Raw genomic sequence first — 224,215 nt, 5'->3', positions numbered from 1 at the left:
ACACCTCATATAGAGCTGTGGCATATACACCTCATATAGAGCTGTGGTAAACGAGTAAATGAATTGAAACAGATAAACCTAAGAGAACAATGCCCACCATGGTTTGACTTATTAAATATAGGATGCTTTGCCAGGCAGTGGGCATGGCACTTCATGTACATTATCTCTACTTTGTCTGACAAATCCAGCAGAGCAGGCAGCATCACCCACTTTTTTAGGTATGGAAGCTGACACTCTGAAAGTTTAGATCACTTGTCAAAGGTTACACAACTGGAAAAAGACGGGAGGAACATTTTGACCTGTTCTGAGCTGGAGAAACACAATTCCAAAGAACCAAGCCAAGATGTGAGCTCTAGCTCTGATGACCAGCAGAACAAGACAGAATGTCCGTGTTCGCACACCTGAGTGAGAGTCCTGACGCGGCTCAGACTGAAACCTCCACCACAGGTCTTGGCTGCTATCTACTTCCTACATTTTTGCTCTTCAGACATATCATGTTCTCAAGGCTTCTTCTGCAGACCTGAGTAAAAGGAAGGACCATTCTTCCAGCCCCCACAGAAAAGGGACTCGGGAAGAATTTCCCAAGAGCCTCTGCTTCTCTTGATTGTTTTCTTGAAAGCCTCAGGGAGTTTGAATAACTCGGTTTCAAAATGCTTCCAATGTTCATCCCCACACTGACACTCTTTCCAGTCATCTGTCATTTATTCTTTTTTTCTTTTCTTTTGCGGTACGCGGGCCTCTCACTGCTGTGGCCTCTCCCGTTGCGGAGCACAGGCTCCGGACGCGCAGGCTCAGCGGCCATGGCTCACGGGCCCAGCCGCTCTGCGACATGTGGGATCTTCCCGGACCGGTGCACGAACCCGTGTCCCCTGCATCGGCAGGCGGACTCGCAACCACTGCGCCACCAGGGAAGCCCTACGTATTCTTCATTAGTAATGAAAGAGTCAGCAAACCCCATCCGGCATGCTTACCTGAACGTCTGGAACTAAAAGCATGTCAAATGCATTCATGTTAATGTGCACATTTCCAATTATGGATTTATGGCTGTCTATCTTGTAATGCTTCAGGAGTTTCAACAAAAATGTTCCTCTCTGCCCTTCTGCAGCAATCCCCTTCCCCAAGCTCCCTGGTCCTGTCACTAATCTTATTTTTATCTCTACAGTTCTGCCATTTCTAGAACATCAGATAAACAGAATCACACCATTTGCGGTCTCTTGTGTCAGCTTCTTTCACTTAGCGTTACTCCTGAAGTTCATCTTTGTTAGGCCCACTGGCTCTTAACCCTCACTGGGCTTCTGACTCTCCTGGAGAATTTAAAAATTATTCAGATGTGTACTCTTACCATGAGAATCAAATTCACTTGGTCCCAGGTAAGGGCGATTTCATTTTAAAAGTTCCCATGGGAATCCAGGTTTGGGAACCCCACTACCATATCCCCAGCTGTTATACATAAATCAGCACCAGTTTTCACCATAAACTTGAAAGGTGTCATTGTCCCATTTTATAGGTGAGGAAAACAAGGTTGGGAACAAGATTAAATATCTTGCCTGAGATCATCCAACAGTGATTGAAAAAGTGTGATTCAAACTCGAGTCTGTCTTTTTCCTGGAGCCCATGCTCCTTTTTTTTTTTCTTTTCTGCAGTACGCGGGCCTCTCACTGCTGCGGCCTCTCCCGCCGTGGAGCACAGGCTCCGGACGCGCAGGCTCAGCGGCCATGGCTCACGGGCCCAGCCGCTCCGCGGCACGTGGGATCTTCCCGGACCGGGGCACGAACCCGTGTCCCCTGCATCGGCAGGCAAACTCTCAACCACCGCGCCACCAGGGAAGCCCCACGCTCCTTTTTCTGTACCCTTTCGGGCTAAGGAGAAAATTCCATACTGTGACAAAGAACCAGTTCCTGCTCTCAAAAGAGGCCATGGAAAATTTTTACTTTAAAAAAAAAACAAAACAGCTCTTGTTATTTGGCTGGAGGTGGGTGGAAAGCATCTAAACAATTTTTAGAGCATGATAACTATGCTTCATGCTTCAGTAGAAGAAAAATGGCTGAGGAGAAATTTACCAAAGTTTCAGGAGAAAAAAAAAAAATCACCTGTGGGCTCAGAACAACCTTGATAAATTCTAGCCCAAAGGGTGAGCTGAAGGATGCTACAGGTTCCTGAGACACAGACTTGTCATAAAAAACGTCTCTGCTTGATCACTACAGTGAAGCCGGGGCTGTAGGACAGGCAAGCTGGTCTTGGAGGTCAGATTGGCCAGACAAAATTAAAAGTGCCCTCCTGTCTTTGGTCTCTATATATACACTGCTAACTGGGCTTGTCTGGGAAGAAGTTTCTCCCTGTTGTCTGTCTGAAAGAACACTGAGTCCCACAGACATTTTAGCATGAAGAACAGTCTCTTTCTATTTAGCTAACAGCCCAGCAACCAGAGTTTTCAAATGATGTTACTTGACTTCTTTGAAATTAGCAAGACTGTCAACTCTAACAACGTTTGCTTTACCGTGTAGTCAGAGCCAGGTGAGGTGCAGAGAATGCATTTGGAAGTTTGGCTTTTTGTACGTGATGTTAAGTACTAGGATGGTACACCAGCAAATTTTTTTTTAAGCAGAGAAATGTCAGCAACTGTTTTAATAAGTGAACAGTCCCATCTTGACTAATTCTTTCATGGTTGCAACGTGTACAAATAACCCACGAGAGCCCTAAAAACCACCAAGCAAGTCAACTAGAGTAGCAGGGGGCCAAATGCGAGAGTAGTAACTGTGGCCACCCAGGGAAGGGACAGGCAGGGAGACAGAACTGTGTGTCCCAGCCCCAGCCTGTCCTCAGGAGCCAGTGAGGGGCTTTTGAAACGTTCAGATCCCCAGGCTTTCCCCCAGAGAGCATGCTCAGTAGGAGCCAGACCAGGCAGTGTATTTGTTTCCTAGGGATGCTGTGACAAAGGATCACAAACTGGGGGGCTGAAAATACACAGATTCACTGTCTCATAGTTCTGGAGGCTGGAAGTCTGAGGCCAAGGTGTCGGCTGGGTTGGTTCCTTCTGGGGCCTCCTTTCGAGCTTCTGGTAGTTTGCTGGCAGTCTTTGGAGTTCCTAGACTTCTGCTGCGTCACCCCAACCCCTGCATTCAAGTGGCGTTCTCCCTGCATGTGTGTGCCTCTGTGTCCAAAGTTCCCCTTTTTATAAGGACACCAGTCATATTAGATTAGAGGCCCACCTTATCCCATATGACCTCATTCTTATTTAACAAATTACATCTGCCACAACCCTATTTCCAAATAAGGTCACATCTGAAGTCCTAGGGATAATGATTTCAACACAGAAATTTGGGGGGTGGGGACACAATTCAACCTATAACAGGCTGGGACTGTCCTTTTAAGCTGATTGCCCAAGTGAGTTTCTCAGCCTCGTTTGAGAACCACTAACTCACAGTAGAGGCATCACCCTGCGATAAACCTATACCCTTCACAGGAAAAAATAAAACACACACACACACACACACACACACACACACCTCTTTTTCCCTCTTACTTTCTAAATACCTCATCTTTGCTTCCCTAAAGCCACTTTATCAGACTAAAGGAGAAAAAAGGTTTAGAGAGTGGCAGGGTGGGTCTACAGAAGGTCATTATTACACAGAGGGAACATACTCAACTGTGCATAGGGGCCACCTTCTCTACACCCCCACGCTGGTGACTACAGTAAGGACCAGAGATTGTTTTTACCAAAAAAGTGTCATATATGAGATGATATTCAAGGACTGTGAAAGTTTGGTCTTGTCCCTAAAGATGTTCGCTACTCCAAACACCAGGTAAAATTGGACAAGGGTAAAGAACATGTTCCTCTGTGACAAATTCAAAGAAATGGCGTCTGCTCCTTCAGCCGCTGACTTATATTCAGTTTTCTTGGAAAAGGACACAGGCCAAGGTCAAGCATATATTGTTCACATGTAGAACAGCATGAGGGTGCCATGGATTTGATAACAAAGAAGGAGGGAAAGGGTAAAAAAAACCTTACAACTATTATTAAGAGTACTGTAAATATTAACTCCACACAAAAAGCAAGGCTTTGGGTTTTGCTTGTTTTTCTTAAAGATAAGTTTCCAGCCAGGAAGAAACATACAACGACTATCTACAAATTAAAGAGTCTTCCATGCATTCTGTATGTTACAGACCTTTGCGTTTTATCTAAAAGTGTGGTTACTGGGGTGGGTTGTTGTGCAGAATTCTGGGCCTTTAGCAATCCAGCCTGCACATAAGCCAGAGGGATCGCTAAAAACATAAACCAAACCACGTCAGGGGCTTCCCTGGTGGTGCAGTGGTTGAGAGTCCGCCTGCCGATGCAGGGGACACGGGTTCGTGTCCCGGTCCGGGAGGATCCCACATGCCGCGGAGCAGCTGGGCCCGTGGGCCATGATGGCTGAGCCTGCGTGTCCGGAGCCTGTGCTCCGCAACGGGAGAGGCCACAGCAGTGAGAGGCCCGCGTACCGCAAAAAAAAAAAAAAAAAAAAAAAAATAACCACGTCAGTCTCCTGGTCAACACGCATCAAGTGTTTCCAATTCCAGCAGGAGTAAAGTCCAAAGCCCTTGCTGAACATGACCTCCATGTACTTCACCAAGTCCCTTTGGTGCCAATCTTGCCCTCATTCACTCTCCTCCAGCTGCATGACATCCTCCTGCCCCTCAGACCCACGAAGATAATCCCAGCCTCCAGCCGCCGCTCTGGCTCTGGGCTGTCAACGCCCTTGGCAGCTTGTCCAATCCTCAGGTCTCGGCATGGATGCCATTGCCTCTGAAGGGCTCCCCGTTGCCGTAGACCCATCCTCAGCCCTTCCCAATGCTACCCGGCTTGTTTTCTTCCTCTTACTTATGCAACTTACCATGATCTTGTTCAAGGACTGCGTCCTGGTTCACTCTGCCTCTTCTCTGTAGAAGGTAAGGAGCATGAAGACACCCCCAGGTCGGCCTTATTTCCTGGTGCATCTAGTCCAGACTCTTGCACTGCGGAATGAATAAACAAATGAACGAGTGGATTCACACTTACCCTAAAGACAGAACCCCATCAAATATCCTAACCTGTCATCATGGTGTAAGCATTCTGCTCTTTAAAGAATCTAGTTTATAATTCTAGTTAAACACTTTGGTTTGCCATCACAGCTTAAGTAGGAAATCTTTGTAAAACCCATGAACGTCCCACCCATCTCATCTTTTGCAGTCTCTGGGGACTCGGTCTCCACCTGCCGTGGCGTGAGAAGAGAATGAGGATGACTGGAAAGAAGGGACCCAGAGCGGCTTTCTGACTCACTGTGACATGGAACGTGGACTGGGCCAAGGGTGGGGGGACTCTAAAGGCAGGGAATCTCAAGGAGTCTCTGCAGTATCCCACGTGAGGGACGGATGAAGGGCCAGACAGGGGCACCAAGGATGAGTTAGCCTGGGGACATGCCCATGAAACCACACGTACAGCAATAGAGGCCTGGAGCCCTACTGGATTGGGCGAGGAGGAAAACCACAGAATTAGCGCCCTTAAGAGGACCACGGCAGAGCCGAGGAGGCTCTCTTCTACTGATTCTAAAAATCCTTATCAGAGAAGACGAAATTGCCCTCACAAAAGGAATCCAGCAAATGCCTCTTCGGGAGAGACCTCCATTCTTTTCCCAGTCCACCCACCAATGCCAGGACTGGGGAAAGGCATGAGAGGTATCTAGGGCAAACACTTTCAAGAGAGATTCCCACTTGGGGTCCTGCAAGTGTCTCTTCACATTCTGTGTGCCAGGGGCCTCTCCTGCCTCACCCTAGCCCAGCCCCATCACATGTGATGGAGATCCGATGGTCCATCCCTGTTCATTTGGACCGACTGCCACATCATGCACCCAGATGGCTTCTGATGTACCCTGGGTCAGATCAGAGATGAATAACAACCATAATCTGAATCCACAAGCTTATGATCTAATAAGGGATGAGATGCAATCAGCTGAATACTCAGGAGGCCAGGACAAGTTCCCTAACAGTATATGGGAATCACATAGGGAAGGAAGAGCTCATGGGGTTTGGCATGACTTCTCGCAGGCTATCACAGTCAGGAGAGACACTGGGGAATGAGTAAGACTTGGACAGGTGAAAGTTGGCACTTGAAAGATTCCTAACAGAAAGGGGAATATAAGCAAGCATGGTGGAAAGACAGGGTGTCAGGCAGAATTATGGACGAAGTCAGAATGAAAAGGTTTACAGGGTATTCTGTCGGTAGCCTGTGAAAGTCTGGGTGCCATCGAAGCCAACTCAGGTCTTCAAGCCTGACATTTTTCTGTCATTTTCTTTCTAATTAGTACAGAAGCGAAGCTCTCAAGCTTTCATTTTACTCTGATGCCCGTGCTAATGACACGATGGGCGATTAGCTGATAGAAAAGGCTATCCTCTTCCACATAGACCACTGAAACTGTGCCCAGGGTTAATTCCTACATCATACACTAAAGAAGAGTCTCCTCATCCAGGCGTAATGAGTCTCGGTGAAGAAAAGGAACAGCCATCAGCACATAGGCCAGGGAGTGAATGCACGAATTAAAATGCAGTGTCACCCAAGCTGCCCCGTTTCCAAAGGTCAGGAATGCCAAGAAGTCAATAAGGCTAGAAGTTCAAGTTGGCAAGTGGAGCGAGCAGAAGGGCTCCGGGGAGGGAGGGGGGCCTGGGGGGAACAGCACCAACCAGCCAGGCAGCTCCCACTTGGAGAGAGAAAACACTTGCCGATGGCTGCATGTAACTCATAAAACATAATTTTATTCTTAGAAGCAATTTCCATTGCCGGCCCTGTTTATTATCACATTATTTTCTCAATAGCAGCAATAAACACACTAAACTCTCCCTGTTTGCTCACGTTTTCATTACTGTTCAGAGGCATCAGGAAAGGGTAAGCTGTGAAGGATGTGCTCACTGCCCGGTGCGGGGCTGACACTTTCCTCCAGCCTCGAGAACCCCCTCTCTGCAGCCTGGGAGGCGGCCAGGAGCTGGAGGCCCACCCAAGGGGCCAGGGAAACCAGTTAGGAACTGGGCAGAGGGGCCCAAGGCTAACCAGCAAGGAATTTGCTCCAGTTTCTCCACTTGTGGTTTTGACCTAGTAGAAAAAGTGTAAATAAATACCCCAAGCAACGTTTGAACGCTCCGAAGAGTGTTTTTTGAACTCCAGGTCGTGGCCCTTCAGTGGATTAGGAAACAGATTTAATGGGTCAGGGCCAGCATTTCATTTTATTTTTTTAACATCTTCGTTGGAGTATAATTGCTTTATAATGTTGTGTTAGTTTCTGCTGTATCACGAAGTGAATCAGCTATGTGTATACATATATCCCCATATCTCCTCCCTCTTGCGTCTCCCTCCCACCCTCCCTATCCCACCCCTCTAGGTGGTCACAAAGCACTGAGCTGATCTCCCTGTGCTATGTGGCTGCTTCCCACTAGCTATCTATTTTACATTTGGTAGTGTATATATGTCCATGCCACTCTCTCACTTCGTCCCAGCTTACCCTTCCCACTCCCCTTGTCCTCAAGTCCATTCTCTACGTCTGCGTCTTTATTCTTGCCCTGCCCCTAGGTTCATCAGAAACATTCTTTTTAGATTCCATATATATGTGGTAGCATGCAGTATTTGTTTTTCTCTTTCTGACTTACTTCACTCTGTATGACAGACTCTGGGTCCCTCCACCTCACTACAAATAACTCAGTTTCGTTTCTTTTTATGGCTGAGTAATATTCCATTTGTATACATGTGCCACATCTTCTTTATTCATTCATCTGTCGATGGACACTTAGGTCGCTTCCATGTCCTGGCTATTGTAAATACAGCTGCAGTGAACATCGTGGTACGTGACTCTTTTTGAATTATGGTTTTCTCAGGGTAAATGTCCAGTAGTGGGATTGCTGGGTCATATGGTAGTTCTATTTGTAGTTTTTTAAGGAACCTCCATACTGTTCTCCATAGTGGCTGTATCAATTTACATTCCCACCAACAGTGCAAGAGGGTTCCCTTTTCTGCACACCCTCTCCAGCGTTTGTTGTTTGTAGATTTTTTCATGATGGCCATTCTGACTGGTGTGAGGTAACCCCTCACTGTAGTTTTGACTTGCATTTCTCTAATGATAAATGATGTTGAGCATCCTTTCATTTGTTTGTTGGCAATCTGTATATCTTCTTTGGAGAAATTTTTTTAATCTAATCTTCATTTTATATTGGGGTATTGTTGATTTACACTGTTGTGTTAGTTTCAGGTGTACAGCAAAGTGGTTCAGTTATACATACACATATATCCATCCTTTTCCCATATAGGTTATTACAGAATACTGAGTAGAGTTCCCTGTGCTACACAGTAGGTCCTTGTTGATTATCTATTTTATATATAGTAGTGTGTATATGTTAATCCCAAATTTCTGATTTATCTCTCCCCCCCCACCTTTCCCCTGTGGTAACCGTAAGTTTGTTTTCAAAGTCTGTGAGTCTGTTTCTATTTTGTAAATAAGTTCAGTTGTATCATTTTTAGATTCCACATATAAGTGATATCACATGATGTTTGTCTTTGTCTGACATACTTCACTTAGCAGAACCAGCATTTTAGAATAAAATGGAAAGTAGAGTGTATGGCAGTAGAGTATTAGTTAAAAACATCTTTTGTTTTGGTTTTGTGTATATCCAAGTATGTGTGTAAGGGTCCACTGAAGTATGATGATCTCTTAGTAGGGGCAAATGTCAACAATGTGTGATAAACACGACTGAGGATTTGTGCCTTCCAGGAAAATGGCAGAGCCATGAAACAAGAAGAGCAGCTGGCTTGAGAGAACTGGGTTTGAACCCGGTCTTCACACTCAGGAGCTGTGTGACTTGGGGCTTATCACTTCTAACTTCAGCTCTGCCATCTGATAATGAGGGTGAAACACCTGCTCCACCAAGGCTGATGTGAGAAGGTGGGGTGCGATGTGCACCTGGAATCAGAACCCCCAGGTGGTCCGCTCAGCCCTGTAATTCATCAGCCCCGACCGAGCAGGGTGCTTTCTCTCTCAGCTTCAGTCTCACCCGTAACATGTGGGTAATGACATCTAGCTCACAGGTTTGCTACGAGGGAGGATGAATGAGATAAAAAGATGTGGATGTGCTTTGTGAATGGAAAAGTGCTATAAAACATGAGGGCTCATTTTTTCTATTTTTATCTGACTCTGTGAAGTAGAGGAAATGCTGTTCTTAGTGGACACCAGTAGGTTCAAGTCCAGAAGCTACTGGCTGAGGCCCTAGAGCCTGCGTGTAGCCTAGTGTCCTTTAATGTGGAAGCATGACAAGTGATGGCCTCAGACGGAAAGGCAGAATCTGGAAGACTCTCCCTCAGCCTTACTGTCTCCTACAAAGACTTCAAGGAATTTAGGTGTGTTTCAAGGGACCTCTATTGAGTAGGGGAAAGAGGTCTTTCTGGAGGAGATGAAGAAGACGGTAGGCAGACAGCCCTATAGGAGACCCCATTTTAAATGCATCAGAGTACCCAGCTACAAACTATTCTCTCTGTGGACTGCAGCCTTTTAAATATATCCCAGTCTGGTTTCAACTTAGCCATAGGACAACAGCTCCCAAGCCTTGCTGAGTATCAAGGTCATCTATACAACTATTTAAAGATAAGATTCCCAGGCCACTCCATGCAGAATTTGTGTCACTTGGTCTAGTATGGTACTTACTGAGGTGACCTTTCTTAAAAGCTGCTCAGTTGACTGTGATAAACACACCCAATTTCCAAGCTTTTGCCTGGGGAAGGGAGTCAATGCAGCCATCCCGAGACGTAGATTAGTTCTCTATATGGATAGAGGACATTTACTTGCAAGGTGGTTTTCCTACTTGGATATGCTGAAGAATTTCCCCAAGGGGATTATCAAGTTGACAGGATCCTGAGGCTGAGCCCTAGAAATTCCATCCAAGTTGGGGCCAACGATTCCACAGGGCTGATAAGTGCCCCGCCCCGGGGGGCTTCTGGGACAGAGGAAACAGAAACCAGACCTTTGAAAAACACAGAAAATAACTGACAAATCGCTTCACCTCTCTGAGCCTGCCTCATCAACTCCAAATGGGGGCAATCCTGGCCCCTGTGTATCTCCATCACAGGGTTGTTGCAGGGCTGAATGAGAATGTAGGGTGTAAGTTGCAAATGGCTGTGAAGGGGGCTTACTGTGATTAACCAGATAGCTGTGTAACTCAGAGCAAAAACATCTACAGGGCAAAAACCACACATTGCCAACTGATTCCAAACCAAATCCTCGAGAGACAAAAGATCACAATTCCCTTGAAAACCAAACAAGATAATGGAAGGACCAAACCACATTGATTTGGTTTCTCACTCATTCAGCTGCCTGATTCTCACTGAAATCACCCTGGTTTCTTCCACTTTCAGACCTATGGGGCAGCACGTATTTTCAAGGACAGGGTAAGATAGTACATTTAAACCTCACATGAAGGATTGTATAAATTAAAAACCCTTTCCATGTGCAAACCGCCGCTGGTAAAATACAAGAGAACTGAGGGCTCAATCTTCAGGGACCACGATTGGATAAAACTGGGTCCCAACAAAGACCTAGACTTAGAACGCCAGAACTGGAAGGTAACTGAAGGCCTTTGTATACAAGAAAACTAAGAAAACTGAGACCCAGAGAAGGTCACATCATCGGGGGTTACAAAATCCACCTCCCTTGACTCCCGAGTCCCTGGTGTCCTCATTCCAGCACGGCTTGATAGAAACACTTACCAGATGTCCACCATATTTTTTTGAGTGTGCACTTGGGATTCAAGGATGACTAAGATATAGTCCTTGTCTTAAAGGACCTTACAGTCTAAATAGGGAGGTAAGAAAACAAAATCCAATGGTAACAATTCAAGGTACCTCAGGCAACTTGCAAATCAGAGCAGAAAGGGTAAGCGCTAGCGATGCATGGTGGGCCGAGGCAAGCCACAGTTGGCTGGACTTTGAAGTATACAGCTGGGGAAGGACTGGGGAGCCATGCCAACCAGGCAGAAAAAAAAACAAGGGCTGCCTGGGGAATAAGGAAAGAACAGAGGTCTCTAAAGATAAGAACACATAATGGGAGGAATGGTTGGAGAGCAGGCTGGGTTAGATAATGATAAGCCTTAAACACCAGTTTGCAGAATTGAGATTGCATGGGGAGCAATCGAAGGTTTTTGAGCAAGAAAGAAACCCAATATTATAGAAACCTGAAATAAGAGCACTGAGAGGAATCTCAGCAGTGCTTCTCAAACTTTACAGTAGATTGCATCACCTGAGGTCCTTGCAGATTCTGATTCAGCAGGTCTGGAGTGGGACCCTGAATTCTGCGTTTCTCACCATATCCCAGGTTATACGATACTGCTGGTCAGTGGGTCACATTTTGAGTAGCAAGGTCAGTGCTCATTATAGCCCAGTGGATTTCAACTCTGGCTACATGTTAGCATTGCCTAGGGAGCTTTACAGAAACTGCTGGTACCTATGTCCTACCCTGGAAACCAATACAATCAAATATAGTTGGGGGAATATCAACACTGACAATTTTAAATGCCCTTCAGTGATTCATTCCAGTGTGCAACTAGAGCTGAGATCCTACTTCCAGAGCAACCTCTCCTCACTGCAGAAGAGAGTCAGAACGAGAAAGTGACCTGCACAAGACCATTCATTTCATAGAAGAGACTGAAAGAGGACCAGGTCCCGTGTTCCTCACACCGAGCCTTCCCAGTCTATCACGTAGCCTTCTGCGTAGCAATCTCTGAAAGTTGTTCAGAAAATGGCAGGAAGCTGCAAATATTCTTTGGGTTATTTTTCTAGCAACAGTTTTGGGGAGCGTTCTGTGAGGTTATTCTCATATATTGGCCTTGAATCTTTTTGATTAATGAGTGAAGAAAAACCCCTGTGAACCCCCCATCCCATTTTGGCAGCTGCAAGATCCTATAACAAAGTATGTAGGAAACTTAATAAGAAAAACTGGCAATGTGTTACAATTATGCTTGGCTGGCTAGAAATTGAATTCCACAAGTGCAAATAATTTAAAATGTAAAGAAGCTGGTAACTGGAGTTTTCATTAGGAAAAATAAAAGTGAAATTTGTCTATGTGACTTTTTTTTCCCATTACCCAAAGGCAGCATGGCCCTGAGGGATGAGCACCAAACTGGGGCTCTACTTGTGGTTTCTAATTCACTGTGTGTCCTTGGGCAAGTAACTGAAGTTTTGAGCCTCAGTTTTCTCATCAGTGGAATAAAGGGGGTGGAATTCGATGATCTCTAGCCCTTAGAACTGCTACAATTCTAAATAAAATATAATTCAATGGGGAGACAAGGGGGCAACAACTTTAAAAAAGAAAAAAGCCAGCATAGTAATGACTTAAAAAGTGAGAAGAAAAGACTATGAAAAAGAGAAACTTCAATTCTGGCAGATCGACACTGCTAGTTGTTTTTCCAATATCGAAGCGCTCTTTCTTCCTTCTGATCAGAACTCCAGTTACGTTTGAGGATGGAATGAGCCAAGATTAAAAGTACATTTCCCAGACTCTCTTGCAGCTAAGATCGACCATGTGACACAATTCTGGCCAATGAGACATAAGCAGAAGCAGGCTGCAGATTTCTGGGAAAGTTATGCTTTCCTTCTTTAGATGCTATCTCTTTCTCCTCTTTGTTTCTTACTTTGTCTTCCTGAATGAGGCATATTTTTTACTTTCCAATCCATGGTATCTACAAATGCTTTCAAGTAGTTACTTCCAATTTATATAAACACTAGTAAACATACAACTAAATCATTACTCGAAGACCACTATAGCTTTGCTATAGTCATGATCCCTCAAAATCTCCAAGCCAACCAATTCACCAAGAATCACTAGCTCAGTGATTCGCCAACTGACCAGTTTGTTGACTTACTGATTCACTAAAAAAGGCGGGGGGGGGGGAAGTTTTCTATTAAGCAATTATAAAATTCATAGCAGTTCTGGTTCCTTTGAGTATGGTTAATATTCAGTATACTCTTGGTTTGTAATTTTTCATATTTTGAATTTCACCTGTCAGGCAGGTCACAAATGTTAAATATTTTATATTTATAAATGATAGGATAGGTTTCTTTCACTCAGTGTCTTTTCAATCCAGGTTACTCCCTTTTCTATTTAGTTGATTTACTGACTTGCTTTCATAACTGAGAGAAAAGGGGTGGTACCACTTGAACTGTGCACCAAGATTGGGAATATTTCATTCATTTATCTGTATATATCACTCATCCACCAAATCAATACACATGCATACATCTTACACAAATATCCATGCTCTAGCCCACACCCACAGACCTGACTTGCTTAGTCAGACTGACAAATACATATTATGACACTGTAGACTGTGTAAGGACTAGCCCATACGCTTGCCTATAAAGCATTAAGCATTTCAGAAGAGACTAGGTATCTGAAATGAGAACTACATATTTATTTTTACCTGTATTGTGAAATATATAGATTCTGTCTGAAAATTTACATCAGGGGAAGGGAAATCAATTACTCTTTATTGTTTAATGATACAGAAATTATACAGTACCCATGGAGACAGTGATGGAGACACAACTCTTTAGTATCCTATCTTGATAAGTGAGCATCATTTGAGATGAGAAACAGTGTTGTTTTACTCTGTGTAGTTAATGATTTGCAAAGACTGTCCAAGGCTAGAGAAGAGTCTTTGTGGCTGCATGGGCGTATATGTATCTGAGTGATGCATGCGTAACAGAGTAAGCATGTAAAAATGTTGGTGCAAAATCCTCCCCAAGCACAAAATTCTCTGTACAAGTCCCTCATTTCTCTCCTACTCAAGAAAGTAAATTAGTGGACTGAGTGAAGTAGGGAAGTTAGAAGACTAGATTTAACATGCCCTTGGAGCAGGAGTCTGTACACTCACTGAAATCCCTGACACCCATGCTATATACATTACAGTGAAATTCAAAATTCACAAACTGTAATGCACAGAACATTAGGCCAGTCTCGGTGAAACACAAATAATTGCTATACACTTTCTAAGTGGTTAATAAAAAAGCTGTTACTTTTTTTGGTTAATTAAGTATTAGATAAAAGGGTCCTTTAACAAATTACTCTACTGGTCATTTGCTATTAAATTCTGTAGAAATGGAGTTGGGCCAGTTGGTCATTCCAAGGTAAACTAGTAAACTATTCAGTAAAGTGGCCTGTGGTTGATTGTCAGTGAATTCACGTAGGGCCTCCCATCTCTTGCATCTACCATTATTAACAGGCTATTTTAAAGCATCATAGACGTTTTCGTTTATAACAATGGCATTATTTTTTAATGATTGTTCATTAATAAATACAATTCCATTGTTTGATACATCTGGTGTTTGGGCTTCCAATATTATAGTGCTATCTTAATGTTAGCTTGATAGTTCTCCTAAGTTATGTTGAAAACCCTAAACTAGAAAAAAAATTCTCCCTTTTCAGGGTTCAGATCCTGAGGTGTTCTGTGTGTTACACACCATTCTTGTCTCACATAAGCTGCTCTGGAATTGTAATTTCTCTCTATATCAGTAGAAGGAATGTTGTTTCTATCTGTAATTAGCTTGAGTTCTCACTTTAATGTAGAGTCATCATCAAGTACATTTATTTAAATATGATCTTTGAAATGCTAGGCACATTTACTGATTTCAGACAGACATCAGAGAGGCTTCTGTCTCTTTCTGAGTAAGCTGACATTGTGTTCTGCCTCTGGGGGTGTGTGGGTGTGTGTGTCTGTGCACACCCGCGTGCATGGGAGAATACAATGTAAATCACATGATTTCTGATTGGAAAAGTGGTATCATAGTTGCTTCCAAACTGAAAACAAACCTCTCAGTGGTCAAAAACTAAGTCCCTCTCACGTCTCACGTCACCCTGTCAGCCCCCTCCCTGCTGGAGCAGCTCAGAGGCTTCCGTTTAAACATTTTATACCCGCTTCCTTCTGGCTACCTCCTAACGTAAACGTGAGGAAGGAGGAGATTCCGAGCCATCAGTCATCTATTTATCCTCCAGTGCTTCAACTCCTCCATGGGACTCTAAGCTTTACTCCTTTATAGTTCTTAGGGTTCATCTTTCTAAATTTAAAACCCCAATTCATTACCAGCCTACTTAAAAACCTCTGGTGAATCCCATCTCCTACAGAGAGAGGGCAGACTCCATATGATGGTAAACCAAGTCCTGCCTAGGCTGTCCTTGATACCCTGGGAAGCCTCCCCTCTGGGCATCATGTGAACGCGTTTGTGCTTCCCCACTTGCTTCCTGTCCCTTCTGTGCCTTTGTCCGAGGGGGTCCCTATCCCTAATATGGGCATTCTCATTCCTGCAAGATGCCTCATCGTTCTTCGGAGTTTGTTTAAGCAAGTCACCTCCCCAGGGGAACTTCCCAAAGCAGAGTTTGGGACTCTTGACTTCCTGTTCCAATTTAAGTGCTTATCTTATGGTCAACAGCAGTGTCTGTTACTGGAACCCAAGCTGCACAAACTGTACAACCTTACTGAACCTCGCTAAGCCTCTAGGTGGTGGTCTTTAAAATGACACTAATAATAGTAGCCAACAGAGTTTGTTGTAAAAATTGAATGATTATACCCATCCCTGAACACGTTTTTCCTGGGATACCAGACTGAATCAGTCACCAACTCAACAGCATTTAACCCAGATCTTAACATATTGTGGCTTCTAAATTTAAGACACCTAGTTTCTAAAGACTCTTAGATGAGAAATTATTTTTAAGAAGCCATTATAATCTCTCTCTTGATAGGTACAAGACTTACCAGTCCCCATGATGACCATCCTTGCCCTGGGTTTTACAGGCTGCAAAACACTCAGCAGACCATACAGACGCTTCCTTGGAGGTTAGGAAGCTTCTTCTGTGATAAGGTTTGCCTGTGTCCAGGCAGACCAAGGTGTAGCCACTGTAGGGCTCTGAAACGTACACGGACAGCCGGCAGTATAGTTTTTAAGTGGTGCAGTCCTTAGATCCTTGTTAGGGTCTCCTTAGTGAAAGGAGGAGTACGATCCTTAGATGTGCTATGTCTTCAGGGCTTCCTGAAGCTTCCTCCAAAGTTAGCCAGGACGCTGACAGGTCCAGAGGCAAACTCAGCTCTTACAATTAGCCTCTTCAAAGGCTCTGTTGTATATGGTATCTTTTTATTCCTGTTTATTTTTTAAATTATTATTTGCCCAGTGTTGAGCATACAGTGCCCTGTAAATGCTAACCGTTAAAATTATTATAAACTGCAAGCTCCTTGAAAGCAGAAACCATGTCTTCTTTTTACCTTTTTATTCTGATACAGCACTTAACATAATACCCAGAAAGATCTCAATTAATACTGTTTGACTTAATAAATTTCAGTTATAATTAGCAATGGCATAGTGATTTATAATACATAGAAGACTTGCATATTCACTCCCTTAATTATCCTCAAAATGTTTGCTTTGCTTTTTCTTTGCTGCCGTCACTTTGAATTTAAACTTGAGAGTCTTTTCACTAGACAATGATTTATTTAATTAATTAACTAATTTTGACCTGGCAATGTTATTCAGACGTATGTACCGCCCAAAGAAAAGCTTCTGATTTTTTTTTTTTTTTCCCTCACGGGCAACAAAATTGGAGTTTCCATCAACCTTGGAAAATCCCACATAACCATGATTCAGGGTTATAACTAATCTGTAAGCTGCGCTAGAAAGAAAGTGAAAGGAAACACAGAAGTCATTATCCGCAAAAAGGAATAGTCTGAAATCATTTCTATCAAGTGCAACGCCGGTAATCTCAGCTGAATTTCCGGAGGAACACATGGAATTGAGTAGATAGTTTCCAAGAACATTCAAAGTTATAACACCCCCAGCATTTAATATATAGGAGTATGTTATTCTTTCAGTAAATCCCGACTGTATTAAAGTTTCCAGTGGTGAACAGAGCCCATGAAAACATCTCTGAATGCCCCTGGTCATTTTTACTACTTTACCCAGTCAAAGGAGTTCCAGTCAAGTTATTATTTTGCAGTTAAAATATCCTCAGATACTAAAGGTTCCAAAAACCCATGCCTCTTTCTCAAGAACATTCTCATAATTTAGACACAAGCTTTTCATTAGGTATATAAAGGTGCAAAATTTATAAACCTCATAAAAAAAACCTTCCCATTTCTGCTCTCCTTGTGTCTGACTTGCTACAGTCCTCTTCATCCTGCACAATCATTAATCCTGTTCTACTTCATGGAGCCACGTGGAAGGCAACCTGGGTGATTTAAATATCTTTAAAGCCTCTTTTTAAAGGGAGAAATGCATCCTTTTATGTATCTAACCAGTGACCTTCTAGAAAGTGAAATAAGGGCGGCCAGCTCCCTTCACTTTGCCCTCTGGCTTGGAAGGAGAGCAAGAAAGACCACTGCACAGAATGAAGAGGGGGGATTCAGGAGTCAGCTTTCTTCAGGTAATGACTTTTTTTTTTCCCCCTCCATTAGCATCTTAACAGCCTACGGCTTAGAGATCATTGAGAGGCACCATGGTGAGGTGAAGTCAAACTGCCAATGAGGGGACAACTTGATGAGAAATTATGTGGCTGTCCTCAGAAGTGGAGGGGGAAGGAGGTGACCCCTCCAAATCTCTACACCAAGACACACTCCAACAGCCTTAGACGAAGCTTCTTAAGCTCTTCTGGAGACAGAGTTGCTAGCGCTATATGGGTCCCAGATAATTCATTAAATGAGGCAATATATGTAAAACCACTTTGTTATTTTAATAGTTTTTAGTTTTTACATTTTAACCTCGGGTGCAAAGGGTCATCCATGTTCTTTGTAAATTATAGACTATTCTATGAATTTAGGTGAAACTATTATTCGAGTGGGAAGAGTGTTTCTGCTCCCCACTGCTCCCTGAGGGGTTGCTACAGATGGGCCAATACATCGTGATACATCTCCCCGTCCCTCACAGGGACTAGTGTGGGGAAGGGCGGATGCCCATGCTGAGAATTTGGTCTGGCCCAAGAAAAAGATAAAACTATAAATTGAAAGCACGCTCCTGATCTTTGCATGGCCAATGGGGAGTGATTGGAGATCAAGGAGATCGCTTTGGAATGACACCGCTATGAGCCCCATTTCATGTGTGTCAGGGGGTCCCTTGCCGTGGACTAGTGCATGATAGGCAACAGGAGGAAGTGAGAAAGGAATGAAAATTGCCCTGGAATGTCAAACACCATCCCCATTGGGACCAGGAAAAATCCTTGTAGACTGTATGCATATACTTTAGGAGAATGTTTCTCTGATATATATGTGGGTTGTATTGCCTCTGAGAATTATTATCTGTCCCGGGAGCAATGTGTTCACACGCATGGGTGGGGGTGATAAGCCCAAGATTTACCCACCTAGGACAGAAGACCCCAAGAGGAGTGAGGGTGTATATATTTATTGCACGCTGGAGGGGAGATGTGAAAAGCGACCAGCCCTGGGATGCAGTCACCTACCTTGAACTGTTCTACTTAAGTCCCACAAGCAGTTGTTCTTGAGACAGCTCAGGCCTTGGGAAATGTACAGCCTTAACGCATGACTGTAGATGCTATGTGCTAAGGAGGGAGGATGAGGATGGATCTAGAGTAAGATCTGTCCCTAGAGATGGATGTGGGGTTTTCCCAGGGTGAGCCCCAAACCCACACCTTAAAGGATTAAGGGAATGGATCTCATTCTGAGATCTCTACCCACGGTAGGACTCCTGGCGAGTGATATAGCTTAGTCCGTTGGTTGCTGAAAATAATCTATTTAGCATCTAATATTAAAAGTATTACTCCCAATGCTGTAATTCCTTTTAGTTATCTCCAAACCATAGTTTAAAGGTCTTAGATAACAAAACAGAATTTTTTGGTAGAGTTGTATAAAATCAAAGGCCCAAGCAGTAAGGGAAATGTAGTCTTTTACACAATAAGACCTGTGTGGTAGTATGAACGTCTAATGGAAAATAAACAGTGGCCCAGAGTTCCAGGCAGTGAGCAGTAGAAAGTGAGCCCAGGTCCAAAGTGACAGGAGCAGAGATGGATTTATAGTTCTACAGAGAAGCAGCTGCCTCTTGGATCATTCCTGAGCAGGTACTGGGGCAAACCCCTCTTTCCACAAATATCCTAGTGCAAGTTTTCTCTTGCTTACATTTTTACCACTTCTTATGATTCTAATTATCATCAAACTACCCCATAAATATTTAAGGAATTGAACAAATGGGATAATTTATTGACTCTCCAAATATTTACTGAGTGCTGCCTCCCAGCACACACAAAACTTTCCCCCAAACATGTACACGTGTCCTCACATCTGCACACCCAGGCAAACGTATTCCCACCCATGTAGCAGTATGTCTGTACATACTCATGCATACACACGTGTACCACAGTCACCTAATGTACACATATATACACACTGGATATAAAGAAGGATACGTGCTCTACATACTTGGAAGTTCATACATCAGCTATACAGTGTGATGATCTAAGACCCAAGGCGTTAGCCCAGGCAGTACTGGCAGAAGGAGAACCTCTTCATTTCCTTGATGCTGGTTCCCCCAGTTCTCTGCTCTGGCTGCAGGAATCCTGGCATCACAACAGCTCTGGTTGCTCCCCCTGACTGACAGACCTGGGCCCTCAGGGGAGGCTCTGAGCTAGAACCTTTGACTCTGAATACCAGAAACCATTTTGCAGACACCTGGGTCTTAGGTTGGTCCCAGCCCCCATGAGATCTCCGTCACGCCCTCTGCCTTCTGCTCTGTAACTCTATCCCATGCTGCCAACTGCTTACTTGGCTGGCTGCTGGGGGCACACAGGTACATTTCTCAGGGGGCTGTTAAGACACAGCAAGAACCAAAAGGAGATGAAATTGCAAGAGGAAAGATGAAGATAAAGGTGGACAAAGACTCGTACAGAAGAGGGAAATAGATGAACAAGAAGGTCAGCTGTCAAGGGACATGATGGAAGGCAGACAGGATGAAGATCTTAACCGAGTCAAATCTGAAGATTCAGAATCTAGGTTGGGAGATGTTGAGAAAGCAATGGGGGGAGGGGTGGTGCCTGCATTCAAAGCTTTTTGTCATGCCAAGGTGGGAGCAGCTCCTTGAAAACGCAAACGAGCAGACCCAGCTAAATAGAGTAAAAGACATTTTAAAATGTATATTAAAAGACAAATTAAAAAAGAAGTATTAAAAAGAAATCAAAATATGCGCGTGGAGTTAACAGTTCTCAAGTTCTCATACGTGCAGGTATTGCATATCAGGCAGACCAGACTGAGATTCGTCTGAAATATTCTGTTTTTCTTTGGGTTTGGGGTTCGCACAGGCCCGGCATCTGTACGCACTTATGCACTGGCAGAACTTGGTAAATGGTAAACCAGAACAATCAACCAGGAATAATAGGGATGCAATTTCTAAAGGGGAAGAACAAATGGCAAAAATGGAGGCTTTCTCTTGCCGCATGCAAAAATGAGTATATTACATCTCTGTGTCCATTTTTTGGGCATTTGTTCTACTGGAGGAAACAGCAACATTATACCTAAGACATACCTGTAGGTGCAGGCTAATTGTTTCTAGCTCAGCTTCTCTATATTTGGGGAGTTTTCGGAATAAAAAAAAATCATTCTGTATTTCTCTGACTCATCCTTGTTTTGGACAATGAAAATACTGGTGATTCTACTGATGTTAGAGATATGAACAATGATGTTATAAATATGATAGTAATAAAAGAAATTGTGTTATTACATTTTAAATGGTCTATATTCATTATTATATAATTAACAAATAAAATACTTATCTGCATTTAATATTTTTAAGGAATAAAAGTGAGCAATTTTATGTTAGTTATCAGTGGCTTAAAATTTTTAATTTAATCTCTTTAGAACATTTCTAAAGTACTTACTATCCATTACCAAAGACAGTAACAATTTGACTGTCAACATAACTACATAACAACTATCTACTGATTTCAGAAAATGTTAGAAGCTGTGTAATAATTTATAAATATTTTTCATATTAAAAGGAACACATACCATGATTTACTCCCTACTCTTTTTTTTTTTTTTTTTTTTTTGCGGTACGCGGGCCTCTCACTGTTGTGGCCTCTCCCATTGCGGAGCACAGGCTCCGGATGCACGGGCTCAGCGGCCATGGCTCACGGGCCCAGCGCTCCACAGCATGTGGGATCATCCCGGACTGGGGCACGAACCCATGTCCCCTGCATCGGCAGGCAGACTCTCAATCACTGCGCCACCAGGGAAGCCCTACTCCCTACTCTTTAATTCAAAATACTTTATGAAGTGTGGTGTCACAGAGGCCAAGGGAAAAATAATATTCCATAGTTTGCAGAATTGAATATCGTAGGGAGTTCAAGTAGGATAAGTCCTGACAAACTCTCCAGGATCTGGAAAATAGATCACTCGTATCCTTTCTGTGAGAATGAATGAAAGGACATGAAAAGAGCAGGATCTAAGTTACAGAAGGTTGAGGAATGGGAGGGAGTGACGTAGGAGAATCTGCTTGCTGTACACAGCACCCTGGCCCTCTGAGCCTCCATGTCAAGCCATGCGTCCACATTCTCCAGGCAGGGGCAGAGAAGAGGGAGTCAAAAAAAAAAGGCAATAAAAACGTCAACCTGGGAGAAACACCACTGCTCCTCCCATATCAAAATAAATACGTCTTAGCCCATGGGTTTTGTGCTTTCACTGGAGTAGTTACCCCACTCGGCCTTCCGTGCATGCGTGTGTACTCATGTGAATATCCATCTCTAGATGATATCTCCTTGAGGGTAAGTCTGCTAATTGTCGACTTTTTATCATTCCAGTGTCTAGGAAGATGCCTGTCCAACAGTATACGTTTAGATTTATTTCAATTCAAAGTTCTCTTCTTTTTTTTCCTCTTTAAGTAATCTCTCATAGATTAGGGGCCCAGCTACAGAGCTGACGGATGGCATTGCATATTAACACTAGACGCTACAGAATTTGGAATTGCGGAGAGAAATGCCTTCACATGGTCAAGGGACTGAGTCAAGGCCTTCGGGAGTAAAATGTGACAGCTGCTTACCTGGCATGTCCCATTCCCATCTTAAAATCCACCCCTTACTCCCAGCCCTACTCCAGACTCCCAAGAGTGTTTGTTAATTGCACAAGAAGGAAAGAATCTTTGAGTCAGAGAATGTCAATTCTAGTCGGGATCTTAAGATACCTCTAATCCTTTGGTTCTCAAACCTTGTTTCTGAAGCATTTAGAGCTAAACAGAGATTATCTGCCACTAAAATCAAATGAGACAACCCTAAGGGAGCTTCTATTACATACCAAGCCATAAATTAGATACTCTATACATATTATCACATTATATTCTACAAACAAATCCATGAGGTCTTTGCCCAGTCCTCACAGAAAAAAAAAAGAGAAGCTACTGAATAAATTTCTCAGTGATAATGTTTTCTTGAACAAGCTTTCATGAAGTTTTAGTTCCTTCTCTTGCTGGTCTGCTGGCAGGCAATACAATCTTAAAAACACTTAATTGATAAATATCACGCCTGATATGAAGTGTCTTTACTCAGCCTGGCAGACTCATCTTTTACTGAGTATGTGGTAGGTACACCTAGACCATTTTTATCCTGCTCCTATGTGATTTTGTAAAAATAGTTTATGTAGCATTCCCATTTGAGATTCAGAAAGATTAACAGATATAGACTATTTTCTGCTAGAGAAATCTTTCCTGTTGGTATACAGGAATTATAATCATTTCATTTGGGGGGCTTCCCTGGTGGCACAGGGGTTAAGAATCCATTTGCCAATGCAGGGGACATGGGTTCGATCCCTGGCCCGGGAAGGTCCCACGTGCCACAGAGCAACCAAGCCCATGCGCCACAACTAGTGAGCCCGCATGCCACAACTACTGAAGTCCGCGTGCCTAGAGCCCGTGCTCCGCAACAAGAGAAGCCACAGCAATGAGAAGCCCATGCACCGCAACGAAGAGCAGCCCCTGCTCACCACAACTAGAGAAAGCCCGCGCACAGCAGCAAAGACCCAACACAGCCAAAAACAAAAACAAATAAATAAATAAATTTATTTTTAAAAAAAACAACTTTCATTTGGGAAAAGAGCACCCAAACTTCCTGTTACTCTAAACAAAGTTGAGAGAGTAAATCACTGTGTGCAATGCTCTTCGTTTATAAAGGAAGAAAATGATGCTTAGAGAGAAGAGGGAACTTATTCTAAGTCACACAGTAATTTAATGTCAGAGACAAGATTAGAACACAGAGAATTCACTCTCTTGAATCCAACTCCAATCCTCTTCACTCCCACAACACAGAAACAGTATACCCATGCTAAGAACCTAGAACAGAGTTTTCTTAGTTGTTTTTGAGACTGACTATCTATCTGAATTTGAATTCTGAAAAAGCCACCAGGAGAGAATGGTACTTTGAATATAGCAATTTCTTTCAAGTTACACACTTAGGTTCAAAAGGGAAAAAAGTATTCAAGTGGCAGAAAATTCTTATTAGTGTCTAGAAGGAACGTACCCAGGATAAATCCATGGATTTTCTTGTTGTTATTGTTGCTGTTACATACATATGTGGATTATGAGACAGAAGCACAAACCAGCAGGGTGGAACCCTCACTCCAGCGAGACACCTGCCATCTGTAGTGGGAAATAAAGTATAAATAGGATCAGGAATAAGGTGGTAGAGTTATAAGTCACATCGGGACAAAGGCCCATATCCAAGGCTTTTCTGATTCATCTAAGGCCCTCAAATTGGGGCACCTGGCAATTCAGCACCCATCACTGACAGCACCTGTTTGCTGTCAGTGAACTAAACACCTCGAGACAAATAGAAATGATTTCAAACAATCCTGTGATCAAATTCCAGCTGCCTTTTCCAGTTGTGTAAACTTGGGCAAGTTATTTCAACTCCGTGGATTTCAATTCTCTGTAATCTGAGATTACATATGAGATTGATATGAGATGACGTAATGTAAGACTTCGGCACATGGCAGGGGCTTAGTGATTATTACCCTCCTCCTTCCCACCTCCACACTGAAGTCCTCATGTCCATCTTGAGTAACCATTCGCTCTCTCCTGCTCTTATATGGTGACTCTGGGAAAATTCCGTTCTCTAAGCGACACCTCCAAGGTTGCCTGCCTTGAGCCCACACGGACCCCCCCCTTTACGTTAATTCCCTTCCAAGCCATCAAGGCAAAGGTGAAATGACAACGACACAACAGAAACTGAAGGCTGACTCAGCAAATCTCAAACACTCTTTGCTGGATGCAAAAGCTAGAACAAAAATGGCTGCTAGAAAACACTTTCTTTTTTAAAACCCCAGAAACCTCACCTTCTGAAGCCAGCCGCAGAAGCTGATAAAAACTCGATAGCATTTGATTGTAAACCTGTCAAAACGATAGTGACAGTAGTATTAATGGTGACTCCTGGGTATTGATTCCGCCCCCTTCCTTTCTCCATCATCGCACATCACTTTCATACTAGTAACAGATTCCTTTTTCTAAATTAATCTCTTGACAAGGGGAATCAATAGTATTTACCGTATGTAAATTTTCCTATCCTCTGGAGCCAGCATTTCCCATTGCTTCAAACCATCTGTGGCAGCACCAGCTATAGCCCATGCTACAAGCAGGGATCTCTATTTATTTATTTATTTATAAATTTATTTATTTATGGCTCTGTTGGGTCTTCATTGCTGAGCGTGGGCTTTCCCTAGTTGTGGCAAGTGGAGGCTTCTCACTGTCGTGGCTTCTCTTGTTGCGGAGCACGGGCTCTAGGCGCGCAGGCTTCAGTAATTGTGGCATGTGGGATCTTCCCAGGCCAGGGTTCGAACCCGTGTCCCTTGCATTGGCAGGCAGATTCTTAACCACTGCGCCACCAGGGAAGCCCTGGGATCTCTATTTAAATGTGTGCTGATTTTCCCTGGAGCGAGGGCTGTACCAATCCAGCAAATAACGACAAGGAAAGGAATTCCATGGGCCCCCATGATGGAAACATAATTTCCATGTACAAAGAGGTTTTGGAGAAGCAAAAGATGCCAGGTCACCAAAATCTAGTATCATTTCCTGAGAGAAAAATCAGACATAGGTAAGCTTTTCTTCTCCCCAAGTCACAGAATTTGGCCAAATATTAGATCTGGAAGAAACATGAGAGAATACCTAGCTCCCTGAGTTCCATCTTTGGGATGTGCTTTGAAAATAGAGAATCATTTTGCCCCAAGGATTGTATCTCTTTTTAAACACAATATTAAATTTTTTTTTTTTTGCTCTAAATGACACTAAAGAAAAATGTGACTTTTAATAAAAGACATAGTTTTAAGGCATTTGGAAAACACTGATCTAGTTCAACTCCCTCAACCTAACAGTGGGGAAAGCTTAGCCCAGTGAAAATTAAGTTCTGAAGTTCACTGATGGTGAATGATAACTATTTTATGATAATACCAGTAATGGTTATATATGGTTATGATAATACCAGTAATAATTGTAATAATAGCTATAACTTATTGAGTGTTTACTTCTATGGCCAGTCTGGCTAGGCACTTTACATAAAGTATTTCTAATCCTTAGAGCAATTCTACATGGTAGCTACTATTATAACCATGTTAAAGTTGAAAAAATGAGACTCAGAAATGTTAAATAGTTTATCCAAGATCACACAGCAAATGATCAGAGGATCTGGGATTTGAAGCCTCACCTGCTTAGCTCTGGGTTTCCTTTTGTCTTTTAAAAGGTATGCTGACTTGGCAGTTACTTATAGCAACGCATGAGTCTTGTACATCTTTGTACAGACCAAAGATGATCTTATTAGGAAATAAGATATGGATACATATGGAGATATCATATGGCATAAATATTTAGATATTCAGTGAATGAAGCATTGGTGTAGGTAGCAGTAGCAGAAAAGGTTCTAGGAAAGATGGGAGAGTTTTGAATAGGAGGAGAAAAGGGAAGAATATTTCAAATAGAAGTGGTTAACCCAAACCACAGAAATAGGTACAATGAGACATGGTGGGGGACTGTAAGGAAATTCTGGAACCATGAGGTTCGTATAACAGAACTAGAGGAAATGAGATGGGAGAAGAAAGTGAGATTGGTTTGGGAATGACACCAACAGTTCAGCTAGGAACTTACACTGCAGGGAAGTTCCCCAAAAGGTTATTTCAATGGCCTCAGTATCACCCTATAAGGACCTGAACTTCAGCAGCTAGAAAAAGGACGAATGGGAAAGACACTGTGGAAGGAAACTTGGATAAAATCAGGAAATAGAGATTGGAGGCAAAGGAAAGGCAAGAGTTGTAGACATTTCACATTGATGCTCATGAAATAAGTTTATAGTAGAAATATTAGCAAAATAATAGTAATATTATGAAGCATATGAGACCCCCTACTTTGTACAGTGGTTTTCTATTAACAAGTTTCTTTCATATGCGTCTCTTAGAATGTTTCTGAAAGGTTAGCTAATGAGGCGTTACACTCTTCATTCTAAAATGAGCACTCTGGAGCCCAAGGAGTTTAAGTGACTTGCCCAAGGCTGTTTGATCTTTTGATTTGAAATCTCTGAGAAAGGTTAAGTAATCAATGTGGTGAGATGTTGCATATAAGGTCACAGCTGAACCCCAACCTCCAGGGACTAAAGATGAAACAAGAGGACCTGGGCATCTTCCTCTCAGAGGACCTGATGGCCACTCAGGATCACACATCTTCTCCTGAGAATGAACATTTTGGTCCATTGCATTGTCTCTCTCTCCTCTAGACTTGTACAGTGGCCTCCTAACAGGTCTTCCTGCTTCAGCACCTGGCCCCTTCAGCCTATTCTCAATGCAGTAGTCAAAACAAGCCTGTGGGGCTTCCCTGGTGGCGCACTGGTTGGGAGTCCGCCTGCCGATGCAGGGGACATGGGTTCGTGCCCCGGTCCGGGAAGATCCCACATGCCGCGGAGCGGCTGTTCCCGTGAGCCGTGGCCGCTGAGCCTGCACGTCCGGAGCCTGTGCTCCGCAACGGGAGAGGCCACAACAGTGAGAGGCCCGCGTACCATAAAAAAAAAAAAAAAAAAAAAAAAAGCTTGTGGAAATGAGTTAGTCCACATCTGTCCTCTGCTCCAAACCTCCACCACTTTCCCTCTGAGTCAAGTCCAAAGTCCAAGGTCAGCACGTAATCTGCCCTGTGACCCCTCCAACCTCACCTTCTTAGCTTCTACTGGGCTCACTCCTCCCCACACACTGGCCTCCTTGCCGTGACTCAAACCCACCAGGCTGGCTCCACCTGGGGGCCGCGGTTCCCTCTGCCAGAGCTGTTTCCCCTGGACCATCCCACGATTCACTCCTTCACCCTCTTGGTACTTACCTTATTTGCCCTTCCCTGGATGCTCTCTTTAAACTAACACCCCTGCTGCCCTTATCAGCTTTATTTTCTCCACAGAATTTATCTCCATCGTACATGCTTATACATTATATTTGTTGCCTGACATGCAATTCTAGAATATTCCCTGAAGGAAAGCAGATTTTTGTCTTTTCTGTTCACCACTATATCCCTACTGCCTAGAAGAGGTTTTTTTGCATAGGGTAGGAACTTAAGAAACATTTGTTGAATGACTGAATGGATGGATTCTACAGCATTGTGAAGTTTTAATATCTGATCTCTATGAGGCTCAGGTGGCCAGAAGCACCCATTTCTTTGTCTCTGTGTCACCAGCTAGCACTTAATGAGCTGCCAGGAGCTATTCACTGTGACCCCTAAGCTTACCCACTTGAGTCCCCTCTTTTGTCTACTCCACATGGCATCTCGGGTGAAGCAGGACTGTACTGAAAGAAGGGGCACTTGCAATGTCTTCATCCTCAAACTCAGTCACCTACTAGCTGTTTAACCTGAACATCTGACCTCCTGAAATCTCAGAGACCATATCAATAAAATGAGGATAAGAGTAGCTTCCCCATGGGCTTGGGAACTGAATGGTCTGTTGCTTCGATGTGATAAGACAAATGATATGTTAAATTAGTGTAACCCATAGGGCCTGCACGTTAAATTTGTGTGTGTGTGTTAAACAAACATACAAAATGTCTTGTAAGCCAAAACTCTTAATTATCTCATTGCTATACAGGCAGCAGAACTCAGCCTGGGTTTTGAATTCAGTCCGGAAGTTGATACACTGCATTCCTGTAGGAAATGAAATTCTGTGAGAGGGGACCTTGCCCAAACTCTTCTAAATTTGATTTGAAGAGCTAAGAATTTCTAGGCGGACAATGCCACATGCACACATAAGCATAAAAGGTCTATTAAAAAGGCAGATATGAAGATTTGGTAATCATTTTCTCTTCTGAATTATCAAATTAGCCATGCTTTTTGGAAGAATGGCTCTTAGAACCTTCTTCAGAAAGCTTGCTTTCATCAAACATTTACCAGAGGATAAACGGCTCTGTTTTAGGCTCCCGGATATCTCTGAAGGACAAGTGAAGGCTTTTATTTTTCCCTTCAGATAACTTAGGGAAACCCCTTTGGGCTGAAGATAATTGGAATCAAATCATTTCTCATGTTGCATTGGGATGAATTGCTTATGTGTTTTAGGCATCTGTTTCTTCCAATAGATTACCAGTTCCTTAAGAATAGGACCTGGATTTTCCATCTTTGTAAATGTTGTCCCCGACTGTGATAAACATATTATAGGTGCTCAGTGAATCTTTGAGGGAGAAAGGAGCAAAAGCAGGAAAGGGGAAAGGGAGGACAGGCAGGGAGGATTATACTTTAAAATTTAAATTTAGCCATCTTGGGGCTTCCCTGGTGGCGCAGTGGTTGAGAGTCCGCCTGCCGATGCAGGGGACGCGGGTTTGTGCCCCGGCCCGGTAAGATCCCACATGCCGCGGAGCGGCTGGGCCCGTCAGCCATGGCCGCTGAGCCCGTGCGTCCGGAGCCTGTGCTCCGCAACGGGAGAGGCCACGACAGTGAGAGGCCCGTGCACCGCAAAAAAATAAATAAATAAATTTAGCCATCTTGGAAAGAAAAATTTTCTAAGATACTTTTCATAGTTAGTGACTTACACATGCATTTTGGAAAATCCGCAACAGACGAAGTGAAAAATACCCTCTGCTGTGTCCCCCTCTGCTGAGACTGAAATGATGTTGCTATCAGCAGACAGGTTTTAAATTAGGATGCTTCCTTGGTATTCTATGAGATTTCCTTCCCTCATCTGAGCAAACATCAATAACATGGAAGCGTCTGTCCCTGCAGTGTCTTTACAATTTAGCACTTGTAAAAATGAAACTTTCCAGCTCATTAATTTGCTTATCCAAATAGAGCCCAGAACCAGTGAATCCCCCAAAGTGACTAGTCTGTTTTCATCTTGTAATGACTGTTTCATGCCTGGACTTCAGCCTAAGCTAGACAGAGACTCTTCATGGCCCACCTGGACTGCTGGAGAGCATCTTCAAGAAAAATAAGGCAGTGTGGCAGCTCCTGGTCATTTCTTGAAAATGGCAGAGGACATCGTTATTCTATCAGAAGGCAAGGCTGCAGCAGCCAGGTCGACGTGGTGATCAGTCCACACGGGATCATGACAAAATGCTTGAGCTGACGTTCCCAAGAGCCATGATCACATTGGGGTCCCTCATTATATGTCCATAAGACCTTTCTGAAGGCATTTTATAAAGTACTCTCTGTGTCTAATGGCTATTGTGGGAAAAAAAAATCTGCCATTGTTTAAATATGGTTAACACCCCTGTCCTTTAAAATGCAGAGATGCAAAAGGAAAAGAGAATTTATTGACACTATAATTATAGCAAGCTTGTTCTTGCCACTCCCACACTTAACACCCATTACCTCTCTACTTCCTGCAGCTCGGAGTCCACAGCCCACCCTCCTGAGGAAGATATTCATTACGCTAGTGGTTACACCCCCAGGCCAGTGTGTGCCCGCCACCTGCACCTCCTCAGGCTCCTGGGACAACAAAAGGCTGAGTGATATCAGTGCCCACCTTCCACTTGCAAAATTCCAGCCTTTGATTGCGGGTGTCTTTGTCCCTCACAATGGCCAACCCGCACTTTGATCTTGCAAACTTAGGTCAAAAGTCTTCTGTGGGGCTTCCCTGGTGGCGCAGTCATTGAGAGTCCTCCTGCCGATGCAGGGGACGCGGGTTCGTGCCCCGGTCCGGGAAGATCCCACATGCCGCGGAGCGGCTGCGCCCGTGAGCCATGGCCACTGAGCCTGCGCGTCTGGAGCCTGTGCTCCACAACGGGAGAGGCCACAACAGTGAGAGGCCCGCGTACCGCAAAAAAAAAAAAAAAGTCTTCTATGGTCTTGGGGTAATAAATAAGTCTATACCTCCTGTTCCCCCATAGCTCTCTGTATTTCTCCTCAATACCTGCTCTGCTTCCTGAGCTAATCATTCATTAATTAGAACTTGTTCTTAAAACTGGGCTCCTAGTCACCTGGTTGTGAGCAAACTTATTGTAAAAGGTGACTCCACCTGACTTCAACCTAGTCAGGTTACTGATGACTTGGAACTAGTTCCTTCAACTTCTAAATATCTGATTCCCTAGGGGTGTCCAAGGCAAATATTGATAGAAATGTTTTTAACATTAGCAATCTTAATTTCTGAAAACTACTGGGCCAATTACCACGAAGCTGTTTGTTACTTGTAGCCAATACAGGTAGACTCAGCCATCTTTTAGTAAACACGTGAAAATAAAGTAACCCCAGAAGTAATTTCCCAAGATCGGAGAGACCTCCTCCACTCGCCCAGCCTCTGTGCCTTGTGAATGCCTCTATCCTTTTGTTTGCAGGGCCATCTTCCCTTTAGAGAGAAAGCACCAGGAGGGCAAAGGGGGAGGGTGCTTTTTATTCATGTACCCATGTACACAGCAGGTGCTCAACAAATGCTTATGAAAAAAAAATGGGTGAAACTAGAAACTGGACAAAACAGGGGAAATATAATTGGTTTGCCACAATGGAGCAGGAAACTCTCTGGGCTAAAGGTGGATGGATCCTGGAATGGCTGAAGTTATATTTATTGAGCTCTTACTATTTTCCAGGAACTGAACAGGGATTAGCTTGCAAAGCCCTCACAACGTCACTGAGGAGATAAAATTAGACAAGGTAATGGACTCGTCTAAGACCATACAGCCAGGAAATGGCTGAACCAGGATCCAAACCCAGGGCTCTGTGAATCAAGGGCACACTCCACCACTACTTCACATACCACCCACTCACTGCTAACTTCTTTGTGGTCTTAGACAAACTGTTACTTTAAATAAGCCTCATTTTCCACCCTGGTAACATAAGAGGTTGGGGACCAGCTGTTCTCTAATGTCTCATTCAGTTCTGATATTCTATAATCCTATCAATCAAAATTAAGGAACGCTTGCTTTTGAGCCAGGCTTTGTGCCAGGGAATAAAATAATTACCCATTTATGGATTCCTCTCATACCAACCAAATAGCCTGTTTTGCAATGTAAAATCTTGAGACTTCTTTCTGAAATCCTTTAAATTTCTTTTATGAAAGCCAAGAAGGGGAGGCAATGATTTTTCTTTTTTGCCTCTAAAAAGAACTCTGTGTGATAGAAACAAAAGTATCTCAACAGAATAGAATGCTTTATCCAAGCCACTCTCCTGCTCCCATGAAGGTAGACACTTCCCACAGAAAAAGATCCAGGCCTTGCATCTAATAATCTTTGACAGGCTTATACGGGACGGAGAGCTGTCTAGACAAACCCATGAGAGTGAAATAAAAACAAAACCATCTCCAACACCCTTGATGAGCAAATTAAATGAGTAATTCCAGTGAAGCAACAATTGAGCATCTACCATATGCAAAACATTGGCTGTGTTGTAAGATGTGGGCACGGAAAGGAGAAAATAAAATGGTTATGAATGGAGCAGGTGGAAAGAACTGGAAAACAGGTGCCAGTCTTAGGAAGCAGCCTGGTCCCGGAAACCTTTTTGTCCCCTTGGGCTGGATACTCTCTTCTGCTATGCAGAGACCCTGGGGAAGCCTGAGGGAAGGAGGGTTGGAGCAGGGTATCAGCAAGGGGATCCGACCACATCCCATCCGCCTCCCCCACAGTGGAGAGACACCTTTTGGCCTGGCTTGGGGAAATCACTTCCGCCCCCTCAGGCAGAACCAGCAGGGACCAAGGCATCCCCAGGGTTACCTCCTGACCTAAGCAGATCACAGATTCTGAAAATGAAACTGCCACTGAGGCCATAGCATAAAAGTAGAATGAAAGTTAAATGCCAAACCTAGTGAGAGTGACTACTATGAAAATAAAACACTTAAATAAGACCCAGAGTCTCCAAACATAATAAATAGTATGTCCAGATCACAATAAAATGTCATCCATCATACCAAGAACACAGAAAAATCACAATTTGAATGAAAAAAAAAGGTAATCAATTAACACCAAGATGTAGCAGATGTAGGAACCATCTGACAGAGATTTTAAAAAAGTGTTATGGACGGAATTGTGTCTACCCCAAAATCATATGTTGAAGCCATAACACTCAGTCTGACTATATTTGGAGATGTGGACTTTACAGAAGTAATTAAGATTAAATGAGATTATAAGGATAGCACCCTGATTCAATAATATTAGTGTCCTTATTTAAAAAGACGCCAGAAAGCCCGCACTCTCTGTGCCATGTGAGGACAGAGCAAGAAGGCAGCCATCTACAAGATGGAAATAGGATTCCCTCCAGAAACTGAATCATCCAGCACCTTGATCCTGGACTCCCCAGCCTCCAGAAGTATAAGCAAATTAATTTCTGTAGTTTTAGCTACCCAGTCTATAGTATTTTGTCTTGGCAGCCAGAGCAGACTAAGACAAGCAGCCATCATTAAAACAGCCTATTACAGGGCTTCCCTGGTGGCGCAGTGGTTGAGAGTCCGCCTGCCGACGCAGGGGACACGGGTTCGTGCCCCGGTCCGGGAAGATCCCACATGCTGCGGAGCGGCTGGGCCCGTGAGCCGTGGCCGCTGAGCCTGCGCGTCCGGAGCCTGTGCTCCGCAACGGGAGAGGCCACAGCAGTGAGAGGCCCGCGTACCAAAAAAAAAAAAAACCCAACCTATTACAAATTACTTTGAAACAAATTAAAAAGTGAGAGATCTCAGCGAAGACAAATACATTATAAAACTTGGAGATCTCAGCAAAAACAAATAATTATAAAATTATTTTCATGACCACATGAAAATTATAAAATGGAAATTTTGTTTAAATTGGACGGGTTCAACAGTAAACTTGAGGACGCAAAAATAAAATTCACTCAATCTGAACAACAGAGAGGAAGTAAACTGAAATAAACAAGCAAACAGAGTCTTCAGGACCAGTGGGGTAGCAGAGAAAGATCAAGATTTGTATCATCTGAGCACCCAAAGGATTGCAGAAAAAGAGAGTAGACCAGAAAGAGTATTAGGAGGAAGAGTGGTTGAAAATTCCCCAGATTTGGTAAAGACACACTTCTACACTTTGGTGTTTGCTGCACAAATACCAAAGAGGATAAAGTCAAAGAAATCTATGCCAAGACACACCATAATTAAACTTCTGAAAACTACAGACAAAAGAAAAGTCTTGAAAGCAGATAAATGACATATTACTGATACGGGAACACCAATTCAAATGGCAGGGGATTTCTCATCTGAAACCGTGGAGGGCCAGAAGGAAGTGACACAATATTTTTCCAGTGCTGAGAGCAAAGACTTATCTTCTTTTATTTCTTTCCTCTGATTACGATTTTGTATTTCTTTTTTTCTTGCCTTCCTTTGGGATCCTTGAAAATTTCTGAGGATTCCATTTCTATTTATTTATCATGTTTTTGAGTATATATTTTTGTAGAGTCTTCACAGTGGTTGCTCTGGGTATTACAATACACGGATGTGACCATGAGAGTCTACCCATGTTGACGTTTTACCAGTTTGAGTGAAGTGTAGAAAACTCACTCCCATTTAGATCTCTTTATTTTCTACGCTTTTAAGTATCATTGTCTTGGGTGTCAGATGATATCATTATTTTTTGTTCTAATCATCACATAACGTTTATAAAGCTTAAGAGCTAGCATACTGATAATTATCTCAAATGTCCAAATATACAAGTCGAAGGCAGTGATTGGCAGAGTGGATAAACCCAACTATAAGTTGCTTACAAAAAACTCACTTCAAATTCAATGGCATAGGTAGACTGACAGTTAAAGGACAGAAAACAATATGCCATGCAAACATTATTTTTTTTAAAAGCAGGAGTGGCTATACTAATATCTGATAAAGTAGACATTAGAGCAAAGAACATTACTAAAAGAAAAGAGCAACGTTATATGATAAAATAATAAATATACCCGGAAAACATAATGATCTTCAATGTGCACACACCAAACCATAGAGGCTCAGAATAAATGAAAGGAAAACTGATAGATTTGAAAGGAGAAATAGACAAATCCACAATTATACTGGGACTACAACACCTCCCTCTCAGCAAATGTGAGAGCAGCTAGCAGAAAATCAGCAAGACTGAGAAGATCTAAATGACACCATCAACTAACAGGACATCTAATTGACATATATATATAGAACGTCCCACCCAATAACAGCAGGTTACACTTTTCTTTTCAAGCACCTATGAAACATTCACCAAGACAGATCATATCCCGGGCTATAAAACAAACCTCAATAAATTTAAAAGAATTGAAATCATACAGAATGTATTCTCTGACCATATAGAAATCAATACCAGAAAGACAACAGAAACATTTCTGAACATGTGGGAATTAAACAATACACTTCTGAATAATGCATGAGTTAAAGAGAAAGTTTGAAAAGAGATTTTTAAAATACATAAAATCAAATGAAAACAAAAATGCAACTCATCAGATTATGTAGATGCAGTGAAATCAGGGCTGAGAGGGAAATTTATAGCCTTCAGTGCTTACATTAGAAATGAAAAAAGTATCTCAAGTCAATAACCTAAGTTTCTCCTCAAGAAACTAGATAAAGAACAAAATTAACTCAAATCAAGCAGGAGGGAAAATAATAAAAATAAGAGTAGGTATCAGTGGAATTGAAAAAAGAAAAAGTGATAGAAATTTGATAATACAAAAAGCTTAATCTTTGAAAAAATTTGTTTGCCTCTAGCAAGGCTGTACACATTTCTCAACTTATCAAATCGTATACGTTAAATATGTGCAGTTTTTTATACATTAGCTATACTTCAATAAAGCTGTTAAATAATAAATTACATATGTGGCTCCTGCTATTTAAAAAAAAGAGAAAACACAAATCAACAATATTAGAAATGAAACAGGGAATATAACTACACATTTTGCAGCCATTAAACAGGGAATACTATGAACAACTTGACACTCACAAATGTGCCAACTTAGAAGAAATGGACCGATTTCTCCAAAACCACAAACTACAAAAACTAAGATGAAATATACAATCAGAATAGCACCGTAACCATCAGAGGAACTGAATTTGTAATTTAAGATATACATAAACAAACCTCCGTGCCCAGATGGTTTCACTGGAGAATTCTACTGAACATCTAAAGAACAATTAACACCAATTTTTTACAATCTATTTCCAAAACTAAAAGAGGAAGCAATGTTTCCTAACTCATTTTTTGAAAGCAGTACTATCTAAATACCAAAGCCATACAAAGATAAAACATACTACAGTAAAACAAAACTACAGACCACTATCTCTCGTGAAAAATCCTCAACAAAATATTAGCAAGTCAAATCTAACGATGTATAAAAAGTTATACACCACAACTAAATGGTCTTTAATCCACCATATCAACAAGCTAAAGAAAAATCACATGAATTGACGCACAGAAATATGCTCAACTGATTCTTGACAAAGTTTCAAAGCCAATGAAATTAAGGAATTCTCTCATGTATACAAAAAGTAACTCAAAATCGATTGTAGACTAAAATGCAAAATGTAAAACTATGTAACTTTTAAAAAAGAACATTGAAGAAAATTTTTGGCCTCTGGGATGGGGCAAAGAGTTCTTAGTCTTGACATCAAAAGCATGATAAAGGAAAAGAAAATTGAGAAGTTGAACTTCATCAAACTTTTACTCTATGAATGGTCACTTGAAGACTATGAAAAGACAAACTACAGACCAAGAGGAAATATTAGTAAACCACAAATCCAACAAAAGACTAAAACCGAAATATATAAAGAACTCGCAAAACTCAACAGTATAAAAAAAACAACAAAACAAGCAATCCATTAGAAAATAGGCAATAGACATGAACAGACACTTCACCGAAAAAAGGATATATAAATGGCAAATAAATACATGAAGAGATGCTCAATGTCACTGGCCATCAGGGAAATACACATTAAAAACAATGAAATATAACCACACACCTATCAGAGCAGCTAAAATTAAAAAGAGTGTCAACACCAATATTGGTTAAAATGTGGATAAAGTGGATTACTCAGACATGATTAATTCAATGGAAAATGCCACAGCAACATTGGAAAATTACTTGGCAGTCTCTTAAAAAAATAAACATGAGGGCTTCCCTGGTGGCGCAGTGGTTGAGAGTCCGCCTGCCGATGCAGGGGACGCGGGTTCGTGCCCCGGTCCGGGAAGATCCCACATGCCGCGGAGCGGCTGGGCCCGTGAGCCATGGCCGCTGAGCCTGCGCGTCCGGAGCCTGTGCTCCGCAACGGGAGAGGCTGCGGCGGGAGAGGCCCGCGTACTGCAAAAAAATAAATAAATAAATAAACATGAAATAACAACTGGGTCAGCAATTGCACCCTTGGGCATTTATCTCAGAGAAATGAAAACTTATGTCCACACAAAAACCTGTACACAAATATTCACATCAAATTTATTTGTATTAGTCCGAAACTGGAATCAGCCCAAATGTCCTTCAACATGTGTTAAACAAAATTGACAAACCTCTAACTAGATTGGTGAGAAAAAAAAGATACAAATTACAAAATCAGGAATGAAAGAGATGAAATCACTATAGATTTCTACAGATCTGAAAATGATAATAAAGGACTATTATGAATAACTTTATGTCAATAAATTTGGCCACCTAGATTAGTGGGCAGTAGCTTGAAACAGACAAACTACCAAATCTCACTCAAGAACAAGTAGATAAAGCAAGTAGCCCTATGTCTATTATTTTTCTAAACACCTTCCCACAGAGAAAACTTCAGGCCCCAGATGGATTCACCGGGGAATTCCACAAAATATTAAGGGAAGAAATAATATCAATTTTACACAAACTGTTCCAGAAAATTGAAGAGGAAGGAGTACTCCAGAACTCTTTCGCTGGGGCTAGCGTTATTCTGGTAGCAAAAAATAGACAGTTATTACAAAAAAGGGAAAACTATAGACCAATAGCATTCATGTACACAGATGCAAACATTCTAATCAAATTTTTAACAAATTAAATCTGACAACACATTTATTTATATGTATTTAAAAAATACTTCATGAACAGGTGGGATTTATGCTATGAATGCAAGGCTGATTTAATAGTTAAACATCAATAAACATAATTCACTGTATTAACAGACTTAAAAATAAAACTATACTATCATCTCAAGAGATTTAGAAAAAGTATTTGAAAAAATTCAACATCTATTCCTGATAACTCTCAAAAAAAAGTAATAGTTAAAGGGAACTTCCTCAACCTAATATAAATGGCACCTACAAAAAGCCTATAGCTAACGTCATACTTAATGGTGAAAGACTGAAGGCTTTCCTCCTAATATGAGAAGCAAGGCAAGGGTGTCCATTCTCATCATTTCTATTCAACATTGTACCAGAGGTTCGAACCAGTAAACTAGGGCAAGAAAAAAATAATGGACATTTAAACTGGAAATGAAGAAGTAAACCTTTAATCACAGATACAGCATCATCTATGCAGAAACTGGATGGACTTAACAAAAAATGTTACTAGAAATAGTAAGTGTAACAAGATTGCAGGATACAAGGTCAGTATACAAAAATCAATTGTATGTCTATAAATTAGCAACAAAATTGGAAATAAAAATTATAAAAACATCATTTACAATAGTATAAAAATATAAAATATTACAAGATAAATCTGACAAAAGACATGCCAGACCTGTACACTAAAAATTATTAACACTGCTAAGAGATATTAAAGAAGACTTAAATAAACGCAGAGGTAAGCAATGTTCATGAATGGGAAAACTCAATATTGTTAATATGATTTTCAGATTTTCATAAACTGATCTATAAATTCAAGGCAAACTCAATCATAACCCCAGTAGGCAATAATTATAAAATTCATTTGGAAGTGCAAAGGAATAGCTAAAATAACTTTGAAAAAAGAATAAAGTTGTAGCACTTATACTACCTGACTTCAAGAATTACTATAATGCTTCAGTAATCACGGCAGTAGGCAGTAGTGTCAAGATAGACAAATACTTTGATGAAACAGAAAAGAGAGTCCAGAAACAAACCCACATATATATGATCAGTTGCTCTTCAACAAATTTTGAATTTGTAGTAGCAAATTGCAATAGCAATACAGTGAAGAAAGAATAACCTTTCAACAAACATCACTGAAACAAATTGGATATCCATGTGCATAAAAACAAATTTCAAAAGTTATACTAGCTTTTGATTTTCTTGTTTTTCTCTGTTGTTTGCTATTCGATTGATTTCTTATATTTATTACTTCATTTCTTTTGTTTATTCTGAGTTTCACTTATTCTCTTTTTTTCAAGTTACTTATGGTAGAAACTAAATTCATTTATTTGAGGCTCTTCTTTCCTAAGGTAGGCATTTATTGCCATAAACTTACCTCTAAATTCACTTACTACTTAACCCTGATCTCTATATATGACACATTTTGATATGTTGTGTGTTCAGTTCAAAATACTTTCCATTTTCCTTTCGGATTTATTTTTTGACCAATGGATTATTTAGAATTGTTACTTAGCTTCAAATATTTAGGAATATTTCAGTTATCTTTCTATTATTGATTTCAAACAATTATATTGTGGTCAAAGAACAAAATTTGTCTCACTTCAATCTTTTGTAGTTTATTGCACGTATGGCCTAACAGATGGTCTATCTTAGTAAAAGTTTCCTTTTAACTTGAAAAGAATGTATATTCTGCTGTTATCGGTACTCTGTTCTAAAATGTCAGTTAAGTCAAGTTGGTTGATAATGCTGTTTAATTATTTGATATCCTTACCAATTCTCTGTCTACTGGTTCTATCAATTATTTGAGAAGGATGTTGAAATCTCTCATTACTGTTGTGCATTTCTCTGTTTCCCTTACAGTTGGATTAGGTTTTGCTTTATGTGCTTTAATCGATAAACCTTTTGTTAAGAAATCACACTTTACTCTTGGTAACGTTGTTCACTCTGATGTGTAGTTTGTCTGATAATAATATAGCCACTCCAGTCCTCTTTTGTTTAATGTTAGTATGGAATATCTTGTGCCATCCTTTTACATTGAACCTACTTTTGTCTTTATACTTAACGTGTGTGTCTTGTAGTCAACACGTGGTTCAGTATTGGTTTTTATCCAATCTGAAATATCTGTCTTTTAATAGAATGTTTAGACCATTTATATTTATGCGCTTATTAATATGGCTGGATATAAACATCTAACACCTTAGTATTTGCTTTTGATTAATTTCATTTGTTCCTTGTTTCCTGTTTTCCTTTTTTTCCTGCCTCCTTTTGGATTTCTTTTATGATTCCATAATACATCCTTTTAGTTTATTAGATAAAACTCTTTGTTGTGTTATTTAGTGCTTGATTTAAGGTATATAATATACATCTTCAACTTGTTACAGTCTACCTTCAAGTTAAGAGAATTCATTATATTAAGAAACCTACAACCTTATACCTCCATTTCTCTTCTCCTGTTGTCATATACTTCCACATAGTTTATAAACTCTATACTACAATGTTGTTATTTTTTCAGTTGATTCTAATAGATAGATTTAAATTATAAGATGCATGTATTTATATTTACCCAAGTACCATTGCTAGTGTTCTTCATTCTTTTTCGCAGATCAAGATTTTCATTTGCTATCATTTTCATTATGATTAAAGTACTTCCCTTAAAATTTCTTGTAGTGCAGTTCTGTAGGGGTAAATTATTTTAGCTTTTATATGGTTGGAAAAAAGAATTTTCCTTTCTTTTTTGAAAGATACTTTCACTGGGTATAGAATTCTATGATGATAATTTTTTTTCTTCCAGTTACTTCTAGCATGCATTGTTTCTCATGATAAATCTACTGCCATCCTTATCTTTATTCCTCTGTATACAAATGCACCCCTCCCCCTGCTCCCAGACTTGCTGTCTTTAAATTTTTTCTCTTTAGAGCTGGTTTTAACTGGTTTAAACTGTAATTTCCCTTCCTGGATTTTTTCTGAGGGGGAGGAAGGTTTTTTTTTTTTCCCCCGATTATTTTTTTCTTTCACCTTCTTTCCTGTCCTTCAGTAACTCGAATTACACATATTGAATATATTGCTCGAAGCTGTTCCACAGCTCTGTTCTTTTTTTTCTTTGCCCATTTTAAATTGTTTTTATTGTTCCTGATTTTAATTTTCTTCTGCAATATTTAATCATAATTTTCCAGCTGAGATCAAGCAAGGTAACACTCTGCCTTCTAGCTTCAGTTCTCATACTGTAAATAAAGGTCCTTTTCATGGTCTAATTAGTGCTGCATTTTCATAATTTTGTGCTTTTTATTGATGATTTTGCTGTTTAAAATGGCCCCCAAACACACCACTGAAATGCAGTCTAGAGCTCCTAAGCACAGGAAGGCTATGATGTGCCTTACAGAGAAAACACATTATACAATTTTTTCAGGATGTGCTATTAATGTTGAACTTGTGGCCAACAGCGCTATGAATTAACTATATATTAAATATCTTTGCACGGCAACACACATAAAATGAGACTATATATCAATTGGTTGACAAAAATATTATGATCAGAGTTTCAAAGGAAACTAACCCTGTGTTAACCCTAGGAGCAATGGTTCAGTATATGCTACTGGTGATTTTATAGAATGTAACTACCATGAATAATGAGAATCGCCTATATTTTAGCTCTGATGTAAAGTAGATCAATACCCATGCTCTAATAAATGTTTCCCATGCTGTGTTCGGTCTGGTAAAGGGAAGGAATAATTAAAGCTAGGTAGATGTAGTTGTGTAAACGGCAAAAGAGTTGCACCAAGGTTAAGTATCTAGAAAGAAGGATAGGCTTGAAGGGCGTTCAGAGTTATGAATTTACTGCCAACACCATTGTTTCCCCAAACAGAATGATGTCCTTGACTAGAGGGAGAAAAGTAATTCTCTTAAGCTTTCCTCACAGGCTCTTTTACAAATTCCTTCATGGTTCACCCATTCCATAAACATTCACTCCACACTTAAGATGTGCCAGGCCTGTGCTTAGATTTAGGTTAGGAACTAAGAAGACTGAATCTTTGTCCTCCACAGGATGAGAAGAAGATGGGAGAAAACAGGCAAGCAATATCAGTACTGTGTGATAAGTGTTAGCATAGAAGAATCCCAGGATATCACAGAAGCACAGGGAAGACCCCCACCCCCTCATCAGCGCGGAGTGTGGGGTCCTTGGAACATCTTGGAAGATATCAAAGATCCTAAGGAGATCTAGAGAGAGATGAAAGAGGTGAGGGTAAAGAGGAAAGCAAATGAGATCGTTTAAGATCTTATATGTCAGGCTAAGGAGTTTGAGCTTTATTCTGTAGGCAAACCAGAGCCACAAAAGAGTTTTAAGCAGGAGTGTGACATGGCCAGATCTGCCCTTTTGAATGGCCCTTCCAGTTGCTGGGTAGAAGATGGATTTAATGGGGAGCAATCCTGGAGGCAAAAAAATGAGTATGGAGGTCACCGCAATAATCAAAAGGGGTAGATAAGAGTAGCCTGGACTAGGGCGGTGATGCTCCCCAAGTTCCCATTCATTCACCAGTGCTTAAGCCACATTAACCACTTACTACAACCCATACAGATCATTTCTTTCATGCCTTTGTGCTTTGACATGCCATTTTTCCCTTGCCTACAATTTTATTCTCTGCCTTTGTCTGGTTGGAAAGATCCCCCTCATCCTTTTTTTTTTTTTTTAATTTATTTATTTTATTTTTGGCTGCACTGGGTTTGCAGGCTTTCTCTAGTTGCAGCAAGCGGGGGCTACTCTTCGTTGCGGTGCGTGGGCTTCTCATTGCGGTGGCTTTTCTCATTGCGGAGCATGGGCTCTAGGCGCGCAGGCTTCATAGTTGCAGCACACGGGCTCGGTAGTTGTGGCTCATGGGCTTAGTTACTGCACGGCATGGGGGATCTTCCCGGACCAGGGCTCGAACCCGTGGCCCCTGCATTGGCAGGCGGACTCTTAACCACTGTGCCACCAGGGAAGCCCCTCCCCCTCATCCTTGAGTGCATCTCAACTTTCAACCCTTTGCCCATACCCTCAGGTAGAGTCAGTATCTCCTTAATCTCTACTTTCATAGCTCACCTCCACTACAACACCCTTCAAGACTGCTAAATACTTGTTCATCTATTTAAGATCTCAACTAGATTGAGATTTGCTTGAGGGCAAGGATTATCTCCTGTCCATCCCCCACCTGGATGACACAGGTCTTACTACATGCCATAGATCCATGGCTCTCAAACTTTATAGAGTTCATCAGAATCTCCTGGAGAGCTTATACAAACACAGATGGATGTTCTCCAGAATTTCTGATTCAGTAGGTCTGAGATGAGGCCTGAGAATTACATTTCTAATAAATCCCCAGGTGATGTTGATGCTGGCTCAGGACTACACTTTGAGAACCACTGCTGTAAAGTTCCAGATTGGACTTTCTAGGTCATAAAGTTTATTATCTCCACCATTCCATGTGTCATGACCTTACCCTATGTGCATGCCTCTGTATGTGTGTGTGTGTGTGTGTGTGTGTGTGTGTGTGTGTGTACATGAGTGGAAATGTTGAGCAAGAATGTTTTTGCCTTCCCTCATTTCCAACATATCTATCCTTGGGAACAAAGATTGTTAGGCATAAATTGTCATTTTGATCACTTTAAGTCATTCTACTTTAAAAGAGCTTTTCCATATACCTTCTACCACACGCCCACCTATGCTTTAGCTACACAGGCCACTCTGAATTGCCCACCCATTAGGATGTGCCCTAGTATTATTTTTTCTCCATTTTCTTCATTACAAATGAAGCTAATTATACAGAAAAAAAATTCATTTAGCCAAAATAATCAATGAAACGTTATTACTCATTTTTAAAATCTGAACTATTTGTACTACTTGTCCCTGTTCTTATTACTAAAGCACACAAAGGCTGACAACCTAAGGGGGGAATAAGAGAAGGTCGGGAGGAAGAAATGGACTTCTCTAGGCAACGCCTCCCAAATGACCAAGAATCATCTCGATTTGTTTTGTCCAGCACTGATCAGCCAGTGTTGATCATTCCATCACATCATCAAAGCACTTTTTCTCTATAAAATCTATTCCATTTTATTTTCAGTTAGCTGTCAGACTTCCCTTGGGATACATGTTCTACTGAGTTCATTTATTTTGTGAAATTCTGCATCACATTTTCTTTTGTTTTCCTTGTAGTCTACCAATATCTTCATAGTTTCTCTATAAAAGGCAATAACAAAACCCCCCACACTAATAGAAGTGATTTACATGATCCTTTTCTTTACTTGGATCCAATCTGGAGAGTGTTCCCAAGGCCTGTGCACGTAAACAGTTGTGGGGTTTTGGACATGCTTACTACTCTCATGGGTTCAAATATAATTATTTAAATATCTCCATCATGACACGTTCTCTTGTATTTCTGAGTTTTTCATTGACCTTAAAACGGTTACAAAGTTAGCAATTATCTTAAGGTAATTTCTATTTATTATGGAGCCTAATTTCCCTGGGGGTTTTCTTGTACAGTTGTTTCGATAAATGTCCGAACTCTCTTCTCCAAGCTTCTTCTAACACAGAGTCATTTTCCACAGCCCTTTACATTATCTCAAAGACTTTTCAGATTGTACATAAGCACACATGCCCATGTGTGCATGCCTGCGTGTGTGTGAAAGAGAGAGACAGAGAGAGAGGAGAAGAGAAACATGAATATTCTAAGCTCCTGTATCTGCTTCTCTTTTTGATACAGTAGCCCTCAGGGGCAGCTCTGCCACGTGTTTGCTAAGCTGTTATGTTTATCATCCCTGTGGGACTTCATTTCAGAAAGAACATGAACACCTATAGATTTCTTTTACATGATTAGGGTTTGACACTTACCTATTTGGAAACATACAATACAGCTAAGAAACTTAAATCTTAAAAATGTCACATGAAGGCAAAGTAATGCATCTGAGTCTGGACTTCAGAACCAAATGGACCCAAACTTGAATGACAGCTCTGTTATTCACAAGCTATATCACTTTGGGTAAGCTACAACTTCTGAGCCTCAGTGTTCTTAGAAATGTAATTAAGGTGATAACTACTCTTTAGATAATTAAGTGAGATAATTCTTAGAAGCCCTGGATACAAACTAGATGTTCCAAAGGGCTAGTATTCTCGTTCACTGCTCCCTCTCTCTCACACACACACCCATAGACAACACACACACATCCCTACATTTCTCAAATGTTACATATTTATATACTGTTTTACATTTTTAACACCTATTACTATGCACATGTTCTATCCTTAACTCATAGATGACATGGTTAGTTCAAGTATCATAGTTATTATACAAATATATTAATGTATATATTATAACCATATGATCCAGCAATCCCACTCCTGGGCATATAGCCAGACAAAACTATAATTCAAAAAGATACATGCAGACTTCCCTGTTGGCGCATTGGTTGAGAGTCCACCTGCCGATGCAGGGGACACGGGTTCGTGCCCCGGTCCAGGAAGATCCTACATGCCGGGGAGCGGCTGGGCCCGTGAGCCATGGCCACTGAGCCTGCCTGTCAGGAGCCTGTGCTTCACAATGGGAGAGGCCCCAACAGTGAGAGGCCCGCGTACCGCAAAAAAAAAAAAAAAAAAAAAAAAGATACATGCACCCCTATGTTCACAGCAGCACTATTCACAATAGCCAAGACATGGAAACAACCTAAATGTTCATCGACAGATGAATGGATAAAGAAGATGTGGTACATATATATAATGGAATACTACTCGGCCATAAAAAAGAATGAAATAATGCCATTTGCACTAACATGGATGCAACCAGAGACTATTATACTAAGTGAAGTTAGAAGAGAAAGACAAATACCATATGCTATCACTTATGTGTGGAATCTAAAATATGACACAAATGAACCTATGAAACAGAAACACGGACATAGAGAATAGACTGGTGGTTGCCAAGGAGGAGGGGTGTGGGAGAGGGGTGGATTGGGAGTTTGGGATTAGCAGATGCAAACTATTTTATGTAGGATGCATAAACAACAAGGTCCTGCTGTGTAGCCCAGGGAATTACATTCAATATCCTATGATAAACCATAACGGAAAAGGATATGAAAAAGAACGTATATACATGTATAACTGAGTCACTTTGCTGTACAGCACTAATTAACACAACATTGTAATTCAACTATACTTCAATAAAAAAAGAATGAATTCATACAGTGCATCTACTTTGTACTAGACATTAGACTCTATTTAATTCTATAACAACCATATAAGGACAGGATAGGTAATAACCTCCCCAACCTTTTGTTGAAAAAGAAACTAAATTCAGAAAAGTAAATTAACTCAGACAAAAAACACAGAACTAGTAAGTATAGAGCTAAGATGTTTCCGGTCTTCACTGCTATATCCACAACATGGAGATGGTGAAGATTACGGCTCCAGAGGCAGCTGGTCTGGGTTCAAATTTGAACTCTGGCCTGTTTAGTTGTGCTCTTAGGGGAAGTAATGTAATTTAAATTTCCTCACTGGTAAAATAGAATTAAAGATAGCATCAGTTTCCCAGGGCTTTTGCAAGGATTAAATATGATAATTCTTCTAAAGCTCTGAGCACAGTGGTATCTGGCACATAGCAAGGACCTGTTAAGTATAATCTATTCATGATTTTACAAAGTGGAAAGATAGGTTATATCTTCTGCAGGTCAGAGTGAATATGATTCATATTGATTAATTTAAAAAAAAAAGGAAAACTCTTGTATTTTTCCATGAAGCACTGCTCTGTAGATTTCTGACATCCTCTGCCCAGAAGGAGAGAGATTAACCAAATGGAGCTCCTGATTTCAGATCAGAACTAGGGTGAGGTCATCCAAAGCATCCTTCCAACTCCCTTATCTTTCACTGCCCATCATGATGTGGGACTTATCTGGGAAACACAGCAAAGATAATGGGTAATCATCAAAGGATTTTTGAACAGAGAAATAAAAGAATTGGGTTTTAGAGCATGGATCTAAACTGAAGGGGATTTTGACCACAGGGGATATTTGGCAATGGCTGGAGATAATTTTGGTTGTCATGACTGTGATGGTGCTACCGGCTAGGCCTCTAGCGGGTAGAGGCCAGGGATGCGGCCAAACGTCCTACGCTGAACAAAAGCTCCTCCCACTACAGGGCTTAGAGAATATTCGTTCACTTCTATGATCCAAAACTATTTCATTCAAAATATTAGTGTAAAAATATTGGCCCAAATGTGATCCAAACTGCTAACTACCAAGAGTTGTTGGAGGCTGAGCACACACAGTCCCAGGGTGGGAGCCAAAAATGTCTTGCTTCGGGAAGAATTTCTTTATAGAATACATCTAGCTCCTGGCACTTACGCTTTGTTGCCAGCCAAAGTCTGCCCATTGGGAAAACCCCCGAAGGCTGTGTCAACAATGAATAAGATCTGGAGTTTCTGATTTATAATTTCAAAATGAAAAGTCACTTAATCCAACCCTCAGTCTCCTCTCTCTCTGATCATTTGTTCTTGGAAAGTGAAATCACCTTCCCTCTCTACTTCCAACTACTTCTTACATGCTGGTAACTCTTAGATCTTTATCTCAAGCCCAGATATCTCTTCTCAGCTCCAGACCCACCCTCTCTGTAATCCAACTTTCCACAGGGCATATTAATCTGGAAGACCCACAGGAACCTCAAATCCAGCAAATCTAGAACTCAGTTCATCACACACACACACACACACACACACACACGCACACACACACACACCAGCACCCCAAACTAGGTCCTCCTTCTCTATGACCAATCTTATTCAACAGCATGACTATCTACCCAGACAACTAAACTAGAAATCTGTGAGTCAGACCAAACTCCTCCCATATCCTCCTACCCCACATGTAATTGGTCATTAAACCCCATAATTTTTACATCTTAATTCAGTCCATCCTTATCTCTTGCCAAGGTGGTTGCAAAAGCCAGACAACTGGTCTCCCTGTCTTTAATCTTGCCCCTCTCCATTTCTTCCCCTGTATGCAGCCAGAATGATTCTTCCAAAAGTAAAACCTATTTTGGTCACTCTCAACTTAAAGTTTCTCAATGGATCTCCCAACCTTGCAAGATACAACTTAAACTCCTTTAAGCCTAGAAGGTTTCTTGGGATTAGCCTCTTCTTGCTTCGGTTGCCCATTCTACTTTACTCTCCCATCCATATTCTCTGAAAATCTCACAGTCAAGAGTTCCAAGAGTTTGTTGTTTTGTTTTTAATTTCTCCTGTGTGGAAGAGTTTCCTCCCCTCATCGGACTGACTTTTACTCATTCTTCAAGATTCAACCTTAGGAACACAAGACACACTCAACCCTCTGCTGTCTGCTGAGCCCTCCGGCACACAGACCACTAAGTCGTGTGTGTTTTAACACAGTTCTGCCTTCCCCACCTGGCTGTACATTCCCTGGGGGGCACAGATCATGTCATATTCATCTCTGCATCCCCACGGCTCCGTTCAACTTTACAGAAACGATGTCATTGTTATGACACCAAATTCTGCAGGTGTGGAGCCAGTCATAGCTGCCAAAGTTTAACAAATGGAATACAGCTCATCCTATGAAATTCCTCTTCCACTGCCCGGAGCAGAGAAAGTCACAAGTAGCATCCCATCTGGCAGGGTTTCGTAAAGTGGAGGTGATGCCACACCATCATTAGCCTCTTCCTGAGGCTGGAAGAGAGGTGACTTTTTCTGGATTTAAACATGTTTGTCATTTATTTTTTCCATTAAGTCACCCTTTACTTGGTTGAGACTTCAGAATGTTTTCCCAAAACTCACCTCAGTGTTATCAAACGTTGATAGATATCAAACATTGTCAGAATTCTCTGCCTTGTATCCATGAAGACTTTTGCACATCACTTACCTAGAATATTCATTATCTTCATCTATCTCCAAGCCCCCCCCCCCCCCACCCCCCTGCCTCTAACTGGTGAACTCCTGGTTTTCCTCCAAGACCCAGTTCATGGATCATTAACTCTGAGACACCCTCCCTCAACTTTCAAAAGTGATTGTTCCTTTCGTTTTACATGCTTACTGCACAGCATTGCAGTGTCTGTCCGTCTGTCTTTTACATGAGACAATGAGCTCTTTGAGGCGAAGCACAGGGGCCTGTTCATCTTTGGGTCCCCACTGCTTTATTTGGTACCTAGAATACAGGAAGCCTTAGCAAAAGTATGTTTGAATGAACGAATACATGAATTTGTGAATAAATAATGTGATGAAGGAGGGGGAGAGAAAGAGTCCTGATGTGTGGGAATATTGGAGGGTTGACGCAAACAGGAATTAATGTAAGCGATCATGTATTTTTAAATATACTCTTATGTTAAATTTATTCTCTGAAGTTATTACAATTAGGATTGAATAGTCTCTCTTTTTTTTTTTTTTTTTTTTCAGGAGAATGTTAAAGACAACAAAACTAAATGTTAGGATTTCCATGTTGGAATTTCAGTTCTGCAGCTGGCCAGAGCTGTGACCAGGGGCAAATCACTCAATCTCTCCGGAATCTAATTTCCTCACCAGTGGGATGAGTATGTGAGGTTTAGTATTCATCAGGATTATTTCCTGCTCTACACATGTATAAGCTCATGATCCTACAGTTCTCTCCAGACACTGCATTTCCCACCTACATAGCCCACTTGTCCTGGCCCTGGGCACTCTGTCACCAGCTCCCTGCACAAACCGCCTCTCACTCTCCCCACTTGTCTCGGCTCCATCTGTTTAATGGGGTGAATCTCAAAACCTACTCGCCCTGTCCAGCAGCACCATGGGTCCGTGGTGCTCTTTCAAAATCACCTCCTACTTCACGCTAATGAGCTGTCTTCTCACCTCCTTCAAAAAAGTTCCTCGGGCTTCCCTGGTGGCGCAGTGGTTGAGAGTCCGCCTGCCGATGCAGGGGACACGGGTTCGTGTCCCGGTCCGGGAGGATCCCACATGCTGCGGAGAGGCTGGGCCCGTGAGCCATGGCCGCTGAGCCTGCGCGTCCGGAGCCTGTGCTCCGCAACAGGAGAGGCCACAGCAGTGAGAGGCCCACGTACCGCCAAAAAAAAAAAAAAAAAAGTTCCTCAAGATATTTTTCTCCCCAAAACTCAGATTTATCCTGAACTATTTTCTATACCTTGAAGATGTATGTGTGCATGTGAGACAGATAATAATGTCACTCATCATTAGTACATCCTCATCTTTCAAAACTCTATCTGCCCCCATCACCTCATTTACTTTTCTCAACAATCCTATAATGTATTTAATATTATTAAATATAATTTGGCAGGAAACGGAGACTCAAAGTGTTTAAGTGGTTTTCCCAGACTCACAGACTTAGGTTATGGAAGAGTAAGGATCTGTTCCCAGGTCGTCTGACCCCAGTTTTCATGTTCTTTCCACTATTCTCAGCATGTCTCTCACAACAGAAATCATCTATACAGAACGAAAACCAAAATCTTTACATGCTATGAGCAGTAAATGCCGTTTCATCATTTGATTTATCTGTGACAGTCTTTATAGTGTCAGTGTGAGCCCTACAGGAAACGCATAAGATGGTTCAACTGCCAAACCTCTACAAAGCAGCCAGTGGAGAAAAAGTAAGTCGTGTAGCAGCAAGACCAGCTGGTGCGGATGTATGGGGGTGACACCCAGGAAGGAGCCACAGAATAAAAAACTCCCTGCCCCTAAAGTACTGAAGCACAGACTCACATTTCTATGAACTTTAAATGTTTCTCTATTGTTAGGTATTTGAACACCTACATCTTCTGCCTGGAATGCCCTTTCCTATTCTACTCATTTTTATCTAAACAATTCCTACTCACTCTTCAAGGCTAAGGTCAAGTTCAACTCCTCTACAGAGTTCTTCCCCAACAGCCTAGGCTGGGCCCCGTACCATTCCTCTGTGCTCCTTCAATGTGGGTTTTTTTCTATACCCACAAAGAATTAACTCAGTTCTGACACTCTCTACCTGGAGACAGCATCAGATCCTAAAAGACTCCCTCCTCCCGCCTCCCCTGCCGTTTCAGGTGCCAAGCGTCAATCCAGGTTGGCTCGTGCTTCTGAACGGCGATGAATCGGAGATTCCCATGACCCCTCCAAGGGTTTGATTCATTTGCTAAAATGCCTCACAAAACTCAGGAAAACATTTATTTATGCCTGCCAGTTTATTATAAAAGGATATAACTTAAGAAGGGTCAGGTGGAAGAGATGCATTGGGCAAGGCATGTAGGAAGGGGCGCAGAGTTTCCGTGCTCTCTGTATGTGCCATTCTCCCAGAATCTCCATGTGTCCACCAACCCAGGAGCTCTCTGAACCCTGTCCTTTGGGGGTTTTAGGAAGGCTTCATCCCATAGGCATGATTGATTAAATCATTGGCCATTGGTGATGGAATCCAATATCCAGCCCCCCCGCACCCCCAGAGGTCTGGGCTGGGACTGAAAGCTCCAACCCTCTAATCACATGGTTTGTTCCCCTGGCAACCAGGCCCCATCTTTAGGTTACCTAAGGGCTTTCCAAAAGTCACCTCATTAACATAAACTCTAAGACACCTTTATCACTTTCATCGGCAATTCCAAGGATTTCAGGGGTTCTGTACCAGAAACAGAGATGAAGACCAAATATATATATATATTTTTTTCTTATTCTTAATTACAATATCACAGCTCCCATAGCTTCTTGTGTCTCTGTCATAACACTCCTCACCCTGCACTGCAATTATCAACGGCCTTTCTTCCCACTGGACCCTGTGCTCCTTGAGAGCAGGCGTAATTTCATATTCAATTCTGTCTCCCCAGCTTCTATCTGAATGCCTGGGACATATTAGTTGCTCAGAGCATGTCTGTGAGTGAATGAAAGAAGGAATGAATAGAAGATTTTTCTAGGTAAATCCCACACCAGAGTCGTTTTCTCTCTTTGCAAATCCTATTCTGCTTATAGAACACGTCCAACCCCAGCAGACCAGAAGGATGAGCTTTATGGCTGAAATATTTGCACAGACACCAACATGTCCTCCAAGACTTCTAGGATTTCTAGTTGGCTCTTTGGTAAAACAGAAAATAGCAATGTCAACAGCAAAAGTTAAAAAAAATATGCTGGCCAGTGAAGTATGTATCTATACCAGGCGGAGAAAGAGATTGAGACAAATAGATGGAGACGAATCTGAAATTACTGGCTAATCCAAAATAGTTTGTTATGGATTGTGAAAAAACACAAGACACAGAAGTAATTGAGAGGATTTCGAAGATTTAAACCAGAAAAAGAAGTGGAAGATCCTGATTAGAACCAGGTCATAGACAAATGTCTTTCTAGCCAGTTCACCAGTCAGGAGGGTTTAATAGTTAACAGTTTCACCATACTCCAATGACAACCATATATTATTAGTAATATTCTTTAAATATGTATGCATAAGATTATTTAATAATTATAGATGACATACATGTTGCATGAGTTCGCTACTTATTTCTTATTGCTTTTGCAAAATCTCAGTTCAAAGAACTCTTCAGAAACTTTTAAGAAGAACGGCAGGGAAGGGTTGGATACAACAGTGCCAGTAGTTTTCTTGTTACTCAGAGGAACTAGCAAGGAGAAGCAGCAACTCTTAAAGGATGGAGCCTGGACAGAGTCAGCCCCCAGCGGCATGGGCATCCTACCTCTTCCAGCAATGCCCTGTGGGCACAGGTGGCCAGGCCAGGTCAGTTACAGGAGCAGCTTCTCTGGGATTTGGAAATTTGGACCCTCTTTCAGGCCACTGGAGCTGCCACGGAGAGGTGGTAGCTTGGTGGCCAGAAAGAACATACGCAACGTGAAAGGGGACCGATTATTTTCACAGCATGAAAGGCAGCTGTCATTACCATTTTGCAGAGCGTATCATTTGACCTTGATGGATACTGTCATCTAACTTCACTCTTTTGACATCTTGAGCCTAACATCAACCCCACCTCCTCTGGATCTGGTGTTATCACTCCTTCTCATCTCAGAAGCACTTCTCCCTTCTTCCTTTGAAGAGTCTTATCTACTTTTCCAGCCCCAAATTTGTTGAGTCTCAAATTCCCTGCTATATTCCCCGGTCCAGAACCTAGCCCCAATTCTGCCAGATCCCTCTTTCCAGATCCTTCCACAGGGAAGGGATTCGGTCACAGTACAGCCAATCAAGAGGAGAACTTTACCTGATTAATGTAGAGTGAGTGGTGGGACTCAAACAAAAAATATGTACTCTTCTGTCTTATTAGCAAAGTCAAGAATGACACCCCAAAATATTAATGCAACCATTTTATATATATATACACATTATATATATATTATATATATAAAAAACGGCTAAATCTTGAATAACAACCCCCACAATAATACAAATTTTCCTAAAAGAACTGAATAGGTAGTATTTGTCCCATTGAAATAGAGGGACAAACTGGGTCATCTGTCAGTTGAAATTTTGTACTCTATTTTTTTCTTGTTCTTACTATTGCCGGAAGGAACTGTCAAAAATACCAGTTTTCTATTTCACCAAGAAATGGCTTCGGTTCTCAATTTCCCCAGAAACCCTGTTCCCAAGTGATTTCACCTAAATTCTAATTCCCGTAGCTGTGGGACTTTAGAGTCAAAAGGGAAGCTGAAGATCCTTGAAACAGGAGGCACTGAACCATTCATGGACCCATGAGAGAACATGACGAGTGGTACAGATTTTATCCCGGAAAACGGCACCTGCACATGTTATTTTGCATACACATCAGCCCTCCAAAGACTGACAAATCCCTAGTTAAGCAAACCAAACCTAATAATCTAATCCAACCCACCATCTTATTCAGATGAAGATGGCAAATTCATGAGGTGACATGGCCCAGCGACACCTTCTTGTCCCTATCCATTTTCTTCCCATCACATGGTGTGACTCCCCTATGAAAACTCCAACAATGTGAGCAACGTGAATAGGCAGTGGACATTTGAAGGATAAAACCTCAGTTATAAATATAAAATTGTAGATTGATAAGATTATAGATCACACCTAAAGCAAATCACTAAAATGAAGCGATCATAATAACATACCAATTATCAAACTTTGACTATACCAGGCAACCTTCTAAATATAATACTGCATTAATGCTCAGCATTACCTTATGAAGTGGGTACAGTCGTGAGGCTTCTTCTGCAGGGGGTGAGTGACTTGGCCAAGGTCACACAGGCTGTACGTGACAGAGCCAGGGTTCGACCCCAGAATCTGGGACCAGAGCCTGTGCTTGGAAACATGGTGTGACATTGCTCTGACACAAGCTGAATTAGAAAAACAAACATAAATTGTAGATAGGATTTTTTTTTTTTTTTTAACAAAGTATACTTTCATTCCTGTCAAGACCCTACGGGGACTCAATTTAAGCAAAGTGTGTTCTGGGGCATGCGTTAATGAGTAGCTACGAATGGTTTGCAATTAGCCAATCCATTTTTTTGTATCTAAATCCATATTCTTCAAGGGCTTCAAATTACTTGAAAGTGTTCTCTCAAGCATTTAAAACATTTCTTCCTATAATCTCATTTACACTATTCATTTGCAAAACTTATAAAGAAGTTGTTTTACTTGACTGAAGTTTTCATTTCCCCAATACTTGTAACTAAATGAATAAGAATCAGAGTTGCCTGTTTTTTTAAGAGCAAAAAAGGATCTTACAGATCATTTAGTCTGACCCATTCATTTTATAGTGAGGAAACAGAGCTTAGATTAAAAGTAATTTTTATAAAGATCTCACAGTAAGTTGTTAAAGAAAACAGGACTAAAACACAGTTCTGCTTTTCTATAGCAGGCCAGGGTCCAATCCCATGTCCTACTATAGCTCTCTGAGGTTTGAAATTTTTCCCAGTGATTATTTCATTCTTTTCAAATGAAAAGCAAAATCAAGTAACAGTAGAATTTTTTAAAAGAAGCTGAAATCACAGCACATTTGAGTGGCAAATTAACTAGCAACAAAAATATACTAGCTTTTACTTTTTTTATGATACATGAAGTGCATGGTTTTTCTTAAGCCTTAGTTACAGGATCAACCATCTTTCCTCAGAGCTTCAAATGAGAATTTCAAAGCACTGATTCAAATAAAATTTAAAAACAACAACATTGTAAATATTTGCCAGTGAACCAAATCTTTCAACTAAAGATTCAAAGTGAGAACCAGAGCAGAAGGAATACTAAGCCTCCAGGAGACACTGCTTCTCTGACACTCTGCCCAACTTACCCAGATCTTGAGCCCCTGGATGTCCGGAGCCGATCGGTCCCAAGCACGTGGGGAGAAATGAACACGTCTCAGGACCGGAGAGGCCAAACCCTGTGCCAGGCACCTCGCAAGCAAGCAGCGGCGTCTTATTCCACGCCCACAGCGACTACTAGCCCTGCCTCTCAGGTGATCACAGTGAGGCTCAGAGGCTGAGGAACCGGCTCAAATCTCAGGTGTAGTAAATGAGAGATAGAATTGGGTTTCGAGCCTAGATTTGTTGGTTTCAGCATGCCTGCTCTTTTCGCTAAAAATACCGCCTTGCTACTGTAGGCAATCGTCTGCTTTCAAGGACATTACAGTTGGTTGAAGCTTAAAGAAAAAAACTCTAAATCTAAATATGAGTAAAAGCAGAAATATATAAGTAAATGAAATGAGAAATGCAAACGAAAATATAAATAAAGCTATTAAGAGCTGTTACCTCTAAAATGACATCTCATGCACTAAGTATAAAATCTAGAAGATGCCCAGGAAATATTCACAGAAAATGAAATGAAGAGGTGGGAGGTAAGAAGGGCAAGAGAGAGGAAAATACTCAAATCCAAGTAGTCTCAACCCTTATTATTCAAAGTGTGGTTCATGAACCAGCAGCAAGGAATTCATCTGGAAGCTCGTTAGAAATGCAGGTTCTCAGGCTCCAGACTGCTGGATCAGAACCCACCTTCTACCAAATCGCCCAGGTGAAGTGCACGCACATGAAAGTCTGAGAAGTGTGGTTTAGACTGAGCACCAAACAGTAAACACCACTGGATTCCCAAAAGGGAGAAAGCAGCGGTGATCAGAGAGGGCAACATGGAAGTGCTAGAATTTGAGTTAATCTTCTATGAGATTATGCGTAGAATTCCTACGAGGAAAAGTTTCAAATTCCCCCAGGCAGTCAGGAGCGAGAGAAATGTATGAGAAAAGGTCGGTGTGCCGGAAGTGAAGTGGGTTCAGGAGAAGCAAGCGAATCGTTCTACCCAAGGTGAAGGGGACCTGAGCAAAAATGCTTGGAATTTTCCTTTTACGTCTTACTACACCCAGGTTCACATGGTCCCACATACAGTATTTCAATTTACAGAAAGAAAGAAAATTATTAAAATAAAGTGTATACATTTGGCATCCGGAAAGATGGGTGCTCTTGGGGGATAACAGACAGCTGGGCTCTGCTAATACACGTGTGCTATTTCTGCCACCTGAGACCCATCTGCCCGATGAGCAACTCCAGTGAGTTCCATGATGCTGTGGGCAGCCACGTGTCGGAGCTCTGGTGGTCGGCAGGTGCAACACACTTGATAAAGCTTTTGTATTTTATGGGTTTCATTGGCATAAAGAGGTTCTGTGGACGGGAGTCATCTGCCGAATGTGGTTGCTATGGATATAAATAGGGAGCACGTGGTCCCTGGTTTACTGAGGTTTAAGCTGTCCGAGTGCCTTTCTCTAGATGAGGTAAATTTCACCAGCGTCCCTGTGGTCCCAGTGATTTGCTCTGATTATTAACTAAATACTAATCACACAGAAATGCAATGGGTGTATGGCCTTAGAAATGAGTCCTGCCTCTCCCAGTCCACGAAAACCTTTTGTTCACACAGCAGACATTTACTGGGGTCGACCTCATGTCAGGGCTTTGCCAGCTCCTGTGAATTTGGGGATAGAAAAAAATGGTCCCTGGAGTCAAACAATTGAAAGTCTGTGAGAACTTTGCTAAATGGGAAAAAGGCAGAGTTTAGTAGGAGTTTAGAGGAAGGAAAAGTCCAGTCATTTCAGAGAACTGAATAAGGTTCCACGAAGGAGGCAGGAATTAGGCTGAGCGTTGGTAGGTTTACCAGGTAGACACATGAGAAAGGACAGGGATGTTCTAGGCAGAGAAAGCAGTTTGCACAAAGCCAGGAGGTATGAGTAAGCTGGAAGCGTTGTGAGCTGTAGAGGTTATAGGGATAAGAATATGGATTTGGGAATCTAATGATCCAGGGTTCAAACAGGCTTTACAACTTGGTACTAACAGACCCTCAAAAACTGTGAGATAACAAGTATTTGTTGTTTTAGGCAGCTAAATGTGGTGGTGGAGAGGTAATTTGTTACACAGCAATAGATAACCAATACACTGTGAAGCTAATGAGGAATAAGCTTCAGGGCCCCTCACTCCCACTGAGCTCTTCCAAAGCCCAAGGGGAGTGGGGGGGGCCCTAGCAATGTGTTTATACAGTCACACGTTTTATAAGTATGCAAATATAAGATATTGGATTTTGTAATGTTGGAGATATTTGTTAGACTTTTTAAATTTTTAATTAGTTGTGCTTTTAAAATTTATTCTAAACATCAACTTCTGGATATAAATTTATAATATTATAAATATAAAAATTCATAAATACATAAATTTTAAATATGGTAAATATATAAATATGTAAATACCAAACATACCCATACACACAAGACATTGTGTTTAATGGTGTGTGGTATATACGACGCTATGCTTAAAGAGACGTGTGTTTGATACTGTATAAAAACAGGATATCATCTGGAGAATTAAATACATTTCATTTCCTAGATGCAGAAGAATCCAGAGCCATGCCAGGCAATCCATACTCTCACATCAGTCTTTCCATTCCCTTCTCGTAACATCTCCACGCAGAGCTGTGCTCCTCACCACCTTCTTTAAGGAGAGTCCAATCTTCCCAAACAGTGCGTGATTTTCTAGTGTTTCAGGAGAGGCTGGCTGAGTCATGAGGAAGAGATCATCTCCTGCCCCTCTTAGGCGTTTCCATCCCCATGTGGCCAGCCTTCTCTCGGAGCCCATCTACTCACCATCTGACCCCACCCCAAAGCCCCCAGTCCCAAAGTGGGGCTTTTGCTGTCACTTGCAGACCCTTGGGAAGTTTGGTCCCATCCCTGCTTCTGACTACCTTTCTCCAGGAGATGCCTCCCTGGAATTCTAGGGAACAGGACAACCCAACACATTGCAAATTTAGGCTGGAATATCTGGATAAGCATCTCCTTAAAAACAAGCCTGAAACATGATTCCACTAGCCTCATTAACTTTAGGTTAAAGATCACATCACATCCAGAAGCAGGACTGGACTTAACTGAAAAAGGTTAATGAGAAAAGACCAGAAGTAAGTGTGTTTCCAGTGTATCACACTCATTCCAAATAAATATAAGTCACAGCACGATGTAGAAATTCATTTTGCAGTAGTCAAAGGGAGAAACTTGTGAAAAAAATGGGACTGCCACAGAGCAAATGACAGGACAGCCCTGTGGACTCAAAGGAACCTGTGTCATAGGAATCGGTATCTTATTCATCTGTGATTGGTGATTTAGTTCCATCAAAATAAGAGCTATTGCATAAAGTCAATATTGTCAGTTTGAATTGTATTCGTTTTGTAGCTTTGTTAGTATACAGTTTGTAAATGTGTTTTGGCTCTAGAGTCCTGTAAGTATTATAAGCTTAAGGAACATAAATACACTTCACATTTGTTCATGTATAAGTCAACCCTTGGTGGGGGGTGTCCTGTGGGTATTTTTTCAGGTTTAAGAAATACCAGCTTAACATTTTAGAAAGTGAAAAAACAAAAACACAAAAAGGAATACTCACGATGATCTCAGTTATTCATTCATTTGTTCATTGACTCATTCAATACCTATTTACTGGATACTGATTAGATGTTGTCAAGAATCATTTGAAACACTGGGTACAGCAATACATGTTAGGCAAGGTCATGATTCTCCTCCATCTTACTTTCTAGGAAAAAGAAAACATTTTTAGTGTTTCTAAAAGGTAATTTTAGAATGTGATGTGTGCATAGAAGGAAACAAACCAGGGTGATTTGGTAGCAAGTGGCTGGGGAGGCTCCTTTGGTTCAGTGAGTAGGACAGGCCATTCTGTGGAAGCAACATTAGCCTTGAGACCTGGGAAGGAGCAGCCTTTTGCAGAAGCCAGAGGATTAATGTTCCAGGCAGAGAAAAAAGGAAATGCAAAGGCCCTGGGGTGAAATGGCTGGAAAAGAGTCCATGAGGGGGGGAGGAGAGGAGAAGTAGGCAGATCAGACCATACCAGGTCTTTTAACGTATTTGAAAGGAATCTGGATTTTATTCTAGGTGCAGCAGGAAACCTCTGGAGAGTTCTTTAGAGGGGACTGACAAGATTCAATTCAAACTGTGAAAAGTAAAATGAATTCTATGAAACAAGAGTGAAAACAAGGAGACGAGTTGGGAGACTATTGGAGTAGACCCAGTAAGAAATGACAGTGGCTGGGGGAGGGGGGCGGCAGTGGAAACAGAAAGAAGTGGATGAATTTGAGATATAGTGAGAGGTACAGTCCACAGGACTTGCTGATGGATTGGATGTTAAAAGGTGAAGGAGGGAAAGACAAGATCAGAGATGCTTTGTAGATTTTTGGATTGAGGGGTTGGTGGGTTTTTTTTTTTTTAATATAACAGCATGGATATAAAAATCATTCTGAATGGAAATATAACAAAACATTAAGACTCAATATCTTTGGATGGTGGAAACAAGGTTTCTTTTCTGTGTGTATATTATTTCTCAATGAAAATATAAGACTAATACCTTTTGTGTAATCGCCTGGTGGTAAATATCTTTTTTTTTTTTTTTTTGGTGCAGAGTTGAGGCTCCAAGTCACCTGGGGAAGGCAGCAGTCTTTGCTGGAAGTCTCAGTAGCAGAGGCCCAGAACAGAAGACGCCAAGGATCAAGGATCGGGACCTGGGTCAACGGATGATGTTATAGGAAGTAAGGGCACAGGGAGCCAGGAAGGGAGACTGGACTTACGAACTCAGCTGCCCAAGTCTACTTGTGCTGCATGACGGCTTTTAAAGGGCTGGCAATACCTAGCTGTTCATACCGAACAACAGTAACTCTTGTCAGTATTATTATCATTATCTCTGTGAACTGTTGAATGAATGGGGAGGTGCCTCCCCTGAAATGCACAGCTGGTACCAATCTACTCCCCTATCTACGACTCAGAGCATGAGGAAGAAAACACAGAACAGGGTGGCCAGGAGGTCACATCCAAATTGTGCATTTTATCCTCATTATTAGCATTCATGATCATTAAAATAGCCAACTTGATATGACAGTAAAAATTGCACAACTAAGAAACAAATAGATAAAGTGCATTTCTAAGATTACACAGCTATCTGGTGATTGAGTCCTATTTTCTCTCCATAACACTGTATTAAACACAACAGTTCAGTACCTCCCAACCTTGTTCACACCATGCCACATGTAGAAACTGATATTTTTACAGGATAGTGGGGGCAATGGGCAGGGATGCTCCTGGCCTCCTACTATTCTCTCGGGGCGCCATCTGCCTCGGGGCGCCATCTGCCTCGGGGCACCATCTGCCTCAGGGCTTACATGGTCACACAAAAACTAAGTGGGTAAACATCTGGACATACCTTTAAGAAAACTGTTTACTGGAGATTTAAATGGGTGGTTCCCGAGCTTTCCAAAAATTTGGGAAATGTTTAAGATACAGATTCCCAGGCTTCATCCTAGACATATTGGTTAAATTGCTTTCGAATGCAAGTGACAGAAGATACCCACTCAAATTTTTTTAAACAATTAATAGGAAGTTTAGGGGTTGCTCATTTTTAACGCTGGTTAATTCAGTGGCTTTGAGTTTATTCCTCCACAATGCCATGCTGAGCGTATCAGCTTTGCCTTCCAATTGATTCTCCTTGTTAATCAAACATGGTTGCACCCCTTCCAGGCATTCAAATGGTTTCTGTTATACCATGTTCAGCAATGTGCAGAGGCAGAAGGAGTTACATGTCTTTCTTAAATTTAGAACCTTCCTTGGAAACCTGGAAGCAGACATGGTCTCATGTAATTAGCCTCATGTACTTAACCTAATTAGCTTTGTGTAATTAATCACAGCTGGGTCACATGCCTACCCTTAAACAAATCAGAAGCAAGGGGGATGGGTTCATCCTGACTGGTTTATGTCACTCATGATTAACACCTGGAGACAGAAATTCAGTTACCCATCCCTGCCTCAGTAAACACCCAAATGAAACTGGAGTTTGCCTGTTAGGAAGAAGAGTGGGTAAGCAACAATTACTGAACGCCACATAAACAAAGCCAAAATCTTTGAAAAGCCCTAAAATTTATATTAAAAAAAAATTTAAGATGGATTATGACGATGAGCCAGGTTTGGGAACCACTGTTCTAAACCCAGGGTGGCTGCTAGCCCACTTGTGGCCTTTGTGTGAACTAACAGGAAACATGCCTCCTTCAGGATACGTAACCTTGTGAGCGTACAGCTCTGAGCAGAAGGCAGTTTTGTTTGAGTGAGAAAAAGTAGCCCCTTCCTACTCATCTCCACATCAGAGAGCAGAACAAGGGCTAAATTTTAATCCCCCAATTCCTCTCCCCTCACTGCACCCAATGTTTAACAACCAGCTCTCTGATTTGTAGAGGTTGCCAGTTTCTATAGTGTACATATGCCCACCACGGCCAAGTTTAAGCTACTGCTGTAATGTCACTGAACATGGGTTTGGGAAGTGATGTTCATAATCAGTGCTCAGAAGAGGTTGTGTCGGCATCAGTACACCTTGGCCGTGGACACACCCACGTAAAGAACACAACCTGCACAGCCAAATGCAACACCTGCCTGTAAGCACGCTTTGCTCCACACAGGGAGAAGCTACCAAAGTAAAGCTATATAAAACTGGCAAGAGTTTATAAAAATACTGAGTTCCTAGTTCTAAATACAAACCCTGGTAACTGCACTGTAAAAATCATTGTTTCAGAACCTCCACCCTACCTGAAATGGTACTCCACTTGGAAATTAATAATGAACAGAAACTTCATATATTTTAAGAAACACAATGATCAAAAGTATAATTTATTACTCATTAGTGAGAAAGACAATCTGATATAAAAAAGCAGAATTCATAAAAGGCTAAATAAAAAATGAATCACTTTTATAAATAAGGTCAAAGAAAATGATTATATCTTTGAATTTTGTGGAAAGCACAAAATTTATTGTAGAAAAATCCTATCCCTGATGCTACCTGATAATATAGAGGAACCTTAAACAATCTATTACATAGTCATGCAATTTTTCCTTTGCCTCAAATGCTTTACTTTAAATCTTGCTTTATATGAATGTAGATATGTGCCTTCTTTTTATGTTGGCATGGGGACCATAATTAAAGAAGCTGGTATAGCCTATTGTGAAAAGTATCATCTCTTATGTCAAGCTGCCTTGGATGAAGCCTCAGTTCTGCCAGTGGTATAATTCTGGTCCAGTCACTTAACCTCTCGTAACTCCAGTATCCTCATGGGTAACATAAAGGTAGTGACAGCACCTGTATCATAGGGCTTAAAAGAGGTGTAGATGAAATAAGTCATGCCCGTGCTCAGCACCACGCCCAGCACACAGTACATACTCCAGAGACATTAGCCACGGGGCACTCAGTCACACGGGCAGATCTGGTGACTTCTACCCTGTGGGCTTCCATCCAACCAACCAACCATCATGGTCGCCTCACTAAGCACCTCTCAGAGTTTATCTTCTTCTCAGAGGGAAGGAAACCAGGAAGTGACAGTGACTGAGCAAGTAGTCCGTGTCAGACCCACAACAAAATATTCTAACTCATGTGTTCTTTCTGTATCTCACAGTCATGACTGTGTGACTGTGTATATTTCTTCCTCCTCCCTGCTCACTCTTTCTAGTTCTCAGAGGGTTTTTTATCTCCTCTACCCCCACCTCTTACTGTGTATTAGTCGCCCATTAGGACTTAAAGAGAGAAGAAGCCACTGGCCCAAATGGCGAAAAGATAGATTGCTATGTATGTTTATAAAATGCAGTGCCCTTTGTTAGTAGGAGTGTTTTTTGTTTATTTGACCTTTTTCTTGCAGAGATCAGGTAGACCAGCTAGGCAAGGAGTGGGAAGAAGTGGAAAATAAACTTGGACAGGAGAGTATGAGAACCTTTGGTTCAACAGTGGGAAGAAGAAGAATCTTCCATTATGAGGACCAGGGAGCTGAGAGCAAGCAGACTCAGGGCTGTGCTTTACCAACTAAGGACCACTTCTGCCCACTCCCACCACCTCTCCATCATCTATGGACAATGCCCTTTTAATGATCTGGCCCCTAGGGTAAGCTTCCAGAGGGAAGGCTGATGGGCAGCTTCTGCGGGGATAACCCCGTCCATAGAGGCACTGGCTGGGATCAGCTGGAAGTCCCCTATGAGTCATGGCTGTGGTAAACACATCACCCCTATTACATATGCATTAGGGCATGGATTCTACATCAGGGTTTCTCGACCTCAGCACAATTGACATTTTGACAGGCAATTCATTGTTATTTGGAGCGATCCTACGCACTGTGGTAGCACCTGGCCCCTACTCGTAACAACCAAAAATGTCTCCAGACATTGCCAGATGTCCCCTGGGGAGCAAAATCACCCCTGGGTGGGGGGCAGGGAACTAGTATTCTACACAATAACCTCATGACAGTGCTACAATCCCCACGGCACAGAAGACGACACTGAAATACAGGTATTCAGTAGGTTGTCCAAGGTCCCAGGACCAGGGAATAGTTCGCCTTGTCTGAGGCATGTGTTTTCTTTACCATTCTGCCTCCCATCAAGGGACTTCAAAATCTAGCTCAGAATCTTGAAGATGGTAGGCATTTCATAAACATTTATTACATTAATTGATAAATGAAAAAACTACATGATTCTCACATTGTAATACTCTTGATTCTAGTCCTCCATCAAAGTATAAAGAAGCAGAAATTTCATACTAAGTAACAAGAACCACTGAGACTGAAGAGGTGATAATCAGCCCTGTTCATATCAATGTACAATGGAATCTCATTTGGAGGGGCCCAAGTGGCCTGAGGTTATTTTGAAACTACTGACAGAGAGGAGAGAGATCACACCAGCTGTGTGGCAGGCCTGGGACATAGGTGGTCGATAAGTAGAAACTCTTGCTGTCATTGTTATCACTACCCACTTGGGTAAACAGTCTGCGTATCTGTACCAGATAAATCAAAGAACAGTAGGACGCTGTCCCTTCCTTCCCTATATGAATAGCTGGCGTGTCTATTACATTCTTAAAAGGAGAAGAGCTTTGGTCTGGGAGTCAGGAGACCTGGATTCCAGTCCTGACCCTAATTAGCTATGGGACTGTGAATGTATCATTTGACCCCTGAGACTGTTTCATTGTCTGATATTTAGAAGATTGAGATACATGATGGCTCAGAAATCTTCTGATCTTTTGTTCTTTGAACTTGCGTATATGAGATTACCATCTGCTCCCGTATTAAAACAATCCCCTCTAAGCCATTTCAGTGAATTGCTATAGAATTTAGATTAGAGCTGTAAAAATCAATAACCAAGTCACCAAACATATAAGTTAGCTCTCATCACTTGATTATTTTTATGCATGGCAAATAACTTGGATTTAAATATTTATGATTTTGCAGCCAGTTCAGGAATGTAGTCTTTCTGTTGTGTATAGAATAAAAATAATCAATGGAAAATAATGCCTCTCATCAAGCTCCAAACTGGATACCTTAACTGCAGAACACAGCAGATTTTCTTTAAATCAATCTCCAACACAAGGCCTAAACTTATAAATACTCAACAACCACTCATTCCTGTGGAACCACTCGTATTTCCGTCTCTGCTCCTGTGTTTTGGCATTCTCTCCATTTTGAATATTCTATCAACTTTCAAAGCCTACTGCAGACAGACAATGAGGTCTCTCGAATCTTCTCACAAGAGGTGACACTTACTGCCTCTGAATTCTTTCAGTCAAAAATGTTCAGTCAAAACACATGGATCGAGTACTTCCTCTGTCATATTCCCTGGAGCTCAGAGCAGAGGACATTATTACCGAACCACACAGACGTATATACAAGGTGCTATAAGAGCATCTATGCACTGCAAGACTAAGGTGAGGTTACTTGAGTAAATGACTGAAACGGTACAAGAGAAGGGAGATACGTAGGAGAGAGGGACAGCTGATGCCACTGCTTTGTTCTTTAATCACCACAGCTTTAGTAAATAAGACACTGCTTCAGAAGCACGGACTGTAAGAGCATAATTCATAAGCCTGTAGAGAAAGGTGAAGGATGATTTGTGTAAGGTGGCAAAAACCAGTGCAAGTTTCATGAGGGGGTGGACATGATCAGATTAGTATTTTATAAGAGAACTCTCTGACAACAGCATGCAAGACAGAACAGAGACAGCTAGGAGAAAAGAGGGAGGGTCAGGAGGCTGTTAAAGTGACACAGATCAGATAACATGGTGGTGAGCACAACGGCAGTAGTTAAGTGAACAGGAAGGGTAAGTTTAAAAGATATTAGAGGTAAAATCAACAGAATTTTATTGAATGTGGTGATTCAAGGGAAGGCAGAAACCCATGATGATATCTTGATTCCTGGCTTGGAATATGGAGTGAATTATGGAGGTTTTCACCTACTTGGGGAATTCAACAGGCAGAGCAGATTTGGAGGTAGGATGAATTTAATTTGAGGTGTTTTGAGTTTGAAGTGCCAATGGAACATGTCAGTGGAGATGCCCATTAGGCATTTAAATCCATAAAATCAGAAGCTCAGAAAAGTGATATGAGCTAAAGACATAGATTCTTTAACTGTTTCACTGTGAAATATAACACACATCCAGAAAAGAAGATAAAAATAAACGTACGGCTTAATAAATTATAAATTAAACATCCATGCAACTCCCACCCAGGTCAAGAAATACACCACTTCCATTTCTGAAGCCACGTGAATACCTTCTCCTAATCACAACCATGGCCCTCCCTCTTAACAGAACCACTATCTTGATTTTATGGTAATCACTTCCCTGTTTTATTTTCTATTTTTAATACCTAATTATACATTCTTTTTTTTTTTTTTTTTGTGCGGTATGCGGGCCTCTCACTGTTGTGGCCTCTCCCGTTGCGGAGCACAGGCTCCGGACGCGCAGGCTCAGCGGCCATGGCTCACGGGCCCAGCTGCTCCACGGCATGTGGGATCTTCCTGGACCAGGGCACGAACCCGTGTCCCCTGCATCGGCAGGCGGACTCTCAAGCACTGCGCCACCAGGGAAGCCCTAATTATACATTCTTAACCACTCCAGCTTAATTGTACCTATTTTGACCTTTATAATGACATGGAATGCTTTTTTTTTTTTTTTTTTTTTACGTCTAGTGTCTTACTTGCTGTGTGTTGCTGTGGTTCACTTGTTTTCACTAGAATACAGTCTTCACTTTTATTTTTTGCTGGTGTAGCTTTGAGTTGTTTTTGCTATTATGAATAAAGCTATTATGATCACAGTTATCCTTTATCACCTGGTAGACATTTCTGTTGCGTGAATAACTTGGAATGGAACTGATAAGTCAAAAGATTACATAGTATCCTCAACTTTAGCAGAAGACATCAAACTATGTTCTTAGTAACTGTACCAATTTACACAACCATCAGCAGTAAATACATAAAATCACACAACCTCACCAACACTTGATAATGGTTGCCTTTTTAATTTCAGCCATTCTGGCGAGTATGTAGGGGTATCACATGTGACATTTTGCCGATAACTAATAAAATTGAGTGCCTGTGTATTCATTTCCATCATCTATTTATTAATCATTTAAATATCCTCTTTTGTGGAATGTCTGTTCCAATATCTTGCCTGGTTTTTTTTCTACTGGTTGTATGTATTTCTGTTATTGATTCATAGGAAATGTTTATATTTTCTAGATAAAAGACCTTTGTTAGTTACATGTATTGCAAACATGTGTTCTGACTCTGGATTTTTTATTCTATAAATGGAGATTATTGTTGAACAGAAGTTTTAAATTTTCCTCAAGCAATTTGATTGTTTTGGTTTTCACATTTAGAACTTCAATTTATCTGGAACTGATTTTGCATATGGATTGAGGTTGGTATCAAGTTTCTTTTTTTCCAAATAGCTATCCAATTATTGCAGCACCAGAAATCAAGTGCTCGTGTGTGTGTGTGTGTGTGTGTGTGTGTGTGTGTGTGTGTTGGTTTACGGGATCTCTAGTCTGTTCAAATGACTATTTGTTTATCCTTTAATTACAACCTTGCTATCTTAATTACTGTAGCTTTAAAACAAATCTTTACATTAAGTAGAGTAAGTTCTCAAAACAAATCTTTACATTAAGTAGAGTAAGTTCTCTTTTTCAATAATGTATTGGCTATTTTGGGCCCTTTCTATCCCATATAAATCAAAAAATTCTTCACACAGTCACATAAACCATTGGATTTCAATGCGGAGCACACTGAGTCTATAGAGACATTTAGGAAGAACTGATAGCTTTATTATATTGAGTCTTCCAATCTGTGGACATGGAATACTTATCCATTTACTTAGGTTTTCATTAATGTCTCCCAAATTTTCTGTATAGAGGACTCGTACATCTTTGAGATCTATTCCTAGAAGTTTATTTTCTAATTGTAAGCAGCAACTATTTAAACTTTATTTTCCATGTGTTACAATATGTAAAAAATGAACTGCCTTTCCTTTTATTTATCTTAAACCTAACAACCTCACTAAACCCTTTTTAATTTTACTAATTTCATTGTATATCCTCTTAGATCTACTAAAATAAAATCATATCATTAGCAAATAATGACAGTTTTATTTCCTTATTTCCATTCTTATAACTTTTATTTGTTCTTCTTGCCTTACTGCAGTGGCTAAACCTCTCAGTGTTAAGTTCAAGTGATGAGAGTACATATTCTTCTTGTTCCCAGTCTCAAACGGAAAATCTTTGTCATGAATACATATATAAAATCCTTAACAAAATATGAATAAACAGAACTCTGTAATATATCAAAAGGGTAATACATCATGCCCAAATTGGATATTTCAGAAATGCAAGTTCTTGAGTCAGATTGACCTTTCATGTTTCTTTTTAGTCATGTTCTTTTCAGATTTTGCTATTCAAGTTATGCTAGACTCATGGAACTGATAGGAAATATTGTTGCTCTTTCTTTTCCCTGGAGGATTTTATGGAAGATTTCTTTCTTAAATGTTTTGTAGAATTTGCTGGAGAAACCATATGATCCTGGAGTTTTCTTGGTGGGAAAGTTTGTACTTATGGACCTATATCATTAATAGCTACAGGCCTTATACAATTTTGTACCTCATTACAGCTAAATTTTGCTTCTGTGAAGGATTACTTCCCCTGCTAGTATATAATCTTCTTGAAGGCCAGAACTGTGTCTCCAATGCACATCTTGGAACATTGCACATTGCAGGTGCACAATGAATCTAATTGAAATAACTACATTATCCATTTAGGAGTCATTCTGAATACTTAATCCCAACATATTATGTATGTATTCTGTTTTATGGCCTTTATTCATCTCACTGACATTGGTATGGGAAAGGTTAGTATATTCTCCAAGGACTAATAAGAGCAACAAGAATTTGTGAGCACTTAGTACAGGCACATCAGCCACCTGGGTGTGAGATGAAACCGAGGAAGAGGAAGCCTTGGTGATCTGTCTGAGGAGCTTCCACTCTGGCAGAGGAGGCAAAAATGCACACGCCCGTCTAGAAAAACAAAACATTTTCCTTTCTAGTTCTTGAGAAACACGGACTTGAGACTGCATCCTTGCTTCCAATGCCTGCACTAATCAGGCATAGCTCTTCAACAAGTACTCCTTCGAGAAATCTCAGGATTATGCTGTCCCCTCAATAATTTAAGTGTCTATTATGTAGTAACTTTTACTTGACTACTGGGCTTAAAATTTTATATTGCATTCTTTAAGAGCCTGGCAAAGTACTGCAAAATAGGCAACGTGAAACACCTTGGAAACACTTTCATAATAGCAGCATCACTCTCATTCCCTGGTGGGAAGGGAGGTGAAGCAGGGTTGTCTTGACAAGTATAGGTCCTAGAAAACCAGAGTAGAATATGGGGCTTCTCACACCCATTGCTCTCCGTGCCTATAACCAGAAGGCTAGGACCACAGAGCAGAGTTAGAAGAACACATCTAACCCATCAGGAAAGCAACAATGTCCCCGGTGGGGATTAGGGCCAGAATCTGGAATGAAGGGTCAATAAACAAAGAATGGTGGAACTCATAAAACAAGGAGACACAGATCAAGACACAATTCAGGAAGGAAATCCAGCGAATACTGGAGATCACTGGCTTTGGTCCTCCGCTGCTCCTGGCATTGTGAGCCAGATTTATTTAAAGAATCTATCATAAAAGAATTAACTTTTGACGGAGGGACGGCATGATTTCTAAAGCCGGAGAGGCTAGGTTTCAGTCCCACCTTGGTCTCTTACTAGTTGTGTGATCTTGTAAAAAAAAAAAAAAATGTAATTTATCTAATTTTCAGGTTCTTCACCTGTAAAAATTAAAAATAACTAAATCTCAAGGTTGTAGCCATAGTTAAATGAGATAGTGCATGTGAAATTTCCCATCACAACACTGGGCATATAAAAGGCAATTAATAAATGCTATTTCCACACTACAACTTGCATTAATTAAGGTAATATTAATAAACAAGGTCCTACTGCAGAGCACAGGGAACTCTATTCAATATCCTGTGGTAAACCATAATAGAAAAGAATATGAACAAGAATGTGTATATATGTGTAACTGAATCACTTTGCTGTACAGCAGAAATTAACACAACACTGTAAATCAACTATTCTTCAGTTTCTTTTAAAAAAAGTAATATTAGATGCTAGAGTGTGGAAACTTGAATTTTAAGTGGTATAACGCAATAAAAATTCTTTGCTCAGTTACATCACCGTCCCATGTGGGCATTTGTGGGTGAGCAGCCTTCTACCATGTATTCAGGGACTCAGGTTTCTTCATCTTGCGGAGCCCCCTGTCCTAAGTTACCAGCACCCCCCCTTCAGTCTGTGAGGGCGAAGGGAGACTCTGAAGAAGGCACACCCACTCCTTACACATTTTGACACAGAAGTGATGCATCAGTGGCATGTTTCAGGAACCCTGAGATAGGAGACTCCGTTCTTATACAGGGATTCTGGCAAAGCTGCCCATCTTCCCCTCTGGAGACCCATTATCCTCATTACTCTGAAATGTGAGCAAATCTGCTCTGGCGAGGAAAGGGAATCATTTCTATCTTTATCACCCAAATGTGATGAAATTTGCTGTGGAAGGAGTCACCATACCTTTCCAGTGCCATTTGCTTATATAAACATTCTAGAAAGGACAGTCTGAAATAATCTGGCCATTAGTACCTGGATGTGTAGAAAGCTGAAAGATTCAAGAATTGTTTCCCAACACTTCTAATGCCTATTTTTGTAGACAAAGAAAACTGACATTTACAAAGCTGACTACCTTCCTGGAGGCCACCTGATGACAAGCAGTGAGTGGAGAATCTGAGGTACATCCTTGGTCTCCTTAGTCGCAAGGCTCTGCTCCTTCCCGTAAGGAGTGGCATTTGAGGATAAAGGCCAATATTTTACAAATTAGGAGGCTGGCACTCCAACAGTGTGCCTTAGCTGAGATCATTTAGCGACCAAAAGATAAAGCCAAGACTTAAACCCAGGTCTCCCTTACTCTCAGACTGTTGATACTGTCCCATAGGGTTCAAGAGGTAAACTCAGAGAGTAGCACAGGTACACAGGTACACAGCCTACCTGCTGTGTAGGTACACAGCCTACCTGCAAATCCCATTCTCCCATTTCTAACAGAGTTTGAGTCTTGGTCAGCTCCTTAACCTTTCTGCAAGTCAGATCCCTTTTCTACTCACTGGGGAAAGAGACCTTCACTGTGAGGTTATGGTGAGAAGTCAAATGAAATTCCACACTGTAAAGCAGACAACAGCCCCCAGCAGTGTATAGACTCCAAGCACGTGGGGAAGAACGAGAGCTGGGGAGCTGTACTGTTCTGGCTGCTCGAGCTGTTGTTTTCTATCTGTGTGGCCCTCAGCAATATAGTCAACATTTCCTTGACTCAGTCAAAGCATTTCAACAATGGGGATAAAAAGAGCATCTATAGGCTAGGATTGTTGGGAGGACTAAATAAGTTAATACCGATAAAACACCTAGAACAGTGCCTAGCATGTCGTAAGGACTCAAAAAGTGTTAGCTCTTATTAGATATTATTAGATATAGTGTACAACTGGAAATGGGATAGTCACCTATGCTACCGCTCTAAGGAGCCCCCTCTACTCGGAAGACCTCCTCAAGGACCTGCCCTGGGAGGGAGACACATAACATGTGGCTCTTGGTCACCCATCCCTCTTCAATCAGAGCAGTTCTGCTTTTATCTTTATTACTCCTTGTCCTCTGTAGATGGACTTCGTCCAACAAAGATTTCTGTGTTCAAAGTAAACAGAAACCACCTCCCTCTGTTTTGCTGCTTCTTAACTAGACTAGAGCTTAGATAATTCACTCCGTCCTCTCTGGGCTTCAGCTTCCCCATCTGTAAAGTGGTGGGAGGGGAGGGGAGGGGAGGGGAGGGTGGAGAACAATAATAATTCTAGCTGCCTCCCCCCTCACTTTCTGTGACACTAACATTATACATCTTTGGATGGAGAGCGCTTTCACCTGTTCCTAGCGACTTACGTGTTAATGTAAGCGATCGTGCAGGTGGGTCTGGAAGGAAAGAAGCGGGAGGGCAGGAGGAATCTGTGGGGCAGCTCAACAGCACAGGCCCTGCCCCTGCAGTGAGTGGCAAGCTGTGTAGGATGCTTTAGTCAACGGGCAATAATAGGAACACCGGCTCTGGCGATAGATCACCCCATGTCCTCAACCTTGTGATACTAGTAACAATTTTATCTCCAGGTGTCAGTCTCCTTTGCCTGTTTCCTCAACGGATTCCTACTGCAGTGGGGCAGAACATGTTTGCTTACTGGTTTGTTGTACATTACTAACGCAAATAAGCCTACAATAGGAATAGCAATAATATTATACCTATGTATATTCATCTAGAAATTTCCCTATTTATTTTTTTAAATTTACTTACTTATTTGTTTTTATATTTGGCTGCGTTGGGTCTTGGTTGCTGTGCGCAGGCTTTCTCTAGCTGTAGCAAGTAGGGGCTACTCCTTGTTGCCATCCGCGGGCTTCTCATCACAGTGGCTTCTCTTGTTGCGGAGCATGGGCTCTAGGCACGTGGGCTTCAGTAGTTGTGGCTCGCAGGCTCAGTAGTTGTGGTGTACGGGCTTAGTTGCTCCGCGGCATGTAGGATCCTCCTGGACCAGGGCTTGAACCCATGTCCCCCGCATTGGCAAGCGGATTCCCAACCACTGTGCCACCAGCGAAGCCCCCTATTCATTTTTAAATGCAGGAACAAATTCCAGAGGTATTAAATGACTTACCAAAGAGCTCTTATCTCTGAAGTGGCAAGAGTGTAAGTGGGATCCGTGTTTCCAAGTACCTAGTCAAATATTCTTCTCACTCATTCCACTTAGTCATGTACTGATTAAAACGTAATGGTCAAATGAGGTTATGTGGCTGAAAATTGACCACTGAGGGTGTCAGGACTTCCTCCTGAGATAACAGGATCTTTCTGAAAAGTCCTGCTAAGCAGATTTAACGACGATCAACAACCAACCGGAGTCAATATTCATTTGAACCACAAAAAATAGATTATCTGAGATGGGTCTTGGTTTAGCATTTCAATGACGTCCACAAGATTCAGAAATGGCCCTGGAGAACTCCGACGCTAAGAGGCTAAAAACAAGTCACAGATATAACTGTGACACTATGAACAATAATAATGATATATACTTGACCGTTTTAGTCCTAGAAACACTATAGAATTTTATGCCCAAAAGATCCCTGAATGGTTTCTAAGCTATGAAGAGAAAGGAAAAGCAAACAGAATAAACTGTAAGAGCTTAAGAGTGGCAAATAAAACCTATCAGGTAAATGAAACAAGTTGATATATCATTAAGTGGAGTTTACAGACTTGTCTGTGTCTGGGTCAGGAAGCCAGCCTTCCTGGCCACGCTCCAGGAATCAATAAGGATCTGCGCTGAGCCACAGCAGCTTTCTGAACGGAGGGCAGTCCCAAACATTTCTTGACAGCTTTGTCTCTACACAATGGCTCGAGAGAGTTGAGGGGGTGCAGGTTAATGGACTAATTATATGACGTTTGCACCCAGCGTGAAAAGTCCAAGGAAGCATGGAGTCAGGTGTCTCTTGGGGAACACCGGAGCAACTAGCCTAGAAGAATAAATACATAAATGTTCTACCTCGAGACCTAGCCAAGGGCAAACATCTTCATTTGGCAGGGTCTGTATTTTGACTGTGATGTTTTCAGATGCCTGCCGGGCACTTCCATTTAAGGGTTCAGCGAGCATCTATGAGCACGGGCATGCATGTGAAAGCGCTTTGTAAACTGCAAAGTGGGTGAAAGGAAGGAAGAGTCATTATCATTCATTAGCACACTTTCAAGATCACGCATATGATTGAGCTTTAAAAATAACAGATTACTGTCCCTCTCTATCTTCTGAGAGTTTTGTTTTGCTATTATAAAGAAAGGACCATGTTTCTACCTTTTTGGTTTACACATTTTCCTTAAATGTGTTTGCACAGATTTTTCAAACATAGAGAGGAAATTTCCAATTTGACTGCTTACTATGTTCCTGGGATTATGGTACTTTTTTCTAATCATCATGACAGCCATGCAGAGGCACAGAAAGAGAAAAGAGCATGTCTGTGATCAACCAGGGGAGCTGGGATTCAAAGCGAAGACTTCTCACTCCACGTTGCTCATTTCTAGACCTCGAGGACAGGTACCTTTGATGGGGCGCCTGCTACACACCAGGCGTTACTGTGTGTTTTACATAGAGTATCTCAATTATTAGCTTTATTTTACAGTTAAGAAAATGGGAGGTCAGAGAGGTTAAGCAACTTGCCTAGTGTTACTGCTTATAAACAGCAAAGCTGGACGTGAACTCTACATGGATCTGGTTCCAAAGCTTTTGATCTGTCTACCACTGCATGCGTCCCATCTTGTCGCTGAACCATACAGTCAGGGATCCAGATGAATGATGGCATTTGTGGCTTCAGGGCACATTGATCAGGTATTTATTTTATCTTTTTAATGTTTGAAGTAGCTATTTCAATTTTGGATTTTAACAGGACAGTAAGAGGATTTGTTGAAAATGACTGAAGTTTCACTATGAGAAGATCCCCATGTAAATTACTAATAATGACTTGAAAATAAAAGCCCATAGAAAAGTACAAAAGTATATTCATATAACTCGTGTGTGGTACTTGAAAATCCTTTCTCACTGAAGTTGCTGTCCTGAGACTCTTCTCATTTTTCTGCAGCTGAGGCTGTAGCCATGGACAGTGTTTTCTTGGCAAGTTACAACCCAGGCCTCAGGAGCCCTCTGTGGTTTCTTCAGGGATTGCACAGGTCTGTCCTCTCCCTCTCTTTGAGCTTAGTCTAACCAATAAAGTACCAGGGGCTTTGCTCCTAAACTGTCTTGTGTAATTGAGCTCTACAGCTTTGTCTCGTGCTTTTCCATCTTTTTTTTCTTTCAAATGTTTAGATAAATGTCACTGCTGAGCTGAGCCATATTAGAACCTGAGGCAAACGAAAAATGTGTACATGTTTTTCAAGTAAGGCATACCTCGGACATATTGCAAGTTCAGTTCCAGTTAAAGTGAGTATCACAATAAAGTGAGTCACACAAATTTTCTGGTTTCCCAGTGCATATAAAAGTTATGTTTACACTCTAATATGTCTATTAAGTGTACAATAGCATCATGTCTAAAAAACAATGTGCATACCTTAATTACAAAATACTTCATTACTGAAAAATGCTAACCCTCGTCTGAGCCTTCAGTGTGTCGCAGTGGTAACATCAAAGATCACTGATCACGAATCACCATAACAAATATAATAATAATGAAAATGTTTGAAATATCACGAGCATTACCCACGTGTGACACAGAGACACAAAGTGGGCTAATTCTGTTGGGAAAATGGAGCTGAGAGTCTTGATCAGCACAGGGTTGCCACAAACCTTCTATTTGTGATAAACACAAATCCGCAACGTGCAGGAAAGCAAAGTGCAGTAATGTGACTTATGCCTGTAGTGTTTAATGGCTGACTTTTCCCCAGAACATTAAGGCAGTTGAAAAAATATTGAAAAATTCGCAAGTAGGAAATTAAATTTAAAATAATACTGTAATAAATATTTTATTTATATTCAGACTTTATTATAATTTTACTTCAGCTTAAGTTATTTTGAAAAATGTTTAAGGGCTTCCCTGGTGGTGCAGTGGTTAAGAATCCACCTGCCAATGCAGGGGACACAGGTTCGAGCCCTGGTCCGGGAAGATCCCACATGCCCCAGAGCAACTAAGCCTGTGCGCCACAACTACTGAGCCCGCGTGCCACAACGACTGAAGCCCGCGCCCCTAGATCCCATGCTCTGCAACAAGAGAAGCCACCGCAGTGAGAAGCCCGCGCACCGCAACAAAGAGTAGCCCCCGCTCGCCGCGACTAGAGAAAGCCCGCACGCAGCCACAAAGACCCAATGCAGCCAAAAAATAAATAAAATAAGTTTATTTAAAAAAAATGTTTAAGATCACCAGTTGGTCCAAAGAAATGATCAGACATGGGAATTCTCTCAACTGAAAACAACATAAGCAGAGAAATCGATTTTGAAGATATTATTCATGAGTTTGCTTCTATTAGAGCCAAGGGTGTCTATTTTGCCTTCTGCCTACGCTCCACTACGGCTCACAGGCACTGAGGAGCAGATACATGTGTAGTTTCTTATGTTTCCCTACAAGGTAGCATACTATGGACACTTTCTACACTTTGCTTCCTTTCATCCTGGAAATTCCTCATGTCAGTTCATAAAAGGTTCACAGATGCTGAGGGGAGCGAACTCTGAAAGGTCAGGCAGAGGGCACAATGCCCAAGCCAGCAACTTTGCCACATCACAGGTGTGCTTGTGAAGATGTCATGAAAATGTCCCCTGAGACCCAAGGCTGGCATCTGGGTCTGGCATCAGGAAGGCACTGATGCCAGATTAAACCACTCTCCATCTTCCTTCCTTCGGAAAAATATTCCTCACCACTTCTATTTGGTTCTAGTAAGTCTACAATTATAAGTATGCTTTGCCTTATAGCAGAGACTAGAAGAAGGAGAGATAGCTGATCCTCACCCTTGCAGTTTTTACCTTTATAATGATAAGACAAGGCATGGAAAGATGAACCTGGGAAAAGACAGGATTTTTCCCCAAAGCATAGAGAAAACGTGCCTAAGTTTTTCATGCCTCCTTTTCCAGGGTTCCATACTTAGCACTGCAAACTGGAAAGGTCCTCTCCAATAGGACGTGTCTATGCTGCCCACCACATGGAAAGAAAGAGAAGATGATGTAATCCTCAAAGAGAAAAGACCAAGCAGAGGACTATTTTTTGTCTTTAATTTCCCCTCAGAAGGTTATGGGAGAGAGTGATGCTTTTCCCAGACTAAAAATAGGCAATTAACAAATGGCATGCTTATAGTAGGAGTTTGATGCATTTTTGTGAATTATACTGTTAAAAAATGCAGCAATATGCTCTCATCCTCTGTCCAGAGAGAGCCATGTCCGTATCATCTGTTTTTCTTCAGCTGCCTATCCACGCTTTTGTTATTTTATCATTCACGTGAACCACTCTGCCTCTCCTAGTAATAATATTTGCCTACATAGAATCTAAAATTAGATTTCACAAGGGGAGACAGGAAGCATAAGCACAGCAGTGACAACGTATACAGTGGTAAAATGTGTGTCAAATACGTCAACTTAAGCATGTGCCTAACTTCACGTTTACATATTAAAGCTTCTACTGAAAGACACGGTAACTTTTTTTTTTTTTTTTTTTTTGCAGTACGCAGGCCTCTCACTGTTGTGGCCTCTCCCGTTGCGGAGCACAGGCTCCGGACGCGCAGGCTCAGCGGCCATGGCTCACGGGCCCAGCCGCTCCGCGGCATGCGGGATCTTCCCGGACCGGGGCACGAACCCGTGTCCCCTGCATCGGCAGGCGGACTCCCGACCACTGCGCCACCAGGGAAGCCCAGACAAGGTAATTTTTATGCTTAGTCCAGATAAAGGAAATGAAAAGAAGCTACAAGGTGTAATACACATCTATTCTTGATATGCATTTTCTTTTCCTCTGCAAATGTGTCCACGTTTTCTCCAGAAAGCGTCTTCATTATATTTCTAACTAATAGAGCAAGGCTAGGATGATATTAAATACATGCCCCACAAAGCTAGTATTAGTGTTGCAGTTTATATTTTGTTCACTTACTCTGAACAATATATTTCAAATGTTTAAATGCTTTATGTTTGCAATTTCTCTTGCCTCCTTTTAACATGTAAGACACACAAGAAAATTCATCAACATGGATACTTGTCTGCACTTAGAAATGAAAACAGTGCTAATCCCTATGGAAAAAGGCTAGGAGGTGATTCCTGACATACAGGCAATGTCCATGGGCAGAATGTTGGGGCAAAATGTCACTAAGATTCAGAGCCAAGAAGCAAGAATTCCTACACCAGCTCTACCACTACAGGAAACGTATCTGTGGATGAACAGATCAACCTCTCAGGAGGTCTCCAGCCTCCCTCTAAAAAGCTAGATTTTAGAACATGAAGGAATTTACATACAGCAAGAGAGTGGAGCATTGGCTATCCACCCAGAGATGGGATGACTCTTGATGGAAAAGAACACAGAGACCCTCATGGCCCAGGATGCCCACACCTGCCTTGACCTTGCCAGGCCTTCTCCCCATAATTGTAGGCTTTATTCAAAGATGAATCAAAGTACCAGTTTTTATAAAGAATTTGGCTTGTGGTCAAACTTCAGTGCAGAGCTGTGTTACAAACAAAGCCAGAATATAAGGGGCCCTAAAGGACTCTGGGGAGCACTCCCTCACCCTAAACCTAACCCACACCAGCATCAGCGTCTGACCCTGAGGTTGGAACAATGTAGCAGATATGGAGAGAGATGGAGAGGCTCAGTCTGCAGTAGAAAGAAAAGCCGCTCCTGTGTACGTGACCTTTCACAAGCACACTCACCAGAAATGAGTCCCAGAATCTGAGCACATCAGAACTGTGGTCACTCACCCGAGGAACACGATAGGGACAGGATAGGACGAGGGATAGGGGAAAGAATAGAAACACCAGCCTGTGTCAATGTTTATCTTAAAAATGTGCCATACAGAGTTGATTGATGTAACATCATTTTGTACTTATGTCAACAAAAATGTATCAAGCACCTGTTATGTGCATGCCCTGATCTAGCACTAAGGATATTGTGGTGAGCAAGACAGCCCAGAGCTGGGGCTTCCCTGGTGGCGCAGTGGTTGAGAGTCCGCCTGCTGATGCAGGGGACGCAGGTTCGTGCCCCGGTCCGGGGAGATCCCACATGCCGCGGAGCGGCTGGGCCCGTGAGCCATGGCCGCTGAGCCTGCGCGTCCGGAGCCTGTGCTCTGCAACGGGAGAGGCCACAACAGTGAGAGGCCCGCGTATTGCAAAAAAAAAAGACAGCCCAGAGCTCTTTCTCAGGAGCTGACACTCCAGTGGGAGAAGGCCTGCAATACAAAAATAAATAAAACTGTAAATACTAACAAGCGCTATGAGGGAAATAAAGAGGGTGACAAATGGAAAGTAGGTGGAAGATCACTTTTAGTAGTGTAATTGGGCAAGGTGTCTCAGAAGAAATGTCATTTGAGCTGAATGGTAATAGAATTCAGCCATGTAGAAATAAGAGTAAAGATAGTTCCAGACAGATGTAACAGTAAGTGCAAAGGCCCTGAGGTGAGAGGAAGAAGAAAGGCCTCAGTGGATGGTGAGTATGAGAAGAAGAGAGAGGGGGAGGACACAAAGTCAGAAAGAAGGCTAAGTCTAAGTTATACAGGGCCTTGAAAGCCATGTCTGGGATTGGGGGTTCTAGTCCAAGTTCAGTGAGAAGTGATAGACTACTTTTAAAGAGGAAAATTACATAATATGATTTCTGTGTGAAAATATTAGTCTTACTGCTGTGTGGAGAATGGAATTGGGCTGCTAACAAGCCTGAAAGCTCAGAAAAATCAGTTGTTTAGGCCATAGATAATAGTAGCTTGGATAAAGTGCTGGTAGTAGAGATGGAAAGAAATGGAAATATTTGAGATATTAAAAGTAGAATGATAAGAAACTTGAAGCCTTCCTGCAAATATCTGGAACAAGGCAAAGATGTCCTTTCTCACCACTCTTTTTCAGTAATCTACTGGAAGTACTAACTAATACAGTAAGACAAGAAAAGGAAATGAAAGTTATACAGATTGGGAAGGAAGAAACTGTCTTTGTTCACAGATGTCATGATCATCTATGTAGAAAATCTGAACAATTTAACCAAAAATACCTCCTGGAACTAATAAGTGATTATAAGATACAAGGTTAATATACAGAAATCAATCAGTTTTCTATATACCAGCAATGAACAAGTGGAATTTGAAATTTAAATACCATTTGCATTAGCCCCCAAGAAAATGAAATACTTTTGTATAGATCTAATGAAGTATGTACAAGATCTATATGAGGAAAACTACAAACCTCTAATGAACAAAATCGAAGAAGAACTAAATAAGTGAAAAGCTATTCCATGTTCATGGATAAGAAGCACAATATTGCCAAGATGTCAGTTCTTTCCAACTTGGTTAATAGATTCAGTGCAATCCCAATCAAAATCCCAGCAAGTTATTTTGAGTATATCAACAAACTAATTCTAAAATTTATATGGAAGGCATGAAAGACCCAAGATAGCCAACAAGATATTGGAGAAGAACAAAATTGGACTAATACTACCCAACTTTAAGACCTACTATGAAGATACAATAATGAAGACAATGTGATATCAGCAAAAGGATAGACAAATGGATCAATGGGATGTAATAGAGATGACAGAAATAGTCCCACACAAATACAGTCAACTAATCTTTGACAAAGGAGCAAAGGCAATACAACGGACCAAAGATACTTTTTTCACAAATGATGATGGAACAACTTGACATCAATGTGCAAAGGAATGAATCTAGACACAGACCTTACATACCTCACAAAAATTAACTCAAGATGGGTCACAGACCTAAATGTAAAACATAAAATTATAAAACTCCTATAACACAGGAGAAAACCTAGATGACCTTGGGTAAGGGAATGACTTTTTAGATAAAACACCGAAGGCACAATCCATGAAATAAATCATTGATAAACTGGACTTCATTAAAATTAAAAACTTCTTTTCTGCGAAGGACAATGTCAATGTCGAGAAAAAGAGAAGACAAGCCGCAGACTCACAGAAAACATTTACAAAAGACACAGTTGATAAAGAACTGTTATCCAAAATATAAAAAGAATTCTTAAAACTCAACAATAAGGAAACTAACAACCCGATTTTTTAAAAAAATGGGCCAAAGACCTTAACAGACACCTCACCAAAGATGACATAAAAAGATGCTCTACATTATATGTCATGGGGGAAATGCAAATCAAAACAACAATGAAATACAATTACACACCTATTAGAATGGCCAAAATCCAGAACACTGACAACACCAAATGCTCCTGGGGATGTGGAGCAACAGGAACTCTCATGTTTTGCGGGTGGGGATGCAGAATGGTTCAGCCACTTTAGAAGACAGTAGTTTCTCACAAAACTAAATATACTCTTACCATATGATCCAGAAATCATGCACCTTGGTATGTATCCAAAGGAGTTGAAAACATATCCACACAAAAACCTGCACACAGATGTTTATAGCAGCTTTATTCATAATTGCCAAAATTTGGAAGTGACCAAGATGTCCTTCAGCAGGTGAATGAACTAATAAACTGTGATACATCCAGACAATGGAACAGTACTCAGTGCTAAAAAGAAATGAGCTATCAAGTCATGAAAAGATATGGAGGGACCTTAAAGGCATATTATACTCAGTGAAGGAAGCCAATCTGAAAAGGCTACATACAGTTTGATTCCAATTATATGAGACTCTGGAAAGAGCAAAACTATGGAGACAGTGAAAAAGATCAATAGTTGCCAAGGGTTTGTGGGGGGAGGGGAGTGACAGGTGGGGATAAATAGGCAGAACACAGAGGATTTTTAGGGCAGTAGAAATATTCCATATGATACTATAGTGATGGATACATGTCATTAGCTATTTGTCCAAACCCGTAGAATGTACAACACCATGAGTGTGAACCCTAATGTAAACTACGAACGTTGGGTGATCATGATAAATCAATGCAGATTCATCAACTGAAATGATCCACTCTAGAGGTGGATGTTAATAATGGGAGAGGCTATGCATGTTCGTGAGCAGAGAGTATATAGGAAATCTCTGTACCTTCCCCTTAATTTTTCTATGAACCAAAAACTGTTCTTTGAAAATTCTTTTTAATAAAAGTAGAATGAATAGATTTGCTGATGGAAAGGATACAAAGAGTGAGAGAAGAGAAGAAAATCAAGGATTATACCAACACTTAGGTTTGGGGATTGAATAATCAGGTAGGTAATAATGTTCTTTTCTGACATAAAGAATACCAGAATACTAGAAGTATGAATGAGAAGGAAATAGAATCAAGAACCTGTTTTATGTCTGTACACATCCACAGGAAGATGTTCAAAAGGCAGTGGGATGGACAAGTTTGGAATTCAACGTACATGTAAGGACTGGAGACATAAATTTGGGATTCATCAATATACAAATGGAAGTTAAAATCCAGGTTGCCTACGAAATCTCCTAGAGAAATATTTTCGTATGACAGAAGGGTGTCCAAGACTGAGCGTTGGAGTCCTCTTACATTCAGAAGTCAGGGAGAAGAAAAACAGGCAAAGAAATTAGAGAAGCAGAAGCCTGTACGGTAGGAGGGGAAGAACGCGCCGTCAGAGTAGGCGAGGAAGTATTATCAGGAAGGGAGGTGACAGCTACGTGGAATATTGCTATAAAGTCTAAGAAAATGAAAACAAGGGAGAGTCCATTAGAATGACACTTGGTAATCCTAACAAAACATTTCACTGAAATGGGAACAGAAACCAGATTGGAATGGAAAACAATGGAATGGACAGTAAAGAAATAAAGAGAAACAGCAACTTCTTTGAGAAGTTTGTCATATAGAAGACCCAGGAATGGGACAGTAGGATGTGGGTGTGAGACCAAGTAACCCAACCCAAATCAGATTTCTAAAATACGGAGCATGTCTTCCCTGGTTTGTCACACCCCATGGTTCTCACTCTCCTCAAGATAAGCTCCAGACCCCACTGGGCTGGCAGTAAAGAACTTGACAGCCAGGCCTCAAAGAATGATTCCACCTTAATTTCTGCCCCTCTTCTTGTCCTTCTGCCTGTCTTTCTGTCCCTCCCAACAATCTATGGGATATTCCTACCATGATAGTCACCAGTCTCCTATCGATTCGTTCTCTTTCAATCCTTTATGCTGTCATACATGTTGCTGCTTCCACCAGAAATGCCTTTTCCCTTCCTAATTCCACAATAACTGAGGTTCAGTTCAGATTACCTCACACGTGAAGCCTTCCAGCACACCTGCAACTTGCTCTCCTCATCTGCCTCGAGCAGTTCTCCATCAGAGACTTTATAATGATCTGTTCATGGGCTGTTCATTGACTACACATTTCCTGAAGACACGGACTGTGTCTTTTTCCCTTCTCTATAACTTGTACCTAGCATAGGCCTAGAGCTTGTAAGTATATATGACATGAATAACTGTACCTACTGATATGATAAAAATAATTTTAGGCAATTTGTTCCACACCACCCCTATCACACCTAGAGCCAGAATCTGCACTGCCTTATCCAAACTTAAACACCATTCCTTTTCCTCCCCACCATCTTCAAAGACAACGCTCAAGATGAATAAAATGGGAAAAGTATGTTAAACAAAGGAGAAAGAAAGTGATGAAAGCTCTGTAGAATCCCAAGGCCATAAATGTGTATTCACTATTTTTAACTTCTGGAGCCTGGGGGCCTGTTTCAGACAAGCTCCGACCATCAGGAGGTCAATATTTCCTGTAAAACTGCAGAGTTCTGCAAAATATAAAGAAATTAAGGACAGGGTCCTTGTTTTATTTGAATTGAAAACCAGGTAGATAAACATGATCCCCAAGGAAATGTAACCTTCTTTAACTGATTGACAGGAAAAAAGATTTGTCCTAGCCAGACTTAGAAACCCCATGAAATTTCATAACCCTCTTGAAGATGTCTGGATTGACATCTTTTTTTAAATGACAGATGTTCTAGAATATCCCCTGCTTCTGAAGATGGTATGTGAGAAGCTTATAAGAAGCACTGAGCAGGGAGGGCTAAGATGCATGGTGGTCCGCTGGGAAGCAGCATCTCTTTTGCCTGTTCATGGTACAACATTGTCCACTGGGAGACAGGGAACCTTGCCATCTTCCCTCTGCTGCATCCCCAAGATCTGACTGATCACTAGATCTTCCCCGTCTTAGATTCACATCTCTAGAATCCATCACATCCTCTCTACACCCAAACTCCAGCCAATCCCTGTCTAGCCTGCTGCATAGCCCCTAATTCATCACACCATCTCCTTACCGATCATGTTTACCTCTGCTCACAATTCTTCATTGCCTTCTCTTACCTTCAAAATCAAAACCAAGCTGCTCATCTTCTAGCAAAGCCTTCAACAATCTGGCCTGCCTTATTGCTAACTATTCCTTTTCTCAAAGAATTGTACAATGGAAACGTATTAAATTAGCCATTTCTGTCTCAGAATGCTGTCTCTTTACATACTCCCCGAGTTCTCTCTAACAGGACTGGAGGGAGGTCAGTGAGAAGAGCATCAAGGAGACTTGTACTGAGAGGTAAGATTCTGGGCACTGGGCTCGACCAGATGAGCTGTTTTCCCTGGATGATGAGTGTATGAGTACCAGAGAAAGTCTGAAATGCGAGTGATTGAGAAGGATGTTTCATTCTTTAAAAACAAAACAAAACAAAAAGCCAGACAAATGTTAGCTGGGTGTGAGGTCCAAAGAGTAGGATGAAGTTATGAGTGAGAAAACCAGTTATAAAGTCAGATGCCAGGAAAACTAGGAAAGATCTGGAAGTAGAGTATGAGGTTAGTCAAAGTGAGTAGCTCTGAACAGAGTCCGAGAGTCACATGAGGGGTGGGGGCTTGCTCTTTGCTGAATGTTCTGACACTTTCCTCCCTATGTGCCTGTGTTTGGGCAATGTCCCCAGACCAGACTTCCTTGTTGACCCCCACCACCAGCTGTGAAACCTTACCCACACCATCAAGGCTTATCACATACCTCTACTGAAGGAGGTACTTTCTTAACCCCCTTAACAGAGGTGCATCCATTCTCCTTTGATTCCTAGGGAATTTTCTGTGCCTTTCTCATGGCCACTTGATAGTGATTTATTTAAGCTTGACTATCTAGTGGGTAAGAACTCTGGCATCCAGTTTCGTATCCATACAACCCCTACTTACGACTTTATACACTGTTGCTGCTCAGCAAATGCTTCCTTCATCCACCACTTACGGTGACATAGCGCCATCAAGAAAAGAGCAGGTTTTGCTAAAGTTTTCCCTGAGTACTCTGAATGGAAACATTTGTTTGCATCAACTGACTCCACACTTCTTTGAACATAAAAATCCAAGCTGAAAGTCTCCAAATCCAGGGTGGGCCTCTTGTGGAAGCATGAGAATGAAAAGAATTCCTTGACACCAAAATGAGTCCTCAGAACTGATGCACAGAACATATTCCTGTGGTTTCCAGAAATCCAAGAGAGAGATCCAGACCCCGTACAGTCCTACCAGGCATGGAACATTAAAGAACAGATGCATTGGCCTGGGAGAAAAGGCCTTTCCCGATTTAATTTCCAAGCCTGTCAGAGGAAGGGCAGTGGAATCTGGTGTGAGATTAGAAATGCAATTCCTCCCATTGCTAGATGTGTGAATTTGACTATGTTACAGAGCCCTTCTGAGGTTCTAAGTCTGTAAATGGAGATCATGAAAATTACCTTACAGGCTAAGTTGTAAGCAAAACACATACCTGAAATCACCTGGACAAAGTAGATGGTCAAAATATTCATGAGTCATTTCACTACAAGGAAACCATATACAACAGTTAATTGAAAGAATATTTTCAAATTGTAAGATGTTCACATTATATGTGTATGTACTTATGTGTGAGTATGTGCTCTAAACTAAAATCATTCCAGAATATGTGTTCTGAAGTAATTAACTAAGCAAGTTACTTAAAATGTAATAATGTACAAGTTCCTGAAAATGTAGTCTTCCAAAGAAAATACAGACCTGCTCCTTGCAAATGCTAATACCTATCTGTCCTTAATCATCTCCCCCTCATCTGGGGAAACCGTGAAAAGAAAACTTTATCCTTTGTTCCTAATTCCTAAGGATTTTGTTCTCTAGAGCCCAAAGATTCATTTTACAAAAGAGATAACGAAAGACTTTTAGCCAAGGAAGTAGAATGTACCATGAGGTAAGATATAAATTTCCGTATCTTCTACACACAAAAAAACCCTATCTTAATAATAGCAAATGGCCTTAGAAAAAAACGTAATGCTTAGTATATGGCATATTTCACAATTTTTTTTTTGCGTTACGCGGGCCTCTCACTGCTGTGGCCTCTCCTGTTGCGGAGCACAGGCTCCGGACGCGCAGGCTCAGCGGCCACGGCTCACGGGCCCAGCAGCTCCGCGGCATGTGGGATCTTCCCGGACCGGGGCACGAACCCGTGTCCCCTGCATCGGCAGGCAGACTCTCAACCACTGCGCCACCAGGGAAGCCCTATTTCACAATTTTAAACTATTTTTTAGCACTCTTAAGCACTTTTTACTGATAAGGGTATTACCTATGTATTATCTATAAGAACTTGAAAATTATTTTGCTGAAAGTTACAAAGTTAAACATATTAATGGTACTTGGTAATCATGCTCTCTTAGAATAGCAGGCACTAAAATCAAAGTATAAAATGCCTTAGACTTCAGCTTCAAAAACACCCCTTTGTAAATGAAAGATTATTGGTAGCAAACCTTTTTTAGAATAAAAGGATTAGGGTGACTAATTTCTGTAAAAGTTACCACCTTCTTTCTTGCCAAGTTATTCCCTGAGAGATTTGAAGCTGAAAGGAAAGAAAGATTCTGAAACTGCTGTATTAGCATAAATATACCACATCTAAATTTTTGGTTAATTCTTCATGGCCACTGGACGAGAGAAGGAAAACGACAATACCACTTTCCTAAAATACGTAATACCTAAAATTCCACTCCACGTACAGATACCTACATCTGACACAGAAAAGCCCCTAATAAATATTTGTAGGAAGAGTGGCTCATCCTAGTTGGAAGAAAAGGAACACACAACTGTTGAAGACATTTACTAACTGCAGGCATTTGGCCAGAGAATTTACCTATAGGATCTTAATCCTCAGTACTCCCTGTGAAATGTATACTGCCATCCCCATTTAAGAAGTAAGGCAATCGAGCACGGGGAGTAACCCAAACATTCTTACCTAGTAAATAGCAGAAACTAGAACTCCAAGATCCCAAAGCTGTGCCTTTCCCTTCACTCAGGACAGCCTTGATTCTTTCCCAGAATCCAGCTCAGGAAGAGGGGTCGGGCCCTCACAGCACGCGTCTTCAACCAAGAGAACCTGGGGCTTTACCTAGTCTGCCATCACCACGTTCTACAGTTTTCTGTAATTCTCAAGGAGGCAAGAGGCAGCTGTAGTGTAATGTGAACAGCAGTGCATTTGGCATCAAGTAATGTAGATTCAGGTCGCAGCTCTGATGATTATTCACTGGCCAAAATCGTTTCCCCATCATTTCATCAAGCCTCAGTTTCCTCTTCTGTAAAACGGGACTGACACTGTCTCCTAGTATCATTGTGAGACAAACCTATTAATCACTGAGTGCTATAATTACCTGACACGCCCCACAGCACCCAGGAGATGCTCAGTTAAAGCATTTTTAAAGAAAACGAACTCAGAATTGGCAGTCATTCCTCACGCATGAGTCAATGACTTTGTTGAAAGTAAATCTTCTTTTCCATAATAAAGCCTTCAGCATATAGAATGGTCACATGAAGATACAGAGGGAATAGGGAAGACAGAAGAGTGAACAGGAGGCAGCAATAATCGCTTTACTCACCCAGAGGGAATCACAGACTTTCCATCTCCTCTGACCCTGAACAGAAAGAAACAAATAAAAACACCTCAAGGTCACACCAAGAAAATGTTGCAATCTCAGGCTAAAGCATACACAAAAGGATGCCCTACAATTGTGGCAAATTAGATTGCCCAGGGGAAACAGATCAAGAATATGTAGAACACCTGATTTCTCCTCCCTGCTCTGCTCCTATATCACTGCCTAATTTTAAATCTCTTCTCTTCCTTGGGCGTTCATTTCTTCTTCTATACAAATGAAGTATTTGGACTAAACTGTCTTTATGATTATTGTATTTATGTAGACTTCTTTAGTCCTAGTTCACTTTGTTTTAATTAGGAAGTTCTGCTTAGCTTTAGAAATGTCTTCTCAGCAAAAATGGATTTGATAATATCATCTTTTTTTCTCTTTTATTTTGTGTATGTAATAAATTGTGTTTTGGCTGGCATCAAACCATCTTGTCTTTGCATTTGGGGGGTAAACCCTGCTTACCATAGTATATTATTCTTTAAATAGTCTGCTTAGATTCTATTTTTATCACTTTATTTAGACTTCTAGCAACATTATTCCTAACACTTGTCTAACGTTTGCTCTTTTCTTGTTTTTTGTCCTTCCTTATCAGAATTAAGTGCTTGAGACTGTGGTCACTTCTTTAAATGAATTGGAGAGATCTTTTTCTAAAGCCTGGGATCATTTAATTAACATTAGGATCTTCCATCCTCTAAAGGTTAGGTTAAAAAAAAATGGTAGCTGCTCATGAAGTTTTTAAAAATTTTTTGATCACTGATCTTTCTAACGTCTTTTTCTGTTAACAGTAGTTGGATTTTTCAAGTTTTCTACTTCTTCTTGGATTGGTTTTGATAATTTGAATTTTATACGGTAATAAAGTTACATGTGTAAGGAAACAGTTGAATGTAATAGTCCCTCTTTCTTCCATTCATGTGGCTATTACCCTTTCATTTCTAATTTTAAGTATTTTTATTCTCTCTTTTCCTTCATTAGATTTCTAAGGCCTTTATCCATTTATGTGGCCTTTTTCAAGAAAGTGGCTTTTAGATTTACACATCCTTTCTGCTTTTGTTTTGCTTTTTATATCATTTATTCTAACTTTTATCTTTGATATTTCCTTCTTCCTAGTTTCTTTTGTTATATTTTCTAATGTTTTAAGATGGGAAATAATTCCTGTACTTTTGTCTTGATTCTTTAAAACAAATATGTTTGAGGCTATAAATTTGCCTTTGAGGTCAGCCTTAACTCTGTCTCATAATTTTGTCAGGAAGCATATGTTGTTCTCCATTTTTACTCAGCAGTTTCATTCTCCACCTTTCTCTGCTCTACCCTATGCTTCTGTAACTCTACCCTAATGGGTTGTATCACCCAGGTTCTCTTGCTGGTTAGATTTCAGTTGGGTTTGGCCCATGGGAGGTATCAACAGGATGGAGGAAAGAGGATTTCTGCCCTACTCCCTCCTGTTCCATCCTAGAAGCTTTTGCAGTGGTGCTGGCTACACTCCTCCCAGGCAGCATCTCCTCCATAGCTACAGTTCACACTGTAGTCCTCTAACATTATTTCTTCACTTTGTCTCTTCAAAACAGAGAACAGCCTCCCACTGTCACTCGTTTTTGGGTGCCCCAACTTCCTTGATTCTCTTAACTTTACTGAAAGCTTTTAAATAATCACTTCACTAAAAATCTCTACAGTTGAACCATCAGAATGGAGTTCTGTTTCCTGCTAGGACTCTGACTAGTACAAAATATTCATTGTTCTCTAAACAGTTTATTAATTCAAAATTGCTTTTTTTCTTTCATCCAGTATCTAGATATTACTTAGGAAAGTATTTCTTAATTTGCAAAAGTTAAGACTCTAAGTTTATCATCTTTTCTTTAACTATTGTTAGAACTGTAGAGACTCAAAAAAAGTATAGGTCTCATGCATGTCTCCTTAATAAGTTACTAGAGAATATGCTCCATCAGGATAAGAAAGTTAACCAAGAAAGAATTTATGGGACCCAGAAAACAGGATCTAACAGGCAGGAGACTATGAGATTTCCCAGTGATATGGATGGAAGTCCTCAGATGCCAGCGATGCAATCCAGAATGGAGCAGGAATATTGGGGCCACCAAAAGGTTGTTTCTATTAACAAAATATGGAAATTTGGAACTGATGTCTTATATGTTTGACTACATTGAGGGAAGATTTATAGGTAATTTGCAGAGCTTAGAAAAAATTAGTGATAAGTACCTAGATAACTAAGCACATGAAAGAAATAACTCATCATTCAAGGAAAAGTGAAAAATTGTCTGAAAAAGGAAATATCAGACAATACTACATGGCTCATCTGTGAACAACGTTTATATGACTATAAAAATATAAAGACTGAATACTGATTTAACCAGAAGCTGGAATATCGCCATGCTGGGAGGGAGGGAAGAGGGGAGGTATAAGCATAGCAAGAAATTAAAAGGGCACTAAATCCTTAGTTCCACAATAGAATGTCAACTCACAATACATAAATTGATAAATTAAAAAATGGCATAATAAGCATATTACTTAGGAATCTGGAGGTAAATACCAAGAGTAGCTTATAAAGTTGAGAGAGGTTAGTTCTGAGAAGCAGGACTCAGGAGTGTAGATGAAAGGGGCAAAATAATTGTGTGGTGTGGTTGCTGTTAATAAGCCTTTTTATTCATCTGACTTTTTAAACTATGTAACTACATTAATATAGCTATGGTATGACTTTTTAAACCATGTAAGCTACGTTATACTGATAAGTTAAAAGATTAAAACAGAAAAATAAGGAATCTAAAAACTCAGGTATCCCTCACACAGGCAACGAGGAAAAAAAGTATCTGGGGAAAAGTGAAGCCATTAACACCACAGTATGAATTACACTAATCGTCTCCTATGTCTAAACCTCAGCAGTCCATTGATTCAGGATTTCCTGGGAGGCTCTTTAGGAAATGTGGGGAAGGAGTGTAGCCCAACTCTGCTCCTCAAAAATATTAGAGACCTGGCTTCAGTTCGGCGAAGACACACTGTTTTATATTCATAATATCAACATTCATTATACCTAAATACCAAACTCATATATGTATTATTAAATGTTTCAAATTTGATCATTTACTGCTTGAAACTTAAGAGCAGTTTTACTGTTTTTTCATAGCAGTTTAATTTTTCCCTTAGTCATTCTCCATCCTACACTCTCACACTTAACAAATCTTCCTTCAGTGTTATGGGGGGAGATGGTTTTATAGCACATATCTGGAAGCCCATCCTTAGCACAACAAAACAATCAGCTGCTAAGAAAAACACTGCAGAGTTCTCTTGCCATTTATTTTGACTTAAATTCTGTGTCTTAATAATAGCTCAGCAAAACAGGAACACTGACTGTGTATCAGCACTGCAGCTGTTGAAGCTTCTTTTCAGACTACACCGGACCTTCTTAAGCACACAAGAGACAGGAAGCTCAAGCCTGCAGACCATTACAATGGAAATCTACAGACCATTAAGAAGATGAAGTTGATAATACCAGGGGTATAGATCACAATAAACAACTATAGTTTATTCACCAGGACGGGTCTGTTGATAATTTATAAGCTTAATAGAAATATCCTAATTTTTCATAGAAATTCACGTAAAGTTTGATCGCATAATGTGAAAGAAAGGAAAGACCCCTAGTTCAGAGTTTTACGGGCCTTAGTCTGAGGACCCTAGAGTTGCGGGGAAATAAGTCAGGAGCATCCACGGCAGTCAGGGGCAGCAGGCAGTGCGGGGGGCTATGTGCCTACAGAGCCCTTCAAAGCCTGCACACTTCCTTTTTTATTCATCATTTCACACATGAAAATGATGGCCCCCAGGAAGGAAAAAAAGTCACCCAACATCACACAACTAGCAGGTGGCAAAGCCTGAACCAAATTCAGGTCTGTGGATTCCCGGTTTAATGTTTTGCCACTGTCTTTTGCTGCCTTTCTTATTTTAGGTGCTTTTCTACATATAGAAACTAAAAATGTACCCCTTTCTAGAGAGTTATGGAGATGCTACTACTCTGCATTTTCCCTAAGGAAAGAAGTTTGATAAATTATTTAAATATCCACTTTTCTCTGCTAAAATGTACACCATGTTTTTCTCTAAGTAAAATGTGAAAACAATTATTTTACTGAGCCATTTATATGCATCATTTTTCTTCTTAAAAGCTTCCCTTCTCCCATATGCATTGCTTTGGAAACCTCTGGAGATATTATAATGAAATATTGATTGCCCTCACTCCCATCTCCACCTTATTCCTATTCTAATGACCCTACGACTCCAGAATAATTTTTGTTGAGGAAGCACTAATTCAGAAATCTGTTTCTGCTTTTTTATAAAAGACAGAATATTACATTGACCAGGGACTGTGCACCAGCATTTCAGCACATTAACTATTTGGAATGTCTCCTACTGTGACATCACATCTCATTAACAGCAAGAACTTTGAATTACTGGATTCAGAAGGGATCTTTCAATCTCCAAGAGATGATAGAATCAATAAGATAGTGATGGTTGAAAAGCAGAGTTTGCCCCCTGAACACCCCAGGAAAAGCTCTGGTCCACACCTGCTTTAGCTCTAGCCCTCCCACCAAAGCCACGAGACTCACGCAGTATGCACAGGAATGCTCCTACACAAGGACACTCCTTCAAGACCAGGAGAGGTAACTGTTTCACCTAATTCAGAGACAAACACAGAAAATCAAACAAAATGAGAAGACAGAGGAATATGTTCCAAATGAAAGAACAAGATAAAGCCCAAGGAAAAAAACCCTGATGAAACAGAGATCGGTATTTTACCTGATAAAGAGTTAGAAGCAACAGTCATAAAACTGCTCACTGAACTCAGAAGAAGAATAGAGGAACACAGTGAGACTTCAACAAGGAATTAGAAAATGTTAAAAAGAACCAATCAGAGCTGAAGAAAACAATAACTGAAATGAAGAATACAGTGGAGGGAATCAACAGCGGATTAGGTGACACAGAAAAAGGCGTAAGTGACATGGAAGACAGAATGGTGGAAATCACCCAATCAGAAAAAAATGGTGGAAATCACCCAATCAGGAAAAAGAAAAAAAGAATTTTTAAAAATGAGGATAGTTTAGGGCACCTCTGAGACAATATCAAGCATACCACATTCATACGATAAGGGGTCAGAAGGTGAAGAGAAAGAGAAAAGGGCAGAAAACAAATTTGATGAAATCTTGACTGAAAACATCCACAATCTGGAGAATGAGACAGCTTCCAGGCCCAGACAACACAGGACGTCACCAAGAAGATGAACCCACATAGAGAGAAAAGGGAACACGACTGCACTGTTGGTGGGAATATAGATAGGTGCAGGCATTATAGAAAATATTATGGAGGTCCCTCAAGATATTAAAAATATAAGTACCCTACGATCCAGCAATTCCACATCTGGGTATTTATCTTAAGAAAACAAAAACACTAATTCAAATGGATATATTCACCCCAGTGTTCACTGCAACGTTATTTGCAATAGCCAAGGTATGGAGGCAACCTAAGTGTCCATCGACAGATGAGTGAATAAAGAAGATGAGCCATGTAAATGCAATGGAATATTACTCAGCCACATAAAGGAATGAAGTCTTGCCATTAGTGACAACATGGATGGACCTAGAGGGTATTATGTAAAGTGAAATTAGTCAAAGACAAATACTGTATGTTTTCATGTATGTGTGGCATCTAAAAAAACAAATATAACCAAACAGAAAAATTCCTCACAGATACAGTGAACAAACTAGTGGCTGCCAGAGGGGAGGAGGGGGGGAGCATGGGTGAACCAGGTAAAGTGGATTAGGAGGTACAAACTGTCAGTTACAAAACAAGTCACAGCACAGGGAATATAGTCGATAATATTTTTATTAACTCTGTATGGTATGTAATCTATAAAAATATTGAATCACTATGTTGTACACTTGAAACTAATATAATATCGTAAATCAACTACAATAAAATAAATCAAAATAGATTGAGCGATAATAAAAATCAGATTTTGAGCTTTGAGAGTGAGGAGGAATCCCTTGAGGCTCCATTGTTCGGGTGAAAGTTCAGCTCCTGGACAAGACTGGGGGTTATATGCCTTTCACAGCACATCCCAACGCTCCATGCTGGACACTTCCCTGCTCGCACCAGATCCGGATGGGGAGCAGTGCTGAGGGAAGGTCCCAGGTGTCTGTGCAAAGGTCCCATATCAGTTTTGATCTGATGAAATATGTTCTGGATTTAGAATCAGAATTACCTAGTCTAAAAGGCCACTCCATTGCCTACGGAGTCAGTGATCATTTAATTAACTTCTCCTCAGTTCTCCCATTTGTACACTACTGATAAATAAGGACTACGCTTTTATTGATGCCGTGAGAATTCAAACAGATAATTCATGTTAAATGCCAACATATGCCTACAGATCCTCGAGAAATGTAAAGTCTTTTTTCCCTTGTTAAGAAAAGGTAAAAGAAAAAACAAACAAACAGAAAAACAGTGTTACTGTTTCTAGAGAGACACTGGGTAGTTTTTCCCAGTAAGACTCAGGAGGTGTTAAGAAATCAGTCTCCCATGGATGGTCATTACGAAATAGATCCTTTTAAGAAATTATGCCAGTAAAACCATTAAGTAGCAGAAGCAGAGCAAAAGGGGTCCAGACTAGAAGGGCTGTTCTGCTTTTCTATTACTGCATAATGAACCACTGTAAAAGTTAGCAATTGAGAGCATCGGCTGTATTGTTTATCTCATGGTTCTGTAGTTTGAACTCATCTTGGAAGTCCTATGGGTGTCACGTGCCTCAGCCACATGGTGGCTAATGGGAGTTACCTGGGAAGCTGGGACAAGTGGGCCTCTCTCCCTGTTCAGGTGGTCTTGGTGCCTCTCCTGCCCATGTGGTCTCTCCAGCAGGGTAGGTGGACTTCTCACCTGGCAGCTCAGTGCTTCCAAAAAATATACATTCCAAGAGGGAGGAAACAGGAGCTCTTCAGGCCGTCTTAATGCCTGGACTCAAAGGCTGAGAACGTTATTTCCTCCACATTCTGTGGTAAACCAGTCCCAGGCAACAGCGTACATCCAAGAGGTGGGAACCAGAGATTTATCCAGAGCGGCCTTGGGTCCTCTGCAAAGTCTAGATGGCTGATGGCCCCGATTAACAGTAGCTCAGGGTCATGCATACACAACAGATTCATTAAATGTCAACTGACTGAATAAATACATAATTCCTTAGTCCAGATTAACGGCTCAGATCTTGATTAAATAAAATCCAGAAGAGTTACATTTGTGGCTGCATACCTGCAGCCGCTGCTATTTAGAACGTTGTCAGGCTCAGCGCCCCATAGTCTCTTCAGGTAGACTCTTTTCCACACCCTTTTAACTAGCAACTGAGTTGATGGTCCATTAAGGAGCTTCCAATGCAAATACTGCTGATTTTACCACCCAGTATTTTAAAAGTGAATATGCATTTATGTGATCATAACCAATTTAACTTGGAATTGTATGTGTGATTGCTGTTTTCAAAATTCTTCTGCTCATTCTTCCAGACCCTTTAAGAAGCAGGATCACATCAGTTTTTTGTTTTGTTTTGTTTTGTTTTTTGCAGCCCCAGGTATCAGGTAAATGTTGCTCTGGGAAAGAGGCCACCTAGAGCAGCCTGGAAAAAGGGATACCCCCACAAATCTGTGTCTCTCTCACCTGCTGACTGCTTCCTGGGAGCAAAGTGTTTGCTTCTATAAAGTAAGGATCTGGTTTAAAAGGAGAGAGTGGGTAGAATCCTCACCAAGATATCAGTGACTACTGCTACATGTTCCAGGAGATCAGGTTATAAAAGGGGAGGGATACATAACACCAGAATAAAAGGGCACCCTAAAATGTAGAGACGGAGCATGGAAATGAGGGTCTGGAGGCAATATTTCAGTTATATCCTCCCCCTCTTCCCCAAACGCTGAGCCTGCCTCAAGCTCGAGTTAATAAGGAAATGTTGACTCTATAAAGTGACCCACAGCCAATTCTTCAGAAAAGACAACCTCCCACTCATTTTCTCAGTTTCTTCCTTCCCCAGTCCTTCGGACTTTTCAGCCTAATACTCAAGAGGCCCTGCATGATCCATCCTACCTTTCCACCCTTCTGTTTCAAGATACATAGGAGACGCAACAAATATTTGTGGAAGGAATAAAGGTGGGAATGATACCATCCCTTTCCCACTAAACATGTCTGATTTGGTCACACCAAAAGGCTTACTATGGTCCTTCCCCCCTCCCCACAAAAAAATTACCACTTTTGCCTTTTTTTGTACAGGTGGTCCCTCTATCTGGTATGCTGTATCCCATGAGGTTTCACCCCTGAAATTATATTTGTACTTCATAGTTTGGTTATAAATCCCATGTCTTTCAGGAAATCTTCCCGAATCTCTGCATCTATAAATAATCCCTTCTCTTCTAGGTTCATCATTACTTCTAAAATAATAACTCAAATTATGCCGAGTATTATCATTAATCTGACAAAATTTTCTGAATGGTAAATTAGGAACTGGGGGATATAGATCTGAATAAGGTAAAGTGCTATTCTCGAGGATAGATAGGGCAAGTTTTAAACAGTCACAATATAGTATAATAATAACAAAAGTATACATAAGGTTTAGAAAGCAGCGCAGAAAAAGAAAAGAAGAACTTTGGAGAAAAAGCAAATATCAGAAGAACACTTTGAGAGGAAGTAGTGTAAGACTGAGGACATGGAAAGAAGGCATTCCATACTCCATACTAACCACTGGCAAAGTCTTAAAGATCTGAATCTCCATGCCAAGTTTGCCATTACATTTGGCAATGGAGGTTGTAACTGATGCTAGAGGTCAAGAGAAAGATAGGGATCAAAGTAGTGACAGCCTTGGGTTCCATCTGAAGGACTTGAACTTCTCGTGGAGAAGTCATTGACGGGTTTTAAGCAGAAACACTGATTATTTCTTGTCCATCTTTGTAACCTAGGGTCAACAAGCACAGTGCCTGGAAATAAAAACAACCATACAGGCATATACTGAGAGTTCTCTGTGTGCCTGACACCGTGCCAGGCACTTTGCATGCATTAGTTAGTAGGCACTCAATAAACGTTTGCGCCATTGAATTAAATGGAATTGCAGCTCCATCCCAACCAGCCTGAGTGAAAACGGAAACTCTCATTAGAGCTTTAGCAGAGAGAGCTGGAAAATTATGAGTTTAAAGAAGTTTAGTAATGAAAAAGTATCAGAATAAAAGGGAGACTCTGATTATTCCTCAGCTAAAGGCCAAACCAGAAAGATTCAGGTAGTAAAAGAAAGGATGGGTAATATTTTAAGTGGTAGAAGAGCTAGAGAGGGTTTTATAAACACTTTAGGGAAGAAATAGATAAACCACAGAGAAGAATGGGTCTTCTAATAAATGAGTAGGAAAAGAGAATTAACAATAAATGAGAACAGCTGAAATATTGAACTCATCCTTTGCAAGAAAAATGAGAGGAAATAACTTAGATCCTGAACAAGTAATAAAAATCTTGCAAAATACTTAATAGGGATAGAAATCTAGTGAGGAAATACTCATTAAAGTTAATTCATCATTTTAAAATAGACAGCTCAGAGCCCTCACAAGGTGTGCTTCCACCAAGAATCAGATCAGAGTTCTCTCCTTCTTCAGTATGTCTTCTGAAGACATCGACCCTTAGAAGACTAAATGTGCTGCAAGATGGTCCACATGTGGTTGTGGCCCTTGGGACACTGCCAAGGAAAGGGGATGCTGGGAACTGCAGGGGCATGTGGGGGAAATACCAGAGTGGGGAGATGACTGTATTCTCATGATGACTCCCTCCCCGGAGTAAGAGCACTGCTAAGCTCTTGATTCACTCAAACTCTCAACCGTGAGGCTGTTTCCCCAATCTTTCTGAATCTCAGGGTTTTTTTCTTCCTGCTGTAGATTGGGAGTGCTTGATTGATGCAGCAATAATTTCTTTTTTTTTTTTTTTCAAGCCCTCACATCTCTCACATTTTCTATGTGGTATTTTCTGTAAGAGGGAGTAGCAGGAAAAGGAGAGAGAGGGAGAGAGAAACCATGTACCTGTAGACCCATTAGTGGGATAATATCTATGCAAACCTTGAAAATGTCCTGAAGCACTGTTTACTGGCCTGTCAACCTGAGAATTTTATCTCACCCATCAGTGAGCCCTGACTCACTAACTACAATGACGACCACCAACACAAGAAAACTGAGGCTTCTGGAAAATTGGGGAGAGGGGCGGAATATAGGAGAAAGGGAACCAGGAGGTTATAAGGAGGGTAATCCAGGTTGGAATTGGTAGGTAATTAATCAAACAAGCATGATGTCAAAGCAGCAAATCTGAGGGGAAGGAGGCCCAACAAAACCAACAAACAGAATTCTTATTGGAGCAAATTAGCTCTTCTGGAGGAAATAAGTAAGGTAGGGATGTTATGTCAGAGAACCAAAGGAATAGGCAGTCACATGGTCAAGACACTGTGATAAAAGCTGGGCAAGGGCTTCCCTGGCGGCGCAGTAGTTGAGAGTCCGTCTGCCGATGCAGGGGACACGGGTTCACGCCCCGGTCTGGGAAGATCCCACATGCCGCGGAGCGGCTGGGCCCGTGAGCCATGGCCGCTGAGCCTGCGCGTCCGGAGCCTGTGCTCCGCGGCGGGAGAGGCCACAACAGTGAGAGGCCCGTGTACCGCAAAAAAAAAAAAAGCTGGGCAAAAAGAAGAAAGGCAGGGAAGCCACAGTTTGAACCAATGGCAAATATCAATCCCAGTGAAACCGTGTGTGTCAAGAAGGCTCTCGATAAATGAGTAAACGTATGAATAAATGAGTAAGAGAATAAACCAAGTGCCTTGGCATCCTTGGTGTTCTAGAAGATAAGCGCCCATCACAATACTCTGTGAGCCCTTTTCTAGTGATGGTCAAGCCTTTCGATGACGGTACAAGCAATTCTACCTGCAGATGACAGGCATGTTCAGAATATGTCACAGAATCTCAAAATCCTACAGCCAGACTCCTTTCTGACTTCTGAAATGAGTCTTATAAAAATATATTGGAAATAAAAGTCAGAAATTGGTAAAGAAAAGACAAATGAAAAATATATACAAAGTATTCTCCCAAAATGTTGATAAGAGCCAAGCGTGTCCAGAAGACAAGCCCCAGGTAAGAAAATGAACCTTTCCCACTTTAGCAAAAGCTGCTCCGGTGTGACTCTTACTACTTTGAAGGAGGACACATTATTGGTATTCAGTGGAAATCCAGAAGAGAAAAAAATATAGGGGGAGCAGGAATCCTATAACTGCACTGTCGATATCAACATCCCCTGGGTCAGTATCTCACTAGGATGGAAAAGAGACATTTTGAGGGGGAAAAAAATGCCACATTTGTACAGAAATCATGCAACTATTTTCATAAGATCAAAATAATGATCAAAATAATGGTTTCAAAGAAATCAGGGTGAGGGTGGTCAACAGTGGAGCTCACCGTTGACTTTTTACAGCTGAGAAAATCAAGGTTCAGAGAAGAGGTATGACTGCCTCACGATGACACAGTCACATCTGGGGGCATGCTAGACATAGTATAGCCTAACTCAGGAGCCTGGAGCAGGGGTGCCCAGTAAAGCAGTGAGAGGGAAAGTGGCAAGAGGCGATCCAGGTGAAGTTATCACCTGCCAGGAGCCTCCTCTGAACCTCCCAGCATCCACTGCCTCATTAGGCTAGGTTAGGCACCCCATTCTGGACACTCAGAGAAATGTAGGCACTGCTCAATCTCTGCTTTCACCTTGTTTTATAATTATTTGTGTTTTTCTCCTTTTCCTCTAGACTGTGAGCTTTGGGAGGTCAAGGGCTGCATCCCATTAAATGGTATGACTCTAGTGAGTTCTCAATAAATGATTGTTGAATGAACAATGGACAGATGAACTAAGCAAAGATTCCAAAATACATCGGCAAAGGCTGCAGAGCTGTAACTATGAAACGAAAGCAACCAGAGTAGAAAATCTGTAACCAGGAAGACACACGTTGCTCCCAGGCTGCCCAGCACGCACCTGGCTCACCGAGGGGCTTCAGGAGAGCTGGACCAAAGACCCAACTCCGGGTGACCCTGCCTTGCTCTCTGCGGGCTCCTCCTCAGGGAATAATTAACTCACCAAATTGCCTAGACAGAAAAGAAGTAAACAGGATCCATAGATGCCACTCACATATTTATCTGCTTCCTTTATGTGTCGTGAATTGAATGCCCTGTGGGAAAAGTGACCTGGCCGAAGTGTTTGAAATCCGGGAAGATTCCGATGAGATTCACCCTAATGAAAGCAATGCAGACTACACATAACTCAGGTGTGTTCAGGAGGGTGTGAATAGATGGTGATGGATGAGCAGAAATTCAGTCCCCTCCCGGGAATGCTTTTGTCACTCAAGTCCAAATCCAATAGGCCCAAAGGCAAGGTCCCCAAGGAAGCTTGTCTGATGCTCCAGTAAGAAGCACCTTCTGTCTCTAAACTCCCAGGGCACCTTTTGGTCTATTTATAGCCTTTGTCACAGCTGCCCGTATACACTGATAGGTATGCGTGTATGCGCAGTGATGGCAGATTGTGAGCTTCCTGCACGCAGGGGATATCTAACTCATCCTTTTTTTTTAATAAATTTATTTTTTTACTTATTTATTTTTGGCTGCGTTGGGTCTTCATTGCTGTGCACGGGCTTTCTCTAGTTGTGGCGAGCGGCGGCTACTCTTCGTTGCGGTGCGCAGCTTCTCGTTGCGGTGTCTTCTCTTGCTGCGGAGCACGGGCTCTAGGCGTGTGGGCTTCAGTAGTTGTGGCGCGCAGGCTCAGTAGTTGTGGTTCACAGGCTCTAGAGCGCAGGCTCAGTAGTTGTGGCGCACGGGCTTAGTTGCTCCGCGGCATGTGGGATCTTCCTGGACCAGGGCTCGAACCCGTGTCCCCTGCCTTGGCAGGCGGATGCTTAACCACTGTGCCACCAGGGAAGCCCCTAACTCATCCTTTTATTCGTGCTCCCTAAGTTGATTTCTAGAACATACTGGACACTCCAGTAGTCGTAGAAGCAGGAGTTTTAAGAGCAGCAGAAATAGTGTCGTCATTTGAAGCAGAGTGGTCGCCGTCACCCACCTTCATTGAGCCCCTGGCACGCGGTCAGGCTCTGTGCACAACGGGTGTCTCCTGAGTTCACCTAATCCTAAAAGCACCTCTAAACAGTAGGTGCTGATTTTCTCAGTTTTACGAGCTTTTCCTCTTACAGCTGAGAAAAAAAAGATAAGTGAGATCAAATCACTTGCAGAGCCAGGATTCACACTCACATCTCACTGACACCAGGGTCTGTTCTCTTTCTGATTGAGTGAATCCACTGACTCAGCTACTGGAGGTCACCCCGCAAGGTTAGCCTGAGTTCAAAAGCACACGCTGTGCCTAGAGACCCACTTTTACTCTCTGTCACTCCTACACCAGCCACCTTGCTCTGCCCTAGAGAATCGTGGCATTTGGGAGTTACTAGGAGCTCAGATATAAGCTCAAAGGGACTGAAGCCCCGGAGGGGACAGGGCCTAAGTCACTAGGCGAATCTGGGGCAGAACAGAGCAAGCAGCCTGGTGTCCAGGCTCTCAGGGCTCAGGCACTTTCTCTATTATTCCTCGGCTTTTCCTATGTTGAGATGCCAGGCTCAGACCTCAACACAAGGAGAAAAAACCCAAGCAAAGGCACAGAATCATTTCCTTCTGCCAAAGCCAAGATGACGAAGCCCATTATTCAGTCCTGATGATAAGAGGAAGATGTCATGAGCTTGGCCTCGTTCCCCTTTTCCATTCTGCTTTCTGTCCTCTCCCTCCCCCAAACCTACTGCCAGTGATGTCGACTGGAATCCCGCAGGTAGGGGCTTCTTGTTACACCTCCTGAGAGGTGGGCTTCCACGCCTGCCTCGACTTCCTGTTTGGTGAGATTCAAATCTCAGCAGTGTGCCAAAGGCATTTGCTTCCTCTGTCTCTTTTCTACGGTCTCTGGCCCTCTAGCACCCTGGCTACTGTGGGGTAGAGAGGATTTATTCCCTCTCCTGGCATCTAGCAAGAGGGAGGGGTCTCCGGGTGGACCGGCCCGTTGCAGTGTCCGTCCCCCGCTGTCCCCTCGTGATTTGTTCATCCCATCCCACAGCGTACCTAATGAACGGTGCCTTCTGTCTGGAAGATCAGAGCCCTGGTAATGCACCTACTAAAGTCCTTCACAGGCTTTATGAATGAGGCACATTTTCACAAAAACACAAAGCCAGAACAAAGTAATAAAGGATTTTCCCCATACACAGTACAATACCAGAAAGAACACAGTATCTCATTTCGTCTTGTGTAAATTTGGTATAACATCATCCCGCTGTTGTGAGATGTCGATAGGGATAAACAGCAAAAAACACATGAAGCAGTGAGCCCTACTGCAGTGCGGACATACTGACCTTCAATGGCCAGTTGTTCTTTTCCCACCTTCCCAGCTTCCTTCCAGACATAACTCAAATGTAATCATTCCCCCCAGCCCTCCCTGAGTGCCTGCTTCCACCTGATCCCAAATTATGAAGATGTTTCCTTGATACTCATAATTTCTCTTGACAATGATCACATTCTGGCTTTCTTGATTATTATTCACTGATCTTTAAGTCAGTGGCAGGGAGCTTGTCTTAATCCCCTGGCTTATGTCAGGTGAATGGAATTGGGTTGCCTTGAAATGGATGGAACTTGACATTACCTGCTCTGCCCTGGGCTTGCTGGGTGGCTCCTCTGAGTACAGAAACGCACATTCCTACGATACAAAGGAGTAAGTCTAAGAAAGAGGCTTTTGTCTGAGGGCATCGGTTCTCAAAGTGTCCTCCCCAAGCCAGCGGCACCAGCGGCACCTGCAAGCTTGTTAGGAATGCAAAACTTCAGGCTCCACTTACACCTACTGAGGCAGAAAGTCTGGGGGCGGGGCCTGGCAGTCTGTGTTTTTCTGACCCTCCAGGTGAGTCTGATACCCGCTTGCTGAAGCTGGAGAACCACTGTCCTCAGAGCTCCTGAGTTCACCCTAAGCTATATGCAAACTCTATTGTGTGTGTGTGTGTGTGTGTGTGTACACACTTGTATGTCCTTTTCCTAGAGAGAGTTTGCTCAACTTTCATTGTATTCGCAAAGGTTTCACAACCTTAAAAAGAGGCAGACACCCCAGATAAGCTTTGCCCTGCTGTTCCTTCTTGATATAAAATGTCATGAGTCTTACTAGAAAGAAGAAGAGTATGTGACAGTTAACATAAACCCTGCTTAATTTCCACGCTGATTGATTAGATGAACACGAGCTCAGGGACCAGGGCAATATGCCAATGCGGAGTCCAAAAGGGAACAGTATTTATACAACAAGGCTGCCAACTGCTCTGAAGACGAAATTAGCCCCGGACCTCTGTCCCTCCCCCCAAAAATCAGAGCTTTGCAGAGTTGGAGGGGTCATCAGAGTTCATCTGAGCCCTGGCTATGTATTAGGACCACCTAGGGAATTTTAGAAAGTATGAGAGGCAGAGCCCACTCCCAGAGACTCCTACATAATTGGTCTCGGATGGGGTCTGACCCGTCTATTTTTATAAGTTCCCCAAGATTCTAAAGCACAGCTAGAACTGAGAACCACTGAGCCTGGAGGAGTGTTCCTCAAAAAGCACTGGAACAAAACCAACTTATTTTTATGCATATCAACCATTGACCCCTGCTGTAAAATGATGGAGGTGGCACCAGAGGTTCAGAGCACAGGACTGTGGACCGGGACTGGACTTGGAATTCGAATTCATTCCTCAGCTCAAATCTTGGCTCTGCCATTTCCTGGCTCTCTGCACCACCCGAATCCCATGACCTTTGTGAGCTGCGTTTCCTTGGCTGTAAGAAACAGGATAGTTCTGTCTTCTTACATGCAGTGGTGAGAAGAGATGAGATAATGATGCCAAGGATGCTTGTAAATGATGTACCAGGCCGGCGTATGGTGGTGATGAAGTTCCAGGGAGGGGATTAAGTTGGAGGGAATAAAGGAAGTTTCCACTTTTCCAGAGGGCAGCTGGTGGTGAGATTACCCACAGAGTAAGGGGAGGAGGTGCTGGGAAGGAAGGTGGTTGAGATGCCCCCACTGAACTGGCTTCTTCCCAGCCTTTTGGAGCGAGACACAGAAGGGTTAACTTATTCCAAAATCAAGGCTCTCTGGCTTTGCCTGTTGCTGGCAGGATTGTTTTTGTTCCTGCTAATTAAAAACAGGTGCATTTGCCTGAGAACTGTGCTGGGAGCTTTTCTTAGGCCTGGCTGCTCTGGAGACTACAGTCGCCACAGGCAGTCAGCGTAGGGGAAGAGTTCTAGCGCATTTGCATGTGAGAACTTGGGTTTCACCTGAGGTTCATAAAAAGAATGGAAAAATGATAGGTGCTTATCTGTTCTCCGAGAGAAAATGTCTTGTTTAAATAGGCTGTGGGCAAAGGCAAAAAGTAGCAAAGAATGAACAGGACTGAGAGTAGCTCAGAATCCCTGTTCCAAGACCGCCACAATCTCACTAGCTGACCTTGAACAGTAAAAAAAAAAAAACAACAAAGTTTTATATATATATATATATATATATATATATAAAATGAGGTGTGCTATCTCCTTTAAATCTGTTTTCATTTCTACCTTATAAATGTGAAAACGAGGTACTAAGAGGACCCATTGCTCAGTTACTCCACTGGGTACGGATGAGCCATAATTCAAATCTAGCTCCCCTGTGCTTTGGTCCTACCATGCTGCTTTTTATCTTCTCTGAGCTTCAAACTCTTTCATAAAGTGAGGAGTTTGCATCCACTTAGCTTCCTTCTTGCCTCTGAATCCAGAACACAAAGAATAGTGTGTTTCCTTCCATCTAAGCCTGTTTTGCCATCTCAGAACAAAGACCCCTCGGCAGGTCTCAGCCTGGGTTTTCTGACTCTGAGCCCAGGAGAGAGAAGGGGTGGTTGAGAGACAAGAGAGAGAGAGAGACAGAGAGACAGAGACAGAGAGACAGAGAGAGAGACAGAGAGAGAGACAGAGAGAGAGAGACAGAAACAGAGAGACAGAGAAATTGGCCCACACAGCAGAACAACAGCACCGAGATTTAATTTGATTTTGAGCTTCGTAGTTGGGAAGATTTGAGGCTGACATTTGGAGTGGATGGTTGGGATGTCAAAATGAATCCAAGACCTGATTTATAGTGGCTAGGATCTTTGCCCAAGGATTTAACATCTGATTTTACCCCCTACTTTTTAATTTATGGCTCTCAAGCCAATTTAATTGGATTTGTCTTCAGTGGGGCTGTTTATTGCCATTTGAGAAGGCAGGATTTCAAAATTATAAGAGCCTTCAAAATTGTATTGGGGATAGTAAACAATCAGAAGATAAGAATTCCAATACTCCTTCCTAATTTACCCACACAGCATGCAGCAGGATGAAAAGCGTCTTAAGTTAGTGTGTTACCCAGGAATCATAGCCCAGGTCTGCCTCTGACAGCTCTCCCTTATGATCTGTGACCCCTGATTTCTCTTATAAAATAAGAGTAAAGTATCCATTATTTGTTGTCAAGATTAAAGAAAATGATTTAAATCCCAATAGCTAGCACTGAGTAAGAATTCAATCAAGTTTCCTTCCCTAGTTGTAGTGTTTAAAGATGCCAATTCCATAGCCAGACAATCTGGCTCAAATCCTGGCTAGGCAGCTTCTTAGCTGTGTGGTCTTAGACAAGTTACTTAACTTTTCTGAGTCTCAACTTACCCATCTGCAAAATAGGGAAAATGACAGGACCTAGTACGTAGGGTTGGCATGTGAATTAAATGACTCAGTTATTTCAAGTCTTTAGAAAGGGGCCTGTCCATAAGTGCTACTTATCAAACCATTTTAACAAGAATTAACTCAAATCTCTTCTTTACTTAAACTGTACTAGTAAATAGAATTAATCATAGGAAGGATAACACTTACTCTTAATCCATCATTACCTGACCTCAAAGGGACTAACTACTCCCATCAGGGAAATCTGCATTCCACATCCACATCTACAAAACAGAACAAAGACAGAAAGAAAACACCCCGTCAAGTCATCCCCATGTCAAATGACCCAGTGGCTCAGAAAGGTAGAGAAAGGATGGGCACACATGTGCATGACAACCCTCTTCTTGCTTTTCTAGTTTAGATCTTTTCCTTCATGTGCTTAGTCACTGCAGAAACTGGGACTCCATCCTCTGCCAGCCCATGTTTCTCTAGGTAACTTATGAAATTTCTCACCCTGTATTTATTTTAAAAAAAAGAAATCCCTTTAACAAGTCAATTTCCTATGGTGTTCCTTTGTTACAAGGGGATTTTTATCTGAAATAATGTTATAGACCAAGATTTTTCCTTTTTTAAAAATTTTATTTTTATTTATTTATTTTTTTGGGGGGCTGCATTGGGTCTTCATTGCCGTGCACGGGCTTTCTCTAGTTGCGGCGAGCGGGGGCTACTCTTCATTGCGGTGTGTGGGCTTCTCATTGTGGTGGCTTCTCTTGTTGCACAGCACAGGCTCTAGGCACGCGGGCTTCAGTAGTTGAGGCACGTGGGCTCAGTAGTTGTGGCTTGTGGGCTCTAGAGCACAGGCTCAGTAGTTGTGGCACACTGTCTTAGTTGTTCCGTGGCATGTGGGATCTTCCTGGACCAGGGCTCGAACCCATGTGCCGTGCATTGGCAGGCGGATTCTTAACCACTGTGCTACCAGGGAAGTCCTAGGCCAAGGTTTCATTTCGCCTCCTCTTCTATATCCTGGTTTGGAGCTATTTTATTTTAAACAACACAAGGCATAGACTAAAATTTCCCAAGAGCATTTCAATGAGCAATTTCTCATTTCCTGCCCCTATGAATTTATGTTCTTAAAATAGAATTGTGCTAAACAGTTTCTTCTGAAATCAGGTTAACATGAACATGAACGGATGGGGCAAAAAAAACTTGAAAAAAAGAGATTAAACCTTTTACAAAATCCATTTGTAAGAGGCTGCACCTCAGTCATGAGAAAGAAAACAAACTACTCATTGGCACTGGCAGTTCTTAAACTTTCATTTATCATTGATTTACAGATATGTATTGAATGCCTTCTATATTCCAGAGGCTACCATCAGCTTTTGAGTTTATCAGTGGGAAAGAAGGACAAGCAAAGAGATAAGTAGAATATAGGTATGTGCTGTGGTCGGGGTAAGCATGGGGTATGGTTAGAGTTCAGAATGCTGTTAATCACTGAGAGATGATCAAGGAAGGCTTCCTGGAGGAGCATGTCAAGAGGTGAGTCATCAAGGACTCATAAGAGTCTGGTACAGAAGGAAAGAACCTTGACCTGAAATCCAAGAGGCCCAAAGATTAGGAAAGAAAACACAAGTAACGCATGAAGGTTGTGGAGTGCTAAGAGATGAGGCCAGAGAGAAAGCCAAGACCAGACCAGGAAAAGCTACGGAAGCTCAACTAAGGGGTTTTATTTCTACCCTGAGAGGTGTAGGAAGCCACTAATGGACTTAAAGCAAAGAAATAATGTGTTCATTTTTGTATTTTAGAAAGATACCCTGGCAGCAGTATAGATGGTGGAGTGAAAGCATCAGGCAGAGGAAAGGGGACTAGTTAGGAAAACTACTATAATGATTCAATGAAAAGTGATGAAAGCCAGAGAAGAGGGCAGGCATATGAGAGGGATTTAGGAAAAAAAGCCTCCAAAGACCTGTGTTTTATCACCTCCTACTCGCCCCATCAGTGAAGGACGGATTTCTGCCCTAGAGTCATAAGGGATAAGCCAACACATAACACCAGACACTGGACAAGTGAGCTGGACAGCACTTTATGTCACATATGTTCACAACCCAGGGGAGGAGGGAACCACACACTAAGGAGGTTACCACTGGGAACAGATTGCATCAGCAGGAGCTGTGGGAGACAAATTTTATAGTACCCATAGGGTGAGTTGCCCCCTTTTCCCGAAAAAGAACGTGATTGGCTTGTTTGACTAATTGTGCCGGCTAACAAGGAGATAAAACCTGCTACTCAGGGATAAGCAGGAACAGTGGCTGGTCCCTTGATAAGAAGCATTGTTTACTGGGGGACCTTTTCTGCAAGAACAGGATAGGGAGGGAAACTTGTGCTTAAGCCATTCGAGGTCCTCCTGATTTTACCAGAACTCAAGGCACCACATAACAGTGAGTCTGAATTCTAGGTTTTACATCATAGCCTGTTTCTGAAAGGACAGAGAGATGAAGCTGAGACAGGAGACCAGATGCCTCTGGGATTTCTGATTTTGGAGAATGGATAGGTGATGGTACACTTCTCTGAGATAAAGGATTCAGAAGGTGCATATTTTAAAGAGATCATCATGTGTTCACTTTGGGCATGTTGAGCTGAAGAGATGGATTATAAAAAGTCTGTGGGTTACACTGGAGATGGAAGGTCAGGGAAGTTTCACTCTCCACCTTCTGGGATTCTTTCCCTTTACACACTCCTTAGTCAATGATCTTTGTTTTAAGCCATGAAGTTGTGGGGTATTTCTTTATGCAGCAAAAGCTAACTGATACATGCAGATTGGAAAGTGAGATGAGAGCCGAAGTTTCCAGTGAATGAGAGGACTGGCCCTGGGGGTGGAAATAAAGGAGACAAAGCAGGTGCAGAAGATGAATTTAATTTCCTTCCTTCCTATATTTCTAGACAGCCAGCTTATTAACAAAGGTTTCTGGTGGGAAAAAAATTTATTGTCTTTCTATCAACTGGGTCTTTTGAAAGGCGTATTTAACAAAAGTTAGGAGCTCTGTGCAGGAAGGTAGTATGGCTTTTAGAATTGTTTAAAGGCTGAGGCTCTGGGGTCAGGAAGAGTTGCATTTGAATCTAGGCTGTGTTCCTCTCTTATGAGCTATGTGACATGGCATCAGCTACTTAACCTCTCTGAGATTTGCCTCTTTTCATCAGTAAAATGGGGATCATGATAGTACCTCTTAGGTTGTCATAAGGATGAAATCAAAATGCTTGACTTCAAGCCTGGCTTGTTATTTGTCTCTTCTCTGAATTAACCTCGTTTATGATATGAAGAAAAGCCAGGCTCCCCTCTCTGACCTTGGTTCTTTATCTATAAAATGAGAAGTTTCATCAGAGGATCTCTAAGTCCTATTATATCACTAACATTCTGTGAAAGCAAAGTATAGGGAAAATACCCTTTAGGATTCAAAACTCATAAGGCAAAAACAGTCAGTTAATTTTTAAAGGCATTTAAATAACTGTACTGCAGCTGGACAGGAAATTTTCATTGTTTTCTTGATTTTTTCCCCTTTAAAAAATATCAGAGAGCCACTTGTCAGTACCAAGATAAAGCATATCCCATCTAAGTTATATCCCGCTGACAGTCTGTTTCGTAGCATGGCTAAATACCATGCCTCGATTGCTTTCAGTAAAAAAAAAAAAATACACATAGCAAGGATAGTATTTATCAACTCCAAAGAGTGACTTTTCTCACTGTAACTACTGTAACGTGGCACAGCGAGCTTGCCTAGCAAATGGACCACTGTGTGATGGTTCGCTGCTAAGCCCTTCTGATGATTTATTGGCTCTTCCTTGCTGTCTTAACAGATGCCTCATGTATTCAGATATGGCCAAGCCTACAGTCTTGGATTCGGAGGTTATTTTCTTCCCAGTTGTCCCAGCAAAGCAGACAGTACATCACGTGCACAATGTTTACGGTTCTGTTCTCAGCCCTGTTCTCACCTCCCCGTCCGTAAGGTGGGCCAGATTGTAACATCTTCCTTCTTTGTCCCCCAGGAATAATATTAGAAACCAGAAACAACACATGTGCTTGTTCATGTTCCTATTGGAAATAAGTCAAGTGCTGGCTGGACCAAGGGCAAGAAGGCCCTTGGGTGATCTACAGAGAAAAGGTCGGAAAATGTAAAACGAATCTACTAGTTATATCTTGCTGCATAACAAACTACCTCAGACTTACCAGCTTAAAACAGCACACATTTATTATTTCACAGTTGCCGTGGGTCATAAATTGGGCATAACTTAGCTGGCTCCTCTGCTTTACAATTTCTCATGGGGTTGCAATCACAGCGTTGGCCCTGGCTGGGGTCTTATCTGAAGGCTCGACCGGGGAAGAATCTACTGCCAAGCTTGCTCACGTGACTGTTGGTCGGATTCAGTTCCTTGAGGGTTTTTGGACTGAGGGCCTTAATTTCTTACTGGCTGCTGGCCAGAGTGCCACCCTCATTTCCTCACCAGGTGGGCCTCACCAACATGGCAGGTTGCTTCCTCCAAGCCAGAAGGGAGAGAGTCTACAAGCATGATGGAAGCTATCACCTTCTCGAACCTAGTCACAGAAGTGCCGCCCCATCACCTTTGCCATACTCTACTAGTTAGAAGCAAGTCAAGGAGAGGGAATTTCACAGCGTGTGAATACCAGGAGGCGGAGATCATTAAGGGCCATCTTAGAGTCTGCCTGCCACACTGAACATCAAAGCTGGGATGCCATGCATGCTTAAGCAGTGGGGACAGTGGGGCCCGGACATCGTTCTGCCCCTCCAGCCACATGCCCTGAAGCAGCACTGTGGTTACCCCAGAAAAGGAATTCCCTTTTGCAATTTATCTAAGCTGTTTTACACTAAAGCACTACGTGTATTAAAAGTAGTCATCAGACAAAAACGCATATGACCTGGGGAGATGGGCAGCTCCGTAAGTAGAAGAGGGAGGGCATGTGATAAACTTGAAAGTTCATGCTCCAGGTGAAGGGACTCAGATTCTTCCTTCCACCTCCACAGCCTACCTCCCCAGTGACCCGTCACAGCATCTTCCAAACATCTCAGATATGTGGGCCAAACACAGCCCAGGTTTCCAAATGAGACCCTATTTTATAGCTTTCTGCACCCAAGTTCCAGCCTTTTCCTTCTGGGAAGGGAGACGGTGGCACAGTCTCTGTGATCTTACTCTCACTTCCAGTGCCTCAGAACCAGCCACAGAGTAACGGGATGCAGGCTGCCCTCTCTGAAAGGTGGGTCTTAGATTGCCAACTGCACTCTACCCTGGGATTATCTTACCAACGTTACAGCCACCCCTCATACCCTAGTTCCTTGTGCTGTACTCATTCGGTAAGAGATTGTCGAGCACCTACTCTGCGCCAGGCCCTGTGTGAGGCAGTGATACGAGGATGTAAACAAGATTCGTGCCCTGGAGACCCTGTGTGAGGCAGTGATACGAGGATGTAAACAAGATTCGTGCCCTGGAGAAGGAAGATGTGAAAAATCAATGTGGCGTATTGTTCTCTGTGCATGATCTCATTCTGACCTGGCAGAGTCAGGACATGAAGGGGTGATGTCAGCAAAAGGTTCAGAGAGGAAGAGATGTTTCGTTTGAGCCACGTCTTTAAAAGATAATTAGGTAGGTGTTAAGTGAAAATTAGTGCAGGCCAGAGGGGATCAGAAAAAGGCAAAGAGGGTCATCTCAGTGACCAGACCTTGAAGACAGAGCAAAGAGCCTGATGCCACCAGGAGTCTGCAGCCCCATCCCTGAGGGCCTCCTGGGCTGTATTAACAAGTCTGCACTTGACCCTGAGGGCAATGAGATGTCCCTGAAGAGCTCTGACAGAGACCAGGGGCATGAGAAGAATGGCTGTTTAGAGAGCTCACTATGGCCTCAGTGGGAGCCAGGATTAGAGGGAGTCAAGGTCAAGCTGTGGACCAGGAGTGAGCTTCCTCAGTGATCCAGTGGGGACAGGGGAAAGGTACGGATGGGAGAGATGTCAAGGGGCAGAGTTGGCAGGGTGGTGACTGATGAGAAGTTTGCCTGAATCGGGGCAGGAGGAATAGGGATGGTGCAGAGGCAGCAAGAAAAGGAATTACTGCCAAAATCTCAGAACCATTCAGAAGGAAAGAGAGGGCAGAGAGCAGCTGGGTAGATGGTAGCACCAGTCTCCAGAATCATTAGTACAGAACCTGAAGAAGCTTTGAACAGAAAGATGCTGAGGTTAATTCTGTGCACGTGGAGCGCGCTACTCCCGTGGCTCATTCCAGCCGAGATGAACAGCGCACAGGTGTATGCATGAGTCTGGAGCTCAGGGTGGAGGTCTTCACAACTTCCTTAAAATCATAATCTTCTCCCCAAGAGAGGATGGTTTTTGTCCTGCCCTCCCAAAAGCTCGTGGAATCTTAGTTAATGAACTTAAAAGTGACAAAAATGAACGTTTGAATTTTGGTTCTTCACTATCTCAGCAAATGGACATGATGTCTCTCTCACTCACTTGTGAGCCTAGCAGGTGTGATGTCATTTCCAAACCACTAGGAAGATGAAGTTGCTCCTGAAGCATGAGGTGCCTGTCAAGTTCAGACTTAGAGGAAGGGATAGCCCAACTTTAAGGGACTATCTTAGCTGTTACGTGTCGTGAATGTGTGTGTGTGTGTGCGTGTGCGCATGTGTGTGTGTGATTTGTAAGCCTCAGAATTCTTCCTTCCCAATCATCGTACTTGGCTGGGATCCTGGGAAAGTTCACACACAAAACTACAAAATATAATTGCTCTTGTACATTTTGTGTATCTCATCTTTGCTTTAATGACAAGTGTGGTTGCTTCTTCACCAAAATCTTCCCCCACAGGCTTTTTCAAATCTCAACCTTCTAGCCCGCCATTATTCATGTTCAAAGAACATTTATTGACCATCCGCTACACACCAGGAACCCAGGTAGGCAACTGTGTGTTAAAAAAATGGAAGGTCCCTATTAAAATGAAGATGCTACCTTGGAGATGGAGCATATTCAACTAAAGGTACCTCTGGGTATTTTACCAATCTGGGGAGTCTGACCCCTGCAGGACCTCAGTTACTGGAAAGCAAAGACTACAAGGAAGGTGATGAAGAAGGACCCAGGCTATGGGTGGGGGAGTTAGGGTCTGCTATGGGTCCTCTTCTTTACCCTGTGTAACTGAGTCGATCCCTTTCCTCTGCTTGGTATTGGTTTTCCCATCTGTAAAGTAAGGCAGTAGGACTAGATCTGAGATCATTTTAGTTTTGACGAAGGGGAACTAGAGGAACCAGGAGAAGTCCAGAGCGCAGAGGAAACCCTGTTGGGGAGACAGCAAGTTTTTGGAAAAATGGTTGGCAAAGGAGCTAGTTACTCAAAGGAAGTTGAAAAAGATCAATTATAACCGTCCTCACTGTTTTATCTACTAATCATCTTTGGTAAAAGCGTTAGTTCATTTTTTCGTGCATTCATTCATCACTGGAAGTCAATCCTGGGCCGAAGTCTATGCCAGGCACTGGAAATAGATACATATTACTGGTCCTTCCTTATTTTTTTTTGTTTTTTTTGCGGTACGCGGACCTCTCACTGTTGTGGCCTCTCCCGTTGCGGAGCACAGGCTCCGGACGCGCAGGCTCAGCGGCCATGGCTCACGGGCCCAGCCGCTCCGCGGCATGTGGGATCTTCCCGGACCGGGGCACGAACCCGCGTCCCCTGCATCGGCAGGCGGACTCTCAACCACTGCGCCACCAGGGAAGCCCTACTCCTTCCTTTTAATAACTCGCAGTCTATGGGGAGCAGAGCCGTGAACAGACCACGGCAGTAGTGGCAGTAGTGGGTGGTAAGTGCTAACGGCGTTTGTACAAAGTGCAGCGGAAGCAAAGAGGTCTCATGTGGCAGGCGGGGCTCTCAGCAGAGGTGCCTCTCCATTCATCCAACTCATCTTCCTCTAGTCTTTGCTCTAGAAGAGGTACCAGTCCTGCCCTCAGCACTCCTATGGTGAACCAGATAAACAAGGTCCATACTCTGCCATGGGAAACCTTACATCAGAGCCTGAAAGAAAGGGTAGAGATTTATCTATTGAACAAGGACAAGAAAGACATTCCAGTACAGAGGAAACGGCAAAGGCCAAGGCTCATGGTTTGAAAGAGATGGAGAGGCTTAGAAACCAGCAACGGACCTGCTTCCCCGTCCCCCAGCAAAGCAGCATTCTGAGGAGTGAGAAGAAGCAAAGCTTAGGGAGGGGGTAGGTGCCCTGCTGCCCCATGGTCCACCTGCGCTGAGAAGGCGGACAAATGGGAAGGCCTAATTAGATTTACGTGTTTTGGAAAACTCTTTCCTGCAACTGTGTGGAGACTAGTTTGGGGAAAAAGAAGACTGGGAACAGAGAAGTTTTACAGTAATTTAAGAAGGTGGATGTTGGGAGAAAGACGCTACTAGATCCTCTTTATTCTACTTTACCTCCCTTGCCTGGACCTTTTCCTTGCATATGCGATCATTTCGACATGCCACATTCAGACAGCTCTCTCTAAATGCAACCCATAGTGCATCTGCCATGGTAATGACACACCTCCCTTGCCATCGTCCTAAAATTCTGCATAGAAATGTGGAGGGTGTAACAATTTTGAAATTTAAGGGCAAAGAGATTTTGAATGATACAAACTAAAGTCAATCTAAGAAAGAACACAATCAAATAAACTTTTTCCAGGGACCTTCCTTGGAACTTTCAGACAACACTACATGCAGATTATTGCCATTGAGAAGATGTAAGAGATTTTAACATCTCCCAACATATATTCGGGAATATGTAATGGACTCCTTGGTGTTCATTTGAAATTCTGCTTCGGAATAAATCACCAGAAAGAAGTTATTTTATATTCCTTTTACTGCAAATGCCTCATAGTGGAATCTGCGGAGCCACAGGCCTGCCTGCTAAATCTCCTCTCCGGATATATGCAAAAGCCTTCCCAGCGTGCATTAATTTATCAGACATTGACATTGAAAACTGAGCAAATTTAAGGTAAATCCAAAATGCTATTCCCAGTGGAGCTGAGATGCTCCAGCGGTATCCCCTCAGGCTCCTTGTTTTTTCATATATCATAATGTCCCCTAGTCATCTGAAAAGGCCAGTCCCAGAGGTTTCCTTTTAACCAGAAAAATGACCATCTGAGAACTTCAGTTTTCATTTCTTATATAAAGACAGAGTAACTCCAGCAGTGATGGGACATTTTAGGCAAAGGCACTGAAGTCCTCACTTCATTTTTCTGTACCTAGTTCAGAGAATTCGAGGGATATCTTTTCTCAAAATCCCCACTTTCCCCGCATGTAATTATTTCTCCAATGAAAGGTGCATTTTGATTTGATTCATGTGTAATACTTCCACAATGTAAATACATCCTAAAAGAGAGTTAGGTCTTTTCAGCGCTTCCCACCTTAATCTGAATTATTTTAATCTAGAATCCCCTACCACCTACCTGAAAGTTGCCTACTCAGAGACTGACAGTTTAAATTGGAGAGACAAGTGTGACATTCATATGAGTAAGAGAATTTCTACAGTGACCCACACTTTGCCATGGCTTCATGAAATGAAAGGTATGTTCCTAAAAGAATTTTTACAAAGATCAACTTTCAAACTCAGAGCCTGGTGCATGGGGTCAGGCGGGTCAGGAAACACTGCTAAGGTACTCACAAAGTTTATAGTAATTACCTACTGATAATAATCACTCCTATTTTTACTCTGCTTTTCAATATACAGCGTTCTCACAAAGATCATCTCATGAACACCTCTCCAAAGAGAACTCTTGCCACTGTCCCCCAGTCTTTCCCCCACGTTAGAGAGATATTATTGTAGAAATTTCTCAACTAAAAAGATTCACAAACCCTAGAACTCAGTTCTTCGTCTTGGTATTTGCCATGACAAAACGAGGCTAGCAACTCCTGCTTTGCCAATTATTAATAAAATCATCTCATTTAGCCTTATTTTTTTTAACTATAAAATATGCTCATAACTGTAGATCATGATTATTTAAAAGTTTAGAACATGCCCCAAAGCACATGGTGCCTTTCGACTCACGCATCTCCCTCTTCCTGGAATGGAATTTTCCCCTTTCCCATGTGACAAAATTATATTCATCTTCAAAGTCACTGTTTCAATGAAATGCTTTCTGCATCCCCACCCATATGCTTTAATCACTTCCTGCTTGGTGATCCCCATGTAACTTTATTCGTGCTACAGTTATCACACGGCTAGTTGCACATGTCCTTATCTTCTTAATAGACTGTGAACCACAAGAGGGCAAGAACTGTGTCTTACTCCACTTTGTCATATTTAGAAGAGTTAAATTAAGCTAAATTAAGTACAGTGGAAGGGAATGAAATTTATTCACTAAAATTTTCAACTCGCTCTTTGGATCATGTTTTCCATGGGAACATATACCCTTAGTATGTTGTTCACTTGGAAGAGTCCACTCACCCTTTGCCTGTTTAATGGCTGCTTCTCCTTGTCGCGTCTGTCCTGGAAAGCCTGAATTGCCTCTAACGCCATGAGTCTGAAACTTCAGTCTGCTTAAACATCTCCCAGGAGTACTAAATTCATATTTCTAGGAAGAGTGTGATGGAGAGAGAATTCTGCATTTTTAATTAACTCCTTAGTAGTCAGAAGTCATAGCGTTGCACTTGGGAAAATGGAGTCCTGGTCAGATGAAGAGAGATCTCACACCTCCTCCCATGGAGGCTCCAGAGGCCCGTACCCTCCACGGCTCGTCACCCAGCCAGCACCCGCCATGCTCTAGGCCTCCCTAGAAAGTGCTGCACCCCTGCAAGACTTTTCAAGCAGCCAAGAGGGGAGGCCAACTAAAAAGAGCTTTGATGGAAGGGAGAATGACCTTGGTTCCAATATAGGCTCCACTAATGACTGTCTATTGACATTGGCTCTGTCCTGGAGGATGAAATTTGGGGATACATTCCAGGTGGTAGTTGTGTAGATAAGATAAAATGCATATAATAGTTCCTGGCGTATAATAAGTGCTCAGTAAGAGAGAGCTTATTATTCTTTTTTTCTTACTGTGGTAAAATACACGTAATATAAAATTTACCATTTTAAATGCACAGGTCTATGGCATTAAGTACAGTCCCATTGTTATGCAACAAGCAGCATATCCTTCTCCAGAACTGTTTATCCTTCCCATGTGAAACTCTGTACCCCTTAAACATTAACTCCTCATTCCTCCATCCATTGTGATTTTGATTTGCATTTCCCTAATGAATGGTAATGTTGAGCATCTCTTCATGTGCTTATTGGCCATTTGTATATCTTTTGGGGAAATGTCTCTTCAAGTCCTTTGCCCATTTTTCATTAGGTTTTTTGTCGTTGTTGGTTTTGATCTGAAGGAATTACAGAGAAAACTTTATTATTAATAAGAGATATTATGGATTTATTCCACATGGTATTTTGTCTAAGAATTATTCCTTTCTTTACCTTTTCATATTTACTATTTTCCACTTCATTTTCCCTTTGTCTTGTTAATTTGTCGATTTCTTAGCTTGCTACATGTTAGTTCTATAGGTGATTAGCATCTTCCTAATAATATTTTGCTATATCAGAAACATACAAATGAGCGGGTTCTTTTTTTCTCTGAATAACCTCTTCTATTTTCTTATTCTGATTTGAGAATCTCCCTAGGGTTTGTCATGAAGGCCTAATGGCACAATCCCCTGCCTTTGAATTCCAATGCAAGCCTTATGAATATATAATGACTGGAATCTCAGGGTGATTACTCTTATTTCTAAGCGTATCACCTCTCAGAGCACATAGCAGGCAAGCAAAAAGCTCTTCACAGTGGAAAAAAATATATAGAAGTTAAATGTACTTTGTTAGAAGTGTATGTCACACTTGGGGAGAGGTTTGGGTAGAAAGGAGACAAAAATAATAATGCTTTTTCATATAAGATATAGTTATGTAATATAATAAAATTAATATATAGTTTAAATGAAATATTAGTATGCTCCTCATTCTAGTATATGTAATAAGCCATCATTTTTATTAGTACCTTTGGCACTCAAACGTTTCTTTATTGATTTTTACCTGAGCGGAAACCCCGTGTAGATTAAGGAGTAGGCAGGTTGGTGTTTGAAAGGCCATGCATTTCACCATGACATTAACTGCAAAACCCAAAGCAGGAAAGTTCAGAAATCCTCTCGGAGTCGGCAAGGAGCGAAGGGAAACCACAGCCTCTGCCAGAAATGAGCGGGATCTTGGATGCGGAAGAGACAGGGCTGGAATCTCAGTCATGGTAGGTGCACCATGCCCTGCTCACACCACTACTGTCCTCTCAGAGGGCAGAGATTCAGCCCAAGGTAAGGGTGGGAGCGGCCCACAGTTCCCATGCTCTGGACAGAACTTGGGGACTCATTGGTAACCAAGCTCTAGGTGACCTTAAAGGCTCTGGAGCACAGTAGAGACCTGGAAGAGCCTGCCCTGGGAGGAGAACTTTATAAGGGTCAGGCTTTTCACCTGGTCTGCCCTTTGTCATCAGTCTGGGGCTAGACTAGTCTGCCCTCCACCTCCAGCATGGACTAGAGAGCGCCTGAGTTACCTGGAGTGCTGTTTTTCCAAGCTGTGGTCCAGGGACTAGCTACTCCAGAATCCAGGAGGGGAGGGGAATGTTAATTTAGAATGCAGATTCCCAGGTCCTGCCCCAGACCTACTGCATCGGAATACCTGAGTACGACTCCAAAGAGGATCCACTGTAACCGGCTCCTGCAGCGATTCTTACATCCTCTAAGACTTGAGAATGACCGGTCTAGATCTAGATCTGTTAATATTATACACGTCAGGATGACACACTAATGTATTCACGGACATTCCCAAGGTCAGCAGTTTTCCCTATGATGACAGGGATTTAAAGTTAAAATGAAATTTTGATTGACCAGTTATTTGTAGAGCAGATATTAAATGGGACTTTTCTTTGGTTTTGAGTTTCTGCTGAAGTTCCAATGTTGGAACAAAAAAAATAGATGACAAACACCCACACGTTTTAAAGAGAAGACTTGGGCTATCCTTGTAGGTCCTGCCAAGAGACAGCAAAATCAGTTCTATACCCCTCACCTTGTCTCCTTGTCTTGCACTTCTACCTTATACCAGAAAAAAAAAAAAAAAAAAAAGATGAGAAATTCAAAGGAGGTTGATCTGAGACAAACTTTCTTTGAAGAGAATTGTCAACCAAGAGCGCTGTGGCATTATGCCTCTCCTTCCCATGGGGGAGTTTCTCCCCACCCCTGTCTGAAAGCTGAAAGAGGCAAAGCTTCAGTGGATTTACGTTTTGACATTAGGGTCACCGCAGAGTTGGATGTTTGCTGAGCTGCAGAAATTTACAGCTTCATCCTGAGCTACTATTGGAGAGGAACTTGGTAAAAAGCATTCTTGGGCTTCTGACCCCTGAAGCTAGGTGGCGTACAGAGTCTGGTGCCTGAGCCTCTCCTAGAAAAGTCTCGAGGTGAGAGGTTGACTGGAGCTGCCCTGCAGACAAGAAATTGGAGCAGGAATGTCTTCAGTGGGAACGATCTGCAGTTTCACTGGAGGAGGGGTAAGGGGACAGATTTTCCAATGCCCAAGTTGCACCATCTTGAAAAGACCTCACCAAGAGGACTTCCTGGAGGAGGCAGGAGCCCCCAGAAGACAAAGGCTTTGTGGGTAAACCACCGGAGAAGCAGCTGCGGGGAAATGTAAGAAGTCTGCCTGTGAGCACATTGCCTGGATGGGGGAATAGCCGTGAGGGAGGATGGGGTAGATAGTTGAATATCCCCATGGCCGCTGAGCCTGCGGGTCCGGAGCCTGTGCTCCGCAACGGGAGAGGCCACAACAGTGAGAGGCTCGTGTACCGCAAAAAAAAAAAACAAAACCTGTTGTCACCAGAAGCCCATGTGTGGTTCTTGCCAACAATGCCTGAATGGACAGTAAACCTGAATATTTTATATGTGTCAGTATAGGACATCTGGCCAGGCTCTGACCTTGGACACCTAACAACACATTTCAAAGAGCAATGGATCACATTACTGACCACTCACCTGCAGAAATATTGCTTTTCTAATCCTGACCCTTCATAGTAGGCATCACTGTTTTTTTTACATCGCAAAATAGCACCTGGAGAAACCAGGACAAGGAGTAGGGAGAGGAAGGTAAACAATTTTCTCTCTAAGTCTCATGAGCTCCACTGCTAACTGAATATTTACGCCTTTCCAACAGAGACCAAGAAGAAAGTTGCCTCCGTCCTGGAACGGGGTTTCTGTGAAATCAGTGGCTGGTGCGAGGAGTTCTTAATCCATAGCAATGATGCTTGAGATGCTGAGGCCAATAGACCAGAAGAATACATGAACGAATGAATGCATACTAACAAGAATATTAGGGAACTAGGATGCCCAACACCAGACCGGGACAGTTGATAAATCCAAGGTAACCAGAGATGAAACTGAAGTAGGAAAAAGAGTCAGGGGCCTGGATCCAGGGAGATGCCAGGGGAACTGGCTTGGTGGTCTTGAGCAATTCATCGTCCAAGCAACTCTTGAAGTTTGCAGTTTCTTTTTCACAAGTACAAGGGAAGGATGTGTGGGTGGGTTTGCTGGGCTTAAAGGACCAGAAGTAGACAGGCAGCCCTCTTGTCTCCCATCCATCATCGATTCTGGGGCGGCCTAATGGAGACAGATGGACACCACAGTCCCGGGTTTTCTGCTACAGCACACCACTGTGTAACACAAATTTGCTCATATGCAATTGGTAAATTGGGAATGATAGCAAGATGGTGCAGAAATCACGAGTCACAGCAATCTTTGCCCAGCATGGCAATATCTTGTGCTACAAAAAAAGAAAACACAGCTTTTGAACAGAAAATACACTGCACAGCTGTGTGCAGAGAGCCGTAGAAAAATCCAGTACTCAACACCACGCCCACACCCACTCTCTCTACTAAGTGTCGCTTCACCACGTGGCCCGTAGCGCAACTGCTCCCTGCACGATTCTGCCCGATCTACGTGTGCTATATTGTTGTCTCCTGCAAGAGGCAGCCCTGCCCCTTCCTAATACCCCTTCCGTGAGGTACCTCCACCTTTCTTTAGGGTACAGTTCTGCCTTTCCTGTAGTATTTCCTTATTTACTAGCAATTAAACCTGGTTTTTGTTCTCGTGTTTTAATGTGCCAGTCTCTTTACTATGATGCTTAGGGTTTTTCCTGGTGGTATGGTAGGTAACAAGGCTGAGTGACCTGCCCGTGCTGTGCAGTGCAGTTTCGCAGAACGGGAGGTGTTCTAGGATTACATGTATCCCCTTACAGCAGAATTGCTTTGGCTTCCTGCCTGCAGGAGCCCGGCAGGGGAACATCTGAAGAGCCAGGGTCCCTGAGGCCACTCCAGTTGCATCTCAGGGCTTACTGGGTAAAACCATCCAGGAACCCGGCCTTTCACCCTAACTCTTTTACCCCCTCCCTATCAATGCCTTTTCTGGGGCTGGCCTGGAAGAGCTTTCCAGACTGAGATGTCCAACTGTGCTCCTAGCTCCTCCAAAAGGCCCCAAGAGTGCCTCCTAGGGACCAGGAAAGGAACAAGAATGACAGGCAGAAGTCCAGGGTCCCCCACTCGTGACCCACCTACGGGAGCTCCACTTTCCTCTGCTTCTTGTATCAGGGCTCCCCAGACAGTGGGATTTGGTACATGTTTTTTTAAATGATTGCTCTGATGGCATCTAACTTGTTGTACAGATGAGGACATTGAGACACCCAGCTGGTTGGTGACTGAACTGGAGAGGTAGAAAAACCCCAGTATTCCAGCTCCTGCTTTGCCTGGTTTGTTTCTCTTTGCCTTTATTTTCAAAGACCAAACCGAAGCAGGGCGTTTATATGACTCACCCAAGTTTGCATACTATTAAAGGCATCAACATGACCAGAGCATCAACTAGTTCCTGAATGCTATTTCCTGAACAGAATCCCTAATCCATGGGAAAGAAACTGCAGGAACGCTTGGTACTTTTAAATGATGCTGAGGCTGTGGCCAGACTGCTGAAAGGGAAGGCAGTTACAACAAAAGCCATTGTTTATTCCTCCACCCCCTTTTCTGTCAGTGTCTTCTAAAGCCCTCAAAATGTTCAAGGCTCCTTACAATAGGCCCTGTCAATGCGGTTTCTATAGTGACTTCTGATCGTGAAAAAAGGCATGTTTAGTTGAGATTGGAGATATATTGTAGACATCGAACTAATATTCCACTGAAGATTGTTAAGGCAGGTAGCTACCTGCAAGCTATTTTTTTCTTTTTTTTTTTTTTTTTTTGGTCAAAAGAAACATGTTTCTAAAAAAGAGCTTTATTCCTGGCTGATCATATACAATTATAAAAATGTGTAAGCTGGAGAAGTTTTTTGAGGCCTTCGACCACAATTCCCTCATTTTACACAGGAGGAAACTGAGGCCCAAAGAGGTTAAATTACTTACACCCTAACCCACGGTGCTAACTGGCAAGGCTGGGACTCACGTCTGATTTCCACACCAACGCTCTTTCACGCTACCTTTCCCCCCTTAATCAACAGATGACTTTCTATGTGAGTCTATTTCTGTTTTGTAAATAAGTTAGAGAAAACAGACTTGTGGTTACCAAGGGGGAAGACGGGAAGGGATAAATTAGGAGTTTGGGATTAAAATACGCACACTACCATATATAAAATAGACAGCAAGGACCCACTGTATAGCACAAGGAACTATATTCAATATCTTGTAATAACCTATAATGGAAGAGAACGTAAAAAAGGAATATATGTATTTATATTATGTACAACTGAATCACTTTGCTGTACATCTGAAACTAACACAACATTGTAAATCAACAGGAATAAAGACGCAGACGTAGAGAATGGACTTGAGGACATGGGGAGGGGGAAGGGTAAGCTGGGACAAAGTGAGAGAGTGGCATGGACTTATATATACACTACCAGATGTAAAATAGCTAGTGGGAAGCAGCCGCATAGCACAGGGAGATCAGCTCATGCTTTGTGACCACCTAGAGGGGTGGGATAGGGAGGGAGGGAGGGAGACGCAAGAGGGAGGAGATATGGGGATATATGTATACGTATAGCTGATTCACTTTGTCATACAGCAGAAACTCACACACCATTGTAAAGCAATTATACTCCAATAAAGATGTTAAAAAAACACAAAACTATATTTCAATAAATTTTTTTTAAAAAACAGATGCCTTCATTGAAACCATATGGAACAAAAATATTTTGTGTGGAAATTTATCCCTCAAACATCAACAGTTTTCTCAATAACCATCTAGGCTTCTTTTATCCAAAATCAACCTTAAACCAAGATAAGCAACCACCTTTAAAAGTGGAGGAAAAAGCACAAAACATAAACCCCACAGTTCAATAAAATGACGGATGGTCCAGGGCGACAAGGTAACTTAATCATTAACTGTAACATTAAACAAGCAGTCAACAGAGATGAATCTTCTAGTCTGTATGCAAAGTACACAGATAACTCATTAGTTTGCTAATTCCTCTTTTTTTTCTGGCATCCTGAATAAATGACCCTCTTTTTTTAAAAAAATGAGTGATCTTGCTTGTGTGGGAGGGCCCCAGCAAAACTGGGGTGAGCATTATTTCCTGAAGCCTGTCCAAGGTGAGCAGAGTTGGTGCGAATTCAGTCAGAAGTAACCTTGATACACGAGTTGTTTTCCCAACACTGCCATGTTTATGATAATCTCCTTAATTACACAGGGTGGCTTTGCAGTTATTTTCATCCCAATATCAGAAATCCTATAACTGGCCTTTCATCTTGAATTTTAGCTACTAGAAATAAAAGTATTTCACTTTTAAAAAGCCGTGAATGTATCCATGGGGAAGGAAAATCATTCTAAGGCGAGGTCTGACTTGTGGGTTTTCCTCTTTGCTGGAAAAACAAAACAAAACCAGGCTGGTTTCTGAGGGTTACAATATGGGAGAGACATAAAGTGCTTTGATTATAAATAATGAGGTAGCTGGGGAAACTTAAACCCCGGGATCTAGCAGACTTCACCAGCCTGGGATTTTACAAAAGGCAAGGCTGGATGGTTTTGTTTTAAAATAGTGTTTATGTTATCAGAGGGATATGAGAAAGTGAAACTGACCCCACTTTCCTAATACCTAGCCCCACGCCTCATCGGCAGCCACTAGGAACAGCACGTAAAGAAATTAGCACATTTATACAAACCTCAATATCCCCCCTTCCTCTTTGCTTTTATTAGTGTTAAAAGGTAAACTGAGGCACATTAAAATGTTGGAGAGTTTGAGCAAACATGCGTCCAAACAGGGCAGCACCAAACCAGAAGTGACTGGGATCACCCCAATGACAGAAGCTGGGGAAGAGATTTTTATAGAGGAGACACTGAAGCAAAGCAAGGAAATTATTTGATTGCCTACAGCTCTCTCAGTTGCTTATTCAGGAGAGCCTCCTTGGCTGTTTGTGATTGGTTGTCCTTCAGTTTCACTTCCTCAGATTCCAGCGCGTGGACTCTGGATTGAGTTTTGATTCGCTCTGTAAACTACAAGGCATTAGACCCGCCCCCACCTAAGGGCCCCCTGTTTAAAGACTTTAACACTAGCTAAGTGTTATCTATACTTTGCCAAGGTTTTTGATAGGTAAACCCTCCTCTAACTTCTGTTAAGTCTTCCGTACTGAGTCTATAAGTTAATTCAAAAATAGAAAGAACAAAGTAATACAATTAGACCTATAAAGAAAACAAAGTCTTGTGTTGTACAAAAGAGAATTTTCCAAGCAACGAAGTCTAATGAAACCTCTTTTCATTTCTTTGTGACTTTTTTCATTCACTCAGGCTGTGCCCTAATGCCCTCTTTTTTATATCCTATATCATCCTCTTTCACGGATTCCTTTTTTACTCTGCTAAAATATCTCCTAAAGCAATTTTTTTTCTGTGTAGAATATGTGAGAAGTAAACTCTGATACAACATATGTCTAGAAGTGTTTTATTTTGGCTGTAACCTGACTAATGGTTCATCCAGATAGAATTTTAGATTCAAACCATCTTCTCTCAGAATTTTAAAAACAATGCTCTACATTTATTGCCCCTAAAGCTGCTAATGAAAACAATCTATGTTTCTTTGTTGATAACACGTATTTTGCTCTCTTAGAGCCCAAGAGATTCTCTTTCTAGCCTAGGATTTGTGAAATATATATTTTTCATTAATCCAGGATTTATCTTTTTCGATTAATCCATCTCGGCCCTCAGTGCACTGTTCCAGGTGAAGATTCAACTTCTCAGCTCAGAAAATGATCTTCCTATTTTTTCTTTGATTGCTTCATTTCCTGCACTATTTTTGTTTTCCCCTTCTAGAATTGCAGTTGGATGGATGTTGAACCCCTGGACTTATCCTTCATGTTTCTTTATTTGCTTCTCCTGTTTTCGACCTCTGTCTGTTTACTCAACGTCCTAGACTTCATCTTTGTGATCAGTTAGTTGTGTTGATGTTATTATTTAAGCCACCCATTGGCTTCAATTTTGAATTCGGCATCATATTTTTAAATTTCCCATATCTAGTTTTTATTTGCTGACTGCTCACTTTTTTATATTGACCTTTCGGGATTATACTGATACAATGTGCTCTCAAATTTTAAAATAATAAGTAGTGTTTTAAGTGTTTGTGAGTGTCTTGTGCATCCTGAATTTGCTCTGCTGTTCACCTTGGTCTTTTTTCATGCTGTTGGGTTTGCCTCAAATCTGATTATCCTTAGTTTTCCAATTACACTTATGAATGAAAGATAATATGGGCTCATTGTGTGTACTGTTATAGTTTTCCTGGGCAGCTGTATACATCTTTTATGCCAGTAATCCTCCCCCTTTGAGCAGTACCGTGTTTAAATACCCATTATAACAACTTAAGCCCCACCATCCTACTTGCCGGCAATGTGCCTCCTGGCTATTTCAGAGCTTTCTACAGAGACTCTTGCATGTGTCCAGGCACAGATCTTTCTGGTCTGTCTGCTCCAGGCTCTTCATCATGCCCATATGCTTCTGCTTCTGCTTCTGCTGCTAGAATTCTCTCTTCCCCTCCCTTGGGTCCCCGTCTGGAGCAGGGCACCAAGTGGGAGTGTGTCCTCAGCAAACCATTGGCCAATGCAACCTCATCATAACATAAAAGTACAAATGAATGTGTGGCCACAGCATCTATCTAATCTCCCAAGCCATCTCCAGATAATCCCAGCCTGGAAATATATCCAGGTTGTTTCTACTAAAACAATCAGAAGAATTAAAACAGACTTGTGGTTGCCAAGGGGGAGGGGATGTGGACGAGGGATGGACTGGGAGTTTGGGATTAGCAGATGCAAACTATTATATAGAGAGTGGATAAACAGCAAGGTCCTACTCCATAGCACAGGGAACTCTATTCAATATCCTGTGATAAACCATAATGGAAAAGAATATGAAAAAGAATGTATATGTATTTGTATAGGGGGAGCACTTTGCTGTACAGCAGAAAGTAACACAACATTGTAAAGCAACTCTACGTCAATAAAATAAATTTTTAAAAATCTATGTATAATGTGTAAGTCAGCACATACAAAACTACACCAAAAATAAATGTGAGACACCCTCACCAAAATAAACACTGAGCAGAAAAAACCACAGCAGAATTATGGAAACTTTTAGGTGAGAGGCTGAAGGCTTTCTGTACTCTTCCTGTAAAGATAAATAAAATCCCACTGGTACAAACTGACCCAATGCCAACCGAAACCTTACCTGGATATTTTTATCCTTGAGTTTCGGGGGAATAAGAATGGAGAAGTAAAGACACAGAAATTGCAATTACAGTTGGATTTATCAGTGAACTGGAGATTAGAGTGTCTTCATATCTAAGCCAGTTTTCTCTGCCTTCCCTATAAGGGCCAATGTGGGGCAGGACAAAAAAAGACTCTGCCTCAGGTGAAATATCGGTCCATTCCGCACAAAACGTGAGGGAGGAGGACTATGGAGACAGCAGCTCACCTCGTCTTAAAGCCATCTGAGAGCACACCAGGACTCAGTGATACTGGCCATCAACCTGATGAGACTAATGCGTCCACGTTCTTTCTTTGCTCTCATCTTTACCAAGACCTTTGGGGCAGATGCAAAGTTGTGATTGGGGCAGTGGGCGGGCGGGGAGGGACATGCTGGAGAGAGACAAGGAAAGAAGAAAAGACAGTACCTCAGTGAAACCTGCTACGAAAGAGCTGATCTTTGATGAGAAATGGATTCCCAGGCCACTGACAGGCCAGGGCCACAACCAGTGTCCAAGGAGCGTGGGCAGCCCTGCAGATGAGAAAGGAGAGTTCTGCTGGGGAGAGTATCTTCCAGAGAAACTAGGAATGCAATTCCAAGAGACTATCGGCAAATACGTCTTAACGCTATGGGCAAAGAACCATAATTAAATATTATGAAACACATTAACTTCTGAGAAAAAGCTACTAGCAATAGACAAACCCTAATACAGAGCAGGCTTAGCACTAAAAACAACAAAAAAAGAAAGGACAGAAAAGGTAACAAAACAACAGGCAGGGGACTTCCCTGGTGGCACAGTGGTTAAGAATCCGCCTGCCAATGCAGGGGACACGGGTTCAAGCCCTGGTCCGGGAAGATCCCACATGCCGCGGAGCAACTAAGCCCGTGCGCCACAACTACTGAGCCCGTGCGCCTAGAGCCCGTGTTCCGCAACAAGAGAAGCCACCGCAATGAGAAGCCCGCGCTCCGCAACAAAGAGTAGCCCCCGCTCACCACAACTAGAGAAAGCCCGGACGCAGCAACGAAGACCCAACGCAGCCAAAAGTAAATAAATTTATTTAAAAAAAAAAAAAAAACAGGCATGGAGGTGGTGGCTGAGCAAGCCCCCTTCTCTGGGGGTTCACGTGGTATACATGGGGCAGGGAGGGGAGGACATTTCTCTTTGAAGCTGGGAATCTTATGCCCAGGAGGAAACTGTGGTTAAAAGAAATTAAATGACGTCACAACAGTTGGTCTGCTAATGGGTGTCAGAAATCTGAAACCTGGTCAGTTTCATTCAAAATGAGATCTCACATTCTCCATGCAACATCCGACATAAATAGTATGCAGAGAAAGAATGGCAAGATATTCCTCTAGAAGCTCAACCGTGATCTACATGTAAAGTATTAAGAACACCAGACTCTATGCTGCTGCTGCCCTGGCCACCGCCTGGCCACACAACCTACACAAGACAGGAAAATCCCCACACTTAACACTCAGATTACAAAGTAATTGCACCCAAATAACCATCTTTAACGTTTCAATACAACGTAAGCAATGCAATTGTGATTTTATCTGCATTACATGAACAAAGAAATTAAGGTCCGTAGCATTTAAATGTGCTACCCTGTTAACTCGGAGGCCCTTTTCCAGGCAATCATCACTTCTCAAGCCATTGGAGTGAAGTAGAGATTAAGAAATTGTTGTTCAGTGGAAGCTTCTCAGCTCGGCATAACCAAGAAAGCAGAGCAGCCTCTAGGCAAAACCTTCCAGGTCTCGCCTTCCACTGTCAATGGCAGGTATCATGACACCTACCCCACTGGGCTCACCATTGCCCTAACACCTCTAGCCCCTATTTTAAGCAGACACGGTTTCTCTTCCTCCCTGTAGGTACAGAGCATCCCATAATAATGTGAGGGGAGAAGTCTAGGAGTCCTGCAAGGATTGGGTGTAACTGTTGGGTGCCCTGAGGACCAGGACCTTGCCATGGACCTTCCACGCTGCCCTGGCTTGGCCATGAGCTGGTAGTTCCCATATGAGCTGTTGGACCCTGACAGCTGGGTTTCTGTTTTGTACATGTGGCGTCTGCTCCCCTTTCTGACTTGTCATCCATCCAGTTTCGACATCTCTGCTTCTGTTGTCTGTTTTATCACTTATCTTTTCCTGTCTCTATTTCAGAAAGACTCGAAAAGTCATTCTTTAAATATTTAAATCATTCTCTCATTGCCTACTGTGTACAACTTTTCTTCAGTATTCCAAAGCACCCAAGAGCACATCTCTGAAAAGCAGAACCAGGACCTGAATTAAAAACTTTGACTCCAGGTCCTGTGGGCTTTCCTCCCCCCACCCCTCAGTGCTGCCTCCTGGCTTCCATCTCTCCATCTGCAAGGTTTAGGGTGAGACTAAACCAGGGAATCTTACCCTGAGGTCCAGAGGCTGAAGAAAGATTCTTCAATGGGCTTCATGGAAAACGGTTCTCAGGGCCTTCCCACACACAGCATTCGGTTGTAAGGATATACGTGAATTTTCCCGGGTAACAGTTTCTGTGACATTTAAAGTAGGTCAAAGATTCCCACAAGGTTAAGAATCACTTTCAAAGATTATGTCAACATTCTATAAGCCAATGTAAAATGCTAAAATGGTCTAGATTAAAGTTAGCTTTATTGTGTATCAGATATCTGGCTTAGTAATTAAAAAGAAAAGAATCAGGAGACTCTTTGGCTCAAATGGAATCTTAGTCTAATACACGCTGGAGGGTCGGCCTACCCTTCAGCCTCTGGTCCCTCTGCAGTAACAGGGCATCGCCCCACAGAACGCGTGTGCCGGGAACTGAGTCTGCAATCTCTGATCAAGCTCCATCCTCTGGAGGGCATGAATCCCTCCTTCCACACCGCCAGCTGCTGCTCAAAACTCCAGTAAAAGGTAACTTCTGCCTTAGAGATCTGATTGCTAGAAAGACCTCGCTGATACTGAAAAAAGACGTGCTTCCCTGATGCTGCCAGCAATTGTCCCTGGTTCCATCTGCTGGACAGAGTTGTCAACCCTGCTCTGCTCACCAGCTGGTCAGGTTTGAGGCAGGGCTCACTTCCACCAGGGTTTTCTTTCTCTGCCTTCAACACAGTGCCTTCTGCAGCCCTCCAGAGACAGGGCACTGTCTCGGAACCTGCTCTGAATGGTCAAGGCTGCTCCTGATGAAGGGTGCCCAGAACTGAACACAGTACTTGGGGAAAGTCTAAAACTCCCTGGAAGGGCTAGAATTCTCACCCTTCCCACACACATACCTCCATGCCACAACTTACCACCTTGCAATAAATGTCTGGCTGTGTTTACTCCCTCACCCTATGGGAAGCTCATCAAGAGAGGGAGAAATCCTCGATTGATTTCAGTATCTCCAGCCCCTAGACCAGTCCGTCTAAATATGTATAACCGTCTCCTATGCGCCAGGCATTCTTATAGACACTGGATACTCACCCACAAGCAAACTGACAAAATATTTGCTCTCCTGGAATTTACATTCTAAAAGGGATGGGGAATGAGTGGAGAAGGGCAGTATTTGTCACGTAGGAAGCATCCAATAAAACATTCATGGACGCAGTAAATGGCCAAGTGAAAGGCAGGGAAGACTCATACCCCACTTAGCAGCTGGCTACATTCTCCATGACAATCCATGCATCTGTGGAAATTCCAAATGGCCTGTGTTTGCCTAAAGGCCTGAGAGGGCTCTTGGAGAGCCGCAAGCATCCTTTCCCCCAGAGCAGTGCAGGGAGGGTGCACAGCAGGTCAATTTCAGCAGGACATTTACACGAGGTCCTCTGCAAGCTTCAAAAAGCATTTGCTCCTTCAAGCATGGCTACTCCAGGAAGAACGGGGAGCTCTTTATAGCAATTGCTGATAGTCACCTAAGTGGGCAAAGGAACCTGGAAGCTTCAAACACATCTCTCCTGGCCTTCAGCCCTGGGCTTTCTTGCAGATGCGCTTTTCAGGAATGAGATGGGTGAGCAGATGGGTGGTTTGCTGACCGGCTCAAAATACTTCCCAGAGCCCAGAAAGCAGAGTGATTGCTATTCATCCCACTCCCACAGATGACTGTGCTCAACTGAGAGACTTTAAACTCAATTGTCATAACGACAGGTTATCTGATTGTGGAGATTTTCTGATGGTTTTGTCTTAGGACTTGGTCTCCTATTTTCAGTCACAGATTGTTATCGGACTGTGGATCTAGCATCTCCAGCTCATTCTTGCTTATTCTGGCCTCTGCTTTCTCTACTTAACCTTCGATATGCAAACATAATATCCACAGAGAAAAGAGGAAAGACCCTCTACCGGTTTGCAGATGGGCTGCAATGGCCACTGCAGTTGGAGAGATTGCTATTTCTCTCAGACTAGTTGTAAACCTTTCCAGCAGCTTCTCAGATATTCCAGACCCTAAACCACTGAATATCAAATTATCTTGCAAACCCCTTACTTTACCATATAGAAACTGAGGCCCAGAAAGAGGAGGTGATTTTTCCGAAAGTTTCTCAGAGAATTGAAGCAAAAACCAAGATGACTTTGCCGCCCCACCTAGAACTGTTTTTTCCCCCGTTGTTTGGAAATAGCCAGCCGTCCCTAAGGGACCCTGAGTCCCAGTTCCCATGAGGAAATGTGGAATGTCAGAGCTGGAGTCCAAACCTTCTACTGACACACAGCGAAACTGAGAACCAGAGGATGGAAGGGATGACACAGTCTGGTCAGGCCCTGCCCAAGCAGAGAGCAGGGGCTCAACTCATGGCGGCTGAGTCTGAATCTAAAGGGGGAAATGATTTCCATTTACGCTGAAAGTGTGGTTAGAGATATGGTCCTTTTCTTTGGAATCTCAAGCCCAATAATGAATGGTAAAGACCTAGCTTCTACTACTGTGAAAACACAGAGCCGGGACCTCAGAGCAAAGCTGCCCTCTTCTCTGGATACACCAAGCCCAGCAAAAGGAACTCCAAGGTGGGTCTCCTTACTGGTTTTATGATGGTTGATGCACACTGCATTTCCTCCTTACTCATCCTTGGCATAAGGCTATTAGCATATTCACCAGGCTCTCGCCCTCCAAACTTGGGAGCGAATGTGTAAGTTATCACATGAATCGCTCTACAGCAGAGCTTCCAGTCATGGTCCTAACCAGACTCTCAATGGCTCACCAAAACCTTCAGAATGAAGGGCCTCCAGATACGCTTGTAACAAGCCTTACTATGCTTGTATCAAAGAGACACTTTATTTCCTTAATTCCACACATGAGGAGAGCTGAAAGAGCTACTAACAATATAATTTCTTAGCAGTTTAATGTATATTTTCACGTTAGAGTCTAGAAACATTCTTCAGTGGCAAATAATGAATGTATCTGCTATAAAATTAGCTACTGTTCCTAAGAGCTACAGAATTCTACTGCAATGTCAACCTAGAGAAGTCATAGAATTATAGAATCTAATTATTTGGCAGAAAATATTCAGGGTAATCTAGATTTACTAATGCATCCTCCTATCCCCCAGTAATCAGTGTGGTTCCTTACACATAGTAAATGCTCAAGATATCTTCATGTAATTATTCATTCATTAATTAGTTAATTAATTAATGATCCTCAACTCCATTTAACATCTGTGGAAACTGCGCCTCCAATATGGGGTGTGATTTCCCCAAACTCACAAAATGTCAAAGTCGGAATTTAAACCTAGGTGTTCAGATTCTTAGGAATTTACTTTTCTTACTCACTATGTCTCTCATATAATCCCTTCTACTTTCTTAAATTAATATTTCAAATATCCCAAGAGTAGCCTCAAAGTAAGCTATTTTCTTTTTTCTTAATTTTTTCCAGCTTTATTGAGATACAATTAACATGCAACATTATGTAATAGACACAAGATGTTCAACATGATGTCTTGATACGTGTGTATATTGCAAAACGATTATCACAATAAGGTTAGTTAACATACCCATTACCTCACATGGCGCCCTTTTTTGTGTATATGGTAAGAAATTTTAAGATCTACTCAACTTTCAAGTATACAGTACTGTGTTATTAATTATAGTCACTATGAGGTGACATTCCAGACCTTACCTGTCTTATAACTGGATGTAAACTATTTTCAAATACAGTTTGAGAAGGCACCGTGTGTGCTCCTTTGCAAGCACAGCAAACAGGCTGTAGAAGCCATTTTACCAAGTCCCAAGGGGGGGAGCCTTGCTGCTCTACAAATCTCCTATTTCTCCAGGCAGCGGTGAGGGTGAATTATCGATTCATTCAACTAAAAAAAGCTTCTAATCCCCTACTATAAATCACACAGAGTGCAAGTGCTTCAGATACAGTATCTCATTTAATTCTCACTGCAACTCTGCAAACTCAGTATCATTCTCTCCATTGCACCATTGACAAAACTGGGCTCCAAGCACCAGATCACACAGCTAGTCACTGACAGAGCTAGGACTTGAACCCAGGTCTGGGTGACTCTGGGAGATACGAGTTCACCTTCTACGAAGTTATGGAAGAAGAATGAAACCTTGCCCTGCCTGGGGGGACTCTTACTCTAGCAGGGACTATGGCAGGTAAGAGGTGATTACAGCACCACGTGGTAGGCTCTAAGACAGAGGTAAGACGGAGCAGGGTGTGACTTGGAGGACAGGGTGGCACACCTAGCCGAGGCTGGGTGGTGGAGGGTGAGGGGCGCAGGATCAGGGAAGGTCTTCCTAGGAAGGTGACACCTGACTTGGGTTTCCTCCATGAAAAAAAAGGAAGAGAAAAGATATTGCTCCTTTAATTACTGTCCTGGTGAATATGCAAATGCAGTTCTAGAATACAATGTCTTTGAGTTGTCATTAACTTTATCAAGCAGGGAGAGTTTTAGAAGCTTTGTTTCTATAGTACTTGAAGAAGCAACTCCTCTTCTTCCTGCCTAAGGTCCCTGAGGGCTTGCAGAAAGGAAGTTTATTTTTGACTGTTGTCTACAGTACCGGGAAGGACTCAGCTTCAACCTAGCTAAGAAAGAATGCTCCACCTACAGTCTGCAGGTCACGATCTTGAGTTCAATTCTATGTCAGACAGATTTGTACCATTTTGTATCCATCAGCAAGTTTGAGTTTCATCCCCCAGTTTGCCTACTGGCAGAGAACAGAGGAAAGGAAATAGGGAGGAAAATGTTTCCCATTTGGCTGTAGAGTAGAGCAGATGTGGCCGGGAGTGATCCAGAGATGGCACAAGCCATACCACTTTCTCTAGTCCTTTCCTGCCTTAAAGCCTCTTGGTACAGCCAAAGCCGTGTTCTACTACTCCCCACCCTCCCACCATCGCCAACCGCCATGGGACTTTGCAGTTGGAGCGATTTGTCTCCTGGACGTCCCTTGGAAAGGCATGATGGACTTGTTCTCCCATGTCTAAATTATACTAGTAATGCAAATCTAAGCTTGAGATCAGCACGAACTTCCAAGTGTTACACACTGAGGGATCACATCAGCCAAGTGCAAGGAACCCTGATCTTTTAGTCTATCCAGCTCATTAGACTAGGGATTTACATTGTCCCAAAGATTGATGTTTATTTGTTTAATATAAGAACTCTGAAACCCTCATTAGACAGGATGAATCTTCCTTTTATCGAACACGTCCTCTATGATAGACACTATAGTAAGTCTTGACATTGTTCATTATATTTAATCCTCAGAGCCGCCCTAGGAGGTAGTTATCATTAGTCCCATTTTACAGATGGCGTTAAGTCATTAGGTAACTGACCTTGAGGCAGATAGAGAGTTGCATTTGTGTTAAACTCCTCTCAGAGATGCTTCTGAACCTAGATTGTCCGACAGTGAAACCCCTGCTCTTTTTTTTTTTAAAACAACCTGGCTGTCTGCCTGAATTCCCACACCTTAGATGTCCACGGACGCAAGTTGGGAGAAAACCGTCTTCACTGCACTGGTGGCAGGCTTGAAATTACTAATTAAACATTTTTCTTCTCTGGTCTTCTTTAACTTCAGGTGGTAGAACAACTCCTTTTCACCCTCTCTGCCCCTCAGGAAGGACCCTTCCTCCCTCAGGCATCCCCCCCTAAGCCAACAGACTGCCCACTTCTCACTGTGTCCTTACATGACAGAGAACGCAAAGAGGACGCAAGCCCCCTGTATAATATTTATAAGGGCGCTAATCCCATTGTGGGATCTTCACCCTCATAACCTCATCTAATCTTCAGCACCTCCCAAAGGTCCCACCACCTAATACCATCCAGAGGGGTGGGTAGAGTTTCAATACATAAATTTTGGGAGGACATAAACATTCAATCCATAACAGGAGTACGTAGATGCTTTTTCCCCTTCCTCTCCCTTTGGCTCTTTGAAAATGTAATCACACAAACATTTGTTTCGCACCCACTCAGTTCTAAGCCCTGTGCTAAGCAAGAGGAACCCAGAGAAAATTCAGGGTCTGGTCAGAGAAAGAATATAAAATAGAAAGTCCAAGGCTAACGGGATGAGCGCTGTGGTGGAGGCCTGTGTAAAGTGCTCTGAGTACACAGAGGAGGGGCAGAATCGTTCAGCCTGCTGGGTTAGGGGCGTTTCCATGCCCCGCTGGTCTCCACGGTGCCAGCAATGCAAGCCTTTAAGCTGAGAAGCAACTGGTCAGCTGTGCTTTAGGATAAGCTTTCTGGCAGTGAGCATTTTCAAGGTCAGAAACACCCAGCGCCCAGCAGAGAAACTGATAGGAAGTTCACCGATTCCAGCACTGCTGATGGAGTTCCTATGATATGCCAGCTCTGGGCACATAATGTGCGGCAGTGAAGTCCCCACCCAGAGAGAGTAAAACAGTCAAGTCAACAGGATATTAAATGCAGAGAGATGTCGGCACTTAAGAGAAGCAACTCACCCTGTCTGGAGAGTGTAAGCCCGGCTGCCCAGACACGACATTTAAGCTGTATCATGATGGAAAAGTAGCAGTTAACCAGAAAAATGGGGCAAAAGTGTGTGTGGGGGGGGAATGAGCAGGGAAGAATGTTCTAGGCAGAAGAAGTAGCATAAACAAATGCCTGAAGGCAGGAGAAAGTGTCTCGGTGAGAGTCTGGCCCTGGTGAGCGTGGCCAGAGTTGTGAGGTGAAGCTGAGACAATGGACAGGACAGGACACATCTGTTCAACTTAACTGCAATGGCTGCAAGGGGGACAAAAAGCTGGAGGGGACAAGCACAGAGGCAGGGAGGCCATTTGGAGCAGAGTAAGGAGAATTTGATGGAGGAAGAAGAAAGTCAGAACTAAGGCAGTTAGAGTGGAGATGGAAAGAAAGCATCAGAGGGGACCCTCAGAAAGACACCAACAGACGACACAGGGAAAGGATCCACGTTCATTTCAGGAAAGGATACAAGGACGACCCACAGTAAGAACGCTGAACAGAGCAAGCACCCCAGCAGGACTGTCCACAGTGAAGGGCAAACAGCCCCTCGGGATTTCAGATCCCAACCGTGGGGTCTGTTGACAACGGGATTGTCTGATCCAGATGAGAACCCCTTAGTCCCATGGAGTGGTGGGCGGAGTGTATGTCTTTGGCCAACCCCAATTTTCTTAAAGACTCTGGCTACACCTAACTGGTTCTCTCCCCAGATGCAGAGAACCAGTAAGAACCGCGGCCCATTGCCGAGATCAGTTTCCAAAGGGCTCCATCCCCCAGCATGTCTATGCTTTAGACCTGTCTGAAATCAAGTCCCACAGAGAATAAGGGAAGGGAAAAATAGCACTGGAATGACTCCCAGCATGGACTGTGCTGTGAGCCACTGAGATGGGAGGAGGAACGGGTCTTGATGGAGATGATGGCGGTAGGCAGAGGAGGGTGTAGAAGACAGAGGGATGAAAATTATCAAAAAGCAGATGCCTCAGAAGATATAACCATGGGAGGCGATGCTTCCTGGAAAGGACTGTGGTGCCATGGATGGGAGAGGCAGGGACACTAGACAGAATATTTTACTTCCCTGAAACTCAGAGCCCCCAGCGATAAAATGGGACCACAATCCCTGCTCAGTTTGGGGACTAGGTTGTCTCTTGGGCCCCTCCAGTTCTAAAGTTATATGAATTGATGGATGGAAGTTCAAGCTCTTCTGGGGGAAGTTTCCAATCCTTCCCTAATCCCGCCTGTACCCATCTTTCCAGCCACACTCCATGACTCCCCTTCCAAAAGCTCTTCTTCAACCAGGCTGGGCTCCTTCCTGGTTCCTCCTTATGCCCATGTCTTCTCAGCCCCACTGATTCCAGCCCTTAGCCCTACCTGCTGATTCTGTCTCTCAACAGAATACAAGCGAACACAACTCAGACCTTACACCTGTTCCATCCTTCCCACTAAGGAAGCCTTCCCAGCTGCCACTGATTGAGCACCGACTGAGTACCAGGATATCTGTTACTTCACTTCTTCAACACTATGAGCAACTTGAAGGTCACCGATTTTAGAGGACACGCCAAGTTCACTCATTCGGTAAACAGCAGATTTGGGTCCAAAGCCATGTCACGCTGATCCTGGGGTCTGAGATCAGTCTCCTCCAAGGTCATCTAACCTTCCACACTTAAGTCTATTCCTGACTCTCCAACAGGTTCTCACATGTGACAAATTCGCCTCATCCTTTAACTTGCCATGTGTTTTAAACTTGTCACTAAGCCAGCCTGTGAAGTCAGGAACTGTACCTTCCACATCTTATGATTGCCCAAGAGTCACATTTAATTTAAATTAATATTTTCTCTGTAGAGACAGAAGCCAGGGTCCAAGGGTGGGAAAAGCCCAGGCTGAGGGCAGCAGCCTGGGTTCCAGCGCCCTCCAACAACCAAACCTCCCCTGTGTCTTTGGAGGGTCCCTTTCACTCTTGGAGTCTATTTTCTCATCTATAAAGGGCTGGATTTAATGATAGCTAACTTTCCTTTTGGCATTTGATGTTAAATGAGCAGAACCTTTGAGAGTAAATGCTAAGGGGCATGAGAGCTAATCTGCTTACAGACAGGGAAGCTCTGAGGAACCAGCTGAGTAGTTTAACAACAGGAAGGAAGGAGACAAAGGGGCCCAAGTGGCAATAATGGAGAAAATTTATCACTTGATTCCTGAGATTTATTTTAGAGGAATGAAAAATGAAGGGCGGAGACCTGAAAGAGGAAAGACTCTTTTAGGAGCAATGGAACGTGGATACCTGTTACAAAGCTTCCACCTTTAATTACTCTTAAAGGTGGTCATTAATTTAATACTTTTATAGGGCTTGGCTTTTGAGAAAGTGGACAGTTATGGAAAGGGATCGATGATACATAGAGAATGATTTTGAAAAGTAAGTAATCAAAGGAATACACAGGTTGCATGCCTGGTCCTTAAAATGAAGACAGGACCCTGTATCAAGGATAGTATGGGGTCTTACTAGGTCAGAAAGTAGAGGGGCTCTGTGATCACAAACTAGAGGACCTAGAACATTAGAAACTGAAAAGTAAGTTCCAAGGTTTACAAAAGGGATCAGGAACGAAGAAAGACGGGACGGCGGGGGGCATGGAAGGAAGGCGAAGTGACGTTAAAGACGCTGGGTGGCCCCAGTTTAGGATTTCAGGTTCACAACTTTCAGGATGATGAAGAAGGAAAGAACAGTGATGAACTCTCTGTGAACATATGGCAACAAGCATGGCAGTCAGGCTCCAGGTACCTGCTCCTGTCCCTGCTCCACTACCGATTGGCTCTGTGACCTTGAACAAGTCACTTCACCTTAAAGAAACTGCTTCTTCATCTGAAAATTGAGTCATAATATTTATCTGCTCTAACCAAGCTCCACCAGCAGCAGGCAAGGTCTGTAATGCGCTAGGAAACTAAGATACCCTGTACCAATCCACAGCATCTTACGACAATAGAGAATCATCCTTTTCACCCTCTGGTGGCATCAGGCTCAACAGTTTACCACTCTGCACAGCACCCGCCCTGCTCTACATCTCATGATCTTCACTTTGACCATTGCAAACTACCTTCCACTTTGCCATTTCAATCCATCATCAACCAGCGCAATGTTTCCAAATTGCAAGTGTGCTCAGCTCTCTCTTTCTTATAACCCTTCCCATCATTTCTAGATTACATTTCAAGCTCCTTAAGAATGCCTGCAACCTTCCCAACCTGTCTTCAATACTCCATCTCCAAACGTTGCTGACCCCTTGCTGTCACAATCCCTATATTGCAGCCAAGTTGAGCCACTAGGAATTCCCTCAAGACACCTTGGTCTCCCATGATTCCAGGCTGTACTACATGCTCATTCCTTTTCCTGGAGTGGCTTTCCTAACTGACATGTTCCAACCTATCCTTCAAGACCCACTTCAAATACATTCTTCCCTGAGAAGGTTTCTCCAACTCGCCCAGGCTGTTAATATTGCTGTTATCTTTGATTTTTAACCCGAACATTTATTTGTTCACACTGGAATTTCTACCATTTCCCTTAGGAAAAAAGTGTTCCATAAACGGCTGATTGAGTTTGATTCTCTACTTTTTCCTTTGTAGCCCAAAAATTCTACATTACTGACAGCTCCAAGGTCAGTGTTTTGGAAATAATGGGTTTTTTAAATTTTATTTTACACTATTTGCTAAGACTAAGTGAACTTGGGGTAAATGAGTACGATTTTTGGGTCATCCTCTGCTGTATGGAATATTTCTGTAAATGTAAGAGATTTGGCAGGGGATGGGGGAGGGGGGGAATTCACCTGCTTTTGTTAATTCTGGAGAGTCAGTATCTAATTGCAAATTCCCTCTGTGCCCTCATGATACTCTATGCAAAGCTCTAGCCGAGGGCTTCCCTGGTGGCGCAGTGGTTGAGAGTCCGCCTGCCGATGCAGGGGACGCGGGTTCGTGCCCCGGTCCGGGAAGATCCCACATGCCACGGAGCGGCTGGACCCGTGAGCCATGGCCGCTGAGCCTGCGCGTCCGGAGCCTGTGCGCCGCAACGGGAGAGGCCACGACAGTGAGAGGCCTGCGTAACGCAAAAAAAAAAAAAAACCTCTAGCCGAGCCTTTATCCCACTACTTCTCATTGCTACCTACTTCTCAGCCTCCCAGAGAAGGCCCAGATGCCCTACGGCCTGGGACGATGTATCCACTTCCATGTTCCTCAGCAGCCAGCCTAGTGTATGAGAGACGGTTGGTATTCAATTGAGAAATGTTCAGAGTAACAATAGCTAACATATACGGAGGGCTTACTATGTGCCAGGCAGGCACTGTCCTAAACACCTTCTGTGTAGTAACTCATTTAATTCTCAAAATAAACCTATGAGATAAGCATTATAATTATCCCCATTTTAAAGATGAGAAAACAGAGGCCCAGAGTATGCATAGAAGTCTGATTTAGAACTTCAACACTCTGGCAAGAGAGCCATACCCCTACCACGACACTTCACTGCCTCTCATGTTGAATAAACAAACCATTTATGAGTTCCATTCTAATGGAGATCTTTAGCCTTTTATCAGTTTTGAGAAGGGAACAAGACAGGCTGGTCTAAATGCTGAGCGATTTCATTCAATGTTCACTGAATGATTGCTTTGTGCCAAATATTTGTCCTGATTTCTTGGGGAACCAAGATGAGTCAAGATTGTTTCTGAAAAAATGAGCAAAATCTGGCCTTCCTTCAAATCTATCACCAAAAGTAACATTTCCCGATCATACTGCCTGTTTTTGAGATAGACAGAAGTTGTCATCCAGAGGCCAGCCTCCCAGAACCAGGCCATCTTCACACTGGTAGACCTAAAGAAGTGGCTTTAAAGACCCACAAAAGGAGGTCATCGATGCTCAGGGCAACAAGCTGGACAAAACGTTATTCTCCCAACAGCTGGTCCAGAATTCCTCTTAGGAATACAGTTTTTGTTGGAAGAGCTGAGTCCTTGTGGTATGAGTGTCGGCTGCCCTCATAATTTCCATAAAGGAGAGCTGAAGAGGAGGATAAAAACTTGCTGTCTCCAAGAAAGCAATCTTGGAGGAATGGGGGTGAGGAGGGAAGGGGGGAGAGGAAAGAAGAGAACCAGGATAATAATAAAAATTATGATTTAGTTCTCCTAACAGCCCTCTGATGTAGGCACTATTATTATTCCCATTTTACAATTGAGGAAACTGAATAGTTAAGTCAGCAGAAGTATGTGTGATTTCCTTTCCCTTTGAATTCCTCCATTTTCCCAAAATTTTACCAAAATCTTTAAAATTATAGGTGAGTATGAGTCTGGATATTTTTGTTGAACGTGAATACCAGCGCTAAGTCCCACGTGTGGGTTGAACTAGAGTGAAGAGGAGGCTGTAGTACATGCCGGGCGTTGATGAACCACACATTCGCACCTTCGAAAGTTCGCAACTAGAAGGTTCGTATGTAGGGGACTTACCGTACAAGAATAGCCACCACCATGCAACGCTGAGGACAGAGGGTTACACGTGAGTGCCGTAATTAGCTGAATTGCTGGGAAGCAGAAGGAATGTTCTTTACATCTGCAGGGATTCAAACTAAAGTAACCCTGGAGTGATGGAAGAATTTTCAATGGATGTGTGAGCACAGAAAGTGCTTTCAAAAAACAAACAAAAAAAGGACTAAAATGATGGTTTATACAAATATCTGTTTTCCTTCTGGGAACCTGGAGTTTCGGTATGTTCTACAGAAGGGTGCCCACATGACCAGCCCCAAATTAAAACCACAGGCACTGAGTCACTAATGAGCGTCCCTGTTCGCAACATTTCACATGTGTTGTCACAGCTCGTTGATGAAAGAATTAAGCAAGTCCATTGTGATTCCACTGAGCAAGGACTCTTGGAAGCTTGAGCTCAGTTTCCTCTGGACTCCACCACAGGTGGTATTTTTTTCCCTTTGAAGATTTTGCTTTGAATGTTTTCACTGTAACAAACCCTAAGTGTGAAAATGACAACATGGTGAGTCCTGTGAGTTTTCTTAGGGAAGCATCAAACTTGGGGGCTGCCTTGGTGACCTTGGAGGCAGTAGGGCAATAAAAAGGTTTTAAGCATAAAATGTATTACATGAGGACAACATTTCATGAGAGAAGTGGAATGGAAGGGTGAATTCTAAGAGCATAAGGAGGGAGGTAACATTTTTCAACAGTTGAACAAAATCTTACTCACCATTTTTTAAATGGAGGATTCTGGGTACCAAACACTATGATATTTAGAATCCATTGGATACATTTAAAAGAGTGACATAAAATATGTTTTTAAATGTCAGTATTTATAATTTAGTGAAAATTTAAATTTATAGAAAATTTAGAAATATGTAAAGGAATCTGCATATTTATTTCTAAAATTTAGGGAAATAAATAAAATTTAAGACTATATGACAATTACTATAAAACAGAGGTTCTTGCTCTTAAAGAGGGTTACATATTCTTTAGTGAATCTGATGGAAGCTATGGAAGCTCTCACAAGAAAAATTGCACATATGCATACACCTACAAAATTCTGTATATGGGGACTTCTGCTTCCAGTCAAAATGGAATAACAGGGACCAGATTTACCCTAATGACAAAAACAACAGAAAAACACAAAGTATATACAAAACAACAGTTTTGAGACACTGGATATTAGGCAACAAAGGATATTGTTTCCTATCTCTCATTGTCCATGAGAGACAGGAAACAAATGAGGTGAGCCCTATGATTGCCCCAGTTTGCTACCTTGAGAAAATTTCTAGGTGTAGGGCAGAAACGGACAACCCAGGCAGAGCCTCACTGATCCCTTGAGTTAAGGAGCTGGAGCTGAGAGTCCAGGTAGACATGAGTGGCTAGCATTCACAGGAAAGAATTCCAGAGAGGGAGAGAACTGCACAATAATACCTGGAAATTTGCAGAAGTCTTTCCCAAGTTTCAGCAGATCAGTGCATCTGTATGAGGAAATTGCCTCGAGGAATGAACTGTCAGAAAGGATAGAGGAAACAGTACTCAGTGCTCACAAGGGACAAAAATAATGCCCATTCCCACCAGCCAGACTGGAACACTTCATAATTCATGGAATGTTGGTTAGAGTACTCTTAAGAGTTTTGATCCAGTATTGGAGAATAATTAGCCCTAGACTAAACACTGCTCTGTCCTACCAAAAAATCTTAAAAGCAAGACCTGAAAACTTCAGCTGTTTCCTAGTAACTTAGGTGATTCCCACAGTAAAAATCAAAAATATTTATAAGTATACAATATCTAACACCCAAAAAGGTAAAATTTATGATGACTGCCATCCAATCAAAAATTACCAGGCATGCAAAGAAGCAGGAAACGAGGACCAATAAGATAAAACAGACCAATGAATTGAAACCATCCATAACTGACACGTTACAATTAGCAGACAAGGACATTAGGATAATTATTATTACCACTGTATTCCATACATCCAAAAAGTTAAGTATAAACAGGTAAATATTAATAATATTCAAATCAAACTTCTAGAAATGAAAACGATATCTGAGATTTAAAAAAATGCATTGAATGGGCTCAATGGCAGGTTAGACATGACGGAAGAAACTACAATGACATAGCAGCAGTAACTATCCAAAATACAACAGGAAAAAGAGGATCAATTCATCAAGGGTACCTAACAATACTAAATGTTTAGATACTTGAAAGCAGAGATTCAAAATACATGAAGGAAAAATGGATAAAACTATAAGGACAAATAAACAAATCTGCATTTGCACACAGGCAGAACACTCTTTGACATAAATTGCAGCAAGATCTTTTTTAACCCACCTCCTAGAGTAATGAGAATAAAAACAGAAATAAACAAATGGGACCTAATGAAACTTAATCTTTTGCACAGCAAAGGAAACCATAAACAAGACAAAAAGACATCTCTCAGAATGGGAGAAAATATTTGCAAATGAAGCAACTGACAAAGGATTAATCTCCAAGATATACAAACAGCTCATGGAGCTCAGTATCAAAAAAACAAACAACCCAGTCAAAAAATGGGCAAAGGCCTAAATAGACATTTCACCAAAGAAGACATATAGATGGCCGATGAACACATGAAAAGATACACAACATCACTAATTATTAGAAAAATGCAAATCAAAACTGCAATGAGATATCACCTCACACCGGTCAGAATGGCTATCATCAAGAAATCTGCAAACAGTAAATGCTGGAGAGGGTGTGGAGAAAAGGGAACCCTCTTGCACTGTTGGTGGGAATGTAAATTGGTACAGCCACTATGGAGAACATATGGAGGTTCCTTAAAAAACTAAAAATAGAACTACCATATGACCCAGCAATCCCACTATTAGGCATATACCCTGAGAAAACCATAATTCAAAAAGGCTCATGCACCCCAATGTTCATTGCAGCACTATTTACAATATCAAGAACATAGAAACAACCTAAATACCCATCAACAGAGGAATGGATAAAGAAGATGTGGTACGTATATACAACGGAATATTACTCAGCCATTAAAAAGGAACGAAATTGGGTCATTTGTAGAGACATGGATGGACCTAGAGACTGTCATACAGAGTGAAGTGAGTCAGAAAGAGAAAAACAAATATATATTACCTCATATATGTGGAATCTGAAAAAAATTGGTATAGACGATCTTATTTACAAAGCAGAAATAGAGCCACAGTTGCAGAGAACAAACGTATGGATAACAAGGGGTAAGGGTGGGAGGGTGGGATGAACTGGGAGATTGGGATTGACATATATACACTATTGATACTATGTATAAAATAGATAACTAATGAGAACCTACTGTATAGCACAGGGAACTCTCTCTACTCAATGATCTGTGGTGATCTAAATGGGAAGGAAATCCAAAAAAGAGGGGATATATGTATATGTCATTCACTTTGCTGTACAGTAGAAACTAACATAACATTGTAAAGCAACTATACTCCAACAAAAATTTTTTAAAAATACATGAAGGAAAAACTGATAAAACTATAAGGGCAAATAGACAAATCCACATTTATAGTTGGATGCTTTAATACTTGTATGTTGACGATTGATTTAAAAAATAAAAGATCAGGAAAAATATAGATGACTTGAAAATAATTCCAAATAACTTGATCTAATTAACATTTGTGGAACATGCCACACAATAGTGCAACACTCATACTGTTCAAGTGCACATGAAACGCTGATCAGCACAGATCACATTCTGAGCAATAAAACATTTCAATAGTTTAAAAGATTCAAGTCATACAAAGGCTGTCCTCGTAACAAATGGAATTAAATTAGAAATAAAAAACTGACAGATCTCTTTAAAAATCAACAAATATTTGGAAACTATACAACATACTTCTAAATACCCTATGCATCAAATAATAAATCAAAAGGAAAATTAGGAAGTATTTTGAATGGAATAAAAATATAAACACAAGGGGCTTCCCTGGTGGCACAGTGGTTGAGAGTCTGCCTGCCGATGCAGGGCACACAGGTTCGTGCCCTGGTCCGGGAAGATCCCACATGCCACGGAGCAGCTGGGCCCGTGAGCCATGGCTGCTGAGCCTGTGCGTCCGGAGCCTGTGCTCTGCAACGGGAGAAGCCACAACAGTGAGAGGCCCCCGTACTGCAAAAAAAAAAAAAAAAAAAAGAAACACAAAATAACAAAATGTATGGTATGTATGTATGGTATGCTGATAAAGCAGTACTTAGGGGAAAATTTATAGCACTAAACACATGTATCAGAAAAGAATACGGTCTCACATCAATGACCTCAGCTTTCATTCTATGAAACTAAAAAATAAACAAAGTAAACACAAAGAAAGCAGAGGGAATGAAACAATAACAATCAGAACGGAACCAATGAAACTGAAAACAGAAAAACAATAGAGCCAATCAATGTAACCAAAATCTAGTCCCTTAAGAAAACTAACTGATAACTAATTGAAAACTAAATTGATACCCTTACCCAGACTAGTCAGTTAAAAAAAAGATACAAATTACCAATATCAATAATTACTATAAATTCTATAGATATTAAAAGGATGATAAGAAAATGCTAAACTATTTTTATGCCAACAAATTCAACCACTAAGATGAAATGGACAAAGTCCTTGAAAGGCACAAACAACCAAAGTCTAATCAAGAAGAAATACATAAACTAAATGGCTCAATATCTATAAAACAACTGAATCTGTAGCAAAGCCTGGAGCAATGCATCAACAAGCCAAAGAATGCCAAGGATTGCCAGCAACCACAAGAATCTAGTAGGAGGCAAGAAAAGATACTTTCTAGAGGCTTCAGAGAGAGCATGGCTCTTGGACACCTTGATTTTACACTCCTCGCCTCTAGGACTGTGAGAGAACAAATTTCTGCTATTTCAAGTCACTTAGTTTGTGGCACTTTGTTATAACAGCGCTAAAGACGTAGTACAGTGACAAAGAGGGATTTATCCCATGAATGCAAATGTAGGTTAATATTAAAAATCAATTAATATAATCTACCATATTAATATAGTAAAAAATGATCATCTCAATAGATGCAGAGAAAGCAATTGACAAAATTCTATGTCTATTCTTGATAAAAACTCTCAGCAAAGTAGGAATAGAAGGGAATGCCTTCAACTTCATTTTAAAAACCTACAGCTAATACCATACATAATGATGAAAGACTGAAGATTTTCTCCCTAAGATCAGTAGCAAGATAGTGATGTCCTCTCTCAGCATTTCTATTCAACATCATATTAGAAGACCTACTCAGTGCAATATGCTAAGAAAAAGAAAGAAAAGCCATCCGCATTGGAAAGAAAGTAGTAAAACTGTCTTTGCTCACAAATAACATGACCATCTATGCAGATACAATCTGATGGAATCTACAACAAAGCTACTAGAACCAATAAGTGAATTTAGCAAGGTTTATGGGATACAAAATCAATATACAAAAATCAACTGTATTTCTATATACTATCAACAAGCAATCAGAAATTAAAACAAAAATTATGATTTACAATAGCATAAAAAATATTAACTACTGAGTGTTAGATCTACCAAAAATGAGAAAGACCTATACAAGGAAAACTATAAAACACTGCTGAGATAAATTTTTAAAGACCTAAATAAAGGAGAAGTATACTGTGTACATGGGTTGAAATACTGTTCAGGTGTCAATTCTCCCCCAAATTGATCTGTAGACTCATATAATTTCAATCCAACTACCAACAATATATTTTTGCAGAAATTGACAAGTCAATTTCAAATTTTACATGGAAATGCTAAGGACATGAAATAGAGAAAACCACTTTGAAAAAGAACAAAGTTGTATGACTGATACTACCTGATTTCAAGACTTTTTCTAAAGCTATGGGAACTAAAATAAGGTGATCGTGACAAATAGATCAAGGAAATAGAATCGAAAATTCAGAAAAAGAACATATATGTACATATAGGAACAACAAATTTCGACAAAGTTTCAATATCATCTCAGTGAAGAATATCCACATGCAAAAAATCCTTTAAAACAGATCATACACCTAAAGGTAAAGGCTAAGACTAGAAATTTCCCAGAAAAAAAAAGAAAAAGGAAGAAACCTTTATGACCTTAGGTTAGGACAGATCATACACCTAAAGGTAAAGGCTAAGACTAGAAATTTCCCAGAGAAAAAAAAGAAAAAGGAAGAAATCTTTATGACCTTAGGTTAGGCAATGCTTTCTTAGCAACAACATCAAAAGCACAAATGACAAAAGAACAAAAGGTGAATTGGACTTCTTCAAAATGAAAAGCTTTTCTGCTGCAAATGATACCGTCAGGAAAGTAAAAAAGACAACCCACAGAATGGGGGAAAATTTATTCTATGGTTTATATATCTGATAAGGGACTTGTATCCACAAGGTTAATAAGAGTGACTCCCTTTTTTTTCATTTTTTTAAAAAATTTTTATTGAAATATTGTTGATTTACAATGTCATGCTAGTTTCAGGTATACAGCAAATTGATTCAGTTATACATATATACAAAAATATACACTTTTTTTTAACATTCTCTTCCCTTATAGGTTATTACAAAATATTGAGTATGGTTCCCTGTGCTACAGAGTAGATCCTTGTTGGTTACCTATTTTATGTATAGTAGTGTGTATATTTTAATCCCAAACTGCTAATTTATCCTTCCTCCACCATTTCCTCTTTGGTAACCGTAAGTTTATTTTCTATGTCTGTGAGTCTATTTCTGTTCTGTAAATAAGTTCATTTACAGATGGCCAAAAGTCACATGAAAAGCTGCTCAGCATTGCTAATTAGTAGAGAAACACAAATCAAAACTACGATGAGGTATCACCTCACACCAGTCAGAATGGCATTATCAAAAAGTCTACAAAAAATAGATGCTGGAGAGAGTGTGGAGAAAAAGGAACCCTCTACACTGTTGGTGGGAATGTAAACTGGTATAGCCACTATGGAGAACAGTATGGAGGGTCCTTAAAAAACTAAAAATAGAGCTACCATATGATCCTGCAATCCCACTCCTGGGCATATACCCTGAGAAAGCATAATTCAAAGAGGCACATGCACCCCAATGTTCATAGCAGCACTGTTTACAATAGCCAAGACATGGCAGCAATGTAAGTGTCCATCAACACAAAAACTTGTACAACAATATTTATAGGAGCATTATTCAAAATAGCCAAAAAAGTGGAAACTCAAATGTCCATTAGTTTATAAATGGATCAATAAAATATACTGATACGTGGTACTCCACGCATGAACCTTGAAAACATATGCAAAAAGAAAGAAACCAGTCACAAAGTCTGACTCCGTTTATATGAAATGTGTAGAATAGGCAAATCTATAGAGAAGAAAGTAGTGTCTGTCTAGGGCTCAGGGGAGTGGGTACTGTGGTGTGACCATTTAATGGGTAGGGGGCTTCTTTGGGGGATAATAAAAAGGTCCTAAATTTGAGTGTGACGATAGTTGAAAAGCTGTGAATGTGCAAAGACCATTAGATATACTTTAAATGGCTGAACTGTATAGTATATATGTAAATTATATCTCAATAAATAAACAGTTTTTAAAAATAAAAAGCAATTCAGTGAAGAAAGGATAGTCTTATCATCAAATGGTGCTGGAAAAATTAGATATCCATAAGCAAAATGATGAAATTTATACCCTATACAGAAATTAACTCAAAATGGGTCCCAGCAGTAAAGGCTCAGGAGAAAAGAAAAGTCAAGTTTGCGGGGGGAGTCGACAGCTGTTGAGACGATAAAGGCCTCAGAAGGGCTCCAAATACAATAAGAACTAAGGATGCCCATCAACAGAATTTCTGAAACTTGCCCAAAGACAAGAATCATCTGGACTGACCCCTTAAAATAATCTTTTTAAACATCAGTAACTCAGGCTCCTAGTGAATCAGATTCTCTATGGGAGAAATTTGGTCAACTCTAACTTAATATGCACCCCATGTAAGCCCTATCATTGAAGGAAGTTTAGAAAATACTGCCCTGATGTACATATTTTTGCTTGTAAATGAATATAAAATATAGCAAAAAAAAATTAAATGACCTATTTGGGTCTGTAATGATTCCAACGTACAGTATGAAACTCATTTGTATACGAAGGGCTATACAGTATAGGGTTTCAGAATCCAGGCTTTACAGCTGGACAGTTGGAATTTACACCCACACTCCACCAATGGAAGTTAAATAGTCTACCCTCATTAACAATATGGGAATAATAAACGCATCTAACATGTTTGTGGGCAAGGAATTGAAAAACGTCTCCAAGAAAAGCATTTAACGAAGTGCCTAAGACATGGTAAACTTCCCATAAACTGGAGCTCTTATCATTGTCACATAATAACAAAACCCTCCCACCAAATTCTATGTTTTAACTGCCCACAGCCTCCTAAGAATGGTGGAGCCCCCATCAGTTCGCAAATCCCTTTGATCAGGCTGGGGGTGCTAATGCTAAATCCTTCATAATAAAGGGGTGAGAAATTGGGAAGAGAGGCATCAGGCTGAACCTGGCTGAAAAGGGGGGCAAAGGAGATACTACCCCCCATTTTCTTCATCCCCATAGAAGAGTCCATCCAAGACAGAAATGTCTAGTGAATAGTTTTACATTTTACTGGGGAATTATGACTTAAACTCACTCCTCTGTCTTGCCCATTAAAACTCTAAGTTGATCATTAAGATTTTTCTGAACATCTAATCTTTAAAGGAAACGTGAAAGAGGAGCCACGTTGATGGGCTTGACACAGTGCGAAACAGCAGCTCCAAGGAGTAGGTGACAGGTGGCACTGGGGCACAATAAAAATAATGAAATAAGTCCGCTACTATTTTTTTTTAAATCTCTCAATGTTAATATTATAACTTTTTAATGAAAGTTGCCCCAGCGATAAAGCCTTATTCCTGGAGGAAGAGGTAAGTCTCTCCCCTAAAGGGAAAAGGTATTCCTGGTTTAGTCTCTTACGCCTGGATTTGAGGAATCTAACACTCTGGGGAGCATTCCAAGTGGATGTGGAAAGATGAACTGGGCCAAACGAAGGTGGCCTGGGAGCCAGATAAGAAGACCTCTGCCAGGAGGCCTCACACTTGAAGACAAGTCATCTATGCCTTGTGAGACCAAATACAGAGGCAGGCTTCACTCATTTCCAGTTCATTACCATCAAACCCTCAATAAAACTGCATGCAGCTTCTACCTAGCTGTGTCGCGGGGTATTAAAGCAAGGATCTGTGGTCCCCTGTTCAGCATCATCATTTAAGAGAGAACAATGGCTCCTGGGGGCCAGCAGGGTGGTGACAGTAACTGGTACAAAATTCCAAGAAATAGTGAATCTCTAGGAAGAATCACAGCAGGAAGATCAACTAGCCGTTTCCTATTCTCTCTTCGTTGCCAACAATGTGGGTTTAAATTGTATTTGCTTCTCTCACAACTACAAATATTGGCTCTTGCTGAACCAATGTCTTGAACTGTTTTCTTAATTCTACATAAAATTTGGTTCGACTCAGTGATAGATTTAATAGATCGAAACTATCACCAAATTTAATAGATTGAAACTATCACCAAATTCACTATTGGATTGTTTTATTGATCTAACACTGCCAAAGAGCCGTCACTTTCTAAAATCCCTTCATTTTCCCTTTGCTTCCACCTCCACCATCCACCCGTTGGCCTTCTTCCTGGACCGTGCCACAGAGAACATTTCACCCCTTCACAAACTTGACTGCTTACCAACAGCGAGTAGGAAACAGCAACGCGACACTGAGATGTGAATGCTGAGCGGCCAGCCAAGGTTATTCGCCACTCCATGGATTCGTGAAATTCATATTTGTGCTCAGCTAGACTATAAATGACTATGTGCAGGTCATGGGATTTATGTGTGTCCTGAGTCATTAAAATCATGAATACTAAATCCTCAAATACTAAGATGCTAGTGAAGAAAATCTCACTGTGACAAGCTAAGTGTCCACCCCTATGGCTCTTGCATCTCCATCACCCAGACATGTCAATCACCAGTGCTCGTAATGATGCATGTGATGGAGTATTTAAAGAAGCACAGGGACATTTCTATTTCGACTCTACAGTTCTCACAACGTCTAATCTAACACAGAGATCTGTACATAGAAAAAATGTCAATCAATGTTTGTCAAGTGGTATGCTCTATTTAAAAAGGCAGATAGGGCTTCCCTGGTGACGCAGTGGTTGAGAGTCCGCCTGCCGATGCAGGGGACAGGGTTCGTGCCCCGGTCCGGGAGGATCCCACAATGCCGTGGAGCGGCTGGGCCCCATGAGCCATGGCCGCTGAGCCTGCGCATCCGGAGCCTGCGCTCCGCAACGGGAGAGGCCACAACAGTGAGAGGCCCGCGTACCGCAAAAAAAAAAAAAAAAAAAAAAAGGCAGATAAAAAACAACCGTTTCTAAAATTAAAATTAATTCACCATTCTAATGAAATTAATCCTAACAGTAGTGGATATCTAATATGGACCAAACATGTAAACATGTGATATCTAATGTATACTTGTAGGCTAAAAGAAGTTAGATGGTAGACACAGGGAAAGGATTTGTGGTTGCCAAGAGGGAGGAGGGGCAGGGGAGGGTTGGACTGGGAGTTTGGGATCAGCAGATGCAAACTACTGTGTCTAGAATGGATAAACAACAATGTCCTATTGTGTAGCTCAGGGAACTATATCCAATATCCTGTTATAAACCACAATGGAGAAGAATATGAAAAAGAATATATATACATATATAACACATATATGTGCGTGTATATATATATGTATACATATATATACACATCACTTTGCTGAACACCAGAAACTAACACATTGTAAATCAACCATACTTCAATTAAAACAAACAAACAAAAAAAGTTAGGGTGGTTTCCTAAGGTCACAAAGCTGTGAGCTGTGGAACCAGATGTAAATCCAGGTCTCTATAATTCTGAAGGCAGGGTTGCCTCTCAAAGAAACCATCTGGAAAGAACCCTCAAAGAGGAGAGAGAAAGGAAGTGGAGGCTGGATGGTTGAAGGGGATGATACGTCTAGTAACCCAAGGTGATTAGAGGCCCAAGTAAAAGCCCACACTGTCATCTAAGACCTTGGCTGTCTCCAGACCTGGCATATGCTGAGTTACCAAGTGTTTCTGAAATTAGAAGTGATATTGGACAAATGATCATTGTAAATAACTCTTGGCTACAACCATTGAATGTGTGATGAGGAAAGGGCCTTTCCCTATGATGGTGCCTCTCCCCACATCCTTTGATGGAGCTCACTCTACCCTTTTGGTATTCTCAGGACACTCTTTCTTAAACCCCCCTCTCGGGTATTCTGGCCACTCTGAGTTGTCAGTGGCTAATACCAATATAAAGGTTTTAACTGTAATGCTCCTGAAGCCCTGATGTGAGAACTTCAGAACATCAGTAGACCTAGAGTCTGCATGTGAAGACTGGGGATGAGCTGGAACCTTTCTAGGGGTCATGAAATGGCCACCTATTGGTAGGCACCTAGGCCTCAGAAGGTATAAGCCCTGCCGCATCAAATAGACCTGAAATCTGTGCAACTGCTTTTGAATTACGGTGTATAAAATAAGCCTCTACAATCAAAGGAAAGACAACCTGGGAATACCTTAGGAAGTAAAATTGATTTGATTTGATTTTAAAAAGGAATTTTTAAAATGGCTTTGAATATGTGCATTCATCTATGCTTTTTTTTTTTTTTTGCAGTACGCGGGCCTCTCACTGTTGCAGCCTCTCCCGTTGCGGAGCACAGGCTCCTGACACGCAGGCTCAGTGGCCATGGCTCACGGGCCCAGCCGCTCCGCGGCATGTGGGATCTTCACGGACCGGGGCACGAACCCGTGTCCCCCGCATCGGCAGGCGGACTCTCAACCACTGCGCCACCAGGGAAGCCCCCCCATAATATGCTTTTGACAGACTTAGGTTAAAGCAACTGAAGAAAAAAAAGTAGAATTTAAAGCATATCCAGGGCTTTCAAAGCATCGTACAAGCTTCACTGACAAACACAAAAAGAAGCTTCAAACTACAAAATAAGAACAATGAGAATCAAAGGCAAAGGAAAATTAACAAACAGGATAAAAGCAAGGTGTTCTTTCTTCCCCAGGAATATTTTTAGCTTATTGCTTCTTGTTAAAGTTTACTGCGTGTCATTATAATCCTGGGCATGAGTTCTTTGTGAATATATGAATTGCTTTGTTTCAGAAAGTTTGTTTGGGAGGAGGCAATGGCATTATTATACACATTTAGCAGAATGTACCCTGTGGTCTGTTGAATCAAGCTAAACTCCACATTCAAGACCTTACCAACTGACTCCATTCTATTTCTTCAGCTTTGTCCCCACAGCTCCCTCTGTCTGAAATGCCACTCCCCCCCTCTATGTATCCAAATCCTTCCCATCCTTCAAGACCCAAATCAAAAGCCAACACTTCCCCAGAATATTTCTCAGTCTCCCCCAGGACATAAGGATGATCTCCTCCCTCCTTTTAATTTCCACATCATTCTATCCATACATGCCCACAACCAATTTATAAAAATGCCACATTTAGTCTTAAATAACAGTTATTTGTGCACAATTTATTGCCCCTAATGCAGTTTTCTCCTTAAGAGCAGACATTATATCTTCCATATCTCTGAAACCCTTGAATTATTTAGGAAAGAACTTGTCACATAGAAGGAAATCACACACACACAAAAATCAGTGAATGAACTAGAAGCATCCTTGATGCATAGAAAGGTAGAACAGGTGTACAGCAGAATTCTTTGGTGTAGAGTAGAAGGAGAAGTCAGGGGGTGTGGCCAGAGAAAATGACTTTGCTGGTGGGGGAACAAGCAAGATACTGTGGACTTAGCATTGCAACCAGGAATACCTGCCACAGTGCAAGTTGATTAGTCAATGTTAGAACAGCAATGAATTAAATTTTCTACTCTGGGTCAATAGTTTCTCCCAACACATCCCCTATCTGAATTCCCTGTTTTCAGTAAATGTTTTTTTATGCAGCCTATTTAAATAAAATTCTCAGAGAATCTCAGGACTGAAAAGGACCTTCAAGTTCATGTAGTCCAGGGACCCATTCCATATTTGAGCAGCTTGGACAACATCCCCGTTGAGTGGTCATCCATTCTCTGCAGGGATATCTCCTATGGTAGGCAGAATTCTAAAAATAACCTCCAAGATTCCACAGCCCTTAATCTCTGAACCCTGTAAATGTGAGGAGATATTACTCCCTTGATTGTGTCATAAGACACAGTTGACTTTAAAAAGGGGATCTAATCACATGTGCCTTTAAAAGCAGAGAACTTTCTCCAGCTGGTAGCAGAAGGAGGAGTCAGAGGGATTTGAAGCACAAGAAGGACTCACTACTCCGTTGTTGGCTTTGAAGATGTAGAGGACAAAAAGCCAAGGAATGCAGATGGCTTCTGGAAGCTAAGAATGACCCCTGGCTGAGAGTCAGCAAGGAATGAGGACCTCAGTCCTACAACCTCACAGAACTGGATTCCGCCAACAGCGTGGATGAACCTAAAGCAGATTCTCCCCCAGGCTAGCCTACATCTTGATTTCCAGCTTGTGAGACTCTAAGCAAAGTATCCTGCTAAGCCTGCCTGGAATTTTGACCAACATAACTGAGATAAAAATGGGTATCATTTTAAACTGCTAAAGTCGTGGTAATTTGTGGGCGTTTGGCAGCAGAAGAAAACTAATACACTTCCACTGACATAAAGTCACTCTCTCCAGTAGCAGCCTCTTCTATCTTTGGAGAACCCTGGTTAGTAGAAAGTTCTTTTTTCAATTCAACAAATTATTTCTTCCTATGACACCCATTGATTGGCTCCCTTAGAGCAAATTCAATCTTTCTTCTACGTGACAGCCTTTCAAAAATTAAAGATGTGGGGCTTCCCTGGTGGCGGAGTGGTTGAGAGTCCGCCTGCCGATGCAGGGGACACGGGTTCGTGCCCTGGTCTGGGAAGATCCCACGTGCCGTGGAGCGGCTGGGCCCGTGAGCCATGGCCGCTGAGCCTGCGCGTCCGGAGCCTGTGCTCCGCAACGGGAGAGGCCACAACAGTGAGAGGCCTGCGTACCGCAAAAAAAAAAAAAAAATTAAAGGTGTTTCTCATGTCACATCTTTAGTCCCTTAAAGCTTTCTTTATATTGTGTGGCTTTGAATGCTTTTGCCATCCTATTCACCATCCTTTAAGTATGGCCTCATTTATCCAGGTGACTAATAAAGTGAGGCACTAAAAAAGGATACAGTATCAATGCACCCCTTGCTGGCACTACACCATCTCTGAATGTCTTAGGCCAGCCCCACGAACTTTCTCTAGCTTGAGGCCTAAGTCTAAGGTACATGGATAATTAGTACCTTAATTAAGGAGGAGATGGATTACCTTTTAGCTTCCAGGGAGAAACTGCCCAGATATCTCGGGGTCAGCCATTGTTTCATCATAACTGGAGGAAAATAAAATGGTCCAGGAGAAGTCTGATTTTTCAATTCCAGGTTTCTACTTGGCAGCCACCTAAATGTATGTATGGTGTATGAAGTTTATAAAGGAAGATCCCTTCTGACAATGATGGAGAAACTGGTACTGAACTAGTCCTCCCACTGTAAACAACTATAAAACTGGAAGAAATATATTATGTGACTCTTTTCAGGCATGAAAAGACTGTGATCCTTGAGAGAAGGAAATACAGGTGTACCAGTGAGGGCTCTAGCGATGAGGGGAGCAGGTTTGGAGCTAAGAAGCAATAACTGATAACTGAAGCACAGGCTGCCTCCTGATTGCCCTAATTTTCTGCCTGGAGGCACTTCTCAGACTGTGGTGTGGAAAGATGGAGCCCAAGAAGAGCATATAGTCTGGCTGAGCTGAGGAGGCAGAGATCAGACTTGGGGAGGGATGAGCTGGCCAGAATTTGCAGGCCAGGGTACCACAGAGGAGGGAGTTGCACAGAGAACGAGCTCTTTAAATGTGCATTTGGGACCCCCTTCAGCAACTGGCTGAATATTAAGCTGGGCACAAGGGCAAGACTCCACAAGAACAGTTCTGAGACGTACGACCTCGCGCTGACCGGAGTGAATAAAGCTTGTTGAAAATTCCAGGCATTCCACTGAGATCTCAGTAAGTCTCTACTTTGGGAATAGTACTACTCTATCTCTGGAGTTAGATCTATCCTAGACTCAACTGTAGTGGGTTGAATGGTGGTCGCCCAAAAGACAGGTGTATGTTCTAACCATCAGAACCTGTGAATGTGATCTTATTTAGAAAAAGAGGTTTTTTTCCAGATGTAATTATATTCAAGATTTTGAAATGAGATCATCCTGGGATATCTGGGTGAGCTCTAAATCCAATGACAAGGATTCTTATAAGAGACAGAAGAGGAGAACCAGAATCGAAGGCCAAGAGAAGATGAAGATGGAGGCTGGAGTTACGCATGCTAAGCCCAGGACTGCCTGGAGCCACCAAAAGTTCTAAGAGGCAAGGGAGTTTTCTCCCCTAGAGTTTTCCAAGGGAGTGCAGTCCTGCCAACAGCTTAATTTCAGGCTTCTGGCTTTCAGAATTGTGAGAGAATAAATTTCTGTTGTTTTCATTCACAGAGTTTGTCATTTTGTGTTAAGGCAGCCCTAGGAAACTAACAGACCACCCTAACAAAACTGAAAGACAAATAACAAAATGTTTTTGAAAACTCTAGGGGTCAGCTTGACCCACTAGTAAATATACCACCTGAAATTCAAAAGCTTTAAAAGAAGATAATAATATCCAGACTTTCAACCATGTAGCATTCACTATTGTCCAGAATAGAATAAAAAATAAAGAGACATGCAAAGGAGCAAGAAAATGTGACACCCATAACCAAAAGAAGGACAAGGAGTTGGAGGAGAAGAAAGGAGGGGAGATGAAGTGAAGGAGGAGAAAAAGAGAAAGAGAGAGAGAGAGAGAGAGAAAGAAAGAAAGGAAGAAAGAAAGGAAGGAAGGAAGGAAGGAAGGAAGGAAGGAAGGAAGAAAGAAAGAAAGAAAGAAAGAAAGAAAGAAAGAAAGAAAGAAAGAAAAAGGAAGGAAGAAAGGAAGAGAGAGAAAGAGAGAGAAAGAAAGAAGGAAAGAAAGAAAGATCTAGAGATGAAAGACATGTTGGACTTTACAGATAGGATTTCAAAACAGCCATCTTAAATATATTTAAGTAAAGAAAAAGATACACACAATGATTGGACAAAGAATCTCAGAAGGGAAACGAAAGAGAACCCAATGGAAATTTATAAATAAAAAATACAGTATCTGAAATAAGCTTTATAAATTCCTGAACTTTATATACATTATCTCATTTAAGAAGCAACATGACACAATGCAACTATCGCAAGGCTTAGCATTCAAATTCTAGCCATGGAATCTGGGGCAAGTTACCATAACACATAATATATGTTTTTTCTGACCTGAAAAGCAACCTACTTTTCCACCCCTTTCTCCTGCGTTTGCTTTTTGTCCACACCATAAACAAGGGTTCAAATGAAAGCAACCATCTTCTTAGAAATCCCGTACTCCATGCCACAATCCATGGTCTAGAGAACAGTGACACCTGACACAAGCTGGGACAATGTGTCCTTCCCTTTGAATTTTTAAATAGAATAAGAGAAGAGAGTCAAGTTTCCCTCAGGCAGAGATTCCTCTATACCTAATTAAGTGATGGTCTTCTCTCAGGATACCTGATTGGCTTTATTCCAATTCTTCAATAGACAGTTTTTAAGTTGACCTACTTCTAGTTATCAAAAACATGAAGCTGTAGCGTTTGAAGAGATCTTGGTGTAAATGTTTTTATTTTCCCTCTTTTTGCAGCTGGAGATAGTAAAACATTCAAAGAATAAGTGGTTCTCTCCAATTGTCTGTTATTCTTCTGCCAGACACATTACATTCCCATGCATTATTTCCCCCAAATGCCCATGTCCTGCCATGCCTCTGTGCCTTTGCTTAAGCTAATCCCTCCACCTACAACATCTTTCCTTCTCTTCCCTCTTATCAAAATTCTACCTATTCCTTTAATTCTCAGTCTAAAGATCATCTCTATGAAACCTTCCCGGGTCCTTCCAAAGCTCTTCCTCATGTCTTTACTCTAGAATTTTATAAACCTCTTGGAGAGCAAGCATCATCCCATGACTTGTATTCAAGCTCATTCTGCCGATGTCTACCTTATCACTCGGAGTGTGGGCTTTGGGGAGGGACAGAGGAGAGAACAAATTGGGTCTTCATTCATCTTTGAAACCCTGCTTTGTGAAGCTTTGCACATATAATGATTAATCAATATTTATTGAATTCAACCAAATTTTTCATTAGCAGAAACTAACTCATCTCAAAGAGTTTTATCTATTTACATAGTAAAACTATCAAGAAATGTTAAAAGAACTGGGATTGCTTTTCTGGGTAGAGAGAAAAAAATCAATACAGTACTGCCTTTGGGTGTAGCTGGCGCAGAGTAGGTAGACAATTAACACGTGTTAAACTGAATGTCATGACCGGACCACGGCTAGTCATCAGAAGAATCAAGTCTCTGGATGTCCTCTCTTCCTATGAGAGACACTCCCTCCCATTTATACTTTTTCCTTTGTACTCCAGTAAAACCCAATCTTTGCAATATCGCGTTTCAGTGACACTCCCTCCAGCGCCTGGCTCCCCTTCCCCAGACTCCAGTCCCAACATAACATCTGTTATCTTAATGAGAAGACTCCTCTTTAATCTCACTTTCCACACAATTCTCAGGGTACCAGGTGGGGGGTTTACATTGCAGAACTTGAATATGAGGTGCATGGGGGTACACAGAGAGCTATTTTCTGCCAAATTCCATTAGTCATAGCCAAGGTTGGGGAGAAAGTTTTCAGTTTTGTGAGTCATTGTTTAACTGTCTATAAATTTAGTAATGAAATGCTTATGCCACAGGGATGGGGACAAATTTCATTTTTGCTTATAAAATCCTCAGGGCATGTTTGGATCCAAAGTGCAATAACAGTATAAAATATTGCCCTGATACTGCTATCTCCAAGCCTGGAACTCATTTCTGTATTATGAGAAGCAAAGAAGAAGATTTATGGGGAGATAAGGAGATAGCTTTTCTCAAGTATTTAAATGAGATTTTTCTTTAAATAGTCATCGTTGGCTAGTGTCCTGTTGCTTGGGACTGAGAAAGAATATTTGTCAGTAGCTCTAGAAACTTGTCTATTTATTGGGAGTCAGGGAAATACTTCAGTAGGAGTAAAAACAGCTACAATTTATTTAGCATCATCACAAGCCTACTTTCTACCATCATTACCTTAAATTCTCAATAGATTTTTGCAGAGTAAGTGTTATTAATACTTTATAGATAAGGAAAATGAGGTCAGAGAGGTTGAGCAAATTTCCTCAAGTCACACAGCAATAGTGGCAAAGTTGGGATTTACAACAGATTCTCATGACTCCAAAAGCTTTTGCTTCCTCCGTTACTAGGCTATATAAGACCAAGTCACAGAGATCCCTACTGTTCATGATCTGACTCCCCATTTCTATCCTTGAAAACATCTGGCAACTCTTCATTGTTTTTAGGAAAAAAAAAAAGTTTAAAATTTAATACAAATGGGAGAAGGTCGCTCCCAGTACATGGTATAGATGTGCTGGAAGGCACTCCTAGCCTAGGCTTACATGCTTTGGCAAAAAGGCTAGGTCTATAATTTTAATGCAAAGAGACAACCTTAGGAGCTGAGTGTGGGTCTCCCTTGTTAGTATAAAACCCTGCAGGCAATGGGATCACTCTTCCTCTTGTCCCTCTCAGAACCCTGCTAAATAAAAGTAAAGGCACGAAAAAACCACAAACCTATAAGGCAAAGTGAATAGGAAAGGAGATATCAACGTATAAAATATTTCAAAGAATTAGGAGGCAGGCTTCCCTGGTGGCGCAGTGGTTGAGAGTCCGCCTGCCGATGCAGGGGACGCGGGTTCGTGCCCCGGTCCGGGAGGATCCCACATGCCGCGGAGCGGCTGGGCCCGTGAGCCATGGCCGCTGAGCCTGCGCGTCCGGAGCCTGTGCTCCGCAACGGGAGAGGCCGCAGCAGTGAGAGGCCTGCGTACCGCAAAAAAACCAAAGCAGGTAGAGGAGTGGTAACTGCCTTAGCAGAGCAAAGGAAGCAGCTAATGCAGAAAACAATGCCAACAAGAGCGTTGAAAGAACCGGTGCTGCCGCAGGCCAGGGTGAAGCACCCAGAAGCAATCACGGAGACCAGCTGCAAGACCCCTGGTCAAGCCCAAGTACCTCTTCTCACCTCTGAGCGATGGGAGGCGATGGCCAACCTCCCACACACAACCCGCATGAGGAGGTTTGAAATTTATCTTCCGGGGAAACTAAACCATGAAAACTCTGTATTCGGAGACAACAGAGTTAAGATAAGAATGAAGCACGAGGGCTGAAAATAGAAGCAATAAGAGACAGCCGCCACCTCAACCCTCTCGTCCTGCCCTTGCTCCTAAATCACCAGCAACCTGGCATACGCACACCCCTAAGCAAAGAGATTACTGCGGGAGGAGATTGAATGCCCCCTGAAAAAAGGCTTCCAAGTACTGACTTTGGGCCAGAAGGGACAGCTTGCTGCCAAACCACCTCATAGGGAAGCTTATCAGACAGAGTTATGCCTACTCAGAGGTCCAGATTAGGCTTTTCATCATTCAATTTTTAATTTTTTCATTCTTAATGTGAATAAGCAGAGGGGGAAATCACTAAATATGTAAAAATGGCCTCTAATGTGAAAGACTGAGACCTAAGAAAAGACAGTAGGAATCTTAAAGACATAGAAGAAGCAAGGAATTTAAAAATATTTTTAAAACACATAATCAATAACATCAGAAAGAGAAGAGAAGATAACACGTCCTGTGGACAAGAACAAGATGCCATAGAAAGGTAAAATCCAAGAAAACCAAGAAAAATTATTTTTGAAACTTGATAGCCCCAAATTTTTAATTTATTAGAAGTGTTCAGAGATAAAGTTTGGGAAATCTCCCAGAAAATAGATATCAAATAAACAGAAGAAAGGAAGATAAGAAAATTAGATAATCAATTCAAGATATCCAATACCTAATGGGAATGAAAGAGAAAGGAAACAATAAGGAAATAAAGAAAAAAGCAGAAGAGAAAAAGTTATCAAAGAAATAACGCAGGAAATTTTTCTGTAGATGAAGCACATGTGTCTCTACCACGTGCCCAGCACAATGAATGAAAAAAACATGTTAAATTATAGCAAAGGACTCTAATGCTCCAGGGGAATGTGGAGCCGTAGATGGAAGGGAAGAGAAGAGATATGTGAGTGGGAAATAAAATGGCTTTGATTTAAGTTACTGAAATACTGGGGTTTATTTATGACAGCAGTGTTATCCTACCATGGTAGCTAGCCTCAAAGATGGCTGCCAACTGGTCCCTTCCCGTCTCTACACATATGCTGTTCCTCGCATCAAGAAAGGATGTCTAATTCCTCTCCCTGGCATCTGTGCTTGCCTTAGTCACTTCTTTGAACAATACAGCTCAGCAGAGGTGATGTTCTAGGACTTCCAAAGCTAGCTAATAAGAAGACTTGCAGATTCTCTCTGGGCATCTTGAGCAGCTCATTCTTGGGATGCTCCCTCATAGAACCCAGCTGCTATGCTGTGAAAAGCCCAAGCCACACGGAGGGGCCATGCATAGGTGCTCTGGTTGACTGCCTAAGCGGAGCCCCCAGCCAACAGGCAGTATAGACTACCAACTGTGTGCATGAGCCGTCTTCACTCTGCAGAACAATCAAGCTCTAGGATGACTACAGATACCCCAGCTCCCCCGTCGCTACCACGTGGAGCAGAAGATCCCGTTAACAACACTGAATGGTGGTGATAATACACTGTTGGAAGCCAGGGAGTTTTGAGGGTTTATTATGCAGGAATAGATAGATAGAACACTTATATAATACAAGGGAGTAAATCAAGAAGAGGGAGACATGGGGTCCAGGAAGTAAGAGCAAGTGCTATCAGCTATCCCACGATGAGAGCTGAGAAGCAGAGTTAGCAACAACTGGTCCCTTCTGGAATGGGAGAATGGGGATTTCAGCAGAGAGAGCTTGAGGAAAAACAGATTTGATGAGTTTTCTGATATATTTTAGGATTTGGAAAAAATACAGGGGGCATAGGGGGAAAAAATAAGAATAGATACAGAGATAACCAAGCAAATGAAAAATGAGGCATTGCTTGTTCAAGGAAAATAAAAATTAAATGAGAAAGAAAATGTAATAATTATAAGCAACTTGGTTCATAAATAATCAAAATTTGCATAAGCATTTACATAAGGTAAATGCTGACGAATTAGAAATTGTGAGAAAACAAGATTAGTAAGATGGGGGTAGGAAATCAGAAGGAAAGGGATGTATAAGAGCCAATTCCTTACCTTACATGGAGGAACTCAAAAGGTAATGTCTGAAACTGATCATAGAGAAGTGGCAGCGTAAGTACATTATTTAGAAGGACTATCAGGTAAATAGCAAAAAGAGTTAAGAGTAGTTGTCTCCGGGAAGAGGAACCAGGTGTGGGAGGAGTCAAGCAGGGGCTGCAGCTTCCTTTGTAAGCAGAAGAGCAGGGGCATGGAATGTGCCAGAATACCTGTGATTTCTGTCTTAGTCTGTTTGGGCTGCTATTACAGAGTGTACCACAGACTGGGTGGCTTATAAACAACAGAAATTTACTTCTCATAGTTCTGTAGGCTGGAAAGTCCAAGATGGAGAAAGTCCAATATGGATGGACGCTTAGGTTGTGTCCATGTCTTGGCTATTGTAAATAATGCTACAATGCACGTAAGAGTATAGACATCTTTTCAAGACAGCGATTTCATTTCCTTTGGATAAATTCCCAGAAGTGGAATTGCTGGATCATGTGGTAGTTCTTTGTTTCATTTTTTGAGAAGCCTCCTTACTGTTTTCCCTATTGGCTGCACCAATTTACATTCCCACCAACAGAACACAGGGGTTCTCTTCTCTCCACATCCTCGCCAGCATTTTTTATCTGTTGTCTTCTTGATAATAGCCATTCTAAAGATGTGAGGTGGTATCTTTTTGTGGTTTTGATTTGCATTTCTCTGATGATCATTGATGTTGAGCATGTTTTCACGACCTGTTGGCTATTTGCATATCTTCTTTGGAAAAATGCCTATTCATATCCTTTGCCCATTTTAAAAATCAGACTTTTTTTATTGATTCATATGAGTTCTTTATATATTTTAGATAGTAAGCCCTTATCAGATATATGATTTACAAACATTTCCTCCCATTCTGTAGGTTGCCTTTTCATTTCGTCAATGGTTGATGTACAGAAGCTTTTCAGTTTGACGTAGTCCCACTTGTTTATTTTTGATTTTGTTGCTTTTGCTTTTGGTATCAAATCCAAAAAAATCATTGCCAAGCCCAGTGTTAAGGAGCTTACTGCCTATGTCTTTTTTCTAAAGAGTTTTATGGTTTCAGGTCTTAGGTTCAAGTCTTTAATCCATTTTGAGTTCATTTTTGTGTATGATGTAAGATAGTGGTCCAGTTCGTTCTTTTGCATGTGGCTGTCCAGTTTCCCTGATGCCATTTATAGAAGAAGCTATCCATCTCCCCTGCTATTTTTGTCATTTCCTTCTGTTAACATTCTTATTGACCACTGCAAACAATAAGGGGGGGATTCAAAGTAATTAAAATAATTTTTTAACAGATCCTCCTTGAAACAAAAGGGAAATATCATTGAGTCATCTTGAAAAGTAAGTGTTTCACTTAATACAAAACTCTCTCCCATTTAGTAGTGTACATTGCCCTGGAACTTTTGGTAGATGGGTCCATTTGAATTATGTTATGTCTTACATTTCAAAATGGACTTATATGGACGAGCAGCTGTGTTCCCTCCAATTAAGAGTAGTCTTTTCTTACGAATGAACGTAAGCCTCAGTGATAACACCACGTTGAATATGATAGGGATAAAATCAAGGAAGGAGTTGGTGAAATCTCTGGGGTAAAGTTTCTTGTCTTTTGCCTGATTATGTAGGGAGGGGAGATGTCTTATTTGTTTCCTTACCAATGTTTTCAGGGTGATGATGTGCACCAACGTCTCTGGCCCAAACCTTTCTTCAGAGCAATGGTGGATACAGCTGGACAAATACAAATATTTTCCCCTGTAGATTGACCAGTTACATTCTAATTTAGAATTAGAATTGGGAATTGAAAATGAGAGGGAGACTGGTAGGAGAGGAGGTTAGGAGACCAACCTCAAAATTCATCAAAATTTGAATGCTGGGGTAAGATATCAACTAAGTAAGAAATGCATAGGAAATGAAGCAAAAGGAAACATACCAAAATGTATTTAAACATTTCCCTACTGTTGGGTATTTGGGTGAATACTATTCTGTGGATATAGGTGCTGTTACTTGAAAGCCATGCTTTAAATGATCTTAAAATTTTTCAGACATTTTTTCGGCAGGCACATAATTAATATTTGTTAAGTAAGTTTGTTCTAAATACAGAATCCAAATATTCCTTTGTTTGCAAAATTTTTGATTCATTTAAATGCATGTGCACATTTCAAAGAGATAACATTTCATGGACCAGGTTATTATTCTTATTTTTAACCTCAATTTGCTTGGATTGAAAAATAACTGACTGATTATCTGAAATCATGTCATACCTAATTTTAGATCTACATTTACAGAATAATTAGGACATTGACTTGCCGGGAGATAAGGACATGAACTAATGAACTTCTAAAAATCTTTTCTGTGTTTATTTTGGGTATTTCAAAATTTAGAATTAAAAAAATAGAAATATATCACCTAAAACCTATGAAATTATATCCTATGAACTTTGAGGGCTCCTCTATTGATCAAATGTTATTTCTAGAGTACATGTGAGTGTGTGTGTGTGTGTATAAATGGAAATTTCTCACTTTATTAACTGAATTTAATATTTGATTTTCCTAATGCTTGGAAAGGTGCTAAAATAACCACCTTTCCCATAGATTTGCTCTAGAGGAAGAATTCTTGATTGTTTAAGCACTGAAGTTATTGCCAAGTTGAAGAAAATAAACTTGAAGTTACAAGCTATGGCGTATTTTTCTGCACATGAAGCAGGTTATTATCAATTTCTTCAAAAGTGCATGAAAGCTGTTACTATGAAATATAAGAAAAATCTTGGTATGCAATACTTTCATTAGAGTCCTTTTAAAAATTCAGGAAATAATGGGGAATTGAAGAGACTAATGGAATGTGTTATGTATAAAAACCACTTTTTCTTTCCCTGAGTTGAAGGTATTATATTACAAGGCAGAGTTTATACAGTGCATCCTCAGGGGAGGAGGGCTCAATGTGTTGGATTAAATTTTTAACAACATTCTACTCAGTACTGTTAAACGTATTCTCTCTCTGAACAGTTGTGAATTTAATGGGCCATTCTATATGTTGGCAGGAGATATTAGAATGGGAATTATAATGGAACATTCCAATTCATATCTTTCTAGTTAGAGAGTTGAAAATAGTTTCTCCTCCCCCCCTCGCCCCCAGTTATGCTGCTCCAATATATACCTGTGAGAAATTTAAACCTCTGAAAATGAGCAATTTTATTCTGCTCTGGGAAATGGAAGATGACTCCTAGCTAAAACACACACTCAAAATAGAATTTTGTTAATAAAATGATTAACATCCACAATTTACATGTGAATTCTACCCACATGTATGGTGTTTGAAAGGATCTTTAATTATGTCAACTAAAGTGGCTGTGGCCCTTGTTTCACTTGCATCTACCCAGAGAACATCATAGAAGACTGTGTGACCAATGTCAGAAACTGGTTTTAGATCACCAGTAGACTTGAGATTTCTAAGTGTGCCCTGCCCTACAGTATGTGAACACACTAATTTCCACACAATATTTCAGAATTAGTAATACAATTCTTAACTGCATTTGATTTTTTTTGCATTCAAATGGTCTCAATTTAAAGTATTAAAGGGATTCAGATATTCAAACTGGCAGCCATTCATAGAATATTTATTCACGTAACAAAACATCCTTTGAACGCCTTTTATATTAGGTACACAACTAGCCTCTAGACGTCTAAACCAACAATTATAGTTCCAAGTCTTCTACGACAAAGACTCCTGTCCTCAATAGATTTCTTATCGAAGCTGTAGTTGTTTCCATAGTCCAAGCTCCTGGGGGCTCAGAGAGAAAAAATTCATCCTCGTTATGCACCCTTCTCCAAGATCTTGCCTTACCTCAGCCTTTTAGTTGTACAGACTTTGTATATCTTATTCTTTAATGCTAGTTAGAAGCTTTCCTTTGTATCACCTTTATTTTTGCAGTGGTGGGATATGTTTCTCGTGCTCCATTTCTCTCTTATTACCCTACATTTTTTTCAGGCTGTGCCGAATAAGTTAAAAAATTTCTACCTCCTCCTGCGGTTGCCCTCATTTTCCCTTTATCAAGTCTCGGAATGAGAGTGTTTTCTGGGTGAGAGTGTCTCATCTTCCCTTTTTCTTTCTTTTCCTCTTTTGATTATAGAACCAAAGTCTGTTTTCAAAACCAGATCTATTTCTTCTGTTGTTTGATGTTCTTTTCCCAAATAAGAAATTTTTTGTCTTTTATTTTTTGCAAATATACCAATTCTGAAGCCTTCCCAGCCTCTCACTATAGTTTTACATCTGCCTCTGACAAAGCTGCTTCTTTGAATCATAACATTCCAGACCATAGATGGGGCTTTTAGATTTCACTCTTATATCTTAATTTATAATAATTTGATGAAGTTTTCCCATCATCCTAAATCCCCAAAGATGATCTATCCCTAATACTACAGGGATCCCGCTCATTTATTATCTATTTGTGCATAAAGTCTACACATTACAGAGACTCACTGGGGTCTCTCACTCATTCAGCCACTGGAAAGAGGTGAGGAAACTCCCTATCAATGCACGTGAGCTTTAGCACCGTGTCCATGACTAATCAGGGTTCTGGATGGAAACTGACCAATTTGGTGACCAAGTCAGCTCCCCTAGGAAAAGGGATGGAGAGGGGATGGGAGAAAAATATAGGGAGAGAGACGGAATTTGTGCTGGCCTAGAAATAGAATTCTTACTTCTAATTCAGTGTTCCATTAACTGTACCTGGAGATGCACTTTATCTCTAAAAAGGTTTACTTATAGGGACTTTCAAATTCTACTTCAGCTCGCTTATTTCCCAAGTAAGTCAGTGGTCTCCAGAAAACCCACACCCTTTAATGCATTCGTTTGTTTTATTACTGACTTGAAAATTCATTTTATTTTACCTTCTGATGATCTAGTCTGTTGGCTGAAGTGCAAAGGCCTCACCTTGAAGGAGTAGTAAGCTATGGAGAGCTAAGTCCAGGAAGAACAGGAGGCAGGGATCAATGTCAGGGTGTTGAGTTAAGGGGTCAAACTGGAGAGAAGTTGAGGAGTGAAAGAAAACCAGGCACATGCTGGGGGGCTTGGGCAGAGGGTCCTGAGTGGCTGACAAGACTGTTAGTTTCTCGGGCATGAAGCGTCTGTGAGTCTGCCTCATTAGAGAACCAGGGGTGGCACACACCCTTTGAAGCACCACATCTTTTGCAAAATGTTGAAGTTCAGTGAATTATATAGATTCTGATGCCAGATGTCATTTCCATGAGCACTGAAAAGTCATCCCAAACCATGGGACTGAATTCTGCTTTTAAAACTTCCAAAGAAGGGACTTTCAATGCCTCCTTCAATGTTTAACGTCCCTTCCAAGACTAAAGTCTTCCTTACTGTAAACCTGCAATGGCTTCTTGTGTCCCCTTCCCCAAAGATGGAGAAGGTTGAGCACCATCCTCTGTCTAGAGAATTTAACAGCCATTAATTTTCTCCCTCAAACTTCTGTTTTCTCTGCAAAAAATCCTAGTGCTCTTAACCTTTCTTCATTAATTTTATATATATATATATATATATATATATAATCAGATGGTCTGTAATTTGGGTAATGGAGTGGGGACTTATATTTCTTGAACCTGTATGACGCAGATGGTGTTGTTTTAGTCACTTCACACGTGTCAGTGAATTTGATTCTCCTTGCTGCTCTGTGAGACAGGTTATTTTATAAATGAAGAAATTGGATAAAACCTTTTCTATGGACCAAGATGCACAGTCTAGAATGTGAGAGACATTGGCAAGCAGAAAATCATTAATCTCTAGATTTATTTTAGAATTTTTAATAATTTTGTAATAAATATAAAAGTAATCAAAGAAAAGTAATAAAAAGAAATACAAATTAATAAATGGATAAAGAAGATGTAGTGTATACATACACTGGAATACTATTCAGCCATAAAAAGAAGCAAACCCTGCCATGTGCCACGACATGGATGAACATTGAGGACATTGTGCTAAGTGAAATAAGAGAAAGTCAAATACTGTATGATCTCACTTTGGTGTGGAATCTAAAAAACAAACAAACAAACAAAAATCTCATAAATACAGAGAACAGATTGGCGGTGGTCTGAGGCAGAGGGTGAGGGTGTGAGAGAAATGGGTGAAGGTGTTTTTTTGTTTTGCTTTGTATTGTTTTAAGAAAAAAACATAGCAGAGGAATTAAGATAGTAATTAAGTTAACAAGCAAAACAAAGTTGAAAAGCTAATTCACAAAAGAAGAAATAAAATGGATAAATATTTTTTTAAATGTTCAGCCTATCTGGCTATTAAAATAAGTACAAATTAAAGTATGTTAAGAGGTTTCTGCCTATTAAATTTGTAACAAGTTTTTAAAGCTCATAATTTCCATGAAACTGCTCAAACTAGTAAACTCCTATTACTGGTGAAATAGCAAATATTCAAGTCTCTTTAGGAAAAATGTTAGGCATGTGACATACAAATGTTTTGCCTATTTGATCCAGTAACCTCACCTCTGTGAGTTTAAGAAAATAACCTCAAAAATGGAATAAAGCCATATTCACCAAAACAAGCACATAAGATCAAAATCAGTATATATGTCAGAAATAAAATAAACCCTAACCCTAAACCATTGCACATCAGTTCAATGGAACAGTCTGCATCCCTTGAAATAATCATTGGAAATACCCCCAAGTAATATGCCACTTAGAAACAGACAAAATTATGTGTGTAGCAGGACTCCACCATGCAAAATATGATTCTGTAGCCATTTTTCTGTTTACCAAATTAATTGTAATATTTACATCATTTTTAAAAGAAAACAATTTTTTAAATAAATGGTAGGAAAAATTTTTGAACACCTTTGGAAAGGATAGACACCATCCTTCACATGCATTCAGCAGAGATGGTTCTCACTGAAGGTCTATTAAATAAGACATTGGCGTTTATATATTAGAGAACCTTAGATTCTTAGAGCAGAAAGAGGCATATAATAGTTGCCTAGGAAGTTTATATATTAAAAAATCCTTTTAAAGCTCAGAAGAACCTGTAAACCCATGCTAAACATTTGATATTTTTATTCAAACTCCCTAGTAATAAAAAGAAATACAAATTAATATGAAAGAACATTTCTCACCTATCAAATTAAACACAACTTAAAATTTTATAATAACCAGTTCTGGAAGCAAGATAATGAAATGATCACTTTCATACATTGCTGCTGGTAGAATGAATAGCATAAATTCGGGGGATTCCTCCTCTGGACATTGACCCCTAAAAAGCTACGCCTAAATTCAGAAAAGCGAGTTTTTATCACGTCATCACTGCAGCATCATTTAACATGGATGAAAACAAAAATACAATCTCAATGTCCAATAGCTGGGTAATCCCTATGTAAACTGTGGTATATACACTTGAAACAAAAGTACACAGCCACTAAAAAAGATGCCTGTAAAAGTAGTAATAACAGGAGGGAATGAGTAGGCTATAATTTTAAGTGAAAAAGACATAAAATGGTACACAAACAGCATCACTACAACTCCGTTTTAGAAAACACTGTGTGCAAAAAACAGACCAGAAAGAAATATATCAAAAATTTACCAGTGTAGACTTCAGTGGTAAGATTATGGGTAACTTTTTTTCTTTTATTCCACATCTTCCGATTAATTTTAAATGACCCTTTTTCTCATTGTAATTCTTCAATTGTTTAAACAGCAAGAAGTCTTGTTTAGTCAATTGAAAATTTCAGGCACAAAGTGCATAAGCAGGTTTGCAGCTTGGAAGGCTAAAATAAAATTAATAAACAACAATATTACTATGAATAATCATAGTAATAATATCTTACACTGAGTATCATGTTTTTAACTTTCCAAAGTAGTTGTTTTTTAGTCTTCCAAGTCCTTATCAACTTAGAACATCTCTCTAAAGCAAATTAATTTAATCACCCATTTTTATTTAACGTATTCACCGAGCACATCACTATCGGACCCTATAATGTGTGTAGGGAATACAAGAAAATAAGACGTGGCTCATGAACTTGAAGAGCTCACAGGCTAGAAGAAGCAAATGAAGAAACAGACAGTGGTGATCACTAAAGAGGTACACGTGGGAGGGTTAAACTTGCCCAAGGGAAGCAAGGACATCTGAGCCTGGTCTTGAAGTGGGAGTGGGAGTTTGACAGCTGGAGAAGGGGAGAAAAGAGGAGTGTGTTCACCCAAGGACCTAGATGTGACACAGAGGAGCTAGCAGGACAGACTGCCTAGGAGGGCTGCCTGGGTGTCATATGCATGGGGGTGGGGTGGGGACAGAGAAGAAACGTGAGGTCCCAAGTCAAGTGATACCCAGCTCAACTGTCAGGGCCGGGACTTGACCAACAAACCTCAGCTCTCTCCACTGATTACAGAAAAAATATATTAAATTTGAAATTTTAAAAAAGCTTGATTCATATCTCTGCTGTATCAGGATCACCTTGCTGAGTCTGCTTCCCATGTGAAAAAAGCCTTCCTTACAGGTTGTAAGGAACTACTGAAATAATGGATATGAGCTTAAAGTCCTTTGTGAATTCTAAAATTGTAAGGTACAATTAACACTCTTCTTTCTAGGTTTATAGGGAACCACGCGTTTCACTTTGAAAGTTGCATAGTCATGTCAAATTTCCCTGCAGCACCATGGTTCTCAAACTAGAGAACTAGAAACACCTGGGGAACTTTGAAACACCTGGGGAACTTTGAAAACTCTTTTGATACCCAGGTGCACCATTATCCATTAAATCAGAAACTCCAGAGGTGTGCTCCAGGCATGGAGCTATCCAAAACTTCCCCAGGTGATTCCAATGAACAGCCAAGTTTAAATATTAGTGCTTGAGCACCTACCCAAAGTATGGTCCAAGGACCTACAGCATCGGCATCACCTGGGCGCTTGGTGGATATGCAGAATCTCCAGCCCCACCCAGGGCTGCTATGTGAGAATCTTCCTTTTAAGAAGCTCTCCAGGTAACTGGTGTACATGAAAGTTTGAGAAGCACCATTCAAGTCAGATTCATTTATTCAGCAAATATTCTCTGAGTTCCTACTCTGAGTTGGACCTCGGAATACAGCAGAAAATTAGTCCTACTCCTCCCTCAAAGACATGCTCTCTAGTAAGCAAGGTAGGCAAGCACATGGGTTACTGAGGAGGGGCAACTTTTTTTGAGAGTGGGGATGGTGAGTTGAGATCAGGGAAGGCTTCCTGGAAGAAGAGAAGTAGGCATGGAACAGACAGACACCACAGAGTTCAGTGTAGACAATGTTACATTTCAGAGGCAGCAGGGTTGCAATTTGGAGGTTTGAAATTTAGGGAGGAGGTCCAGGTTGGTGACATAATGTGTGTGAAAATGCTCTGCAAACTGTAAATCATTACGCAAATGGAAGTATTTAAATTATTCCCCACAAATCCTAGTGGGTCTTTCTCATAATTGAGTCTTCAGCATATTAAACTCTTAATTGTAGCTAAAGGAAGTCACCAAATCAAGATGAATATTCAGCTATGTGTTGAAGTCCTTGCAAGGACAATGAAAATAATTCCAGACAGAATGATCTAATACAAACCCCTCTGCCCAGGCTATCTGACAAGGGTGACCATATATCCTGCTTTGCCCAGGAGAGTCTTAGTTATGCCTGTCATCCCAGCATGATTTTTATGATGCCTTCACTCATTCTCAAAAGTATCCTGCTCTGGACAATTAAAATATATGGCCATCCTGTGTTGGACCCAGTGGTGCTTCAAATAAATAGGTATTTCTCCACTTACCAATAAATGGTCCAGGGCTGCCCCCAGCAGGGACAGTACCCAGGCTTCTGTGGAGTCAGCTCCGATTCCAGGTATTTCCTTTGTTCAGAACAGTCCCAGGAGCCCCAGATATTATGCACAGCCCACAGCAGTGTCCGTAACCCAACTGGTTTGAGGGAAGAGCTAAAAAGGCTTCCAGGTGAGCGATCTGCAGGTGGCAAAGGACCCCACCAATCACTGGCCGGGGGTGCTTGCCAGGTGAGAGAGGGGAAGATGCAAACCAGAACAACGCACCATCCCGACAAGCGTCAACCTGAACCCAGCATCTCAGCGCCATTTCGGTCCCCTTCACCAGCCGCCCGCTTGCGCACGTGACCAGTTCCATCTTCATGTCTCCAGGCTCAGCTTCTGAGGAAGCCAATGACATTGCTCACGGAGTCATGAGAAAGAACAATTGTATCATGTTTGTGAGAACCCATTCCTGATTTCTGAGCTGCCACTAAGCTCCCCAAGGTTACCTCAGGGAAGGGATCTGAAAGGGAGTGGCTGTTTATTAAGTACGTAGTACAGGCAAGGGACCTTGCAGGGCCCTTTACATTTCTTATCTCCTGGGATCGTCACTCACAGCAACTCTGAAAATAATGGACCATGCTGGCCATTCTATACATAAGAAAGCTGACACTGGGAGGGGTTACACTGCCAAAGGTCACAATTTTTCGTGTCCTGTGACCCTCTATTTTAGCTCAGATCTTTCCCCTGCTCTTTCATTTATACCACATTGAAGACAAATTACTCCATCAATAGGGAACAGAAGAGTAAAATCTGAATATTTACTGAGTTTTTTTGTATTTTCATTTCTGTTGTCCCGCTCTCCAAATCTCTGCTGTTTTCTAGGACGATCCCTGGCCATGTCTCTCTCACTCAGCATTTGGAGACAGTACTCCTTTCTAAAATGACACCTTGCCCTAGTGCAAATCAACCCATTCAATTGTATCAATCCTCTAATTGGTCGGAATAATTCTGTGTCACAATTTGCCCTTTCAAAGTGCTAGAAAATTCTTCTAATTCAGAGTTGTCTAAAAATATTCAAACTATATTTTATCTTGACTGCTTGCAGTCAGGATCCATTAAAAAAAAACCATCACTGCCAGAAATAAAAAATCCAGCTCTAACCTCCCTAAATCTGCCTTACCTATAGCCTGACATTATATATTCCTAAACATTTTTTAAATCAAATAATAATATTTATTAAAAAAAAAACAAAACATGGTGCCAAGCAGAATTCAATTCAAACCAGACCAACAAAGATCAACTGAATACCAGCCATGTTCCATCCATTGTTTCAGAGGGAAGAAATTACAAAAATGAATGTGACATGTCCCTAGCCCTCAACAAGAATGAGTCAGGTGGCGGAGATAAAACGTGCACAGAAATAACTATTACACAGCCCTTTTTGAAAATTGGAATTTACCCTTAGTGTGTAGTGCATGGCACACTAAATGACATTTGTTGACCTGCGTTTTTCTTTCCCTGCACTGAGTTCCCTAAGAACTGGAAACATGTCCTAATTTTTCTTGTACAGTCCAGGACCAGATTCAGGGATTGGTTCATAATGTGGACTCAATAAGTATGTATTTCACTGGACTGAACTGCCTTAAACTGAAATTGATGACAATTTTTAAAAAAAATTGGGGGCTTCCCTGGTGGCGCAGTGGTTGAGAGTCCGCCTGCCGATGCAGGGGACGCGGGTTCGTGCCCCGGCCCGGGAAGATCCCACATGCCGCGGAGCGGCTGGGCCCGTGAGCCGTGGACGCTGAGCCTGCGCGTCCGGAGTCTGTGCTCCGCAACGGGAGAGGCCACAACAGTGAGAGGCCCGCGTACCGCAAAAAAAAAAAAAAAAAAAAAAATTGGAAAATTGGCAACCTATGAAAGATCACCATTTTAAGTAAACTTGAGGGAAAGTGAGGGTTCCAACTATGGGGAGATGGTGGAGGGATCACTCCCAGTACGGGGGTTAGAGAGATAAAGGATGAGGTGGATTATATTCACTGCTAGGGTTCAGACCTGCTGAAATTCCCTGACATCCTCAATGCCCAGCCGCAGCTTCGGCCTGTAGCATCTCACGGTCCAGAGAGGCCACCTGGCAGATGCCAGGAGGGAGTGTGGGGAGAGCGGGGTGGAGGACATAAGGGTTCCGGCTGCCCCCAGCGTGAGGCCTTGGATGTGGGTGATTCTCCTCAATTCCCTTCTAATAGGGTTCCAGGAGAGCCACAACCTGGGAGTAACCGAATCGCCACTTGCCCTCCGGGGAGGTCTACCTGCTAGATATGCCCGTGCCCTCGGCATCTGTGGTCCTGAGGCTGCTGGCTACTCCTTGTCCTGTCTTGTCCTCCCCACCTGATCCTGCTGCCGGCCCCACCTGGGTGCAGGGCTCTGCCTGAAACAAGGCTCTTTCTTCAGTCCTAAGAGCCTGGCATTATCTCAGCAGCCGGTAACCTGTCATCGGGGATCTGCTCCCTCCCTAGCCCATTCCCTGACGGGTTACACCAGTGACAACTAAACCCCCATTCTCGGAGCCCAGGGCTAGCTCACTGCAGAATACCCCAGGAGTTTGCCGAGACTGTATGGTTCCAGGTCCTACCCACGGAGAATCTGATTAATTGGGCAAATGGATGGTAGAGAAATCTGCATTTTTAATAAGCTCCCAAGAGATTCTGAGAAGCAGCCAGGTTGGGAACCCACCCTTCCTGCCATGGCCGCTGCGTCTCTTTTAGCCCTTCGGCTGGATCAGAAACACCTCCACCCCCTTGTGAGAGCTCAGCATCCTACAACATCATGCTGAAGGGGCCCCATTACCCTGCCCGGGCCCCTGGCCTCATCGCTCAGCAAATACAGAACTGGGGCCTCAGCCTGACCTAACAGCAGCCCGGACACATCATTCCCTGGCCTTCTGCTGTTCTTCAGCCCCTCAGGGCTGAGCTGTGCTTCCCTGGAACTCCCCTTTTATCTTCTGATGCCCGGCAGCCCCCAGGCCCACAGCACCCTGCTCCCCTTCCCCACGCCTCTCCCACCCAAGTTCATGCACAGCATTATCTCCAGTCTGCACCCCCAGCTCAGTTCCTTCCAGAAGCCAACTCAGATCCATCAGGCAGTGACATTTTCTGCTGTCCTCTTCTGAAGTTGAAAAAAAAGATATGTAAGTCACTGTCACCGTGCTCGGCACACAGTAGATCCCCAATAAGTGTCATGTGAATCCACATCTAGAGAACTCAGAAGAGACCCCACTGGGTCGCCGTGATGGCTAGAGTCATCGGGACACTGACCGTGATGATAGCTGCTAATATTTATATCTATGTACTATGTGCCAGGCGTCAACGTTTTAAGACTTTTATGTGTATTAGCTTGTTTAATCCTAATGACTCTCTCAGCTAAGTACCGTTAAGTTTCCGATTCACAAATGGAGAAAGGGAGGCCCAGAGAGGTGAAGCAACTTACCCAGGGTCACAGAGCAAATGCATGGTGGAGTCCAGATTTCAACACGGATAGTCCCAACGCCAAACTGCATGCATCACCACACGGCGGTACTGTCCTCCAAGATCAAAGGCCCCCTCCAAGAGAGGGGACATCTGCTCTTGCCTTGTCCACTGCTCTTGTCACAGCCCAGAGGGAAATACTTCCAAAATAATTGCTCTGGGCTGTCAGAAGATTTTGTTGCTTCTTCAAGATGACAGACGCCCTCAGGTGCTGGGAACAATGTTCCCAACCTTGAATTGACAAGGCTGAATTTAATACCGTGGGAAGGAGCAGTCTGCCAGGGACCTCAGAGCTCCTTCCGCCTTCCAGAGGGCAGAGAAGCAGAGGCTGGTATTACAAGAAAATCACTCCTTGGCTAAACCAAGTACAAGCTGTTTCAAGGGCTCAGAAGAAAAAAGCTGCCGTCACCCTCTCAATTTTCTCTCCAGCAAAGCTGTGTGCAAAGATCCCTCCTCTTCATCCCAAGTCACCCAGCGGAGACTCACTGGAATTTTCAGAAAGATTCTTATCCAAACAACAACAGGAAAAACAACAGCACAGATTTTTCTTAAAAGCCTCGACTTGAGTATCCCACGTCCAAGTTTCTGACCCTATCACAGCAATTTTGTGCATTCGTTTATAAAAATAATGGAGTGCCAAATACTTGAATAAATAATAAGTTGCTTCTCTTCTCCCTCTGGTCTGGCACATGAACTTGCTCCTCTGCCAGATGAACTAGGTCAGATTCAGTTCAGCTCAGCTTTTGCCCAGCACGGACCAAATGCCTGAATCTGAGCTTGGTCTTGGGTCCGTGAAAAGAGTCCAAAGTTGCTGGCCTCGAGGTGCCCACAGAAGAGACATGGGTGAGATACACAGAGGAGCGACCCTAATTCATCTTGCATTTGTCCCCTGTTCCTTTCTCCTCATGGCTCCCTTCCAGCAAGCCTCCGCTCTGATTAACGGGATATTCTTTACATGTTACCTGTAACCAGCAAAGATTGCAACCTTCCAAGTCATGGTGACATCCAATGAAACAGCATAACCCCAACCACGTGGATTTCCTACTTTCCTGTGAGTCCCTGGGAAAGAAAAAAAGCACGGATCCTACCCCTTGTCTTCTAACTTTCTCCCAGATGTGATGCTACACTGGACAAGTTGCTTTATTCTCCCTTTGATGAGTTTTAAAAACAAACAAGACACACAAATAAAAAAAAAAAAAAGAAGGCTCTGGTTAGTTAAAGGGCATATGCACGTTTACAGAGCTGATAAGTGAAAGCAGGACTGTCTGCCAACAAAGCTCCCGGTCCCACCCCTCTCACGGATCAGGTGGTGGAACCATCTCGAGAAGCAAAGGCCTGTGTGCAGCAGACCTATAACTGGACCCTGCCTCTTATAAGCCAGTGGCTCCGTCCTCACAGTGTCCTTGTGCGAGGTGGCACCTGGCCTCCATGAAGCCAAGGAAAGAAAAGAAAGAGGGGAATGTAGTTGGTTGTTGCCATGTCGAAGAGAAAACAGCCAAGCCAAGGAAAGCAGTAAATCCAGCATGAGGCTACTGCAGGAGCCTTGGATTTCATTCCTTTCCAGTTTCATATTCTAGACTTGCATACGAAGATGAGCTGCTTTTTCTCTTCTAATGCATATATTAAATACACGCACGCACACACATAGCAGTTGCTATGGGAACCATCCCTGAGCATCTCCTGTCTTCTGTTCAATTAAAATTTCACGCTCACATCCTCCTGAAGCAGCATATACACTTTCCTTCACAAGAGGACAGTGGGAAGAAGGCACTGTGACGGGGTCCACGTCCAATGAGCAGGCTGAATTTCTCCAAATCTGATCATCTTTCCAGAGAGTCACAGCACCCTGGCAATCGACGAATCCGTTCTAATTAACGTTCAGGCAAGCGCGGGAGCTCAGGCCCTAGACCTGGTGAGGGAGGGGTGGGAAGGGCCTTTCGGACCACACCTCCAGGTGTCCACTCAGTGGCCCTCTTAGAGTCACGTAACCTTCCCAAGGCCCTACCAGCCATCTGTGGCCACAAGGAAGAAGGAGGCGGTGAACGCCCATTAATTCAGCGCTGCAGGAATTCCGTCTCTGTCCTGATTCTCAGAGGACTCCACTCCAGTTTACCTTTCTGCGCTCCATGGATAATGAGTCTCGCAAATGATGCTTGTAAATACAATTGCCGGGGAGCCATTAGTATAAGACAGGCAACTATTCGGAAGCGCCTCAGAGGAGTGTCTACTTACAAGCTTACCTGGTAATTGCCAAGTAAGCAGTTACAAGGACTGCTTGGGCTGATGTGCAGATGTGATCATTTAAAATCATTTTTATCCATTCATTAAATCATTGGGTTGGAAGCCAGAATACCTAGGTTCCTACCTCATTTCCAACATCTACTGCCTGTGTGTTCCAGCAAATGACTTCAGTTCCTGGAGGCACAAATTTCTCATGTGGAAAACAGGGCTAATCATGCATAGGGTATAAACCAGAGAGCAAAGCAAATGACAAATAAGAACTGTGCGAACTTTGCAAATTGCAAATGTGCATGTTCGTTGGTTTTATTTTACTTCTCATTCCCTATAAGGCAATGGTTGTGTACAACTTGCTTGCCAAAGTGGGAGTGAGGGATCACAGTTCTTTTTATTCTTTTTATAATTTTGATGACTTTAAAAAATGTTTTTAAGGGATCAAATGGTGAGTGACTAATATCAGGGCACATTTATACATGGGCAGTGAAACTGACATGAGAGTAGGGACCATGCTGGCTTAAACTAGTCTGGGATCAAACTCTTCTTATCAATTCATTAAAGCAGGATGTCTGCCCAATAATAACTGTCAGTTTTAACCCAGTATTGCCTGTATCTGAAAGTAAAGCGCTTAGGCTGAATTAGAAAACCAAAAGCTGACCATCCCAGGATGTACTTACTCCTGGGTCATTCTAGACTAGCCAGGGTTCAATACATAAAACCACTCTTTCTGCTACTGAACCCACCCCTGCAAGCTGGCACAAAATGGGCCAACATCTTAAAGGAGATGAGAGATTCCAATTCCAAGAGGACAGGAGCACAGATTTTGTAATGAGACAGAATGTACATAAACCCCCTGGTGTAGCGCCTAAGAGTCTAGTAGAGATTATTGCTATTAATAGCAATAATAGAGATAATAATCTCTATTAGAGATTATTATTAGTAGAGATTATAACCAAACCATAAACCAAAACAGATCCTTTTCCAGTGTTTATGGCCTGTCTGCCACCTTGGGGCTGAGCAACTCACAGGTAATTTGACTCTAATGAATGTTATGAAGAAACTAAGAGGGAGCTGGCGACAAATATTAAATAAACAGTGGTGAACTGTGATAAATAAACCACATTTCTAAGTGGTGCTGGGAAAACTGGACAGCTACATGTAAAAGTATGAAATTAGAACACTCCCTAACACCATACACAAAAATAAACTCAAAATGGATTAAAGACCTAAATGTAAGGCCAGACACTATAAAACTCTTAGAGGAAAACATAGGCAGGACACTCTATGACATAAATCACAGCAAGGTCCTTTTTGATCCACTTCCTAGAGTAATGGAAATCAAAATAAACAAATGGGACCTAATGAAACTTAAAAGCTTTTGCACAGCAAAGGAAACCATAAACAAGACGAAAAGACAACCCTCAGATTGGGAGAAAATATTTGCAAATGAAGAAACTGACAAAGGATTAATCTCCAAAATTTACAAGCAGCTCATGCAGCTCAATAACAAAAAAACAAACAACCCAATCCAAAAATGGGCAGAAGACCTAAATAGACACTTCTCTAAAGAAGACATACAGATGGCCAACACACACATGAAAGAATGCTCAACATCATTAATCATTAGAGAAATGCAAATCAAAACTACACTGAGGGCTTCCCTGGTGGCGCAGTGGTTGAGAGTCCGCCTGCCAATGCAGGGGACACGGGTTCGTGCCCCGGTCCGGGAAGATCCCACATGCCTTGGAGCGGCTGGGCCCATGAGCCATGGCCGCTGAGCCTGTGCGTCCAGAGCCTGTGCTCTGCAACGGGAGAGGCCACAGCAGTGAGAGGCCCGCATACCACAAAAAAAAAAAAAAAAAAAAAAGTTAGAGAGGGTGTGGAGAAAAGGGAACACTCTTGCACTGCTGGTGGGAATGTGAATTGGTACTACCACTATGGAGAACAGTATGGAGGTTCCTTAAAAAACTACAAATAGAACTACCATACGACCCAGCAATCCCCCTACTGGGTATATACCGTGAGAAAACCATAATTCAAAAAGAGTCATGTACCAAAATGTCCATTGCAGCAGTATTTACAATAGCCAGGACATGGAAGCAACCTAAGTGTCCATCAATAGATGAATGGATAAAGAAGATGTGGTACATATATACAATGGAATATTACTCAGCCATAAAAAGAAACGAAATTGAGTCATTTGTAGTGAGGTGGATGGACCTAGAGTCTATCATACAGAGTGAAGTAAGTCAGAAAGAGAAAAACAAATACCGTATGCTAACACATATATATGGAATCTAAGAAAAAAAAAAAAAGGTCATGAAGAACCTAGGGGTAAGACGGGAATAAAGACACAGACCTACTAGAGCATGGACTTGAGGATATGGGGAGGGGAAGGGTAAGCTGTGACAAAGAGAGAGAGTGGCATGGACATATATACACTACCAAACGTAAAATAGACAGCTAGTGGGAAGCAGCCACATAGCACAGGGAGATCAGCTCAGTGGTTTGTGACCACCTAGAGGGGTGGGATAGGGAGGGTGGGAGGGAGGGAGACGCAAGAGGGAAGAGATATGGGAGCATATGTATATGTATAGCTGATTCACTTTGTTATAAAGCAGAAACGAACACACCATTGTAAAGCAATTATACTCCAATAAAGATATTTAAAAAATAAATAAATAATAAACCACATTTCTAATTTCCTTTCAGGCGAAAATGTTCTATGAAGACAAGAAGAGTAGCTCATTGTCATTAGAGTTGGAATAGCCCCGGTTCTAATGACAAAGGTGATCAGGGCAGTTGTTTGCTCAGAGCGCGCTATGTGCTAGGCATATCTGGGCACCATCATTTTCTCATTTCACCGTCAAAAGGACCTAGCGAAGTAAGAATTCCTCTCCCCATTTTACAGACGGAGTAACTAAGGTTCGGAGAGGTTGAATGACACACCTCACAGCTGGCAAAGGCTGAGAACAACTTTGGAGCACAAGTGTGCCTGACGCCATCACAGCATAGCATCCTTCCCAGTTGGGTGGGGCTGAGGAGAAAAGAGCATCTTAGAGGTCACTGTCTCAAAATGGTTCAGATAAAAAAATCCTGTATAACATATTGTGAATCAATATCTTTATGAGGAGTACAAGGTTGATGGAAGAATCCTTGAGTAATCTCTCTGTTATTGAACTCTCCACTCTCCAGATCTTTCTTACAGGATTTTCATATATATTCTATCATAATTGGTTTCTCAGTCCAACATCATTTATGGAATATCTACTATATATGATGCAAGATATTGGACATTTTAGGAGATGAAAAAGATGCTTACGGTTCAATTCTTAATCTCATGGTGTTCAGAGTCTAACAGGAGAAAACTCTACATAGTTATGTTACAAATATAGTTATATTACAATATAATGTATAATTATGTAATAGGGAAGAACTTTTTGTATTCTATTACAAGTTAATCACTAAAGGGATGTTGCCTATAAGCCTAAGTTATACATAATGGCCCATCTCTGGGAACCCTGCCTCCTAGGTAATGAGCATTAAGCTAAAATACCTTTGTTTAGCTCACAGGAAACATCCTGATCAGGTCCACCTGTGAATGACTGCAGGGAAGAAGAAATTAACACATCCCCTCCGGAGGCTGACTGGAACCAGGAAATGTTTGATTTTACTCCCTCCCCTTTTAATATAAAAGAAGCCTGAATTCTGACTCAGGCAAGATGGTTCTTTGGGGCACGAGTCCACCGTCTTCTCGGTCTGCAGGCTTCCTGAATAAAGTCGCTATCCCTTTGCCCCAGCAACTCGTCTCTTGATTTATTGACCAGTCGTTCGGCGAGCAGTATGAGTTTGGACTCAGTAACAATTATACAACATAATACAATGTTAAATCAAATTACAGTTGTTATGTAATATACATAGCCCAATGTAGTATAAAGTATTAGAAAATATTCAAGCTGTTCAGAACAGGGAGAAATTAATTTCCAGAGCAGAGGTCATGATAGGCACTTAGGGGATGTAGGTCTTTACCTGGGCTTTTAGGATGTGAATATTGGCAAAGGGAAGGAGGGAGGAGAGTCCAGGGAATACAGCTGATTCTGTATTCAGTGCCTTTTGAATGATCAAAGAAAGCCTAGAGGATGGTTGGGAGTGGTTTGTCTTATTGTGTTCATTTACTTTCCAATTATTGCAACCCATACTCAGGATGGTTTAGTGTGTGCAGGTACAGTTTTAGGTACTCTGAATATAGCAGCAAACAAAACCAACGATTTCTTGTACTCACAAAGCTTACTTTCTAATGCAGGGACAACATATAAGAAATAAGTTCTTTTTGTGTCACCTTGTTATCAGTGCTATGAAGAAGAATCAAGAGGTTAAGGGTGAGCTGTGCTATTCTACATGGATGGGCTGGGGAAGGTCTTTCCCTCTCTAAAGAAGAGACACCCGCGTAGACCTTACTGACTGATCACCCACAGCCCTGGTTTCTTGAGTAAGGGAACAGAGACCCCCATGCCTCGCTCTCCAAGCCTGAGTCCTGCCAAGAAATCTCCAAGCTCTTTGGATAGAACAAGAGACTCCAGCTTCCCAGATGTCATTACCACTTTGTCATCTTTTTTGAATTAGATTCTAGCCAACCAGGGGCAAAATATTTATGGCAAGATAGTCTAGGCCGTTAAGAAGCAAATCACATTCAAGTACCTGATATTTCAAGTTCGTGACCGGATTCATTTTGATTAGAATGCTCTCCCGCTCCTGAAAGATAAAATGCAGGACACGGTATCAGAAAATCAGCTTTACTCTTGTGACTCATGAAAGATAAATCAACTTGAGACATTTCCAGATATATTTTTTTTTAATGCCATAAAAAATTGGGATACACATTAAATTATTTTTAGGCCACTGGACTCTCTAACATTTAGGAGAGCATTTCAGAGCCAAGGATTCATATGTACAGTCTTGAGACATCTTCACAAATTGGATTCCTGGCCTCCGGTCACTAATAAACTTGGTCTCCTTCGAAGTAGAAAATAGTTTCTTTACTACCCAGTTCATTTAGCACAGCATTGGCTTTTGTACTATTTTTTTATTTGTATTTTCTGATTTGATGCCAAATTTTCAAAATAAGTGATTTCTAGATCTGCAAACATACACAAACAATTTACAGTTTCTGAGAGCTTTTTAAAATAACATTCACTTAGAGATGAGACCAAAGATTTACTCACAAATAATCTTTTCAATATTTTTGTCACTAGATTTTCCTGATATTTCATTGCTTTCAAATTTTAAACAAGAATCCTTGAGACTTTCCCAAAACTGGCATTTGGTAATGTGCCACTTGCCAAACTGAGTGAGGAGACACTGTTGTTTTCACTATTTGTATCACGTTAAAAAAAAATGTTTTTTAGGGATCAAACACTGAGCGACAGATATCAGCCTTTATTGTATGATGAAGTTTATATTTTCAACACTAAAATGATGCTAATCAGACAGCTGGGATCTGGCTCTCCTGGAAGAGATGGGAGAACGGCCTGCCAGTTCGGGCAGTGACCTTAATACCAGGAGTGACAACAATCCAACATTGTTTTGCTCAGACTTGCTACAACCTGTGCTGTGCACTTTGGCAAGGCTAAGTTTCTTGTGCTTATACAAATAAAATCCCGAGAGTTAAATTCTTTCCAGTTTTATTTTACTGTGGTAAGAACACTTAACCTGAGAGCTACTCTCTTAACAGATTTTTAAGTGTACAATACAGTATGGTTACCTATAGACACAGCATTGTACAGCAGAGCCCTAGAATTTATTCATCTGGCGTAAATGAAACTTTAGATCTTCCCCCCTCCCCCCCAGGCCCTGGCAACCACCATTCTCTTCTCTACTTCTGTGGATTTGGCTACTTTAGACAGTACTTCACACTTGAAAGGCGTTGTCCTTGATTTAGAGGAGTTTTCATTTCCTGACATCCTAGGGTGCACAATGTATTTTATCATTTCATTTTATCCCCAGACAACTCTGAGAGGTGGGCATTATTGCCATGGAGGTTAAATGACTGCCCCAGGGCATAGCCAAACGAGTGACCGAGGCAGGACTGGAGCCCAGGAATTGCTTGCTTTCCCGTTAAGTATATGAAGGTGAGACAGGGACTGTCCCTGTGGTTTCTTTCATCCAGATGCTCTTAATAAAGAAACTGTGGCTGCCTACCTGCTAGAATTTAAGACAATGTGTGACCCTAGCTGAGTCTCTCACTGCGCAACTCTCAGGAGATGTATCTTAACGTTAAATTCCATATTTACCAAAGCAGTTGCCCAGGACCAGGCAGTGTGGCAGCTTGGACCATATTGTGGTGGCTTTCCATGCAGGGTAAAAGTTTACTCTCCTTGAGAAGACATGGGGAGGCTTTGAAAGATTTGAGGAAGTGGTGACATGATGAGGGTATTGATTTTAGGAATAATTCTAGCCACATGTAGAGGATGGAAGGGAGGAAGGTTACACTGGGGTCAGGGAAACCAGTTTAATGCCAGTTCAAGATAAATGGGCAAAGAACATTTTTAAAAAAGCAAATAACATCAAGAAACACATTTGGCAACCAATTTGGGAAAATATTCTATTTTAATAGCAATCCAATAAGTTTAAATGAAACAAATATATTCTTAACAAAAAATAAGAATACCTAGTGCTAATGAGCATATGTTATGACCGACAAAATCACACAGTCCTTTCGGGAATCAAATTGTCAGCGTGTATCAAAACCTTATCAAATTCTTTGATCCAGAAATTCTGTCTTTGGAAATTAGTCCAAAGGGATCATTTGGAAGCCTAGAAATAAGTTTTATGCACAGAGACATTTATCGTGACATTTTTTATGACAGCGAAAAATTGAAACAAAAAAAGTTAGATAATAATGCAGACTTGCTTTACTATGGTACATTTGTTCAAGAAGTTATTGTAAAGATATTCAAATATATAATTACGAAGACAGTTTTAAAAAAGAAAATGTTTGCTAAATAATAATAACTGAAAATGTAATATAAATTTATTCACAATATGACTACAACTATGCTTGAAAAAAAAAATCTACACTGGGGTAGACAGGAAGGGTTCGAATGCTAAGGCTGTAAGCAGCTTTCGGCAGGAAAGAGTTCTGCAGGAGGCCCCTTTGTCTTGTCACTAAACTTAAACCAGTCACCCCCATGTTCTACCCATCTCCGGCCCTAGCACACTTTTGAAATCTTTTGATCACACAATACCTTGCCTAACTTGTTAGGTCTTTCCATACATCAAAGAAGTAGAAATGAAAACTAAGTAATTAACCCATGACCATATCTCTTCCCTAGCTTCCCCTTCAGTACTCTCGCAAACTGTGTGAACAAGACAACATCTAAAGAAGGATCACAAGAAGTCGACAAGTCCACACACAGTGGGGGGTGGCGAGGACTCTGACCCCCCATCTCAATGATTAACTGAGATTACTTCCCTTTTTCCCTTTAAAAACTTTCATGGCCGAGCACAATCTTTGGATGGTTTTGGGGGGATACGGAGTCCACCATCTCCCCAGATTGCCGGCATTCTGATTAAAAGCAACTTTCCTTTCTACCAACGTTTGTCTCTCTCTCACGGATTGATTTTTGAGTGGCGAGCGCTGGACCTGATTCAGTAACAAGGTTGAAGGTGATTTTTGTTTGGTGATGTGACTAAAGCCAATTCTTTATCATTCTTTCTCTGTTCCTATGAAAACACAAACATCTTTTAATAAATATCTATTTATTTATAATTAGAAATACAATCTCTTAAATGTCTTTTTCAACTTTCCAAGCATCTTCTTTGCAAACTCAGGTGTCCAGCGAAGCCCCTGGTTATGCATATCGAGCCAATGACGGTACCTGGGAAAGGCCAGCAAACACGGCCAGGCTTGCACTTGCTGGCCAGTCTCATGATCTTTCTGAGTGCCGTTCATCCCAGCTGCAGGAGGAGACTGTGGTTATTCCTGTGTTTCAGACATTCATTTGTATTTTCTCTACTCCTCGATTTTGGTCATGAGCCTCTACTTAGGATCTACTTAAAACATCATTAAACACTATTCAGTCCTTCTTTGTCATTATTAAGGCAGACATTAAGCCAGTCAGGAATTCTCAGCCACCCTAGGGGGAGCTTGGACACGATGCCGAGCAAAGACACAGGACCATTTATCATTTCATTTTGTTTTCTTCCAAGGGCATTTGCAATACATGTGCTGATGTTCATCGTCATACAATTTGAACTAATTTTAACACTAAATTATCAGGAGACCCTAGGTGAGCCAATTATCTAAGGCCAGCCACGGAGTGCTGCCATGATCTTTTTTTTCCCCACATAATGGGTAATTCCACCTAGAAGCCAGCAGTGGATACTGAGATTCATTCAGTCACATGCTGTTTGATAAGTAGGAAGCCAATTCTATCAGCGTTTTTGATTTGCTCTCTTTCATATTTGTCTCGTTTAGTCATGATTTTCATATCCAAGTACATTGGATATAATTTCCCATCTTTTGCCATCCTGATTTTTAAACTTAGGCTGTTTATTTGAAGGAGGTGGAGAGGATTTTCTCTCGTTGAAGTCTTCTTTCCTTATAAATTTTTTTTCCTGTGAACTATATATTTTGCCCCAGGACAGTAAATAGCAAGTGTAAAGGGTCCCTGTTAATAGCTGGGACCCTAACTCAGAGTTTCTGAGCTTCCAATCTCATCAGATTTCCTGGTGGGAATTTGTGATTCTTCCTCTTCGGTAAAGAGTGCACTGAAGACAAAAAATGTCTCTACCCAAGTCCAGGTCTCAAACATGACTCTCACTGGCGTGCTAATAAAGGCTGAAGAATATTAAGCAACAAAATGTATTGAAAATGAAAACGGCTTGGGTTTTGTATTCTACCTAAGCTCAAATCTGAGCTCCACAATTTATTTTATTTTTTTTATTTTTATTTTTTTTTTCTTGCCGTTCGCGGGCCTCTCACTGCTGCGGCCTCTCCCGTTGCGGAGCACAGGCCCCGGATGCGCAGGCTCAGCGGCCATGGCTCACGCGCCCAGCCGCTCCACGGCATGTGGGATCTTCCCGGACCGGGACACGAACCCGCGTCCCCTGCATCGGCAGGCGGACTCTCAACCACTGCGCCACCAGGGAAGCCTCTCCACAATTGATTATATGCATGACTTCAGTCAAGCTGCTTAGCCTTTCCAAGTATCAGTTCCCTCCTTTGTCAAATGCAGATAATACCGGAATTACAGAGCTATGATGAAGATTCACAGAGTAATGTTTACAAAGTGCCAGAAATATAATAGGAAGTTTAAAATGATATTATTTGGTCTCTCCGGCTTAGTAAGATACCCTGTGTAACAGATGTCCCAACATCAACTCTCCCGTGGACACTTTCCCTATTAGTTGTGGCAATACTTCTAATAATTAGGACTCCCAAGGGCTGCTCTCAGAAAGCAATGACAACAGCAGAGGTGGTCACCCAGGAATAGGCCGCAGAAGTGGCAACTCCAAACAACTTTTGCCACTGAAGGGTCTCCATGGGGCCTCACCATCTCTTCCTCCTGGGTTCGTTGCTCAGGGAGACTTCCTTAGTTCTGTCGTTCTAGAGGGAAGAGCTTGCCACTGTTCCATGCTACAGAATTCTACCAAAGACCCATTCCTTTCGGAGCTAATTCACTAGGGAAATCTTTTTTTTTTCTTTCTCACACTTTTGAGTGTTTATTCTGTGTTCCAGACATTGTGTTAAAATGCTTTACAAGCATTGGCTCATGTAGTCCTACAATTCTCTGAGGTTGTTTAGTATTGTCCTTTTACTAATGAGGAAACTGAGGCACACAGACCTTAATAACGTTTTCAAGGTCAGACAGCAATAAGTGGTGGAATCAGGATTCAGACCCAAGCAATCAAGGGCAGACACTGTGCTCTTCATTACTGTGTTACATGACCACCCAGGAGATCTGAGCCCACCTTGGTTATACTCTCTCTGATTTCCCCTCTTAAACTCATTGATAGAAATTGTGCCTCAGGGACTTCCCTGGTAGCGCAGTGGTTAAGAATCCGCCTGCCAATGCAGGGGATAAGTGTTCAATCCCTAGTCCGGGAAGATCCCACATGCCTGCCACAGAGCAACTGAGCCCGTGAGCCACAACTACTGAGCCTGTGCTCTAGAGCCTGCAAGCCACAACTACTGAAGCCCGTGTGCCTAGAGCCCATGCTCCACAACAAGAGAAGCCACCGCAATGAGAAGCCCGCGCGCAGCAACGAAGAGCAGCCCCCGCTCGCCGCAACTAGGGAAAGCCCGTGCGCAGCAACGAAGACCCAATGCAGCCAAAAATAAATAAATTTATTTAAAAAAAAAGGAAAAGAACTTGTGCCTCAGAAATCAGTCCGGATGCTCACGGTGTCCCAAGGTATAAATACCTTCTTAATAGGAGCTGCTCACTTACCTGTAGATATTTCACTTTCTATCATAATATTTAAATGCTTTCCTGAAACTTATAAAGAGAAGAGAAAATCGGTGAAATCAGGCACATATTGTGTTATTTTCCACTCTTTGCCCTGAAGTATAGCAAGAGGAGTACATTGGCAGTCCAGCTATTTGAAGTATTACGTAGCCAAATTAATTAATTAATTAATTAACTAAAATTTTAAAAAACCTTCATATGGGTCTAGCTATTGCAACCTCATAGCTTAAAAAATATATCTCACCCATTGGCCCATTTGATCTTCATAAAATTCCTGCTAAACAGTTCAGTCATCCTAATTTAAGTGAAGAAACCGAGGATTAGCAAATTGAAATGACTTTCCCAAGGCCATCTAATCAGTGGCGGTCAGAACTGGCAACCAGCCCTGATGCAAGTTTGCCTTTTAGTTCAGTGCTCACCTCAATGTGCCAATAGCTGTGGGAATGTTAAACTACATCACGTATGACCTTTGGTTAGTGACAAATGTCATAAATGCCGGCAGGTAAAAATCTTGTCCCTTGTTTCCCATAGGTTTGTGGACACAGGCAAGAAACTATGAATAACCACCCTCTTAACCTGTATCCAGCCATCCCAAACACACATAGTAATCTAGCTCCCAGGAAATTCTACAATGGCAATGTCAAGGACTCACAGACTGACAAATAAGAAGTGCAAATTACTCTCTTGATGTTGTAGACACCCATTAGAAAAAGATTTGCCTGTTTCTTTTTAAAAGCTACTAAAAAAAAAGTCCCCGGCCCTCAGACAAAGATTCCTAAACTTGCACTATGAAGAATAAATCTACCAGAATAACCATTCTAGGGCCCAAGCTAAAGGTCTACGTGGTTGTTACTCTGTAGGCGCGATAAATAATGCAGGAAGTCATTGTTAATGCCCAGACTGTGAAGGATATAAGATGTTCCCTCACCTGGGCGAGGGTCAGATGCCCCTGCACGTGCAGCAGTTCGTTCTACAGGAGAAGAACCCCAAAACTATGAAACTCGGAGTTTATACAGGAACATAGGGAGATACGACATATTTTCCCAGCCTCACTGCTGAGAGAGAGAGAGAGAGAGAGAGAGCTTATAATTTACTCTGGAATGCAGTATCATGAGGGAAGAGGTGAAGGTCTCTAATCTGGAATATAAACAATAGTCTCTGGGGGAGATGAAAAGATGTTATTATTATTATTACCCTTAGAATGGGGGCAAATGGCAGAGGAGAAGAAGCATTCACTCTCTCGCTTTATAGTTGGTCAATTTCTAAGTCAGAGAAGGCTTGAAACATGCAGGAGCACCAGGAAATCCAGGGAGGGCTGTGTCCCAACACTAAGTAGCCTAGCAAGGGATCCCAAACCCAGCAAGCATATGACACGACGTGCACACATCTCTCCAGCCTAAAAAAAGAAGGGTCCTTGATTTGGGGATCTTCTGACTCAGAAGGCTTCTCCGTCCATGTGAGCTACTGAGACCCTCACATTTCCATGGCAGGAAAGAGAAGTGAGAAGTGAGGCAGTGGAGAACTTCTACTTACATCTGCTACATCTCAGGGATGCCCTTTGCCTGGCCTGAGAGCTGAAATGCCACAGTTGTTCTCTAACTGGAACCCACCTTTGAGCACTGGCCTAGCTCAGCCTGATTTCCCAGTAATAATGCTAACCCCCAGTGTTTTATGGTGTCACGATTTCACAAGAAACTTTCATATCCACCATCTAATTTGATGCTCAGTCCTGTCACACTCATAGAGCAGGAACCATAAATATCCTTATTTTCTGGATGAATGTAAAATCTAGCCCCAAAGGAAAAAATAACCAAAAAGATTGCACATGGTTGGTGAATTGCAGAAACAGAATGTAAACCCATTTCCTGTGTGCAGATTCTGTGATGTGACACTGATACAACACTGTGTCCTCATACCTGTGCTAGACAAATACAACCATGAGAACCTAAAATCTAATAAGTAATTTGGGCTCCTTCTTGGGTCCTTCAAAACATTAAATGACAAATATGATTATTTCCCAGAGCATTGGCTTGCTTTATTATTGTTGTTGCTATTGTTTTAAATATTTTTAAAAAATTATCCTATAGTTTTGGGGCTTCCGTGGTGGCGCAGTGGTTGAGAGTCCGCCTGCCGATGCAGCGGACGCGGGTTCGTGCCCCGGTCCGGGAGGATCCCACATGCCGCGGAGCGGCTGGGCCCGTGAGCCATGGCCGCTGAGCCTGCGCGTCCGGAGCCTGTGCTCCGCAACGGGAGAGGCCACAGCAGTGAGAGGCCCGCGTACCGCAAAATAAAAAAAAAAATTATACTATAGTTTTGGTATTGTGAAGCTTGAAAAATTCACCTTGACATATGCATAAAAGGATTGAGTTACTTTATCTTTCTTTCTTAATCAAGAAATTAATTAATTCATAATGTTAGTTGCTATGCAGGAGTATTCCTAAACTTTGTTCCTAAGTATGCAAGGTTGAAAATTATTTCTACACATAATAATTTGTACACATACCCCAATAAGTCAACCTTAGTTTCTGAGAATCAGGTAAAAACTCTTCTTTTTTCTGAAATAAAAAGTCGTTTTGTAATTGTTTTGCATAGTTCTTTTTTTAATTTAAAATGCATCTGTCATTTTGTGCAAAATTTCATGCATGTACAGGAAGGTATTTCATGCAAAAAGCTGCAGCTTTTGAGCGCTGTACATTTGTCTATCAACTGTGATTATGTAGGTAAAAGAATGCACTTTCTGCATGTCAATAAGCCACAGGATAATCTGGTTCAAAACACACAGTTTAATGAAATGGTAATGATTTCATTCATATATCAAGCCATGTCTAATTCCCATCAAGGAACATAAGACAATCTGCATTCACTCCGAACGCACAATAAATAAATAGTCCAATTGACAATAGATTAAATGCGTTCTCTACCACCAGAGTCCTGATACAGACATTATTGCAATATTATTAGAGATTATTGTAAAGGAACATGAATTGAAGTATAATGTTGAAATGGCAGAAAATGGTTTTCTGGTTATAATTATGAATGATTAAGCCAAAATTCAAGGACTTATTCCTCAAAAGTTTTACATTCATAACTCTTTATCTGATCCTTGTTACAAGGTCAGATTCCTCCCTTTATATGCCTTCACTCGTTGTCCCTTGGGGACAGCTTTGTTACAGCATGGACAGAGGAAAAGGAGCTACAGTTAGAAAGAGAGAAAGAGAACAAAGATTGTGCAGAGACATGAAAGTCAAGAGATTGATAAGGCAGTGATATGCTCTGAGAGCCTCTGCGCCAGGCCAGACATAAATATATCACCTTATTTTAATGTCATGACCACTCTGTGTTGTCTTTACAAGTATCTCCCCATTTTACAGATAAGGAAGTCAAGGCTTAGAGAGTTTAAGGAAGCTATCCAAGGCCAAACAGCTACTCTTGTTGAACTAGAAAGTGAACTTCCTTGTACTTAACTCCCACGTCCACACTCTTTTTTTTATTATGTATTATATTATTTTACTTATTTTTTATTGAAGAATAGTTGATTTACAATGTTGTATTAGTTTCAGGTGTACAGCAAAGTGATTCAGTTTTATGTATGTATGTATCTATCTATCTATCTATCTATATCTATATATATATATACGTATTCTTTTTCCAGGTTCTTTTCCCTGATAGGTTATTAAAAAATATTGAGTAGAATTCCCTGTGCTATATGGTAGGTCCTTGTTGATTATCTATTTTATATATAGCAGTATGTATATGTTAATCCCAAACTCCTAATTTATCCCTCCCTCCCCCTTCCCCCGCCTTGGTAACCATAACTTTGTTTTCTATGTCTGTGGATCTATTTCTGTTCTGTAAATAAGTTCATCTGTATCATTTTTTTTAGATTCCACATATAAGTGATATCATATGATATTTGCCTTTCTCTGCCCGGCTTATTTCACACTTTTTCACTTGACCACACAGTTGGAGATTTCTCTATGGGAAGCGTTTCCAAAGAGAGAGAGAGAGTCAACAGTTTTAAGTGTCCCAAAGTGGTTAAAGATACTGAGGGCGAGACTTGATTTGAAAGTTATGACTTTCTCAATAATATTTTTTTTTTTTTTTGCGGTACGTGGGCCTCTCACTGTTGTGGCCTCTTCCACTGCAGAGCACAGGCTCCGGACACGCAGGCTCAGCAGCCATGGCTCACGGGCCTAGCCGCTCCGCGGCATGTGGGATCTTCCCGGACCGGGGCACGAACCCGTGTCCCCCGCATCGGCAGGTGGACTCTCAACCACTGCGCCACCAGGGAAGTCCCTCAATAATATTTTTAAGAGCTGGTACGTAGAGTTTGTGAGTGAGGAAAGCACACTGCAAAGGGTGATGTAAGGAATAAATGGAAGCAAACTCTCAAGCTATTCTTTCAAGAAGGGGTGGTGGGTGGTGAGAAAGACGCAGTGGGAGGTGGAGCGGGTAGATGGGTTGAAAGAAGCTTGCTTCAGGATGGGAGTGTGACGGCTGAAGGAGGGATTGAAGATGAAAGCGAGGGCAGAGACCGGAGATGAAACAGGATTCCAGCAGAAAGGCAAAGGCTCTGGTGGAGAGGCTGGCCCCGAAGATAAGAGACGCTGGGCAGAAAAACAAAGTTAATTAAAGCACAGAGGGAATTTGAGATGGAGGGAAAAACGGAGACAGAACTCCATCCCTGAGGTGGAAGGGTGAAGGGGTAGATTGTAAACAAAAAGAATATACATATTGTTCATCTTAGAATCCTCACAGCTAGGATCTGAGAAAGGGCTTTTATGGGTAAAATGATGCTACTACATGGTGTCTCTTATTTTGAGACATCTAAAACAGAACTTGTTGACATGGGTTGGGGAAAGAGCATGATAATCCTGCTAGCATTAGATTCTGAAACTATGGAAGTCTGAAGCAGAAAGATGAGTTTAAAGTCATTAATAGATTAAAAATCAACCATCACCTACCCGGTGCTTACTCTGCACCAGATACTATACAAAAAGCCCATAATACAGCAGTAAGTGAGAGGGTGACTCTGGAGGAGCGCAGAGTCCACTGGGAAAGACCAAGGTTTAAATAATTATCACCCGTGATGAGTGCTCTAGAAGAGGCAACACAAAGGGGAATGAACAGAGAAGAGCAGGTAATAGTACATCACTCCAGGGCCTGCCTCTTAGTAGGATCTGCATTGCTATGTGTTTTTGACTGAATTAATGCATATAGAAGGCATTTGTGTCACTTTGATTTACAAAATGGAAACCTAATGTACGTATTTCAGTACAATACCTAGTGGGAGTTCCTTCAAATTAACTTAATGGTTAATTCATTCTTTTAAGGACTGTATAGCATACCATGGTATGCATGTACCATAATTTATTGCTATTCCCTTATTGGTGAGTATTCGCCAATTTGTTTCCAGTTTTCTTTTCTTTTGTTTTTTGTTTTGTTTTGCCACTATGAATAACGTCACATTGGTCATCCTTATTCACGAGTCCTTACATCTTGGGAATTTAATCTCTGTGAGAAAGGTCACCAAGAGTGGCTCAAAGGATAGAGGTAGTTTAAATTTTATAGGTGTTGTCCATTGCTTAATAAAAAAAGCTGTAACTTTTCAAATTTCTAAGTTAAAACTGAAAGTACTATCATTTTCCTCTCATGCTTGACAACCATCGGTTTCATATTTCCCTTTAATTTTTGCCAACGGGTATCAAGTTATATCTCATGATTTTAATTTCCATTTCCTTAACTGAGAGTTAAGTTAAACATCATTTAGTGCTGACTGGCCACTGGTATTTGCTTTTCTCTGCATTAACAATTTATGCCTTTTGTTCATTTTCTTAATGGTTGTTTTCCTTCTTGTCAACTTGTAAGAAATCTTTGGATATTAAAAATATTCATGCTTTGTTCATTATCTGCAATAAAAATATTATCAAACCACTACCTTTGAGAATTGACTTTATTTGTGGAGTTTTTTTGTATACACAAAAGTTTGAATTTTCATATATTCAAATATGCCTTCACATTCTTACATAGCTTTGGGGTTTGAAGTTTTAATTAAAAAGGTATTCCTAACTCCTATATTGTACATGTAGTTTTTTAGATTTGTCTACATTTAACTCCTTAATTCACCTGGAATTTTTTCTATATGACATAGGATTAAATATGGCTTAAGATGGGTGTCTTCTTTCAGATGAATATCCGGTTGGGTCGGCACCATTTATTAAATATTAAAGTCTCACATGTAATTGGGATATATTTATGTGTTCTTTATTTTGTGTCCCATTAATCTATTTCTCTATTCATAAACTAACACCATACTGACTTGATTACAGTGGCTTTATGGTATAATGATATCTAGCAAGGCAAATCTCCACTTCCTGTTCTTTCTTATACTTCTCTCATATTTTTTTTCAGACTCTTATTCTTACATATAAACCATGTGATAATTTTCTCAGTACCCTCCCAAACTGGGGACTCTGATTGGCATGGCATTAAAATGTAATACTAATTTAGGGTAATTAACAAGTTTGTGATAGGAAGTCTTCCTATCCAAGTATAACATATACTTTTCGGTTTAGATTAATTTTACAGACATACCTCATTTTACTGTACTTTTTATTGTGCTTCACAGATATTGTTTTTTTACAAACGGAAGGTCTGGGCAACTCTGTGTCAAGCAAGTCTATCAGAGCTATTATTCCAACAGCAAGTGCTCACTTTGCGTCTCTGTGTCACATTTTGGTAGTTTTCCCAATATTCTGAACCCTCCACCAGCAAAAAGATTATGACTCACTTAAGGTTCAGATGACGGTTAGCATTTTTTATACTAAAGTATTTTAAATTAATGTATGCTCATTGATTTTCAGACACAATGCTACTGCACAGTATACACTGCCATATAATGTAAGCATAATTTTATATGCAATGGGATACCAAAATATTCAAGGGCTCACTTTATTGCAATATTCACTTTATTGCACTTGTGTGGAACCTAAACCACAATATCTGAGGTATGCATGCACTATAGTTTTCTTCATATTGATTTACTGTGTTTCTCGTTTTATTGACTCAAGTACTTCAGGTTTTTCACTATCATAAATGAGTTCTTTTCCATATCAGATGAGGGAAAAGTCATTAATAATTTTGTAGATAGCTCCTATATCCAGCCACCTTACCATATTCTCTTAAGAACTGTAATAATATTACTAGAGTCTCTTGGGTTTTCAAACATAAAATAGATCATAAGCTCAAAGATAAAGCTTTATTTCTTCTTTCCAAATGTTTGTAGCAGTTATTTTATCTTCTTATATTTTTGCATTCACAAAAACCTCTCTGAACATTAAATAATGAAGGGAATGGCAGCTAAGCTACACAGTTCCTGATTTTAATTGAAGCAATTTTTTCCATCTAGAATAATGTTTACTACCAGTTTTTAGTCACTGGTATTGTCATGTTTGTTGTCTTTAGTCTTTATCATATTTAAGTAGTTTTACTTGGTTCCCACTTTTTGAGTTGTTATCAGGAACTGCTGTGGAATTTAACAATTGCCTTCTCAGTATTTACTATTATGAGGATGAACGTTTTCTCCTTCGGTTTGTTGATATAATGGGTAATGTTACATGTTTCCTTGATGTTGAACCTCAGTTGACTAGAAAACAACTCTGCCTCATCATTGCATCTTATTCTTTTGATACATTGCTGGAATCCACTGACTAATATTTCGAACATTTGCTTTTATATTCACGAGTGCAGTTGTTTTATAGTTCTGTTGAATAGATCAATGACCACAGAAGAAACCTGAACTATGATTAAAGGACTACCATTGAAAAACTCATCAGGAACTTATGAGCTCACGCTTGCACTTTTTTTTTTAACATCTTTATTGGAGTATAATTGCTTTACAATGTTGTGTTTGTTTCTGTTGTATAACAAAGTGAATCAGCTATATGCATACATATATCCCTATATCCCCTCCCTCTTGTGTTTCCCTCCCAAATAACAGATAATTGCATTGTTTTCTAATCTAGCGATTTCCAAACTTTGGTATGAATACAAATCACCTAGGAAACCTGTTGGGAAAAAAAAATAACAGCAACAAAAAAAAAAACAGAGGCTCAGACCTTGACAGACTTCAACAAGTCTAGATTTCTGTATTCCCTATTAGCTATCCAGGGGATTCTGACACATACCAAAATCTGAGAACTACTGTTCTGTTTCAAAAGCTCCCAATTCATTTTATGAAGACAAAAACACTTCAATACCAAAATCTGATAAACCTAGGGTCTTTTTATCTTTTTGAAACAGAAATCAGATTGTGTCAATCTCCTGCTTAAAACTATTGAATTGTTTTCCACTGTACTGGAATAAAACCCAAATTCTATACTCTATGATGCCCTGAAGCATTTGGCATGCCACCATATTCCTTTGACATCTTTTTGCTCTCTGAGCCACAGCTTTTCTGTCCTCAATCTCAACAAACTCAGTCTACTTTGCGGCCTTCATAGCTTCCTCCACCTGGAACCTTCCTTCCTCCAGATGCTGACATGCTCACCTCTTCTTGACAGTCCAGTATCAGCCTAAGTACCAGCAAGTCTTTCCCTACTGGAGTCTTAAAATAGTTCCTTGTCACTACACTACCTGATGCTTTCTTTTTTATGTATCTGCTCATTTGTTAATATTCTCTCTCTCTCTTTTTCCTTCCCTTGCTCTCTCTCCTAAAATGCAACCTCCATATCAGCAAGGAGCTCATGCATCTTATTGAGCACTAAATTTCCAACACTTAGAATAACACTTGACATACCGACTCAATGTATTTATTCCCTTATTAGTTCACAGGCTTCAGAAGATACAATTCTTTCTGGTTCATATCTGTAGCCTCAGAGGCTAGTATGACACAGATGCTCAGGAAACATTTGCTGAATGAGAAAATGAATGCTTGTTGGTTTTTACTCAACTCTGAAAGGATTCATAACAAAGGGTGGTTGATTGTAAAATACTGCATTAAAACCTTATAGAGAACTTAAAGACTTTCTAAGAAACAGGAGGGAAGACTGGCCTGAGGAAGAAAGTCTCACTAGGAGGGTCCAGCTACAAATTCTCACCAAAGTGCCTTTTCCCAAAGGTGTGACTTCCCTTAGAACCATGACTGAATTATAAATCTTACCAAAATAAGCTGAAAATGATTGTCTGGTACAGACTCTCTGCTTTCAGGCTGTTTCACCATCATTATCCTCACTCTATAGATGAAGCTTGATAGTAACAAAAGAAAAGAGGGACCTTGGCATTAGAAAGAGGGGCAAATTAGGTAAAACACAGAAGTCTAACTAGAGTAATTTCAGCAAACTCTTGGGAGAGGTAAAGGAATTTGAAGAAAACTATTACCAGGCCTTGGAAGTACACTCCTACGTGTTTTGCGATGAGAAACACACAAGAAGGGCTGATGGTGTCCGGTCAAAATATTCTGGGGTGTGTCAGCGTTCTCGTGTGTGTCCTAGTAAGGTTTCATGAAGTGACGTAGCACAGAGTGGGATGGGAGGTGGGGAAGCAGAGTCAAAGAGAAAGGAAGATGACGGCTCTGCTTAATGGTACTGCACTGAACACTGAAAGTTTGCCAAGAGATTAGACCTCAAGTGTTGTCATCACCAAAAAAAGGTAACTACAGGAGGAGATGATATGTTGATTACCTTGACTGCAGTAATCATTCCACCGTGTATATGTATATCAAATCATCATGTTGCATACCTTAAATATACACATTAAAACATTTTTTAATCGAAATGTAGTTAATTTACAATGTTGTGTTAGTTTCAAATGTACAACAAAGTGATTCACATATATATATGTATACATATTTATATTTTTTTCTTATATATATATTCTTTTTATACATTCTCTTCCATGACAGGTTATTATAAGATATTGAATATGATTCTCTGTGCTATATAGTACGTCCTTGTTGTTTACCTATTTTATATACAGTAGCGTGTATATATATTTTTGGTCGCGCCGCACAGCATGTGGGATCTTAGTTCCTCAACCAGGGATCGAACATGCGCCCCCTTGCACTGGAAGCGGAGTCTTAACCACTGGATCGCCAGGGAAGTCCCAAGAGTGTGTATATGTTAATCCACATTTTTATTTAAAAAAAAAGAAAAGAATCAAAGAAGGATGGAGGGAGCAGGGCTTGGTATTCATGGAGACCACTCAGGAACAAATGCCACACTGAGTGAAAGGAGTGAGCTGGTATCTACTTCCACCCTGAGTTTTGCAGATATCAGAGGAAGATCAGAGATGGTCAATGATTCCACCAAGACCAAAGAGCTAAGGGTGGAGAGGAAACAGGCCGAGTGCAGACCTGTCTTGCTGCCCGCCCCTGCCATTGACTGCCTGAGAGGTTTTGGTCAGGGCCCTTCCCAGCATTACCTGTCAAACAAAGGGGAGGGGGCAACAGGGGGAGGGGAACAGGAAGGGAGGGGAAGGCACTAGATGCTTCCAACTCGGACTCTCAACTCCAATATTTGCAGTATTCTCTCAAATGAGAGCTGGGAATTCAGGAAGAATGGTATTCAAAAGGATCCATTCTTCAAAAAATGCTAGTAATTTGTCTTTTGAAGGGCAACCTTTTTAGCATTAAAAAAAAAAAAAAATTCAGGCTCACAGCCTCCACAGGTCACCAGGGAGGAAACTCTTCACCATGCTGTTCCTGCTCTTAATTAATTTAAGCATCTGTCTGTTACCTTCAGAAGATCATCTTCTGGGAAAAGGGGAAGTTGATACTTTCAAGCATAATTTTTCCCCCCAAATCACATGAAAGGTCTTAGCAGTGAAAAAGAGTGGGCCAGGTTCTCCAACAGCTAGTTCAGAGTAGTGACACAAGGGGAACAGCAGTCAGGGGACAGCAAGATGGCGGGAAGGGGACAGAGGGTCAGAGTCAGAACTCTGTGGGCCACAGTCGTGCGTGAGTTGGAAGAATTGGGGCTTTTAAAGCAGAGGAATGACCAGCAGAGGTTTGAGGAAGGAAAATCCAAATCAGGAATTTTCTGAAGCACCCTCTACAACATCCCCTGAACACTGATGAATTGACCCAGGAGCTCTTTGACCCCATCCTGGCCTTGGTGGTGGTTTCCTTTCCAGATGCCACTCCAAGAAGGAGGATGGAGCAGATGTGGGAACCCCTCTCTCTGCCAGGATGGCAGGAAAGACAAGAGAGGCAATGTTTCGTGTGTGTGTGTGTGTGTGTGGCAGGGGGTGAGGTTTACAGATAGGATTCCTGTTCACGCCCTGCCCATTTCCACCTCTGAATTTCTGGTGTACAGTCATTAATACAGCTTTCAGCATTTCATCCGCTTCGAAGCACTTCTCAGCCTTGGCACTGTTGACATTTTGGGTCCAATGACTGTTGTGAGCAGGTGTATGTGCACTGTGGGATGCTTAGCAGCATCCTTGGCCTCTACCCACTAAATGCCAGTAGCACCCCTTCCCCTCCCAGTTAGAACGACCGAAAGTGTCTCCAGACAGTGCCGACGCCCCCGAGTTGAGAACCATAGCTGGAGATTGTGTGCGTCACACTGGCTTTTCAGGTGTGACTTCAGATCTGAGAATACAGACCATGCTTGTTCTTTGTTGCTCACCTGCCTCAGAAACCTAGTTTTGAGTCTCAGATCTGCCACTAAGCCTACACGCCATCATTTGCTTACAAGTATAAAAGGAGAAGGTATATTCTCAAATGTTTTCATCTCATGTATAGATTCTATGCCAATATATCAATCACAAAGTATACAGAAGCTCATGCTTAGAATTTATTATAATTGACATGAGATTGAGAGCTACAAAGCGTTATTATCAACCAACGACCTCGTATAATTACCTGCCAGCTCTGTCACTAAAGAGCTGTGTGGGGCTTCCCTGGTGGCGCAGCGGTTGAGAGTCCGCCTGCCGATGCAGGGGACACGGGTTCGTGCCCCGGTCCGGGAAGTTCCCACATGCCGCGGAGCGGCTGGGCCCGTGAGCCATGGCCGCTGAGCCTGCGCGTCCGGAGCCTGTGCTCCACAACGGGAGAGGCCACAACAGTGAGAGGCCTGCGTACCGTAAAAAAAAAAAAAGATCTGTGTGAGCTTGGACAAGTTTTTTAGCATCTCTGGGCCTCAGTGGTCTCATTTTTGAAGATAAGTATTTAAGGACCATAAATAACCTCAAAGGCTCTACAGTCTGGGATCCACGTCTCAGTTGGGCTGTGCTATGTTCTTAGTGGATCCCGCCTGGGAGTCCTTCGATCTGAGCCTTGGCTGAAGCACCGAGACGGTGAATGCCAAGTCCTCGTGCACAATGAGGTAGAAGACTCTTGGCAAACTACCCACATCTGGCCTATCCCTGGAGTCGGATGATGGATGAGAGGAAAAGCTGGACCAATTTTTCACTCTTATAAACAATGCTGCAGTGAAAGCTCTTGTAAATCTTTCCTAATTTACATATGTAAATGTTTCCTTAGGGTAAACACTGAGAGGCTGGATTACTGAATTAAAAGTGTATGCATATTTTCAGTGTAAGTAGAAACTGTGAAATTGCTCTCCGAGAATTCAATTTCTAGTGCCACCAGCAATAAATGAGAGGAGTTGTTTTTCTATGCCCTTTCTAACACTTGATAGTCCCAATATTTTAGATTTTTCCAATATGTTGTATTTTTTAAATGTTACCCCGTTTTTGTTTTATAATTTGTACTTTCCTGATGATCATTGGCCTTGAGCCCTATTCATGTTTGGTGCCTAGCAGAGTCACTGTATGAAATAAATACTAGTAAGTATTTTTATAAGATTTTCCAAATACAACAGCAAAAGCAAAATTTACTAGACGATGTGCCAGGAGGTATACAACGCACTTTATACACATTTCCTCATTAATTCCCTCAGCTGTTCTCTAAAGTAATTATTTTTCCTTCCCATTTGATAAAAAAGAAACGGAAGCCCTGCCAGATCAAGTACATTCCTCAAGGTCACAAGGATAATAAGACAACACAACTTCCAGCTCAGGTCTGACTCCAGAAACGGAGTCCCATTCCACCTGGTCACCCCCCAAATCTTGGGTGAGCACCTACTCTGGGCAAGAGCTGCAGGGGGCTTACAATCATGAATGCTGTGCCCATTCCAGGCATAACTGGGAGGATTTCACATACTTTGATATAAATACAGAGAATCACACAGTGAGCTTTACCACTTACCGCTCACCAAATGCTTTCTCCCCACCGCACGTTCGGTACGCACTTCAAGGCTTCAGGAAGAGACACGGGCAGGGCCTGTTTGAAGCCTGTCCATCCATATCCTGCAGATGTGAAACCTGAGTCTCAGAGAGGTTGTGAGTTGTCCAACAGGACCCAGCTGACAAGTGGTGGAAGAGGCTGAGTACCCGAGGAGGAACCAAAGTAGGAAAGACAACTGGAGTACCTGAGGGAGGTCTGAGCAAACAAGGAAGGCCCTGGAAGAGCAGACCCTGACAGGAGCCTAGAATATGGGAAGGTTTCTGGGGTGGGAGGGAACACAAAGAATCAATGTGATCCTCCAAATGTCAACATCAAAGGGACAGAAGTATCAGTATTTTCCTGGAGCTCAGATTCACGCAGGTGCTTTGCTCTTCTCTGTGGTGAGAGTTGTAATTACTCTCCTTCCTCCACCACTAAAGCCACTGGACCTCAACTGAGGTCTTGCCCTGAGGACCCTTCATTTAAAAAGGCTGCCATTTGGGCTCCAAGAGGGCGACAGGGGACCTGAGGTATGTTGCACAGCCTCTGGTCCCACACAACCTTGTGTTTCCTTCTGTGACGGGACCAGTTAGAGTCTCCTAATGGTCTCTCCCACTTTGGCCAGTCACCCCATTTCTAACTTCTCTGGGAGTAGAGACCAAACCTTACTCTTCTCCGTATCTCCCTGTCCCATCCCACCCTGTCTCCACCTACGAGGCCTAGCACTTCTGCTACCAACACATTCACAGCGTTTCACAGTTTACAAAATTGCTCTGTAGCCAGGAGTGGACGTTCTTTACCTGAAATCTGGAACTTTTACAATGTGAGGGGACCTCTTTTCAAAACATAACACAAAATAATAAATCAAAATGAAGTTCAAATGAATAATTATTTGGAATTGGAAATAAATGATTCCAAACTGCAAATTTTAGGAAGTGGACAAATATGATAAATATCATGAAATCTAGAAAACAACTTAGTTCTCTTATCTCTAATCATCCTTGTGCTACACCTCTACAATCTTGTGTCCTACATTTTGTGGCTGCACCCTCTTTGATCCTCTTTTCATATGACAATGATTTGCTAAACGTATTTATATAAGGACAATAAAAAATTAATTCCATCTTTCCTCCAGTATGATTGATTAAAGCTTCTTTTTTATTAGTAGTAGTTGGGAGGCATGAAACATGTGACTTTACACACAGACAGAGTTGCTGACTGTGATACTTCTGTGGGTTTGTACTCTACAAATACAGGTATTCTCAGAAATTCCATTTCACGTGATTCCCATCAAATAACGGAACTATAGTGAATGTATAATTGTATATGTTATAGACTATATTCTCAATAGGAGAGAACTTTCATTTGACCGTTAGATCAGTACCAAACCTCCCACTTGGAGTTTTACACACCTCAAGGTTGGAAGAATTTCCCACAGACGAGCTCCTAGCTCTGTGCATTTCATATGGTGTTTCTCCTGCATCACCCAACCAGGTCTGATGGCTGGCGCCATGGGACATGTTCATATGGCAATATGGCCTCTGCCCCTACACCTTTGTGTCCTAATACCAGGTGAGTCAGCACAGTGACATCCCCCAAGACGAGCAGCAGTAATTTATCCCTCAGAGTGACTGGGACCAAGTGAATATATCCCACTGAGCCCAGACAAATGTATCCCCCAAATCAAGTCTCCTTTAGCCTATCCCAGAAAGGCCCACAGCTGTTCCATACCGCCTGACTCGAGGGGGGTGTAAGATGGAGTAGAAAACAGGATGGAAATCAGAGTGAAAAGAGACAATGTTCTTAACCAATGGCAGATACAATCTCTTACTTTTGTAGATTTTACAAAAAGACCTGATCACGTGAACATGATATGAGGGGCCCTAAAGCTTTATCTTCATTGGCCTTAGGATAAATCCACCTCTGCTCTGGCTCCTGGTTCCACAGGAGACACTACGAATCCACATTTGTAGCACTGACTAACCTTTTGCGAAAATTGGAATAGCAGAAGCAGAGGAAGTAAATTTGAATACAGACCCTGAATCTGATTAGTTGGTGGCTTTGGACAAGTGACTTATCTTCACTGAACTTAGTTTCCTAATCTGTAAAATGGAAACATTAATACCGGTCTCGGGAAGCCACATGGAGGATTAAATGTAAGGAAAGTGCCGAGCACACAGTGAGCACACTAGCACTGTTGCTGCAGTTGCACACTGAACAAATGGGTTGAAAATGGAGACAACTGGAAGGTGGGTCTCATCTTCCTGCACTAACAACCCCTTAGGTGCCTTCAGCTCAGAAACATTCTATGATTCAAAGTCCCCATAGACATAAACCAGGGAAGGATTTAAAGAAATAGTTACATGTGATTTTTCACAGGCTAATCTGTGGCTCCATGTGGGTCAAAGAAGATTAAGGGCTCTTGGAAATTCAAAGGCTGATTACTTCAAATCCCATCCCAGGAGTCAAGAGGGATGTAGCACAGGTCAATATTCTGTGCACAAGCCAGGTTTTTTAATATAAGCATTCAGGGGAAGCTAACATAAGGCGAAGGGTTTCCAGAAAGCTGTGACTTTAAAACAAATCCAATGCAGCAGAGCTCTGCTCATAGCCTTTGCACTCAGTTGGCCCCCTCCCTGAGCCTGTGGCCAGGTCTCACCCCTGGCTCAGGTGCCCCTGTGGCTGCTGGAAACCAATTCCTCCCTGCAGCATCCCAGGGCCAGGAGAACTCAGAAAGGGCTGCTCTGGAAGCCAATCACCTCCTGACTTTGTATCTTCCTTCCCAGCCCCTCCTCCAAGCTCTGCTAAAGGTGAGGAGGTGAAGATGTGTCTGCACTTAATGGGGAACAAATTAAATGACAGCTTAAATCTTGTAATGGGCCAGGCAGGGGGTGAGGTGAGCGCTGCCTATTCAAGAAGGTGATTGAGCCATCTCCTCCGTCTCTGGGGAGAAGGGCCGATTGGCAGAGAGAGAAGAGCGGTGAGCATGGAATTAGGAAGGGATGAACCAGCCAGGGGCACATCACTCCGTGCTGCCCCTGCAGGCTGACTCAGCTCAAGGCCTCTGAAAGGTACTTTCCTAGAGCTTGGAGTACCTGCAAGAAGCAGGATTCCAACAAGGCAGCCTCAGTCGTCTTGGAGTGCCTTCCCCCATTGCACAATCGTACTCCTTGTCAGCATTTACTATGTGCCTACCGCCTGCCTGCTGTGGGTCAGGTGTTGACACACATTCAATACATTCTTGATCTCATTTAACCCTCACCGCACCCCCAACAGAATAAGTTTTATTACGGTGGGGGTGGGGGGTGGGAATTGATGCTTAAAAAGAGGTTATGGTGACTTGCCCAGGGTCACACAGAGCCCAAATCACAGCCGTCTAGGAATCTCTGATTAGTCCAAAGTTTCTGATGGTTTGTTTTGATAAAGCAAATCTTTGCTGAGTCTTGCATGTGCATACAGACTTGTCCATATGACCCTGAACCCTCAGAGGGTAAACAGCCGGCAGTCAAGGCTCCAAAGAAGGAATCAGAGCAAAGGCTTCCGAGAAAACTGGTCAGGACCAGCAGCCTGATGGTGAACTTGTGCCATCCGGACTCAACAAACAGACGTGGGGCTCAGCAACAGGCACTGAGCTCACGACGACAGCCGACCCTGGACTGACTTCAGGTGGGCTTCTTTAAACCCACCACCCGGGCTTCCCTGTCACACTTGAGATTTTGCCTTTATGAGCCCTAGCCTCGCCTTTGGTCTAGGAGATTCTTCACAAGGGCTGCCCCGCCTCAGACTCCCTTCTCTCTGAGAAATCTCAGGGCTCGGAGCTGCCCCTGCATCATTCTCTGACAGGGAAACAGAAGGCCTCCATCCCTTGCTCGCTCTTCCCTCTGATGGTGAGGTTGTCCCTGCCTTGCCTGGGGATAAATTCAGCTTAACTCTCACAGGTCTCAAAGTCTTTGTTTCTCTTTTATCAGTTAGTTTTCCTTGAACTACTGCCTAATTAAGTTTCCCTCTCCAGGCTTAATCCCCCAGGCTTAATCCCCTGTAATCTAATTTACACATCACTGGCAGATGAAATTTACCAAAATTTAGCTTTGATCATGTCAGCCCCTACCCCAAATCCTTCCATAGGGGCCCCCCTTCGAATAAAGTCAAGCCCCTTATTCCAATATTCACATCACTCTTTACTCAAGTCAAAGGGAGCTACCTCGTGTTCCCTGAGCAGAGGGCATATCTCACTTCTGTGAGGAATACTGGTCCGCACCTCACCGTGATGGTCTCCAGACCTGGATGAGAATAGAGAGAACTTTCTGGAAGAAGGCAGAGCTGAGCCTCCACAATGGCAGGTTCAAGGACCTCCCCGGGAATCAAAGAAGTAGGCAGTTACCCATGCAGAAATCCGGGTCCATCTCCAGAGGAAATCAGGGGTCACAGGCCAAACAACTGGGCAAATTCTGAGATTCAGGAGCACTTTTGCTCTCCCACATCTGTTCCCTACATCTGTGCCTTCTTCCATGAAAACCCTTACAACAAAAGCAGCTCTAGGGCAGGAGGGCCAGAGGGCTGAGGTGGCAGGATCCCACTTGTAAGAGGTGGAGAAATCCCTGAGGGAGACAGTAGCTGTTGAAAGGGGAATAAACCCTTCTGGGGTGGACCAGGTGAGCCTGGGACGGAGAATGTGCCTGGTGGCTTGGACGTGGGAGGGGCACCCAGGTCGGGTAACCAGCTCAGGACAGTAGCAGGAAGTCATCTTCGACTGTACGTCAGACAGAGAAACAAATGAATCCTGAACAAATGAAGAAATCTCTGCCGCCCAGCAGCTGCCCACCGCTTGTTCCAAATAAATAAATAAACGAGCACGGCACATCTGGGCCCCTATACCATATGCACGGTGAGAAGCCTTGTCTGTGCTGCTTCCAAGCGCTCTGCCAGCACCGATGTTCTATTTTTTCCTTTTTTTTTTTTTCTCTTGGATACTAAATGGAAATAAGGTCTGGGAAGGTGGGCCCATTTTCACAGTTGAGAGCACATATTCTGAAGTTGGCTTCGGAAGAGACTGTCTTTTAGCGAGTGAAAGTGAAGTGAGAAATGAAAGTGATTTGTGTTTGTGCTTCACGTGTTTCTCTATTTGCTTTAAACACAGACAATATTTAGTAGCACGTGCAGCTTCTAAATCCTCCTGATATTTCCAGAGCCGAGAATTGCTGGCAGCCTAACATAGAAACTTAGTCCAAATTGGTTTCTTTTGTAAGAAAGAGAATAAGAAGCCAGGGGCCACACCTGAAGCCTGGTGGTCTTTTTCCTCATTTCCGATCCATCTATAAATATATAATTACCATCCTCTGCACAAGAAAAGGCAAAGAAGTGTCAAGAATAGCTTGAACCAAAGAAGTGACAATGTCACGTGCTGGCTGGAGCTGAGTCACGCAGCAATAATGACCATAATTTGGTTAGGTTTCTAGTTATTACTATACACGTTGTTAATTGGAATCAAAGAAAGAAAATTACTGCGAGAGGTAAAGTAAAGAGACAGAATTACTCCAGGAAATCAGGAAAGAAGTGAAATGAAAAACAATCAGGCTAAAATAACTACCAGGAAAGAATGGAAGAGAAAAGAAACGCACATGTTTTATGTGGGATTCACAGGAAGCCTGTTGGCGCTGGCCTGCCCTGCATTTCTTCTAAGGGGTTGACCCAACATGAAACCAACTGAATGACACTAGCAAACGCCACGTGTGTTTTCTCCAAGAGAGGAGCTTGGCAAGGCTGCCAAGTTGACTATACCCCCTTCCTTACAAGAAATCATTGCAAGCCAGGTCCAGAAAGCCAGACGACCACAGGAGCCTCAGCCTCCTGAGCAACCACAGTCAAATCAATAAATGCAAGAGATTCTGGGATCTCCCCATGTCAATTAATAATTAAATTTGGCAGGACCGATAACCCATGACTTAAACCAGAAGCCAGAAAACATTTTCAGTCAAGGGCCAGATATAAATATTTTAGGGCCATGCCGTTTCTGTCTTTACTCAACTCTGCCATCCTAGTGTGAAAGCAGCCAAGGCAAGACATCAACAAATGCACGCGTCTGTGTTCCAATAAAACTTTATTTACAAACACAGGCAGCAAGACAGATTTTGCCACCCCCTGAATTCAGTGACCATAGCAAATTCTATTTGACAGCACTTGACCATTTAGATGGCACCCTGGCTTGCTTCTTCACTGGCTCACCTCAGGAATCCGCAAGGAGGCAGAGTAGGGATGGCTAGACTCATCCGACGGACGAGGAGTTGGGGGTTCACAGAAAACAGGCACAAGGTCACACAGTCTGCAGGCAGCAAAACTGGGGTGTTCCCTCCATGCGTGCCTTGGGCCCCCATAACCTGGTCCGGCTCCAATTCCTGCGGCTCTGCCTTCCGAGGACCTCTGGCTGAGCAGTGCATCTGCGCGAGTGCTGTGTCTGTCCTGGCCTGCTCTGTCTTTCTTGTGAGGCCTCTTCTCCCTCCCTCCATCTCTCTGCCTGAACGAGCTTCCTCAGAGTCAGATGTCAACTCCTGCTGAAAGCCCTTCGGTATCTCCCCGTGATCCACAGATTAAGTAGGACCTACGTGACCTTCCTGACTCAGGCCACGGGGCTCTCCCGGCCCCGGCCTCTGCCTAGCTCTCCATCCTCACCCCTCGCTGAGGTCTCCTAAACCTCAGCGATTTCAAAGGGCATGATGTGCCCACGAGTCGTCACGCTGTACCAGGCCTCTGTGCCTTTATACGTCCTGCTTCTTATGCACAAAAGCCCACCCCTCCCCCCACCCCTTATCCCGGGATGTCTCTGTTAGGGAGACCATGGTGGTCCAAAGGACTTAAAAATTCCCCAAGAGTTAGAAAACCTGGGTTCTAAGTCTAGTTCTGCCAGGGGGACTGGTGACCCTCTACTGGCCAGCCTGCCCTCTGGCACTCAGCTCGGTGTCTCCCCCAGAATGCCCCTGACCTCATCCCACACTGGGCCGCCAGGGCTCCTGTTCATATCCTCTGTGGTGATAAAAAGCCCCCCACTGTAAAGCCTCCCTGTGCCCACAGCCTGAGAACATAAGGCACCTGGACAGAGATCCTCTTCCTAAACTTTCTATTCCCAGCACGTGGCTGAGTGCCTGGTACGGAGCAGACGAACAGTGAATGGTGACGGAGTGGATGGATAAATGATAAAATCAGTGAACAAAGTTCACAGATGAGGGAACGGAGAAGTTCTCACTCTGACTTTCTCATAAAGGGTTAGGCTGAATAGAGAGAAAATTTTTAAATTTTCCTTTGCTTCTACGTAAAATTTAGACAGTTCTCTAGTTGTGCTTCTGATTTTTCAGATTCCAAATGACAAAATTAGCATTCTGTAAGGCCACCTGTTAATATGCTGATGCTGCAGGACTTGCAGGTAGAAAGGCCTTTGCATGGTTGAGTTCCTCACATTGCTGAAGCATCCGTGACAGCTGACTTGACAATAAACTCCCAGCTAAGAAGCCCCACAGCACAATTATTTCAGCTATATTCAAGCCAACTGACGTTACACATACAGAAGAATGAACAGCAAAACTGTATTAATGAGGTTTTCCATAAAACAGAAAACTAAATGCGCTCTGCGGCAAAACATACTAACAAGGGGCTCAGCGGAGTATGGAGTTAAGATTTCACAAAATAGCTAGAAAGGCGGAGTTCGTGTTTAGGGTGCCCAGGGAGAATGCAGAGAAAAAGATTACCCTCTGAGTTGGAACACCAGACCTTTTGTCCCGACTCAGATGTTCAGCAACTCACTCTACTTACCTAAGACTCAATTTCCTCATCTGAACAATGGGGGTGATAATCTAGGCCTGCCTACCTCACAGGGTGGTTGTGAGGTTTTACTGAGATGACCTCATTTTCTAAACTGTAAATAACTGTAAAGAGGCAGAAGGTACTCTATTGTCCATGCTTCTATTTAATCTAGCAATTATTTTCACCAAAGGACAGCAAGATGCTTCCCATATAAGATAAATGTGACCCATGTGTTGCTTTCCACATTTAGCCTTCTGTTGGAAATGAAACAAAAATGCACTGGCTAGCGCCAAAACATAATTGGGGAAAGGCTAGCACACAATAATGAAATGTCACATGTTAATAGGAGCTCCCCAAGAGATGATGTATCGAAATCAGATTTCAAAGGAAAGAGCCCATTCCACCCAATTAGCAAAGACTGATCAATTTCTAAACATGATCTTCTCGCAAAATAAATATCAAAATCTCAGTCATGTATTTTCCAACTTTCCTGGGGCATTCCACTTAGATGAATCAATCCACGGGGCACTAATTGACCACCAGCACTGGGTCAGGCCCTGTGCTGGGAGTTGAAAATACAATACGACCCAATCCTGAGCTCACAGTCTAACGGGGAAGATAAAGGATTCTACAACAGTGTGGGAGGAGGGGATGGTACGGTCGGAACAAAACGCTGAGGAGGCACAGAGAGGGGGAACCATTCTCTGCATGTGTGTGGGCATTTCCCCACCCCGCAGTAACACGGGTCGAAATGGTCCTGCATTGTGTTTCATTCTGTGATCTGAGAGCATGGAAAAGTGCTTCTCACACCGCCACTCAAAAATGCCTTTCCCAACATCTGGCAATCGCCAGAAACCCACATGTAGTGGGTTTCAGATAAAGATATTCCCGTTTCTAGTTTTTCTTCCAAATCCCTGCTACTCTGGGCTGGGGAAGAAAGGACTGTTTCAAGATCATTTCATGCAAATTATCTCAGTTAATCCTCACTGCACTTCGATGACTTGGGTTCTATTAATCCAGTTACAGAGGAGGTCACTGAACCTCAGAATGGTTAAGTGGATCTTCCAAGTGTGGCACAGCCAGCAAACCCTGGATCCTCCACTCCCAAGCCTGTCTTCTCAAATGCTGCATCAGCTCAAGCATCCAGCCCTTCTTGGCATGGTATGAACCATCTAGAATGGTTTCTAGGACCCTAGCCTCAGTAACACGGGCAGCTGAGTCTGAGGTCCTGGGGCAATGGAGGTTCTGATGAAAACAAAGAGAAAGGAGTTCTTGGGTCTGAGATGACAACATCCTGGGAGGGGGTTAGGGTAGAGACAGAGAAAGGAACAGACACTGATAACTGCAGAGTTCCCACCAGGAGTTATCAGAACCTTACAGGGCGACGCTCCCAGCACGTAGTGGACATTCACGGGGCAGTAGTGCTTTATTACCACTGCCCCGAAAATGCACTGGCTCACTAGAGTCTTCAGGGCTACCCAGATCTCCTTGTTGTGATTATTCTTAACTATACCAGAGGTGTGTCTGCCAAGCCCCCATCTTACAATAAGGAACTTGAGGTCAGAGGAATGGTCTTGGTTACCAAGACAGAAAATGCTAATTCCAGAGAATTCTGGAGAATTCTCAAGAATCTGGGGCTTAGCTTTGCCTCCACCTTCGTAAAGGACTTTGCACAAGTCTTTATCCTTACCTGTGAGATGGGGGTTCTCCTAGTTAAATTACTTTCAACACAAGGCAGAAAATAATAAATTAACATAATTACTACAGGGATGAAAGTATATCCATTCATTAAACAAGTTGATGCTAACTTACTAGGTGTCATTGTTCACTGTGCAAGAGTCAATGATACCACCCGGCCCACCCTATGCTGTGGTCAGCAGGTTCCTCTGGAAAGATTCAGAACTTGAACATGGGTAGATAATTGCATGACAGTTATACTTACTATCATCTTGGCCTCTCTCATTTGAATCTAATCCTTGAACCTAATCCAGCACTTAGATCTAATCCCGTTTGCCCTACAGCATTATTATTCCACATTTTATAAATGAGCAAATTGAGGCTCAGAGGTATTGAGTGACCTCCCCAGGAAAAGAAAACAATAATAAGTGTAAGGGAAGGGCTTGAATCTATGTGCTCTGGTTCTGAAATGTGTGCTCTGCTCCAGAAACATCTCTGGCCTGTTGGCCATATCCTTTATCTATAATGTCCACTATATTTTCCCTATAAGAATCCAATATCTTTTTTGACACTTTTCATTTGGAAATAATTTTCTACTTACCGAAGATATGAAAGATAGTCCAGAGTTTTCCCTATACCTTTCAACCAGCTTCCTCTAATGTTACAAAACTTTGGTCCATTTATCAAAACTAAGAAATTAAATTGATATTAAACCACAGATTTTATTAGAATTTTCTCAGTTTTTCCAGGAATGCCCTTTTTTCTGTTCCAGAATCCAATCCAAGATATGATGTTGCATCTGTGGGATGCTGTTGATTAGACTGAAGTTCTAGATTTGGGGAGAGGGTACCACAAGATGGGATGTCCTCATCACATCATCAATATTAGGGACATGTGATCAACATGACTTATGACTGCTGAGTGTAACCTTATGATGAAGGTGCTGTCTGACTTTCCCTTACTGTTCTCTATTTGCTAAAAGCTAGTCACTAAGTCCAGCCCACACTCAAGGAAATAGGTATTAAGCTCTGCTTTCTGGAGAGAGAAGCATCAAAGAATTTGTAGTCATATGTAAAAAACACCACAGTAATTAGTAAATATGTGAGGAGATACTTTGTGCCTATGTGAGGAGATACTTTGTGCCTATGCAAAGGTCCTGTTTCTCCTTAAAGTTTCACTGATGAATTTTAGAATGTATCAATTGATCTTGACTGTAGCTATCATAACTGCATTGCTCTAATAGCGACTTTTTTTATTTTTTTATTCCTTATATATTTATTAATTAGAACTCTTCTATAAGGAAGATTTGCCCCTTCTCCCCTATTTACTCAGTCAAATCAGTGTATTCGTTTCCTTTTCTCTCCCTGCCCCAGCCCTAGATTCAGCCGTTTCTCCAAGGAGCCCTGGTTCCTTTTGCTGGAGAGTAGTATTTAGCAACCAGTATCTGGGAGCTGGGTATGCTCATTGCTACTGAGGTGTCCCTGCTTGTAGCCTTTCTCAGCAGACAGAGCTAGGAAATAGTTGTATGTATAGTAGTTCACATATAGTAGTTCACGTATGCTGACAAAACTCTCCTCGACCAAACTCTTGCTGGGCTCCTCTGTGCCCTCTTCTTGACTAGATCTTGACCTTATCCCCATCCTGGCCTTTGGCCGACCCAGTCCAGTCTTAGCAAAGAATCCTGCAAGGTTTCTTGACATCTAATCACCCTTGATACCTGGTCAAGTTCCTAACCCCCCACCTTTGATATCTAAGTTCTCGACATGCCTTTAGCAAGAATCCCATTGGGTCAGTTGAGCAAGAATCCTCTACCCTCGATATATCCTCTTAGTACTTTTCCATCCACTGACCCCTTCACTCTGTTGGCTATATGTCTCCAGCTGTCTTTGCTGTATTCAGAGTTGAGCCCAATCTCTCTCCCCTATTGAACTACCCCTATTGCAATAGTCCTAATAAAGTCTTCCTTACCATTTTTCATCAGCTTTAGAATAATTTTTTCTGTAACAATATATACACACCTATAATGATTTCTGTAACTATCTAGCTGTACACACACTGACACATCAAAATAAACATGAGTTCATATTGCTATCTCTAAATCTAATCCAGCAACTCAGGGTTCATTCTAATCGTCAGTGCCCCTTATTTGTATTTTCTTTCTCTGACAGTGAGAGAAACTCTGTTCTCATTAGCTACAGTTTATGTACTTATCTGTTAAACCCTAGCAGACATGTAGTTTCAGAATTGCTAACCTATACCCTGTGAGAAACAACCTTACCAATCAGAGTACGGTGTTGATCAGTAGTTCTTTTCTGTCTTTAACCTTATAACATCCAAGCAAACCACTATTTTCCAAAGTTTCTTAGGTCCTTATTCCCCACCACCACCTCCACTGAGGTTGTGTCATATAATTGTATACAGTTAGATTCATTCATTACAGATTGCATTTGATCCTGGGATCCCCTGTCACTCTTTATTAGGTGAAGGAAGTTCCCTTCTATTCCTAAATTGCCTACATTTATATGATGAATAAGTGTTAAATTTTGCCAAATGCTTTTCATGTCTCTACTGAGATGATCATATAGAGTTTGTATTCTTTCGCATCTTAATAAGTGAATTACGTTGTTCGAACTCCAAATGGTAAACCAATATTGCATCCTTGAGATGAGTCCCACTTGGTCATGAGGTATTACCCTTTTATGCATTGAACACTTTGATTTACTAGTATTTTCTTGAGGATTGTTGCCTCTATGTTCATGGGATGCTAGGGTGATGCTAACCTTATAAAGTCAGTTTAGAAGTGTTCCCTTTTGTACTTTCTGGAAGAATTTGTGTAGAATTGGTATTATTTCTTCCTTAAATATTTGGTGTTATTCACCATGAAACCATCTGGGCCTCTAGCGTATTAATCTTAGCTATTTAAATTCCCTGTCAGATAGTCTCTACATCTGTGTCATACCTGTGTTGGGTTCCGATGATTGCTGTTTGGGATTTTTGGGGGGGGGGGCCGGGCGGGAGGTGTTGCTTTTCCTTGCCTTTTCAAACACCTTGTGATTTTTTGTTGAAAGCAAGACATGAATGTATAGGACAGGAGAGACTGAGGTAAATAGTTTCTATGTCTAGAAATGGGTATGCCTTTCCTTTGGCTAGGTCTCTAGTGTCAGGGGCTGGGCTGGGCTTGAGATTTACTGTTGCTATAGTTACCTTCAGCACATCACAGTCTTCAGAATTCCTGTAGAGACAGCTTGTGTCTAGGGTTTACCAGGGCAATGTCTGTTTGATTCTGAGTTTGCTCTTCCTTTTGTGCTGTGACTCAGAAAGGGTCTCCTTCCATATTCTTGTCCTCTCCTATCCCTTTTCCAACAGTATTCTGCTCTATTTGTCACTGAAATCTCCTTAGGGTGGTGGTGGGGATACGGGTGGGAAGGGGCCATCTCTGTAATTCCGATTAGGAATTAACCTCAGGCCTGTACCTCATCCCTGGGTTCCTGGAGTGTGGCCTTCTAGGTGTTCCTGCTTCCTCTCTTCTGCAGTTGTGGGCTCAGCACCTGATCCTTCCCTTCCCCAAGGAGCAGTGGTCCTCCCCACTGCCTTTCTTCAGCCACGCTCCTGAGTTTTCCCCAATGACCATGGACAGCATAGTGGCCCAGGGCCCCAGATTAGGGCCCAGGGCCCCAGATTAGGGCTCTTGTTCTGTAGTGCAGATGGAGAGAGGCTGGGGCAGAGATTCTCATCTCTCCCTCATGGCTGCTGTTTCCCTCACTCAGGCCTTCTGTGAAATAGATGGGGTTCATAGGCCGTGTGGGAAACATCTGTAAGAGGAGACAGACCCCCAGTTTCAGCAGCTGTAGAGGTCTCCCTCTGTCCCACCAGCCCACACCCGGCCTCCACCAATCTGTCAGCTCTTCTAGCACACGTCCTCTCACTCACGTTGCGTCTCTCCCAGGTGAGCACGTGTTCACATCTTCTCTCCCTGAGGGCACGGTCTCTCCTTAGATTTCCTACAGGTTGTTACCTCTATGCCCTCAGCTCTCTGATAGTCTCAAAAACAGTCATGAACTCGAAATAGGCCCACTCTTTTTCATTGCATTGGTGGTTAGTAGTACTCCTTCCAGCCCTCTGTGTCCTGGGGTGGAAGCTGGATTCCTATCTTTTTATGGCTAATTTTTATTTTAGTTCTTAAGGCTTCATTTGAATAAGCTAAAAAGTTAGCTCAATGGGAATGTCTTATTCCAATTCACGTAAATTTTAAAACTTAAAAAAAAACTTAAAAACGATCATCATAAATCCAACTCAGAGAAATCTCTTTTAACCACAGTACGCACATAATTATAGAATTGGGGGGGGGTATCACTTAGACCCAACAAACACAAACTTCCAACCTTCCTGTTTTTTTAGACTCCACAGGCAATTAAAAATGAGAATAAGTTGAAGGCAGACAGAAAGCTTCCCTTCTGGAATAGCAAGAAGCTGCTGCTACTGTGTGGAAATGGAGAAGACGTTACATTTTTACTTTATTTATTTTATTTTTTGCCACTTTAATACTGACAGTCATTTTATTTTGAGTTCATTTTTAATTAGTGCAGAAGAGAGTCAGAGTCAGTCCACGGCAGGGGAAAAGAGTTATTCTAGGCAACTCTACACTAATGATAATCTGGAAAGTGCTGAGCAGAGATGGAGTTCACTAATGACAAACTCTACACTAGGAGTGTTAGTAAAGGTCACCAAGGAGGTTACTGGGCCTTGAAGGGCCTGGTTCTGAGAGGTGATGGAAAGGAAGGAAGGAAATCCATACAGAGGCTCCGGAAAAACCTATGGACTGGTCACGGGGGTGGGTCGAGCCAGAGGAGAAAGCTGGGCGTCTGCTGGCGGAAGTTCTGACTGCTGGCTGGAAGTTGGCGGAGCTTGCACTCCTGGGTTCTGAGCAGGGGAGATGCTCTAAGGAGGTGAATTTCGCCAGCAGGAAGGACGGAGGCAGGGGCTCCCATGGGGGCCATGGAGTCCAGAGGCAAAGCACTCACGGTCTCCCCGGGGTGCTGCAGTATGATTAAGAGAGAAAGAGTTGAGGGACATGATGGAGGCAGAACAGAAAGGACTGTTTTATCGCCTGAAAATAGTGAACAAAGAGAAAGGAGACAAGGATGGCTCAGGTTCTAAGCCTCAGTCCCGCCTTAGCAAAGGCAGGTGCAGCGGACCAGGCAGCGGGAACAAGGGGAGCAGATCTGGCTGCCATCCCAGCTCTGTGATTTCCTGGCTGTGTGACATCGGTCAAGTTACCTAACCTTTCTGGTCTAGATTCCTAGCTGTAACACAGGGATACTGACCTCAAAGCCTTTGGCACAGAGTCTACATCAGAAAACGCACACAAGATACTCAGCACAGTTCCTGGCTCAGAGGAGGCGGTCAGTGGCTGCCTATCATTCTTTAGTCTTGTATCCAGCAAATGGCTACTGGAATCGTCTCTGTGCCAAGGACTCTGCCCAGCAGTAAGGACACTGCAGGCAGAAAGACAGACATTGCCCCTGCCCTTTTGGAGCTTGAAAGTACCAAGAACTAGGGGTAGTAAATGGGCCCTAGAGCCAGGAAAGGACTGAGCTGGTACCCAGAGTGAAGTGCCCCCTGCGGCGGGGAGGGGAGGGCTGAGGAGGGGAGAGGGCAAAGCACGACTTCCACACACTTCCGTCCCACGTCCATCCGAGCCTGAGGCTCTCTCCCTGCCCTCAAATCCCTCAAAGTGCAAGGCACATGCCCGGGCCCACGTGAGAAGCAGCCCCACCTTTTCTCTCCATCGACCTCACAGCGCACCCACCTTCCATCAGCTCAGCCCCCATGTTCTCTCAAAGCCAAAAGTGCCAAACAGCAGCCGCGGAGCTCCTAACACGAGAAAGCAGGCGGCTTGAGGCTCTGCCCGGAACCGACTCTGGCTCCCTCCTCCCTCCCCCGAGGACCACCGGCGGCCTCCGTCCCACAGCAAGCGCTGACTGCTGTCCCATCCCAGGTCAGACCGAAGCCAACCCAGCTCAAGAACCAGAGACCATCACCAAGTCACCGGGCTCTGGTCCCCCTGACACCGGACTGGCCTCAGCAACGTGGCTGCTTCCTCGTTCCTGAGACCACAGCTGGCTCTGCCCTGGTCCCTGCCCTCTTTGATCAACACACAGCATCCCGAGTCCTGCACTGATGAGGTGCTGTCCGCACGTCAGGGCTGAATCGCACAAGACAATGTCCCTCCCTCAGCGAGCTCTGCCTGGGCAATTACGGGTGATTAGAAGACCCTGTGACGAGTGTGTGGCAGAGAGAAGAGGGCTCTGGGGGCCACAGAGGAGAAGCAGCCAGGAGCAGGCCAAGGAGCCGTCTGCAAGGAGGTGACGTCTTAGCTGAATCCCTGAGGAAAGGTAGGAGCTGGTCAGACGAAGGGCTGTGCAGGTTGGAAAAAGCTGGAAGTGAAGAGCGGATGTGCTGTTTAAGGAATTGTAAACTGTTCAGAACAGCTGAGCCTGTCTCCAAACCTGCGCGGCTGCCTCGTGTGCCAGTTCTGTCCAGGCCGCCCGCCTGCAGCTGCAGCCCTGTCACCTGCACCGCAGCTCCCAGATGCCAGTCACCTGCCTGCCGAGAGGTCAGGTGTCACCTGTGCTCAGCCTCCCCGGTGCCACGTTACAGGCCCCCGAAGGGCCACACCGCTCCCTCCTGCCGGACCTCCTCCAGGCCCCCACCTGCTCAGGCTGCCTCATCTCCCCTCCTTTCTCGTACGTAGTCCTCTCTGGGCCTTGCTTTGCGGCTCCCTCCCATCTGCTGCGGTGGGAGCATCCCTGCTGCTCAGGCAACGCTCAACCAATCAAACCTCGTGGGCGTGGCCCTCTGAGCTCAGCCCAGAGGAGGAGGGGGTTTGCGGGCCATGGGGGCTTCCAAGGGGCCTGGAAACGACCCTCCTAGGACCCAGCACGTCGGCGGCAGCGCCTGGGCCTGTGAATCTAAAACAAGAACCCCCGAGGCAATTTCCTCTCTGAATTGGTGCTGAATTCCCAGCCGAGGGGGCCAGCGGCTGGCGGAGAGCCTGAAGAGAGCCCTGGGCCCCTCCAGAGCTGCTGTCAGGAGATGGCGACCAGCGCCCACCTCCTCCCGACCGACCACAAGGCAGACCACGCGCTGAGCAGGGGGGTGCTTGTAAACAAGCCGGTGACAGGCCCAGGGCCACCAGTCTGATGCCTAGGGAGCTGACAAAAGACGAGAGATGCCATGCGCACGTGTCAAGCCCGAGGCGCTGGGGATGTGGGCTGTCTGCTCCTGGCGGCCCAGCCAGCCCAGGCCCTGGGCCACGAGCTGGAGGCCTTAGACGTCCCGGCCTGGAGCCCTTAGACCTAGATTTTAGTCCCAACTGCAATTCTAAACGACGTGTGGCCTCGGGCCAGTTCCCTCTCCTCTGCACCTCTGTTGCATCATCTGAATTATCCAAAACTCCAACTTCCAAAATTATCCAAATTATCCAAAAATCCAAAACTTCCACACACGGGGTCTCTGTGACTTGCTTCCCATCTCATTCAAGCCACTGCACTTCAGTAATGCAGCCCTAGACACCATCCCCAACACAACCTCAAAACAGAAAGCAGCCTCCCTTTCCTAATTCCCACTACATTTTATATATACTTCTTTAAAAACAAAAAAACAACAACAACCAAAAAAAAAAAAAAAACTTTTTTTTTAAACTAGGTTATCTGCAAGAGGCCCACAATCTTTGATCCAAAACCTTTGGGCCTGCAAAATTACAAGTTTTCCTATCTTAGAAAGGGATGGAGGGCATATAATGTCTATCATGTAACACCCAGCTGGGTCTCAGGCAACACCCAAGCACCCCACCATCAAACACTGGCCATTCTGCAGCCAAGCATATAAATATGGATATGCATAGAAAATGGGGTGAAGATAACTCAGCTCAGCTCAGAAACAAAAAAAATCAGGATGAGAAGGGTTTGTGCAAATGTAGCTGCTGGACAGACCCCAGCCCAGACAGACATCTGGAATCTGGCTTCATTTGGGTTTCCACCTTGACCATCTACCTGTACCTGGGCAAGTTCTCTAAGCTGAGCCTCAGTTCTCATGTCCATAAACAGAGATCATGATACTGAGCACAGGCTCATGAAAAGAAAATGAGAGTAGGGATGAAGGAAGGAGGTAGGGGGTGATAGAAATCTAGGTAAGTGCGGGCAGGGCACTCTGGATCTGCCCAGCCCTGGTTTTCCTCCACACTGACGTGTTCAGGGTCTCCTGGTCTGAATGCCCCCCTCCCTGCTAAGCCCCTGTATTGAGCAGTTTCTTTTTATATTTCCAGTACCTAGTGGAGAGTCTTGCAAATAATGGGTCTCAATAAGTGCTTGTTGAATGAATAAGAGAATGATAGAATTACTAAGGACGCACTCAACAATCACTTGGTGGCTGCACAATGAACACATCCTCCGAGACGTGTCCCCGAGACAGTAGCTTCTTCTCCGGCTGTCTGTTGTCCAAGCAGACACCCTCGGCCAGTCACAACCACTGAGATAACAGCTGCAGAACCAGCCATGCATCAGTCAGCGACTCAAACACAATTGTGTGAAGGGAACCTGCCAGGTGAATTGTGCACAGAATTTACAGCCGCACTGGGATTTCACGGAGGTACAAGAGAAGGAGGCCAGTAACAAATTGTTGGCCGGAGCACAGGACTCGGAGTCAGACACACCTGGTTGGGAATTCTAGCTTGGTCATTTCCCAGCTGTGGTCCTGAGGCAAAAGACCTCACCCTCCAAAGGCCTTGGTTTCCTTTTTAATGAAAATAATAATAAAACCTGCTTCCCGAGTTGTTGTTCATGTCAAAAGCACAAAATAAAAAGCCAGAAACAGCTGTTAAAATTTTACACTGCAGATGACTGCACCCTACAGCGAGATGCAGTCTCTCACCATCACCATGATTAGGTTAATTGCTTTAATGTGTATTGCAATTAAAGCACCTATATTTGTCTCAGGCATTTTATCACATATCACTTGAGGCCAACCTGACTGTTACTGTGGGACTTTGATCAAGTCAGTGATTGATGGACGGCAGACATCAATTAAGGAGTGACCCAGATTTATTTTGTCCTCCTTGACTTTTCTAGAAGTGTTCTTTTCCTACCCTCTCAGAATGTTCAAACCCTACCCACTTTTGCAAGGGCCAATTAAAAGGAGGTCTTTCCCATGAAAACTTTCTTTCTTGTCCCCCAGCCATAAATGCACTCCTTTCCTCCTACAAGCTCCCATCACTGTACTACAGTGACAGTGGACTTCTCACATCTCCCTTCTTGATTGTGAATATCTCTGGTCAGCAGGGGCCAGGTCTGACTCACCTTTGTCCCTCTAATGCTCGGTACACTTAAAATACCCCCAGCCACTAAGCGATCCCATCAGACAAAGTGGTGAGGAAAAAGAAGCCTACTAGGTAATAAGATGCAAAAGCAAGCAATAAATACAGCACCTCTCTTTCCAGGGGGACATTTATGTACCTAGTCATACCCGTGTGCTTTCAGGCTGAAGTGTGATGCCTTGCGAGGTCCTAGACACACCACAGTAGAGGCTAGCATTGTGGTGGCTCTCATCTCCCACCCCCCCCTTCACATCCGTCCTTCTCCCATCATACAAAACAAGGATGTGCTTCTTGCCCAGCTGAAATCTCCCCATGCTAAGCTGCCTCTGGAGCACAAAACAAAGAGATATTGCACCACTCAATTGCCCCCTAGAATCATGGCGCTATGAACCATTCCGATCCATCTCAGAGACACAACTCCCAGTAAAATTTACTTTCCACATTTAGTTAATCAGTAGACAAATTTGCTATGTATATATACATATACATATGTATATATACTGATAAATTGCATACTAAAAATAATTATAACAGTAATTCAATATAGAAAAAAACGTTAATGCTTCAGAGTTTAATAATTAAGGGAATGTACAAATTATATTGCAAATTATGTACATATTTTTGTTGCAGGGACATATGATGGGATGATTAATAAGAGACTTTTAAGTGTAAAACTATATTATGTTAATTTAAAATTTTGAAGGGGAAGAGAAACGGAAATACAATGTCAAGAAGAAGGAACAATGTAAATCTGCAACTGTTAAAAAACAGTTTGTTCATGTATTTTTTTTTAATGAATGATGGTAAGTATAAAGTCACTATGGTTTTTACATTCCATTAAATACATTAAAAGAAGGGATGGAACGTTTTTATTATAAAATGTCAATGTTTTACAGGAAGCCAGAAATTGTGTCATTTGCATCTCTTTATAAGTACGATTAAAATGTTTAGATGTGTACACTGATTTTAAAATTACTTTAGGGGTATGCCACGTTTCTCTCTAATAAATGAATGACCTGTTGAAATTTGAGAAAACAAAGGTGAAATAAGTAAATTACTAACTGCTAGAGAACTGAATGTGTCCCTCCCAAAATTCATATATTGAAACCTACTCCCCAGTGTGATGGTATTAGGAGGTGGGGCCTTTGGTCGGTGATTAGGTCATGAGAGTAGATTCAGATTGGTCCAGCTGAGTTTGCCATGCTATGTGCATTCCTGGTAGTGTCCTCCGGAGCACCCTTTAAACAACACTTTAAAGCAGCACCTGCTACACTGTGCTCCACTGAACACCCATGTTTTTACGAAGTGTTAACAGAAACCCCAAAAGCAAAAACAAAAGAAAAATTTTGGAGGCCAAATACGTTTGGAACTTAGATGATCACTCTTGAAGATTCAGATGGTCATTAGGATGTTAAGAGGTTTCTGAAAGCTCTGTAGCAAAGGAAGTTAACCGTTTAACTAAGACACAGCTTCCGATTTGGGGACATGTCACTCATTACATCTGGCACTGGGTAAATGATATTCATCCACTGCTATCTGTGTGACCTGGCGATGAGATCACTTGAAACGGTGTCTAATGAGAAGAAAAGGAAAGCAAGGATGACTCATGAGCAAGTACCAACACTTCAGGGGTGAGTGAAGGAAAAGAACAGTCAAAAGTTTAAGAAGAATCCAGTGGAGATACGATGGAAGAAATACCGAAAGAGAGTGGAGATTTTGAAGCCAAAGGAGGAGAGAGTTTCAAGAAAGAAGACATGGGCTTCCCTGTCTTGGGAATGAATGGTTAAGAGTCCGCCTGCCAACGCAGGGGACGTGGGTTCAAGCCCTGGTCCGGGAAGATCCCACATGCCGCAGAGCAACTAAGCCCGCGTGTCACAACTACTGAGCCTGCACTCTAGAGCCTGCGAGCCACAAGTACTGAAGCCCGCGCGCCTAGAGCCCGTGCTCCGCAACAAGAGACGCCACCGCGATGAGAAGCCCGCACACCGCAACAAAAAGTAGCCCCCGCTCGCTGCAACTAGAAAAAGCCCGTGCTTAGCAACGAAGACCCCACGCAGCCAAAATTAAATAAATAAAATAAATAAATTTACTAAGAGAAAAAAAAAGAAGACATGATCAGGAGGGTTATCCACTGCTGAAGGATGGAGAAGAGTGAGACCCAGGTGAGAACACCAGTGGTGCTCTTATACCACTAAGAAGCAGTGGCTTCTCGGACAGACTGGTGCAGCGCAGTGGGGGAAATGTCACCTCGAGAGCCCTTGCTCTTCCTCCTGTCCATCTTCCTCTTTCTCTTCCTGAACAGTTCGGTCCTAAAGCCATTGGGTGGGGCTGAGCAAGGTGCGGGGTGAGGAGTGGAGGACAGGCAGCGCCCCCTTGAGGGGCATGGGGGCCAGAGGAGGGCGAGGAAAGCGTCTCTTCGGGATGGTGAGGGATGGTGGCCAAGGGCAGCAAGTCCGAGTCTGAGCCTGGGTCAGCAGCGCAGCCCAGCATGGGGGAGCTGGAGCCCGGGGGTGCAGGGAGCCCCTGCGGGTGAGAGACGGCAAGTGTGGGAGGTTGGTTACCTACAGGGGTTGACAGAATAAAAACACATATTACCATTACGGGAGATTTCTCCCTTTTAGAGAAGGGAGTTACAAACATGGGCAGGGAGAAATCTAGAAAGAATGTTTTCTGTTAGCTTGGAATTATACCTATTGTGTGAATTTATGGTTTTCAACATCCCGCAGGTCCCAAAATGTAGGTTGTCGTTTTAAGCTTTAATAACTTCCAAGTATAAACACTGCAAACTTCCAAAACACATCATTTGAAAAATTATTTACATTTCTTTTACAGGTGTTTACTTTGTGAATTTTGAACTGCCGAGTTTTCATGTGCTCAGTCCTTCTGAAGATGGAAAACATTGGCCAAAAAATTAAAAACATTATTCAAAACTTTCTAAATGAAATAAGCGTAAAAGAGATTTAAATAAACTTTCAAATAATGATTTTTGTAACTTTACGGTACTTTTGCTTCTGACATTATTAAAGTTTAAAAAATTGCTAAAATTATGCTGTTAGGGTGACAGTCTTCCTAGGCTCTCTTAATGGACATAGCTAGAGAATGTGTGTACATATGTGTAACTCATATACTACACACAGGTATAACTTTTTTAAATTTTTTAATTTATTTTTTTATACAGCAGGTTAACTATTTATTTTTTATCTGTAACTATAAACGTTCTACATAGCAGCAAATAAGCACCACTAACACCCAAAATCTGGCTTGCAAATACCACTCGCCTTTAAAAAGAACACTTTGGAAACATAAGACGCTTGAAGAAACTGGCCTCAGGACACAGCATGGCCTCTGTCGTATTCCTGCCAAAGATGCATAACCTGAATCTATTCATGAGGAAACATTAGACAAACCTAAACTGATGGACAGTCAACAAAATAACTGGCCTGAAATCTTCAAAAGTGTCAAGGTCATTAGAGTCAAGAAAAATGGAGGAATTGTTCCAGACCCAAGGAGACGAAGAAGACAGGACAAGTAGGCACACCAAGTGACTCTAAACTAAATGCATTTGCCCTAAAAGACGTCGCTGGGGCAAGTGGCAAAACTCAAATGGGACTGAGGATTGACGAGAGCACAAAGCATCGATGTTAATTTTATGATTTTGTTTATGTGGAAGACTGTCCTTGTCTGTAGAAAACACACACTAAAGCAATCCGATGTGATGGGGCAGCAGGTCAGCAACCTACTGTCAAGTGGTTTGGGGAAACAGAAGTGTCTTGCACTGCACTCATAACTTTTCTGTACAGTCAAGGCTGAGTGAGAGGTTTTTTTCATTAAAATAAAAAGGAAATATGGACTCTTAAGAGACTCCATTTCTTCATCTGCCAAATGGAAGTGCTCGTGCTTGGGGAAGCTTGTTGAGGGAATAATAATGTACATGCATTTTTCTTGATTAGCCAGGAAGACCCTTTGCAGACCTCAGATACTAACTACAGAGCAGCTGGAGAGACAGTGGCGTTCGGCTAAGCCACAGGGGATGGCTGGGTGAGCCAAGGGCAAGAAGAAACATCTCACTTCTGAGAAACAGTGAACCAGTTTATTGTTGTTTGTTTCCTTTTGTTTTTCAAGACAGGGTAGATTGCACAGAATTGGACCCTGCTCTCATTTTCCCTTTTGCGGACATTTGCCAAAGTTTGCAAACCCAGTCGAGAGCAGCTGGCCTCAACCCCAGGCAGCTGAGGCCAGCTTCAGCCTCTCTGTGTCCTCACCTTCTCTGTGTCTATCCTTCCCTTCAGCTTTCCTTACACAAGGCCTGTGTGCACTCAGCAATGACCAGCGTGGCTTCTTGTAAAAACCCAAAACACCAAGTGTGAAACAAAAATCGTTGGTGGGGAGCTCAGTGGTTGGGCAGGAGAGGAAGAGAGACTAACCCTGCAGTATCCGTTACATCGGCAATCATGTGAATACATCCGTGATTCTCAATGTAGGAGGCAATTTTGACCCCTAAAGAATATTTGGTGATGTCCGAATTCATTTTGATTGTCACAGCTGGGGGGCAGAGGGACAGGGGAGAGAGAACATGCTGGCATCCAGTGGGTAGAAGCCAGAGGTATGGCTAAACATCCCGCAATGCATAGGACACCCTCCACGACAAAGAATTATCCAGTCCAAAGTGTCAACAGCAAAGTGTCAACAGCGTGAAGGTTGAGAAACCCTAGAATTTATTATCTAACAAGAAATACACACAAATTTTAAAAAATATTTGGCTTCTGCTTTGAATCAAAAACAAACCAACAAACTACAGATCATTAAGCAAGGAGCTGTTGACATTTTAACAGGCTAAACATCAGGCTAAACATATAACAGGCTAAACATATAAACACATGTAACAGGCTAAACATATAAACACATACAACAGGCTAAACATATAAACACATACAACAGGCTAAACATATAAACAGGCTAAACATATAACAGGCTAAACATAAACACATGTAACAGGC

At 42.1% G+C, this 224,215-nt stretch overlaps 1 long non-coding RNA gene across 2 annotated transcripts; it reads right to left on the bottom strand.

Annotated features, from left to right (window-relative positions):
• Positions 1–58,153: 58,153 nt before the first annotated feature.
• Positions 58,154–174,702, bottom strand: LOC114900869. Of its 2 annotated transcripts, none has more exons than XR_003794960.1 (3): positions 174,408–174,702; positions 59,214–59,367; positions 58,154–58,388 (listed from the first exon to the last, which is right to left on the bottom strand). It is a non-coding gene; the product is annotated as an uncharacterized LOC114900869 (long non-coding RNA). The 2 variants fall into 2 exon arrangements; XR_003794961.1 differs by lacking the exon at positions 174,408–174,702 and adding an exon at positions 141,159–141,215.
• Positions 174,703–224,215: the final 49,513 nt, after the last annotated feature.

Source organism: Monodon monoceros, unplaced genomic scaffold (assembly GCF_005190385.1).
Source record: "Monodon monoceros isolate NGI ecotype Baffin Bay Population unplaced genomic scaffold, NGI_Narwhal_1 Super_Scaffold_19, whole genome shotgun sequence".
Taxonomy (NCBI): Eukaryota; Metazoa; Chordata; class Mammalia; order Artiodactyla; family Monodontidae; genus Monodon; species Monodon monoceros.
Note: the sequence above shows the minus strand (reverse complement) of the source record. Positions and strands in the feature narration are given on the sequence as shown.